Here is a 288,358-nt window from a genome sequence, read left to right as displayed (position 1 = left end):
ACGCATTTTTGTATTTTTTTAAACGAGTAAATAACGCCTCTTTGGTGATTTTGTTATTTAGGGGTTCGATTGTGGTTGTTTGGCAAAATATCTCCAGTTTTTTTTCGTTTTCAGATTAGGATTAGGATTAGATTGTTATAGTTAGCCGGCAAATCTAGCCTTGCATAATTTTAGGCAATTGCCCCAATCGCTTTCTTTTTTGCTAATTGTGTCTAATGTCATTTAGTTTGTTTATTTTTAACTCAGCACGAGCAGGTTTTTAAAAAAAATCGCGCGTAGCACGACGTAAGCACCACAAATATTTCGTTAAGCTATAACCAACCAATCAAAATGCTACTCAACTGCTCAATGTCATTCATAGGTGACAAGACAAATCAGTTGCCTAATAAAGTGGCTAGTGCTTTCATAAAAACCGACATATGTTTTGAGATAAGCCAACACTTTCTTCCAGTCATTCATTTTGTAGCTGAGCGTCTCTACACATTCGTTACACAGGCAATACACCAAACCCCGAACCAATTATTCCGGCGTGGTAAGCGGGCAGCGAAGCGACACACACACACGATGAAACTCATCACACAAATAAAAAAGCATGCGCGAGAAGTGCGCACACTTTCTTGTTTGTGCGAGGAGTCCCAATGTTTCCCTTCACTTGCGGCACAGGCACCACTTTCTTTGTGCCTGTACCGTGGCTCGGTGTTCTGAGTGTTCCATGACAATCCCCTTTCCTCGGGAGGCAGGCCAAGGCCCAGATTGTTTGGCGATGGACGCAGCCGTCCAGTTCTTGTCATTGCCACTGCTTGCAACGCCTCGTTAGCCCTGATGGTGTCCGTACAAGAACGAATCTCGGTTGTCCCACTCATTCGGTCACACTCCCCTGCCATGCTTTCCTAGTCAGAATGCACACAGCTATCATCAGTGAGGTGAGTTCTCTACCTTGAACCCTCTGTTACTCATTGTAGGTGCATCAAACAATTGTTCTTCCGCCTCAATTCACTGTAGTCCCACTTCGGCTTCACGGTCAATTCAGTGTCGTCCCACCATTGTCCATGCGGATTTTTCTTGGCACCACAAATCTTGCTATGAATGTTACTAGAAAGCGAACAACTTCTTTATTAACGGTGCCTTGAAGTTGCTCCAGCTCGAAGAATCTAGAATAGTTGCCAACAACCACGATGTACTATTTTTCTTCCAACGAGAATAGATCAATGCCGATTGTGTCCCATGGATATTGCGGCAGTCGTGTCTGGATCGGTGGTTCGGTACCAAGCTTCCTATGTTCTTGCCGTACCTGGCACCTATTCTTATACATTTTTTTTAATATCTGGCCTCTTATGGATTGTCTTGATCGTGCCTCATAGTGACTTGTGTCTGTATGACCATCATAATGTCTTTCGAGAGCTTCCAGTCTGAGACTGGGTGTACTGATGAGTCTATCACCCTTCAAGAGCAAGCCATCGAGTAGTGAAATTTCACTGGCCCCTTCTGTATAACGCTTGGGCTCTTGTGCAGGCTATCTACAGACAGTCATGTTTTAGGGCATAGGGTCACCACCGTACTCAATGTGGTATATGCTTGGCTGCTGAACTTTATTCTTTCTAGCATCGGATGCGATGCTGGTAGCTACTCCAGGATTGCGGCTTCAAATACGTGCACAGAGCATTCAATGTCTCGGTAGCCGCTTTTAGCCGCAGGGTTCTGTTGTGCCTTTCGAGACAGCAGGTCACCTGCGAACGATTTGTTCGCTTATCTTGTACAGGCCCCAAAGAAGAACAAGAAAAAAATTGTTCAAATGACTGCGTTGTCGCTAAAATAGTGCAGCGATGCGTGGTCGGACCCCTTTTCCAAGGTACCGCTGGCTCTCACCCTCCTTTCAGCCCTGCTGACTAGGCTCAGGTAGTCCCCAAGGACAGGGCGGACAGCATTTCCTCCGACCTATTTGCTTCTTCCTGTTTTTCGGTTGGCGCCATGCATTTCCACGTGATGTTGTAGAGCGTCGGTGTGCTTCCACACAAAGGGCATATGCCTTTGTATGCTGTGGGGTAACACGTATGCAATCTGTGGATGTTTATACATGTGCTGGTTGGGAGTTGGCGTAAGAGCCAGCGAGTACTTGTGATGTGCAGGATAAAGTGTCCGGAAATCCTTAATTTAGCAGGACTCACATATCGAGTCTACCTGTGCCAAAGCATCACGTTTACTGGGCTACCTACGCCGCAACTTGAGAAATTCCCCTACTAATATTCGAAAACTAGCTTTTCTTACCTTTATTCTACCAATATTAGAATTCGCCTCAGCAATTTGGTCTCCTCATCAAAACTACTTGATTATTAAGGTAGAAAGGATTCAAAATAGAGGTGCCCGCTTCATATCACGAAACTACGACATCACGTCAAACATAACGCAAATTAAATCAGACCTTCAGCTGCCGTCATTGGATAGCCGTCGCAATATTGCTCTTCTCTGTCTGTTCCAGAAATATATTACCTCTAATAAACGAACTCGGCTTCAGCTTCAAACACCTCACTCTTTTTCACGCAGATTGCATAATCAGTTCAGCTTCATGCGCATATTCGGGTCAACTAATGCATTCAATTCATCACCACTGCCTCGGGCCATTCGTCTTTGGAATGACCTCCCTGATTGCATAGCCTCCATATCTAATCCCCATACATTTCGCCGTCAGCTACTCACTCTGTTCACCATGTGACCCTGTTTCTGTATTCTGAGTGCATTGCGTAACGGTGATTTTTATTCCCCTTGTCTTTTATTTTTAAAATGTATCCCTCTGTCGCCATGTTCATATCAACAAGTGCTGTATTCCCTCTAATTTACCTCGCCCTGTATAGCCTAAAATGTGATTTCATTTATATATATATATATATATATATATATATATATATATATATATATATATATATATATATATAGTTTTTCGCTGTTCTTGCACTGATCCTGCCTGTAAACTGTTCGTTACCTGTCTGTACCATTCCGATTCCTCCCCCTCTTACCCAATGCCCTGTTCTGGGGCCTGTAAGTTTTTTTTGAATAAAGAATAAAGAATAAAGATTGCTTTTTAACTGGGAGCAATGGTTGTCGGGTCATCCACGGTGTTGCCTTCGGCAGCTTGGTATAAATAGCCTCATCTCAAGCTGCCTCATCTGCAATTAGCCTCGGGCAACCTCATCTTCATAGAGGTTCACAGTAACACCCTATTGTCCCGGGCCCAAGTTATTGTCTGAGTATAGCTGATGCCCAGCTCTCTGGTATATTCGCCACCAATAATATGGCTGTTTTTGCGCGACGAAAAAACTAGGGAAGGGGTCGATGGGAGTACTCCCCTCGACCATTTCACCAATTTTTTCATCACCCAAAGAGACCGATATCTTTGTGGTTTCTGCAGGAATATGAACCAACTAGCACTGCTAAGAGTACTTTTACTTCGCTGGTGTGAGATTTTATATTTATACTTGAGAAGGCGCATGCGAAAACGTTGCAGCCTTGGACTTAGTTCATCCATGCGCTTGATCGTCAGTGGAAGAACCGGGGGCTTGTGACCTGTTTTGTGGTGAAATGATGACCTGAGAACGTACTTGGACTATTGTTCAGATGCTCAAGTGAAGGATGCAGCTGTATTCTCAATTAGTGAATATCTATGTTCTATTTCGGAGAGTGAACGTGAGGCATATGCCACCGGTCGCATCATTTGATGCGACTGTTGCAGGAGAACTGCATCTAAGCCACAGTATGATGAATTCACTGAGAGTTTGTGGGGACTTATTGTGTGTAGTGCAAGAGCAGAACAATGAAAGCGTGCATGGCACTTTCAAAACATTCCTATTGTGCTGGGCCTCGGTACCACTTCGCATCTGCATGCATGAGGGGTTTCGCTGGCTTAGTCATATTTCGCAAGATCAGAAAGAAACTTTGGCAGATGGTCTGTTAATTCATAAAATGAGCTAATTTTGAACGTATCCCGTGTAATGGCCTCCACTTTGTCTGGGCCAGCCCTGGTGCTTTCTAGGAACATGATGTGTTCCAGAAACTATACTTTGGTTGGCCGAGATGTACATTTATTCATGTTGAGCTGATGCCTGCCTTTGCAAGCTGACTGAGCATTTCCTGGAGATTTTCATCGTGTTCTCTGATTGTTTTTGTATATGTTGATGTAGTCTTGCAGGCCTGTCAGTCCATTCAGTCCCTCTAAGACACTAAGCATTTCGAGCTGCTGAATTCTGGCAGAGTATGAATGCCCAAGGGTAGTCTGAAGAACTGGATCAGTCAAAATGAAGTATTGAATGACGTAAACTCACTAGACTGTTCCAAGAGAGGCACTTGCCAGTAGCCTCGATGTGTGTCTGAGCGATTGAAGACTATTACCCGCTAGTTTGGCAAGGCATTCATCAACTGTAGGCATCAGCAAGCATTCGCGAACGTTCTGCTGGTTTAGCTGGCCGTAGCCAATGCAACCTCAGGTCATTGTTCTTTTCCTAGATACTAAAATCGGGATGCGCCACTCGGTCACTTGTTTCATCATCTTTTTGATGCCTAAATTTTCTTTTCTATTTAGTTTCGTCTCGACAAGAAGAAGAAGAGAAATGGGCACACACCTTCGGTAGCTGACTGCATAGGTCTTTGTGTCAGTGGTCACTTTGATGTGGTGTGGTCTGCATTAATCCTAGTCCATATGTTAGCTTTGGTTATGTGCTGGAATGTCAGGGATGTCACACTTGTGTTTCTTCCAACTGCACTGGCTGCAGTTACTGAATTACTTGACGACTGAGAAGAGCTTCTATCAGCCAATTGGTGATCAAAACCTTCTCTTCTAGTCTTGCGTCTCGCCATTCCATGGTGACCCCAAGTAGCTTTTTGTGTCAATTGGCACTTGACTTGCGTCTGTCAGCGCCTGTTTTGTTGTTTCTAAATGCTAAAGATGTCCTTGTGGTGGCCTTAAACTGCCACTGCAGTGACATTGGCACCTCTGTCAACGGTGCATATTAGAAATGTGCTATTCATCAATGCGCTCACTTTCGGAAGCTCAATAGACGCTGTACTTCGCACCTCATCGATATTCCACTGTTATGTGCATTGTCTTCACTCAGATGAACGATTGAGCACGTCCCTATTGCGCACACTTGAGAAGCAGCCTGTTGCGTCGTGGCATTTCCCACACAGCTATTGACCGCTTTGGCCAGCGCTGGACACTGTGCTTTCGTGTGGTTGCTGGCTTCACCCTACCACCAACAGCGTCCGGCGTCGTTGTGTTTCGTGGTGAATAGATGGTCAAAACGTGCTTGAGACAGTGCTTTTGTTTCTTTATGGATGTCCGTTCTGTAGCCTGACTTTATGACTTCATCGCCAGCAACATCAGAGTTCTCCTTGTAGCAAATTTCGCTTGGCTGCTGCTTCACCACCTCATCGGAGTTTTTGGTCTATTTTGCCACTGACTGCAGCGTCACTTTGGAATTCAGCTCGTATCGCTCAGTCCGATGTCCAACAGTACGTCCAAGAGACTGTCGCAGATGAGCAAATCATTGAGTTAACCGTATTCGCAAGCCTTTCTCACTTTTTGTAAATCCCTGATGAACGCTTCGACTGGTTCACTGGGTTGTGGTGCACGGCAGTTGAACCTTCTCCTATCGCAGATTACGTTCGTACATAGCATGAAGTGCTCCCCTAACTTCAGTTTCACGGCAGTGTAGTTTACCATTTCATCGCCAACTATTCAACTCCGTATTTTTGTCCCGAAGGTCAAATGAACACACAAACCAGTAACGTTCTCGTCGAGCAATCCAGTGCTCTAAATCCATCCGGTCCTTGAAACCAACCCTGTCAGGTTGCTAAATGGCGGAATAAATGAAGGAAATCCCGCCATTTTGCTGCTGCTGTGCGGCGTTTTCTTCCCACTTGTCGGATATGCTCGGAGCCGATTGCTTCACAGATGCTCACTGCTTGGTAGCTTGTGCTGTGTAGTTCACTGGGAAGTTGGCGTCATCACTGCCACCATATTGCAACCGATCGCTGATACGCAGTCGTTATGATGGCTATTTACAGAACCCCGAACTATATCCTGGTGTGGTAGGCCCGTCAGGAAACAACACGCACGCGGTAACTTCGCGCTCGAAATTTCTTGTCTATGCGTTAAGTCCCAATGCTGCCTTTCCTTCATGCCACAGCCACAGCTCTCCGTGAGCCTGCTACGTGCCGTCGCTGTAGTCGTTGGTTCACGAGTATATCTGGCAATTCCAAAGCAATTAATAGTGCAACCGCTAGGTATAAAAGCACTATGTTAGAACTTGTCCATTGAGGAAGTAGGGGGAAGGTTTTCTTTATTGCTGTTATTTCTTTCTTTATTGGTCTGACACTACTTATGAACTTCTCTGCATATTACACTATTACGATTCCTTCGATTAGCAACACAAGACACCAAAAAATATGCAACACTCAAACGTCAAAGAAACACACAAATATGGCAAAATAATTCTGTTTCCATCAATGAAAAACCATACTTTATAGAACTGAAGGCGTTTTCAAGGATAACAAATGCCATTCGGTGCCTGAACAGCGCTTGTGATGGATCTGGTATTGAATACATGTTCACTTAAAACTGAGAACATAAGAATAACGTTTCAATGATAATCAAAGTAAACCATGAACTACTAGTAAATATTCAGTACCAGTTTTGATTCCCTGAAAATAGTATTACCTGTCAAGTTTCACTGAAGCTGCACAGTCGCGTGCTCTTTCGCGAGAAAGCATCTTGGTTATTGCAGCTTCAGCTTCTGGATCACCCACGTATCGCATGCCGTCAGCTGTAGCGTGCCGTATTGCCTCCTCCATAACGTGTTCGAACTGACCCGGAAGTTCTTGTAATGCTGCAAGCAGGTTACGAAGCGAGATTCACGTTTTGCGTACAGCGCTATATAGTAATTCATGACTACTTGCGTGTAATTACGAGTTCTTCGCAGTGCGGATTTGACAAAACTCTGATATCATATCTGTAAACGAGAAGGTTTATTGCGATAACTCCGCATTCTGCGGCCTTCTCGACTGATCCGACGCTGGAACAATGCAAACGTTAGGTATTCTGTAGCTCACTGTTTTTGAACAAATAATACTCACAGTGCCTACGGAATTTCACAAAGCCAAAAAACAGATTTTTAGGCAGAAGAATCCAGCTTTTTTAATGTAATATATCTTTTTTCGTTTCGCGATGCTGCATGCTGACAAATATCTTTATACGAAAAGCTTTTCTTCGTATTCCGTACATCGAGCTATCTGAGTTCCAGCATATGTCTCGGAACAATCGCCCTTATTTGGGAGCTTTCCTTTACCCATAACACGCTACGAACGGGCTGTGCACAATTTAAATTTATTTAAATAATTTATTTATTTTATTTATTTATTAAACCATTTATTTTGCTTTGCAAGTGCGCGAATTCTGCATCTTTCGTAACTTTTTACGGCTGTCGTAATAAAATATGGATACTTTGGATGCAATGCAGTCGAACCCCCTTGTAATTATAATGGTTGCAACAACATATATTAGCTATAACTGTCTGAAGCTGCTGTACAATCAACTTTTGCGTGTTTTTTGTGGTAAAACAACCCACCTGCATCAATGATTGAATCCGACATTATTGATTACAACAATGAATTCGGACTGTTGTGTGTCCGTGCTCAAATTAACGAAAGAAAGAAGGAAACGAAAAAGTCAAGCCGCTGAATTCCTGCATACAACCGCCTCGTCCTCCAGCACTCATTCGGATGCACGATATGCTTCACCGAAGAGAGGTCGGGCGTTGCCGCAAAGCAGACTTTTGGAGTCCGGCATTGGCGTGTGTGCGGCAGTCGATTCTCAGTAAAGCATTCATACTTCGAAAACTTTCAGCGTCCAAAGCTTCACACTTTCTCGTACAGTAGCTCGATGAGGCATTCGCTGGGGTGCGAAAGCGGCTGAACTATCAAGCATGTCCAAAAATTTGGCAGCCTCGAATTCTCCTCACCGATGTCTGTTTTCACATTCATTATGGTATGACGTCCGTTTACTTCGCTTTTTTTCGAGCAACTGGCTCATAGCAATACACGAAGTCCGATTTCCCGGACGCACGAAATTCCGGGCATGCCCGGTTTCGCGGACTCACCTGTGGCACCGTCAAGTTCCCCGTAAAGTCAATGTATTAAAAAGTCCAAAACTCCGGTCCCTCATAGCTTTCGGCGTTCGATTTCCTGGACTTCTTACTGTTAACCGCCGATTCAAAGTCACCACCGACGCCGCCATTTTAGTTGTTTTCATATCCTTGCGCCACCAACCACCGCACCACGCCGCGTCTACCGTAAGCTCGAAACCACATGTTTTAATCCCTTGCCAGCCGTAGCTTAGCGGCTTAGCCAAGCCAAACCTCACTGTGTTCGTTCACGTGTTGTTTTGTTAGCTCTGCAGTCGTGTCTGCGGTTGATCGTTTGCTGCTGCGCGCTATCTTCAGTGATCACGTTTCCCGACCTTTAGCATCCACCGAGTTTCTAGCTTTTTCGTGCTGCGCTTTTTGTCGAGTGGATTCGCCATTTACAGCGATGGCACCGACTGCTCTTTTGTCTTCGTCCATACCTTCGAAGCGCACAAAGCTTCCTCGTAGGCTCACGATGGAGAAGAAAGTCGGTCGCGGCCAGAGGTGAGGAGGGAGTTCAGAATTTCGAAGCTAACTATCAAAAAGCAAGGCGAGGATCTTGTAAGTGGCTGCCTAATAAATCGGGACTGGAAAAAAGAATGCGAGCCGGGGTGTTCACTCAAAACTCAATGAAGCACTCGTCGTGCGTCTCAGTGCCATGATCGCTAAGAAAATCGCGGTGTCAGGCGACATCCCGAAGCAGAAGGCGGAGGTTTTCGCGCTTCAGATTGGCGTAAAGGAATCAGCGACTGGTGGCTTCGCTATTTCAAGAGCCGCAATGACTTGAAGTTCAAGAAGATGTGCGGGGGAAGTGGTGTCGTCGACGATTTCATTGTCGCCGAATATCAGGATGGAAAGCTACAGTCCTTCGGCAGTTTCAACCTAATGAGATTTCTACTGCGACAAAACTGGACTGTTCTACATGCTGCCGCTAGAGATAATGCTTGCATTTGCTGGCGACCCCTGTCACGGCGGCAAACACAGCAAGGAGCGGCTCATTGTCCTCGTTGGCAGCCACAGGTTAGGCAGCGAGAAGCTTCCGTTACTAGTAACAGGCAAGTCAAGGCGTGATTCGGAACATGAAGGAATATTACAAATCACACGTTTTCAGCCGCATGGTGCTCTGCTCCGACAGCGGGAAAAGCTACGCTGTTAACCTGAGATCTCCCGTCAGCATGATAGCAGAATCGTGGAAGGCGGTTACTCAAGGGACTCTGCTGAACTTTTGTCGCCACGCGGACTTCACACTCGACTCCGAGACGGCCGTCTCACTCCAAGTGGACAGCGTGTGTGACGAACTTCCATCCACGGATGTTGCCTTCGACAATCTGCGCGCTACCGGCGTGTCGGTTCCAGCCGAGATAACTTTTTAGGGCTTCGTCGACGCTGACAAAGACCTTGAGCTACGTGCTGACTTGACCGATGACAAATTTATCGTCAAAGTACGGAGGATTCCGACGACTCCGACACCGAGAACGAATAGCCATCTTTTACACAGCCAACGAGCTCGGAGTTGACGCGAGCACTGAAACACTGCCATGGGTGTACAGCGGCAACATGACGTTGACTGAAATTGAGGCAGACATGATGGTGGACAAGCGGAACGCCGTTCAAAAGAAAATAGGCGACTTCTTTGAGCCCAAGCGCTAGTTTATAGAAGTAGTGCTGGCCATGTCGCATGTTTTTTTTTATATATAAACGGTTTTTTTTTCAGAGCCACCTAAAGGTCGCATTGCCTGAATTGCGATGGGAATCTTGTACTCCGTCCGTTACCCTCTCCGTCAGCAAAAATACCTACAAAGGAGGTGCGCTATCACGACATAAGTTTTTCCGGACTGCCTGATTTTCCGGACATTTTCGCGGTCCCTTGAAGCTCCGGAAAATCGGACGTCACCTGTATTTGGTTATAGCAACGAAGTTTTCGTAGCACCTAGTAATTTTGTAAGAGGGTTCAACTGCATTATAGAATTATCACACGTGAATTCGTCTTTTGGAAGTAAAGGTATAAGCATACTGCACCTGCTAGATCAAAACTTTCGAGGATATTAAGTGCCTCAAGCATTACAGCGCCATGAGTGGGAAGTGGTGTTGTGTGCACAGTGACATCTCCGCGATATGTCGTTTCCAAGGGCTTTACCAGCACGGGCTCCGATGAGGCCAGATGGTCGGAAAGGTCCTTGGTTGACAAGACACCACCCGCACAGTGCACGGCTTCTACCATGCATTCTGCCACGGAGCCTTCGTATATCGCACGTGGTCCCTCAGCGGCAATACTCTGAGGTTATATGATAGAGAATGATGCCATAAGATGATACCCTGAGGAAGCGTTTCCTAATGGCGCAACATGTAAGACTGAGACAGTCGGATATGTAAAAGAAACTGAGGGTTAGTCTGAGCACAACAACAAATCTAGAACACAGTAATTGCTTTTCGCTAAAGCAGCGACTTCATCCTCGAGGCGACAACGACATGACAGATGCCATGTGAGGTTACAGCTGCACAATAAGAAACTAGCAATGTTTAAAAGACATACCTCCTTCTCAAGAGCAAAACATTATTGTGAAACATTTGATCACTGTTCACAGAAAGTATTTGGATAATTCATTGCACTTGTTATGCTATTACACTCGCTGTCATTCTTACCAGGTCAAACTAGTAGCGGTCAAAGATACTAGCCATGATATTCACGTTAATACACATCAATGAGAACGCACTTCTGATGAGATGTGCTAGGTCAAAAAACATTTATTTTTGACCCAACTTGATTATGTCAGGGTTTTATAATAACCAGAGCATGAGTGTTCCCTGTTCTAGGCTTTCAACTCTGCCAAATAATTAAAAAATTAAAGACACACGAGCTTCGCCGTCAACAGCAGAACGTGAAAATTTAATCAGGCCCCGTTCAAACCGGCTTAAACCGTGCCTATAGGAAAGAAGCGTTTGCGCCAGTAGCATTCGTCCTTTAAAACTATCCTAGAACCCCTACTCCAAGTTCAGTTATGATGTGTCCGCTGCGCCATAATTCTTCTTAGTGCGTAGAGGGCACTACGGATGTGTAGAGCCCCCTACGCGTCTGTAAAGTGCTATTCGCACCTGCGCAGCTGCACACTTTGTAAGGGGTGTTCAGCTTTATGCCACTAACTGGTAGTGCTATTCGCGTGTTATTACACCTGCTTATATTCTAGAACTCTGCTATGATATGCGTTAAGTAAATTCTTCCCACTACAGGACATTTTTATGGTGTCTTTTGCGAAACCACTGCATCCACTGGCATGAATTTATTATACAACACCAGGTTGCATCACAGAATGCCCGTGTCCAAATTATACTTTCCTTATCTTTAACAAAAATTGTATAACAGATTCGTTAGTTTTACACTCTTAGAAGACTTGATTTTAAGCTCATAAACAAGGACATCATTGGCAACTTCAATATCACGATTTTTCTTAGCGAGCTCTTGAATGCTAATGCGTTAAATTAATAAACTTCGACAAGCTCAATGCGCCGGGCTCCGGTTTGCTACTACAGTTCTCTGGCAATACCGGAGAGAGAAAGCGAGAATTTATTAGACGGCAGAGAGGTCGGCCTGAGTACCCGGCTAGAGCTAGTTCGCTCTAGCCTGATACTCTACATAGGGGATGAAAGAAGGAGGAAGGGAAGAGAGATGAAGGATGATGACGAGGACAAGAAGAGGTCATGCGTACAGTAATCACTTAGCATAGCACCCTACAGTCGAGTATCTAGTCAAGTGCTTTTAACTTATTGAGTAGCAACTGGTGCCTCATATTCTCTGTTTCAGCTTACCTGACTAAACGTTGCAACGCTGTTACAAGGGTTTGAATATGTTTGCTCGAAGCATATTTCTCTCCGCAAGAAAGAACATTTGTCTAATACAAGTACATTGGAGGCCTTACTAAGATGATGTGATTATTCACAATTTACCTTGGAACGTGAAGATAAAACAGAGGTTGGCGCTTTTTTATTATAATAAATTCTGTGCAATGAATTTATCCTGATCCCTTTCAAAGAATATTGTCACGTTTCTTAAGACAAACTTGGTTTATTGGGTTCGTTGAGTAGACTAGCCAAGCAGCAGCTCAGACAGATCGTCTTTGTCTTCTTCCGCTCCCGGATCTCACCCAAGCATATCAGGTGGCATTAGTCCCCCCTTTGAAACCATCGACTCGATGCTCGTAACGAAAAAAAATGAAGGCATACACACGCAGATACAGAGAACCAAAAGAGGGAGAGTGCCAGTACTCGCAGCGCAAATGAGGAAATTTCGCCAATGCTTGCGCCAAGCGCAAAAACAAAAGGCATAAAAAACAGGAGAACACGAACAGCAACAGCAGCAGCAGCAGCACAATGTCACGGCATGTCGCAACACGTGAACAACAAGGGCTACTGTGTGAAGTAGGGCTTCAGCCTAACGACATGCACGGTTTCGGGCCGAAGCTGTCGACGATAAGACGCTGCGCCGTCCGGAAATACTACGTAGGTAAGATCGGTGACACGTCTAAGAACCTTGTACGGTCCAAAATAACGGCTTAGGAGTTTTTCGGATAAGCCTGGTCGCCGGACAGGGGTCCACACCCACACTTGGTCCCCAGGGTGGTAGGTGACGTTTCGATGGCGGAGGTTGTAACGTCGTGCGTCTTCATCTTGTTGGTGACTGGTGTTTATGCGAGCTAGCTGACGAGCTTCTTCGGCGTATTGAGTGTATTCTTCTGGCCAGACGCTTCTTCTGGCCAGGGCTTGCACGCTCAGTCAGAAGATACGTTGCAGCTTGTGAGAAATGTCAGCGCTGCAAAACGCCATCGACACTTCCCGCCGGACGCCCTCAACCACTTGAAATTGCGTCAGAACCATTCTTCCGCGTTGGCTTGGACCTACTTGGCCCTTTCCCCTTGTCTTCCTCGGAAAACAAATGCATAGCTGTGGCCACTGATTACGCCACGCGTTACGCCATCACACGAGCTCTTCCAACAAGCTGCGCCACAGACGTCGCCGACTTCCGCCTCAAGGACGTGATTTTGCAACACGGAGCCCCACGGCCGCTGCTTACAGACCGTGGTCGCACCTTTTTGTTGAAGGTCATAGCCGACATCTTGCAGTCCTGTCAAACGGGACACAAGCTGACCACGTCATAACATCCGCAAACCAACGGACTCACAGAGCGTCTAAATCGAACTCTTACAGACATGCTTTCTAAGTATGTTTCTACCAACCACACTGACTGAGATCTTGCGTTTCCGTACGTCACATTTGCCTATAATTCTTCACGCCATGACACTGCCCGTCACTCGACATATTTCTGCTGTTTGGCCGAGAAGCAACATAGCCTCTAGACACTGTCATACCGTCCCCTGCAGTGCCGACCAGTGAATATGCCATGTACGCTATCACTCAGGCTGCTCACGCACGCGAAATCACCTGTGCTCGCCTTCTGACCTCTCAAGAGATCAACGGCGTTTGTATGATCAACGACACCACGGCGTACACTTTCCGCCTGGTTGTTTGGTCCTGCTCTGGTCTCCGAACTGTCAAGTTGGCTTGTCATAAAAACTGCTTACTCGCTACTTGGTCTATACCAAGTCCTTCGTATGGTTTCTCCTGTGACATATGAAAAGGTCCTGTCGCCCCATCGCCTTCATGTGCCCAACAGGCTACCAATATTTTACATGTTGCGCGCTTGAAGCCCTACCACTCTCCTAGTGACGTTGACATTTAGATGCACCGAGACGGTGCTTCTGACGCCGGGGATTATGCTACAAGCATGCATACTGAGATTCTAGGAGGCGACGCGCGTGTGTACCTGATGAGGAAGACGAAGGGTGGTCTCCACTCGATCGCTGGTGAACGGGTCAAGCCATTACCGCTGGTTTCAAATGCATCCAATCAACAGCCTCGTCGATACGGCGTCTCGGCTTTTCCGTAACAATATCATAGTGGCTTATAACGAACCACAATTATCCCGTCGCGTCCGGTGCGCCGGTATTCCATTTCATATACTGCCAACCACGCACTATTTTAGCTGTGTCCGTTGCACCTTTCACTCAGTTGCAGACATTTTTCTGAAGGTGGTCAAGAAAACCACAGCCTTGTCGCTTGCTTCAGCTGTCCCTATTCGAAAAAAACTAACGCAGCTTTGCACAAGTACTGCCTAGCTTGTATGCATTGCGGAGTACTGCAACATTCTTGTTTCTCTTCGGTATTTTGTTTCTTTGCTCCTATCTTTTTTTCTTGTCCTCGTCCAGGTTTTCTTCGTTGCTTCGCTTGATTTCTATTTTTCATTGAAACTTTCTTTATTGTTTTTTTATTATCTCTTTTCCTATTTCTCCTTTGCGTCCTCTCCATTTTTTCGTACGTGATTTCGTTCCTAAAGTGTGTGCTCTCAATGTCATCGTCGAGGGGCTCGTCGAAGTAGATAAGACTTCTCCTTAGCGTGACTGTGCCCTACATACGCTACGACTGGCGGTGTTAAATATGCTTCTGCCCAATGTTACTAGAACCAAGTCAGTTTCGAAGCTCCTCCCGCGCGCTGGCACAAGCGGCTGATGCATGAGCTAATGGCGCTGCTGTACCGTTTTGCTTCACATACCGCGCCACACGTCGCGACGCCCGTGTTGCCGCTCACACACGACAGCGCGTTTTCGGCGCTCGGTTGCTTCTTCGAGCCATTATTTGATGGACTGTCATCTCTTACGAAAGAGTTCTAACATGTGGCGAGAGACGCCAATAAACAATGCCTTATTGTTGTTCGCCGAACTGCAAAAGTGGTTACATAAGTGACACCGAACACATTTTCTTTGCGTGAATGTTGCGTAATTCTGTATTGTTTGGGAACGTATTTTTATGTCGTCTTTTATATTCTTATTTATTGAGTTATGAAGAAGCGTGTCTTTCAAGGAATGGTGGGACGCTGATGTTGGGCTGTGCCTCAATACTGTTTGAAGTATACTGTGGCTTCCATCGCATCGACTCGAGTCAAGCAAAGTGTAGCCACAAATTTGTTTTCTAGGAGGGGGGCGGGGGCACCTGCTTCATTTCGGGGAGGCCACCCCCTCTAAATGGTCACTTGTTGCTCTCTATGTCATGGCAAAAAAATGGAGTGGGTGAGGGGGGGGGTCATGGACCTGGTGTTTACCCCCTGGCTAAGCCCTGCTTGGGCGCAATATGTACATTGTGTAACGAACCAGAAACGGTAGAACATGCTATGAGTGAGTGCTGGGATCCAATATTCTTTTTGGATGTGGTACAAAAAACCCTGAAGTAGATCTGCTGATAGGACTTCATGGAATACGTTATATTTCAATACAGAATGAGGGTGGTGTTCCATATATTATGATACTATTATTGGGTCTTTACGGTCTCTGGGTAAAGCGCATGGCTGTGAGGCATATGGATTGTAAAGCGAAATTGGCACGGGAAAATTTATTGAATGTGTATTATGTGCGTGACATATATCGAAGGTTGAATGAACCTCCACATTGTAGGGTGGTGTTTGATGAATTTTTGAAAATAAAGTGTTTTAGACCATTCAAATGGGTGAGTAGACCAATGTGGTCTTTTGGTGATTTCGTATGCACGAAATTGCCATCTCTGAGCTAAATCGCGATGCACGGATCACGATAGTCTTGATTCCGATCCCACCTGATCGCGAGTAAAAGGGACTGCGAAGGATCACTTAATCCGGATCGTGTTTAACCCGGATCGGCACTGATCGTGATTAAAAGTGCCCGCGTGACACCGGTATTAACAGGTGCACTAACATGCTTTTCTTAACTTTATAGCGGTGTGCCCATCATCGGCTCATTAATAATTTTAAATACACTGGCGCTGAAAGGATAACTTATAGCCTGACGTTACGTGACAACTCTTGTTGCAGAACAGATGTCAGTATTATCAAAATTAAGTCCACTTCACAATATACCATGACGTGAATGTTATAAGTAACTTTTGTTAGCCTATTCCTTCGTGGCCGAGAAATGCATAAACATAGCTTGCTGAATTATTGCACTGCAATTGGAATGTTTATTAGTTTGCTATACAAGTGAAGTTAGCAATGCAAGAACAATGGATTTCAACGTCATATGGCGCCTGAAAATGGGAGTGAATGTGCGATGGTTATCACTTTGTTACGAAATCAGACAGCCAGCACTCCAACTACATTTGCCGTTAAACAGATAATACTCTCCCGTAGGATATTCTTTTCAAATCAGTTTCAAGACCTGCATGGTTCTGCGGTTCGTTTCCTGCTCGGATCCTGATTTAGATTTTGTTATATTCTTCTCGTCAACGCATTGATGTCTGTTCTCGCCGTTCCTGGGTAGAGTGAAATTGTCAATCTACCCAGGAAATTGTCAACCTACCAATATGTCAGCGTACTTTGTCGGCTCATGATATGCGGGTATGTGCCACGCGTGTCGGGAGGAAATGGTTTGGAGACGTACACGGGGATATTCACGTGCTTCAAGTCATGACAGCCATAATCGGAAACCTTTTGAATGCGAAGCATTTCTTAGCGAACTTCGGCGACTTTGGGCGTATCGATCTATCTATATATCTATCTATCTAACCATTTACGTTTGGGTGCTCTCGTGGTCTCTGCCTAACTTGGCGTGAGCCAAAATTAGCATGGCAAGGTAAAACGGTTTGACAAATGTGACGTGCTGGTGAAGACATGAATATAGCTGCAATCCCATCGCGTACGTCATCAAACACTTCCCGCCAGACGTTGGCACATAACCACGGGCCGGTATGGGCCGCTGGTAAGCGGGTATGTGCCACATCTGATTGACACTTAGTGCCCAGGAACAACGAGAGCACACATGGGCATTTTTAACGCGTGACCGCTGAGAAATACCCGACATCGGTAGCGTCGACTTGACGGACGCAAAGAATAGATGTCGGGGTCCCACATGGAATCACACCCAAGCATTCTGCGTGGGAATGAAGCATTTTACCACAGAGCTACGCCAGGTCTCTGAACTGCTTTTCAAATAACGCTAATCTTTATGAAACGTCAATAGTGGTTGCCGTGCTGCCTACCCAATTTTATAGACACCACGTATGTGCTCCTTCGGTACAGACGTCACGTCGGGTTAACGTCAATTGTGGTTAGGTACCCTGCGCTGAAGTTGATTTATGTAGCAGTGTCCAGGGCCAGCATCCTCGCGAGCATCAGCGCTTCATATCAACTTCCGGTGTTGCTAATACGCAGCGAGATAGAAAGTTGGGCCAGTTGGCCCAACACGTGAGATAATAGAATCTTACCACGTCCTAAAGACAAAACATGACTGTGCTAGCCAAGCTGCAATTGTGCTGCATGATAAGGAATGCGCGCATCTCGACACCTAGTACATGCAAAACATAAGGAATGTCACATATTACGGACAATTTTGTAATTCCAATAAGAGTGGTTTCTGTTGCACCCTGTCCTGAGCACATACCTGAAAACCCCTGTAACCGCTTTATATTCTTTTTCTGACTAATAAAACTTCAGTTGTTAGAGCAAGTGCTGTTCTTATCAGTGTCTTTTGTCCGTCTGTTTTTTTATTTCGCTTCAACAAAATTTTGAATTATGCTAATACGCATATTCCAACTGGCAATTGCACAAGTACAAACAATTGATTATATAGACATCTGCGACTCTTCAACATATTGATACACAACAGCCGTCACAGCCTGGCTGCAAGAAAGAGAAAGACGACGTTGGTAGCTGGTTGTTAATGAACTGTTGCCATCTTGTTCGCCGAGCACGGTGCATCGTATTCAATTTAATTAATAACTTACCCGTAACATTATTGCTGGAAGTGGACGACTCCCGTACCTCGATGGAGACGCGCAGCGGTCGCCACACCGGGGACTCTTCCTCACCGGTCTCTCGATCCTCATCCTTACCGGTCTCTCGCCACCGGTCTGCCTCATCCCCACCGCTCTCGATCCTCGTGCCTCATCCCCACCGGTCTCTCGATCCGAGTCAACAACCTACGTCACCCTGCCACCCCTGCGGGATCCTGGAACTTTCTCCACTGACGGTACCATCGACGTTGACTCCTGGCTGCACCGGTACAAGCGCGTCAGTGATACCCACCGCTGGGATCCCACGCTCCTGCTCGCCAATGTTGTGTTCTGCCTCGACGGCACGCCGCGGACATGGTTCGAAACCAACGAAGCTGAAATCACAAGCTGGGATCTTTTCAAATCGAAGATCCGGGATCTTTTCGGTGATTCATCTGGTCGTCAGCTCGCTGCCAAGAAGACTCTCGCCACTCGCACCCAGCCGTCCACTGAATCGTACGTCTCATACATTCTTGACGTCTTGGCGCTTTGTAGCAAGGTCGACCAGCGCATGTCAGAAGAAGAAGAAGTTAATCCCGTCCTCGAAGGAATTGCTGACGATGCCTTCAACCTGCCGGTTTTTAATAATTTCACGAGCATCGACACAATCCTGACAGAATGCCGCCGTCTAAAACAGGCTAAAGCCCGCCGCGTCACCCACGGCATCATGCGCCTGCCGAACACAGCTGCTACTTCCTCTTGTGATGACGCCGTCCGCCCAGTTCCCCGATGTGACAACCTCACCCGCATCATTCGTCGCGAGGTCGAAGCAGCCCAACCAGTAGCAACTCCATTTCCAACGCCTGATCCTTCACCGACCACTATCTCACTGATAGAAGCTGTCGTTCGTCGAGAATTATCGGACGTCAGCCTACACCCCATTCAACCAGTCTACTCTGCCGAACCTTTTTATCGTCGTCCCTACGCTCCTCGATTTGGTTCCAACTACTCTCGACAGCGCAATTTGTCCGAATGGCGTACACTGGTCGACAAGCCCATATGCTTCAATTGCCGACGTGTCGGTCATATTGCTCGCCACTGCCGCAATCACTGGGCTCCGCCGGCACACTATGGGCCTCCTACCCAGGCGACTTCTGTCCACCAGTCGTCCTCGACATTTGATTTTGATTCCCCTATGCCGACCACATCCTCTGATTCTGCCGCACCTCTGACGAGACCTCGCTTCACCCGCTCACCATCCCCTGCTCGCCGTCAATCTCGTTCGCCCGCACAACGCCGTCCTGCCTCTCCGACCTATTCGCAGCGCCCCCGACCGGAAAACTATGCACTGCAGCTTCTGGAGGTGAAGCTGCATTGACGACAACCTCTGCAAGAAATCCTCGTGGGACATTACCGACCGCCCGGAAACTGTTGAGCGTTACTTTAGACAATGTACCTGTGCACGCGTTGATCGATACCGGCACGCATGTGTCCATAATGAGTGCTGCTCTTCGTCGCCGCCTAAAGAAAGTTATCACACCCGCCTTGAACCGAGCTGTTCGAGTCACCGACGGGGGAACTGCCGCGATTATTGGCATGTGCTCTGCCCGTGTGACTATCGCCGATAGAAGCACTGCTGTTCTTTTCACCGTTATCGAAAATTGCCCTCATGAAGTGATTCTAGGCATGGATTTTCTAACCGCTCACTCGGCCCCTATAGATTGTTCAGCCGGCTGTCTTGACCTTGAAATGCCTCTACTTTCTCATCTGACCAACCCACCCCAAAGTCGTCTTTGCTGCATTGATTTCGCACGCCTTCCGCCTAACTGTGTCCCACATATCGACCTCTTCTCTACACCACCTGTACCTGACGGCGATTACATGGTGGCCCCAATTCATGCCGTGGTGCTTACGCATGGCGTCGCTGTTCCGCACACCATTTTGACAATCGTTGAAAACCGCACATGCCTTCCTATTGTCAATTTTGCCCTCACTGCCCAAATTCTTCCACAAGGTATACAACTGGCCGAAATTACTGCTCTACAAGACCATACGGTTGAACCCTTCAGAGTGGATGATTGCTGCACCTCAGACCATGAACCAATTCTATCACGTTCATCGGGCGTCGGCGTTGACCACATGGTACCATCAGACCTCGCTCCTAATCAAGCGGAAGCCCTTCGTCACGTCCTGGAGTCCTATAGTGACATTTTCGACTTCGCCAGCACGGGTTTAAGCCGAACGAGTGTTGTTACTCATCGCATCAATACTGGTGACGCGAGTCCCATTCACCGACGTCCATACCATGTTTCCGCGTCCGAGCGCACAGTCATACAACAGGAAGTCGAAAAGATGCTTGCAAAAGACATAATCGAGCCCTCTTATAGCCCCTAGGCTTCTCCTGTCGTCCTGATCAGAAAGAAGGATATAGCATGGCGCTTTTGTGTAGATTATAAGCGTCTCAACAAAATTACGAAGAAAGATGTTTACCCGTTGCCTAGAATCGACGATGTCTTAGACTGCCTTTACGGTGCTACGTACTTTTCCTCTATCGACCTTCGATCTGGCTATTGGCAGATCGCTGTGGACGAGATGGAACGTGAGAAGACCGCATTCGTCACTCCTAACGGGCTTTATCACTTCAAAGTTATGCCCTTTGGTCTCTGTAATGCGCCGGCAACATTCGAAAGAATGATGGACTCATTGCTCCAAGGGTTTAAATGGTCAACCTGCTTATGTTATTTAGACGACGTTATCGTTTTTTCGCCCACATTCGACTCCCATCTCAAGCGTTTATCGGCGATTCTTGAAGTTTTTGTCGAGCCGGACTTCGACTGAACTTGTCGAAATGCCATTTTGCTCGTCGTCAAACAACCGTACTTGGCCACATCGTCGATGCCGCAGGAGTCCGCCCGGATCCCGAGAAAATTCGCGCCGTCACGGACTTTCCTGTTCCCAAGTCAACAAAGGACGTTCGCAGTTTTGTGGGCTTGTGCTCCTATTTTCGACGGTATGTTAAGGACTTCGCCATCATTGCACGCCCACTCACAAACCTCCTGAAGAAGGACAGCCCGTTTTTCTGGGGTGCTGATCAAGCCTCATCATTTTCACAGCTCACGACGCTCCTTACAACACCGCCGATTTCAGCTCATTTCGATCCATCATCTCCAACCTAGGTTCGAACTGACACTAGTGGGCATGGCATCGGGCAATGCTATTGCAACACCAACGCGGACATGACCGTGTTATAGCATTTGCAAGCCGACTGCTATCTACAGCCGAGCGCAACTATTCAATCACGGAGCGTGAGTGTCTCGCTCTTGTGTGGGCAATCGCCAAGTTTCGCCCATAGTTATACGGGCGTCCATTCCGGGTACTCACCGACCACCACGCGCTCTGCTGGCTAGCCCCACTCAAGGATCCCACAGGACGCCTCGCTCGTTGGTCCCTACGATTACAAGAATACACGTTCACCGTATCGTACAAAACAGGGCGGTCACATCAAGATGCGGATTGTTTATCACGCTACCCTGTGGAAGAGGCTGCCCATACTGACACCTTTCCAGACCTTCTGTCTGTGACGCAGCTACTCAACCTTGGCCACGAACAACGCCGGGATGCTTCCCTGCGAACCATCATTGACAAGCTTGAGTCAATGTCTCGCGACGCATCTCTACAAATGTTCCTCATAAAAGACGGCATCCTGTATCGCCGTAACCTCGATCCATATAGCCATGACTTGCTTCCAGTCATACCAACACATCTTCGTGCGACTGTTCTCAACCAATTTCATGACGCTTCTTTGGCGGGCCACTTGGGCGTCTCTCGCACGTACGACCGTGTACGTCGTCGTTTCTTTTGGCCTGGTCTTGCCCGCTCTGTTCGACGCTACGTCGCCGCTTGTAAGCCCTACCAGCGCCGCAAAAAGCCGTCTTCCCTACCAGCTGGATTCCTTCAGCCGATCGACATTCCCATTGAACCTTTTTTTAGTTGGCCTCGACCTGCTTGGCCCATTCCCAATCTCCAGCTCAGGCATCAAATGGATCGCTGTCGTCACTGACTATGCGACACGGTACGCTATCACACGAGCACTTCCGACGAGTTGCGCAACCGATGAGGCGGACTTTCTGGTATATGATATTATTTTAGTACACGGAGCTCCACGCCAACTTCTCACTGACCGAGGCCGGACCTTCCTATCAGCTGTCGTTGATGAAATCCTGTGCTCCTGATCTGCCAAGCACAAGTTTGCCACTTCGTACCATCCGTAAACGAACGGTCTTACGGAGCGCCTCAACCGCGCCATAACCGACATGCTTTCTAAATACGTAGCGGCCGACCCCCAGGACTGGGACGTTCATTTGCCATTTGTGACGTTCGCATATTATTCGTCACGTCACGACACTGCCGGCTATTCACCATTCTATTTACTATACGGCCGAGAACCCGCCCTACCATTTGACACCTTGCTGCCCTCGGTCACTGAGTACGCCGGCGAAGCCATCACGCGAGCTGACCACGCACGCCAACTCGCCCGCAGCCGCCTGCAGGCCTCACAGGAGCACCAAAGACAGCTCTACGATTCCCATCATCGAAACGTGCACTTTTCACCGGGTTCCCTTGTCCTCCTCTCGTCCCCCACTCGGCGTGTAGGGCTTTTTGAAAAACTGCTGTCACGCTACACTGGACCATACCGCGTCGTTCGCCAGGTGACTGACGTTACATACGAGATCGTTCCAGCCGATTCAACGTCATCATCATCACCTTCGAGTGACATCGTGCACATAGCTCGACTCAAGCCTTATCACCCTCCTTCTACCGCATTCCAGTTGCTCAAGCACCGAGACGGTGCTTCTACCGCCGGGGGGTTATGATACACAACAGCCGGCAGAGCCTGGCTGCAAGAAAGAGAAAGACGACGTTGGTGGCTGGTTGTCGATGAACTGTCGCCATCTTGTTCGCCGAGCACGGTGCATCGTATTTGATTTAATTAATAACTTACCCGTAACAATATGCCTGTGCGTGGAACATTTGTACATATATTTAGCGTCATTTTATGATATGTTGCTCAATAAGCGAAAATTGCAACACGCTCGCCTTCCCTCCAAATGTTTTGCATAACGTTGATTCCCACGTACGTCGGATCTGCCGAATTTTCGACCCTCTATACAAATTTCGTTCTTCACCAAATGAAGGAGGGGATCACAAAAGCACGTGGATTTTGGCGGATAGATAGATAGATAGATAGATAGATAGATAGATAGATAGATAGATAGATAGATAGATAGATAGATAGATAGATAGATAGATAGATAGATAGATAGATAGATAGATAGATAGATAGATGGATGGATGGATGGATGGATGGATGGATGGATGGATGGATGGATGGATGGATGGATGGATGGTTGGATGGATGGGTGGGTGGGTGGGTGTATGGATGGATGGATGGATGGATGGATGGATGGATGGATGGATGGATGGATGGATGCATGGATGGACGGATGGATGGATGGATGGATGGATAGACGGACGGACGGACGGATGGACGGACGGACGGATGGATGGATGGATGGATGGATGGATGGATGGATGGATGGATGGATGGATGGATGGATGGATGGATGGATGGATGGATGGATGGAAGAAACTCTTCGCATTAAAAATTATATAGCAGCAACTATTGTTTATCTAGGTCAAAATGACCGCCTCCTATGGGCCTTGATCGTAAGAATTAGTCGCCGTTTGACATCGGTGCTATTTTTGTGTGCAAACCCCCGTTAAAGCGTGATTCGGTTCATTAAGGTTGAAGGAAAAGGCAGAAAGATGATACACACTTGCCTTTAAAAGCTGTGCCAATGGCTGGTTCACTACCAATTGCCCCATAGCGGGCACTTCGTTCTCGTTGTTCAAAAAGAAGTGACCACCCGGCATCAGCTTGAGACTCTCCTTTCGGAATTGCCATTGATCGTACTTCATATGATCTATGGGAAAACCATGCTCAGCGTAGTGCACCGCCGGTGAAAACAGCTCGGAGAAACTCAACTGCGTGGCACAAAAAAAACTGAAATGGCACATGGACAAATTTCCTCGAAACATAGCAGGTTATGATATGCTACGTGTATCGACTGAATAAACACACGAGTAGCGCAATGTGTTGTTTTTCATTTATGATGACAATGCTATCAATATATACGAACGTTGTAGGTTGTGTAACCACTCCATGATTATGAGGCGTGCCATGTTGAAAGGCTCCACCACTTTTGGCATAAATCAGCCTACATTGGGCTCATACCTCTCAATGTTTTTATGAAATGCGACCTCCATGGCCGGTCTGGAGCCCACAACTTTCGGGGTAAGTCCCGAGCAACATAACCTCTGTTGCATTGCAGTGCAATTTGTTTTCATGTCGCACTAATGTGGTGCATTCAGCCAAGCCCTGAGAGGCAGGATTTGAAACACCAGTCTGGTAGAAGGGTACTGCCATAACTTTGCGTCCGTAAAAGTCGCATCTGACTACCATTAGCTGGTACGATTCGTCATTTTCCCCATATCGAAAAAAAAGGCAAGTCGCAAACTGCCATTAAATTAATACAAGACAGTCAGAGCATGAAGGTCCTGGTCATTATTTTTTTTCATGACAAACTAGTTTCATCTCGGAGAAACTAAAGAAATAAGGACGAAGACAATGGCATATGACATTATGCCCTTAGTTCATGTAACTTGTCGTGTTTGTATTTGTGCTGTCGCACTGCCTTCTTCAAGACTGGATAACAACATGCCAAAAAAAACATTGTTATGTAGAAGTGTGCTCTTTCTGCTGGTTGTTAGCGCACCGTTATGCTACTAGTATTGAAAAACCACTTAGTTCATATATTTATTGCCGCTCTAAACAGGTAGCGGTTTTTACCGTTCATTTGCAAATACATGCAAACTATTCTATTAGGCAAGCGAAGGCAGCAAATCAACCACATCTGTCATGTCAAAACTACTCCCATGGTTTCATTTATAACCGCTTTCTGCACATATTAAGATTGCTTTATTAGACGTTTGCTTCATTATTGGTATCATATTGGTTTTTCCGCGATCATGGCACGGCCACTTCAACCTCGATCTATGTCTTTTTCGGAGAATCGTCCATCAAAACTGCACAGTTACATTTCTGAGCCAATATACGTTACCCCGGCTTGGAGGCATTCTTACCTGTTCTAGAGACTCGTACTGTGCAAGGTCGTCTACCTTATCGCTCAGTTTAACCGAATGGGACCAGTTTTCAATTGAAAGGGCCACTTCATTCTCACCTGGATGGACTTCATACATTCTTTGCTTCACAATTTCGTGTTCGTAAATAAAATGACTCCATTTTCCCACGTTACACACGCTAAGTAGCTGCCATTGGTTCGTTGATGCGGTTAGTGTTTAGCTGATTTTGAAGAATGCACTTCGACAATGCACAGCCATGTGAACACACTTCCAAAAACACGTGCGCAAGGCGCGCCTTATGCCTGGAACACTGAAAATACCATTGCTACGTTTGGAAGTCAGCAACACATCGACACTGCCCACACATTGAAGACCACCGTAATGGCTAAGACAGCAGAATAGTACGTTGCCTCATACACTTCTCAGGCACCACCACTCTATCCAACATACTCCTTTTCATCATCTTTTACTTGCCACTATATACTTCCATTTAGGAATTGAAGTTAACTTTGTTATAGAAAAACGTCCCTTTCAAGGCTTTTCGAGGAGAATGTAATAACGTCCATGAAATAGCTAAATTTTGTGTTTTAAGGGAGTCATCTGGTCCGCCTTGGTGACGTAGCAGTTTCGGTGCTCGGCTACAGAGCTGGAAATCGCGTGTTCGACCACGGCCGTGATGGTCGCATTTCGATGACGGCGAAGTGTTTAGGCTCATGTACTGTGCGGTGTTGATGCACGCTTAAAAACATCGGATGGTCGAAATTTCCGAAGCCCTTCACTGTGGTGTCTATCATACTGTTTCGAGATGGAGACCGACTCGGACGGGCAACAGAGATGTATTTTACAGCCAGTTAAGCGAGCAGCGCCAGCCACACAGATTAGCTCGCGCCAGTTTATATACTTTGTCTTCTTAAAATCCATGCACTGACACGTAGCATGACCCCAGGCGGCGGAGGCACCATCGCGGTGCTTTAAAGGTCATTATCTGACGCATTCTTGTAGGGCTTGTTCCGCGAGACGTGTACAATGTCACTGGACCACAGAGCAGATGATGATCGATAGATGGGGCTGATGTCGTAGGTGACAGGTGTTACTTGACGCAATATACGGTAGGGTCCCGTGTAGTGAGACAGAATTTTTTTGGATAGGCCAAGCCGACGATGAGGGGACCAGAGTAAAACGAGGATACCGGAGCGAAATGTGCGTCTCTATGTTCCGCATCGTACCGACGGCATTGGTTGGTTTGCGACGCCATCAGCCGAGCGCGAGCGAGCTGACGGGCATGATCGGATCGCGGAATCGCGTCGCGGGCATACTCGATGGTGTACGAGGTGTGAGCTGAGTTGACTGTGTGTCCAGTGGTAAAGTCGGCTCTCTTCCGTACAATAAGTAGAACGGCGAAAAGCCCGCTGTGTCGTGACGGGATGAATTATACGCGAAAGTTGCGTAGGGTAAGGCAAGGTCCCAGTCTCGGTGGTCGGGTGACACGTGCATAGCGAGCATATTTGTTAAAGTGCAGTTAAATCGTTCCGTGAGGCCGTTTGTTTGAGGGTGGTAAGTGGTTGTTAGTGTGTGTTGCGTGGAACAAGAACGCAGAATGTCGGCGATGACTTGGGATAGAAATGTACGGCCACGGTCTGTGAGAAGCTGTCTCGGAGCACCATGAATCAATATAACGTCCCGTAACAAGAAGTCAGCGACGCCGGTTGCACAGCTGGTCGGTAGAGCTCGCGTAATAGCGTAGCGTGTAGCGTAGTCTGTAATAGTGGCTATCCATTTGTTTCCCAATGTTGATGCGGGAAAAGGACCAAGCAGGTCTAACCCAACATGGTAAAATAGTTCCGCGGGTATGTCAATTGGCTGAAGAAGGCCAGCAGGTAGCAGCGACGTTGTTTTACGACGTTGGCATAGGTCACACGTGGCGACGTATTGGTGTACCGAGCGAACAAGGCCTCGCCAGAAGGAACGGCGCCGGACGCGCTCGTACGTGCGGAATACGCCAAGGTGTCCAGCTATGGGAGCGTCATTAAGTTTGGTGAGAACACAGTGGCGCAAATGCTTAGGCACAACAATGAGAAGGTTGGGCCCGTCTGGTCGGAAATCGCGACGGTATAGTACACCCTTTTGAATGACAAAAGTAGCAGACGGAAGCATCATTTGGGGACGTTTCCATACGGCTGATGATATCAAGCAGCACTGGATCGCGCTTCTGTTCTTCCCCAATATTAAGTAATCGGACACTGACAAGATAGAGTTCTCCGTGGGCTTGTCGGTGTCCTCAGGATCGTCGACAAGGTACCGGGATAGGCAATCGGCATCATGGTGTAGGCAGCCAGATTTGTACACCACCGAATAGGAAAACTCTTGCAGGCGCAAATCCCAGTCACCAAGGCGGCCTGATGGGTCTTTTAGAGAGTTGCGCCAGCAGAGCACGTGATGGTCAGTAACTACCGAAAATGGGCGTCCGTATAGATAAGGTCAAAACTTCGCCACCACCCATACAAGAGCCAAGCACTCACGCTCTGTGATCGAATAGTTACGTTCAGGGGTGGATAGGAGGCGGCTGGCATATACAATAACGCAATCATAGCCATAATGTTTTTCAGCCAGCACTGCACCAATGTCATGTCCACTTGCATCTGTACGGATTTCCGTGGGGGCAGCAGGGTTGAAGTGTGCCAGAATCAGAGGAGTAGTGAGAAGAGCGATAAGATTCGAGTACGCAGAATCCTCTTCGGAGCCCCATGAAAACGGGACGTCTTTCTTGAGGAGCTGCGTAAGCGGCCTCGCTATGTGCGCAAAACTTTTTACGAGGCGTCGGAAGTAGGAACTTAGTCCGATAAACCTGTGTACATCCTTCGTAGATCGTGGTACAGAAAAGTTTTTGACGGCGCTGATTTTTTTCGGGTCTAGTTGTACACCGTTGGCGTCTACTAAATGACCAAGTACTGTGATTTGGTGGCGTCCAAAGTGACATTTAGACGAGTTGAGCTGCAGGCCAGCGCGACGGAATATTCCAAAGGTGGCTGCGAGGTGCTTTATATGAGTCTCAAATGTTGATGAAAAGACGATTACGTCGTCTACGTAGCACGAACAGGTGGACCATTGGAATCCTCTGAGCAGGGAGTCCATCATTCGTTCGAAGGTGGCTGGAGCGGTACAAAGGCCGAAGGGCATGACCTGAAACTTATACAGGCCAATATGGGTGATGAATGCCGTCATTTCACGGTCCATTTCATCTACCTCTATCTTCCAGTAGCCGGAACGAAAGTCTGTGGACGAAAAATAGTGGGACCCACAGAGGCAATCAAGCGCGTCATCTATTCGTGGCAGAGGGTACACGTTTTTTTCGGTAATTTTGTTGAGGTGTCGAAAATCATCGCAGAAACACCATGCACTATCTTTCTTGCTGCCTACCATTACAGGAGAAGCCTAAGGACTGCAGGATGGCTCAATAATCTCCTTGGCGAGCATTTTGTCGACCTCACTATGGATAATGTGACGCTCGCCTGCCGACACCCGATGTGGACGCCTATGAATAGGATGCTCATTACCAGTGTTTATGCGGTGGGTCATACCAGTAGCTTTCCCCAACGGACGGCCGCTGAGATCAAAAACGTCAATGTAGAACAGCAGAACCCGGTGGAGCTCGACAGTCTGCTGCGGCGTTAAGTTGGAAGCAATCATCAACCTAATAGTGCTGTTGGAGCAAGTGTCAGATTGGTGTTGAGCATGGGGGTCAGAACGAGTGGCCGTGGTAAAGATATCTACCGCGTTGTCTTCTAAGGTGCAGAGCAAACGCGGAGAGATCCCCTGCGACAGCACTTGAGGTGTCAAACTAAAGTTGACTACTGGGAGGCGCATGAAATGCCTTGCGATGGACAGAGGGTGTGTAGTAATGTAATGCCACGGTTTATGAGGACATCGGTGACAGAGGTCAGAACATAGTCACCGTCGGGAACTGGCGTTATTGAGACGAGGTCTATGCAGGTCAGTGTCTGTGGAGGGAGGCGCGCATGTCCCGTTGTGCAGAGGCGACTCGGCCGTTGTGCAAGAGGTTCTGTTAGGAACAAGTGTAGACGGAGTGTACTGGTCAAACAGTCTATGAGGGCAGATTGTGCGGACAGGAAGCTGAGGCCTAAGATTATGTCGTGGGGGCATTTATCAAGGACGGTATAAAGAACAACTGTGTGTCGATCCGCAATGCTTACACGAGTGGAGCGAATTCCAACGATAGATGCTATTCCGCCATCCGCAACATGGACGAACTGAGTGGTCGCAGGGGAGAGAACCTTGTTGAGCTTGCGGCGAAAATCACTCATTATCACAGAAAGTTGAGCGCCAGTGTCGACAAGAGCAGTGACATGTCCGTCTACTTGTACGTCTATAAGGTTCCGTTTTGTCGGTATCGTCAAGAGAGGATTTTCGGTCAGTTAGAGCGATGCAGCGCCACCTCCGGGGGCTGCAACACTTAGTTTTCCAGAGTGGAACCTCGTGGGAAGGCGGGGGAAGACAGTTGGTGGGGCTGTGGAGAACAAGACTAGCGACGTTGGGGGATGGAGAGCGGGAGTAGCGGTGTTCAGTAGCAGGTTCCTGGGCAAAATGGTCGCGGCTGGTCTCACGGCGATAGACAGGACGTGCATAAAAGGGACGAGAGGAGGCTTGTGCAGGAGGACCCCAGCGACTTCTGCAATGGTGAGAAATGCGCCCGATTCGGTGACACAAGAAGCAGATCGGCTTGTCATCATGTGTTCGCCATGCGGACGGATTGCGGAAGAAACGATTGCGTCATGCGGAAGGAACGTTGAGGGAGAGCCGGTCGGGAAGGGACGTGCAGGCGTGTATTGGGGCTGGTAGTCAGTGCGGGGAGGCGGTGAGATAGAGTGAATTCCCAAGCTGGTGATTTCCTGCCGGACGGCTGCTTGAATGAGGGGCAACGTAATTGGAAAAAAGGGTCAGGGGACGTTGGTCCCACCTTAGCTGGAGCAGCCGCTTCAAGCTCCCGCCTGACGAGTCGTGTCTAATTGTCACAGGTGTCTGGTGGATGATATGTGTCGAGACACAAGAACGTCGCAGCGGTGTTCGGAAGGTGCTAGAACTGATGGGAGATGCGCCTGCTTTTAACTTGTTGGAACTGGCTGCATTCTTGAATGATCGCATCAACAGATGACACATTGTTGAATACCAACAGGTTGAACGCATCATCGGCGATACCATTTAGGATATGTGCAACTTTTTCAGGCTGGGAATTGTTTTCGTCCGCTCGGCGGCATAGTGAGAGGACAGCCTGAATGTAACCGACGTAGGGCTCCGCGGAAGATTGTGCGCGAGTCGAGAACCCATTTTTCGCAGCTTCACGACAACCAGAGGTGTTGCCAAAAAGCTCATGGATCTTTTCCTTTAAGCTGTCCCAGCTTTTTATGTCATGCTCGTGGTTGTCAAACCAAATACGAGGGGTTCCATTGAGATAAAAGATGACGTTTGCGAGCATAAGAGTGGGATCCCACCTGTAAGTGGCGCTGACGCGTTCGTAGAGATGTAGCTACTGGTCGACGTCGGAACCCTCGTGGCCCGAGAACATGCCGGGGTCTTTGAGGGTGGGAAGCGCCACAAAAGTTGTTGCGGGTGCTGGGTTGACAGGCCGGGCAGAAGGGCGGGCGACCGGGGACGATGTAGCCGAGTCTTGAGTGGTCATGTTGAAAGCCGCGAGGGAGTGTCCGCTTCGGAGTTCCATGGCAAGGACGGGGATCGCACAACTCCGCCAAATATGTTACGAGAAGGACACCGACTCTCGGAGGGGTAGTCGGAGATGTAGTTACAGACGGTTAAGCGAGCAGTGCCAGCCACACAGATTCGCTCGCGCCAGTCTATATACTTTGTCTTCTGCAACTCTGTGCCCAGACAAGTTGCAATATTCATATCGTATTTTTGTCGTATAAAGTCACAGATATCATTATTGTTCAAAATATTCATGAGAACTGAAAGACAATTATGCCAATGAAAGTATAGGATATAATATTGTATGTAATTGTAATATAAGTGCGAAGAAAGAAAACTGAATGAGAAGATAGCTTGCTGTGGGCAAAAACCGAACTTGCGACCTTCAAATAACGCGTTCGATGCTCGAAGAACAGTGCTACCCAGGCGGCTATCCCCCCTTCACTTTATTGGGTATGTATGTGCATTAAACGAGGGTGCATCAGTCAGCGCCACCTTTTGCCAGCTCGGTCAGGGTAGGACGCTCTTTTTTTGCCCATGACATCACGTAGCACGTGATCCTAATACGAGCTGGCAGCTGACCAACTAAAAAATAGTTTCCTGAAGGCAGTTATATTTTATTCTTGACATATATATTACAATTACTTTTATTATTATCCACTATACTTTTCTTGGAATAGTTGTTCTTCAGTTCTCATTATTGTTGTGTCTAACAATAAAAACTAGTCCTTAAATTTACCCTTGTTTCCTATATTGTAAACACAGTTATACATAACACAAACTACTGAGACGCCGACATTTCTTTTCAAATCCGGTTGGAGACATTTCAACTCAGCTCTAAAAGTGGTGGATGCGAATCTTCACATACACTTTTTTTCATGCTTCTTCAAGTCCTACTCTTTACCAATTGTTTTAGCACTACGCACTCACGGCATCGTTTTTACCGTAAATTCCACTGATCGATGGCTTCGTACTCGTGATGCGTGGAAATCGCCACATTCATTCTGCATCTTTTCGACTGACTCCGTCATATAAGCAGGTACTGGCAAACCTGTAGCTGTAATTCACCCATATATCCTATATGACGCCTTCAACTGTAATTTCGTTTATATGTCAGTGGTCTGGCAGTATGCAGTATTTAAGCGCTGAGGAACAACTCGAAGGAAAAGCAGAAACGAACTATACGAAAATGTCCACCGATTACTCTCTCTGACTCACTGCTGTGCCTTATGAAAACTATATAACTTTTATCTAAACAGCCTTTCTGCAAGAGCAACTTACCTCCGCGTTTCACTGAGCATCATTATTCCTGACGCCTTCAGAATAATTTATTCGAAAAGATGAGAACCCCGCTACCAACCTGGCAGGAAAACTTTGGTAAATGCATTGATTGTAGAGCACAGCAGGCATATGATGCTATTGCTGAACTCTGGAAAAGCGGGCGTCAAACGTGCCTTTGTGGAGCCAAAGTGGGTGATAATATAATGCCAAGCCTTTGCTGCTCCCGGCACCGTCGCTTGTAGCCCGTACATCTGCTTCTGGTGAAGGTATCGTGACTCCGCGAGCTCCAGAGTAAGGGCAGCTGGACTACTGCCACTGTGTGAGAAACTTATAAGTGAACATCGCGTACTCAAGAAACCAGCTCAGCAGAAAGTCATCAAAGTCACCATAGTCTCTTGGATATTTATTTCCACATGTGGGTACGAACTGACGGAACAATTGCGCGAATGGCCACATTTACGGAAGGTCATAAAAACGTTATGAAAATGGCTTTTATATTGCTTATTTTGACAAGACAACTTAACAAATAATCATACCGCTTTTAGCTCTGACTTTGTGTACTGAAAAACACTAAATGTTGCTTTTTGTGGCCATTATAAAAACATGTATCAGTGTTTAGTTAAGGTACTGACGATTTTTTCCCAGATGTGCTACCTACTTAGTTGGCTACTGTGAAAGTAGGGAGTTGTGTTTATTGAAGGTATTGACTATTTGTTATAGAATGTACTACTTGCATAAAAATATAGATACAAAACATAGCGGTAGCTTTGCTGATTTCTCTGAAAAGCATTACCAGTGATGACTGGAATATCTCATAGGTAGTTACAACTACAAACACGCCCATTTCACTACAATCAAAATACTTCACCCATATCGCATAACGCTGCATTTCAGCAACAACTACAAAAATAAAACGATTTGGATAATCTTAGAGACGAACATGGAAGCATACATGTCACGTGGTCTTGACGTCGACGAAGAAAGCAGCCTGCAGGTCCAAGATGAAACAGCTTATTTGGCCGAACACGTGGCCGGTAAACGGAAAGTCAGAATACAGCGATACAATTTGGCACTGATAGCGGTGAACAGAACGCCAGCAATCGATTGATTGATTGATTGATTGATTGATTGATTATTTGATTGATATGTGAGGTTTAGCGTCCCAAAACCATCATATGATTATGAGAGACGCCGTAGTGGAGGGCTCCGGAAATTTCGCCCAGCAGGGGTTTTTTAATGTGCACCCAAATCTGAGCACATGGGCCTACAACATATCCGCCTCCATTAGAAATGCAGCCGCCGCAGGCGGAATTCGATCCCGTGACGTGCGGGTCAGCAGCCGAGTGCCTTAGCCACTAGACCACCGCGGCGTGGCATGTAAGCCGTCGATCAACTGACAAGCGGTGACGTGACTAGGCCTTTGTGCATGCGCCTTGGAATACCCCTGCCTTATCGCTAGCACCCACGTAAGTTTCAAAACAACCTCTAATGTTCAAGCTTTGCGCACTATCTTAACAAAATCGTCTGCTACAGCCCTGAAGCTCGTTGAACACTGCATACAAGGTTTGCGCTGGGCATTGCTCCCAGACAAAGCAAACGTTTCTTGTTTTCAGGCTTTTCAGCGCCAGCATAGCGTAAGTCTTGAAATCTGTGAAGATCACCGCGTTTTCTTTTGGTGCTGCGAACGGGTTTCGAGCAGCGCCTCGATCTTCTCCTTGCGGATGATGCTAGTGAATGTAATGAGCAGCCTGCTGCTGAATATGCCCCACTATTTCAAGTTCCTCTCTTGTTCTTTTAACCATATGCGAGAAGCGTCTTGCCGGGGGAAGTACGCATGGCCAAGATTGCCTTCGCTGGACCAGACACTGAAAACAACGGCTCTGTCAAATACTTCCAGCCAGCTTTCTTGGTTTTCGGTCTTAGTTTTCCTAGTAATTTCAGGTAGACACTCGTACTCTGGTCAGAGCTCTGCTGCTGGCGCCTGGCTTGCTCCTCAGTGTTGGCGTCGTGGTCCTCTTGACGGTGTGGGATTGGGCAACGCCACCTAAAAGCTTGACCTAAAGGCTCGTCAGCAGACGAAGTGAGTAAATTTATCTGCGATATCTGGTCCTAGAGTTCTTCATAGGACTTGTTCCTGATGAGACGATAACATCAAGATATTATGATAAAACTAAATGCTCCGCAACAGCACTCTCCAGTTTTGAGGACCACCTGAATGGCAGTGGAAAAAAGCCCCCTCCTTAATCTGTTTCAATTTCTTATGTGGAGCAATAGGACAGTGATAGGCTGGCTTTTTCTGAGTCCTGATTTTACTCCAGAAGACTTAATATATGACCTCCTTGTTATTAAGTCGAAATATCCACGATGCTTCCTTGGCTGACCAATTTTGACGAATGCTCTCATTATACCCTTTGCAGTCTTCACACAGGGCATTATCACTTTATTCACATTACGACGAAAACCGCTCATACCTTTGTCAGTGGATAACACACCAAGACAACTTCCGCAAATCGCGAATATTGCTACGCTAACGCACTGAATTTAACTGTTCGTCTCATATTGTTTCTGGCAGAACATTGATTGATTGTTAGGTAAATGTGCCAAGAGTTTTCGACGTGGTGCTATGAGGCTGTGTCAATTGTGGGTAAGTGTAGTTATCGACTGTTTCAGCTACCTCATTGCATTGCGAATTTATTTTTGGCGATACCAGCAATTGTATGCAGTTGTTCCTCCCTCCTTGCACCATTGTCTCTAATTATTGAGTATTACCGCACTCCCGGGGGGGGCCATTCAGGATACTAAATAAACGGTGTTTTTGATTGAATAAAGGATTGAATCTGGAGCTCAATCCCAATTCTTATCACCTCAAAAGGCCACACGTGGTCTGCTTTAGTTGTTGAAGCTAAAAAATTGAGTGATAAAGCTGTGATATGCTGCACTGACTGTGTCGTAAAATGTATGACTGAAGGTTTTCTCTTTCTTTCTTTCCCTTTTCGATTATTCCCATACCCCCTCACCACGTGCAGCTTAGCTCACTGGAAGTAGTCTGAGTAACCTCGTCGTCTTTTCTTGATTCCTTTTTTTTTCTTTCTGTCTCTCTGCAATCTTGCTTGAAAGTCATTGAAGAATCAGAAGATTTGTCTTCGAAAAAGCTGTTCTGTGGACTCTTTTCATACCACATGCGGCGGCTGCATTTCCGATGGAGGCGGAAATGTCGAGGCCCGTGTGCTCAGATTTGGGTGCACGTTAAAGAACCCCAGGTGGTCAAAATTTCCGGAGCCCTCCACTACGGCGTCTCTCATAATCATATGGTGGTTTTGGGACGTTAAACCCCACAAATCAATCAATCTTTTCATACCACCAGGAAACACATCGTCATCGTCAGTGGACTTGGTTGCACCGGAAAGGAACAGAAGCTAATTCCCCTGTTCATCGTTATCCAGGTCGCTCTGTGCCCTTTGGATCATATCGCTGCGGCCGGTAATCATGCCTGGCTTCAGTTGAACACTTCGCTGTCGGCGCCTGACCAATGCGCTATACACAGAACGGAGCCACCACCTCACGTCGAAAGCTCATGTGTATCGCGTGAACTCTGGTAGACCAGCACCGCGACGTCAACGAACGAACCACATCTCTAAGTTATAAATACTGGAAGTGCAGGCCGATTCTTCAGTGGACTTGGTTGCACCGGAAAGGAACAGATCCTAATTCTCCCGTTCTTCGTTATCCAGGTTGGTAAAAAGCCACTCACTCTATTCGAGACGACTCTTTAACCTTGACGGTGCTGCCAAGTCCATGTTTTCTTCTCGAAACTATGAAAGATTTTGCTGATGACGTCAAGTTGCTTTTACTCCCCCCTGGTGATATGGAAACTAACCTAGGGCCAACTCCCGACTCTGAATATGAATCCAGGTCAACAAACGATCTCTTGAAAAAGATCTTGAAAGAGCAAACAGAAACCCCGAAATCCTTGAAGGTGTTGACTTCTAACTTAACTTGAAAAGAGTTGAATCTGCGGTGATCAACGTTCAGGAACGTGTTTCTTTTATTTAAAAACACATAAGGCACCTGCAGGCTCCTGAACAAAAAGTAGCGGTTTTAAACAATCCTCTAGGACCCGAACGTCCAACTTTTTGGGCTGTCGACTAAAGTTTACGATTTGGAAAATCAAAGCCGACGAAACAATCTGGTAGTTTACGGCATCGAGGAAGATCCCCGTGAAGATTGGAAATCACTGGAAATACAAATTAAACAAAACGTGTTTGAACAATTGTTAGGCTTAGAAGTGAAGTCGATTGAAAGATTTCATCAGGTGAAATACCAAAAAGAACGCCATTGTTAACTGGCGTTGTTTCAGAGGATTTTTCAAAGAAAGTGCGTGACACAAGAGGACAACTTTGGCGATCTGCAAAACAAGGGAGGACGCACACCTTAAAGGTGTCGCTAACTTATGACAAGATGAAAGTAGGCGAGGAACTGTTTGTCTGAGACACGCTTCAAAACAGAGGGGTGAAAATACCAAAACCAGTTGCGCCTGCGCAAAAGCAGCCGCAAAGCCGAAGCAAGCAATGACAGCCTTTGCGAATTGTGTCACCTAATGCCCGTAGTATTTTAAACAAGCTATCTCTAGTCGAAAGCGTAATACTAAATAATAACCCACACATTTTAGTCATTACTGAAACATGGTTGCATGATGACATACTCGATTCTGAAGTTGTTCCCTCTTCAACAAATCATTCCGTGAAGATCGAACACGGGTTGGTGGGGTCGCTATAGCTATTAAAGAGAGCACAAGTCTTCTCGTTTATAACACATTAATGACCACGAAAGTGTGTGGGACAGAGTTAATTACCATGGGAGAATCATATTTCTTGGCGCAGTGTACCGGCCACCAAGCTTTTCCTCTGAATATCTAGAAATTATGCACGATTACATTGCGCACCTTACGAACTCACGTCCGAAGATAATTCCTTGTGGAGACTTTAATTTGCCCAGAATAAACTAGCCAGACTTATCCACGACCAACGAGAGAAAGCAAGTTCAGAACCGTTGCTACTGACAGCATTCAGTTTTTCATTGTGACAACTACTATCTTGTGCCACAGGTAATGTAGAGTTTTGTTCGTCAATACTTGACCTCGTGTTTGTGAGTAGTTCCATCGAGGACTGTGGTGTCAGTGAAGATGGAACTTTTGACCACAAGATTATTATTCTTTCTTGTCATATAACACTATCTCAAACAACAAGAACAAGTCGCACCATTTATTTCAGAGACTATGCGCATTCCGACCACGATGTAATTTTAGCCCATTTAGCATCATCTTTCACAGATTTTGAAACAATTGACAACGTAAGTGAAATATGCTCATGCTTTAAAGATATCGCGAGTTAGTTTGCGACATATTACGTTCCTCTGAAAGAAAACGCGTTGTATCCGTGGATGACGCGCGTGAATATACATCTAAAAAGAAAGATTAAACGACAACAGAAGCGCGTAATATCTAGCAAACTACAGAGCCTCATCGTAACGTTAAGCAACAAAATCTCCACTGCTAAGTTTCACTTCCTTCCGGAAACACTACCGTGTTTAATGCGATCAGATCCAAAAAAGTTTTGGCGCTGTTCGTCAAGTAAGCATTCTGATATCTCTCAGCTTTCATCGTACCATCAAATAATCACCGAAGCAGACCAACTAGCAGATAAATGGAACGTTTTTTTTTCATTCCGTCTTAACGCAAGGGTCATCTGGAGGAACTTCGCCATCATATTCTTGATTTGAACCTATTTCAAAAATAAATATAAATCTAGAAGGTGCCCCCTGTTTACTGGAAGATCTTGATGTCAAGAAGTCTCCAGGCCCAAATAATATTTCAAACACTTTTCTTAAAAAATATGCTGAGTGTGTCAGTCAATATTTGTATAAAATATACATTAGCTTCCTATCTACACACACGATCCCAGATGATTGGCGCACGGCTAAGGTCATTCCCATGCATAAATCAGGATCTAAAGATGTAGCTAGCAATTACCACCCGGTCTCTCTAAGAAGCACGAGCTGCAAAGTATTAGAGTATATAGTTTTTAAAGATATTAAAACTCACTTAGAGGCTAACAACTTGCTCTACTCTAGACAACACGGATTTATATCTGGCCTGTCAATTGTTACACAGCTAGCCGAGATGTCCAACGACATTGCAAATGCACTCAACACAACAGGACAAATAGATGCCGTTTTCCTGGTTTTTCCAAAAGCCTTTGATGTCGTCCCCACCATGACCTCATAATGAAAATGCAAGCAATTTATATTGAACATACAGTTATTCAATTTGTAATGTCATAATTAAAAATCGCAAACAATTCGTTTCCGTGAACAACAGTATCTCAAGCAGCCTTGTCTTGTCTTGTCAGGCGTACCACAAGGATCCGTATTAGCCCCAATTCCATTTCTTATCTATATTATTGACATTTCTTTTTGCGTCGACCCATCTATTCAACCAAAGTTTTTCGCAGATGACTGCGTCGTATACACGACGGTAAGTCTAATTGAGGAGCAGCTTTACCTTTATCGGCCACTACAAAAAATTCAGGCATGGTGCTCGGAATGTGGAATGACACTGAACCCAAGAAAAATGGTAGCCATAAGTTTTACAAACAAGCAAAAGCCTCTTGATTTCACATACAAATTAGTAAATTCGGAAATCACCAAAAGTAACCAAGCTAAATGCTCCGGAGTTACATTAACAACCAATCTCAGTTGGAAAACACATATAGCGACTATTTGTGCGAAAGCGCAAAAAAAGCTGTCATTTGTCAAGAGAAGACTAAGGAACACGTCCGCTGAGGTTAAACTGACCGCATATAACATACTAATTAGACCAGCACTTGAATATGCCGACAAAACTTGGAGTCTCCATCACAAATTTCTCATCCGAAAATTGAGCGAGTTTGAAATTTAGCGGTTCGATTTGTGTTTTCAAAGTATTCCCGACATACCAGTGTTACAGATCTGTGCAAAAAAGCCGAGCTGTGGTGTCTTGATGAACGCAGAATAATTTCAAAACTTAAACTTCAGTATAATCTGTTTAATGAGCATTGTAAAATATCCGGAACAGAACATCTCCTTCAACCCCTCAAACACTTCTCAAGAACTAACCACAGCAAGACAATACCGCTGCCTAAATGTCACAGTAACCTTCATTAAAACTCTCTTTCCCCCTCATCAATAGCATACTGGAATAGTTTATTATCATATGCGGTGAACTGTGAAATGGTGAAACCATTGGCTCAAGAAATTAGCAATATTTTTTGTTCTGGTTAGTGTATTACAATTTCGTAATATGCTCGCATATTATATAAACTTTATGTCTTTGAAACTGTTAACTACCATCCAGCATTGAACTGTCTTTTTTGTTTTTTTTATGAGATCGTCAGTTTTGACAGAATTGTAATAATTTTCTCTATTACCACTCCTGCTGGGACCGAAAAGGCCTGCAATATATTGAAATAAGTAAATAAAAGTCCTACGCAGAATCCGATCATTGCCTACTGTCGTAGCGCGCATGTCCCTTTGCTGCTCACCTTCCGTCCACACAGTGCACCTGCTTTTCCTGCGCGTTGTAGTAGAGGGCGAAACAGTCGCCGCCAAGACCAGAGCTGAAAGGCTGCAACACGTGCATGCAGGCTGCCATTGCGACTGCCGCATCAGCAGCGTTTCCTCCAATGCGAAGAATATCTGCAACAATGTCACTTTTCAGAATCAATGAACACGTGGCACTTTTACACAGACGAGCGTTCTCCGTAGCGTAGAAGATACATTTGAAAATATCGGCTTTTAGCACTCACGTTATTCAACCACTAAGGCACACCGGATGCAAGGGTTTGTGATGTGATTTATATACACTAGAAAGTAATACTTTTTTGCAGGCTAGTTTGTTCATACTTGACTTGAAGCGCAAGCTGAAGCAAAACTGAAAAGGAGACTCTGCTCTCTTTTTGTCTCCCTTCTTGTTTTTCACTAAGTCGAGTTTTCAAGTCTAGAGAGCTTTGCTATAATTTTTTAGTATTTCTCTGGAGACTAAACACTTTAGCTGTCTTTCCTTTCACGTTTTATTTCTTTCACGCAAGACGATCATCGCAATAAAAAAAGAAATGTATGCAACAACTTTTTTTGCATTACAACACTTGAATCCGTGTTCAGGCATCGCAACTCAGCTGCTTTCGAAGCAGCTGAGTTGCGATGCTTGAAGTTTCTGCATTTGAGCTTCGCAATATTTCTAACTGTTACTTAAACTGTACCTGAAGTAAGTGGAAGGTCAATCAATGCCAGATATGCATTTACGGAGTGGCGATGACGAGTGACAGCCGTTTTTCTGGCCTCCGCTGGCAGTAAACAGCGGGCGTGCCAGTGTACAGATATATGCAGTTATATCAATACCGGAAATTAAAAAAACACCCTTAGAAATACCAATGCAATTATCTGAAAACGTATGCCAGGAAGTCAGTTCACGAAGGCGTACTAAATTACCAACTGAAAATTGCGTGTTGTTACATATCAGTCGGAGAAGTACCGGCTAAGTGCGGCCGGCAGCTTTCGGTGACAGCCTGCGTAGCTGAAAGTGCGACGATCGATCGTCAGCGCTCCTTCTGCGAACATCGACACAAGACAAAACAGTTGATTTAGGTTCATGGATGTTTAAACTATACTTTACAGTTATTCTCACACTTTAAAGTTGTGTGTACACGAAGCAAGAAGCGCCGGTAACATATATACCAACGTGGCTGGCATGACAGGTTTAATGCTAGCTGGGCCGGGCACTGGGTAAGAGCACTTACGTATGCTCGGTATCTGTTAAAAAAAATTACTTATGGCATGACAGGTTTAATGCTAGCTGGGCCGGGCACTGGGTAAGAGCACTTACGTATGCTCGGTATCTGTTAAAAAAATTACTTATGGCATGACAGGTTTAATGCTCGCTGGGCCGGGCACTGGGTAAAACCGCTTACGTATGCTCGGTATCTGTTAAAAAAATTACGTATGCTCGGTATTTGTTAAGGTAGCATCTCTCCCTGACGTCGAATCAAGCGTTTTATATTCAACAACATGGAAACAAACCATGGCACACGCTACAATAACGTGCACGCTGCAGCTGCGCTGGTAGAAACAGTGCGTGCTCCAGTATTCACCAGCGCTTGCCAGTGAACATTCTAGCGCTTTTAGCGCTTCGCAGTGCGCACCAGCATCACAGCGGTTGAGCCAGCGCCCCTACCAGTGCGACAGAGTTTTTTCCCAGTGCGCCCAGCGAAGGGCCAGTGATTACAAGCATGTACCAGCGTCTCCAGCGTGTACCAGTGCCGAAAAACGTACTGGAATTGCGCTGTTCTTGCAATAGAGATGTGGCTTGATTACGCTTTTTGTAAAACACTCAATAGATGCCCTAACAAGGCTACCAAGGTTCGAAGCCAGCTGAAATGTATGAATAAGGTCTAATATATCACAACTAAAAGGAGCAAGAGGTGTAAGAAAAATAATCAGCTTAACAATGCTCAAAACGTTTTGGAACCATGCAGCTGACTCTTGGGTGGCGCAAGAGAGGGCGCCACCACATTGCGCAGTCAGTGGATGCCTCTCTACCTTCAATGCGCCGGCGTTGCGTTGTACATATGATGGGGAAATAACGCCATGGAATTCGCTGCAGAAGGCGCTATGCAAATAACGTCACGAAACTTGCTGCAAATGACGTCACGGAAATAACGTTAAGAAGCTCACTATAGATGACTCTTATCTCAGTTACCGTAACGCTGCTTGTAGGAGGTCAGCGGAGATTCCTTGGGACACCGCTGCGTCCGATGTCTCCGGGAATTTCCCTTTTTGGGGCGAAATGAAGTTTTTATCATCGTCGTGAGTTACTGTAAGAAGCAGGAAGTCCATAAAGCGAAGTAAAAAGTAGCGCATCTGTGAAACACGGAGTTTTCAAATCTCCGTAACAAGATTGTACTCGCACCGGAGAAAACTTGCTTGCTTAGCTGGCGTCATCAACTGTTCGGCAAACAGAGCATTGGGAATGGAGCAGTTGGTTTTAACGCTACGTTTTTTATGTAGAAGTTTCGAGGACTCAAGATTAAGGAGACAGGGACCCAGAAGTCAGTCATCTGTGTAACTCACAAGGGGAATCTGGTCGTCCAGGTTGTCGTGTAAAAACACCCCATTCATTCAGGCACCACACAGCGGACTCCTTTAAGAGCAATAGAGTATGGCAGCGTCTCCTGCGCCGCGTGGCGCAGCAGCAAGCCCCATACAGAAGTGACTCATGCGCCGCACGGACGTAACGTCACTTTAAAAATTATAACTAAACGTAGTTAAATGTATAAATTATTATTCCATAATGCGTTAAACCTACAAAACACTTTAATAAGCCGGTGTATGACGAGTCACTCAGCCTATATTTGCCAACTAAACAGATAATACAAGTATTTTAGAAACAGGGCGCGCCATGGGCGCTGCGGCTGCAAAAGGTAAACAGTGTGAGATGGTAGCTGCCTGCGATGTGTGTTGGTGGTTAAAACTCCGACAAACTCATGGCCATGGCCTAGGCCGCCCCCAAGGAGGACTGGAGACCCTGTGTCCTCGCTGCTTCATGTGATTACTCGATGCCCAGTTGAGCCTGTTGGTTGGAGCTAGCGCGGCCGTCCACCTTCATGTGAGTGTGTGTGCGATGAAATTTTTCAGGATGAAGTAGGCATCATTGTTCTTGGATGTATTGGATTTTTGAGATTGCAATACCAAGCGCGGTGTAGTCAAGGGTGAAAGTGTTCTTACTGCCAAGTTTTTCTTGTCGGGAAGGGCAAAATCAACGATGAAATAAATGCTTTTGCACAGTTCACGTGTGCCTGACCGGACGCACATGCATGAAACCCCAGTGTGTCTGCGAACTGTTCTTACGATGAATGGAAACAACTTTACTGTGGTGTCCTTACGAAGCCTGTGATCTCCGAAGGCCAAAGCTACTGCATTGCCGCCTGTTTTGTTAAGTGTGAACAAACGGCCGTTTTCATCTGTTGCTACGTAAATTCCCCCGTGCTATCACAGGCCGTGCGTGTAATTCAGCAAGGTAGACAAGCTGTTACGTAGTTAGATGGACTAACACCGTCAGCACTTCCTCTCGGGTAATCGTTTATCGAGTGCTGATCACCTAGACTATTGCGGGGGCACGTCAGTATTTTGAAGCGGCCTGCCGGTTACCTCATCAGGTGATTGTACACTGAGCGACATAAAAAAGTTTCCTGAGACTACGTTGCAGTGCGCCTTTCTGTCATCAAAACTTTGACAAACCGTGGAAATCAACATTCCTGACACGTGTGCCCGAGAAACCAATGCAGCCAGCTGCACTTGAGTTTTTGTGTGTTTTTTCGTCTCGCCGCTTAACAGCAGTAATTCGGGAAATCCTTTATCATAATAGATATAGTCAGTTCTGCGATAGTCACAAAACATGTAATAATAAAGCGCCTGTGGATAGGACCACCACCAGCAGCAGTCATGCTGACGGGAGGCTGATGAGGAGGCGCAAATGTTAAAACAATGCTTGTGTGAACAAAAACAAAAGAAAAAGTAACAAAGACTGCAATAAGACTTGCACCACCCACCTCACCAGTTCTTATTGTGCCGCTCTAACTTACTATGCCACAGTTTTTTTTGCATGGTATATAATAAAGTATTTTTGCAATAAAGACAAAATCAAGCGAACAAAAGTACAATCAAATCGCGAAAATAAGCGCTCAAGCGTTACTCATAAACACTCGATGGCTAACACAGCGTGAGTTCCTCACATGGAGAGTTCTTCACATCGTTTTATGCAAACAAAAAAGGGGTGAGGTCAAACAGTAATTTAGGATGGAGTACCAGTCCAGTCTAAAGTCAAGCTCGTCGTAAATGTTTTTGAGGTGGATAGCCATTCGAATGAAGTGTGCTTGAAGAGGTGGCGGGCTCTGCATTGCGGTCTTGCATTCGTGTCTTCCACAAGCTGTGCATACCCATGAGGAAAAACATATCATATGGCACTTCATGAAGCGCTGCTGGTAGAAGATAACGTATTGTGTCAGAATTATTAATGAAACGTTTATTTTAGTGCTTGCTGAAGGAGATCCCAAGATAGTATGGTACTTTTTCAGCTAACAAGGCAATGTTCGATCGTTTCCAGCACATCACATAGACGGCAGTTAACAGACGGAATGAAAATACCCTTTGTTTGTTTTAACCATGTGTTTACCACCAATGTATCAGAGTGGAATTTATAAAAGAATGTTTTTGAATTCGGTGGAATGTACATTTGGCGCACTCACTTCAACACATCGTGGCCTGGAAGATTGGAGTACAGTGAGCGGTTAAATAGAGGTGGGAAGAGTGTACGCAGTAGATCTTTATACAAAACCTTGCGCGATACTGTGTACATGTATTCCACAGAAAAGCGAGCTTTAAGGAACTGAACTGCGAGGTACACTTCCTGCATGAATCCCAACAAGCATGGGCGTTCGGAGAAATTTGACGAAACAATTAAATCTTGTAAGCAATCAACAAGTGTAACCTGCAAGAAGGAACGGATTACAGGATGGGAATCGCCTTGAAAAAAGAAGAATCGTGACACTATTTGTCATAGATAAATGTGTTTTAATCCTAACCCACCCTCACTAACTAGCTTGAATACATTATCACGACGCATGGGCTCAAAATTCGAAGACCATATGAAAGTAGCAAAAATCCGATGAAAGCGTTGTATATAGAATCTTGCGCAATGTATAAGTTGCAATACTTGGTAAAGCTTTGTTGCTAAAAAAGTATTGCAAGCTTCAGCTCTCGCAAATATTGAAAGTCGATAGAGAACAAATGTCTGGGCCTGTCGTTCAAGCTTATGGATGCATTCCTTTCAGTAATGCGCACTGAATTTATATGCATGCAATGGTACGCCGAGGTATGTTGCAGGAGTTCTTGTCAGATTAATCCCTGCAAAGTGATTCGCTGCGCTACCCCACCAGCAAAACCACAGTCCTAAACATTTAGAGGCATTTAAACGAGCTCCTGATACTACGCCAAAGTTTTCAATAGTATACACCACATTTTCGACACTTGGCTCATCTGTGCAATAGAATGCGCCATCATCTGCATAAGTTAGTACTTTAACCGCACTGCCTAATATACTGAAGCCACGAATGCAACTCGACTGTATTATGCTTAAGCACAGTGCTTCTAGATAAAGTGCAAATAGAAGAGGTGACATGATTTATTGATTAATATGTGGGGTTTAACATCCCAAAACCACCATATGATTATGAGACGCCGTAGTGGAGGGCTCCGGAAATTTTGACAACCTGGGGTTTTTTACGTGCACCCAAATCTGAGTACACGGGCCTACAACATTTTCGCCTCCATCGGAAATGCAGCCGCCGCAGCTGGGATACGAACCCACGACCTGCGGGTCAGCAGCCGAGTACCTTAGCCCCTAGACCACCGCGGCGGGGCGAAGAGGTGACATCGAGCATCCCTGTTTTACAGAAGAGCGAATAAAAAAAGGCTTGGAGAGTTGACCATTAACTATCAGACGAGTCAGTCAGTCAGTCTAAGAACTTTATTTGGTCCTGAGAAGACGAGAATGCCACCGTCAGGGGGTACCGTCTGGGGGCCCCGACCACAATGGCGCCGGGAGGTTCAGGCTCTCGGCGACTTCGTGGGCTCTCTGGACAGCCCTTAGCTGCTGGTCCTTTGCGGAGCTGGTGATTAGCTGGAACCAGTCTTCCTCAGTGGAGGGAGACCCTGAGCCCTCGTACAAGTCATGACACTGCCGCAGCATGTGCTGGAGGATGCACCTCAGTTGACCACAGTGCGGACAACTTGGGTTTATTCCGTCTATGAATTTTGACCAAATAAACGGACATTTAGGTGTGGGTCTGTTTAGGTGTGGGTGTGGAAGCGGAAACTTCCGACACCCCAGCTGATAGTACTTACAGACCTCGTTAAAAGTGAGAAGAGGGTCCCTTTTCACTGCCCTCCCTCGGCCTCCGAGTGCCCTCTTCCGGCGCGGTGAGTGAGACCGCGTGCCTGGGAGTGTGTAAGTTCGTTGGCGTTTGGGATGGTTTCGTGAGCATCACTGCCCACGTGACCAGGGAATTAAATTTTGTGCTTTTTGCCTGTCCAAGATGCAGCAGAAAGAATGCGAGCGGCTTCTTTGCACACCAAGCCTTTCATAAATGCTCTAGTGGCAGCTCGCGAGTCCGTGTACATAGTAGAGCAGTTCGTAGTGGCCATGGGGATGGGCACTGCCACCTGTTCGGCATTGTCGGCATGCGAATTTTTGAGCGTAAGTGATGTCAGCAGCTCTCCCCGTAACGGCGTAGCTGCTGAAATAAAGTGATTGGAAGCTGCGTATTACGCTGCATCAACGAAGGCGACGTTGTCCTGAATCGTAGCCGCTGTTCGAAGAAGGGCTCTGTCCCTTGCTTTGCGTCTGCCCCAGTTGTATTGGGCGTGCATGTTCATAGGTACCTGAGATAGAGTATACATTTCCCTGATTTTGATAGGGAGCGCGCACCCACTCTGTCTGGCGATGGGAGACCGTATACCCATTGGCGCTAGTAACTGTCTGTTAGCCTCCGTGGAAGCCTGTCTTGCAACTTGGGCGACCTGTTGTGCCTCTACTATTTCTCTAAAGGTGCAGTGGATACCCAACGCCAATAGATACTCTATACTGGTGCTCTGTGGGAGACCCAGTACCTTCTTAATGTTTTTGCGAAATATGGATTCTAATCGGGCTTCATCCTTCCTGCTCCACTTGTGGGCCAGAGCGATGTAGTTAATGTGGCTCAGTAGAAAGGCGTGAAAAAGTCTACGAAGGTTCTCCTCGGATAACCCCTTCGTTTGTTGGCCACCCTGGTGATTATTTTGTCATGAAATGGGCTTTGGCTGTGATGTGTCCTAACAAGTAGGCATTACTGCTATCCTCTTCCAGGAACATACCTAGGATACTAACTTTTTTACGATCGAAATGATAGATCCGTTCGTTGTGGTGGTCAAGATATCGGGGAAACTTCCTTTCTTTGCACCGATTGTTGGCCACTAAAGGAGCAGTTCAGATTTATTAGCCGACAAGCTGAGTCCTGCCTTGTGAAGAAAATCTCCAACAACCCTGATCGCTGTTTGTAATCGCTCTTTGATTTGCCCTACACTACCTCCCTCGCACCAGACGGTGATGTCGTCGGCGTAGAAGGCGCAACCGAGACTTTCAATCTCGGCCAGACTGTGGGAAAGTGCTCTCATTGGTAAGTTAAATAAAAATAAAAATGGGGATAGCACTGCCCCTTGTAGAGTGCCTCTGGGTCCAAGATCAAACGTCTTCTAGTCGAGAGATCCTAGGCGAATGGTAGCTGTTCTTTTCTTAAGAAATGAGCTGATGTAGTTGTAAAAATGTTCTCCTAGACCCACTTCTTTATTGGAATAAAGTATATGAGAGTGTTTCACCTTGTCGAAGGTCTTTTGCAGGTCAGGTGCCAGAACAGCTCTGGTGTCTCTGGAGACCCTGCCAATGATTTTGTGTTTTAAAAGCATTGCATCCTGCGTTAACATGGACGACGGCCTGAATCCAATTAGAATAAATGGAAAGAGATTCCTTTACTCGGCAAATTTAGTGGCCCGCTTGAGGATAACGTGCTCGGTGACCTTCCCCACACATGAAGTGAGAGATATCGGCCGGAGCGAGCCAAGCTCCAGGGGTTTCCCCCGTCTTCGGAATGAGGATGACGGTCGCTTCGCGCCACTCTATTGGAACCTCACCAGTCTCCCATACCTCGTTGATTTGATTTGATAGAAGCTTGATATACTTCACAGGTTAACTTTTTAAGAGTTTGTTACTGATCTCATCGGGACCCGGAGCTGATCTGCAGTTGAGCTCACATAAAACCTCTCGTACCTCTGCGCACGTGAAGGGGCACACCTTTACTTCGTACCTCTGCGCACGCCTATAAGTACAACTTTGCCAACGTTGGCTTGTTCGAGAAGATAAAAAGGAAGAAATGACGAACACGATCAAAAGCTTTTGCAAGGTCTACCTGTAGACCTTGCAAAGATGTTTTTGAAAACCATGAGAGTATTGAAGCAACATGTATATGTTCGAGCAACATGTATATTGGTTTGTATGGGTCGACCCCTGATCCCACTTGTCCGATGAGACTTAATGAGGATCGACATAGCAAATTGCAACCTATTTGCTAATACTTTTGTGAAGATTTTGTCGTCTACATTTGACAGCAATGTTGGTCTGTAGCCCTTGACGAAGCGAAGTTTTTCCTTGTCAGTTGATTTTGGTATTAACACAAAGTGACTTTTGCAAAAAAGATTGGGGGAGTGTATCTATGTCATAACTCCTTCGGAAAATATTCAGCAATATAGGAACAAGCGTTTTTTTGAAAGCTTTGTAAAATTCACCTGAGATGCCATCAGGGCCTGGTGTTTTCAATAAGGGGAGTTGTCGATCGCTTGCTCGATTTTCTGTATAGTAATGGATCCATCAATGTTTGCACAATCATTGTGCTTCAAGGGGCTCACAAGAGAAACAAAACTAACCTTGAGGTGAGCGTCAGTATCATCAGAGGGAGAGCTAAATAAACTGTTATAGTACTTTTGGAACGCCAAAGTAATGTCTCTATTATCTTTTATGAGCACATCATTAGAGTACAAGTCTGGAATAACTTTAGAAATCACATGGCGTTGCTCATCAAGTAAAGCTTGGCGCGTTGGTTGCTCTAAATTTAAGGTTCGCTGGTTCCGAGACCTAATACGTGCCTCTTGGTAGCGAGCAGCATCATATCTCTAATAATTGGCCCTTAATATTCTCGATGTCTTTGATGTACTTTCCTGGTATTTCGCATTCCATCTCATAAATATTGCAAAGACTTTTAAGAAGTACCTTTTCATTATTCTTTCTATAGAGACTTAACAGCTCCGATTTCTAAAGCTATTGCACGACCTTCTTGTTTAAAAAGCTCCCAAGCAGCGAAGATATGCAAACCAATCGAAAAGGATTGCCTCGTTGCCGTCTAGACATGATTCACGAATTCCTGGTCACAGAGGAGCTTCTCATTCATTTTCCAAAGGGCCCACTAGGGACGGAATAGTTTGTGACGATTTTCACCCCGTTGCGCTATGACAATACAGTGGTCTGTGAATTATACAGTTTCGGTGCTGCAGGACATTTTACAAGATAGGAGTGATGAGGACACGCAAATACTGTCAAAGAGAGCACGATAACTACCCTGTACTCTTGTATATGCCGTTACCCGATTGGAGACTCTGATGTCAATTAGTCCTGCATTATCTACAATACCGGATAAAAGCTCGCCACTCCTGTCTCTCTTTCCAGAAGGATTATTTCGATCAATAGCTTCACATACGCAGTTGAAATCTCCCATAAGTACCGTGCATATGTCGACGTCGAATAAACTACGCACTTTTTCAAATAATTCAAGTCGTTTCGGAAGCTCATTAAACGCATGTAAATTGATAATTCGTCATGGCGCTCATTGCAACAAAAATCACAGCATATATACCTGCCCTCTTCATCAACACTAGTGCCGAATGCTGAACAGTGTAGGCTCTATCTCAAAAACAACCTACAGCCCGCGGATAAACCATTTGCTTGTGAGACACACACATTATACTGAGACAGCCCAGATTCCAGCCCAGATTCTCTGTCTTGTACTGGTGGTTCTTCGGCATCCTTATGGGTCAGCGCAACAGCACTCTTCATAGGAACTTTAACTTGTGCTAGGAGTTGTGAGGAGCTATTTTGGGTATGCTGCTTGCATGATTCTCTTCGCTCTTTGTACGCAGAAGTTTCAACTGTGTCAACAGCGAGTGACTTTCTTTCTTCTTCTGGATTCATTGTGGTAGATCCTGCAGCATCTGAAATTGACGGAGTGTATGCCGTTGCGTCAAGAACTTCGGTGGCATCCATAATATGCTCTTGTAGGCTATCATTTGGCTGTTGTGTGCGCTGTCGCAGCTTGTTGACGTATGTTATAACACAATCCTCGGCCGAATGACCGAAGTGTCGACAGTTGTCACAGTGAAGGGTCCTGCAGTTTCGACGGATGTGTGCAACCCTACTGCACCGAAGCCAAATTGATGGGCAGCCAGATATCATGACGAGGCTTTGAACTCCGCAGACAAGAATATGAGAAATGTCAGCAACGGGAACTGCATCAGCAAGGGACAAAACAACATCCCTCTTTAGCATCCGCATTTGTTCCATGTCCGCTACTTTCCAGCTTTCTTGTGATATTGTCTTGACCTTCCCAAAAGCTTGCAGTGCCTTGTGAACATAGGCGTACTCCAAGCGTTCACCTTCACCTCCGTGGGCTTCGGATCAAAAACGAGGCATCGACGACTTTTTACGAAAAATTCGCCTCTTGTGACCAACTTTGTTTTGATCAGCGTTGACTTGCGTGTGACCATCCAAACATGAGACGTTTGAAATTGACCTATGAAGCTTATTTCCTTCAAGTCAATGATGTCCCGAAGAGCATCTCAGAAATCTTGAACCGCGTAAGGGCGACCAAGTAAGTCTGCATGTAGAAAAACAGAGTTCACAACGAGCTTACCGATGAGAAGGCGAGGAAGTACAACACGGTAGTCATTGCCACTGGCTGAAGCCTGAGCCTTGGCCCATGGCCGATAAATTCTTCGAAGCGGAAAACGTAATGGTGATGATAATGATGATGATGAAGATGATAATGATGATGCCTCCACCATGGCTCTTGCCCAGTCAGGGGGATTGGCCAAGAATTGAGAATAAGATATTTAAGGCCTTTCGAATGATACCTAATCCTAACAGAAGGAGGATAAGCACAAGTAAATACAGAGAGTGCAATATTTTTTTGCCATTCCGACCAGACAGAATAATCTATATCTCGAATTAAAATTACAGTAATTTTGAACACGTTTCAAATCGATGTTTAGAATTTGCATATTAATATTAGGATAACAAGTACGCAAATTAGGATTTAAAGGCGCATTCGTTTTCTTTCACGAAGATAACTGGAAAGGGCATTAAAGGCATTCCTGTGGCTGTAGCCCAGAACCGAAGCACCAAAGGAGAGTATATTCTCAATGGTGAAGGGCAGCCCAAGGTTAGCAAATGGGATGACAAGGAGACGTTTTCTTAATAGACTGTAACGGCGACATGACAAAAAATAATAGTCTATATATTCCAGATCTGTACAAAAGCTGCATAGAGGAGATATTCCCAGACCAGCCCTGTGTGAATATTGATTCAAAGGGGGCACACGACATCACAGTCTTGTTTCCATGACCCAGTTGTCTAGTTTGACACCAGCCGGATTTCAATCAATATTTCAAATGTCTAAATTCAGGGCGTGGTGTTAGTGATCCTATGGAACCAGTCTTGAGTGCAAATTTTCGATAACTTATCGCCGTTATACTGGACAGCACCGGAAGCACAGAAAGCATTGGGCCATTTAATGCTATTCGGACTAATGAGTCCGCCATTTCATTTAACTCTAACCCGCTATGTCCAGGTACCCATAATAATTTTAAGAGCTTAAGCTGTGGAGGAATTAGCGTAAGGAATGTCCTTAAGGCATCTGATTGAGATGAAACTGTCAGTGACGTACATACGGACAGAGAGTCTGTAATTATTTTAGCAGTGTGGGTGTCCAAAGTTAGTTTTCCTATTGCTAGAACAATTGCCAACAGTTCAGCTTTAAGAATAGGTGTAGAGTCTGGTAGTCTCACTGAAAACGACCAGTCAAGTGAAGAAGAGCAAATACCTACTCCCGCCTTCTCATTTATTACTGTAGCATCAGTGGCTATTACATTATTTGTTTCCACGTGTGCAAGGTCATCTTGCAAGCGGCCATTTAGGACCCTGTGTGATTGAAATTTAGCCTTAAATAGAAAAATCTCATCATATTTTATTATGGGATTTTGATTTGGCTCGTTTGCTGCTGGTATATCTCGAATTTTTGCATTTATTCTGCATAGTTGCTTCTGAAAAAAATTAATATTTGAGATATGAAAACGTGCCCAATGAGCAAGAAAAAAAAAGAGTCCGGGTCATTGATGAATACATATTCTGATCGTCTTACCGAATAGCTATAAAATTTTAGATAAGCCTGAACCGTCAGGATACGGAATCAGCAAAGCAAGGTTGGTAAGCGCGCCTCCTGGTACAAAACATTGTTCGCAACAAACTTAGGCAGCCCTAGGCATAGTCGCAGGGTCTCACGCTCCAAAACAATAGAAGGTTTAAGCTTATAAGCTGGGCCACCTGAGAATAACACACATCCAAATTCTAGTATGGAACGCATGTATATTTTGTAAATCATAAGCAGAGTGTCCGTGCTTAAAGCATCGCGTCTACTGGTCAATCTGCGAATCATGCCTAAGGCACGTTGTGCCTTACATGCCCTACTTTCTATTTAAGAAGTCCAGTTTATTTATCATTATAAATCATTCCCAAATATTTAAGCGACTCAACTTGTGGAATAGGCTCCTCTTTAAAACAGATATTAATTGAGATGGGATCTGTTAATGGAAATAGCAACATTGCACTTTTGTTTACACTTACGGGACAAGCATATTGTCGCTAGCCATCCTTCTAGCAAATTCATATACCTCTGCAGTTTTTGATATAAAGAATGAACGTCAATGTCTGCTGCAAAGAAGGCAATGTCATCAGCATACACATATACATGCACAACCTGACTGTAAGGGATTGAACTCATAAATGTGTTTAATAATATCGGAGACAAAACAGCCCCTCGGGGAGTTCCGCGAGTTTGTATAAATTTTGTCGAAGCGCTGCCATTCTTAAAGCAATAAAATTCTCTTGCTCTGATAAATTCTCTCAGCCACGTATTAATATAATTTGGGAAATTCTGGCTTAAAAGTATCTCTAATATCACTGAAAATTCCACACTGTCATATGCTTTGGCTATGTCGATACAGCAGCATGTTGCCTTCTTTTGCGAGCACGTTGGATGCGGCTTTTTAAATGAGCGTGGGCATACCATATCAAACAATGTTCTCTGAAGCCAATTTGATTAGAGTTTAATAATTTATTTTCTGTCGTCCAGCTTGTCAATCTCTTATGAAGCACCCTCTAAAGAAGCTTTACCATATTAGAACTAAGACAAATTGGTCATATGTTTTCAATTGTATAGCCTAAACCTTTTTTCTTCTGTAACGGATTTATTTTTGCTAATTCCCACTCACACGGAATTCAACCTGTCTTAACGAGTAACTTACAGTGTTCAGGAGGTCACCTGGTGATAATATAAATAATAATTTTATCATGGCAGTTGTAATTCTGTCTGACCAGGAGCTGAAGAGGGTAAATTCCGAACAACCTGAGCTAACTCTTGCAATGTAACTCTAGTAAAATCTGTTATACCTATGGGAGGTCTTAGATCATACAACTTGCTTGATGTGAATCGACACTCTAGTTCTTTTGCGATGGTTTCCAAAGATTTCTTCATATCATCGGGTGACATAATTTCACAGACTGCATTGGTTGGAGATTGCAGAAGTTTACGCGATCTGAGGAACCTAAACAGGGCACTTTTGTTCTTAGGGTTAGAAAGATAGTCAAATGATCTCTATCATATTCCATTATGGCTAAGGAAACTGTGCGCTTAAAATTTGCAGCATAAAACTTGTAAATGGACCAATTACGTGGACACTGATTGTACAAAAGTTTTTTCCACGTGGCCTGTCGTCGTCGGTAATCCCGTGCGCACTCAGGATTCCACCACGGACTGTTATTTGTGCTGTTTGCAGACTTCACTACGAATTCAGGTTTTTGTATAGGTTCTTTTAAGCAACGCACATAATCTCATAGCTTTTTTGTCTTCTGTCTCTTCAGAATGAATGGTCAAGGCGCATTCTAGATCTTCTTTAACTTTATTATAATTTCTATATACTTGGTGCTGACTGCATGATGGTGTTGTAGGACAAATAATATCAAATATTACTGGCAAGTTATCGCGGTAGGTGGCACAATCCAAGACAGTACATGACGAACTAGTGAGAGAAGAACTAACAAAACTCAAATCCATTGCTGAGCGAGACATGCCGCTAATAAAAGTGGGTGTTGGGGAATTGAGGCACGATAAATCATTATCTACTGTCCACTCCTACAATCGTTTACCACAACCATCGGCTCGAAAACACCAACAGGTGTGGTGGGAATCGAAATCACCCACCAAAATTTTATTTCTGCAACGAGATGTCAGTGCAACGTGCAAATATCGTGTGTCTAGAACCCCCGAGGAGAAATATGCATTGACAAATAATAAAGGCAGGCAACCTGTCAAAGTGATTTCTAAGGCTAAAATTTCGCTTTCCAGTGACATACTCTTATACGCTATTTCAGCCTTTAGACTTATTTTATTATTAATAAAAAATCTGAGGCCTCCACTTTTCGACGAATGGTCCAGACGGAAAGATTTATATCTATTTAATTGAAATGTCTGATATGTTAAAAGCCAGGTTTCTTGGAATGCAATTATATCTGGATTGAATTTCGATGCTAAGAATGAGAAATCGGTTACTGCTGAATGAATTTATCGGGAATTCCAGTGAAGAATATCAAGTGACCTTATGGTTAGGCTAAAATAGTTTCGGTGACTGCCTTATTTAAGATACTGTCTTTTAGAAAGTAGGCTTGAAATTCGGTGTCCTTTTGGTATTTCTTGAACTTAGAGTTGCTAGGCTGAGTACCTTTTTTTGCTCAAAGGGGATCTTGAGCGCTTTAGTGATCGGGGGTACATCTTCATTTCATCTGATTCCGGCATGTCTTCCCCGGTAGCTTTGCTTTGACCTAGAGTTAGTTCAGCAGAAGCACTCTAAACTTGAGCACCCTGTGACGAGGTATCAGAGATTACCTCTTTTGAAGGACCTTTACTTTGACTGTTGTGAGTAGGTGTGCTGAGATTTTCAGCTCTGCCCAGTAAGTGGGCCATCTGATTCATGAGTATATGGATCAATGTCTCATAAAGGCTTCCACCTAGGCGTTTCATCGCCTTTTCCATTGCTTTATCAATTGCTTCCGCAATAGAAGCAAAGAGTGACCCTTCCATTGCTGCTATATGACGGGCTGTAATGCTAACATAATCTGAGTTTCGTGCTTGAATTTTAGCCACTGCTTCCTTACGAGAGCATCGCCTGCGTTCAGCTATTTCAAGAATTTGCAATTCACGAGCCTTTGCAGGACAGTTTGAAAAGTCTGCAGCCTAATTTTCCTGACATAAGCAACACTTTTCATTGTTACCTTGACACTCTTTAGAATTGTGCTCTTCTCCACATACTCTGCACCTGACAGCAGACCTGCAACCTTGTATGGTGTGTCCATAACGTCAGCACTTAACTTATTGAAGAACGTGAGGGGAGAGATGTTCGACTCGGTAAATGATAGGCCATGCCTTATTTCTGATGGTCGGACTGCTACCGCGAATGTCACTATGATGGACTCAGTTGGTATTTTCTTCTTGTCAGCAACATGTGCGCACCGATAAATTGAAATAATACCTGCTGGCGAAAACAGTTCTAGAATTTCAGTTGGTGTTATCTTGACGTCAATGCCACGGACTAGACCTCTGGAACATGCTAAATGTGGTAGAATAAACGCGCTCACCGGATTAGATGCGAACATCTTGCGCCTTAGAAGATCTTGTACGCAGGACTGGTCGCAGGAAAAACAGAGTATACCCCCTCTGCCGAGCTGGCGGACCTCGGTGATGGTCTAGAAGTGGGCCGTCGCGGACCGTAGTTCCGTTTGTATCGCCTTCGGGTTTTTCATGCGAATGATGCCATCATTGGTAGGAACTAGCACCACAGAAACTGACGATATGCCGTTGTACAAGAAAACATCCACTGGCAGCTTCTGCGTAGGAAGGGATGCCAACCAGGGGGAAGTCCCTGGTCCCGGCGACGAATAGGGCATTAGGTCTGGTCTAAACTGCACAAAAAAAGCTTCTCGACTAACTATTGTACTATAAAAAAGTAGGAAAGCCCTATAAAATATAGCACTACTCAATCCTTGACCAAGACGCCAAGACGAGAACCAGTGCGTGTAATGGTGGCCAGATCTGTTGCGTTCTTTTTTTTTTTTTGAAAACGTGACCGTTCTGAACGTCGTTTTTGTCTTTTCCTTACGTACGCGAAGGCGGCGTGGCGTAATCACTTAAGCCACAGCTGCCAATCGGTTAGGAACGATTACCAGGGCGGTTTTGTATTGTTGTCACGCTGGAATTAACAAATACTTTTTCTTACTTTTACGCTTGGACGTAACTTTTACTGCTTCTATCGTTACGTCTAGACGTACCACTAAACACTCCGACTATTGAAACGAAGCGCCTAATCGGAAAAGTGCATCACGTCACTTTCGTGCGGCGCAGCAGTCGTTTCTGTGTAAGGGTGGTTCGTGCGCCATGCGGCGCAGCAGTCTCTGCCATTGAGTATTAATCTGTCCCTTCAGCAACTGTATAGTGAGAATATCACGCAGAATGACATGAGTTTCGCAGTTGTTATAGCTTTGGAATTTTGGAAAGGCGGTAGTTATTAGTAGCGCTCATATAACTGATAATGACCGTACAGGGTAACTTCTATTAGAAATATTTTTTACACTCGCAATGTGAAATGTTTTGCCGCGAGAGGATGATCGCTAAGAAACAGCGCAGAATTAGCAGGCACATGAAGAAGGCACGTTGTAGTTTTCGTGTAAAGTTACTAACATGTCATTGAATAGATTGCGCTCTATTAGAACCTCTATCAACTCATTTTTCAGCCTTACTCTCTCTTTACTTGCATTCCAGTTAATACTATAGTCTACTAACACATATTCTAAGGTAGTGTCGTTCATACACCATTTAACTATTTTTTCATCAGAAGCGAGAAATACGTAAAGGTTTGCATTGACCACTTCCCCGACAACTTTCCCAGAAAAGCGCTTGATAAATATATCCTTTGTCACCATCCCTTTCTAAAAGTATTACCTCACTGATTAGGGAGCGCCATAACTCTTATTGAAAGGTACTATATAAGAAGGGCCAAGGAGTGAGAGCACCTTTACGTCAGCTATTGGCGTTAAAGAGCACTCGCACCGTTGCCAAAAACATTCTTGGCTACATTCATGTAGTGAGTGAGCCGGAGTCTTAGTGAGTCTGAGTTGAAACAGTTCTACAATCGTTGAAGTTTGGGCGAGAACACAAAAGCAATATAATTTTCACTTTCCCGACAACCTTAGGCTCATAATAATTGACTATCGACTTCTAAAATTAATCAGTTATTGCTTTTTGTTTTGAGAATGATACAAGCTACCCCACAAGACCCGTGAATATTAATCACGAATCTATTTCTTTCGGATCAACTAACTGGTCCGACGTATTTTCATTGTCGATATTTGTTCTTACTGCTCTATACAGCTGGTCCCATGCACTGGCATACAAATATATTGCGGCAAAGGGAAACATGATGCAAGAAAAAGGTCTCAGGTGGGATCTAAGGTAGAATACAATGTATTTTTGTTGTTACGCCTTGTATCTCCCACGAGACCCGAGCTGATTGGGCCGGCACTTTCTCCAGCAGCAAGTTTTTCAAGGTTTTCGCAAAGAAAACGAGTGGGTCAGCAAAAACATTTCTTTTCTCCCCCAACACAAGGCCACCGAAATCACCCGTGAGCCAAAAATCTCTCAAAAATTGGCCAAGGAACAAAAAAAACACGAGATTCCAGTACTGTGCACAGCTCCTTGGTGGCCAATACTGAAACAACACCCAAACCTCAGCGAAAAATCAAATCCGTGATCGATTTCGGCTGAATTCTGTTGTCCTGTGAATTTTGGGAAGTGCCCTAAGATAGGACAACTATTTTCACAGTAGAACCTAAGGTGAAACGAAGCAAAATCGCTGTTTTTCTAACCGTGCCAGTTACAGTTTCTTGCCAAAATGTGAGCGAGGTTATAATGAATTGAGGACAGTCAAATAACTTCGAAACGAAAGGTCACAGGAAGATGAGCAAGTCCTCCTACAAGTCCCGCTTAGTCAAGAAATAACGCATCTTTGCGTGGTTGAATTACCTGGAAAACCCACCCATGTACAGATACCTAATTGTAAAGAAATTGTGCCTAGACCTCATATTTGCCTATTGCAGGTGAGATACCAACGAATAATCATCAGTTCTCCATTTCAACGGCAACAAAACAGTAATATTGAAGCCAAAATATAACGCAAAACTCAAGGCAACGTGCAAGTCAGGACCAACAAAATATTTAACGTAATCTACACACACGTTGTCGCTCATATACAAGCTCTAGTGAGTGGGTGATTCCGCCACCCAATGCGTCGTCCGCTGGTCAATACTTACTTCGTGGAGATGCGTGGATTTTCAAGTGTGTAGATCCCACTTAGCCAAAACCCCAGTAAACGGCCGAATAGGATTATTAGATATCAGGTTTTATTTCAAAAGTGTCGGCGTCTGCTGCTGCTATGAACCACGTGCGAACATACCACTTAAGTCCACCCACTCTAAGCATGTTAAAAAACTATTGCTACGTCATGCCTATAACACTCTGGGCAAACCTTGCCCACACTCTACTTCTCTATCGTTAGAGCGTCAAGCTAAAAGACTGACAAGCGCTGGCTATTCCACCCACTCCACGTTTAGCCTCAAAGAGCCTGCTAAAAAAATATGCGCCATCACCCACAAAAACGCGAAGCAAGCGCACCACGCAAAAGAAGGTAGCAGTGATTCCTTATGCGCACAATATGTCGCACAAGTTGAAAACGTTGGCTCAGTGATACGACCTGTGAGTCATATTTTTTGCAGCAAGCAGGCTGCTCAGGCTTCGCAGCTTCACCGACCCGGAGTCGCTGACGCAACAGGTCTGTGGCGCATAGGTTCTTCGTTGATTTTAGAGCAGGGGTGGCGTACGAAATTTTTTGAAAGGCGGAAAAGTATGCGTTGGGCAAATGAAGCGCTGCGTAAACAATTGACTAAGAGGCCATGAGAACAATTTGAAGAACTCAATGACCAGAAAATATTTTTTGTGTTTCCTTGTTAGTCATTGTATAACCTGCCACAACTGCTTTCTCGACTTAAACAACACATCCACCTTTGAAAAGGGCAAAAACGTGTCACGTGTAAAGTAATAAAATGAGAATGCATTTCTTATCTAGAGGAGGGTCGCGTAAACGTGCCATCTCTACAGCTCACCAATGAAGCGATGGCCTAAATAAGCATGTGCAGTGAATAACGCGTCTGTGAGACGGCACATAAATATAGATACAAGTTCTCAATAAAGGTTGTTCAAAATCGCACGCTCTTCCGCGTCCTTTATTTTCTGTCTGCTGTCCGTTTTTTATGCTGTATAGTGCACCCCAATAATGTACTAACAAGCCCAACTCATCACTTTATTCATATGGTTTCTTAAGCCTTTGCCTGAGAGGTTTGAAAGGAGAAAACTGTATTTTTTTTATTTTCAGTCGACTGTATTAACCGTATAGACCAGACGCGTCTCGCATGGACTCCTGCTTTTCGTGCGTTCTAACCCGAAACAAGGCCAGTGACGAACCCAAGAGTTTCACAGACTCAGCCGCAAAGACTACGAGGATTCGACGGACACCAGATTCTTTTGGGTGAGTGAATCCTGTCTCAGGATATAAGACTTAATTTCCGACAAGTGCGCGTCCAGTTTATTAAGCCTAACGCCAAGTTAGTTCCTGAGCAAAGCCGCGCGGCGCGTGCACAACGCGCTCAGGCGTTCCTGACGCACGGCATGAGCGCTCGTGCTCACCGGGGCGAAAAACTTAGAATGAGCCGAGACGCAGCCGCAGCAAGCGTAATGCAAAGAAACCAGCAAGACGAAGAAGATACAATACAAACTGACCAACTGGAGGCAAACAAAACAACAGAAAATTCGTGGAACTATGACGCTGGGAGTGGCAGAACAATTGCAATGGAATGCGCTTGGATCACGAGAAATAAGAAATACAAGAAGGCTGTCGCCAATCCAAGAACACCGGCCAACCAACCCACAGAGCAGTCACCTATCAATGAGCAGACACTAAAGTCATCACCAATGCAGCAACAACGCAGGCCCAAGATGCCACCTCTGCCGCTCAATGACTTTAGGATCGTCTACCACCCGCAAGCAGGTCTTGACCTCGCCAAATGAAACATCGTCGCTGTCACGCATGCCATCGGCAGAGTGAGTGGGACTATCACAGCAAGACTTTAACGACAAGGTACGCGTAAAAGTCCAGAGAATGTAAAACCTAATCATCGCAAGCACCGCCGCCAAAGAAGACGCCATGAAGCTGGTAAGCATCCAGAAAATACAGCATGGAGGAAATTTTCACACTGTGAACGGCAACATCAGAACACCGGACGATGTCTCCAGAGGCGTCATCAGTGGCTTGATACCTGGTACGAGCACCGCAGAACTCATGGATGGAATTCATGCTCCAGCAAGATACACAGTTCTTCACGCCCGAATGCTAGGTCTATCAACCGTGCCAGTCATCTTCTTTGAAGGACCGCACGTTCCCTAGTACATAATTTTCCAGAACGTAGACTTTCGCTGCAGACCATATCGTAAGTCAGTGCAGTATTGCCGAGCTTGTGGCAATACGGGTCACCGCCAGGACGTCTGTCCGATACCTATTCCGGATGTCTGCTATAAATGCGGAAAGGCCGGACAATCTCAGGGACAAGAATGTGCACCCATCTGCAAACTCTGCGGGGAAGGACACAAAACAGCAAGTAAAGAATGCAAAAGGAGACTAAAGCCAAGTTCACCACCCTTCAAAGTAAGACAACAGCGCCTCAAGAGGCTTCAAGAAATAGACAACAACTGGAACGCCAGCGGAGAAGAGTTCCCTGAGGTTAGCATATCGGCCACTACCTCTAACAGTAACAATGAGGACCGCGTCTCCACGCGCAGAAGTTCCAAGTCAATATTGCGTTCGAGTTCGCGCTCCCACTCTCGCACGCGTTCCGTCTCTACGCAGCAGATCCAAATCAATACTGCGTTCCAGTTCGCGCTCCCGCTCTCGCAAGCGCTCGCGTTCCGTTAAACGTGCGAGCTACGCTACCATGGCAAGTGGATCTAATGACAGCAGCAGCTTAACCTCCTCGAAGTCGGACACCTCATCAATACAGGTGTCACACCTGTCCCGTTAATTAGGGAGGCGATAGCCGGGCTAATTCCAAGGGCCGAAGTATCGGCCCCCCGAACCGCACCACGAAAGCGTGGACAATTTAGAAGTGGTCCTTATTGGCGCGCCAGCAGACGCCGGTTGTGGCCCAAAGAACAAGTCAGAGCCGAGAGTTCATAAACAAACAAATTATATTCTCAATAATGGCAGATCGAAAACAATACAAAAAAATGCACACTCCACAATAGTTGCATACAATATGTCACCAATCAAACCAATCAATCAACGTACTACACAATACAATCAGCCACACTTGAAACAACGGACACGGACAACAATACGCACTACAATGCAGTCGCATGCATTGAACAACCAAGACACTTAAAGACTAAAGAGATAGAAAACCTATTCAGTCCAAAGTTCTTGGAACCAAAGTCGAGATGATACTCTTCCGAGAATCACTCACTCAAAATCCAGCGTTGTTGTCGTTCCGCAGCCCTCGAAGTTTCTCTTCCAGGAAACCTCCCGTCTTCAATTGGCCACTCTTCAAACTTCAACTTCTTCGCCGGAACACGTCGGCTTCACACACGCAGCTGTTGCCCCGCGTCTCCGCTCGATAGCGGTAAACACACACTCTTGCCGGTAGCTCGAGTCGTCACCCCTCAGGTGGAAATCCTCTTCATCTCCGGCTTCGTCCCTACGGACCAAAACCTTCGCCGACTACACGGCGGAATCCCTACGCGCTCTGGCGTTAACTTCCGTCTCCTCCTGATCTCTCGTCTCGGCCGCTCGATTAAATACCTTCCGCGCCACATTCTAGAAAGTTCTTGTCATTTCGTCGGCGCGATACGCAGTGAAGGCTGGGGAGAGGCGCGAGACTGTACGGGGGCCGTCCCCGACAGATGAGTCAACCCGGCATACACGCCCATTTCCTTCTGGAACGTTCCAGTGCTTGCCCGGCCGCCGCTGTGGGGTGAGGAGGTTCATCGTAGAAGCCACGCTTCTGCGGGGAGAGCGCGCGCCCGGGGAGCCTTGGCCGTTTGTTTTCTTTTTCTTTCCTTTTTTTTCTTTTGACTTCGCGGCGTTTCTCCCGCCCGTTATCGCAAGAATTTGGCGTCACGCCCTTTTTTAGCGCTCGTTCTGTGACAACAGGTTCTCGAAGATAGACTGAAAAACCAGCAAAACAAACTCCAGAATCAGCACAGCCAACTGCAAAGCCAACAAAGCCTCATAAATAAGCTGCTTCAGAGTCAAAACGACAACAAGAGCTCATTGACAAACTACTTGAAAAGTGCACGCATCAGCAAGGACATTCGGACAATGCAGAACAACAATATCAAGAACAAGCGAACTCAAGCACAGAGCCGGCAACGACGCTGACCAAGGTAGGCATCCAAGCCCTAGTGAACGCGAGGTGCACAATATTCGAAGAATCTTTTATAAATAACATGCACGCCACGATGGAAACGATTGTCCAGTCTGCAATAGAAAAAACATCCTCAATGTTTGAACACAAGATCACTACGCTTATTGCCAAAATTGATGGGATTGCTGCGCAAGTCAACAATTTCAACGCGCACGTGAAGAAAACTTACGTAACCATGGCAAAGTCCGACAGCTTGAACAACCCACGCCAAATGACTCGGAAAAAGGCACGAGCGAACAGTCACAATGCCTCTCGCTCAGTCTCGCCGAGTCGCGATGGCAGGCGTGACATCGAATCGATCGAAGATGGCAGTCCCTAAGCATAAGTATAAGAACCAGCATTCAACTTTACGCATATGGCAATGGAACTGTCAGTCATACCGCCATCGACACGCAAGCCTACAAGAATTCATCAAGCTTAACCAACCAGACATCATTGCGCTTCAGGAAACCAACACGCAGAACGTACGACTGCAAGGGTACACGACCTGCGCACAAACCCAACGCACCACCATACCTGTCAAGAAAGCACTTTCAACGCAAAAACCCCAAATCGAGGACACTCAGATAGAACATACCCTAATAGAGATTCTGCCGGAACGAAAGACGCAGCAAAGTCTTTTCATAACCAATATATAAAGCCCCCTACGAGACCAACTACCAGATTTTGATCACTTCATACGAGAAACGAGGAAGCGCACTAATAGCCAGCAGATCATAATAATGGGAGACTTTAACGCCTCTCACTCGGCATGAGGCTATCATATCACCACGAGGAAGGGTTCGAGGGTGTACGATACTGCTCAACATCACAGACTAACCCTGTGGAACGACACTCTTCAGAAGACGAGAATCGGGAACAGCTTCTCCAGGGATACAAGTCCAGATCTTACATTTAGGGCGAACGTCGCTGGGACAGAGTGGAGTGCGCTACCGGAAACTTTAGGTAGTGATCATCACATCATCCAACTCTCTGTAGCGCACACTCGTAAACAGACCAAGACTGGAATAGCGTGGTTAACAGAATTGCAATCCTTTAGGAATGACCTCGACGTTGAAACCACCATAATCGACACTGAAGACTGGTTTAAGAATGTGCTCAAAATAGCCGAACGCTACACAAAGGACATACAGCTTGACGTCGATACACCCGCCGTCGACGCACATCTTCTCCACCTTTGGGAGGCTAGAAGAGGACTTCTAAAACGGTGGAAGCGGCAAAAATTAAACAGAAAGTTACGGAAACGCATTTCTCTCCTCACCGAGCAATCTCAAGATTATGCGAACCCATTCGCGAGGCACAACTGGCACGCATTCTGTGACAAGCTGCAGGGGACTCTGAGCACCAAGAAGACCTGGCATCTGATACGCACACTTCAAGCCACGCAACCCTCCAAAGCAGCACAGAAGCAGCACCTTCAGAGGCTTATTCGAAACTACGCCGGTACAGAAGAACACCTCCTAGAAGAATTACAAAAGAAGCTCTGTGGTGGTGCACCCACTGGGGCTTCAATTCACACCAAAGAGTACGCTGGCGCACCAAGTGACTGAAATCGACCGGCCCTTCAGCCTGGCTGAACTGTACACAGCCCTAACGAAGTTGACAAGAAATACCAGCCCCGGAATAGACAGGATTGTCAACAAGCCCTTACGCAACCTACCGCACCAGGCCACCAGCTCTTCTCCGATATTACAACGACTGCTAGGACAAAGGAGAGCTACCTGTGGTATGGAAGCACTCGGAAATCACCAAGATCCTTAAGCCTAACAAACCAGTCGGCATCGAGAACCTACGCCCGATTTCTCTCACCTCGTGCAAGGGAAAGCTGTTCCAACACATGGTGCACGACCGCTTAACCCAGTACCCGAAAGATAGTGGACACTTACTGGACACCATATTTGGCATCAGGCAGCATCTTTCAACGCACGACGTGCTCTTACTACTCAAAAAAGACGTCCTTGATCACCTCACCCATCGAAGATTGTACTCCATACTCGGAGTTGACGTCAAGGCGGCCTTCGATAACGTCAGCCATGACGCGATCCTCAACAACCTCAAAGGCGTTGGCTGCGGCATTAGAACCTACACGTATGTCAGAATCTTTCTGACGGACCGTACGGCAACTGTGGGCATATGCAACATCCGCAGCAAAAGCTTCCAACTACCGAAAAAAGGAACGCCGCCGGGTTCGGTCATCTCGCCGTTACTTTTCAATGTGGCTATGATCAATCTGCCAAAAATTCTCGACAAAATACCTGATTTACGGCACGCAATCTACGCTGATAACATCATGCTCTGGACCAAGGCTTTGAACACTGGGAGACAAGAGACATGCCTACAAACCGCCAGTAACAGAGAAACTGCGAACAGTAACTCAGAAACTGTGGTCTTTGCTGTGCCCCCGAGAAATCCGAGCACCTCGTCCTCAAAGCGAGGACAAGAGGCAGACCCCCTCTATACGACGAGCCGACCCTAGCATAACGCTGAAAGGGACCTTAATTGCAAAAGTCGAGACTCTGTGAGTGCTTGGAGTTCACATCTACAAGGATGGATCGGGATCTGCCACCATACCGAGACCCCAATGGACACTATCACAACTCACGCACCTCGTCAAGAGGATCGCGAATCAACGAAACGTACTCAAAGAGCACGACACGCTACGTATAATGCAAGCTCTGTTCACCAGCCGCATTACGTACGGCACGCCATACCTGAATTTGAAAACCGCTGAAATTCAAAACCTTAATATCATGATAAGAAAGGTCACTAAAGTAGCCCTGGTACTTCTGCCAATGGCCTCTACCACACGTCTCCTAAAGATGGGCGTCCACAACACGTGGCAAGAGCTCATCGAAGCGCATGGGAACAGTCAGCTGGAGAGGCTCAAGCTGACGCCCACGGGGAGGTCGGTGCTTCGGTACCTCAACTACAGCGACGCATTCATCGCCGATGCAGACCGGAAAAAGCGCATCCCGCTGTACATTACAGAGTCGCTGCCTATCACACCTATTCAACGCAACATGCATCCTACTTTCCACAAAAGTAGACGCAAGGCTAGAGCTAACGCTATTTGACGAAAGTTCAAGCATGACCCGGACGCCTGCTACACTGACGCGGCCAAGTATTCGCATAGAAACGCGTACGCTGTCAGCGTCGTCGATTCTCAAGGCCGAGAATTAGCGTCGGCAACGGTCAACGCACTCAATTCAGACGCCGCAGAAGAATCGGCAGTCGCTCTAGCAAGCATAACATGTACAGACGCCGCGGTGATTTTCACCGACTCACAAGCCGCCTGCAGGAATTTTGCTAAGGGCCGTATCTCAGCCAATGCCATCAATATTTCGAAACGGCGAAGCACTCCACTCCCATACACTTGTGTGTTATGGGTGCCAGGACACGAGGGTCTGCAGGGAGATGAAGCGGCCCACGCCGCTGCCCGCGAGCACGTCAGCCGGGCTGCGCCCTCCCCACAGGACATTCGACCGGTCGTTGGAGAGACGGAAGTCGTTCAAAACACCTACTCGTCGTTTCTCCAGCATTACAGGCTGGAGCGACGAGTATACCCTCCGCCACACCCAAAACTGACAAAAGAGGAAAGCGTAATACAGAGACGCCTGCAAAGCAGCACATACACACATGGGGCCCTAATGCACCGTCTCTACCAAATGAGATATAGCTCTATGTGCCGCTTTGCAACGTACCGGACACCCTGGCGCACTTGCTTCTTGCATGCCAGTCTATTGCCAGACGTAATCTGCAACAACACATGACTGATAACGAAGCAGGACGAACGAACGAAGACCTAACCGAAACGTGGGAGGCGAAGCTCGCGCTCGAGGACCTGGAAGATCAACAACAACTCAACGCTAGGGCCAAGAGGGCAGTAGAAGCCAGAGGGTTCATCGACTAAAGAGCCTTCCCACCTCAGGGTGACACCGGGCATTGCTCGGGGCACTGTTTCAAAATAAACGTTTACTTCTCTCTCTCTCAGTCGACCGTATTGACACGTCCCTTAAAGCTTTTGGCAACCAACCTTTTTTTTAATGTTGGACGCACTTGAATCCCCGAAGCACATATCACTTATGCAGCGATGTCATCTGATGACATCAAGTGCGTTCACGTGTCCTGATGTCATGGTGACAGCACAAAGTTTGATGACATGGAACGTTAAACAGCTTCGTAGGGAGGCGTCATCTTGTGATGATAATTTTTGTACAACTCGTGTTGACGCCAATTTCATCGCCGATGATCAATTTCCGAGTTTTGTTAGGAATGTAAGGCCCAAAAGACTTTGGGCATGGTAAACTAAGAAGCTCGATCGTGCTTCAGCCGGCCGAGTACGCTCTTGTAAGCTTAACGGTTAAAAATTGAATTTAAGTGCGTGGTAACAGAGCGCACTCCAACCACTAAGCGGTGTTTGAGAGTTCACGAGTGCAATGGATACAGGAATATTTAATAACGTGTGTCCGGCTCTCACCTTCGAGGAATTATGTTTTCGCCTACCGCGGAAAAAAAACGCCAGGCCTGCGTGGTAGGCGCAGCACAATCACAGCGAAAGCTAGAAGAGCGGCCTTTCAGATCTTTTCAAAACACTCATTGGGTGACTATTGCAAGCACAGTTGCTTGCTACTTACTAGGACATTAGTAATAAATTTGAGGGTAGTAGGCCGGCATTCGCTATGCTATTTTTGTCACTCTTCCGAGAAGCGTGGTATCCGCTAAACACTTGAAAGGAATTTTGGGCCAATTGTCCATGCTGTGGCTGACGACGATGAAGAATTATGGCTGTAGTGGGTATGCGCCACAGAAAATAGGGAGGCAAGAACAAACTTTTTCAATGGGTTGGAGCATTGGACGGCCCAAAACGTTTGGGTATAAAAATCGAGGTTGGAGTCGAAGACCAAAGCGCTACGTCCCATGTGAGGAACCCAAGATTATCTTGCGCTGTCAGGACGGATCCGTGATCAAGCAGTTCAAAAAATTAAAGTTCTCAAGCTTCTACAGAGAAGCTGCCAGTATCAACTTCACTGACATTCAGCATATTTCCAAAAAAACTTACCAAGTACTCAGGCTACTAAAAAGAATCACCAACCGACACAGCGGCCTTGGTGAGGACAGCGCTCTGAGGCTACTAAACGCCTTCGCTCTCTGTCACTTTACCTACGTGGCAGGTCTCCTCCAATGGTCGCAGGCCGAGCTGAACAAGCTCAACACCATCATCAGAAAGTTTGTCAAGGCTGCCCTAAGTATACCAACAGTGCGTCGAATGAGCTTAGGCGTGCACAATACTATGCAAGAAATGGCTGAAGTGCAACAGACGGTGCAGCAGGAAAGACTAACGAGGATACGTACTGGTAGGCTGAGACTCAGGGCAATCGGGTCAGTCTCCAATAGAGAACCCGAAGGAGGTCGAGGTCTAACTGAACGCGAAGCTTAGAGACGTAACCAGAACCACTCCCCTGCCGAGAAACATGCATCCGAAGCACAATGTAAGCACGCGAAAAGTGAGAGCGAAAGCTTTATTGAAGGAAATCGATTGCATAGGACAACAGATTTATTTATTTATTTATTTTTATTTATTAGTATACCCTCAAGACCCAGAGGGTGTTACAGAGGGGGTGGGTACACTATGAATACAACAGTGAAGGAAATACAACAAATAATAGTTAAGACAAGAAAAACGAAAAACGAAAAACAGTGTGCAGTTACGCCATAACGTGTTTCGACACTGCGGATTTGAACAGCCCTTGATCCTTAGTGGCAGCAATGGAGGGGGGAAGGCGGTTCCAGTCCCTGCTTGTCTTCGGAAGAAAAGACTGCAAAAAGTGGTTGGTGTGGTTGAAAGGAATGGCTACTTTATTCTGATGGTCAACATGGGATGAGATGTATGCAGGTCCTGAGATTAATTCCTCTCTAAGTACTTGATTATGAAAGAAAATTTTATGAAAGAGCGACAGACGGAAAATTGTTCTTCTTGTGACCAGATCTGGGAGTTCAAGAGTAGATTTCATTAAGGTCACACTGGCAGTACGAGCATAGTTGTTATGAATGAAGCGGGCTGATCGGTTTTGGACAGCTTCTAAGGCTTCAATTAAAGTTTATTGAGCTGCGTCCCATATGGCAGACGCGTACTCGAGTTTTGGTCGGACTATTGTTTGGTAAAGCTGAAATTTAAGGTGTGTTGGTGCTCGGCGAAAGTTTCTGCGGAGGTAACCAAGAGACCGGTTAGCGTTGTTGATAATGTAGGTAATGTGATAATGCCACGATAGATCATTTGTTATGTGAACTCCAAGGTATTTGTAACTACTAACCTGCTCTAATCTAGTTCCATTTAATGTGTAGTTGAAAAGCTTCGGAGTGATAGAAGAACATGTGATTGTCATGCTTTTACACTTAGTAACGTTAAGGTTCATTAGCCACGTATTGCACCAGTCAGAGACGCGATTAAGATCACCTTGAAGAAGAACGTTGTCGTCTTCGTTAGTTATTCTGCGGTACAAAACGCAGTCGTCAGCGAACAGTTTTATGGATGACTTAATGTTACTTGCTAGATCATTGATGTAGACTAAAAAGAGTAAAGGACCTAAAACGGAACCTTGCGGTACGCCAGATCTAACTGCACAGGGATTTGAGGAACAATTATTAGCGGTAACATACTGAGTGCGGTTAGTAAGAAAGCATTCAATTCATTTCAGAGTGTTAGGGTCGATATTTAGTATGCTAAGCTTAAGTAGTAGTAATTGGTGTGACACTTTATCAAAGGCTTTCGCGAAATCTAAAAAAATGCAATCTACTAGTATTTTGTTATCTAGTGCTGAGATGACGTCATGTGTAAAACATTGATTGATATGTGGGGTTTAACGTCCCAAAACCACTATATGATTATGAGAGACGCCGTAGTGGAGGGCTCCGGAAATTTAGACCACCTGGGGTTCTTTAACGTGCACCCAAATCTGAGTACACGGGCCTACAACCATGTGTAAAACATAGAAGCTGAGTTTCGCACGAATGATGCTTACGAAATCCGTGTTGGAACTTGCTGAAGAATACGTTAGTTTCAAGAAATGCCATGAGATTAGACTAGATTATGTGCTCAAGCATCTTACATGGAATACTTGTTAAAGAAATCGGTCGGTAGTTCAGGGGAGAGTGTTGGTTTCCGGATTTAAAGATGGGAATAACCTTCCCCACCTTCCAGTCAGTTGGCAAAGTGGCACACTGGAGAGACTGCTTAAAAATGTGCGACAATACAATGGAACAGTATACTTCAGTGTTCTTCAGAAATTTCGCGTTTATCTCATCAGTGCCACAGGCAGAAGACAGCTTAAGTCGCCGGATTAAGTTAATAATTCCTTCAAATTCAATAGTTATATAGTCCATTGGAAAAAACCCGCTGTGATATACCTGCGGCACTGAAACTGCACATGAATCTGAAAAACATTGCGAAAAGATGTTGTTAAGAACAGAACATCATTCTTCGTTGCGCATCGCGCGGCCATTGGAATCAATAAGTGATACGACGGTTCGTTTTATTGGGTTGACAGTTTTCCAAAATTTCGACGGGTTAGTAGACAACAACGAGGGAAGTGTAGTGTTGAAATAGTCACGCCTGGCATTCTTCATGGAAAAGCGATACGCGGAAAGAGCTTCGCGATAAGCCTTCCAACGAAAAACACTGCTGTCGAGCTTAGCAGAGCGGAAGAGGCGTCTTTTTCTATTAAGAAGCCTTTTCAGGTTTACTGTGAACCATGGCGATCGCTGCTTTTTTGATATAACTTGAAGCGGCACATGCCTGTCGATCGATAAAGAAATTTTGTCCCTAAAACGACACCAATTCTGCTCGACTGATCGGTCAAAAAACCAGGCATATAGCTATCAATAAACTGTTCCAGTTCCGTATTTATTGCGGCATAGTCCCCTTTTTTGTAGTTTCTTATGGTCTTCGTAACCTTAGTTCGGGGTGAAATGTCAATATAGTGAATTGCAGGCAGCAGTGGTCACTAACACCAGGAAAACAAGTCAGTGAGTTCAGTAAGTTTGGTGTCGTAGTCAGGATTAAATCCAGAACATTAGCAGACGTAACGGCTGTCCTTGTTGGTTCGGTGACCATTTGAGTCAGATTGAAATCTAAACATAAATTAAATGATTTATTCTCCGCTGTCACCTCTGTGATACTAGGACTCGTACTTGACCAATCAGTTTTAGGAAAGTTAAAGTCTCCCAAAAGGAACAGATGAGAATGCGGAAATTGTACAACTAGTGAATTCAACACGTCATGCTATTCGCTACAAAAGTCAGGCGCCGCGTTGGGCGGCCTATAGCACACACAAAATAGAGCACTCTGATGGCGTAAAGGGATATTTGCACAAACAATTTCTAAAGAAGAATTCACCGGCATCATGTGTGACTCTAGGTTATCGGCTACCGCTATAAGCCATCGTGGACGCAGCCTGGGTAAAAGGTCAAGAAGCCTACACCGATAAGGTGGTCGAACGCCAGGGAGAGGTACGGGACGCCCTGACTATACTCACTAAGGACTCCACGGTTACGGAACAAGCCGCGATTACTTTAGCTATCAGGAACAAAAAATGGTCATACGTGTATAGTAACTCCAAAGCAACAATTACGAGCTTCGACAAGGGCTATGTCGCTGGGACTGTGGTTGAACTTATGAACAAAGTCAATCCGATCGATACTGAAACCCGATGGTTTCCTGCACATATGGGACAAGTGGACGGAACTCGGGTCAACCTCAACGAGGTGACGAATGACCTGGCACGAGGACTCGCTGGCCGTGCTGGTCAGACCCGATCCGACGTCCACTACCATTCTGGGGCCTATAACGATAATTTATTCACATACAACGACCCACAAAATACTAATGCTTGGGGCGTAGGCAGTTACCACTGCCACATGCAAAATCGAATAGGGCTCAGGCAGTAACGCTAAGTTTACTGCAAACCGGAACTTACCCCACTCCATATTTTCTACATCAAATTCAACCTTACAGTTAAATTCAAGACAATTGTGACATGTGCGATGACATCATTGGGATCACACACTTGCTGGCGGGCTGCCCCGCGACTCTTGCCGACCCCGAACAACAATGGTTTTACTGGCTGACGATAGTGCGAAGCGCGTCTTATCAAAATCAGCTACAGGCTGTCCAGAAGGTCCACGATGACGCCACAAGGCTCGGCCTGACGGTACCGACGAGGACGCGGCCCGCCTCGATCTGAAATGAACGGGCTTCAGGACACTAATAAAGTTTGCGAATGAATGAATTGGACGGCCCACTCGTTATGCTAATCGCATTGCGCAACAACTGGTAGTTCTTTCGCTAATTTAAAGCGCTTTAAAAGTCGTATTACCATGATCGCTTTCCCGATACCAAGCCCGCCTAAGGCAAGTTTGACAAGTCACAAGCACCGGTGTAGCTCAGTGGTAGAATACTAAGCTGGAATCCAGCGCAGTCGATTTCGAGCCCCATTGCGCCATCGGTGGAGGTTTTTTTTTTTAATTTCGCACGATGTGGTTACAAACACAGGCGGCGGTGGCGGACAACATGCAAGTGCGCGTCACCCGAAAACAGACCTCATAACAGATTTCGCTGTAAAACATAACAGTCACATTGTCACCCTTTCGTAACCTTGGAAACAGTGAGTGGTAATCGCCGTTGAGTTAACGCTGGTGCACACCAGCGACTAGCAGAGGTCACCGGACCATATGCGACTGGCGACCAAGAAACGACTGATGTTCACACCGGCAGTGCCAGAGGCTGCAAGCGAGCGACCAGAAGTCGCAAACCCGGAGAGTAACATCCGGATCTCATTATCTGCGAGAACTCTGGAGACCGGCGCTGATCAGCTGATCGCCGCTAAAGGAGTGAGCAGAGCGAACCATGCGCGCCTCATTTATTGTTTTCGTTCGTTCTCGCACAGCGTTCCCAGCAGCGTCAAGAAGTTGGATGCAAGCGAAGAATAAGAAACTGTTATGGCGTTGATGCGTTGTGCCATGGTGTCAGCGCTGGCAGCACAGAAGCCTAAAAAAACTGATGGTGGGTGTGACCGTCCCTTCAATCGTGAGAGTTCACCGGCCATGCAAACCACCTACCTCCCGAGCTGCGCTGAGATGACGAGGAGTATTTCCGAAAATGGTACGTATTTAAAAACGGTCCTTGAATTTAACCTGAGCTGCCTAAGCCTACAATGCAGCACAAAGTAGTCTCGAACACGGTGTTTTTAAATCACAAACACGTTTTGAACACGCTGCATTGAAGGTGGTGACAATTCAGGTTCAAGACAAAATATGATTCTCAACATAAGGGAAAAATAGTGCACAATTCATTTTCTCTTTTGATGGTGTTTAGCTTCTTGCGAATGCCGCCACGTAAATTCGACTCTTTGCTTGAACTGCTGCGCCCCGCCATCTCTAAGCCGAACACTCCATGGTGGCCATGCTATCACAGATACAGAAGAACGCACTCGTTTGTATCTGGCGACCGGAGGCACGCAATAAAAAAACAAGAAAACTGGGCATCGCTGATTGGTTCCAGCAGCTTTGCGACTGCAGTCGCGTGACTGAGAAATCGGTCAGGACGCGACTAGCCAAACCAACCGTTCGCCTCTGTTTGCGACCAGTCGCAAATGGTCGCATGACCACTGCTAGTCACTGGTGTGCACCAACCTTTAAGCTTCAAAAGCGTCGCACTCATGCGCATTCAGTTGTGCTCCTTTGGAGTTCAGAGTGCGCTAACTTAATGCGTCCTTTGTGGAAAGCACGAGAACAATGTTGCTGATTGAGCCGATGCTCAATTCATAGCCATGCCAGCTTTATCATGGTCCACATGGTATCCCAGTGAATCTACAGCATGTCACCAATCATTTACTAACGTGATCGCGTTGAAGAGCACATTTTGCAGAAATTATGGCGTCGACGGGGGTGGGGGTGGGGGGCATTCGTTGTAAGCAAAAATCACTATGTTGTTTGTAGCTAAGAAGCCGAAAAAGATGCAATAGAAGTAAATCATAAAAATTTCTGGTTCTGCTTGAAAATAAAATCTAGGTAGCCTGTGTGTAAACGAGGTGTTCTACCTCCAAACTACGCAATTTCTTGAAGCTGCTGTAGAAGGAAAAGGAACCATAAGAAATTTATTAAACACGGCCGATTGTGCTTTCCCATTAATGAGTAACAAGCATATCTAAACAGCTGTTGTGAATAGTTGACTGCGTGACTTCGGACAGGGGGTCAAGTCCAAGTTCAGCATCTGGAAGATCGACAAGCCACTGCTTTTCTCGTCGAAGTACATTAACGTTGAAGTCACTAGTGACTATCACTGGCACATCCTGTGGGCCCACCACATAAAAGCTGTGTAGCAAAAGAGTTTTTGGCGTCAGTTCACAACGTTTTTGGCGAGATGTATACTGTTGCAATGACGAAGCCGTGTGATTTTTTAGTGACACAAGCAGCCCCACAACTCATCTGGGACAGGGAGTTGAGATTGTTCGTCTAATATGATAGTGGTGGGACAGATTTCGATGGGAATCGAATTCACAGGCATAGCAACACAAGCAACTTTCCGAATAGTCCTGAACTTGACGCGGACAATTTTTTCTGTTGCTTCAAAGTGAAAGGAAGGCCGAAGACAATTTGGAATGCCCTTTCCATTCTATACTGTATGTTCTGCAGTGAACCCACCCCTCTATTGATCACGCCTTCGGACACGTCAATGTTTAGGGAAAACGACCTATGTTAAGTGCACAGTCGTTAGTTTCCTCGCGGCACTGTTGAGGCATGCATCGAGAAGCGAAACAGCTTAGCAGTTCCGATGGCAATGCGAAAGAGGTCCCATTGCGCCAGCAGCACATACTCTAGCAGGCCGGGCTCAACGGTCCTGCATTTGTTTACACTGGTTCATCCTGTATCGGCGCATAATGCTGTATGCAGTGCTTACTACTGATGCAGGTAGGTATGCATTGCTTTTCACCTGAAAGTGGCTTAGCAACTTCCCACCAAGATTTCAGAGACCAACCTCTGTCACGAATATGACCTTTAAAAAAGTTAGTATCAGTGGACTAAAAGCCATTAAAAGATCAGCCACAAGGATCCGAACATACGACTCCATCCGCGATGATTAGCACCCGCTGCTCTACCGAATGTGCTACCGGGTCAGTGCTATGGCGCACTATACGACGCTCCTTATATCTCTCATACTCTCACGCACAGTAATTCCTTATTGGAGGAGCCCAAATGATACCGGCAATCCCAAATGATACCTAATAGCGCTGACGGGAAACTATGTGGCGATTAAGCACTTGAAACATGGCTCACACTTTCGGAGCCCATTGTGAAAGCCTCTCAATAAAAACGAAAAACGCTGGCCGTACTGGCATCGGGCCGTAGCACTCGACACAGTTCCGTTCATTGTCTTTCGCTTCGCGGTAGTGGGTGACTGCACGTCGTGGGTGTTGTGCGGCTACCGCATGCACGCACCAACTGCGTTTCTCTGCCACCGACTATTTCGAGTGTGGTAAGACCAACTAATAAATCTACTTCAATAAGTGATGTAATAAGGCTAAGATGTCAAGGACCTTGATGGTGCGAGACAAAGGCCCTTGGAACGTGGAATGCGGGCGCACGTTGCAGTGATGCAGCGACATATGTTGTATGAATAAGCAAAGAGCACAGGTGTTAGTTATTGTATAACTCGCGAGCTGCGCAAGATGTCGTTTTTGTCCTGAACTAACGATTCTTCAAAGAAGTGCATTACAAATAGGAATGTTTGTCATGTGTTTCTTCGTGGTATTATTGCGCGGGTTTCGTCATACGTGGTGGGCAGGTTTCAGTTGACAACTTAAGCTCTGTGACAGCTGTGACATACTCTGAGAGTTCATAGTTTTATGAGTTTCTGAGCATTAGAGGTGCACGCTCCTACACGTGCAAGCGCACTACTTTACATCTATTTCATTCTTTATTCTCCGATCCCTCTTTCTCAGACGGGGTAGCAAACCGTGTTCAGCCTGGTTAACCTCCTTTACTTTCCTGCCCTTTTTTCTTTCTGTCTCTCTACCACAGCTGTTGAACCATGATCAATGTCGTTACTCACCGCGATGAAGATGGGCTGCTTGGCGCAAACGTGGGTGTATCGCCATCAAACAAGCCTGTAGCTGCCAAACCTCAGTACGCATTGTGCAAACTTTCAAGCTTCCCCACATAATCAGTACAACTTCTGGGAAGGCACGTTTTATTTCCGTTTTATGAAAATTCTCATGACACAAGGATGAACCATTTTTTAAACTATACTTTGAATTATTTATTCTCTACACTTATAATTTCTGGACATTTACAACCATTTACAGCACACATCATCAAAAGTAATTTATTAGTTCAAAAGCAGACAACTGCATCACTATAAAAGTACTATTTTAATACCCTAGAGCCACTCCATTAATGCGAGGTTCCGTACCACACCAAATAAAATTGCCGTCGATTGGCTTGGGGCAGGATATCAATACTCCTCCCTTGGAAGACCAAAGCGAAGGCCGAGCCAAAATATTGGCATGGCCGGGCTGGTGAAAATTTTGCTTCGTTGTGAGCAGGTTTATAACGTGTCCTCGTCGTTTGAGCGTGTCTTGTGCCTCGAGCGGAAAACTTGGGTCCAAATATACAGGAGAGCTGCGATGTAAAAATATCCGCTTCAAAGCACAAGCAGCTACACGTTCCTGGCAAATATTATTTTGTTTCTTGTATTTACATTCATGTTACTTTTTGTATTCTTTATTCTTGCAATCTTTCGGTTGAACCAATATTAGTCTAGAAAGAACAATACGAGCTTGTAAAATAGTTTGAATGTATATTCTGTGTAATTATCGTTATTTTTGTGCTTCAGTTTTCTTGCAATTTCACTTTTCGCCAGCACTTCCTGTGCCAAACGCAAAAACCACGGTGAGCTCACTTCTCGGATGTGACGATGGCAGCCCAATGAATTTCCAACATTTCTCAGTACCAATAATAAAACTATGAGTTGCAATATTTTTTTCTTCACAAAATTCTTTAAGTTGTTCAGAGCACCTCTTTCACTAATGTCTTCATCAACTTTTTATTCTCCTCGAATTTTTATTTCTTGATATGGTTACCAACTGGCCATACTAATGAAGTACTGATGAGCGCCTTTCGCATGATAAACGCAGCTATCTCGAGCCACAAGGACTATAGGCTACTTTCTTAAATAAAGCATGAATAGTGTGCAAGCATTGGAAATTATTCTAGAGCACTGCTTGCGTCAGCTCATTCAATGCTCCGATAGTTTGGACTTAACAGTCATTTTAGAAGTGGAGAACTTTAAAGACTTGGTCTGTCGTATGCTGTCTTTTCTCGTCATCTGTCCTAAAGTGCTCATTGTCTTCACGCACGGAAAACCAGATATAGCTTGGGTATGTATGGCAAAGCCGTGCGTATTTGGCATAATATGTTATATATGGTATAACATAATATAGAAACTAATGCATAGCGAAGTATAGCATAGTACAGCACCAGGACAGAAAGGAGGTAAAGGTGAGGATAATTAACGTGAGTGTAATGAGGAGAAAAGGGAGGCGGGCTGAAGAGAAAGCAAATGGTTTCCAAATGAACAATATAGCCTTGTTATGAGCAGTATATTACAGCAAGCAATGGGGAAAGAATGCTAGTCCGAAGAGAAAAGGAAAAGGTAAAAAATAGCACAACCACGTATATACCAAGCCATGCACATCACACCCTTACATAGTAGAGTGTTTTCTGCTGAGACTGTTGCCCATTACTTCAGTGTTGAGCATATTAATTTTCAGGTTTACTCTTCTGCTTTCCGTGTCCAAATTAGTAATCATTAGCTCTAATTCATCCCCTGAGTTACTCATTGGGACAATGTGATGAGCGAGTCGCAGGTTATTAGGTACTCTGCATTAACTCTTATATCTAATTCTTCCCAATCTAGTGCCCTGAAAACCTTCTGTAAACAGGCGGCGAATCGCATTGGAGAGATCGTGTCTCTCTGCCTTACACGGTTCTCTATTAAAATTATTTTCGTTTCTTTATGAATAACTATGGTGGCTGTGGATCCCCTTTAGATTTCTTTCATTATGTTTAAATCGGGTTCATTGATGCCCAGATTCTGTATTGCCTACTGTACTGCTGATTTCTCGACTGAGTCAAACGTCTTCTCATAATCTATGAAAGCTATGTATTCTGCGGATTTGTCTATTACCTGATTGATGGTATAAATATTGTTATTCTGGAGTAGCCTGTACTAAGTCATCCTTAGTCCTTTGATTGATTGAACGCTAATGTTGCTCTGATTCCGTCAGATATTATTTTTCTAAATAGTTTGTAGAGAACGGACAGTAAGCTGATCGGCCTGTGATTCTTCATGTCCTTGGCGTCACTTTTTTTTCTAACACAATTTTTTCGCCGTCTTTCAGCTGGTCTGTTGTTACCTTATCCTCACCAGCGACTTTGACTGTTTTCATTCTTTCTACAGAGTTTCTTATTTGCCCTGTCGTTAATGGTAGGATGTCGAATCGCTCTTGGCTATGATTGCTTCTTACTATAACATCCTCGTTGTTTCGGCTACTGTACAACACCCTATAAAACTTCTTCGCCATTTCACCTATGCCATCCATATTGCTTATGGCAATGCCTTCCTTGTCGCCTAATGCATACGTCCAATTTTGCCTGTTCGTAAGTTTACCTTCACAGCTTTTGGGATTCTGTCGCTTTTTACTGCCTTCTCAATTCTCTCCATGTTACACCTTCTGGTGTCGGCTATTTTACGCCTATTAATTAGCTTAGAAATCTACACTAGCTCTATATTGACGCATTCCACTAATGATGAACAAGCCGCTGTGGCTCATAATTGTTTTGGGATGAGAAGAAGAAGAGAACAATTTCGTTGTTCTGATTCAGGTGAACTCGTGGCTGAAGGTCTTGTTTTGCTCCAGACATTATTGTCGATTGCATTGGAGGCTTTCGTGGTTTGTCATCTCCTAATGAGATTTTTTGTCTCCTGAGATAGTTTTCCAGTGTCCTGTTTCGTAACTGTACCTCCTACTCTAATTGCACGCTATTTGGTGATAGTAGCAAAATTAACGTTAATTAACTCAACGCTGACGTCTGTTACTTCGTTCAGAACCTCGAATCTATTCTGAAGCGAAGCTTTGAATTCCTTTACATTTCTTTTCACCGCTAACTCATAAGTTAGCTTCTTGCGTATTATTTTATGGCATTGCTTTTTAAATCTAAGTGAATATGACCTATTACCATTCCATGGTCACTGAATCAGATTTTGCCAACTACTTTTACAGCCTGTGCAATGCTTGGGTTTGCATAAGAACGGAAGTTTATTTCATTTTTAGTTCCGCCATTAGTAATTCGCCACGTCCACTTCCAGTTAGCCTGTTTTCTGATGAAGCTATTCACTATTCGTAAAATATTACGTTCTGTGAACTCTAACAATAACTAACCTCTTCAATTTCTAGAGCCAATGCTACATCCCCCCCCCTCCTGCATGGTTTCCATCCTGTTTGTTGCCTTATTTGGCAATAAAATGGCCTATCAGAATAGTATGGATAGGATAGTTGAAATAGCGGAGGAGTTTTACAGAGATCTGTACAGTAGCCGGGACAACAACGACCTTAATACTATAGGAACCAGCAGTAACCCAGATGACACCCCACCAGTAATGATAGAAGAAGTCAGAAAACCTTTGGAGAGCATGCAAAGAGGCAAAGCTGCTGGTGAGCATCAGGTAACATCAGATCTGCTGAAATATGGAGGACAGATTGTGCGACAAAAACTAGCCACCCTGTTCACAAGGTGTCTCCTGACGTGAAGAGTACCAGAGTCTTGGAAAAATGCTAACATCATCTTAATACATAAGAAAGGGGATGACAAGGACTTGAAGAATTACAGGCCGATCAGATTGTTCTCTGTCGTACACAAGCTATTTACAAAGGTAATTGCGAACAGAGTAAAGAGTACATTAGAATTCAATCAACCAAAGGAACAAGCAGGATTGTGAACAGGCTGGTGAACAATCGACCACATTCATGATATCAATCAGGTAATAGAGAAACGCTTAGAATATAACCAACCACTATACATAGCCTTCATCGATTACGACAAGGTGTTTGGTTCCGTAGAAATATCAGCCGTCATGCAGACACTGTGTAATCAGGGCGTCGATTAAATATATATAAACATCCTGGAAGAAATCTAAAGGGGATCAACTGCTACCATACTGCTTCATAAAGAAAGCAACAGAATACCAATCAAAAAGGGTGTAAGACAGGGGGACACAATCTCCCCAATGCTATTTACCGCGTGCTTATAAGAGGTTTTCAGAAGCCTAGAATGGGAACATTTAGAGATAAGGGTCAATGGAGAGTACCTTAGTAACCTGCGCTTCGCCGATGACATTACATTGCTAAATAACTCAGGGGACGAATTGCAACTCATGATTACGGAGTTAGACAAGGAGAGCAAAAAGGTGGGTCTTAAAATTAATCAGCAGAAAAAGAAAGTAATGTACAACAACCTCGGAAGAGAGCAGCGCTTCGAGATGGGTACTAGAGCACTTCAAATTGTAAAAGACTATGTCTACTTAAAGCAGGTAATAACCGCGGAGCCAAACCTTGAGATTGAAGTAACTAGAAGAATAAGAATAGGGTGGAGCACATTTGGCAGGCACTCTAAAATTATGAGAGGTAAGTTGCCACTATCCCTCAAGAGGAAGGTATATAACAACTGTATCTTGCCGGTACTTGGTACTTAGCTACGGAGCAGAAACCTGGAAATTTACAAAGAGGGTTGAGCTTAAATTGTGAACGACGCAGCGAGCAATGGAAAGAAAAATGGTAGGTGTAACCTTAAGAGACAAGAAGAGAGCAGAGTGGATTATGGAACAAACGGGGGTTAAGGATATCATAGTTGAAATCAAGAAGAGAAAATGGACATGGGCCGGGCATGTAGCTCATACACAGGATAACCGCTGGTCATTAAGGGTAACGAACTGGATTCGCAGAGGAATGAAGCGGGTTAGGGGGAGACAGAAGGTTAGGTGGCCATATCAGATTAAGAAGTTTGCGAGTTTAAATTGGCAGCAGCAAGCACAGGACCTGGTTAACAGGTGGAACATGGGAGAGGCCTTTGTCCTGCAGTAGACGTAGTCAGGCTGATGATGATGATGATGATAAAGATGATGATTAAGATTATGATGATGATTGAGTAGTATACTTCGCCTTACCTCATTAGTGGGTGGCTCTATGTATACATAGAAGCGTTCAACCAACATCATCAATTGGTAACAACAGTGAGCTGTTGCAACCAATTTGCGTAAACGCGTGCGGCTCAATTGTGTTGAGTTTGCGAATAGATTAAATTTATTCTTTCAAACATTCCTTGCCATCTTTACTGTTGATTTCATAGGGATCGTGTGACCAAATATGATAACTAACTAAGCAATCAGTTTAGTTGGCATTATGTAAGAAAAGAAAGCGTCAAACACCAAGGTAACCAGCAACGAAACCATTCGCGTTCAAGTACATCATCGAATAATGCCATATTTGTTGCTCAGTTCAAGGTATTGTAGGTGCGATGTGCATCGCGTAGCAAAACAACGAGTTTATTAGGACTGCTCATTGCCATTCACATATTCATGTTATCCCTAAATAAACTAAATATAAATTTGTCGAGAAGCCAAATGATTACTCACTCTGGGTGGGCATCAAATGGAGAACCAAGTAGAAATCTTGGTTTCGAAAGTGACTGCTGTGGATCCAGACCAAGCTCGACCATATTGAGCAGCAGCTTGAAAAAGATAAAGATAAAGTTCCTTCTAGGACAACAGTACTATTGAGATATAACCAACAATCATGCCGAAGTACAGGGCATGGTATTAGAAGTAATTGCATTGTAAATGTGAAGAAAAAAACGTGGACAAAAAGAGAACTAGCCTTTTGCAGAGGCCGAACCTGCGACCTTTCAATAACTCGCCCATTGTTTTAACAAACTGAGCTACCACGGCGGCTACCACGAGCCGCTTTATAGGGTATGCACTCAACTTTGGAGCGTCAGTCAGCGCCGCCAGCAGCCACGATGGCGAGTGTGGAACACTGTCTAACTGCCTGTTTCACATCACGTAGCACGTTATCAAATTACGAGCTCGCGTCAGACTAATGTCGCTTTTTATACTACTTGAAGGCTTGCACCAAGTCTGCCAGAACGAGACCCTAGCTCAAGGAAGAAAGTGCACACTTCTTTCCTTCACTCCAAGGCAGTAGGGAATTCGCATTGAAATGGTTTCTGGTGAAGCTTATTTTATCAACAGTCCTGTTAAAAAAGTTTATTTCACGTTCTTTCGACTGCATTCGCTGCGGCTACAGCAACATCTCGATTCATTTTATTATAGTCGACATGCTTATAGATGAAGAAACCATGAAGTGATTTTATTAGACGATAGGGTTTTAAGCTGCAGAGGCTTTTAATGTTGGCATTTGTTTTTTTGATGAACTTGAAGCACACAGCATTACGTAATTATTTCCAATAGCACAATTTGGGCTTTAAAGAAAACAAAATGGTGGATCTTTAGATAATCTCTTGCACTTGCGTAAAAGCGAGAAATCAAATTGGCATGCGACACGCTGCTTTAAATACAGAGTGGTAATGAGAACCAATAAAAAATAGTGCCAGGTAAAACGTTGGGGACGTTATTTGAAGTATTTGTAATGTCAATGTGAAGAAAGAAGAGGGGGTCAAAAGATCGGAGGTTTCGTTCCTGCCCTTTCCACAGGCAGAAGCCAGAACTGCGACCTCCGAATAACACTTCCGATGCTCAACCACTTAGCTACACTCTAAGCCACAAAGGGCGAAAAGGGGTCTGTGGTTCGTCCTTTTGGGCGGTAACTGCATCGCTCCAACCATTACTTCCTAAACGATAAATGATTCGTCCTTTGAGAAGTAACTGCCAGGGAATGAATTGTCAGGCGTCAGTATACTTTTGCGAGATGAAATATCGAGGAGTAAAAGCTAGCCTTTTGAGGGAGTAACTGATGTCTTCCTCCGTTTGTATGGTGGCTTCGTAGGGACGAACTGTTACTTCTGATGGGACTTGCAGCTGCTCCTTCTTGATAAAAAAAGAGTTTATTAAAACTTCTGGTAGAATTACCCAGAATTTGGAGCTCAACATGGGCACTTGACGACACATGCAATAAATAGAGAAGAAGGAAATTCAAAAGAAAGCTACAGAAAATTCAGGACAAGTACACAGGATTCGAAATCGTCACCATTTAATCAGCAGTAGCTACTGCTGATTCTACACTAACTACTATACCACAGTCTAGAACATGCCAGAGTGAAAATTACCAGGGCATATAGGCCCCATCTTGACGCTGCGCGATCTGCCATGTTGCAAGAAGTAGCAAGATGACTTATATTATACATAGGGCTCCAGTGTTTGGAAAGTAACCATTGGGTGATGGCGTTCGTGAAAATGTAAAATGCGTTGATTGGTCTATGTGTACGCGTGCTTCGAGCGCATTTGTGTACTTGATGAGCGCGTGTATATATAAATATTTCCGTATACGCTAACGTCTCGGTGTGATGCATGTTCGCTTCTCATAGTACTCAGTACGGTTGGTAATGTCATTCAGAGAAAATGTCTGTTTAATGACAAAAAAACGCGGACGTCTCAAGAAAGAACGTAGTTTATTCAGTGTCTCGTGTCAATTCTGCAGAATCGTGAGTACACAACAATGTCAACAACTTTGTTTGATGAGTACACAATATAGGATGGCTTCTCTGCATTATAGGAGAGACAATAAAAAGTGAGGTGTTTAATTTAAATAGATGCCGTCTAGACGACTTCAAGAAGGGCACCCGCACTATCGACCGCTGTTTACAGCGTGTTCGTAGCTGCAAGAAGTTGACTTTTCTCGGAAGGCACGATGCTCTTAGTCATCGAGATCCGGAGAATGTAGGTGCAGAACAATTCATTGTTTTTCTATAAAAGTCTTCGTGTACTTGTAGTTACGTCCAATCGTGTCTGTTGGAAATGCTGCATGCGTAAAAGTTGGATGAAAACTGCCTTTTTACACATGTCCTTATGCTATTGAACAATTCAGAACTTGTTGTAAACTTCAAGAAGTCCGTTATCGAGTAGGCTTTTCAAGCTTTCACAGCGATAGGTCCGATTATTCAATTTAGATTGATTGATTGATATGTGGGGTTTAACGTCCCAACACCACCATATGATTATGTGAGACCCCATAGTTGATGGTTCCGGAAATTTCGACCACCTTGTGTTCTTCAACGTGCACCCAGATCTGAGCACCCGGGCCTACAGCATTTTCGCCTCCACCAAAAATGCAGACGCTGCAGCCGGGATTCCATCCCGCAACCAGCGGGTAAGCAGCCGAGTACCTTAGCCAATAGACCAACCACCAGGACAGGGCGCATTACTTTAGAGATATAAAATTAAAAACTACCTAGCATCGCTACAAACGACGAAGTTGCCGGTACGGTCGTCGGCTGCTTCTGTTAGCCTTTAACATGTAATGTTAATAGCAAACCTTCCCAAGTTAGTTGTTTACCTTGAAAAAGACGACATTTTGGGAAGTTTAAGATATTTCTGTTTAAAGGATGCGAAAATTTCAGTTTAAAGGTGCTTATCTGTACTGCTCTGAAAAGAAAACAATTTTTGAACAGCTGTACTTGCTACAGCTAATGTTGAGCCCTCATCAAGGCTATCGCGTTCTATGACAGACGAGACAACGCTCGCAACGCTGTATAGTGCGAGGTCATCAAACATTCGGGTTCTGTTCTCAAAGAACGTGAATGTTAAACAAGCGGCGACCGTTATATATCGACAGCACACAGTCGAAATATCGCGGAGTGATAGAAGCCTTGTTTACACACACCTCTTCGGCGATACCTCAGTCAGCGCATAACATTTCGATAACGCAGCAATTATTTCCAGCAGCCGATCACGTTCACCATAGAGCAAATATCTTTCAGTACACCACAAGAGAGAGAATCACAACTACATGAGGATAGCTCTACTATGACAGACCGCTACACCATCGAGGGTTAGCTTGTCGAGAACACCACGCCACGCATGGATATAGCTCAAGCACGAGCACTTATTTTCAGGAGAGAGATAGAGAGGAGGGGGAGTGACGGGGTACACATTTCTCCATTTTTACGCTACATAACTGATAATACGTTGCTCCTGTCGTAGTTGGCGTAGTTATCATGACCGTTTAAACTCACTTGCATTCATTTCAACTCAACTTCGCTCTTTTGCAGCTTAGAGTGTACGGTTGCGGTAATACAACAATCCCCTCTATGGCATATACATGTGCATCTTAAAATACGAGTGTCAGTCAGCGCCACCCATTGTCAATGTGGAGAAGGGAGAACGCTCTTTTTTTGCCTGTTTAGCGTCATGTAGTACGGGATATTATAACGATACGGCTGCTGACCAGTGGTCCCTCGCATACCTCCTCAAGGCATCGAGCGTATCAGAATAAGATCCTACATATGATTGAGGTTAAGGGTAAGTTTAAGGGCTTATTTGCTTTGTGGACGCAACAATAATGAAAACTAACAAACAGTAATACCAAGCAAAGCATAGGAAACCTTAATAATACAGTCATTTAGGTCTGAAGAAAACAAAAAGTTAACTTGCCACCAGCCGTGACTGAACGTGCAACCTTCGAATAACGTGCCGATCTTCTGCCAGAGAGCCATGGTGGCAAGTTATAAGTTGTCCTCTTTTTATGTTCACATTTAAATTGCAGTTACTTCTAACAATGTCCCCTATATGGTCCTTCTCGTAACTGTCTGTTGGTTCTTATTAACACTGTTTCTAATAAAAAAATGGCAGCATATCCACGGAGTGAATGATGGAGAGTGGGGCGAAGCACTCGTCCTTTCATGCGTCCGTCTGTGTGACCGTCCATGCGTCTGTTTGTGCGCCCGTCCCTGCGTTCTTTCATGCATCCGCCCCTGCGTCCGTTCATGCGTCCATCCATGCATCCGTCTATGTATCCGTTCGTCCATCTATTCAACACTCCAAGTACCACCATCTCGCATCTTTTCATCATATATTCCCCATATAGAAGCACCGCCATCCAGCGGACATTCCAATGACTAAACGAGAGGTGGCACACGCACACTTTCTTACGGCTTGCGCTTCGGGTCCACTTCCCACCTTTAACCACCTCGAGTTCATGGTATATTCTAGTTCACTGTATTCATGGCACTGCGACCAAACGCTTGCTAAACGTTTCGAAAACCAAGGAGGTTATGCCCAGCGAGTATAACATAGCAACCTTTCCCTGTCAGATAGGGCTCAATTTACATGCCAATGGCTGCTAATGAGAAATGAGAGACAGGAGAATTCGGCTTTTACTTTCTTACGGCTTGCGCTTCGTATCTGCTTCTCATTTTTAACCACCTTGAGTTCATTCATGGTATATACAAGTTCATTGTATTCATGGCACTGCGGCTCAACGCTCGCTAAACCTTTCTAAAGCTAAGGAGGTTACACCCAGCGAGTATAATGTAGCATCCCTTTCTTGTCCGATAGTGCTCAATGTACATGCCAATGGCTGCTAATGGGGATCGCAGCGTGCGCGTTGACTAAAAGCCGAATGCTCATGTCTCTCATTCCCCATTAGCAGCCATTGGCATGTACATTGAGCACTATTTTTTATTGTTAAACAACGCACAGAAGAAATCTCTCACTGGCACCACCTTGGAGGTCAAGTGTTATACCTATTTCGGGTATGTGCCACTGGTGGTTACATACGAGGGACGCCCAAGCCACGCCATAAGGAGCTTCGCCCCTAAAAAACAAGCCTTCAAATATAAACTATACTTTATTGACCGAACGAACACTCCGTATCATGAGCCATTTGACGTTCAAGTGAATACAGAACTGAATATAATCAATATTTTGAGCATCTCATCTTGTTGTAACCATAGCTACCGGACTATTTAACTGGTACAAAAGAAGTGAAATATATCAGTGGAACTGCAATGGTTTCCAGAAGAGTGAATATTGTCGGAAATTTGTTGCTCAGCACGGGTTTCCGATTTTGTGTATTCCTGAAACAAGAGTATCCACTAACCTTCGCTTGTCTAGTTATGTGGTGTACGAAGCAGAACGTCCTGCGGCAGGAAGTAGAGTGATGTTGTGTGTGAGACGCGATATTCCATCGACACTGGCGGCTGCTTCAAATACAGATGCACTGGAATTTGTTAGATGCAAGGTGAATTCTGCTAACGTTACTGTAGCTGTAGTTAGTGTATACGTGCACCCTCAAACAAAAATGTTTCTTAGCAGAGTTGACTGAAGAGGGTAGATCTGATCGTGATCCCATAATTATTTGTGGTGATTTTAATGCACACCATGAATTGTGGAGTAGTGAGCGTTGTGATGTAAGGGGATCTGCTATAGTAAATATAAGCGACGACCACGGTTACGCCATACTAAATGGCGGTTCTCCGACTTTCCTACGGTGGCATAAATACTGAAGCGTTCTAGACATCACTGTGTGTTCCTGTGATGTAGCGGCTGGAGCGGACTAGACCACAGGCGCTAATACAAGAGGAAGTGACCACTTGCTCTTGTATATATCACCCAAAGTTGAAGAAAAACGAGAGATGATCGCACAACAATTACAAAATGGGCAGTCTTCCTAGAACTACAGAGACAAAATCTTGGGCCTTGTTATGACGCAGAAACGCACGCATCGAAGATAAAATATTTTCCAACAAAAGCTACTCGTGCAATACCCATTCCGGAAGGGTGTGCAGGTGTTGACGCTGAGTATGAGCAGTTTCGGGCAGCACGAAGCCGATCTGAAAGAAGATATCGCAGGTCGAAAAATTTAGAAGATTTCAAGATTGCACAGAAAGTACAGTCTGTAAAGGCAAACCAACTGCAAAAGCTTTCAACGAAAAGGTGGCAAGATTTATGTACCTGACTTTCTCCTTTTACCTCGGCGACTCAACTGTGGAACGTGGTACGCACCCTTCGACAGCCAGTAGTTCACTCGAGACCACTACAGGCTCTAGCGCTGTCACGAGGAGTTAGCGAACGTGTAATTGCCGAAGAATTTTGCGATCTGATACTGAAAAATGAAGAGGCCGTCCTAACTATCGAATATAAATCTCACGCAGATACAGCTTCGGTGGTTGTAACGAAGTCCTCCGCGGCCAGTTCATCAAATCTGGATGACAGCTTCACACAAAAGGAGCTCCAATGTGTGCTGTCTTCAGTAAAAGGAACAAGTTCACCAGGACCAGATGGAGTTACATACGCTGCGCTTGCTAATTTTTGCAAGAAAGGAAAATTACTCCTGCTGGACATTTACAATAAAAGTTGGCAAGAAGAAAATGTTCAGGAAAGTTGGAAGATATCAAAAGCAGTACCGTTGGTAAAGCCAGAAAAGAGCCCCGTGCAGTTGGATTCGTTTAGGCTGGTTAGTATCACAAGTTGCATTTTGAAAGTGATGGACAAAATGGCCAATGAACAAATTTATGGTGGTAAGACATAAAGAACTATACCAAAGCGGGTAGCAGGCTTCAGAAGAGGCAGATGCGCAATGGACTGCATTTTGGACTTGGTCACAGTTGTGAGAAACCAACACATACAAGTAAACATCACTATCAATGTATTCCTTGATGTCCAGCAAAGATACGACACAGTCAGTCAAGTTCACGTGCTGGAAGGCCTAGCATTGCAGGGATTTAAGGGCAAGATACTGCGTTTGATTACTGACTTCCTGAAGCAGCGGCAATTTTTTTTAGTAACGCTGGAGGGCCCAACGTCAGAACATGCCGTCAACCAAGGAGTGCCACAGGGCAGCGTGCTAGGCCTTACTCTCTTTAATGCGGTCATGGCGCAGCTCCCGTATAATCTTCCACCTAACATCAGATGTTCAGTATATGCTGATGATATAAGTATATGAACGTCTGGTCCATCATTTTTGTATGTCATACATACTTTTCATGAAGGATTGTATTATGTAGATTGCTTTCTAAGAAAAAGAAGTACGGTACTCAGTCTGGCTAAAACAGCCATACTACAATTTACATTAAACTGACCTGGAGATTTTTCGATTATTCTGCAGAACCAGCCTATTCAATGGTAAAAACTCACAGATTCTTGGGTGTGATTTTAGACCGGAGACAAACATGGTCACCTCAAGTTCAGTCCCTTGAACAAAAAGTGAGTCAAACCATTCGAATCCTCCGGCACTTCTGCGGGGCTAAATGGGGCGGTACTACTGAGTCGCTATTGGCCCTACATGTTGTGGGGATACGCCCCATCGTAAGTTACTCACTGCCTCAGCTGCACGGCCTTCCAGCCTCTACCGAAAGAAGACTTCACTTGTTATTGGCAAGAAGTTTTAGGGTATGTCTGGGGTTGCCATGGTCAACTAACAGTGCTTTAGTGTATGCAGAGGCTCGACAACCACCTTTTGCTGCACTCCGAACTAAAGGAACATCTAGAAACTTATTCAGAATTTTCGCGCAACATGAAAGTCATATTTATCTGGTGCGCTTACACAACGGATGGCAATGTGACTACAGGATAGCGTATGATCATTCCAAGCAGTAGTACCAGGACGTAAATGATGGAAATCTGATTGATACGTGGGGTTCAACGTCCCAAAACTACCTTATGATTATGAGAGATGTCGTATTGGGGGGCTTCCGAAATTTCGACCACCTGGGGTTCTTTAACGTGCACCCAAATCTGAGCACACGGGCCTACAAAATTCCCGCCTCCATCGAAAATGCAGCCGCCGCAGCCGGGATTTGATCCCGCGACCTGCGGGTCACCAGCCGAGTACCTTAGCCACTAGACCACCGCGGTCGGGCAAATGATGGAAACCTTCCGAACCACCTTGGACGCTACCACTTCTTAACGTTATCTGTCAAATAGATTACATACGAAAGAAAGCAGACATGGCGCCTCTAGTAGCAGCACAGATGGCACTTCATCAATTTCATATAATGCATAATGAAAAAACAAAGATATATAAAGATGGATCATGCACTAAAGAAGCGTCAGCCTGTGCAGTCTTTATACCCGAAATTCAGAAAAGAGAATGTACAAATTATCGCACAAATCTTTTTCGACGACAGCAGAATATGTGGCTATCTTCGAAGCAGTTAAGCTTATATGCGAAAATTTTGAGCCACGAAAGTGGGTGTATGCACGGATAGCAAAGCTGCACTTCCGCTTATCGGAAATACGAGATCACTTTGCAAAAATTGTGAAATAGTACAATGTATTGCAGAAACTGTGGAGTATGCCTCAGCGCAAGGTCACAACATCGTATTCCAATGGATAACCAGTCACATTGGAATAAAAGGAAATGAACAGGCTGACAACCTCCCGAAGAAAGCATTGAACAAAGGACGTGATTGCCTAATCCTTATGTCTGGGGCAGATATTCGACATTTTATAACGCAAGGAGCTAACCATTGTTCGATGGAGCAGTGGTTCGATAGCCCTATATCAAAGAAATCAGTACATTATGAGGTTTATTCACACAGAACATTTTTTTATAGCGACAGATCTCCTACGACGCTTAGAGGCATTATTTCGCAGACTTCGCTTGGAGGTAGCATACACAAACAGCTTCCTGGACCAAAATACATCGATCCCGTTTCCGGAACGCCATTGTGGTCATGCAGAAGAGAATGTTCACCGTACTCTTTTGGAGTGCGTTAAATACGAGAATGAAAGAGAAAAATTAAGGAGCAAAGTAGCACGTTTGGACAGACGGCCCCTCACATTAAAGAAATTACTCTGACCATGGCCTGAGTTGCATCTTCAGAGAAAGGCGAACATCTTCCTGCCAGATTTCTTAGTGGAGACCAGATTGGATAGGCGCCTGTGATAGACAACCAGAGATTGATATATATGAAATATGTTAGTGCGTATACTGACAGTAGGAAAGAGAGGTGTGCGTGTGAACTGATGCAAGCAAGCTGCGCATTGGCATATTATTTGAACTGGTTTCAGTCTGCTTATATATTTTTTCGGATTGTTCATTTTGGGGTACCATTCAGTAATATTCCTTTTTCTCGCGGCAGCACTTATTGATATGGAGTAGCCGAGGCAATATGGACCTGAACCTCTCCACAGTAAAACAGTTAGAACAGAACAGAACACAATATCAATGTACAATAAACACATCAGGGGGTATTCAACATTAGTGTACTTATCATGATAATAGTTACGGTGATATTCATTCAAACATAAGTACTGTCAATGCTGAGTTGATTCTTTGAGGTGCTGTACACAAAATTGGTTGCACCACTGGCCTTCATTTGGCATTTTGACTGCATTACCATCATATTAGTTAACAAAGTTTGCTTACCGCTTCAAACAAAACTTAGATGAGGTAACGATACTGCTCTGCGCAGACTATGAATGGGAGTCGGATTTAGATAGATATGTGGGGTTTAACGTCCCAAAACTACCATATGATTGTGAGAGACGCCGTAGTGGAGGGCTCCGGAAATTTCGACCACCTGTGGTTTTTAACGTGCACCCAAATCTGAGCACACGGGCCTACAACATTTCCGCCTCCATCGTAAGAGTCGGATTTACCCGTGCATACGCGTTCCGCATAGAGATGGCCGAAACCACCGCCTATGCACACTGCGGAGATGAAGAGACAATTCGACAGGTCTTGTGTGACTGACCCGAATATAACCTAGAAAGACGATACCTTCCTAATACACTAAACAAGTTAGATGACCAGCCACTCTCAGAGGACAGAGAGAATAAAATGAGAGAAGGGCAGAAAGATTAACCAGAAATTGAAGCATCCGGTTTGCTACCCTGCATCAAAGAAAGGGGGAATAGGGAAGAAAGATTGGAAAGGAAGCGAAGAGCGAAATATACACGCGAAAAAGATAAAAAATTGTGAGCTTGGGTGCTATAGCCTATGCAATTTATTTACTTATTATTTATTTATTTTCAAATACTGCAGCCCCGTTATGGGGCTATCGCAGGAGTGGGTACAAAGCAAGAAATAATAAAAAGGTACAAAACAAAACAGCTGAATACACAAGTACATTGGCAGATCATAGAAATACAAAAATTTTACAAACAGAGTTATACAAACAATGAAAGGTTTACAGCACACCGACTTTTAATGCCTTCAAAAATTCATCTTTCTGCAAAGACCGAATGTGACCTGGTATGAGGTTCCATATTTCAATACATCGAGGAAAAAAGGTGTATTTGAAGAAATCAGTACGAGGATGAAACACAGATACATTAAGTGCGTGGCTGTTTCTGGTGGATGATGGTTTGGCAGGTGTTATGTAGTTGTTGTGTGGTGAATATTGCGGTGAATTAAATAAAGAGGGAAAAAGTTTCAGAGACTCAATGTCTCGTCCTTTAGAAAGTGATGATAGACCAAGCTGCGCTAGATGGCATGACGGTGAAAAATTACGCTCATAGCGTCTGTAAATGAATCGAATAGCTTCTTTCTGGATGAATTCAACGCGTTTTATAACAGTGATTTTATAAGGGTACCATACAGTGGCTCCATACTCAAGGATCGGTCGTACGAGTGTTTTGTATGTAAGCAGTTTTGTTTCCCTTGGGGCTAAACGTAATAAGCGGTTAAAGTATCCAAGTTTCTTCAGAGCCTTGTTGCATGTTGTATCGATGTGACTAGACCAAGATAAGTTAGTAGTGAAAAGGAGACCAAGGTACTTATATTGTGAGACGCGCTGCACTACATAGTTATTAAAGAATAATCAAACACAGATGGGGTTTTCTGTCTACTGAAACACATAGCAGCTGTCTTTTGAAAGTTAATGCTCATCTGCGTATTTTGGCACCACCTGCAAAAGTTTAAGAACGATGTATGGAGTGTATGATGATCATCAGGTGAAGTTATTACGTGATATAAAACGCAGTCGTCAGCGTAAAGACGAATTTTAGTGGAAACTGTGTCGGGTAGGTCATTTATATATAACAGAAAAGGTAATGGCCCTAGCACGGATCCCTGGGGCACTCCGGAAGATACATGTGATTTAGATGAATGGAAGGTGTTAAATGATACGTATTGGCTACGATTTGAAAGGAAACTTCTAATCCACTGAACAAGCGATTGGTTTTTTAGTAAGAGATTTAGTTTATATAGAAGTTTTGAATGGATGACACTATCGAAGGCTTTAGAAAAGTCTATGAATAATGCGTCCACCTGAAGACCTAAGTCAAGAGCTATAAATATGTCACGAGTGAATTCTGTCAGCTGAGTTATGGTACTAAATCCACGCCGGAAACCATGTTGTGCATTGGACAGAATATTGTTAGTTTCGAGAAAATTGTTGATGTGTTTGAAGACAATATGTTCCAGTAGTTTGCATGAGTGATAGGTTAATGATATAGGCCTGTAATTTAATACAGATTGCCTACTACCTGATTTGTGGAGTGGAAGGACTTGTGCAATTTTCCACGATGATGAAACAGTTGATGTTGATAATGATTTGTTGAAAATTACTGACAGGTATTGGCTTGTCCAAAGAGAATAGCGATGAAGAAAAATATTATTAACATTGTCTGCGCTAGACGACTTTTTTGAATCAACATTTAAAATCAAATTTAAAACACCTTCTGTAGACACAGAGACATCATCAATAGAAACAAGCGAGGCATGAAGTGGAGTGCAAGAAGAAATTTTGTGATTATCCTAAGCAAAGACAGACGTAAAGTATTCGTTAAATGCATTGGCAATGACCTGCGGCTGGCTAGTAGGAGCTTCATTAAGGACGAATGTACTAGAAGAGCATTCCTTTGGCGAGACTGAGTTCCAAAATTTTCGGAGATTATTCTTAACCATATTTGGCAAGGTAAACGAAAAAAAGAAGTCTTTAGCAGCATTTATTTTCCTACGAGGTTCCTCCTTCACTGTATTGAATTCAGCTCTACGCAGGGTATTGCCATTACGACTTGCATGCCTTAGTCTTGATAGTCGACGCTTTAAATGCAGTATTTCTCTCGTTATCCATGGAAGTTCAGTATTGTTCTTTTTAGTTTTTAGTGGTACATGTGTTTCAATACATTCTATACCAAGGTTTTCAAAATAAGACACCAAACTGTTGACATCACCAGTATAGCTAAGATTTTTAAAAATTTGAAACTCGCTGCTTAAGGTGTCAATTATACACACATAGTTAGCCCGGCTATAATCGCTAAAAGTTGTATATTCATAGCAGCGTTTCGGAACTGTGCAATTAAGAGAGATTAGTACACCTTTATAATCAGAAATACCATTAATTACCTGAGCTGTAAACCCCCTTGTATACAGTAAAGCACTGAGAAAAACGCAGTCCAGTATAGCAATGTCCCTTGTGGCATCAGTGACAACTTGTTTAAGATCTAAGTTTAGTGAAAAATTAATCACCTTTCTGCAAATTGATGAATCGGTGCCCAAAGTAAAGAGCGATGGCCATGAAATGACAGGCACATTAAAGTCTCCCATGCAAATTAGGTTACCTGAAGAAAAGCCTTTTTGTTGTATAAAACTACTGAGTACTGTGAACTGATCTGGTGATGAACCTGGGGGACGATAAAATACACCGACAATTATAGGAGATTTCGCGATATGAACCTTGCACCAGACGGTTTCAATATCTGCAGGTGACTTTAATACAGAAAAACCTAAATCAGACCTCAAGAAGATGGCAACGCCGCCACCTCAGCCATGCAATCGATCAGTACGAACAACATTGAACCCTGGTGGAGTAATTTCAAAATCATATATGTCGCCATGAAGCCAGGATTCCGTGACGCCAATGATGTGAGGACAATAGGTAGCAAGCAAGTGTACAAAATCAGGAAATTTATTAGTGAGACTTCTGGCATTTATATTGAGAATACACACCTTATCATGATTCGGTCATTTCGTAAGAGTGGGGCGTTTAGAAGACTGTTTGGTGGATTTTACTAATGAGTTGTAAATACAATCCCAGTCATACCGCGCATTATCTCTATATACATGATCGTACCATAATTGCACAGTGAAACCGTCATTCCTAAAGGATGCAGTGGTGTCCCATAGTTTTTGGCGTATAATCCATATGTGTTCAGAGAAGTCCTCCGTTATACGCATGTTAAAACCCTTCAGCTTAAAGCCATCCTTCAGCACCTAATCGTTTCGCGGAAGTCAAGAAGTTTAAGAATGACCGGGCGAGGTTTACGACCAAAGTATCTACCGATCCTGTGGAATCATTCGATCTGCGGAAATTCAACTTTAAGTATGTCTGAAAAAAACTTCGACAGACTGGCCTTTAAAGAATCCCTATTTTCATCTTCCGATTCCTCCAGGCCGTATATGATAATGTTGTTTCTGCGCGAACGATTTTCTAAATCATCATTTCGAGAAGAAAGCTTGTTGACTGTAGAAGACAGCTTTTCAATTTGACAACGCAGTTCGTCGTAGAATGCAGCATTGTGAGAAGGTGGAGTCTTCTCTAGAGCAGTTAAGCGCGTTTCGATAGCCTCAAACCGGGAGTTGACAGAGTTACGCAATTTCGCGACATCTTGTTCTATTTTCTTCTGGCCAGATAGAATTTGAGAAAACATTTCTGAAACAGACCTTTCATTGTCGGCATCAGAACTTGATGGATTATTAGAATCCGTTCGAGTAGAAGAACCTGTGCGCGATGTAAGGTCTGAGTTAGCCAAATTAGCCCGAGTTAGCCTTTGCGGAGGTCCCGGGTTTAACTCCACATCACCGCTTAGTAAGAGACTACACAGGCCATGTACAAAATCAGCATATAATGAAGTAAGCATGAATGAGCAAATGTGGGGGCAAGGTACCAGCAGCGAAAATCAATCGTCAGAACGAAGGCAATAGGCATTGCTTAGGTAACGTACCTGCACAAGGAACAGACAGCGATTAAGCATAGTGCTGGTGCTGCTGTCACCTTCCCCACTGAAGTGATGTAGTTGCGGCGGCGCTTTTATATCCTTGACCACCGACGTCACATCGGTGGGCGTTTTCAGAAGTACGCTGTCATGGATGATGTCATCGAAGAAGGTTGCCGGCATGCTGATGAACGAACCATGGCTTTGCTCCGAGAGAAGGACAGGACAGTCGGCGCGCACGCAAGCCAAAACTTGCACGTGTCGATCAGCAACCGGTGAAACATCAAAAACCGTCGAAGATGTGGCTACCAAGGGAGCTGCCAGGCCAGCGCAAAACGGCACAAGGAACAGACAGCGATTAAGCATTGTGCTGGTGCTGCTGTCACCTTCCCCACTGAAGCGATGCAGTTGCGGCGGCGCTTTTATATCCTTGACCAACGACGTCACATCGGTGGGCGTTTTCAGAAGTACGCCGTCATGGATGATGTCATCGAAGAAGGTTGCCGGCATGCTGACGAACGAACCATGGCTTTGCTCCGAGAGAAGGACAGGACAGTCGGCGCGCACGCAAGCCAAAACTTGCACGTGTCGATCAGCAACCGGTGAAACATCAAAAACCGTCGAAGATGTGGCTACCAAGGGAGCTGCCAGGCCAGCGCAAAACGGCACAAGGAACAGACAGCGATTAAGCATTGTGCTGGTGCTGCTGTCACCTTCCCCACTGAAGCGATTCAGTTGCGGCGGCGCTTTTATATCCTTGACCAACGACGTCACATCGGTGGGCGTTTTCAGAAGTACGCCGTCATGGATGATGTCATCGAAGAAGGGTGCCGGCATGCTGACGAACGAACCATGGCTTTGCCCCGAGAGAAGGACAGGACAGTCAGCGCGCACGCAAGCCAAAACTTGCACGTGTCGATCAGCAACCGGTGAAACATCTAAAACCATCGAAGATGTGGCTACCAAGGGAGCTGCCCGGCCAGCGCAAAACTGCACAAGGAACAGACAGCGATTAAGCATTGTGCTGGTGCTGCTGTCACCTTCCCCACTCAGGCCACTACCACGCAAAAAGTGCAACAAGGCCTTCACTGATTTTCTTTGCGAAGACAGACCTTGTCACCTTTCAAGCACTGATTCTTCTGACAAAGGTCTGTCGTCAAGGCGAGCTAACGCAGCAGCTAACTGCCGTCTTTTCGGGCTGTAACGAGGGCAGTGTCAAAGAACGTGCTCTATCGTTTCATCGCTGCCGCAATGATCGCAAGCAGCACTGTCTTCCATGCTGATTCAGAAATCTAAAACTTCGGTGAAAACGACACCAAGCGACTGCCGGCAAAGCACCGTTTTCTCAAGTCGAGAGATTCCAGACGGGGGCCGAAGCTGACGGCACGTGTCCAGCCTATGCAGTCGCGTGTACCGTAAGCACTGAGCGTTCCGCAGGCATTTTACTTCTTTGTTAGCATTTTTTTCGTACTTTCATTGCAGCATCGGTCTTTGAAAATAGGATAGATTGTTCTTCATCATCTTCGTGTGCTGATCGAGCAGTTGCATCGGCATGTTCACTCCCCATATGCCGCAGTGACTTGAAAGTCATTAAAGCGTGATTTCATGTCCTTCGTCGAAGAGGTAGTGAAGCAGCTCTCTAATTTTCAGCACTAGTTGTTCATGAGGTTCCCGGCGTAGGGCGAATGCCAAGCACTGTAGTTCTGCGTTGCAGTCCGTGAACACGTCCCATTTCATGGCTTCTTGGTGTTTAATGACGTTAACTACGCTACGTAGAACGGCAAGTTCCGCAGCTGTCGATGACGTCTGGTGGGATAACCGAATATTCGTTGTTGTCGCTGTTGCAGGAAAGATCACCGACCCTGCAGACCCTTCCACTTTAGATCAAGCGTCATTATAAAGACGGTTATGCTCACTGCACTTCTCATACAGCAAGAGAACAGAAAGCTGCTTTAGGGCTGGGGACGAGAGCCGCGCTTTTGACCATATGCGTGGAACAGTGAGTGCAACATGTGGATGAGTCATACACCATAAGGGAGTTGCAATTCTGGACGGAGTTGTATATCTCGTGGGTATGCGAGTGCGATATGACAAGACTGTCTGGCAAAATGAGGCACAAGGTCGGTCTTCTGGCAGTGAGGGTAAATGATTGGTAGGGGCGCGAGTAAGATGCCTCACGTGTGCTCTGAGCACTATTATTACATTATGCGTCTTCAGCGGGTAGTCATTTGCAATCGCGATTGTCTCGGCTGTTGATGTACATTGCGGTAGCCCCTGACACACTCGCAGAGCCATAGCCTGGATGCTTTCGAGAGTGCGAATGCTGGTTCTGTAGGTATTGGTCGACACAGGCAAGCTGCATCGCAAATAGCCGAGAAAAATCGTCTTCTACAATTTCATCATGGCATGCACTGAAATCACCCAGGCTTTTCCTGCAAGATACTAAATAAGTTGGCCATGTCTGTCAATCTCTTCTTCAAGTGGGCCACATGTGGGCTCCAACCAAGGTCTCTATCTATGAATACGCCTAGAAATCTGTGCGTCCTGATATTTGATATGACCTGGCCGTCGATAGATATAGCGTATGGTCTCATTGGCTTTCAACTAGAACCAATCAATTCGCAATTCGCTGGTGAGATTTTCAGACCCCGTTCATTGAGGTGCACTGATACCAACATCGCAGCTTTCTGAAGCCTTGCGCGTACCTGAGGTCTTTTCACTCCAGATGCCCAGACGCGGATGTCGCCAGCGTACATAGATAGCTTGACCGCAATTCATAGTCATTGCACAAGACCAATGAGAACGAGGTTGAAAAAAGTAGGACACAAGACGCCACCTTGCGGAACTCCACGATGCGTCGGGTGTTTGGAGGTTGGACTATCTGCAGTGTTCAAAAATAAGGTCCGCCCTTGCAAATAACTGCGTGTCCTACAATACAGTTGTCCACCTAGGCCCACCGACTCAATGGCTTCGAGGATGGCGTCATGAAGAACGTTGTCGCATGCTCCTTTTACATCAGGGAACATGGCTACAGATAATCGTTTACATGCCTTTTGACACTGGACATACGTGACAAGATCTATAACATTGTCGATAGAACATCAGTAACGGCGAAAACCAGCCACGACGTTCGAATATATCTCGTAATATTCAAGGTACCATTCAAGCCTGGTCAAGATCATTCTCTCCATTATCTTTTTAACACAACTTGAAAGTGCGATGGGTCGTTAGGAGGTAATCTCCAGGGGGGATTCGCCAGGCTTGAGAAGCAGTACTAAACGGCTATTCTTCCAATCAAGTCATGACGATGGCACAGTATACTTTCTTCCGACAGCGATGAATCCTGGCAAGCTAGCGTTGCTGTCAGAAGAAGGTATACCGTGCCATCGTCATGACTCATCATCAGAGAAGAAGATCGTGCAAGCGTTACTGGTCTTCCTGCGAATTACTGGCCTGTCGGAACGCCTCTGAGTGGACTTAATTTGCGTGTACATGGGTGTCCGTGTTCTTCTCCTATTTATTTTTGAGGGGCGAAGCTCCTTAAAACCTCACGATGTCCGCGTCTCCCATCTATCCGTAACACGTCTTCATCTGTCTGACATTTCTGAACCATTTTCCATGTAACCTTCGACTTATAAGCAACAAGGCGTTGGTGGTAACACTTGTTTAACGTGGTAACCGTTTTGCATGTAACCTTCAAATTATAAGCAACAGAGGGCACTGTGGTTAATTGTAGATGTGATGGTGCTGCTGTGAACGCTATATATATATATATATATATATATATATATATATATATATATATATATATATATATATATATAACACGTTTCATACCACACATTCTCTTCTTGCCTATGGACGAAGATGAACGCAGGAAAGCGCGACGTGCTGAGTATCAGCGTCGACGTCGACTGGAAGCTACCGCGGAGACCAAAGAGAAGGAAGTGGATTTAAAGCGGCGACGGCGACAACAAAGTTCCACACCCCAGGCTAGGGCTAAAGAAGCAATGGCTAAGCGGGAAAAACACCAAGCTGACGCGCATTTGAGACAACTTGAAGCGGATGCAAGGCGGCCATACCAACAAGAAAATTCCACACCAGAGACGATAGCTAATGAAGCGGTGATTATGAAGTCAAAACGTAACCCGGAACTCGGAACTTCATATCAGCTATAAAGAAGAATCACCGCTATATCACAATCAGTCTCTGCACTTTTTCTTTAAATAAAAAAATTATATAAGTATCACAACCACAATCAGTCTCAGTACTATCTCAACTTCAATCACAATAACCACCTCCGAAAGCTTCGCCCCATAATTACCTTCAACCGGCTTGAAATGCAGTGATTATTCTCTCTCTGTTTCTTTCAACCCCTTATTCCTCAACCCCAGTGCATAGGGCAGCATACCTGATACTATCATCTGGTTAACCTCCCTGCCTTCCTTTTTTTTGTTTCTCTCTTTTAGAATGTGAAGTGCCACGCTGCCAAACTTGAAACGGTGCATTCGGTACATGATTGAATTTCGCTGTGTACGAGACGCAGGACCACCCATGGGCCTAAATTCATGCGTCTTTCGATGATTCCCAAGAGGCGGAATCAAAGTGGAGGCCCGGTCATTCTTGTCATCTCACTTTTTCTCCATACCGTCTTTCTTACCCCTATTTTCCCAATCCAGGCTGGCTAGCAAACAATAAACTGATATCTGCTTGGCTGCGTAGCTCTGAATAATCCTAATAAACAAGTATTAGCTTTAGCCAGGTGCTAAGATATTCACTCCTTTCGGTGTTTTTCGGTCTCTCTTTTTCTTTACAGCTGGGTTTCGTTGCAATTCCTAAAATGTTGCCTAACCATGCCATGGCCCTTATACTTTGGGGTACCGTACATGGTGAGAAGGGCACATGACAACGCATATCTCACAGTGTCACGAATGCACATTAGGGTTGGTCGAGCTTGTTTAACGTGGGCTCCTGTTTTTTTTTTGCAAACCACTTTATTGCACCTCGTTGAATTCCTGCGTTTTCATCAAAAACACCAAAGAATCGTCACTGAATGATCTCAAAATTGTTGCTGTGCGTGTGCCAAAACACAGATATCTTGAAATGTGAACCCCATTGTACACAGAACGCTAGTGTACGATGGGGACATGCAAGCCGTAAACCAACCGCAGGAGTGTGGCAGCTTGGGCTAGTTGGTATGGCATGACGATAGTTATAGCGCGAGAACAAAACGACGACACAGAGACAAGAAGGCGATCCGTCGTAAGAGGTAATCTCCAGGGGGATTTGCCAGGCTTGAGAAGTGGTAATAAACGGCTATTCTTCCAATCAAGTCATGACGATGGCACAGTATACTTTTTTCTAAAAGCGACAAATCCTGGCAAGCTGGCGTCGCTGTCAGAAGAAGGTGTACTGTGCCATTGTCGTGACTCATCATCACAGAAAAAGGCCGTGGAAGCGCTACTGGTCTTCTTGCAAACTACTGGCCTGTCGGAACACCTCTGAATGGACTTCATTTGCATGTACATGTGTGTCCGTGTTCTTCTCTTATTTATTTTTTGTTCATGTCCTTCTTATCTCTGTGTCGTCGTTTTGTTCTCGCGCTATAACTATCATCAAACGAAGGAGTCGCATAGGAGGGAATTTACTTATTAATGCGATAGCAGTTATATGGACACTCTCGTCTGAATTTTAGCGCCGGCGTCAACGTTTCGATCACTCACCGTATGTATGTATGTATGTATGTATGTATGTATGTATGTATGTATGTATGTATGTATGTATGTATGTATGTATGTATGTATGTATGTATTGTAGTGAAAAGAGGGGCCTCAGCGGCATTTCTCGGCGCCTCAGGGGCATCACCATCAGCATAAGCTGGTGCTTGTTGCGCTTGGCCGGACGCTGCTGACTGCTTCGCCTTCTGCGTTCTGCTCTGCAAATAAACCCTGTTACATGTGGTGGAGTCTGCTGGGTTTCGATCACCCTGGAGCTTCGAAATCACATTTTACCATCCATTATGCCTACCGACGCAAGCGCGGCTCCAACTCCTCCACAGGCACCGCCTACTGTTCTCTGCGCCGGTTCTCTGCGTCTGCGAGATCCCCCTGTTTCCTCAGGCACAGAAGACAAGGACGTTGACGACTGGATTTCAATGTGCGAACGAGTGAGTACTCACAACAAATGGGATGACGCCGCCAAGTTGGCCTACGTCTCCTTCTACCTGTCGGACGTGGCCAAGCTGTGGTTTATAAACCACGAAGCGGAACTCCCTACATGGTCGGTCTTCAAAACGAGCCTCACAAGTTTTCGAACGGCCGGAGGTACGCAAACGCCGTGCCGAACAACGCTTGCATACTCGGTCCCAGAAGCTTGGTGACAATTTCACAAGCTATATTGAGGACGTTCTGGACCTTTGCAAACGAGTCAACGAGTCGATGTCCGAAGAGCTTAAGATCAAGCACATCATGAAGGGCATTGAGGACGACGCTTTCCAAATGTTGCTTTCTAAGAGTCCTCGCACTGTCCTAGAACTGACCGAGTTATGCCAGAGTTTTGACGAGTTGCGCAGGCAACGTCTTTCCACCCGATGTCCCTCGGCGCTCAACGACTCTTTGTCCAGCCTGTCCACCCTTGGCATAGGAGAAGACCATGCCCCTCTTCTCTCCAAGATCAAAGAGTTCATCCGTGCTGAGGTCGCTCGTCAGCTCTCTTTGATGTCCTGCGTACCCGATCAACCACGCAGATTGACGTCTACACTCTGCGACTTCATTCAAGAACAGGTCACACAAGTTCTTCCTTCCGCCCGTGAACCGCCGCCAGTCGCCGCACCTCTCACGTACGCCGAGGCCAATGCTCAACATCGACAGCCTGCGTTCCAGCCAGTGTGTATGTATTCGCCGCCACCCTTTTCGCCGCCGCCCTTTTCACCGCCGACCTATTCACCGCCGCCTATGCCGATACCACCTCGGTCGCAGTTTTCTGCCCCCAAGCCGCCAGTCGGAGTCTACTCCGACCAATGGCGGACCCACGACAACCGCCCGATATGTTTTGCTTGGGGCGGTGTTGGCCACGTGGCACGTTATTGTCGTCGTCGCCAGGCTGCTCAGAACATTCGACGAATGCCCTCTTTCGACCCTCAGTTTTCTTCTACGCCTTCAAGCCCTCCTTCCTCTTCCTTTCCTTCTGATCGTCCACACGGTCCCACCCGCCACTCCCCATCTCCACGTCGACGTTCGCTTTCCCCTATGCGTCGCCGTTCCGGACCCACCGACCAAGAAAACTAACAGCCGCAGTTCCCGAGGCACGAACTGCGTCACCGTCGCCCTGCACAAGTCCTCGCCCCTGTCCAGCTAACGTCATTGAAGTGTCAGTCGATGGTATCGTCGTCATGGCGCTTGTCGACACCAGAGCCGCTCTATCCGTCCTTTCCATCAACCTGTGCCACAAACTCCGCAAAAATTTGACGCCATTATCCGGCATCTCTCTTAGAACGGCTAACGTACAAAGTGTAACACCTCTCGCAGCCTGTACCACACAAGTCGTCAACGAAGGGATTGTGTATATCGTCGAATTCGTAGTGCTGCCCTCGTGTTCCCATGACATGATACTTGGCTGGGACTTCCTTGCGAATAATATAGCCGTGATTGACTGCTGTCGCGCTGAACTTGAGCTCTCTGCACTTCCTTATGTGGACGCCGTCGAAGCCTCCCTGCCGTATTATAAACTTTCTGTTTCCGACGACACCACCGTACCACCGCTCTCCGCACGTACTCCGCCATGGCGTCACGAAGACGCTCGTGTACAATACGCTAGAAGGGCCTTTACCTTTATTTTGTGGTGAATGTCTCGGTCACGTGCATCCGATAGACGCCCGTCACAATTTTGACGCTCCATCTAGTTTACTTTCTACGGACCTCAACGCACTCATTTTTGACTCTGTTGTTGACCAGTCACTCCTTGAAGCTTTCCACCGCTCCATCGATGTCGCAACGTCTTCTTCAGAACGAAGCCAGTTGGTGAACCTGCTGCAAAAGTTTCGTACTTCTTTTGACAGCCACGCTTCTGGCCTCAGTCGCACATCGAACATATCTCACAAGATTGACACAGGAAGCCATACGCCTCTACGGCAGCACCCCTACCGAGTCTCAGCGTTGGAGCGCCGTGTTATTGACAACCAGGTTGCTGACATGCTCCAGCGGGGTATTGTAGAGCCTTCTAACAGTCCCTGGGCGTCACCGGTTGTCCTTGTTAAGAAGAAGGACGGCTCCATTCGGTTCTGTGTGGACTATCGACGTTTAAACAAGATCACCCGTAAGGACGTTTACCCGTTACCGTGAATAGGCGACGCCCTTGACTATTTGCAGGGAGCAGAATATTTCTCTTCGCTGGATTTACGGTCTGGATACTGGCAAGTACCTATGGAAGCATCTGACCGACCGAAAACAGCATTTGTCACACCTGATGGATTATACGAATTTACCGTTATGCTTTTCGGCCTTTGTGACGCTCCAGCCACTTTTAAAAGAATGATGGACACTATTTTACGAGGCCTCAAGTGGAGCACATGTTTATGCTACCTCGATGACTTAGTTGTCTTTTCCACCGATTTCGACACCCATTTAAATCGTCTCGAGCACGTCCTCACACGCCTCACTGACGCCGGCCTTCAACTCAACCTCAAGAAGTGTCGTTTTGGTGCCCGGCAGCTCACTATTCTTGGCCACGTCGTATCTCGGGATGGCATACTGCCCGACCCCGCCAAGCTTCGAGCACTCGCCGATTTTCCGAAGCCAAGGAACTTGAAGGAACTTAGAAGTTTTGTCGGCTTGTCGTCATACTTCCGACGCTTTATTAGAAACTTTGCTTCCGTATGTGCGCCCCTTACCGACCTTCTTAGCGGCGACAAGGATCTTTCCACCTGGTCACCAGCATGCGACGATGCGTTCACTAAATTACGCAGCCTGCTAACTTCACCACCCATACTCCGCCACTACGATCCTGCCGCTCCCACGGAGGTTCATACTGATGTCAGCGGTGTTGGACTTGGCGCTGTGCTCGCGCTACGAAAGGCAGGGTTTGATGAATATGTCGTCACCTACGCAAGCCGGACTTTGACGAAAGCCGAGGCTAACTACTCCGTGACCGAGAAAGAGTGTTTAGCTATTATTTGGGCCCTTGGAAAATTTCGCCCCTACCTGTATGGTCACGCATTCGACGTCGTCCCTGACCACCACGCCCTTTGTTGGCTATGCACACTTAAAGGCCCTTCCGGACGACTTGCTCGCTGGGCCCTCAAACTTCAGGAATATGACATCCGCGTTATTTACAGATCCGGTTGTAAGCATACGGACGCCGACGCCCTTTCTCGCTCACGCATATCGGATGTAGGTGTTTGCCTCTCTTCCCTCGAGCCTGCACTTGCGTCATAATCCTTGCGCAGCATGATCGTGGAACAACGAAAGTATCCCTGGATCAGTGGCCTCATAAGCATTCTTTCTGATCCTCTCACTCCTTCGCCGTCTCGTGCTCTCCGCCGCCAGGCTAGCAACTTTTGCCTAAGAGATGGTCTTCTTTATCGACGCAACTACCTTTCTTATGGTCGCAAGTGTCTCCTTGTGATACCCCGCCATCTTCGAGCTGCCATCTGCGAAGCTTTTCACGCAGACCCACAGTGCGCCCACGCAGGCCTCTTCAAGACATACGCTAGGCTTCGACTAAGATTTTATTGGCGTGGCATGTATAACAACGTGCGGAAATTCATTCGCTCGTGTGATCAGTGCGAACGACAAAAGTTACCTCCCGGGCAATTCCACCCATCACAACCTCTTTCTTGTCCTAGTCGACCTTTTGATCGCGTCAGCATTGACATTTACGGACTACTACCATCAACTCTAGCTGGTAATCGCTGGATTATTGTTGCGATAGACCATCTGACACGCTATGCCGAAACAGCCACGCTGCCGACTGCCACAGCCCGTGACGTCAGAACGTTTCTGTTGCAACGTTTCATTCTGCGTCATGGTGCCCCTCGCGAGCTCTTAAGTGACAGAGGCCGTGCCTTCCTTTCTGACGCCTTGAAGGCATTACTCAACGAATGCCGAATCGTGCACCGCACAAGTACAGCGTACCATCCTCAAACGAATGGCATGACGGAGTGCTTCAACCGTACTCTTGGCAATATGCTGTCGATGTACGTCGCCTCTGGTCATTCAAATTGGGACCAAGTTCTCCCGTTCATCACCTACGCGTACAATACTGCCGTACAAGCTACTACTGGGTTTTCGCCATACTTTCTTCTGTACGGACGAGAACCTTCAAATACAGTAGACACTATTCTCCCATATAAACCTTATGAGTCCGAAAGTACAACTCTATCCGAAGCTGCTCGACCTGCTGAAGAATGCCGCCAGCTTGCCCACTCTTTTTCTACCGAGGACCAGTGGCAGCAGCAATCCCGTCTGACTGGGGACCGTTCGGCTCCAAACTTTCCACCTGGTTCATTGGTATGGCTTCGGGTACCTGCTACTGTACCTGGCCGCTCCGCAACACTTCTTCCTAAATACATCAGGCCATACCGCGTTGTAGAGCAAACGTCACTCGTCAACTATATCGTGGAGCCCATCAACCCATCCACAGACCTTCGCTACCACGGCCGCGACACTGTCCACGTCTCTCGCCTCAAGCCATATTATGACCCATTAGTCGTTTCTTCTTCCTAATCCACCAGGAAGGCGCCTTTTTCTGCGGAGGGCGATTGTAGTGAAGAAGAGGGGCCTCAGCGGCATTTCTCGGCGCCTCAGGGGCATCGCCATCAGCATATGCTCGTGCTTGCTGCGCTTGGCCGGACGCTGCTGACTGCTTCGCCTTCTGCGTTCTGCTCTGCAAATAAACCTCGTTACAGTATGTATGTATGTGTGTCTGTCTGTCTGTATGTATGTATGTATGTATGTATGTATGTATGTATGTATGTATTCAGAAAAAGATTTTGGCGCGCGGAATTGAACGTGAGACCTCTGCGTCATGATTCCGACGCGTTAACCACTGAGCCACTGAAGAGCATGTCCTTCCTTCAACGTTCAAACGACAAGCTATTTATATCTACCACTTACCTCTTACCTCTACTGACGGGACTCAGGGAAAATATTGTGTTTTCAGCATTACAATAAGATGGCGCAAAGAGCGCGGGTCGTCTAAAGTCCATAAAAAATGAAAGTAAAGTAGCGTCATTCGTGTCAACGTGCAGGCTCCTCTCCCCTCACGTGCATAGCACATAGTAAACGATGCTAGTTGAGAAGCTGTATGGCTTCTGGCCGCAAAGACGGGCGTGTGCTCATCTTTTCGTTAGAGCTCATTTGTACGCTGCGCTTCTAGGTTATGTACCAAGGACGGATTTATAAAGCAAAAAATATGAAAAGTAACGTTGAATACGACGATGTGATATGTATATAAGCAAGTGGCATGTAGTGGCAAAAAACGTCACCGCAAGCACGCAATACTCTACGCAATAGCCCACCGTTTGAGTGCAGACGCACTCAACGGTGACGCTCTTGATGGCAGCGCCACTACTGTCCGTGTAAATTCGGTGGTGCTAAGAATCTGCAGCATGACGCACTAGCTTTTGAGGAGGTATTGCAAATGCCATATTGTTTGTCCACTTTCGCGAGCACGCGCTCCATGAACAGACGCCACCGGCGTACCCTTTCAGCCAACCCGAGGCATGACCGCTCGATGAACACATGGTGCAGCAGTGCCCCAGCTGCCTAAGCGTCTGGCTCATCCCGTGTGCCTGCGTGCTTTCGCGTTCGAAGTTTCCTGGTGGACACTCTAGAGAGCTGCTGTGGTTGCTGGGAGAGGAGGTAGAGGCGAAGGGGTGGTGGTGAAAAACATTTATTATTATATTTACAGTGGAAGGGGTGGATAAGGTGATTCTGAAGGGCCAGCCTTTCACAAAAAACAAAAGGAATCCCTAGACCGGTATCCCTGCAGCTGCCGCAGCTGCTCGGGCTCTAGCCACCAATGCCTGTTGGGCATGGAGGTCAGAGCAGCAGAGCAGGGCAGCTTCTCAGTCGTCTTGTGTGGGGTAGGGGTAGTGTGGGTAGGTGGGATTTGAAGGACATGCCTACACTATTTGATAGGTGTCACAAGATTGCTCCGCACAGTGCGGGCATGCGCTCGAGAAGGCCGAATTGAAATGCTGCCCGGCACAGTACAGTAGTGGTGAAAAGGCGGATAAGCCAGCGTTCCTACACCATAGTGAGGCCTTACCAGAGGGTGGGACAGAGACCAAGAGAACATTGATAAGAAGAGGTGATTTCTCTAAAGATGATAGGCGGATTGAAATCGGGTTCCGGAGCTGGCTGAGGATGAGGCGATGCCCAGTGAGTAAGTGCGTGGGTGGCAGTGTCGGCTGTCTCGTTTCCAACAAGACCCGCATGAGCCGGAGACCACACAATGGTACGACGGGCCGGATATCCCATGTACTCGCAAGCGTGGAGAATTTTGAAGGCATGTTGCGGAATATACCCTTCCTCAGTATTGCGGCAAGCACCCCTGGAGTCATTGATAATGACCAGAGACTCGGGATCTGCGGCTGCCAATGCGATGGCGATCTCCTCCAAATATGTAATGTTTGGGGCACAGAAAGTAAGGCCTTGAACTGTAGTGTTTCGGTGGATGACGGCCTCCGTGTACAAAACCTCATGGTGCGGGCAGCCAGCATCCACGTAGAGGACGCCTAACGTATGATCGTATAGTTGAGCGATAGCCTCCGCCCCCGCAAAGCGGCGATCATCATAGGCGTCTCTAGACGTGTTGTTCGGGAGGGGTCGCACCTGAAGTGCGAAGCGCAAAGCTTCGGGGACGCGTACCCGTTCTTCCGTCTGTGTGACAAAGGATATATGTAAGCAGGCCCGAAGGCGGCACCCCGCTGGTGTTTTGCTCAGGCACAAGTATTGATTAGTAAGATGAGCTTCTCGTAGCTCCCCAAACGTGTTGGTTATTCCCAGACGGAGGAGACGCTGGTTGGACGCTGTTATGGGGAAGTCGAGCGCTCTCTTGTAGACCATGCGGAGAACTGCATCGAATGCATTCTCATTGCATTTTCGTAGGTGCAGGTGGGGAGCCGAGTATAAAAATCGGCTGGGGACAAATACATTCGCCAGGCACGGGGCATGTGTGCATCCTAGTCCCCCCTTTTTATTGGATATGCGACAAACCATGCAGCCCACCTGATCGCGCACCTTACGTATGTTACGTAGAGTAGTGTTAATTGTTCGCCATTGATGAATAAAGCCCAAGCACGCAGATTTTAACCGATTCGGGTATTGGTCCGCTATGTAGAGACAAGAGTATTTTGGTTGTGTACTTTAGGCTGGGGCGGAGATGCACCAATTTCGATTTCCTCAGGGTGCATTCATGGCCACAGTGAAGAGCATATTCGTCCACAATAGCTGCCGCTCGTTGCAGGTTGGCTTCTATGTTTCCAAACGAGCCTTGTGTTGCCCATATGGTTATGTCGTCTGCATACAGAGCGTGCTGCACACCGGTGATCTTAGCCAACTGGGTAGGGAGCTTCATCATAGACAGATTAAATATGAGTAGGAACCGGATGGCTCCCTGTGGGATCTTTGTGCCTAATCGATATGGGCCAAGTTTCATGTCTTGCAGCCGGATATAAGATTGGTGATTTGTGAGGAATTGTTTGATGTAACGGAAAGTGTTACGCCCGAAGCCCGTTTTCGACATGTGGTATAGGATGATCTCATGGTTCACATTGCCGAAGGCACTTCGCAAGTCAAGTGTGAGAACCACTTTATCATTGCTGGGGTGCTCGACAGGGTCTAGGATCTCTTTGTGAAGTTGCCGCACAATATCTTGTGCGGATCAGTGTGGGCGGAAGCCGTACATGGTGTCTGCAAAAATGTCTCGCTGTTCCAAAACTCTGAAAATATGTCGTGAACCATTGTTTCTATCAGCTTTCCAACACAGAAAATGAGGGAAATGGGCCGGAGGTTGTCAGTGTTGAAGACCTTACCCGGTTGTTGAATGAAAGTTACTAATGCCGTTTTCCAATCAATGGGCAGGGGTGTGCCTCCGAGCCAAATGGGGTATAAATAATCGAGTAGCATGTCGTAGGCTGGGTCAGGGAGGATTCGAAGGACACGCCCACACCATGTGATAGGTGTCGCAAGTCTCTTCCACACAGTGTGGGCACGCGCTTGAGAAGGCCGAATTGAAGTGCTTTAGCCGGGTACAGTACAGTATTGGTAAAGAGGCACGACAGGATATAGTTACGCTGATATTCATTTAAACATGAGTACTGCCAATTGTGAGCTGATTCTGGCTTTACCGTCACCTTGTCCCGGCCCGGTGCTTCACTTTGCTTCATTTTAGCCAGGGCCGCTTTTAGGTCATGGAGCTGGAACTGCTAATCCAACTCGGCGTTTTCAGAACCTGCATACGAGTACGCCGGACCACGGGGATCCCGGAGCATGCTGAGATATTTATCGCGAAGAGCACCGCTCAGTTTGGATGTGCCTCGATTAAAAGGAGGAAGAAAGTTTAAGCGGAAAGACAGGGAGGTTAGCCAGTTCTTAGACCGGCTGGCTACCCTGTGCTGGGGAAAGGGTTGAGGAGAATGAAATGTGTTAAAAAGAAATGGTGCATTAAAGTTATATATAGCCTTTTGGAGCTGCTTTTGTGTATCGGTACGGGTTTTGCCGAATCAATAAGGGCGCGGAAGAGGCGCCATATACTGCGACTCGACATTTGCCGAGCCGCCTGGTTGCAACGCTCCATCCAATCAGAGTCGGTAAGCTGAGCCACGTACTCAGCCACCTGTCGGGTGATCCCCGCGATAAAATTTTGAGTTGCCGATTGTGTTTTTGACGACGTCAGCGGCGAACTAGGCTGTGTCATGCCTCCTAGAGGTAGAGAAGATATTAATCCACCGCCGGGTTCCCCTCTGAGAGTTTAATACTTTGCTCCACTGATTTCAAGTGTGATATGAAATGCTGGTACCACACTGAATATCACTGGTCGACTATCGACTGGAGGTTGGTGTAGCTAGTCCTGAACTTAGTCCAATCGGGTAGTTTTGCATTTGCCTGTGGTCTTTTGAGTGGCTTGGTAAGAATTGCGATCACAGTAATGAAGTGATCGCTACCGAGAGATTTCTGGGTGTTACTCCAATATTCATGTCGAATATTTCTCGTAAAAATTGGGTCTAGACACGTATCAAGTGTAACGGAGTTGCCTATACGAGTGGGGTGCTTGGGATCTGTGTGAAGTGTAAAGCCCAATGTGAGTACAAGCTCTGCCAACTTGCGTCCACGTTTCTCTTCACGTGTGTACCCCCACAATGTACTAGGAGCGTTAAAGTCTCTCAGAATAATGAGGGGATCCTGTTTCGCTATCTTCAAGGCACGGCTGAAGATATGTGTAAAGGTGACATTCGGTAGCTTTGGGGGACAGTAAATGTTAAGTATGTGCAAGGGGGGCCCTGTTTGCGTAGCGGAAGGATCATCATCATTACATAGGAGAAATTAGCGCTAAGACCTAGGTCAACCTGTGAGGCCGTGTAACCTATATGTATACAAAGGCAGCTGTGTGCATCAAGCTGGTCCACCGAATAGTTGGTGAAAGTGTCCCGTTGCCAGGCTTCTGAAGAGCCACCACAGCAGGTAATTCGGCAAAAGCTCTAAGAAAAAGGCGTAGATGGGCTCGCTTGGTACGTTCTTTGAATCCTTCGCTGCACCCTCCTTGGGGGGGGGGTGCTCTGTTTCCCTGTGGGAGGAGTCACAAGTTGTGTCGCTGTAGGGTCGACGACCTTGTCTTTGGGCTTGCTTGGACGACGCTTGCCACGCCTGCATTTCTTCCGCTTGGATTTAGGCCCACGTTTCGGATGGGCAGGCTGAACATCGTGATATTTAGCGCCATACACTCACGTGCCCCCGTGGCGTGGACTGTGCCGCACACTGAGCACAGTGGGTTGCACTCATCAGGGGCCCGCCCCCCCCCCCGACAATTGGAGCCTACTGACCACACAGACCACACCAGTCCGGCCTTTCGTCGGGGCGGGCATCCAGGCGGTGGCTGACCCCGCCACAATGTCCGCAGACTGGAATCGTTCGTTCGTAAGGCCTAACTTGCACAAGCTTCCAGACATAATGCACGAAACGTGGCTTCTCTGTTCCGGCGAAAGTGATTCTTGCCTTGTCAGAGCTCCCAAATAAACACACTTCTACTATGGTGCCATGGCGCCATTGAAGGCTAGTATGAAGAGAGTTCGTAGTGTCAGCATTACGGACTTAGATTCCCGGACATTCTATACACGGTCGTGGAAATTCTTCCACGAAAATGCTCGCATCAGTCAGTCTCTGTCCTCAACGTATACTGCACACCTGGGGCACGCGCCAACGACTTCAACCTGCTCTTCCAAAAAACCACATCGCCATCTCTAAGCGCACAACTTACTTATACTGGGACATTTCAACTCCAGGCACCCTGACTGGGGCTACCCGAAGGCAAACAAACGAGGCAAGAAGCTATGGCAACTCAGTCAGGACTTCCGTCTCACTCTAATAAATGACCTGCAGCAGTCACCGACCCACATAGGAAACAGCGTGTGTAGGGAAACGTCACCCGATTTCGCATACTGCAAGAATATTGCCCAGGCCAGATGGTAGAACACCTGTCAACTCACTGGTAGTGACCACTACATCATGCCGTCTAGGTACAGACATGCACTGCCAGGAGAGTACACAAAGCACTTGCTCCAATCACGGTGTGGCCCAAACTTAGGGACGTCCGCAAAAGTGAAGCCCCGGAATGCAAATAAACCTTCGGGAATTGACAGCCTTACTAAACGACCACCTGTGACGCACAACGCGCGAAAGTAAAGCAGCAGATGAAACGCCTGCCACAGACTCTGGTCTTCTGCACATGTGGGACGCACATGCAAGCCTGCTGCGCAGATGGCAGAAGCAACAGAAAACTGGGTCACCACATACAGACCGTCTCTGAAGAAATCGAGCGATACAATACCTACCTCGCCCGCCAACAATGGGGCCAGCTGTGCAGTGGACTCAATAAACAGCTAGCAACAAGAAGACGTCGCACTTGTTACGCCACTTACTGGATCCCGACGACTCTAAAACGGCCGCATTGCACAGACTCAAGCGACTTGTCCACCAACACCCCGGGTCAGACGAAGATATACTAACAGACGTGGCGGCCACTAAATCAACCAAGCCCAACAACCAGCGACCCCACTACCACTCTATGAGGGTAAACCATACCGAAATCTTGTTGCCGACATCACAGAAGCCGTAATGTATGCAGCCATTCTTATGCTTCGCACAACTTTGGGACCAGGTCCAGACGGCATCTCCAACGAAATGATCTGCAACCTAGACCCAAGGTCAGTAACTGCTCCCACTGATTACTTCTATGACTGCTGGCGTCCCGGCAGCATACCAGAAGAATGAAAGCACGCGATAATAGTGTTTATACCAAAGTTTAGAAAAAAGGCAGATTTGTCAAATCTTCACCTCATCTCATTAACTTCATGCCTTGGCAAACAATTCCTGGCTCGGCTAGAAACACTTGCAGAAGAGCAAGGCCTTTTCCCTCCAACCATGCTCGGTTTTTGCGCCCGCTTATCTACTCGAGACGCCCTGGTACAAATCTACCACGATTTATTGAAAGACCCTGTACGTTCGCGCACGCGAGCAATGCTAGGCATTGACTTACGCAAGGCATTCAATAACGTGACGCATCAAGCGATAGCCCAGCACTTGTCTACAACAAACCCTGGGGAACGTATTTACAACTACCTGTGCTCCTTCTTACAAGGACGCAATGGGGAACTTTGCCTGGATGAGGGCAACGCCACGAAGCGACTTGCCCTATCCAACACAGGCACGCCACAGGAAGGCGTTCTTTCACCTTTACTCTTCAACCTTGTCATGAGCCAAGTTCCACAGTTACTAGACCGCATACCCAACATCCTACACACCATATACGTGAACGACGTGACGGTATGGACCACTACCAGCTCTGACCGACAGATCGAGGAGACACTGCAACGCGCCGTGGACACAGTGGCCGAATAGATTGCGCGTGCGGGTCTCGAATGGTCAGTGGAGAAATCTGAACTCCTCCTTCTTCGTCCTCCTGACTAACGTGAGGTTAAACACCCGCCACTACCAACCTTTACTCTCAGGATCGCCGGATCCAAAATACCGATAAAGCAGCACATGCTCGTTCTCGGCCTTCACGTAAAAGCAGGCAGGAGCAATACCGTCGCCCTAGAGAGGCTTTCAGTCGCCGTCACTCAAACTATTCGTCTGTAAGAAAAAAATCTTTGTGCGAAACATGGCATGAAAGAAAAGGAACTTCTGCAGCTGCTCAACGCCATCGTAATAACAAGAATCACTTACGCCTTACCGTGCCTACGACTCCTCAAGGCTGAAATAGAAAAAGTAGACAGACTTATTCGCACAGTCTAAAAGATTGCCTTGGGCCTTACCCGCGCCACATTGACCATGCACCTCCTCAGCCTTGGATTTCACAATACAATAGATGAACTAATCAAAGCTTACCGAACTGCACAATATGAATGATTGCGTGGTAATAAGACCAGAAGATGGATACTCCAATGTTATCGGCATTCCCTCGTCACCAAGAGGACAATACTTGATCTTGCTACCGCCCCTAATCAGACAACGCTTGATTGTGAAGCCGTGCCCGAGGAACATTCTGGCCACCATTCATGACGGCACACGATCGGCCCGTGCGAGAAATCTTCACAGTACCTACGGTACGAACACTAAGGCGGCTCACGTTGACGTGGCAAGATACCCAGTCCCCAAACAGGCCAATGCAATCAATGTCTCGTCAAAACGTACTTCAGTTGATAAAGAGCCAACCACAATATGTGCCCACTCCATACGCACACATGGCCCAACCGAGGCCGAAGAAGCTGCCATAGCGCTCGCCGCAATGGCCGGATTTGAAACTATCATTAGTAACTCCAAATCTTCCATCTTCTGATTTGCCCGTGGCACTGTTTTCCCAAACACGGCACTCATCCTCCGTCATTTGCCCCAAGCGGCACGCAACGCCTCAAGTAGCACTGCTGCCAGCGGCACCGACGATGATGATCCCCGTTATATTCAACTCATCTGGGCCCCAGTACACGCAGGAAACCCGGGTAACGAAGCCGCTCACAGACAAGCTCGAGGACTCATATGCCGAGCGGTGGGCCAGACATCGGACCACGATACCGAAGCAACCGGACCACTCAGCAGAGAACCGCTCAACTATCAAGGCGAACCAGACTACGCCCACACCCGCATCTAAACAAAGCTCAACAAATCACTTGGCGGCAGCTTCAACCCAACTCATTCCCTTCCCCATGCGTATACAGACACATATACCCTGTCTTACTCACATCTACGGGCTCCCTTTGCAAGACACACACCGCAAACTTGGACCATATCATCTGGGGATGCAGTAAGGATCCTCCCTTACCAAACCTCTAAGGACAGTCACCTTCAAGTGAGGCCTGGGAGAGAATCCTCACGACTACAAGCCTGGACACCCAGGTCCGCGCCATCAAACGCGCTGACGAGGTGGAGACAAGGCATGACCTGACAGCCCTCACCACTTAGGAAACCGTTAGCTGCCTTAATAAAGTTGTTTAGTGCTACTACTGCATAAAAAGCGGGTGGCTTCTGGCTGCCCATGCGATCACCGTCGTCGGAAGAGACGCGGCCCTGCACCCGGCGCAGCACCTCACCGTTTAACGCTGCGCTTGCAAAACTTGCCAAAACTGGGTCTCCAGACGCCACTTGAGGAACTGTTGTCCATTGCATGCCTTCGGGGTCGTAGCACCCATGCTGGTGTCGGTAGCCAGGGGCCAAGGCCCTAATGCACCAGGTGCCGGGGCTACCAAGAGGCCTAGCGGCGCCATCGGTGAAGTCGGGCTGGGTGTTGCCCAAAAAGGGGTTTAACCGGATCCACCGTAAATGATCCTTCCAATGTTCCCTGCAGCTTTGGGTACACGTTGGTAATGAGATTGCTGTGGTCCGGCGAAGATATCCGACACCCCGGCCAAAAATCGTCGAAGCCGGTGGGCTGTGCGTTCGCAACCATGCAACGCGACCGAGCTTCCGCCAGGCGAACGGGGGCGCTTGGCGCCACTTTAGTTTTTGAAGACGATAGTCTTTCTTGGGGACCTTCGACGCAAGAATTTTGGTCTGTCTGCATATCAGTCTGTCTGTCTGTTTGTCCACTTTTAAGGGTACCCAAAACTGCACCGAACGATACCCCAAACGAACGACCTGATCCGCAGCGCCTAGCAATTTTGCTCCCGGTTCGACGCCCATACTACTGCGATTGTCAATTAAAAAGCAATCATTCCGCATATTTGAGGCACCAAAAGAACACGTCAATAACCTTTATGTGTGTCCTTTTACTAGAAAAGGCGTACATAAGTAATTCTAAGGACCGTAGCATTTATAACGCTGTGCAGACCATGCAACGCTTGCACCAAAAGGCAAATGTAGATGACACGGTGATGGCACCTACCCATTGCCTTGCGTTCTACACTTTATCACCTCCGAGAAGGGCGCGCACACCGCGTGCTTTGTTTTCCGAATGACTGTCAAATAGCGCAAATGTCCCACATGTAACGTGGCATGATGTGCTCGTTCACCTCCGCTGCATGCTCGAGGCACTCTAACGCAGCGCCTCCAGAATACCATTCACTTATTTTCTTGCGCAGAGCATCAAATAAACTTTCTGTTCACTCTCTCCAGACACAAGAATACGACGAAATTTGCAGTGTAACATGCAGATACGGGGCCAATTTTTTTTCGACGACTTTAGCATCGTCAGATCGCGCTGCGGCACTTTGGCGTACTTTGCCCGCTTAGAGAAGGGAGGCGACGCTTCCTCGTGTGCCCTTATCTCGCGGGGGGAGGGGGGTATCGTACGTCTTGGCTGGTCTCGGGCTTTACCAGGAACGATTCTGGTATAGTCCCCGGGCGCACAAAGGTCACTGCAATGATTGCAGTCTCTGTTTGCGAAAATCACACGCTTTTCAGACACAGAGAAGTGGCAACTTAGACGCTTGCTCGCGTTCATCTGCACCTGTGAGTACATTACGTGCGTTTTTTGCGTGTGAAAAATGCGGAGTACGTTTCGATCTCCTTTCCATTCTGCGCGTGACCTTCCAATTTGTTGCTATCGCATTCATTGCTTGCCTTTGCGGCAAAGCTGTGACGTTTTTCACACTGCCAGCTTGCTGGATCGGCCACAGGTAGCAGTGTATAACAGGGATTAAATGCAGAAGCGATTATAAACAATTTTGTGGAACGAATCGCAAATCTGGGCTGAACAGTATATACAGCTCGTGAAACACAGGAAACAATAAATTATAGCAAACATAGAATACTATTGGTGAAAATACTGGACATAAAATACATAGATCACAAACAAAAAAGTGTTGTTTTAGGACAAGTAATAATAACGAGAAGGCGAAAATATGTTGACAATGCGTAGTAGAGCGCATGTCCAGACAGCGCTCTTGTCAGCAACAAAATGGAGGTAAGATTTATCACTTTACTTTTATTATCACATGCTAACCAGGCACCAACGTAAAGTAGGGAATAGACATGGGTTCACACAATAGTGAGAGTGTCCACAATCTGCATAGCTTCAATTTACATCTCACCTGTGTGATTATCCCCGGTTGTGGGAGTCCACCCATAGTGCCCATGGTGCCCAGCCAATCTTTAGTATGTGCATTGGTGATCATAGCGGGCATGACGGAGTGGTAGGGCTTCTTACGTGGTCCGAAGCAATTTGGATGTCCAGGAACTCGGTTGAAGGCTGAACCCCTTGACTAAGTACAAAAAATAGGACCGATTGAGAGTACAAAAATTATGAATAGTCGATAAGCAGCATATTTGGTAACTTTTTCGAGAACAAATGAACTTTCATCATCATTAAACATGCTTTATTGGTACATAACTTATCTTGAAGAATTTCACTTCTATCGTAAAAAGCCCTCTTGTCGTCAAACTAAGAAACGTGCAGCTGTATGAACCAACAATATCTACCAACACTTTTTACGAGTGTGCTCTTGTGGACACACTAACTCAAAACTACACTGTGGATAAAAATTAAATCACTCACTATTATTAGGTATTGAAAAGAGAAGTTTGTATATGGTGACTATGAATTGCAACATATCAGTTCGGCTTTGATTCGCTACAAAAGTTCTCTGACAGTAAGCGAACAATAAAGGAATATTTGGAAAAAGCGGCCCTCGTATGTGTATGCTACACTGCAAATGATGACAAAAGACAATGTCTTCTGTTTGGAGGTGCTACCTCAGATATGAATACCGTCTGGCATAAATGTAGATAAACGAAAATTTTATTGGAACGCAGACTAATTGGTAGGTGGCTTTGTTTCTTTGCTTGTTTGTTTCCCAGGACTCATGACTCACACACACTCAGGGGGATTGGCCAAGAAAGCGTAGTGAATATTTTCGGTGAGCAATATAGCTATGTGTAAAATTGAACTTCTAATATAATATGAATGATGTAAGAAAAACCACATAAATAGAGAGTAAAGAAAAATGAAAAAAATGAATTTGAGAAATTTTGAGATTTCAGGTGTTTTAAACACAGCTACGTTTACTTCACTTCACCATTCAGTATTTTTCTTTAGGATACCAAATAATAAACATTTGATTGAAGATCACAATGGGATACATTTTGATGCCCTTCTTCTTCTTCTTCTTCTTCTTCTTCTTCTTCTTCTTCTTCTTCTTCTTCTTCTTCTTCTTCTTCTTCTTCTTCTTCTTCTTCTTCTTCTTCTTCTTCTTCTTCTTCTTCTTCTTCTTCTTCTTCTTCTTCTTCTTCTTCTTCTTATTCTTCTTCTTCGTCTTCTGATGGCTCATACTCGATGCGAGGATTGGCCGAGTGTTAGACGATTTTGTTTTTTGTTGACGTTCTTACGAAGCTATATACCATTCCAACTTTTTCGTTCATAGTATCATATTGTCAGCAGAGCGCAATACACACTGCGGCCTTAAGAATTACGTATCTATGTATTTCATAAGGAAAGACACACGCTACCTAATACTCCCGTATTGATGTTGCGCCCAAATATGCGCAATATTTTCTTTTTTATTGACAATGTTCACTTATATGAACGCAGCCAGGAGATCAAGATGGATGGGCATTTAGTGAGGGGTTAAATTTTAGCTAGGGTAACTGAACTCATTGACAGACAGACAAAGAAAAAAACAGGCAGACAAACCAGAATTGCTGCGTTGAACAATCCCAAGAAAGACTATCCTCTTCAAAGGTTAACCACAATTGTGCTTTCATCGGTTCTGCCGTTTGTTGCATGGGCAATATGGCAATGGCCCTGCTTCGAGGCCTGCTCATATATGCCACGTACGAGACTTAGGAGAGAGCAGTGTTTAATTTTATAAAATTCTAAAAATATTTACTACAGACTAATGAATGAACATCCTTGTAAAACTGTCTAAACTGCGCAGCTGAGAATTCGCCTACTTCTGTTGGCGCGTCACTCGCGTTTGTGTGAGCTGAGGCTGCGGATTCAGAAGCAGTATTTCTTGAAGCTCATCTTGCGTCTGAGTTTTCTGCCGGTGCCCCGCATTTGCAGACGTTCGACCTCCGCTTCTGTTTTTCGTAGATTTGCATTTAGCTCCTAGTTTTCAAGTTTGACTAGCTCGATGAGATAATTTAACCCTCTGGCGAAGCTGCCGTTTACTGGCAAGCATGAGCTGGTGTTTCGAACGGCTGAACCTCCGCGCCACGAGCCCTCATGAACACTAGTCTGAAATTTATTGGTTCTGTTGGGCCTTCTGATGACCAATATTGGTACATTGAGTGGTATGCCAGGCTACTATATGATACGACAACCTGTATCATTGTTCCAAGCTTAGTAACATTCCCTTTTCTAAGGAGAAGTTCTTAGAAATTATATAGAAGCCATCCATCGGCTGACATGTACAGCTATCAGAAACAACCGTGTGCACCGTAAAAATTTAATATTTGTGAACTTTTGCACAAGCATCTCTTTGGTCGTGCAATGCACATAACATAAGACAACGTTTAGGACCTGTCCAATGGGACGCGCACGAATGCTAAATAGATGATGAAGCGCTGAGTTGTGGTGAAAGAAGATGAAAACTATCACGCTGATGCTGCACGGAAACCGCGTCAGAGGGATTGCTTCTATTTACCGATAAACGTGACAGTTACACATAAGTTGCCACACAGTACGTGAGATTTTGTATAGTTTGTTTTCCTTGGTGGTTGTCAGTAGTTTCTGAGCACAGCGTACAAAGCAGCAACAAAGAGAGTAAGGCTAGAATGAATGATTCGCGTTCGATTTAGTTTTTCGATTTACAGATATTGCATCTCTTCACACAGCTATAGCAGTTGTGAGGGAAAAGAACATTTTTCACGTAGAAAGCATACGCCTACGCTGAAACGACAGATACCGCCCCGCCGCGGTGGTCTAGTGGCTAAGGCACTCGGCTGCTGACCCGCAGGTGGTGGGTTCGAATCTCTGCGGCGGCGGCTGCATTTCCGATGGAGGTGGAAATGTTGGCCCGTGTGCCAGATTTGGGTGCACGTTAAAGAACCCCAGGTGGTCGAAATTTCCGGTGCCCTCCACTACGGCGTCTCTCATAATCATATGGTGGTTTTGTGACGTTTAACCCCACATATCAATCAATCAATTGAAACGACGGATACTTGCTACAATTCCAACAAATGTCTGTACTATGTATATTACCTGAACGCAAAATCCATGTTCTGTAACCACAGCACATCCGAAAAACATCGAGTTGCTTCCCATCAATGCACACAAGTTTCCAGTGTCATCAGCTGCCGCCATGAATGTAGTACCAAAATATCCACGCGAGATTGAACCTTCCAAACACCTGGCGTCAACTCTTCTGCAAGTAAAGTAGAACGAAATCGACTCGCTATTTGTAAGACGTATGCTTGATTTGGTTATTTCGTAGTAGCAGTAAAGCAGCGCCTGTGAAAGAAAGCAACCATGCAAATGGAAACGACATAAATCCAGGGCCCAGTAACAAATAAAAGTGCACTCAGTAGTTGCACATAATAAATGCAGTGTGCACATGAATAAGCAAAAGAATGGAAGTGAAAAGGTATAATATAGGGACAATCCTACTTTACGTGTAAAGCGAGTTCTATAAGGCATCTGTTAAAATTCTCTGAGATCATAGCACATTGCATGCTGATAACGCATTTCCTTAGCATTTTATCTCTGGGGCTTCAACAACCTTTCTTGCTAATGCTTGAAGATTTCGGACATGGCGCCAGTGTTCTCAAGTTTACTTATGCATCCAAATTTCATAATCTGCAGCGAAGATCGGTAAGCTTGGATGTACTCAGCGCGTGATCGTGTGGGTGAACATATCAGTGCAGTAAACTTTTAGGGGCGAAGCTCCTTAGGGCGTGGGCTGTGCGTCCCCTGTATGTAGCCACCTCTCGTTTAGTTCTTGCAGTGTTCACTAGATGGCGGTAGCGTCCCTTGTATGTAGCCACCTCTCGTTTAGTTCTTGCAGTGTTCACTAGATGGCGGTACTTGTATTTGATGATGAAAAGATGCAAGATGTTATAAACTAGACGGCGGCACTTGTAGTTGATGATGAAAGATGCGAGATGTTATAAAATAGGAATGATGTCACATATGGCAGGTGTCATTGGTGGAAGGCAATCGTTCGATTTAGTGCAGCGACGTACGCTAGGCGGGAGCATTGTAATAAAATCGAGTGGGCAAAATGTACGGAAGATCCATGGTTTACCAGGTTTTCCTCCAGAGCTTCGCCCACTCATCATCATTCACTTCGTGGATATGGCGGCACTTTTTTCTGTGTACCTACAGTAGCAAGTACAAATTCTTGGGAAATATTTTCTTCAAAGTAAATACTTCTGATGAATATTTCATATTTATTTGCAGAAAATAAAACAAAGCAGGCAAATGCCTCTTTTGTTGACATAAAAAGTATTTTCTATAGGATAGAACAAGATTCTCTTCTTGAAAAGTTAGGGTAATGCAGTGACAGCTATGAGGCGGTGACACACCGAAAGCTTACCGGCACAGCCGCAGGGTCGTTTTCAAAGCTACTAAGCATAACACTTAATGCCACTTATTCAGAGTATAAATGGATAGTCTTGTTACCGAAAGGTGGTGTCTTCATAGCATCATGAACGGTTGTCACCTTAATTGAAATAATTTTAGGTAAATTAGACACTGTTGAAACAGCACCTCATGCCCATGCAAGAGTCATGTATTTTCAAGTCCATTGATGATTTTGTTATAGTCTATGGATGTTATAGAATGACTTGAGAGACAACTCTTCCACAAGGTCGTGGTTCACAAGCTCGCGGTTCACAAGCATCTGCTTGTGAACCGCAACCATTTAGTTTGTTCAGTTTGACACTCAGTTTAACCAGCATAGTGAATTGCATGTCATCCTTGACATACACGAGCCCTAATGCACCCCGCTGAGAATTACCGAAGTGCCAATAGTGATTTCTCGCAACAAAACTATCAGATGCAATCTGCTCAATATGTTCATCCAAAACTCACAGCTTCACTGACAGCGTCTGTTTCCATGACAGTAATTACACTTAGACAGAAGTGATCGCCTCCTCTTTTCATCTTTATGCCAGCTTTTGATGAAGTACTGATAGCTCTGCCACATATTTATTTTGGCGTGGTGAAATGTTGTGCATTAGTACGCAAATATCCACACCTGTCAAGTTTGATCGTATCCGCGCACTCTCCCGCACGCTTCTGTGACAGCATCTCTTCGAGCGAACCCCCTGCGCTGCTGTCTCCAATGTATCGCAGCCCGTCACTCATAGCACACCGAAGTGCTTCGATGACGACGTGCTCGAACTGCCCAGAAATGTGCTGTGAACCTGCATAAAACAAGGGCTTCATTGAACAAACTACCTTTTTTTGCCAAAATAAATACGGGTTATCCGCGATTGTACCAAACGAGGTGGTGCTGCTCAGCAGCGTTTCGATAGCAATTTCTGCAGTGTTTTTTATGTCCTAATAATTGGCTGCACCTTAAGTACAAAACACCATACAGCATCAATTTATGTGACCGTTGTCGATGCTCTGGTGCGCTCCATAGTCGATAAACAACGTCAATGGCGACAAAGCTCAGTATAACAGATTCTTCTAGTTATCTCTTCGGCTAACTTACCACTCTCCGCTTGCGCGGTCGCCATCTCGGAAATAATGTCACCTGCGTATAATAGGCCGAAGGCCAGAGCTGCTCTCGCCCTAGAAAGAGAGAGGGGGGCGCGCGTGTTCTACGCTCAAGATTTGATGAACAACTTTCATAAATAGAATTTTACTAAGCTGCCCAACTCTCGGCCGATCCCTCAGGGTGAAGGTGAGCGAGAAGTTGAAGACCTACGTCTATATATTAGTCCCGACGGACGCCCTTTTAAAAAACCAGCTTCTTGGCGATTTATTAAAACAAATAATACTTCATAGGACTCGTGACACTATAAACTGTTACTTCTTATGTATTTTTTTTACTTTTAGCTGTATAAGCTGTGCTTTGCAATGATATGTCAGCCTAGTTTAATGCTACGGTATGAGCCGGGCTGTAGTATGTGCCGGGGAGGTAGAAGAGGAAGACGACGTTGTCTGGTGCGGCCTGAGTACTCCATCTTTACCACGACTGCCGAACTTCATCCTCACCCTGTAAATAAATCTACCTATCCTTTAATTCAACCGTAACACTTTTGTGGTGAAGGCGCTGGGTAATCAACCAAGACACGACGCTTCAAGCGCCTGATCTACGACGAATCCACCGTCTTGCTTGACTGCCCCCGTTACCACTGGCAGCTGAGATGTCTCACGGCGAAGAAGGAAACCGGATCCCCGCAGCTGCAGACCTTCTACCAGTCCCAGCAGCACCGCTAGTACCAGGTTCGCGTGCGGCTGGTCCCTGGTTGCGTCAGGATCTGCTAGTGCCTCACACATTCGGTGGCGAATCTGGCGAGAACGTGGATGCCTGGCTCACACACTACAAACGGGTGAGCAAATACTACCAGTGGGATGCGGTGACCCATCTGACCAATGTAGTATTTTTCTTAACGGACAAAGCACTCGTGCGCTACGAGAACCACGAAGATGCCCTCACATCATGGGATAGCTTCGTTTCTGAAATAAGACCGTGCTTCGGAGACTCCGTAGCTAAAAGAAAGCAGGCAGAACAAACGTTACTGCAGAAAGCTCAGATCCCAGGAGAGACGTGCACGACCTATGTCGAGGCAATCTTGAAGCTCTGCAAGATTGTCAAACCTTCTATGTCAGAGGAAGACTAAGTTGGCCACCTGTTGAAGGGCATTGCCGAGGACGTGTATCAGTTCCTCATCAGCAAAGACAGCCTTGCTACGGTGACCGACGTCATAAGCCATTGTCACACATTCGAGACCCTGAAGATGCGACGTATCACCCCCAAGTTCGGTCGCCTACCGAATGTAACCACCGTGGCAAGTGTTGACAAATACACGCCGCTTGATCTCGCGCTGACAGTACGCCAGATTGTTCGAGAAGAGCTCACTCGACACGCTCGCCCGACGCCGTACGAAGCTACACCCGCACTGCCTTCCTCTTGCCTCCCCGTGTCAATTGCCACAGCAGGCATCGATGACTGCAACTACAGGCCACCCTCACCACCGAGGTCACAGCGCAATAACTACCCGCTACCGAGGTACGAAGACCGCTTCAGTTACCCCCATCAGCTAGCCAACACCTAACACGACCCGAACGAAGATGCACCCGTACCACCACCACGTCAGCGCAATGCCTTCCAGGAGTACAACGCATACCGTCAAGCCCCTGTGTGCTACCGTTGCGGTATCGCCGGGCATATAGCTCGGTTCTGTCGTCGACAGAGAGAGCAAACATCCCGATATCGTTCCCCATCAGAGTTTCCGCCAGTGGGCACTGGTCACAACAACGGTCATTGGCTCGCCTATTGCAGGAGTACCTCACGGCGGGGAAATCACCGTGGCAGTTCTCCCGCTTCTGACCGTAGTTTGACGCCTTCATCTGGCCGACTGCATTGTTCCCCTTCGCCGGGACGACGCCTGTCATCACCGCCGCCGCGGGAAACTAGCCAGCGCAACCGATGGAGGTGAGGTCGCAGAACAGGATTTGCCTCAGATGCCTCCGCCAGTTATAATGTCCAAGAACAAGATACGTGGGGAAATAGAAGGCTTTTGTACAAGTGCTTTGGTGGACACTGGTGCTACGATATCAGTTATGAGTCTTTCTTTCAAAAGTCGCATTGGCCGCAAAGTTATCTTTACTTGGGGCGAATCAACAAGGTTTCGTGGTGTTGGTGGGAAGTACTTCATCCTCTTTGAGTTTGTGCCGTCAATGTCTTATTGGCAGGAAAGGTGTTCCCAACAGAGTTTCTTGTGCTGCGACATTGTACCCACGATGTGATTCTCGGTCTTGACTTTCTCCAAGGATGTGGTTCTTTCGTCGACTGTAGAAGCGGTGAACTTTTCGTCAGCGGTGACATTGTTCCTGCCCTCGTCGATGAGGCGCCGGAGGCCACGAAGGATGCTCTGATTGTTTCCGATGAGCTGACAGCGCCGCCATGGTCAATGAGGTCAGTTGCGGTGTTCACCCCAGAATCTGCCACATCTTTTGACGCCATCGTTGAACCTGCCATCGTTCAATGTGCTAAGAAAGGTATACTCGTCCCTCGTAGTTTGGTATCTGTTGATGAATGAGCAACCTTTCTGTGGGCACTGAACTGTTCACCAATGCTGGTTTTGCTCCCTCGAGAAATGAAGCATGGCGTCTTCGATGGTTCCACAGAAGGTTCTGTAGCGGTGGTTAAGAACGATGAAAGCGAGAAAAGTACAGTCTCTGGCAAGCGCAGTTGCTCTTACGAGTCGCAGATCCTAGGCATGATTGGCGCCACTTTGCGGTCACACGAGCAGCAGACGTTACGCCAATCGTTGAGGCGACATGCTTCTGTGTTTGACTTTTGCCAAGAGGAGAAGCCACTACCTTTACCATGTTCTCGTGCTCACCATAGGATTGACACCAGCACTGCCCATCAGATCCGACAAAAGCCTTACCGAGTGTAGTCTTCAGAACGAAACGTTATTGCCGACCAGGTTCAGGTAATGCTGAAGAAGGGTGTTATTGAAGAGTCGTGTAGCCCGTGGGCAGCACCGGTCATCTTGGTTAAGAAGAAAGATGGTACCTGGCGATTCTGCGTTGATTACAGAAGACTCAACGCCGTGACCAAAAAAGATGTATATCTGCTGCCTAGAATTGACGATGTTATTGACTGCTTACACTCGGCTTCGTACTTTTCTTCAACAGACCTACAATCAGGATATTGGCAGATACCTATGCACCCTTCAGACAAGGAGAAGACCGCATTTGTGACGCCTGATGGACTGTACCAATTCAATGTGATGCCATTTGGTCTTTGCAACGTTCCGCCACTTTTGAAAGGTTTATGGACTCTGTCCTTCGTGGTCTTAAATGGGAGGTGTGCTTATGCTACCTGGATGACGTCGTCATTTTTGGGCGTACCTTCGAAGAGCACAACGTCCGTTTAAGCCTTGTCTTATACTGTGTCGGAAAGGCTGGCTTGATTTTGAACTCTAAGAAGTGCCGGTTTGGTGAACAACAAGCTTTAGTCCTCGGTCACGTAGTTCACAAAGACGGTGTCAGGCCGTATCCCCGCAAAATCGAAGCAGTCGGCCCATTCAAACCACCCCAGACACTGAAGGAACTTTGCAGCTTCTTGGGCCTATGCTCCCATTTTCGCCGCTTTGTGCCCCGATTCGTGGACGTAGTACACCCACGAGCTTATTGTGACGAGCTTATTGTGAAAAGACAGCCCATTCAAATGGACACCTGATTGTGATCGCGCCTTTTCTGAACTGAAATTTCTACTTACATCTGAGCCACTTCTTCGTCATTTCGATCCTTCTGCTCCTACAGAAGGGCACAGTGACATAAGTGGAATTGGCATCAGAGGTGTGCTTGTTCAGCGCCATGATAATGCAGAGCATGCTGTTGCTTATATGAGTCGATCTCTAAGCAAGGCTGAAATGAATTATACGGTGTTTAGCGGCTGTATTCGCCATTCAGAAGTTTCGATGTTACCTCTACGGTCGTCCATTTACGATTGTGATAGACCATCATTCATTATGTTGGCTTGTTACCCTCCGAGACCCTTCTAGCCGCCTTGCTCGATGGGCTTCACGCCTTCAAGAATTTGACTTCAGCATTTCGTACAGAAGTGGACGACGTCATTCGGACGCTGATTGCCTTTCTCGCCTACCTATGACCACGACGGAGGACAGTGCAGATACCTTTGACATCTGTTTTGCTGCGGTCTCTCACACGTTTCCTGACGCCAATATTTTCAAACGAGATGAATGATTTATCTTTAGACCCATTGTTCGTTGACGCTCGGAATCTCAAAGGCAGTGGTCGCTTTCGAATTCGTGATGGACTGTTGTGCAAAACGCATTACTCAGCAACCGGCGCACGTTATTTACTGGTTGTACCTCAAAGTGTTCGATGCGACGTTCTCCGTACTATGCACGATGATCCAACGTCAGGATACCTTGGGTTCATTCCCACCCTGCATCGAGTGCAGCAGCGTTTTTACTGGCCCCGAATGCGAGATTTTACAAAACAATGCGTTTCGAGCTGCGAGAATTGCCAGCGCTACAAACGACCTACCAGTGCACCGCACAGCCTTCTTCATCCCGTAGAACCGCCTACTACGCCTTTCGAGCCAGTGGGCATCGGCCTATTGGGCCCGTTTCCGCGATCTTCGAACAACAACCGCTGGATAATAGTGTGCGTAGACCACCTTACGAGATACGCCGAAACCGCTGCGATACCATCTTCTACAGCTAATGGCGTCGCTGCCTTTTTGTTACGCTCCGTTGTTCTACGCCATGGTCCACCTCAAGTAACCATCAGTGACCGTGGTCGCCAATTCATCGCGGACGCTGAGAAAGAATTGTTTCGCCTCTGCACTTGACAGTTCAGACATTCGACACCATACCATCCCCAGACGAATGGTCTTGTAGAACGTACCAATCGAACTCTTACTAACATGCTCGCAATGTACGTCGCGTCCGATCACAAAAACTGGGATAAGATCTTACCATTTATTACTTATGGCTACAGTACAGCGAAGCACGAGACCACGGACTTCACGCCCTTCTACCTGCTCTAGACTCGATCACCACGCAGCTCCTTTCATACAATCCTCCCATTTAAGCTACATGCTGATGAGTCCGTGGCCGAAACATTATTCCGGGCTGAAGAAGCCCACCAAATTGCTCGCTTGCGAACACTGGCATCACAAGATCGCTCCAAGCAACGATACGATCAACGCCATGATGCCATTTCATTCCGCAAAGGTGAGTTCGTGTGGTTGTGGACCCCCCAACGAAAACCTGGTTTATGTCAGAAGTTTTTACCGCAGTACACAGGCCCCTACGTCATTGTAGATCGCTTGACTGACTAGAGGTACGTTGTGGCACGCTTGACGACACCTTCTCGTCGGTCAAATCGAACGCAGTTGGTGCACGTGGCTCGCCTCAAGAAGTTTCATCCCTCTAGCGACATAAACTTGCCCAGCGGGCTTCATCTGTGAACGGGGGATTGCTACGGTATGAGCCGGGCTGTAGTATGTGCAGGGGAGGTAGAAGAGGAAGACGACGTTGTCTGGTGTGGCCTCAGGACTCCATCTTTACCACGACTGCCGAACTTCATCCTCACCCTGTAAATAAATCCACCTATTCTTTAACTCAACCGTAACAATATTATTCTTCTGTCATTGTTTCATAGAATATTTGCTTGTCAAAAATATTACATGCAGTATGACGTCATGGCATGGTTGAACGATTGCACACTATGTATCAGTCGCTAGAAGGATCACAGCACTATAGGTCACCACTCTTGCAATTTGGGTACGGTGCTGTACTGCTGTTGCGAAAGACACGCCTCAATCCGGCCATGGTTGTCCCACTTCGGGGGAGGCGAAATGGTTGAGTCAAACTCTCATTGTTGATTTTTAACAATTTAAGAACTTAGCTGCTATGCTTCTGCTGTTGTACACGGTCCGCGATGCCTCGACTGCAAGGTAATGGATATACATGAATACGGGTTCAGTGCAGCCAACGTTACAAAAAGTGGTCATGTTTTCTTCAGCGCAGCTGATGTCTTGAACAATGCGAGACTACTTGAGGGCACCTTGGCTTCAGTGGCGGCTGGTGTTAAAACATGTGTCATCATTTCAGGCTTTAGTTTTCTGTTAAACGACTACAAGGCTACCAGTTAAACTGGAACTTCCCTTCTGTAATGTCCGATCAAAGAGTGAAAGGACGGTGCTGCTCAAAAACAAACAAACCCATTAAAAATTACAGGCGCTTCCGCTCCCGCATGTGGGTCTTGTTCACAATCTTTAAATCATTCAGAAAATTGCGAACAGGGCCCTCTTAGCACAGCAGCAAGCTCTTATTTATGGTCTTTCTTTTTTGGTGTCATCTTCCTTTCACCTTTTGACCATGATTTTTCCCGATCAGGTTACTTATATTCGTTCATATTGAAACAGTACAAAAGCATATTAGAAAGAAAACTAAACAAGCACTCGTCTTGTTTAGTCAGGTTGTTTAGTAATATTCGTGTTGTTAATAACTCTCGTTTTGATTAGTCTTCCTTTGTTATGCGTCTCGGCACTATTTTATTATAGACACAAGCCAACTTGCCCAACTCTCTCTTTTGCTTGAGTTTTACTCGAACTCTTAATTTTCACGTATAACATCAACTAAAATTTTGCTCTGAAGCATATCGACTCAAAACAATTTACAGCCCTTGCCTTACTTGACAAGTCGTGCTTCATAATTTGTCCTGCTCGCTTCATAAAGCGACTGTCCTTGATACTGTATGTCCTACACAGACTTGACCAAACGAACAAGAGCTTGCCTTCGCTTTCAGTTTTGCGCACTTCGAACTTTTTTAAACGACCATGCGTCTCCACAAGCGAAATTTCAAGCATTCTTTTGCATTGTTGCTGGGGTGATTTAGACACAGCATACCTTTTAGTCCAACTCGGTCAAGGATATTCAGGACCTGGAGAAGAACAGCGCCTTGCGTAGGAAGTGGTGTCGTGTGGACTGCAACGTCTCGGTACGTGGTTGACACGGGCTCAATCTCGAGCGGCTCCGTAGAGTTCATGTGGTCGGAAAGATCCTGGGTGGACATAACCCCACCCGCCTGGTGCACAGCTTCTGCAATATCTTTAGCCACGGCACCCTCGTACACCACCTGTGGCCCATGTTTGCCGAGCTCCTGCGACAAAAAATGACTTCGCTCAGCCATATTTTACAATTCTTCATTGTTCTTGAACAACTGACGACACAATTTTCGCTGTCCCTTGAAATAGGCTCCCGGTAACTTCTGTATATCAACCAAGTACTATAAAATAGCAATCATTGGACTGTTGTCAATTCCCTTGCAATTTCACTTGTACTTACCCCTACGATCGTGTAACTCCTAAGTACCGCCATTTACGTTAATGATGCAACAATAAGCAATACCTTGTTCAGTGTCTTGGTAGGTTTTTGAAACGCTACTACCTGGCTTCAAAAAGTATCCACATTCTCAAAGACCTCCATATACCACCTACATATAACAGACCTGAATTTCAGCCGACGAGCTGACCTGGACCGCCAGATTCAGAAGTCCTTCCACCATACACTGTTCTGCTTCAAGAATCCAGGCAACTTCAATGCGTATTTTAGATACCGCGAATCAATGTCCCAGATGCAGCCTCTATTAATAAGCATTACGCCAATTTTAAGGTTTGGTTTTTTTCTGGGTACATTATTCTGACGCCTACGATTCTCCGACATTATCCAGTACTTTGTTTTTTAGCCGATTTCACAAAATGTGTTGGACTGATACAATACATGCCAGCTGTATCATAGACATTTTTCATTATTCAGTTCAGAGACATAGGGGGACCTAAAAAAAAGCTCGTGTCTTTAGTACATATGGATTGCAAATGCCATAGGTTTCCGTATTAAGCTTTTCTAAGGGAAGAAAAGTATTGGCAGGAGGGCTCTGGTGGCAAGGTAATGGAAAAAGAAAAGAACAATTGAGAGGTTCTTGCTGGTTCTGTAATGGTCCTGTGTCATTTGCCCAGCGCAGCTTAGTTCAGGCCGCTTTTATGAGGTTCTATATTTATTTAGAAGCATCGTGGTTCATACGGGTAGTTTTTCGTTTGCTTGTTTTTTTTTTCAAACGCAAGACAAACGCTCAGATGTTTCTAAAACTCCTACGCTTCGAATTTTAAAATGAAACGTGACGGTGCGTCCTAGATCCGATTGCTTGACATGCTTCATTTTTCGATGAGCACTTCTACTGCAGCGCCAACTTCTATGCTCTTCACAGATTATTGTGTAATCTCTTATGGGGCCTTATTCTGAGATAAACCTATTGAAGATATGTCAACTATGGGAAATATTGGATTCCACGATCAATAATTACTGCACATTAGGGTACCGGATAAGGTGCCTCATGGTGTATGGTGTTGGGTCCTCGTGTGTGATGGATGCTGGAGATTAAAGCAGCACAAAACGCCTACAAACAATCAGATCCAACGCGCTCAGCCGCCACGCAAAAATAAGAACATTGAAGGCTAACAAAACTGGTGCTGATCCCTTCGTCATGCGAATCGCTATAACACGAACGTGAAACGTTCACAAGGAAGAATTTATTGTTCCCTGCACATTGATGTAAAAGATGGTACACAATGTGCTCCGTACACCGACCAGATGAACTGCGTTTCTTCCACAGCTCTGTATAGAATTCGTTGACATTGGCTGTTAGGAGCCTACCGAAAAACGACGCGCGCACGCGTCTCCAGTGTAGCCCAGCTACAATGATGCATGGGGGAGACACGCGCATCGTGTTCAATTTTGACTGACCGCGTCTCGTTATTGTTATTTGTATCGGCTAGACTTTAAGTATAGGTGCTGCAGTGACTCATAGGACCGTTTAACGTGAACGCACCCGCGTCGACGCTTAGTGATACATCATTCCGACAACAAATATCAATCAATAAACAACCCTTTTTCGTGATAGATAATTGCGGTAGCTGTAGTAGTTAATGGTGAGAGCGCTATCGAAGATATTGGTGTGACAGTGAGGAGAGATATCACGAAATGGACGTTGAACTTGGGCAAAGTCGTCTACTGGCGGCATTTTAGAATATGGAATGCCACTGCCAGAATTGAGAAGAACGCAACCTTCGTCGTACCTACACTGTTGGCCAACCATGAGTTTTCGTGGGGTAAGCGTGAATCGAAAACACGGAATGAATTAAGATGGCACTAATGGATGTTTGCAAAACTTTACTGTAAGTCCTGGGGTGCAGGACTCAAAGTGCAGCGGACCACTTCCACGTTGGGAGAGTCATGCCAAGCTCGACCACTGCGTCGCTATTTTTACAGCGAAAGCTTTCATGACATCACAAGGTTCGCGTTCGCTGTAGTTACCCGTCGCCGCCGGTGTTCATAACCACTATCACGAGAAATAAGAAAAGCACTTCGTATTTAGCAACACCAAGAACATGATAGGATCCAAACCAGGGTCTTCTGCGTACCAGCCTAGTGTTCTACAACTGAGCCAAGCCTGCGCTAGAAAAGTTTGTTCCATACTGACCCTGGACAGATTTGATGTCAGCGAAAGTGTCGTGTTATTATAATAAAGCGTTTTAGAACAACCGAAAGCCAACGAGGACAGGAACCTGGAGCAAAAGGAAAGGTAAAGGTATTGAATTATTTTAGAGCGACTACTATGCTACCCTACACTGGGAGCAGGGACGAGGGAGTTTGAAAGATAGGGAGAGAAAAAGAGAGCAGAGCACGCGCACTCAGTCACGTGTCGCAGTAACCTTAACACTATTAGTATGTAAACACCGCTTCAAGTTCGTTGCCTTCAAGAAGCTGAGAACTGCTTGCGTCGCCTTCACACGCGATAAACTCTGGACGACATTTCAAGTGGTGTCTGCCGTCACCGGTCTGCGATTTATGCGGGCTAGCGCTACTGCAAGAAATTTTCTGTGCGCATTGTAGCGAGGGTAGTCGCGGAAGATGTGCTGTAATGTTTCCAGCTACAATGTTGTCACAGAAGGAATTATCAGCCATTCGTTACAACATTTATGCACGGGTGTAGCGAGTACCACTCTTTTCCAAAAAATTACGAAGAAATGCATAGAAAATTTTCGCGTAATAACTATACTAGCATTGCTAAATGTTTGTACCTTACCAATACAAAGATCAGGGTATGTATTAATATGTGAACCAGATTTCTTCTTTTTCGCGCATTGTGCGTGGTTTCACACTCCACAAATTATTTCTGTACAAAGGACACTGGAAACAATTAGTTTGAGCATTGGATTAGAGTGGTCATTGCAACTAATAGTTCATATCTGACTGTCACAGCAGTATATGATGACAATTTTCACTCAAAATCGAAATTTCATTCTCACAAGTTTTTATAAAAAAACACAATAGAATATTACTTCTGCTTGCAATACATAATAGCCACGGATGCTTCTGTTGACATGCCGCCATAGAAGACGACAACAATGAAGTCTGCGCGCGACTGGACTGGCGCTGTGGCCCGAGCGCAAGCCGTTGGGCAAATTCACCCAATAATCGGTCAATCCCCGTCTTTGTGTACGAGCCATTTGCAGAGGGAAACAACAACAACAACAACAAAAACAACAACATTAACAACAACGCTGGCCAGGAGTGACTCCAACGCCTGAGACCTGCTTTTGAACTTGTTTCCATTTCCTGTGTTTAATAAATTTTCTAGGTGGCTGTACAGACGTAACAGCTGGAGATGGGGAAGAGTGGATTCATCAGCACTCTACCGGCGTCAAGGAAATGAAATGGCGACGCCTGCCTTTAGTCGGCTACGCGAATTAAGTGGCAACTCCGACTCCAGGAGATCCCGGCATGGTAGGCTAGAGTTCTTCTTCAAGGCTAACGACATTGCAGACGCACCAAAGAAACGTGGTCATTTGCCTATACCGTGCTGGAAACAGACCCGTGACATCGCCTGCGCCCTTGTTCAGCCCAAGCAGCCCAATAAATTGAGCTACGAGGACATAATCGAGATGCTCAAGTCTCCCTTCGATGCACAACCGCCTGAAGAGTTCTGCAGGGCACGACTGCAGTGACGTGACAACGGCACGACGAAACGGTAAGTGATTACATCACGGTGCTCAAGAAGCTCGCGGCAGATTGCAATTTTCGGACAAGCGCTGACACTGCGGCGTTTTCGACAATACTGCTTATGGTCGTCATGCTGCGGGATCGTTTTGTTGGCGGTTTTCGGAACGCCCTGGTATAGCAATGGTTGTTCGCAGAGAGGGACTTCATGTTCAAAAAAGCTTTCGACCTCGCACTTCTACTTGCAAAGGCCGCCGAAGACCAGAAGAACGTGAAAATCGAATGAAAAAAATTCTCGAATCCTGCACAAGTACTGGAAGATAGACAACCAAGGTCACTCGAGTACCTCTGCTCAATAGAAGAAACAACGCTGTTGGCGTTGTAATGCGCAAAATAAGCCAGACGCTTGCAAGTTCCAGACAGTCTCTTTCAGCTACTGCAATAGACGTGGACATATTGAAAAGGTCTGCCTGAAAAGGCGGAAACAGGCAAGGACGAGCGATAGCATCGGATATTCCCGACAAGGAACTTCGACAGCTGCCTCGGCACCAGTGACGACTCGGGAGGACTCACCAGACGGGGCTCTTTAGGAGCTCAACACCTGAATTGCGTCCGGCATGGAGACGGTCGTGACTATGCTACGCGTACATGGCAAGAACCATCAAGACGCGGATGAGTTGAGCTGATTACCATTACAAGAACGTCTCGATTAACCTTGCCCTCCAGGCGACGTAGTATTGTTAGAAGCTTTATCGAGACCCCCATTGACTTCTACCGAGATAGCATGCCTGACAGAGGAGGGTATTCTGCAGAAGTTGTGCAATGTACGCTGCAGGATGGCGCAGTGCAGAAATGCACTGCAGATTAGTTTGCTCCTTACCGTCGACAAGCGACCGCACTAGCATTTCATCGCGAGTGCATCACACTAGAATCTCGAGGGATCATACTGAACTCAGCACAATCCCATGCTCTGGCACTTCTGCATGCTGCTCACAGAGGCGTGGTAGCCATGAAGAAGTGTGCAAGGAGCTACGTATGGTGGCCCAAAATCGACAAGGTGATCGAGCAAGCGCTGCGACAGTGCTGTGAATGCCAATCAACGCACACAGGAACAGGGTCCGGAGATGGTCCCACCGGGGACCATCCCCAGTGTCACACCAGTCCCGTGAATTAGGGAGGCGATCGCCGGGCTAATTCCAACGGCCGAAGTATTGGCCCTCCGAACCGCACCACGAAAGCGTGGACAATTTAGAAGTGGTCCTTTTTGGCGCGCTAGCGGACGCCGGCTGTGGCCCAAAGAACAAGTCAGAGCCGAGAGTTGATAAACAAAACAAATACTATATTCTCAAAAATGGCAGATCGAAAACAATACACAAGAATGCACACTCCACAATAGTTACATACAATACGTCACCAAACAAACAACGTACTACACGGTACAATCAACCACACTTGAAACAACGGACACAGACAACAATACGCACTACAATGCAGTCGCATGCATTGAACAACCAAGACACTTAAAGACTAAAGAGATATAAAACCTATTCATTCCAAAGTCCTTGGAACAAAAGTCTGAATGATACTCTTCCGAGAATCACTCACTCAAAGTCTAGCGTTGTTGTCGTTCCGCGCCCTCGAAGTTTCTCTTCCAGGAAACCTCGCGTCTTCAATTGGCCACTCTCCAAGCTCCAAACTTCTTCGCCCGAGCACGTCGGCTTCACACACGCAGCTGTCGCCACGCGTCTTCGCTCGATAGCGGTAAACACACTCTCTTGCCTGTAGCTCAGGCCTTCACCCCTCAGGTGGAAATCCTCTTCATCTCCTGCTTCGTCCCTACGGACAAAACCTTCGCGGACTACACGGCGGGATCCCTTCGCACTCTGGCGCAACTTCCGTCTTCTCCTGATCTCTCGTCTCCGCTGCTCGGTTAAATACCTTCCGCGCGACATTCCAGAAAGTTCTCCTCATTTCGTCGGCGCGATGCGCAGCGGAGGCTGGGGAGAGGCGCGAGACTGTACGGGGGCCGTCCCCGACAGATGACTCAACTCGGCATACACGCCCCTTTCCTTCTGGAAATTTCTAGCGCTTGCCCGGCCGCCGCTGTGGGGTGAGGAGGTTCATCGGCGAAGCCACGCTTCCGAGAGGAGAGGCGTCGCGCGCCCGGGGAGCCTTGGATGCTTGTTTTCTCTTTTCTTTTTTTTTTCGTTGACCTCGCCGCGTCTCTCTGGGCGCGTTATCGCAAGAATTTGGCGGCGCGTCCGTTTTTAGCGCTCGTTCTGTGACACTCAGACACCATGGAATACGGTGCACGTTGACTTCGCGGGGCCACTACTCGGGCGCACTTGGTTGTTGTGGACGCACACGCAAAGGGGTGTAAGTCCAGCACGTGACGCAAGCAACGTCCGCGGCTGTTATGGACGTGCTCGAAAGCCTCTTTGCAACGTTCGGCATTCTCCGAAAGATCATGTCCGACAACAGAAAAGCATTCGTCTCCAACGAGATGAAGCAGTCCTGTGCGTCGAACAGCACACAGGCTGCAACCTCACCAATGTTTAACCCTGCTACAAACGGCCAGGCAGAACGCTGTGGCGGAATCTGCAACACACGACGATACTCACTGCCGCAGGAACGCCACCTGCGAGAGTGATGTTTGGACGAAAATCGCTCTGCCATTTCGATCTTCTCAAGCGAGGGCGAATAACCAAATTCCTGAGAGCCAGGAAGCATTGCGAAAATCACGGCGCTTCGCTATGGGAGATACAGTGCTTATCCAGCAGTTTTTTTTAATGGCACATCTCACGTACAGTGGGAATCGATGATATGCGAAGCACGAAAGACAAAGGTTGATATGTCACTTTAAAATCAACACAACGTTACGAGGTGGAGGTAAATGATGCCGTACATGACTTCCGTGTCATGATTATCATGTTTGAATGTGTCGCCTACTTTGTCATCTATTCACGTCACGTGACATCAAATTCAGTATATGTAGAGCTAGCGAAACGCCCGCAAGCACGCTAAGAGCATGGTATGTTGTCATGTCCTTACATGACACGTGCGTCTAGATTATCATGTTTGGACGTGCAATATAATTCATCATCCATTGACGTCACGTAACACCAAATTTGATACATATGAAGCAAGCAAAACGGCCGCGAGCGCATCGTAAAGGGCCCAATTTACTCAAATGTAGCGCTGACACGTGCTCACGCTGGGCACAGCGACGCTACGTTAGCGAAACGCGAGCGCTCTATAGGGCCAAACCTCATAAGCGCGAAAATGCACGCGACAGCGACGAGCGACGCGACGTAGATCGTCTTCGCGTGATCAGTCGCTAGCGCAGGCAAACCTCATTCACGCGACGGCTTCGGCGAGCGAATTCCACTGTAGCTGGCATGAGGCCGTCTACTGGCACCAAGAAAACCGCGTATCGAGCGGTATGCAATTTAAAAATAAGATATATTGTTGTGTAATGAAACGGAAAGTGTTTATTATTGCCTTGAAGCACTTTTTTATATGCACATGCATAATAAACATTGCGTTATTTCTTGTTGCGCATACGTGACTCGGGCAGGGTCACGTGCACCTATGTAGTCTTTGTCTTTTCCGGTTTTTCGCTATTGGCTGCTTGAGCCCAGCACTTCCGGGCGATGAGCGACGGTTTGCAAATCTGGAGAACCGAGCGATCACGCGAAAACGAGCACGCGACACGTCGCGCGAACGCCCTGTTTCGTCGCTCATAGCGTCGCTCGTCGCTGTCGCGTGCATTTTCGCGCTTATGAGGTTTGGCCCATTCTCTTACGCCAGGCACGACCAGCGGCCGTCGGCGCAGCCCGACAGCAACCGGCGCTAAATGCGACAAGCTGCATTTCATACCAATGCGTTACCCAGACAACACTGCGTCTTTTTCTTTTCGTGACGGAGGTATGCCAGACGTGCTGAAACGCGCATGCGTCACAGCAACGAAGCGTGCGTGCGCCTGCGCATATATGGCAAGACCTGCACCTGGCGTGGCAACGCCGGCGTGACGCAACGAAATGAACGCCGGTGAGCACGCGCACCACGTCACGTCGAAATGTATTGGCGCCTTGACGGCGGCATGCAGCCATGTTCTCACATGACACGCATCTCATGATTACCGTGTTTGCACCAGTCACATACCTTCGTCCTCTGTCTATGTGACGTAATACCAAATTTGGCAAATGAAGCTAGCGAAACGGCCTCCAGCATATCATGAGCGTGGCATGTAGTTATTTTGTTATTTTGGCATCTCATGATTATCATGTTTGCACCAGTCATAAACCTTCGTCATTCATTCACGTACCGTAATACCCAATTTGGTATGTGTGACGCTAGCGAAACTGCCACGAGTGCATCATGAGCATGGCATATATTCACGTTGTTACATGACACGCATGTCATGACTGTCATGTTAGGGTCTGTTGCTTGTGTTCGCCACGCAATTATGTCATACCATACCAGTTTTTCAACATGACTTGTGAACGAAACAACCGCAAGAGCTGCAGGACCATGAAATGTAAATCATGACATTCATGACTTACATGTCATGATTTCCTTGTTATGACTGGTCAAATATGTTTTCATACAGTCATGTTATGCCATACTAAGTTTGGTATTGATACTATTATCGAAATGGCCTGGAGAGCTAAAAGTGATAGATAGATAGATAGATAGATAGATAGATAGATAGATAGATAGATAGATAGATAGATAGATAGATAGATAGATAGATAGATAGATAGATAGATAGATAGATAGATAGATAGATAGATAGATAGATAGATAGATAGATAGATAGATAGATAGATAGATAGATAGATAAGCTCACTGTTGCCGAACTTTGCTAAGAAAGGTTTCGCATTTAAAAGCCAGATTGTATTGAAGGGTAAATACTGCTCCACCTCGGACTGTGATCCTGGCTTGTAAAGGTTCGGCGTCACCTCAATCACATCGGAAAAACGAGTCAGAACAGACAAACAATCCAATCTCGAACAGATTAGAGCGCAGCTGACGATCTCTTGGACGCAACACCAAAAGAAACCACGTTGAGCTCAGCTGGTCAACCACCTTACTTGCCCGAAATAGAGGACGAGACTCTCCTGCAGCCGTCTACATCACAAGCAGTAACCACTCGCCAACTGCAACCACCAGAGGTTAGGCGACTTCCGTACCGCTATGTCTAAGGGAGGAAGAGTGACATGTAGTTTGAAAAGGCGACAACAACGAACTGCGCTACCGTCCGAAGTGGCTGTACAGACGTAATATCTGTGAACAATGAAAGGGCGAGAGTAGGAATTGTCTCCAAATCGCCTGGCTGGAGGTCCACTGTGAGGCTGCCATATTTTACTTGTCGATATTGAGCTGTATGCACGTTCCACTTTCAGTGAAATGCTGTTGAACAAAGAAACACACCGTTGCGCAGAAAAAATGTGTGATTATATTTGTTCAATAAAGCATACTTATTGGCAAGTCCATGCTCACTCATACGACTCGGAGAAGTGCCGGAGAGTGCACTTGGCGGGTCTCGGTGAGCGAAGCTGTTTGCTGAAAGCACACTTTGAATCGATGCATACCGCTTCTCGTCCTGAGATGGTGCACGAAAATGTTTTACTTAGGTTAAAGCGATCCCAAAGCTGTGCTGTCAACTCATGCGTACTCATTGGACTTTTGTATCCTTAAACCCAGAAACACCAATGACATGAAGACGGACACCATCCGTATACGGTAGGACTAACCTTCGATGTTAGTAGTACTGGGTGGAACCTAACTCGGAGCAACTGACTTCTGAAGGTCAAAGTTTGTGCCTTTTCGCTCCGGAAGCTTTTTCACTCTATTCTTAAACTGCAGGTTTAGTGCCCGAGTGTGCAAGCGTTGCCCAAGGTGCGTTCCTAGCGGATAGTCCAGTGGCAGCTGTTTTCTGTTCTACACGTCGGAAGCTGTGGCGCAGTCAGAGCTCAGTAAGTTCTCGTCAACTGCATGGCGAGGCGCAAAATATGTCCCTGTTCACTCTAACACCTCCGAAGATACAAACATAGCAATGCAGTAAAACATCGTACATGTCAAGTTTAGATAAGTTCATGCGAAGAACGTGAACCCGCATGGCTTTTCTCACGCCTCACAAAACATAGGGTGATAATGAATGACGCATGAAAAAACAAGAAAGCGTGGCAGAAAGCGTAATGTTCATCGCTGTCTTCTACTGACTTTTTTTCACGCAAGCATTTTTTTCACGTTTGTTAACGAAAACAACAATTGAAAAGACGCTGATTATGCACACTACCATCCGCAATCTATGCGGACGTCATGTAAAAGTCACCCAGCTTGCTGACTAATCAATCCACCGAAGCATATTTTGCGTCGCCACCATCAGACATTCTTTTCTACTTTCACCATAACTAGCCATATTGAACAAGACAAAGAGCGCTCCATCATCAATGCATCTGCCACCATTTTTTTTTCGCTCGACAATCATCAGCCATGCTGACAACCACGGCTTCCAGTTCTCTAGTACTTCAATCACATCAGCTGCTTTTTTTCTCTGTACTATACATAAATTCTGGCATAAATCAATCCAAGAACCTTACTATGGGTCAAATTTGGGTGCCAATTTCACCATACGTGATACAAGGTCTGACATGACTATTAATACAATCATATACTTAAGCGTGACATCGACGTTTCATTACATGTTGGTGATTCTGAATGTAACATATCAACACATTGAGCACCCTATACGAGCTCAAACTGATCCGACTTCCTCGCTTTCGACTGTACAGGCTTCTACGCAGAATCCATGCTGTGTCTTGGTTACAAGAAATAAATGAGTAAAAAGTGTTTTCAACAATTCTCGTCTGTCTGTTCAAGGGGTACTATAACGCTTGGCGAAGGTTTAAAACTGCTTTACCAGTGAGCAGCCTTCGGGCAAGTTAGTAGGAGATTACTTCAGTACGACTGTGCAACATAAAAAACATGGTCTACAGAAGACAGGACGCCCCCGGCGCAAATTTTTTACTAAAAATATTCGGTCGCTAAACCACTTCTTGTATTGACGCAATATAGACTTCATATGTGTGTACATTGAATAGATAGCCTTCACTGGCTATCACCATCGAAAAAAGTTGTACTCCTAGCAACGTCATTTTCAAACTCTTAACTGTCGTTTCATTCAATGTACAAGCATTTCCTGTCTACATGGTGTCAATATGCAACCCTCTACACGCAAGCGCAGTCGATGTTGTTTCAGTGTATAAAGAGGCTCAGTGGCAAATTTCACTGGCTTTGTTTAGTGGCTAGACCAGTCATGTTTTTATGTATATTTATTGAACATCTTTTATGAATTTACAATGATTGGGGTAGAATATTTTAAATTCCACAATGCCTTTTAGGTTTAGGTGTTTTATCGCGTTTGCACGCAACTTGTACCTAGTACTCATGTTTTACCTTCCACGTGTTAGCTCCGAAAACACTGAGGATGTGTCTGTGAGACTTACACTATCACATGTAATTATGCGCGTTCCAACATCACACCTGCCGGCTGCTTACAAATGCGTTCGCAAATAGCTTAAAGTTCGGACTTGATTTCCAGTACCAAGAAACAATTGTCTTTACTGATGCGCGTCGAAAGTAGGAGAAAACACAATACAAGATTTTTGGCTTATATCACCACAGCAGCATTGCCACAATACTCGTGATGCCACAAGTGTCGAATATGTTGAAGTGCATGCTTACCGCGCTTATAGGTGTTGTAGGAGCTCTTACTACCCTTCTAATGAAGTCATATACACGTCAGGAATCATGCACTGTAGTGTGGAGCTTATGGAACATCAATGATTGCACTCATATGTATTAGGACACATGCCTGAATAGCCATGAGGTCAATCTCTAGGCCAGTTTTTTATTGCCCACAAACTGGCTCAGTGCTGCTGTATTTTCTGTGTATTACTTTAGGAGGCTTTGCTTCTACAAAAACAGTACAACCTTCGCCAGTTAGATTCCCGCATTTTTTTTTCAATGCAACATCCTACACGTCGCTACAAAAACAGCGAAGTTTGTATGTACGAATGGCATGTAGCACTTGCCTTCAATAGTGCTGCCAATCGCCGATTAACCATCGAAGTACCAATCGCCGGCGCCTGGTTGTCTTCTCCTAAGAAAAAGCGTCCACCGGGCATTCGCTGAAGATTGTTGAGCATCAGCCGAAAGGTTGCCCATTTGACGTGATCCATAGGCACCCCGTCTTCGGCATAGCGGATAGCCGGCGCTAACAGCTCCGACATGCTCAACTGCGTGACAAACCAATGATGATAACGCAAGCGCACCAGCGCTCTAGTGCTGTTCAAACGGCATCTCGTGAGCATTATAAATTTTTTGGCGTAGATTGCCAACAGATGCTGTAATGGCTAATAAGCATCTTTCTACATCTCGTAACGTGGTATATTTGACCAAGGAAACGATAACCTTAACTAGAAACTACAAGGTACCGTACGTTTTGTTGATTCGATTTGACGCATATATTTTGCTGATTTACGTGTTGCATTTGCATCACTGGTGACCCTTCATGAATTCCTTTCATTTTATAAATACGAAAGTTCTAGAATTCAAACTATTGCTGTTCTACGCTGTTTGAAGGCAATTCAGCAATTTCTTTTTAAAATTATCAGAATTCTTCGGTATCTTGGTTATTAGAACACGAGACCAATTTTAGTACACCGTCAAAAAACATGGAAACCCAACTTTCATTCGCAACATAAAAAAAACTAAAAACAGACTTTCAAGGCTTATATATACCACGAGGTACAAAATATGCACAATTTTTCAAAGATAAGAAGTGACTATGACCTTCCGAACGATATAGTGTCATTTCACAATTTACCACCACCGCCAAACGTAGCTCGCTGAGATTCCCTTTAAAACCTCCACGAGCGAACACTCATGAGACCTATGAAATCAAACTCAAGAAAATGTACCCGTCCAGCCTGTTGCCAGCCTGATATCAGATTACTCCTGACACTCAATATCGTGAAGTGGGGTAAGTTCCGCGTTGCAGTGCCAACTATGTAATCAAAGATTATGTATGCGCTGCACTGTTTCATTACAATTTACATGACTCATACGAGGCGTACACCATTGTAATTCCATTTCATAACCCCGCTTTCTCACATACTGTTTACATAATTGTGGAAGCTTGGGTATTATAGGATATATATCGAATATATTTGTTACATGGTGCACAAAACTCGGCAATTACTGCATCATGCCTGAATTTTCACCTATACTGTCTTTTTCCTTTCTTTCTTTACGTAAAAATGCTGCACCTGTCTGACATGTTCCTTTGGGTGTTACGTTTTTGGGTTTGTTAATTATGTATTATGCAGAAAATACTACTGTCATCATAAGCTGTACCTAATCCTGCTAATATTGAATGGTCTGATCCTATTTTGTACAATTTCTAAGAAAAAGTTGAATTGAACCTAGAAGCTTTTTTTTTTTTTTACCCGAGAGCAAGTTATCGATGAAATTTCATGGTGAAAAATGCGTGATAAACCTTTCAGAATCGTAGCGCTGCATTCATGACTTGTAAAGACTCAAAGCAGTCGCAGTCAGTACTTATTCATAACGGAGAATGTTGCCATCTCAAAGCAGAAAGCAGACGTGGTATTGTAATTACATCGTGTTGAAGAACTTAAAACACTCCATAAGTGGCATATTGTGGCAAGGGATTTACACAATATTATTTTTTAAGTAAGTTGCACTCCACGCATGTTCACTGGTGGTACGCATGCGTAGCGACTGAGTCTTGTATTGCTATTTTCATCAGAGCTGGCAAGTCCGCGAGAGAAATCGCTGCACCCGCATCAGAACAGTGCCCGCCATGATGGCATCGGCCATCGAAAGGTATGTATGGGCTTTGCCGCCACTTAGCAGCGTAAGTTCTTGCACAGTCTACCTGAATTGCCTAGTAACACCCAGCAATTCTTCAATTTTCGCTGGTTGTTACTGCATTCCAACAATGCTGACGTGAACAAAATGCATAAAGGACAAACGAAAAAGCCGGAGCGTCCCCGTTTTTTCGTGAATCCATCATTTATTAAACTGGGAGCAATAACTTTAGTAAGAAATAACACCTATTTTAAAGACACTTTTTTTACAAACCAGCTGTCTAACCTGCTCTTGTAGCTCTAGTGGGTAGTGGTGTGCATAAAACCTACGGTAATATTGAACGGACATGTACCCCAAAAACTGGGCAAATTCCAAAACTGACCACTGCTTCTCTAAAAATAAAGAACGGTACAGACGGACGGCCAATACGAAATGGGATTTCCAGACGCCCGCACACAGTAATTGAAAAAAGCTTCATTAAACAGCCGGAATAAACGAAGCAATAAACATTTTGGCCTCATGTTTCAACGTCAGTGAAACACCTGTGTCGAGTGCCTCAGTGTCACGTACAATTATAAAATACCAGGGGCACGAAATGCGACGGCGACTGCGAGGAAACACCGAAGTGATGCAAGGCTTACAGGAACAAAGAGATGTCCATAGGTTTCTGGCAAGTGTGATTCATTTGTTCAGGCGTGAGTTTCTGTCTTTTAACATTTGGAAATACGAATCGTTTCTGTGGCTGTCTGTGGTGTAATTCAAACCTCTCCTTGCTCAGAAGCAACCAAGAAATAACTTAGCATCTAAAGCGTAGGAACAAACTAAAAGCAGCCAGAATACACTTCCTAATTTTAAAGTTACGTTGCTTCAAGCATTTATTGACTGTTCAAGCTTGGTCATTTTTCGCATACCTATGTACACTTTCTTAATCTCATTTGGTTCCACATGCTCTAGACGATATTGCGAGAGGAAGGCAGTTGGTCTTGTGGGCAAACATGAACTGGTACCAATTGGAAAATGTGTTCTCAAGGCGGCGACTAGAGACGTAATATCAACTGGTGTCTTAGTATGGCTAAGCCTGCAAGATCTGAGAAGTGCATCAGTCACTGGTGTTCAATGACTCTACATAGTGATTGATTGATTTAATGACTGAATGATTGATTGATTGATTGATTGATTGATTGATTTGTTGATACGTGGGGTTTAACATCTATGGGTCTACAGAAGCAGCATACCTTCCTACACATTGCCACGGGGAGTACGCACACTTGAAAATGTGTCATGACTTCTTTTTTAGGGGCGAAGCTCCTTCCGGCATGGGTCTGTCGCTCCTCCGTATGTATGTATGTATGTATGTATGTATGTATGTATGTATGTATGTATGTATGTATGTATGTATGTACGTATGTATGTATGTGTGTATGTATGTATGTATGTATGTATGTACCACCGGTGGCACAAACCCGTTCTAGAGCGGGTATGTGCCACCGTACATACATACATACATACATACATACATACGTACATACATACATACGTACATACATACATACATACGTACATACGTACATACATACATACGTACGTACATACATACATACATACATACATACATACATACATACATACATACATACATACATACATACATACATACATACATACATACATACATAGACGCACGGATGGTCGCGCGGACGGACGGAAGCACGGACGGGTTGACGGACGCTTCACCCCACTCATCATCATTCCCTCCGTGGATAGGCTGTGGTTTCTTTTTTATTCAGCTTTGTAGTGCTGTCTTGTGTAAGCGGCGTTGATCGCCGTGTGTTAGGTAGAGTGGAGTGCTTGATGGTTTTACCATAAAGACCCCCTTCCCCAGTCGTCCAGCCGTGATGGTCTTGTGGCTAAGGTACTGGGCTAGTGACACGCAGGTCGCGGGAGCGAATCTCGACTGCGGCGGCTGCATTTTCGATGGATGCGAAAATGCTGTAGGGTCCATGCGGTCAGATTTGGGCGCACGTTAAATAACACAAGGTGGTCAAAATTTCCGGATCCCTCCACTACGGCGTCTCACATATTCATATGGTGGTTGCGAGACGTTAGACTCCACATATAAATAAATCAATCTTAGTCAACATGTAGCCATTGCAACAAGTCTAACTGGTTTCGCTTCGCGGACACCGGTGAAAAAGCCGAGCTGGTGGCGTTTTTTTTTTTTAGGCTAACATATTTTTACGCTGTGCATGTCCTCCAGATTCGTTGTCTCATTGTTATTTATTTAGCAGTTTGGCAAGATTTAGGTTCCAGGACACTTTTTATGGCATCTTGACCGGACCACACTTATTCACAGGTTTACAAAGAAACCTTCGTTAAAGATGCGCGGATGTGTTGTATCACCAATTTTTGTTAAACACTCTTGAGCTTTGAGGTAGTAGTAAACTCACTACCTTTTATAATCACATGGTTTCACGTCAAGGTGGTGTGACTGTGTTAGGGTGTACGGGTTTTCTGGAGCTAATTCATCCCTTTTCTCTCAATTTAAATTGTTTGTTGGGGGTTTGAGCCGATTTCCATGTCACATATTCGTGATGACGATGTTAGTTTTTCAATGCGAAGCATTTCTTAGCCAACTTTGGCGACTTTGAGCGTATCTATCCATCTAGCTGCCTACGACTTTTAACTCTCCTGGCAGTTTCCATAATGGTATCGATGCCAAACTTGGCGTGGCATAACATGACTGTGTGAAGAACATAGTTGACTAGTCATAACATGAAAATCATGACATGAATGTCATAATTTACATTTCATGGTCCTGCAGCTCTTGCAGTGGTCTCGTTCACATGGCATGTTGCAAAACTGGTATGGTATGACATGATTGCATGGCGAACACAAGCGACAGATCTTAACAAGAAAATCGGGACATGCGTGTCATGTAACAACATTACTACATGCCACGCTCATAATGCACTCGCGGCCGTTCCGCAAGCATCACAAATACTAAATTTAGTATTACGGTACGTGAATGGTTGACGAAGGCATGTGACTGGCGCAAGCATGATTATCATTCGATGCGTGTCATGTAACAACCTGACTACGTGCCATGCTCATGATGCGCTGGCGGCTGTTCTGCTGGCTTCACATGTACCAAACTCGGTATTACCCGATGCGAACGGACGACATAGTTCAATGATACATCCAAACATGATAGTCATGACATTCGCCTCATATAACAACATGACAACATGCCACACTCATGATGTGCTCGGGGCCGTTTCGCTAGCTTGACACAGGCCAAATTTGCTATTACGTAGCCTCAATGGATGATGAGGTTACGCAAACATGGTAATTATGAGATGCGTGTCATGTGAGAACATGACTATTTGCCACGGTCAATGTGACAATACATTTCGACGGGACGCGGTGTGCGTGCTTGCCGGCGTTCATTTTGTCGTGTCACGCCAGCGTTGCCACGCCAGGCACCGGTCCTGCCACATACTCGCAGGCACGCGCCGCGCTACGTTGCTTTGACGCATGCGCGTTTCAGCGCGTCCAGCGTCCCTCCGTCACGAAAAGATGGGAGACGCAGTGTTGTCTGGGTAACGCATGGGCGCGAATTTCACACCGGTCGTCATCGGGCCATGCCGACGGACGCTGGTCGTGCCGGTCGCACCTGGCGTCACACTATAGAGTGCTCGCGTTTCGCTAACGTAGCTTCGCTGTGCCCAGCGTGCACGCGCGTCAACGCTGCATTGGAGTATATATTTGGGCTTTTCACGATGCACTCGCGGCCATTTTTCTAGCTCCGCATTTACCAAATTTGGTCTTTCGTGACGTCAATGGATGACGAAATATAGGCATGGTGAGAACATGATAATCTTGCCACGCGTTTCATGTAAGAACATGACTACACACCGCGCTCAAAGCCATAAAAATATACGGCACTGACCTCGCTCCTAGCATGCTCGCGGCCGTTTCGCTAGCTCCACATATACTAAATTTGGTATCACATGACGTGATTAGATGATGAAGGTAAACGACACATCCAAACATGATAATCATGACACGGAAGTCATGCACGGCATCATTTACCTCCACCTCATAACGTCGTGCTGATTTTAAAGCGACATATTAGCATTTCTCATTCGTGCTTCGCATATGGCAGATCCCACTGTACGTTGGATCTGCCAATTTTTATAGGCTCCAAGTGTTTGGGTGGCACGTCCTCGTTGGTTGCGCTAATTATTGCCTTTGTTTAATTTGACCGGTGGTGAGTTGTAGAACGTAAGCACGATTTGGGCCACATACGCGTCATTGATCCCCACCGGCATTAAAACGGATACCTGCCATAAATTGACCGACTAATAACAGTTTATCTGCAACATCAGCAAGCGTATCGGAAAGCGCTGCCTGCATGAACTTATCATGAAAGAAAGAAGGATATTACGGATATTGTCACGGCAACAGAACAAGCGGAATAAAACCTGAAGGCAGCTGCTGCTCGAAACAAAGAACCCGCCCTGACACTTGCAACGTGTGAGCCTGATCCCTGGAAACACCAGCTGCTGCAGCAAAAAGGAAGGGACGAGTTGAAGAGAAGCAGCTTTCATATCTGGAACAGGGAACGCAGTGACTGCACGGGGAGAATAATTCAACCTTTGGACAATGCCTTAAAACCTGAAGAAAGAAATCTTGCCTTGTATCTGTGTGTATCGCTGCAAACGCCGTCAAAAGACGACAGTCCTCAGTCAGAAGAGAGTGAATAAAACGTTTATTTGGTGTTCTCCGCAAAAAGATCGTTGAATATGGTTCTAGAAGCGCTGCGTTAAAGTCACTGAAACAGGGAAAGTACCGCGATTATTTTTTTCTTCACTTGGGCGTGCAGTCAGTGGGCTTCGCCACAGAAATGTTCCAACTCGCTCGGTTTGCCAGTCTGTCTCGACCCCCGGAGCTTGGCGCGTCGGCAGGCAATTCTTTTCATAATCTCAGAAAAGTATTCAGGAACTTTGGGGCGCCAAGTCTCGATTGCACACTTAATCACATCCTTGTTGAGGCATCGAAAAATTCCCGGGTGCTGCGCTTTTGCATGCAGCAACCGGCGGGAAACGGGCCAAGTCCTCTTTGCTATATCCAGAGGAGAAAGTGACGCCAAGTGACCAGCTGTGTGACTGCATAGAATACGGCGCGAAATATTCACTCCCAATGCTGATACCTGTCTTTGTAACGTAAGCAGCTCATTGAGAATTGACACATGTTTCAAGAAATGATTGCGTTTGCCCGGCGCTAGAGCAGCGTGTTTCGCGAGGTTGCCATGGAGGTTAATAGGCCTTGACAATGACGTATTTCACTAAGGTTGCCATAAAATTCACACCTTACGGCTCACATGTTGCGTTGAGTGGGTCATGAATGATGGCACTGATAGCGGCGAACAGTGTCGACCATCGATCAACTGACAAGCGGCGAAGCGCATCGGTATATACACATTTGACATCGAATATTCCAGCGTAACTCAGGTAACGAACTGTAACTTATGATCACGAAGTTAGACAAGGACAGCAGCAAGGTAGGTCTTAAAATTATTCTGCAGGAAACGAAAGTAATGTACAACAACCTCGGAAGAGTTGGACCACGAGATTGAAGTAACTAGAAGAATAAGAATGGCGTGGAGCACATTTGGCAAGCACTCTCAAATCATGACAGGTAGATTGCCACTATCCCTCAAACGGAAGGTATACAACAGCTGAATATTGCCGGTGCTTAACCATGGAGAAGAAACCTGGAGACTCGCAAAGAGGGTTGAGCTTAAATTGAGGACGACGCAGCGAGCATCGGAAAGAAAAACGGTAGGTGTAACCTTAAGAGACGAGAAGAGAGCAGAGTGGATAAGGGGACAATTGGGGGTTAAGGATATTATAGTTGAAATAAAGAAGAGGAACTGGACATGGGCCGGGCATGTAGCGCGTAGACAGGATAACCGCTGGTCATTAAGGGTAACCAACTGGATTCCCAGAGAAGACAAGCGGGCCAGGGGAGACAAAAGGGTAGATGGGCAGATGGGATTAAGAAGTTTGCGGTTATAAATTGGCAGCAGCAAGCACAGGACCGGGTTAACTGGCGGAACATGGGAGAGGCCTTTGTCCTGCAGCGGACGTATTCAGGCTGATGTTGACTCTAGGATTATCGCTAGCGGTGACGTAGGGTCGAGAAGAATATGTATTGTTCACGAAGTGCCCATAATCTTAACAAAATGATAGACTGGACCCTTGAAGCTTCTCCAACACTGAAGGCCCGGTTTGCGCTGAGAATTACTGACACTGAAATGGGGCGATAACGAAACTTGTGGAGATAATGTGGCATATTCACTGCGATAATGTTTTATTGGCTCGCTTTTGATTCTTGGTGTTGTTTTCGCATGCATGCTGTTTTTTTTATACGCATGCTTCCTTGCGGTCGTTTTGTTTGCTTCGAAAACAGCGAAAGTAGTACTGCTTTCCGCTTCTGCATGACGAACATAAATGGCAGGTGGTAACATGAAAATCTTGACATACCTTGCATATCCGGCATGACATAACTGTCACAGTCAGACGGAACTCATTGTTGCTACGCAAGCTTGTTATACGCCAAAGTACGCATTGCGTGACGTGATTGTATTGTTAGGCTCTTGCATCAAGTGCCGTTAAAATTTCTTGTGCGTCGTGAAAAGTAACGTGTACAAATGGGTACGCATTCTACACAGCTTACCTACGTTTACCCACACTCTATGCGCCATGAGCGAGTTCAATGTATTTTAGGGGCGCAGCTCCTTATAGCGGCACCCGTTCGTCCCACGTAGTATGTAACGAATATAATATTTTGACCTCCAAGGTGGTGCCGGTGAGAGACTTCTTCTGTGCGTTGTTAAACAATAAAAAATAGTGCTCAATGTACATGTCAATGGCTTCTAATGGGGAATGAGAGACAGGAGCATTCGGTTTTTAGCTCACGCGCAGGCTGCGATCACCATTAGCAGCCATTGGCATGTACATTGAGCACTATCTGACAAGAAAGGGTTGCTACGTTATACTCGCTGGGAGTAACCTCCTTAGCTTAAAAAAGGTTGAGCGAGCGTTGAGCCACAGTGCCATGAATACAATTAACTTGTATATACCATGAATGAACTCGAGGTGGATAAAAATGGGAAGTAGATACGAAGCGCAAGCCGTAAGAAAGTAAAAGCCGAATTCTCTGCCTCTCATTTCCCATTAGCAGCCATTGGCATGTACATTGAGCACTATCTGACTGAAAAAGTTTGCTACGTCATACTCGCTGGGCGTAACCTCCTTGGTTTTCGAAAGGTTTAGCGAGTGTGCGGCCGCGGTGCCATGAATACAGTGAACTAGTATATACCATGAACTCGAGGTGGTTAAAGGTGGGAAGTGGACCCGAAGCGCAAGCCGTAAGAAAGTGTGCGTGTACCACCTCTCGTTTAGTCCTTGGAATGTCCGCTAGATGGCGGTGCTTCTATATGGGGAATATATGATGAAAAGATGCGAGATGGTGGTACTTGGAGTGTTGAATAGATGAATGAACGGACACATAGACAGATGCATGGATGGACGCATGAACGGACGCAGGGACGGACGCACGAACAGACGCACGCACGGACGGGCTGATGGACACATGGACGGTCACACTGACGGACGCATGGACGGACGGAAGCAAGAACGAATGGACGGACGAATTCTTCGCCCCACTCTCCATCATTCACTCCGTGGATATGCTGCCATTTTTTATTAAGATATAGGCTAGAAGCGCTTGAAAGAAATCTGGCAGACACCGTGAATTGCGGGAATTATTGTAATACGAAGCAGCCAGCGAAGAGTTGCAAACATTCCTTTGTTTATCTTTAAACCAGATGAAGCCTCTCATATCATGACACGTCGTTCAACATATATCACATGTTTGTCATGCATGCATGTAGAATATGGCATAGGCCAGGGGAATAAAATGAACGTACATACGAATATTCGGTATAGACAGCTCACAACCTGTCACTTGCGTTCCTCACACACCCGCGTCCTACCGCACCAATTTTGGTATATATCCGGTGAGCGAAATGGCCGGACGTGCACCCAGAAAATTTTACTTAAATTATGTGGTACATGTTATGCATGTCATTATTTTTATGTTACAAACAGTCATTCACTTTCGTCATACAGTAATGTCATAGAATACTATTTCAAGGTAGCGTAAAAACCGCGAGCTTAAGATTTTTGTGTTAGTCTTTCCGCGCCTTAAATGCAAGTCAAAATTTTCATTTTAGCACCTGTCATACACGTCGGTCCTCCCCGCTTTATCAATTTTGGTGTATGCCAAATTAGCGAAAGGGCCACCAGCACACCATGAGCTGGGCATGCAAATCATGCTATTGATAGTAAACACGTCATTTCTTTGACATCACCACCCGCCATTTACATTCGTCACACGGCCCGGTTATTCCACCCCAGATTCGGTATATACAGCAGGCAGGCAGGCAGGCAGGCATGCAAGCATGCAGGCATGCAGGCATGCAGGCAGGCAGGCAGGCAGGCAGGCAGGCAGGCAGGCAGGCAGATAGATAGATAGATAGATAGATAGATAGATAGATAGATAGATAGATAGATAGATAGATAGATAGATAGATAGATAGATAGATAGATAGATAGATAGATAGATAGATAGATAGATAGATAGATAGATAGATAGATAGATAGATAGATAGATAGATAGAGAGATAGACAGATAGATAGATAGATAGATAGATAGATAGAAACAAGGTTGAAGAATTTCGCAAGGAAATGCTCTGCCTTTAGTGAACGCAGAAAGCCGAATGCTCAAATGCCACACTGTTCACATTTCTATATCGCATTAGTACTTGTTGCCACTCGTATAATCAAGTTACATCTGTCACAATTTTTTCCCAATCAGTTTTAAAAAATATATGCTTTATTCTAGGCGGCAAGAGCGCATGCAAGATGCTAATATGCGTTGAAAATCAAGAGCATGCCGCCGGAACTTCAGCCACGTTGGCCACCTACGACGTTGGGCTGGATCATCAGGGTAGTTACGCCGTTCCAGTGACTTTACGCTGCGTTAACGTTCCTAGATAAAACAAGTTTCCGAGATAGCGTCAGTAATTGTTCTCGAGCCATTCTTCTCACTCTCTCGTTTACGCCTCCTTTTTTCTGCCATCGGCGTCTGTAATTGGTGAATTTCTTGCACGTCATCTTGCAAGTGGCTGGTGCTGTTATTTTCATGCAAAAAGTATAAAACGAGTACGCATGCGCATATGGCTGCAGCTGCATTCTCGTGGTGACCAAAGATGAAATCGTACCTAGGACATTACCTGAAGAGGAGGAGCGCTTACATGGCGCTAAGTTCGCCAAGATTGTTTGCCGTGCTCGTTCAATGCAATATACGAGCTTTTTAACCATGCTGGGTTGCCGTAAAACAACGGAAAAAACGGTATCGCTCTCCTCAACTTATCCCGTGCTATCTTTGATGAAGCATGCCGTGAAGTATAGCTATGAAACTTTACACGTGAACGCTTTCGTGCAACTCCGTCACACACGTCGACGTGGTTCTGCGCAGCGAGTTTTTTTGTCGGTTTTTATTGAAACGCCTGGAGCGCGTCTAATCCGCGTCTAGTGCATGTCAGTTGTTACAAATACTTCTGCGTATGCACGTATACCAGAAGCTGGAGCGTGTAATCAACGCACCATGGGGAACATTTCACGTTTGACCAGTTGACAAGAACGCGGCATAAAGGAACCGAAACGTATTGGTTCGGGACACCTCAACAGTAGAACTGTCACTTTTCAGGAAGATTCGCGCACCACACCAGAATCACCTACAATCACGACTGTTGAAATAGGCAGATATATATAAACCGTCCGCGCAGAGCTGCTAGTTAAGCGTTCGTACCAGTCTGGCCATGGTTTTTCCTAGCATGTGCACAAGCCAGTTGTAACCACCCATCACAACGTCAAGCCCTGCGGTCATAGACAGGCTGCAGCAAGAAGCGCGTTCACGGTGTCACAGCGCGAACGAAATGGGTTAGGAGACCTGGACGTCGTGAGACGCCATGGCTAGCGACGTAAAATAACGAACTACACAACGTTGACAGTTCAGTAACACACATCTCGCTTGCTCTTGTGTTGTATCATTTATGTTCACAAAGGCAACCGTTTATTCTACAACTCCTTTCGTTCAATTTCGTTTCATTTACATCTATTCGCCATAGCGACTGAGCCCAAGCATTCGCTTTTTTATGAAAGTATTTAAACTTCTAGGGGGCGCTCCAGAAACAAAGGCGAGGAGTCAAGGTAAAGGTGTTGCTACCTTGAAAACTTGTTTCATTTAGGGACCTTAAGCTGCGTTTGAAATGAGCGCCGTCTGGCAGTAATCATGGAAAACGAAAGGATGGCCTCCGACATTACGAGCGGACCGCATTGGCGTGACATTTCTGAGGCCTTAAGTTGTATAATATAAGGCGATGGGTAGGTGGCAGCACTGCATTGCCTTAGAAACGCGTAGGAAATACCCTCCTTTTCGTGCATACCGTCCCATTGACAGCGCAGTGTATTAAACGCTGGGGTCCTTAAAGTCACTCTTGTATGTCTTCTCCAGTATAAAGAAACACTCCGAAGAATGTGACGTGTTGGCATAGTGTCTCATATAGGCGCAATATTTGATATTTAGTCGACATTGTGCACGAGTATGAACGCAAAAACTAGCTTAAAAATGGTGGACGTTGAGGAAGTAGTCGAGCGTTAGCCCAGTAGCTGATGGGCATTGTCTAAATGTAGTTCAGGTCAAACAGAATATTTTATGATGATTCAGCGGCGTTAGCTAACAGTGTTGCATCTAGTATTATGGCCCGGTAATTCGGTATTTTAGATGCGGAGCATCTAATACTCGAGGCTTGTAGTGCGGCGCTGTCCGCAAGCTTCCTCCTCCTTCTTCCACCATCTGTGCATCCCTTCTTCCTCTACACACCGCGCGCGCTTCACTCCTCCACCATCTGTGCACCCTTCCTCCTCTACACACCGCGTGCGCTTCTCCTCTTCACGAACATTCGCTAGCTGTATAATGTAGCGCGCATGCGCCGTCACGCTTCGAGAACATCGGCAGCTGACGCGCGCGCATGCGCCATTGCGCTTCTCCCCCTTCTCGAACATTCGACAGCTGACAGTGCATGCGCCGTCGCGCTGTATATATACTCAAGGTCGGTGCTCGCTCGCTCAGTTGCCGCTCGTCGGTTTGTTTGTACGGCGCGTCGACATCCAAAGTCGCAATGATCGACGTCCATTCGACCAGCGCCGGCCAAAGTGTTGGCGGAACCGCAACGAAGTCGTCGTCCGAAGACAAGGCAGCGCGGAGAAGAGCTCGCGACGCCGAACGTAAACGTCGGGTCGAGCGGAAGATGCTCAACTGAAGCGGAAGATGCTCAACTCAGTTGAGCATCTTCCAGTTCCTCTCAAGATGCTCAACTCAGTTGAGCATCGTTGAGAGGTGTCAGTTGAGCGGAAGATGCTCAACTGACACCTCTCAACGTGAAGCCGCTGAGAGGTGTCAGCGTCAAGCAGCAGCACCGGATTCGGCCCCTTTGGAACGTAAGCGTCGACAAGAGGACCCGGACTTTCGAAAACGGGAAGCCGATTTCAAGCGTCGGCGACGAGAGGCCGATCCCGATGCTGCCCGCGAGCGCAAGCGCGCCGAGGTAGCGGCGTGGCGCGCCAAGCTCCGCATCCTCCTCAGTGTTCCCCCGAGGGAAGCTACGGGCAATTTTTTTTCATCACCAGCGTCGTAGAACGGGACGGCTTCATGCTCTCCCATAGTAGAGTACCTGTAGTACTCTAAATCATTACGCACTTATTCTAAACACATATTTATCTGCGCATGTTCTTTTCTGCTGAAATGTTCTGTTCAAGTGTTACTGATGTCCGCTGGCTGTGGGAATATTTTTTTTTCTTAAGTGACAGACTTAGCTTACTGTACCGTTGAAATATCCCAAAAAAAACTATCGTATTTCTGGAAAACTGCCAGGTGGCTTTCATACTTGATCCCGCGCCACCGGACAGAAGAGTCTTTCGACGACATTTGGTGAAAAGCTGCAGCTACGCGACCAATTTTTTTTTTTTGGAAACCACTTCCCGCCGAGAAGTGGGTTGTTGCAGCGTGCTTCACTCCCCACAAAACAATATCATCATTCATAATGGAAAAAATATACTGATTTTCCAGTAAGCAATACAGCTGCCGTGGACACCAGCTGATGCGGTGGCCGCCAACAGTCCTTCCAAAATTGCATTTTTTATTAAGCCCACGGTAGCTTAGGTTGTAGAAAGTTTTTAAAGGCATTTTCATTTTCGTTACGAGTACGCTAGTGAACTGTTTGCTTCTGACACACCTTTCCTGAGCCAAAACGACTAGCGATGTAAAACCAGGCCTTGGCTGCTCCTGGTACCGTTGCCTGCAGGCCGTGCATGCACCTCTCAGGTGTCCAGTCATGAAGGCTCCTTGACTCCACCAAGTCCAGTGTCAGCGCGGCCGGGCTTCGCCCACTGTGTTTATTACACCAGTTTAGACATTTTTAGCGTATTTGTAAGCGATTTGAAAAGTTAATCAATAAATAATAACTGTTTCGCCACTAAGGAGAAACAAAGAACGCAATAGCAAGAAATTGGAATATCACACGAAGAAGGACAAGCAGCTCAATACATTCAGCATGCCGGTGTGGCACAAAGAAGGACGTTCGAAAAGAACGAATAGACATATTCAGGGCAAGTGTGTACTAACAGCCGTCATAGTTGTTACGTATTTGTATTTGAGGAGCGCGCTGATAATGTCCCATAATGCAAAAGCCGATGCTGTCTGGAGTTTCTTTTAGGGGCGAGGCTCCTTAAGCCGTGGGTGGTGCTTCCGCGATATATGTAATAGTAGTGCGTCCTAGTTGTAGGTAGCCACCTCCACGGCCGAACTAATGAAGTGACACGCGCACACTCATTTGAATCGAGCGAGAAACCCACCCCGGTCAATTATAAATAAAAAATATAGTTGTTCCTGATGAAATAACCTACAAAGACGAACAGCGGTGACTTAATTTCTAATATAATGTGCCTTGAATCTGATACTTACTAAACAAAGTTAGTATCAAAAGGACGCACTTTGAGCACTATCTCACCAGAAAAGGTTGCCAAAATTAACTCACTGGGCGTAAACTTCTTGGTTTGAGCAAGGTTTAGCATAGCTAAGTGTCACACACAGGTCCCGTTAATGAGGGAGGCGATCGCCGGGCTAATTCCAAGAGCCGAAGTATCGGCCCCCCGAACCGCACCACGAAAGCGTGGAAAATTCAGAAGTGGTCCTTATTGGTGCGCCAGCAGACGCCGGCTGTGGCCCAAAGAACAAGTCCGAGCCGAGAGTTGATAAACAAAACAAATATTATATTCTCAACAATGGCAGATCGAAAACAATACACAAGAATAGGCTCACTCCACAATAGCTGAGGACAATATGTCACCAATCAAACAACGTACTACACAGTACAATCAGCCACCCTCAAAACAACGGACACAGACGACGATATGCACTACAATGCAGTCGCATGCATTGAACAACCAAGACACTTAAAGACTAAAGAGATAGAAAACCTATCCAGTCCAAAGTTCTTGGAACAGAAGTCTGGATGATTCTCTTCCGAGAATCACTCACTCAAAGTCCAGCGTTGTTGTCGTTCCGCGCCCTCGAAGTTTCTCTTCCAGGAAACCTCCCGTCTTCAATTGGCCACTCTCCAAGCTTCAAACTTCTTCGCCGGAAACACGTCGGCTTCACACTCGCAGCGGTTGCCACGGGTCTTCGCTCGATAGCGGTAAACACACGCTCTTGCCTGTAGCCCGAGCCTTCACCCTCAGGTGGAAATCCTCTTCATCTCCGGCTTCGTCTCTACGGACCAAAACCTTCGCCGACTACACGGCGGAATCCCTACGCGCTCTGGCGTTAACTTCCGTCTCCTCCTGATCTCTCATCTCAGCTGCTCGGTTAAATACCTTGCGCGCGGCATTCCAGACGGTTCTCGTCATTTCGTCGGCGCGATACGCAGTGAAAGCTGGGAAGAGGGCGAGACGGTTGGAATGCCCTCCCCGGCTGAAGAGTCAACTCGGTATGACCACGCCCCTTTCGTTCTGGAAAAATCGAGTGCTTGCTCGGCCGCCGTTGTGGGGTGAGGAGGTTCGTCGATGAAGCCACGCTTCTGCGGGGAGAGCGCGCGCCCGGGGAGCCTTGGCCGTTTGTTTTCTTTTTCTTTCCTTTTTTTTCTTTTGACTTCGCGGCGTTTCTCCCGCCCGTTATCGCAAGAATTTGGCGTCGCGCCCTTTTTTAGCGCTCGTTCTGTGACACTGCCCCCACTTTAAGAATATTATCTCATAATATTCAAAACCACACAAACGAGCGCGAACAGTCACCACACACTCTTACAGACTGTAACACCATCCGTCGCTCATGACACTTCACCTTCACATTAGATCACTTAATACAATTGTACATTGTAATTCATTTACACAGCACGTGAAATATAACCACAGGCACATGAGTACAACACTCCACCACAAATTCCCAACTATACAAATGTACAAAGTTCATTCATTGCAACAATTGTACAATACATCACATCACGTCACCGTAACAAACATTTTGATCCGCTCGACACTGGATAACACAATAACAACACAGCTTATCGCATTCACTACTGTCAGACCCTTCCAAAACATTCAAACTCGGCTAAGGTAGTCGGCACCAACGTTCTCGCTTCCCTTGATGTGCTCGACTCGGAACTGATACTCTTGCAGAAGCAAGCTCCACCTCAACACTCTGCTGTTGAGCTGTTTAGCCTGTTTTATGTATTGGAGAGGCTGGTGGTCAGTTTGGACCAAGAAAGGAACTCCGTAGAAATAAATAATAAACTTCTGTATTCCCACACCAGGGCTAGACATTCTCTTTCGATGGTGCTGTAGGATGATTCCCGGGGAAGTAGTTTGCGACTGGCGTATGCTATTGGATGGAGGGTCCCTTCGTGTGACTGCAAGATCACAGCCCCGAGGCTGGTGTCTGAAGCGTCGGTGCGGAGGATGAATTCCTTGGTTAAGTCTGGGAGCCGGAGCACGGGAGGGTTCGAGATACATTCCTTGAGTTTCGCAAATGCTTTCTCGTGTGTCGTCGTCCATTTTACTAAGTTGCTTTCACCCTTCTTGATCAGTTCTGTGAGAGGGGCGCTGATCTCGGCATAATTTGGAATGAACTCCCGGTAATAGCTGGTCAACCCGAGAAAAGCGCGTACCTGTCGCTTCGTCTTTGGGGCGGGTGTAGCTTGGATTTTATCAAGAGTTTTTCCCAGTGGAGCAAGCATGTTTTCTCCAATGTGATGACCAAGGAAATCAATCTCATTCATTCCCAACTCACACTTGCTCGGTCTCACAGTCAACCCGGCAGCCTGAATTCGAGCGAAGAGTTGTCTGAGAGTGGATAGGTGTTCCTCCCAGGTCGTGCTTGTTATGAGTACGTCGTCGTAGTAGTGTTCAACGCCCGGGATTCCCTCAGTGACTAGTCGCATCAGCCGGGCGAACACGGCGGGTGCCGTTTTGATCCCGAAAGGCATGTAGCAAAACTGGTAGAGACCGGATTTTGTCGAAAACGCAGTTTTAGGTCTCGACTGCTGAGAGAGTGGGATTTGCCAGTAGCCCTTAACAAAATCTAACTTAGAGAAGTATCTTTTGTTTGTGGCACTGGCAAAAACGGCATCTGCTCTAGGCATGGGCTCTGCATCTGCTATCATGAGGTTGTTCAGGCGCCGGAAATCGACTACAAACCGCTTGGTTTTGTCCGGTTTGTCCACAAGCAACACTGGGGAATTATAGGGCGATTTCGAGACTTCAATTATGCCCAGTGTTTTCATTTGCTGTACCTCGGCCTCGATGTCTTTAGTCGTAGCAAAAGGTAACGGGTACTGTTTGACGTGGACTGGGGACTCCGTCACTGTCTCGAGGTGGCACTCCACCCAATCTGTCTTGCCCGGGACATTCGAAAATATTTTTGAGTGCGCTGTCATGGTTTTCTCCAACTCCTCCTTTTGTTGGTCCATCAAACTTGGGCAGATCCTGATGTCAGTAATCCCTTCTGTCTGCACGAACTCCGGCACCAGTAGTTCTTGTTCATCTCTATTGTCAATAACCCCTACGATGACTTGGCATTGATGTGGCGCATCTTGGTTCGTTTCCCGCTCCGCATACTTCTTCAGCAAATTGGCATGGAAAATTTTCGGCCCGCTCGGCGTTTTTATGGAGTAATCGAAGTCCCCAATTGTCGCCTGCACTTCGAAGGGCCCCTTCCGATGCAGCAAGAGTTTATTTTTGTCAGTTGGGAGCAGGATGAGAACCTTATCTCCTGGTTGGAATACTCTATCCCTTGATTTTTGATTGTAGTGCTTAGCGTAGCGTGCTCCCGCCCTTCGGAGTTCTTCGTGAGCTAGGCGGCACGTCTCTTCTAGACGATTTCGGAGATCCAATACGTACTGGTAGGTTGTCTTCAGCTCATCGTCCAGCTCTTGGTTCGTCCAGACTTCCTTTAAGATCGCCAGGGGTCCCGGGACATGTCGGCCGTACAGTAGCTCGAACGGTGAAAAGCCGAGACTTGCCTGGGGAACCTCTCTGTACGCGAACAGCAACGGACCGAGGAATCTGTCCCAGTTTTTTGGTTTCTCCGCACACATTCTTTTGAGCATAGTCTTCAGGGTGCCATTAAATTTTTCCACCATCCCGTTGGCCATCGGGTGGTAAGGGGTGGTATGGAGTTGGCGCACCGATAGAAGTCGTGCCACTTCCTTCATTAACTCCGACGTGAAATTCGAGCCCCGATCACTTAGGATTTCCCTCGGTACACCAAAACGGGAGAACATCTCAACGAGGGCCTCTGCGACTCGTTCGGTCTCTATGCCAGATAGTGCAACTGCCTCCGGATAGCGCGTGGCGCAATCAACGAGAGTCAGGATATAGCGGTTTCCTTGACCAGATGGAGGTCGATAGGGCCCACTATATCAATAGCTACCCTTTTAAAGGGGGTGTCTATGACGGGGGACTGGCCGAGAGACACGTGTGGCACCCTTACTTTTGGCACAGTTCGCTGGCAGATGTCGCAAGACGCCACGAACCGTTTCACGTCGGCTGTGACACCGGGCCAGAAAAATTCTTCCTGAATTCTGTCCTTGGTTTTCTCGGCCCCCAGGTGCCCAGCCATTATCCCATGGTGGGCTAGCTTCATAACAGCCTCTCGGCGGTTCTTCGGCACCAAGAGCTGTCGTATCCGCCGACCACTCCTCTCCGTATAGTACCTGTAGAGCAGTCCATCTTCCTGCTTGAACATTATCGCGCATTTACTATTACGGCATCTGAGGTCCTTGTCGATTTGCGCAAAGCAGGGTTTTAACGACTCGTCTTGGATTTGTTCCTCGGCATAGCTGAAGCTCGGGTCCTCTTCGGAATTGGGTGCAGGGAGGGGCTGGAATGGCTTCGACTGGGCTTTGGTCTGTGCTCGGGTTGCAACTGCGACTACGTCCTCGTCGGCCGTGGCTGATTGCTCGTGAGGGTTTGCAATCGATGGTGGATCAATTTCTGGGTCCTCTTCCAGTGGTTCGGGTTGGTCCGGCGAACGGGCGCCCTCGATGTTCCCCACGATTACGTCATACAATGGATCATCCATGCAGAAGGCAGAAACAATTTCACTGTAGAAGGGCGTCTCGATCTTGACCTTGGCCTCAGGCAGCCTCATGACCGAACGGTCGACGGTGTAAATCAGGCTGGTCTGGCCCGTGAGCTCATTGTCGCGGACTAGGTCTCTTCGTACTATTACAGTGGAGCACCCAGTGTCTCTTAAAACGTCTACACGCCTTCCCGCCACTTTTCCAGCCATCACAGGCATTCCCTTCTTAGCACCCGTTTGTTGTTTTGCCAATACAGCACCCACATAGGGATTTTCTCCCCATTTTTCAACTCTACGAAACCATCGGTGACGTCATCAACGGTTTTTGGTGCCACTTGTGCACAGGATACCTGGTGAGTTTGACTCGCTCCGTTACGACATGCGTCTGCATTGTGCCCAGTCTGACCACATTTGAAACATTTTACAACCGTAGGGCTCGTGAAGTTAGTTCGGCAGTGGTTAGCACGGTGACCCACTCGGTTACACAGAAAACATCGCGAAATGTTCTCCGGTGCACGCTTCTTTTCCTCGGGAGCCGATTTCTTCGAATCCTCGGGACACTCCTTCTTGACTTTGGCCAAATTAGTGCCACCTTGCGCTTCCAAGAATTCATCAGCTAATTCAAGCACGTCTTCAAGTGACTTAGCTCTCCTCTCTTTCAAGTACAGCGACAGGCTTGGTTGGCAACTAGTAAGAAATTGTTCTCTAATTAGGAGCTCTCTAAGCTCATCGTACTCCTGTGCTGTCCCTGAAAGTTCAATCCATTGATAGATTGATATGTGGGGTTTAACGTCCCAAAACCACTATATGATTATGAGAGACGCCGTAGTGGAGGGCTCCGGAAATTTAGACCACCTGGGGTTCTTTAACGTGCACCCAAATCTGAGCACACGGGCCTACAACATTTCCGCCTCCATCGGAAATGCAGCCGCCGCAGCCGGGATTCGAACCCGCGCCCGAAAGTTCAATCCATCTGTCGAAATAATGGCAAAGTCGGGCGGCATACTGCGTAGCCGTCTCCCCATCAGCTGGCTTTCCTGTCCTAAATCTGTCCCGGAATCCTTCCATGGTAAATCTAAATCGCTTCAGCAAAGCAGCTTTCACCTTTGCATAGTTGGCTGCATCGGTCGGCGTCAGCCTACCGTACACACTGAGCGCTTCACCACTCAAGCAAGTACTCAAAGCAGTTGCCCATTGATGTTCCGGCCAATTCTGGCTCTTCGCAATCGTCTCAAATTGGTGAAGGTACGCGTCAAGGTCGTCCTTCCTTTCATCAAACGCGACGAGCAGCTTGCTTGGGTTCAAGCGGAAGCCATGATCTTCCCGTTCGCTGCTTTCAACTCTAGCTGGGACGGGAGTTTCACTTCGCTGTTGCAAACGGAGCCGCTCGAGTTCCATCTCGTGCTGCCGCTGCCGTTCCCTTTCAGCCATCTCCGCTTCTCTTTCTTCCTTCAGCTGCCGCTCCCTCGCTTCTCTTTCTTCTCTCGCCCTTTCGGCTGCCAACTTCTCTCTCTCCAGCTCCAACTTCAATTGCTGCTCTCTTTCTTCCTTCAGCTGTCGCTCTTTTGCCTCTCTTTCTTCTTTCAGCTGTCGCTCCTTTGCTTCTCTTTCTTCTCTCGCCCTTTCAGCGGCCAGCCTTTCTCTCTCCAACTCAGCTTCTTTTTCCGCTTTGGCTCTTTCGACCGCCAACCTCTCTCGTTCCAACTCAGCTGTTTTTTCTTCCTTGGCTCTCTCAGCTGCCAACCTTTCTCTCTCCACCGCCTCTTTCTCCTTCTGGCTTACCCATTTCCGTAGTTCGGCGCCGGAAAGACCCATCTTCTCACCAAGCACAACTAACTTTTCGAGATCCATTGTGTCTCGCAACTCGCAAATAAAACCTTGCCGCGTGCAAAAAGTATCTGCCTAAATCAGTCTATCGGAACACTCCCCTGCACTCGTTAACAAGAACACTGAACAACACACAAAATCCTTCCGATAGCACTATCAACAACTCGAGGCTCTTTCTCACTACTTTGGACACACTGTGCACCAAAAGGTCCTGTCGCGGACGCCAGAATAATTGTCACACACAGGTCCCGTTAATGAGGGAGGCGATCGCCGGGCTAATTCCAAGAGCCGAAGTATCGGCCCCCCTAACCGCACCACGAAAGCGTGGACAATTCAGAAGTGGTCCTTATTGGTGCGCCAGCAGACGCCGGCTGTGGCCCAAAGAACAAGTCCGAGCCGAGAGTTGATAAACAAAACAAATATTATATTCTCAACAATGTCAGATCGAAAACAATACACAAGAATAGGCTCACTCCACAATAGCTGAGGACAATATGTCACCAATCAAACAACGTACTACACAGCACAATCAGCCACCCTCAAAACAACGGACACAGACAACGATATGCACTACAATGCAGTCGCATGCATTGAACAACCAAGACACTTAAAGACTAAAGAGATAGAAAACCTATCCAGTCCAAAGTTCTTGGAACAGAAGTCTGGATGATTCTCTTCCGAGAATCACTCACTCAAAGTCCAGCGTTGTTGTCGTTCCGCGCCCTCGAAGTTTTTCTTCCAGGAAACCTCCCGTCTTCAATTGGCCACTCTCCAAGCTTCAAACTTCTTCGCCGGAAACACGTCGGCTTCACACTCGCAGCGGTTGCCACGGGTCTTCGCTCGATAGCGGTAAACACACGCTCTTGCCTGTAGCCCGAGCCTTCACCCCTCAGGTGGAAATCCTCTTCATCTCCGGCTTCGTCTCTACGGACCAAAACCTTCGCCGACTACACGGCGGAATCCCTACGCGCTCTGGCGTTAACTTCCGTCTCCTCCTGATGTCTCATCTCGGCTGCTCGGTTAAATACCTTGCGCGCGGCATTCCAGACGGTTCTCGTCATTTCGTCGGCGCGATACGCAGCGAAAGCTGGGAAGAGGGCGAGACGGTTGGAATGCCCTCCCCGGCTGATGAGTCAACTCGGTATGACCACGCCCCTTTCGTTCTGGAAAAATCGAGTGCTTGCTCGGCCGCCGTTGTGGGGTGAGGAGGTTCGTCGATGAAGCCACGCTTCTGCGGGGAGAGCGCGCGCCCGGGGAGCCTTGGCCGTTTGTTTTCTTTTTCTTTCCTTTTTTTTCTTTTAACTTCGCGGTGTTTCTCCCGCCCGTTATCGCAAGAATTTGGTGTCGCGCCCTTTTTTAGCGCTCGTTCTGTGACACTAAGTACGAAGTATTTGAAATCGTTATCCATGGGAAAGCTCTCAGCTCTCCCATAGTACAGTACCAAGTACTGTAAATCGTTAACCACTTCTTCTAAACACACACAGGTTTAACGATGGTTAGGCTGCGGTACCATGAACTAGAGGCAGTGAAAGGTGGGAACAAACACAGAGTGCAGGCCGTAAGAAAGTGCGTGCGTGCCGCTCCTCTAGTTCGTCCGTGCCACCTCTCGTTTAGTCCTTAGAAAGTGTGCAGGGTGGTGGTACTTCTATATGATGAATTAATGATGAAAAGATGTTAGATGGCGCTATTTGTAGTGTTCACTAGATAGACGGACGGGTGGACACACGCACAGACGGAAATAGAGAAAGATGCACGGACGGTCAGACGGCCACATGGACGGATGGATGGACGGATGGACGCATGGATGAGCGGACGAACACGCGAAGGGACGCATGGACATATGCATGAACGGATGGACGCGCGGATAGACGGTCAGACAGATGCAGGCATGTTTGCACAGACGAACACACGTAACCAAGAACGAACGCGCGGACGGATGCACGGATGAACTGACGGACGCTTCGCCCCACTTATCATGATGCTCTCCGCAGATATGCCGTGATTTTTTTTCTTTTAAATTGCGGAACGCGGAATGACCCCTCTTCTGCCACGCGGTAGCGTCCCACGCCTAGTGTGTGTTTGTTTTCTCTACATCCTGAGGAGTACAAAAGGGGGCCAGTTTTTCTTGCGCATCTCAAGCCACAGGCACCGGCACTGCCGCAATTGCCAACCCCACCTCCTCCGTTGCTGCGGCAACTGAAGTTGGTGTAGAAGAGGCAATACAATAGAGGTGCGCCGACTGTTATGCAGAAGAATTTCCTGCTACGTACCACGGCGTGCTTGAGCATTATAGGAAAGACCGGAAAAAATTTCCGCCACTCCACGTGCGCCTGGACAGGTCGCAGGCGGTGGACCTAAGAAGGCTGCAGACGGGCGCGTTCACCAACCCCTACCATCTGCACCGCCTATGGCCCACGCTGCACCCGTCGCCTGGCTGTCCGTGGTGCGCGCAAGAACGGGCCGATATGGCACATATTTTGGCAATGCTAAAGATGTGAAGATGGGCCACGAGAAATGACGACGTCAACTGATGGACCCTCCGAAATGGGGCGCCTTGCTGAGCGATGGCAAGCCACTCTTCTCAGCGAGGCCCTCGAATACCAGGTGTGGGCCGTCCAGCGGGCCAGGGCCGTCGCCAAGCACCTCGAAAGATGTTCCTCGAACGATGTGTCCCTGGCAGCCTAGCCCCGGGCACAGCAACAACCGCTGGACAAATAAAGTTTATTCAACCTCAACCTCAAGGATGGTTAGGAATTTGAAAGAAAAAGCGTTGGAGACAGAAAATACGCTCCAGCTGTTCCCAGTCCGCGTACCACTAGCGGTAAGCGGTGCATACGAATAGCTCTCCGTTATATCAGCGCCACAAGCGTGCAAAAATCAAAGCATAGTGTGAGGCTGTGTTGGCTAGCGCAGCGGGCTGTGGAGTCATGGGTCGCTGGCTTGAATCTCGGGCACGTGGCTTTAAAGATTGTTGGCAAGTGTAAAAGGCGAATTTTTTCTTAAAATGTTGTTAATTGGTTTCTTAATTATGCTAAATGCGCTATATATTGCCCGTCGATATTCTGGATGAAGCTTCCGCATACGCAGTTCCCTTCCAAATATCGAAGCAAAAATGTTAGACCGCCCATCACAGGCGAAACTGAGAGTACAAGTTTTGTGTGAAACACAAGATTAGCTTGATGTGTAGCATTTTATTGGCTATTCAGCAATCATGTCAAGTGCTAAAATGTCACAAAGCTCTAAAAGCATTGTCAACACACCAGTTTTAATAAAAAAATTATTAACTCTCCAGGCGAACGCGTGAAGGGTACATGTGTTAATCATGCTCAAGGGCATTAATGTGAGCCAGTAAACTACGAAATTTGCTTCGTTTGATGATGCATGCAACTTTAAATAGCAGCAGCAGAAGCAAATTTGATATTAAATGCGAAGCATTTCATATTGTACTTCGGTGAATTTGCATTGCAGTGGATACCGGCTCCTTGTGGCACTTCCGCCAACGAAAAAGCAGATGAAGCAGCACGCAAAGGCCTTCGACACCACAATTACAGACGAACCTATTTCACTAAAGTAGATGCAGCTCAAACGGCCAAAAGACTTGCGATAGAAGAAAATAAGAGACGCTGGAACCTTCCGACACGTAATTATGCCTTCCTTCACTCAATCGACCGCTATCTGAGAACAAGACTCTCATTCAAAATTCCTCGCAATGTGGAAACGCCATACCATCGTCTACGTCTAAACCGTGCCTGTGTTAACAGCCTACGGCACCGCTTCGGTCAGTCGGCGAGTCCGTATTGCAACAACTGTGGCTCCATCGAAACTGTGGAAAATACATTGTTTGAGTGTAGACCTTATGCTGATGAGCCTGTGCTTTATGAACACTGCATGCATTATATAAGTGAGAAAACTTTCTCCCTTGACTGTGTATTGGGACCTTTAGCCTGCCCCACTTTATAGAGGTGTGCTACGAAACTTTTGTTTGCATACTTGGACAGCATCGGTCAGCTAGACAAGCTGTATATGTAGCTTGACACCACAAAACAACTAATAAAGCGCGTCCTTATTCAACGGTCAAAGAGGAGGCCTTTTCCTACAATTGCTTTTACTCTATGATCTAAATTTACATTTTGTCTCTCTCTCTCTCTCTCTCTCTCTCTCTCGTCCTGTTCGTACTATCAATCTTAAATCCCCTTCCCCATGCAGAATAGCCAGTCAGTGAATTTTATATGCCAGCTAAATTAACTGCTTTTCAATAAAGAGTTCTTTCTCTGTGAGCGAATTTGAGCGTATCTATCTACGTATCTAGCCGCCTATGACTTTTAGCTCTCCCAGCCGTTTCACTAATGGCATAAATACTAAAATTGGTATGACGAAACATGACTGAACTTCGAGCATAAGTGACTAGTCATAACATGAAAATTATGACTTGTATGTCATTAATGCCATGATTTACATTTCATGGTCTTGCTGCTCTTGCGGTGGTTTCTCTGACATGACATGTTGCAAAACAGGTATGGTATAACATGATTACATGGCTAACGCAAGTGACAGACCGTGACATAAAAACCATCATAGATTATATTTGTGGGGTTTAACATCCCAAAACAATCATATGATTATGAGAGACGCCATAGTGGAGGGCTCCGGAAATTTTGACCACCTAGGGTTCTTTAACGTTCACCCAAATCTGAGTACACGGGCCTACAACATTTCCGCCTCCATCGGAAATGCAGCCGCAGCAGCCGGGATTTGAACCCGCGACCTGCGGGTCAGCAGCCGAGTACCTTAGCCACTAGACCACCACGGCGGGGCTGAAAACCATGATAAGCGTGTCGTGTAACATTACTACATGCCACGCTCATGATGTGCTTGTGGTCGTTTTATTAGCTACACTTATACCGAATTTGATATTTTGGGTGCACGTTAAACAACCCCCGGTGGTCAAAATCTTTGGAGCCATCTACGACGGCGTCTCTCGTAATCTTAAGTGGTTATGGGATATTAAACCCGACATATCATCATCACCAGATTGGATATTACGGGACGTGAATGGATGACGAAGGTATGCGACTGTTACAACCATGATAATCTGATAATCATCAGATGCGTGTCATGTAAGAACATGAATACATGTCACACTCAATGCACCAATACACTTCGACGTTGCGTCAAGCCCGCGGTACATTCTTTTCGAGACGCAATACATTCTATTCTTTGCGTCACGCCCACGATGCCGCGCCAGGCACTGATCTGCCTGCCATATATTCGCAGGCGCACGACGCAATGCGTTCCTTTGACACATGCGCATTTGAGCATGCCCGGCGTCCCTCCGTCGCAGAGAGAGGCAGACGCAGTGCTGTCTGAGTAACGTCATCGGCGCGAAAGGCAGCATGTCGCATTTCACGCCAGTCACGCTGGGCGTGAGACCATAGACTGTTCGCGTTCTGCTAGCGTTGCGTCGATGCGGCCAGCGTGCCTACGCGTCCACGTTACGTCGGAGTATATTTGGCCCTTCAGGATGCGCTCGTGTCCGTTTCGCTAGTTCCACATATACCAAATTTGGTGTTACGTGACCTCAATGGATGACTGGTGCAAATATTAAAATTACGACACGCGTGTCATGTAGGAACATGACAACATAACACGCTCTTGATGCGCTCGCGTCTCTTCCGCTAGCTTCACCTATACAAAATTTCGTATTCTTTACATGAATGAACGACGAAAATAAATGACATGTCCAACCATGATAATCATGGCTTGCATGTGAATTAAAACATGACTGCATGATGCGCTCATAGCACGATCGTGGCTGTTTCGCTAGCTCCACATATACCATATTCGCTAGGACGTGCGGTGAATTAACGACGAATGTAAATGACAGTTTGAAACAGGATAATCACTATATGCGTTTCATGTAAAACATGACTACATTCTACGCTCATAGCATGCTCGCGGCCATTTCGCTAGCTCCACATATACTAAACTTGGTATCACGTAACGTGAATAGATGGCGAAGGTAAACGACACATCCAAACATGGTAATCATGACATGAAAGTCATGTACGACATCATTTCCCTCCACCTCGTACCGCTGTGCTGATTTGAAAGTGACATATCAACCTCCGTCATTTGTGCTTCGCATATCATCGATTCCCACTGTACGTGGGATGGTGGTGGTGGTGGTGAAACTTTATTACCCAAAAATGGGTCCTGAAGGACACTCGGCTAGACGCCAGGTGCAGAGGGCGTCTCCCAAGTCGGTACAAGAAAGCCCAAAGCTCTCCTCCACCTCGCAAAACTGCTGGACAGCCCGAAGTTCGTCTGCTAGTGAAGCACTTTTTATCACGGGGGATCTGCCATTTTTTTTAGGTGAATTGCGATCCAACCTGGCCCCCACATTGTAAAAGCGCACATCACAAAGTTCAGCACCATAGAGTGAGAGCAACACGTCTCATCACTGATGATGCAAAACAAGTTCGAAAAAAGTCTGGTGAGTTGCTGCTAGAAAAAAGGAACGCAGTAGTAAGGTCCACAATTGAACTGGCTACAACTATTCAGAGTTTGAGTCCTCCTGAGTACCTTGTATAAGCACTGCTCCTATCTCAAACAATTTTTGTCGATTTTCTCGAAGCTTACATTTCTGGTATTTTTCTCTGAGCGAACTGTCATAGCTCTTTCGCTAACAAATATTTTCTATTGAAACTTGTGTAGTGGAGCATACGCACTAACGCGTATGCGCCTTCCAAACAGATCGAAAATCCCCGTGCTCTGATTGCACGAGAACCTGTGCCGCCTTCGCCAGACATGCCGTACGCCCATTTTCCGTCGCGACCTCACTGCGACCCTCTGTTTGAATAAATATCATCGCATTTGGTAGAGGCTGCTGAGATCCCCAAGCAGACCTGGAGCTCCACTCTCGCAAGTTGGCCGAAAGACCACCGTACAACATGACTGAGGCAGTCGCCAACCAGCCCATCCCAGCACAGCCAGCACCTTCGGCTGCCCCGTCGACCTGCCCCGGCGCTACCCGTCAGCGGGACCCACCAATCTTCAGCGGCAGTGGTGAGCAAGGCGTCGAAGACTGGCTCTCCTTGTACGAACGCGTAAGTGCCAGCAACAAATGGGACGACTTTAAGCTTGCCTATGTTATCTTTTACTTGGCTGACGTCGCTAAGCTATGGTTTACCAACCGCTAAACCGCCATCACCGAGTGGTCCACCTTTAAGACCCTCGTGACAGAAGCGTTTGGCCAACCAGAGGTCCGCAAGCTCCGCGCTGACCAGCGTCTGCGCCACCACGCCCAGCAGCCTGGCGAGACGTTTACTAGTTATATTGAGGATGTGCTCGACCTCTGCAGGCGTGTCAACTCATCCATGCCTGAAGAAGAAAAAATTCGACAGATTCTCAAGGGCATCGAGGATGGCGCACTTCATATGCTGCTGGCCAAAAGCCCGACCACAGTGGCAGTCCTCGTAAGCCTGTGCCGGAACTTCGATGAATTGCATCGTCAGCGTTCTATCGCCCGTCAGAGTGTTCCATCACCAGATTCGATCTCGGCCGTCGCACTCGCAAATGGCAACGTTCGCCAAGGAACTCTGTCGAACCAGATTAAAGACTTCATCAAGGAGGAAGTCACCCGACAGCTCTCCCTGCTGCCGCATAGCGACGCGCCCACCACAAACCTCCCTTCGACACTGCAGCAGGCCATACGCACTGAAATTCGCGATGCCCTCCCTACAGTTCCGGCTTCTTTGCCATGCACTTCGGCGCCATCTGATCTCTCAACTGCCGGCTACGCACCAACTGCGCCGCCTTCACCTCTCAGCTAAGCAGCGGTGGTCGCGCGGCCCCCACCGCATCTCGTCGCCTTATCGGCTCCACCTCCTCCGGCCTCGCCTCCAGTTCACAGGCCCCCACCTCGCTTTTTCCTTCCATCTAATCAGTGGCGCACCCGAGACAACCGTCCTATCTGCTTCGGGTGTGGCAACGCTGGCCACATTGCACGCTTCTGCCGCCGCCATCCCACACCTGCTCACGCATACTTCGGAACTCTTACCTACGCACCGCAGCACACCACCACGTCTGCATATGAATAGAGGAACTCCGACTCGGATCGCCGCCCAACGTCTGCTCATTTCTCATCACCTCTTCGCCGATCGCCATGCGTCGTCAACCACCTCCTCAGGAGGTAAACTAATCAGTTCAAATCCAGAGGCAAGAACTGCAACTTGTGCGCAATTCCCAGGGCCTCCATTTTCGCCGCAAAATGTTGTTGATGTCGATGTTGAGAGAGTCGCCACATTAGCGTTAATTGATACCGGGGCCGCCGTTGCTGTGATGAACGCTAAACTTCGTTGGAAACTAAAGAAAGTGACCAAATCTCTCTGTGGCATGGTGCTGTCCACGGCTAGCGCGCAACGCATTCATCCCTCGGCTGTGTGTACGGCGCGCGTCGTCATCCAAGACGTTTTGTACATCGTACAGTTTTTGTTCTACCATTTTGCTCTCATGACCTTATCCTGGGTTGGTATTTCTCATCACGTCATGAAGCTATCATAGATTGTTCCCTCGCCGAAGTGTTTCTTGTGCCAACATGTGAATTTCCACCACCCGACCGCTCTCCTCTGTTCTGCAACCTCATCGCTGACGACGACATCACCTTGCCTCCGGAAGCTTCGGTCCCTATTAGCCTTTCATGTGTGGCGTAACCTGACGGCACGGTGGTGTTTACGCCATCTCCGGTTTTTACTGAACGCAAGGGCATCGTTCTCCCATTTGCCGTTCTTAAAATTGCGTCTGGTTAAACCGTAATGCTGGTTACCAACCACTGCAACTACCCTATTGGCTTGCTTCGTGGTGAAACGTTAGGATTTGTGCAACCTGTCGACCATATCAATGATATCATTCTTCCCGACGAAACGCCATGTCACATTGCCGCAATCACTCATGCGTCTGAGCCATCAAGTTCGTCAGCCTTCGACAATGCTATGGACGCAGACCTTCCTCACACGCATCGCCGCCAACTTCTTGCTCTCCTGACCAAGTTTCGTTCTTCTTTCGACTTTCAAGAACCTGCTTTTGGCCGCACCATGACTATCACTTATACTATTGACACCGGCTCACATTCGCCTCTGCGACAGCGTCCTTACCGCGTTTCCGCCGAAGAGCGCCGCGTCATTACGGAGCAAGTAGATGACATACTTAAACGTGGAGTCGTACAGCCTTTTCAAAGCGCTTGGTCATCACCTGTGGTTCTGGTAAAGAAAAAAGATGGCAGCGTACGATTTTGCGTGGACTATCGCCGCTTAAACAAGATCACGAAGAAAGATGTCTACCCGCTACCACGAATAGACGATGCTCTTGACTGTTTACAAGGCGCCGAGTGCTTTCCATCCATGGATCTGCGTTCTGGGTATTGGCAGGTGCCAATGGCTGAATTCGATCACCCTAAAGCAGCCTTTGTAACGCCGGATGGCCTATATGGGTTCAAAGTCATGCCATTTCGGCTCTGCAACGCACCTGCCACATTTGAGCGCATGATCGGCACCATCTTGCGTGCCCACAAGTGGAAAACTTGCTTGTGTTACCTGGACGACATCGTAGTCTTTTCATCTGATTTCCTGACACATCTTGTTCGCCTCCACGAGATTCTGACGTGTCTAACTTCTGCAGGCCTACAACTTAACTCCAAGAAGTGCCACTTCGCAGCACGAAAACTAACCGTCTTAGGACATGTCATCACAAGAGACGGTGTTCTTCCGGATCCCGATAAGCTTCGAGCTGTCGCTGACTTCCCGTTGCCCACATCACTCAAAGCCCTAAGAAGTTTCGTTGGTCTCTGCTCCTACTTTCGTCACTTCGTGCGCAACTTCGTGTCCATCATCGCACCTCTCACGAGTCTGCTTTCCAACAGCAAAGGTATATCTTCATGGTCACCTGCATGTGACGACGCATTTCGCCAGCTGCGCTGCCTGCTGACCTCACCACCTATTCTTCGTCACTACGACCCCGCTGCTGCCACAGAAATTCACGCCGATGCAAGTGGCATGGGTCTTGGTGCAGTTTTGGCACAACGGAAAGGCACCCAAGCCGATCGTCTACGCAAGTCGCACTTTCAAGAAGGCTGAATTGAATTACTCCGTGACAGAGAAGGAGTGTTTGGCCATAATCTGGGCGTTGACGGAAGTTTCACCCGTACCTTTAAGGCTGTCCTTTCAACGTGGTCACAGACCCCCACGCTCTATGTTGGCTGTCCACCTTGAAAGACCCGTCCGGACGCCTAGGGCGTTGGGCACTTCGATTGCAAGAATACGACATCCGTGTCGTATATTGTTCCGGTCGCAAGCATGCGGATGCCGATGCGCTTTCGCGATCGCCATTAACACCAGATGTGGCTTCTCTGTCACCCATTTTGCCACCTTGTCACCAGTCGACGCCACTCACATGCTTTCGGAGGAGCGTAAAGACCCATACCTTGCATTGTTACTCGACTACCATACCGATCTGTCTGCTGTCCCTTCCACGAGAGCACTACGCCGGCAAGCAGCCCACTTTTCCGTGCGAGACAACATTCTGTACCGCCGCAACTACATGCCCGGTGGTCGGAAGTGGCTCCTTGCTGTCCCAACACATATGCAATGAATATCCATGCAGATCCCCAAAGTGCTCACGCAGGTGTCCTGAAAAGCTACGAAAGGCTGCGCCAACGATATTACTGGCGAGGAATGTATCGCTTTGTGCAGAAATACGTTCAGTCTTGCACCACTTGACAACAGACACCTCCGTGGCACCTTACTTGACACCTCCGTGGCACCTTACTGGCTTGTTACAGCCGCTCCCGTGCCCGGCTCGCCCATTCGACCGCGTGGGTATCGACCTCTATGGCCCCTTCCCATATAGTCGCTCTGGAAAGCCGTGGATTATTGTCGGCGTCGATCATCTGACACGATACGCTGAGACTGCAGCTCTACCGGCAGCAACCGCCCACGAAGTTGCACTCTTCATTCTCCGCAGCTTCATTCTCCGCCATGGGGCTCCACGGGAATTGCTCAGGGATAGGGGTCGAGTGTTCCTGTCGGAGGTCATACAAGCTATTCTCGCTCAATGCAACATCATCCATTGGAAATCCACCGCATACCATCCACAGACTAATGGTCTCACTGAATGGTTCAACCGCGCACTTGGCGACATGCTGAGGATGTACACCTCCTCTGACCACACTAACTGCGACGCTGTATTACCTTTTGTTACCTTCGCTTACAACACCACGACGCAAGCGACTACCGGTTTTTCCCCGTTCTTTCTGTTGTACAGCTGCGAAGCATCCCACCCACTCGACACTATACTCCCGTACCGCCCTGCTGCATCGGAGTGCTCCCCGCTTTCGGAAGTCGCCATATACGCAGAAGACTGCCATCAGTTGGCTTGGTCTATGACAAGTGAGGCTCAAGGTCTACGAAAGACCCGACATGACGACGTTCATAACATAGCGCCTACGTTTCGTACTGGCTCTCTTGTGTAGCTTTGGGTGCCCCCGCACGTTCCTGGCCTTTCTTCTAAGCTTCCGGCCCGGTACCATGGTCCATACCATGTCATTGACGCAACCTCGCTGGTGAATTACATCATCAAGCCCCTAACACAATCGCCAGATTTGCGCCGTCGAGGACGTGAGACCGTACACGTCGACCGTCTCAAGCCCTACTACGACCCCCTCATTGTGCCTACTCCTTAAGTGACCAGCATGGCTACTCTTCAACCCGGGAGTATTGTAGTGGAGCATACGCACTAACGCGTATGCGCCTTCCAAAGAGAACTAAAAACCCCGTGCTCTGATCGCGCGAGAACCTGTGCTGCCTTTGCCAGACTTGCCGTACGCCCATTTTCCGTCGCGACCTCGTTGCGACTCCTCTGTTCGAAGAAACGTCATCGCACTTGGCACACTTTTTATCACATGAATAGGCATGCACTCAATCTGAATCAGCACGGTCAGGCAATCAGATTTATCACGGCTGCCTGTTATACGAAGAGAGAGAGAATAAACTTTATTGGGTTCCAGCATGCGGGATTCCCTCCGGCCGCGCAGGGCGTGGGGTTCACCCTATCTCACGTTACACTAGAAGTCCTAATGTCACGCGGGCCTAGACCTCAAGGCCTTCGTGCCCCGTCGCCGCTCGGGTTACTGGGGGTGTCCCCCTTTCGCCTTTGCAGCGCCAGTGCGACCTCGAGCTGCCGGACGGCCCTTCGCTGGTCTTCTGGGTCCGTAGACCCCACACGCTGTTCTACTTGCGGCGGTAACACCGGACCGTCCGCGCTGTCTGCGTCACATCCCCAGAGTATGTGAGCCAGGGTGGCTCTCGCGCTCGCGCACACACTGCACATTTCACTCACGTAGAGTTCGGGGCACACGTGTCGCGCTAGCGATGGGGTCAGCACAGTCTCGGTTTGGAGCTGGCGCAACCTCACCGCCTCCCACCGGGTAAGATCCCTGTGCGGAGGCGGGAAGCCACGCCGTTGCTCCCTGTACCACGCGAGGATGTCGCCGTAATCGAGCAGCTGCTCCTCGCCTTCTTCTTCGGTCGCCGTCGTGTCTTCGGAGGCGGGCGCGGCCGCGGTCCGGCACGTGGCGAGACCACGGGCCGCGGCATCCGCCTCCTCGTTGCGGTTCGGAGATCCTGGTATCAGGTCCCTACCCATGTGAGCCGGGAACCATTTTAGCGTCAGCCTCGACTTGGACTCGTCGCTTGCCAACGCCCTAGCAGCCGCCCCGCACACGGCTCCGCGCGAGAAGCTACGGATGGCCGTCTTGCTGTCACTGAGTATTGTCCGCACGCCCGGGGAGCGCGCCGCCAAGGCTATCGCCATCTCCTCGGCCTGGCTCGCGCTCCGCGTACGCACGCTGCATGACGTGACGATCTTGCCCGTCGTTGCGGCGACCGCCGCCGCCACGTAGGCGTCCTTGTTCTTGACTTTGGCCACGTCCACGTAGACGGCGCCCTCGTCGTTCTGATGTTGCAGCAGCAGCGCCCTGGCTCGCGCCGCTCGTCGTCCCTCGCTTTCGCCGGGACCCATGTTCTTTGGCAGCGGATACACCACCAGTCTTCGCATGGTTGACTCCGTGAGTGGAGACGTTTCGTGGTCTTGTTCCTCGGGGGAGGACAGGCCCACTCGTTCCAGCAGCCGCCTGCCGACCGCGGTGCGGCCCAGGCGCGTCAATTGAGCAGTACGTTGGGCCTCGCCGATCTCCGAGAGCGTGTTGTGCGCTCCCAGAGATAGCAAGGCCGTCGTCTTGGTGCCGTTGAGCAGGCCCATGGCACCCGCATACGCCTTGCGGATGGCCGCGTCGATTCGCTTCCTCTCCGCTTCCGTCCACTTGTGAAAGGCCCCCGCGTATGCTGCGTGGCTAACTGCAAAGGCCTGCAGCAGTCGCAGGAGGCTCGCTTCTCGGATTCCTCGGGACCTCGACGTGACCCTCTTGACGAGTCTCGTCGCTATCCCGATCTTCGTTACTATGTGGTTGGCTGCCGTCCCGTTCGTGCGGTGGGCGTCCACGTACATGCCTAGTACTCGGAGGCTCTGGACGTGCGGGACCGGCGTGCCGTCGCTGGCTCGGACGACTATGTTGCGTTCCGCTTCTTCCGCGGCCCGCTTTCTCCATCTTCCCGGTGGTGGGAAGATGGAGAAGATGTTATACGAAGGTGCCCCTCATGCCAGTGCATACTTTTATTGCGATAGCAATTCTATGAACACTCTCGGCTGGATTGCGCCCCCAGTGACGGCGTCGCTGTCATGCACCATATTAGCATACGTATGCATGAAAAAGCAAGAAATAAAAAATCTAGAAAAAATACTCCGGCGTGCGTAATCGAGCGTGGGACTTTCGCGTCGTGAATGCGGGGCGCTAACCACTTAGCTTTCGAGAGGGACCTTTTACAACGCTCAAACGGCAACCTATCTATATCTACTGCTTACCGCACTGTCGGGCATCTCAGGGCGAGGGGGGGGGGGGGAGATAGATTTATATGTGGAGTTTAACGTCCCGAAGCCACCATATGATTATGAGAGACGCCGTAGTGGAAGGCTCCGGAAATTTCGAACACTTGGGGTTATTTAACGAGCCCCAAAATCTGAGCACACGGGCCTACGTTTCCACCTCCATCGGAAATTCAGCTGCCACAGCTGGGATCTGATACCCCGACCTGCGTGTCAGCAGCCGAGTGCGTCAGGCCCTAGACCACCATGGTAGGGCAATCTCGTGGTAGGGGGAGCTATCGTGCTTTCAGCATTATCAGCCAGATGGCTCAATGCGCACAGAGCGGCTCTTACCTCTCTCCCGTACATTGGCCCACAGATAGGGCGATCTCTCACGTGCCCTTAACTCCTGGTGGGGAGGATTATACGTCTTTACTGGCGTTCGGCTTGCTCTGGAACGGTTCTGCTGAAGCTACGGGATGCACAAAAGTCACATCAATACACAGCCTTCTTTTGCGAAATTGGCGCGTTTTTGAGACACAGCGAAGTAATAACTGAGATGTTTCTGGTGCCTCAAGCGCGGTTGTTATTGCGATAGCAATTACATTGACACTCTCGTCTTGATTTTGCTGCGGGGGCTGGTGTCGACGTGGCCGTCATTCTATACCTATATATATGAAAACGCAAGAAAGAACGAAATCCAGAAGAACGTTCTACCTCCGAACTGTGAGTGCGAGGCCTTAGCCACTGAGCAAAGGAAGGGCAACTCCTTCAAAGTTCAAACGGAAAGCTATCTGTATCAATCACTTAGTGCTGCCGATGGCCATCTCGGGTGAACTGTCATGCTTTCAGCACGACCAACGAGATGGCGCAATCAGTGCACGTCGCCAGATGGGCATGACGCGGGTCTCATTTCCCTCATGTACTTTGCCCCACGTAGAGAAAGTGGGTGGACGCTCACGCGCGTGCCGTTCTGTCGCGGTGGTGCTTGGGCTTTCACCGGAACGATCCCATTGTAGTTACCGGGCACACGAAGGTCACTTCAATCGTTACACAATATCTGCGAACAAACGCGCTCTTTAGACACAGCGGAGTAACAACTGAGACGCTTATTCGCGTTTATCTGTACTTGTGGGTACGGTTTGTGCATCATTTGTGTGTGAGAAACGCGGTGCACGTTTTGATCTGCTTACCATTCTTCGCGCGACCTTCCAATTTGTTGCTATCGCGTTCATTGCTTCGCCTTTGCGGCAAAGCTGATTTTTTTGTTATTTCTTTACTACGTTAGCACTATTCATCGGATCACACTTGTTTTCATCCAGTGCATAGGTCAATGTTCTATATAGAGCTTGTGAAAAATAACATTTTTAACAAGTGGAACTTGAGGCAAGAGTTTTCGTGTAGAGATGCAAAATGATAAATTTTATGACTTAGTTAATAGTGCTCACATGTGCTTAAAAGGATGTGATTTATATTGCTGACTAATCATTTCTCGTTATTATGGATTTTTTTTAAAAAAACGTCACTTGGCCTCATACTTTGAATTTCTTTCTAAGAATTTATTTTCATGCATTTTTGCGCATGTCACAATAACAATGCATTACAAAACAAGTGCTCAATATCGCGTATTGTGATCTATAGCGCTGACTCGTTCATTTGACATTGCACAGCTGTCTGGGTGAACTGTAGTTTTTGGTACAAGCTAAGCATAGCAGATGCTTATTTCATGCATCTGGGCTCTATCATATAGGATCTTTTATGCACTGGTAAATGTATAGCGATAGTAAAAAAACGTTTTCTTCAGCCGCAATAGACCACCAACTAGTTTAGTCTGTAAGTAGATATGCGCCCGAAGGTTCATTGCTAACTGGTTGGCTGACTCATGAAAAGGAAGTTTAACGAAACATAACGATGGGCCCGAAGAAATTATGCCAGCATTCCCAAGTGATCTCATTTGCTTGCTAAAGCTAAAAGTTTAACAATCACCGCATGGTGGGAGTTCTAATGCATCGGGATGTAAGGGAGACGAAGTAAAGACCTGTTAGAGCAACAAAACCATTCGTAAGGTATGGCGACCGTAGCCGAGAAATGTTGGCTAGGGTGGCCGCCAGTTATATTTGGAACAGAATATCTTAAACTAGAAATTATAGTTAGATATTTTTTTCCAACGGTAATCAAAAACTTGGTGGATTTATTCTGCGAGTTATTCATTTATTCGTGTTTCAACAACAGCGTGCTTTCAAGGCCATAGTTTCGAGATCAAACATGGTGGTGTCTTTCAGCCCTTCGCCACCCTTTCTACTGGTTCCACCTATTCCTTCACAGGAACCATAAAAAATCCACAATTAGCATTGAGCCTATCAATATTTCGCACAAGAAATGTCATTGAGGTCATTCAACTCGGGTGTCTGATTCTCCGTTCCACCAGTTCACTACACTTCTATTGCGAAAAGCAGCTGCTATTTAGGGCTGCAGAATAAACCGTCTAGATGAATATGGCCTGATGACCATAAGCACATATTGAATTATCTAATGTATTAGATGGCTTTAGTGTTCCTAAATTCGAAAATTTCAGACAAGCCTACACACAAAAGGATGTCAAGTTATACAGTTATACTGGAACTGCTGATTTTCACAATGTGGCATCTTTTTATGGACGCCTAACTTGATATTCTAGAACGTCCCTTCACTCAACGCTTCGCCTTCACTTGAAAAAGCCGATGGCAGCGACGTCTCCAGACACCACAAGTCACTGCATATTAGCAATAATCTGCTGCGATTCTTGAGTAGTGCAGCATCATTTTTGAGCCAAGCTGTGGCGCAGTGCTCAACTCTGTCAAGGGAAGGGTGAAAGTCTAGTCGAGGAGCGTTTGTGATTATGGGATTAAATGTTGGATAAATAGTATATCATTTTAATTGTTTTCAGCACACCATGAGCGTAAATACGAAGTCAGCAATGTGTGCCTTATCCAACATTTTCGACGGTGATGTACCAATAAGGCAGGTGGCAGCCACCACGCGTCCATCATTGTGCTTCCTTTATTCTTCGTATGTTTGATCAGAGAGCTCATGCCATGGGCGGCGATGCGCTTGTCTTCACACAAGTCTAAAGAAAGTGGTGCAACGCGCTCCGCTAGAGAAGGATGGCTACACATATCAATTTTCATGAAACTAGGACATTTACTGCTCACGAACTTCAGTAGTCCTTGAACAAGGAAAACAGGGACGACATACCATCCATCGACACAGCGTACCACCTTCGTAGAAGCGTCGTAGTGCAGTGAGAAACAGTCACCTCCAATGCCGGTAGCGTATGGCTGCAACACTTGCATGCTTGCTGCCATAGCTAGAGCTGCGTCGGCAGCGTTACCTCCACGGCGAAGTACATCTGCGGGTTTGGGAAACATTTGTAAATGAATTGGAGAATTTCGAAAGCTTTATTCATACGCACAAATTATAGTTTCACGGATTATTATGGCCTCCTAAATGGCGGTTGCATGGTTTCCTAAGGTGGGCGTCATCCGCTCTTTTCTACGCACCGAGGTGCTTTCACGGAGGTTCTATAAGGTTGCCGCACTGTTGGCACAGCTTCCATGTGGCAAGAAAAATAGTTTTGCGTTTTTATATAATCTCGCACTCGTGTGGAACTGTCCGGTCTAGCTGTTCGAGAGGCCAAGTGCGGGTATTCTCAAATGGGCTTATTATTCTGTAGGTGAGCGCCGCCCATATTCGAGCACTTATATTTGCGATGCCTTTCTCGGCACTCAGCACCAGTAATCGTGATGCTCTCACCTCCCGATGTCACCCACGCCATCAAGTCTGGCACGAAAGCCGTGCTCGCTTAGTGCAGAACTCTTCGCACTCGTCCGCGAGGATTCCCCAGTTTCTTTTTCAAACTACCTCGTGTGTCTCATCACTCCGCAGCGCCTCGCTCGGAACACTGTTTCTAAATAAACGCTTACTTCTCTCTCTCTCTCTCTCTCTCTCTCTCTCTCTGCCACAGACAAATGAGTCTCTCCTTACAATAATTTGTATCGGAAACATTCAGAAGCCGACATGCTTTTTGGTAAATTGGACCAAAATATGCGCACTGATCGAAATTAAAAATCTTGGCATCAGTGCAGCCACAAGATTCTAGCAGTGATTCTTGTTCCTACGCGGGAAAAAAACTTGGGGACCCTTCAGCTTCCTCTTTAAGAGTTGAACGTGAAGGCGAAATCCGGCCCCTAGCACGCCCTGCAACCTTAGCGCTAAGTGCTGTTACGAAAGACGGCGACGTCAACGCGGTCCCAAAGGCGCCACTGCTCCGATCTCCGCCGACACGGTCATCAGCCGTTTGGTAGTGTAGGTTTGTCAGCTCGCGACTGCTTCTACGCAGAGCTGATAGACGAGCGGACGAGACGACGGTGAGTTAAACAAGGTTTATGTACAGCATATATACAGAGGCGTTACGAATTCGGCACTGGGGCCGACAGCTTAGAGACCCGAAGAGCCGAGCTCTCCTCTCTAACACATAGGTCTACAGCTCGCGACGCGCCGCAGGGCTTTTTTATATGCACCGGGTGGATTCTTTGAGTAACCAAATGTCCAACCAGAAACCGCTGGTCGTGAGGTCTGAATCCTCCAATGGGGTCGCCGCTGGGCCACGTCACTCTCATCAAATCTGGAGCCGCTGCGCTGCACGTGGCTGCACCCAAGGACGAGTGACGTCACCACGCATTGCGTCATACTCGCCAGACAGGAAGGCGCCGATTTCTTCCACGGGCCCGCTGGCTGAGGTGACTCACTGTGCGTGCGCGGCAGAAAGGCACCGTCGTGTGATGACGCCATTGAGTTGTTCGCGTCAGGCGGGCTCGCGTGCTGGCCTTGACACAGATTGCCTTTTTCAGAGGCATGGACGTTCACTGTGGACTCGCAGGCATAACAGCACCCCCGAAGCCATGCAATGGGCTGGAAAGACGAGCTCCTTTCAGGTGGCTCAGATGTCAGGCGCGCTCGTTCACCAGGTCCCTCCAGATTCGCCTCCAGGGCCATAGGGAGAATGCAGCTCCAGACTCCGCTCCGGGAACACATTCCATTCTTGAGGATGGATACCAGCTCCACTGGCTTGTCGTCACAACTTGTCGGCCAGCTTCGCTCGTCTCTTCTGGCAATCTTTGGTCTCAGCCCTTGTCGATGGTTCTGCAACTTGTCAAGAACGGTTCGACAACAGACAACACACGACACAAGCAAGTGCCCTCGGTCACCCGACAGAACACCAGACAAAGTATATTACAAGATATACCTAGCTACGTGTCTATCAGACTTTCGTTCCCTCTACATCAAGAGGCACATGTGGGACACAAGATTCTTAAAATGAGAACTCAAATTTTTACACGTACAACAACGTAACAAAATAAAATACAGCATAATTTTGGCTCCTTGAGCTCACTCTGGACGAGAGCGCTCAGCTAAGGTCATGATGAGGACAAAATTTTGCCCCCAATGGCCAGCGAGAAACAGAAAGATGGAGAAGGCACGAACTCAAACACATGGCTCCATGCATCTGCATTAGCGTTTAGCTTTCCTTTTTTGTAGCGAATGTCAAAGTTGTGCTGTTGGAGTATCATGCTCCATCTCAGTAACCGGCCACTTTTAGGCGACATGTTATTTAACTAGGTCAGAGGACAGTGGTCCGTTTTGACCACAAACCTCCAACCGGAGACATAACAGGCTAGCTTTTGAACGGCCCACACGAGGCAAGCGCATTCCTTTTCATAGGTACTGTATGCCTCTTCCCTGCAGCTGAGTTTTCAAGTTAAATACGAAACCGGCATTTCATTACCAGCACTGTCTTCCTGGCACAATACAGCTCCCGTGCTGTGATCACTCGCGTCGCACTGAATCACAAATCTCTTAGAGAAATTGGGTGCCATGAGAACGAGCTTTTCGCTTTGAGCCTGTTTTATCTTGCAAAACGCATTCTCCTTTTCCGAGTCCCATACTAATTTAACCGGCTCGGGTTTTCGAAGTGCGTCAGTTAGAGGGCTGGCCAGGCTAGAGTAATTTTGCACGTAATGCTGATAGTATCCAGCCAGGCCCGACAATGCCCTTATCTCAGATTTTGGGGTTGGTCGTGGATAGTTCACAACGGCGGATACTTTAATTTCTGAAGGTATACACCGGCCACGTCCCACAACGTGCCCCAGTTAAGACACCTCGCCACACCCTACGTGACATTTAGTAGGTTTCACGGTAAGGCCAGCCTCTTTTAACCTGTTCAGCACGACGCGAAAATGCTGGACATGTTCATCACAGTTGTTGGAGAAGATGGCGACATCGTCAAGATACGGCAGAGCGAACTCAGAGAGGCCTTTAAGAACGCGGTCCATTAAGCCTGAAAAACAAAAGGGCGCATTTTTCAATCCAAAGCTCAACTTAAGTGGACGATACGTTCCAAATGCGGTATAGTGGCTAGCACGCTCCATAATGGGGACTTGCCAATACCTTCGCACGAAGTCTAACGTGGAAATATAGCTGGACTGTGTGTGACAGTTTCCACCCTCTCCTCTAGGTTTGGTGTCGGGTAAGTTTGGTCTCAAGTTATGGCGTTAAAACGCCGATAATCAATGCATGGCCTCGGATCTTTCCTGGCACTTAAACCAATATTAGAGGGGATGTATAGTCACTCTCGCCCGGTACTACAACTCCCAACTCCAGCATTTTATCGATCTCCTCTTTCATGACCTTCTTTAGCACAGGGGAACAACAATACGGCTTGCTATGGATTGGCTCCTCACAAGTTAGCTCGATATCGTGTTCGATCACCGTCGTGTTTCCGGGACGGTCCGAAAACCCCTCCTCAAACTCGGAAACAATCCTTCTCAGGTCCTCCTTTTGCACTTCACTTAACCTAGGCTCTAGGTTCAACTGCTCCAAGATTACCTCCGGTTCCCTTTCGATTACATCACTAGAACTCGAAATGTCTGCTCCCTCTCCCTCTGAAGCATTTAAAAGCAGATTTACGGCTGCTTGACGTTGAACGTATGACTTCATCAAGTTACTGTGGTAAATTTTGTTCGGCCGCCTTCCTAACTTCACTTCATAGCTGGTATCAGAAAGCTTCAATATTACTTTCGCGGGCCCTTCCCAATGAACCTCAAGCTTGTTCTTTTTGGACGGCCGCAGCAGCATTACCTGACTACCAACTTCAAAGGTGCGCTTCTTCGCCGATTTGTCGTAGTACTCCTTCGACAACACTTGTGCAGCCTTCATGTGGCTTTTCACAAGATCTTTCATTTTTCCAAGCCTCTGAAGGACGTCTAGAACATACGCAACTACATTAGGGTCCTCATCGAATCCCTCTCAGGACTCGCGTAGCATTCGCAATGGTGCTCTCAAATTCCTGCCATACACAAGCTCTGCAGGGCTGAAACCAGTGCTCTCATGAGGAGCTGATCTCAAAGCGAACATAGCGGGAGGAATACAAGCTTCCCAGTTGCATTTGTGCTCGTACAAAGAGCTCTCAGTATCCCTTTCACAACGGAATGCATACGCTCTACCAGATTAGATTGCGGGTGATGTATCGAGCAGTGCACTACTTTTATTTCACATTTATCCATAATGGTAGAGGTAAGGCAGCTGGTGAAGACACTACCATTGTCGCATTGGATTTCAGAAGGAAATCTGACGCGTGCAAATATGGATAGCAGTGCATTCAGCGACATGAGGGGAATTGAGCTCCTTAAGTGGTATTACTTCCGGAAATTTTGTGGCTACACAGAGAGCCGTCAGGATGTACCGACAACCTTGCCTTGACTCTGGCAGTGGCCCGACGATATCAACTACTAGGCGCAGAAAAGCTTCTGTGATAATTGCCACAAGCTTCATGGGAGCCTTCCACTTGTCCGTGGATTTCCCCGCTCTCTGAGAAGTTTCGCATGAGCGTACAAGGTCTTCGACATCCTTCCAGCATTTCGGCCAATAAAACTCAAGGGAAACTCTAGCCTTAGTCTTTTTTATCCAGAGATGCCCTGTCCACGCGTTTTCATGCGCCAGTTCAAATAGTTGGCGACGATACGTTTGTGGCACCAAGAGCTGCTCATACTTGCGAGCTTGCGCATTTGTGTAGCTTCGATACAAAAGCCCTGCTTTATCAAAAAAAAAGAAACATTCTTTTTTTTCCCAAGTTTACGTTTTTCGTTAGCGCTTTTATCGAGAGGTCCTCACGCTGCTCTCGAATGAGCGTTTCTCGATCAACCCTCGACAGCTCACTTCAACTTTCCGCTACAGGTGATAGCATTGCACCCCTCTCGCTCTGACTCAATGGCGCCATGTCGTCGCCCCCTGCTACGGAAACCGCGCCAGTCGCTTCGGCGACGGGCCGCTCGAGTGACTGCTCACATGACTCACACGGAGAATTTCCTCTCTGAGGTTCCGTCAACTCGTCGCCAAGGCCACTTGATGGTTTACCACATTGAACAAGACCAAGCTCCTGCGAAAGCTTCCGCGCTTGCGATCGCGTGAGGGCCATGTACGCTAAGTGGGGGAAGAACGATTTACCTGCTCTTTGAGAAGCTGCTTTGAGTTGTTAGAGAAAAGATAAGGAAAACGATCGGGAAGCGCAGCAGACACAGCTGCTTCGGTGCGTAGCTTACCGAACGGGCCTTCAATGACAACCGTAGCGATTGGTAAGCAAGCACTCTGCTCTTCGGGGAGTTGCCTGATACACGCGTATTCTCCTGTTGTGTCATCCGGAGACACCAATGAAGGATGGACAACGTCTATGGCTACCACTGGGTCTCGAAGTGCCCGACACGTTTTCCCATTCATACCAATTTCTTGGAGATACGGCTCTAACAACAACATGTTCTTTTCTGATTTTCGGATTGTTGCAAAATCAAACTTTTGCTTACATTTTATCGCGATGTGCCCTTACTTTTTACAGTTGTAGCAGGTTAGCGGCTTCGGTGATTCAAACGCCCATGTGGTATCAGTGCGTTGTTTAGGAACCTCACTCCATTTCTCCGCTTCCGTTTGCCCTTCCTTTAGAGTGTCCTTCGTAAGAGACGGGTCCTTCTTGAAATTATGGTGCGGAGCGGGTTTCCGTTGATCATGTTTCTTTGAAAAGCCCTCGTTCCTTTCATCCTTTTCAACGCGCACTGCCCTGCTATGCAACTTTCGCCTAGTATAATACTCCTCAGCTAACTCTGCTGCCTTGTTTAGCTGTACTTCACCAAGTTTGACCTGCAGCCAAAGCTTGACATCCTCCTCGATGCAGCGGTAAAATTGCTCCAATCTAATGCATTTTACCACTTTATCGCGCTCGTCATAAACACCTTCGCCCTTGAGCCATTCAATTAAATCGGCTTTAAGACGAAATGCGAAGTCAACGTGTGACTCATTCCCCTTTTTAGCATACCGGAACCTTTGCCTGAAAGCCTCGGGTGACAACTTATAATGCCTCAAGAGCACTTCCTTAACCTCGTCATAGCTCTCAAACGCTTCCCTCGACAGGCAAGTTATCGCGTCGGACACTTCACCGCGCAGAAGAGCTAACAGGTTCTGCGCCCAAAGAGACCGCTCCAAAGCATTTCACTCACAGACGTGTTCAAACTTGACGAGATACTTCGCCATGTCCTCGCCTACTACGAACGGTGGCAGTTGGTCGCGAATTCTCTGACCGCTGACCTGAACTGTCGCAGAAGCTACGCTAGGCACCTGTGAACACTGTTGGATTGCCAATTCTATTCGTTTCAACTCAAGGCGCTCCTGTCTCTCGGCCTCCTCACGGCGTTCTCGCCTTTCAACTTCTTCACGTTCGCGAACTTCTCGTCTTTCAGCTTCTTCACGTTCACGAACTCCTCGCCTTTCAACTTCTTCACGTTCGCGAACTTTTCACCTTTCAGCTTCCTCGTGGCGTGCTTTGATATCCTCCCAGGCCTCATCGACTTCCTCAGCCGACACTCCTTCATTCATCATGATCTCAAGGATTGCTTGCTTTCGTTTCGCACGGCCTAAAGTAATGCTGAGTTTCTCACAAATTTCGATGAGTTCTTTCACTTTAAGGTTCTCCATCGTTCACACTAGCCTCTTGCTGTTTGCCCATGTTAAGAATTTACTTGCCGTACCCACTATAAGTCAACTAGCAAGACACGCAAGCAATTTGTAACACTCCCGTGTTTACACCCTCTGCATTAACTTTGGTTTCAAAGCGTTTCGACTTGGCTTAAAACGATCAAAACTCACACTAATGCTTCACACAGCCCTTCTCTAAACTACTACAACCTGAGTTACAGTAGTCTGGTGAACTGAGGGGAGAACATCAGGCACTCACCGCATCGATGTCGCTGACGCCGGCCAATCCCACAGCTGCCAACCACTGTTACGAAAGACGGCGACGCCAACACGGTCCCGAAGGCGCCACTGCTCCGATCTCCACCGACACGGTCACCAGCCGTTTGGTAGCGTAGGTTTCTCAGCTCGCGACTGCTTCTGCGCAGAGCTGATAGACGAGCGGACGAGACGACGCTGAGTTAAACAACGTTTATGTACAGCATTTATACAGAGGCGTTACAAACTCGGCACTGGGGCCGGCGGCTTAGAGACCCGAAGAGCTGAGCTCTCCTCTCTAACACATAGGTCTACTGCTCGCGACGCGCCGCAGGGCTTCTTTTATATGCACTGGGTGGATTCTTTGAGTAACCAAATGTCCAACCAGAAGCGCCACTGGTCGTGAGGTCAGAATCCTCCAATGGCTTCGCCGCTGAGCCGCGTCATTCTCATCAAATCTGGAGCCACTGCGCTCCACGTGGCTGCACCCAAGGACGAGTGACGTCGCCACGCACTGCGTGAGACTCGCCAGACAGGAAGGTGCCGATTTCTTTACCGGGCTCGCTGGCTGAAGTGACTCACTGTGCGTGCACGGCAGAAAGGCACCGTCGCGTGATGACGCCATTGAGTTGTTCGCGTCAGGCGGGCTCACGTGCTGGCCTTGACACAGATTGCCTTTATCAGAGGCATGGACGTTCGCTGTGCACTCGCAGGCATAACAGTGTATACTTATCAATATCGTTACGGGTGTGGTAAGGTGTCGAGTAACGCAGCTGGGATTCACACAAACGAAGTAGCTCCTCCACGACATCCGCTGTGAATTGTCGTCCACGATCGCTGATAATCAGGTGAGGTGGGCCGTGTCAGAGGATGATCTACTGTACAAAAATGGCAGTAGCTTAGCTCAGCTATGCCAGGATATACGTAGCGTTAGCAAAAGTTAAGCTGATTATTCTTAGCTTTCCAGATATCATGCTTACAGCTGTTCCGATGACACACACAGACGGTATAAGTATTATGTGGCACATGTATATTGATTTTGCTGGGCAACAACTTCAGGATCCGATGTGTTAAGCTTGTCCGCTCTACTGCACCATTAAGCAGCATTTGCACTCTCTTTCTCTATGGCTATACCACAGTGGCAAACGCCAGTCAGAGGCGCTATCAAGCGGCTTCTGCGCAGTGTCAGATGGCGACTGCACAGGGAAGGCGCGCGCGTCAGCGTCCATATGTCTACCAAGGCTATTACGGCACTCCTCTGGAAAGCGCAAACCGGCGGCGGCGAGTCGCGCGCGACAGCGGCCGAGTGCGAGGGAGGTGCCGGCTCCGGTGCGGGACACCAATGATCGTCTGCGCAGTGCATCGAATTGCGCGCACACCGTCGGCGAGCCGCGCGCGGCGGCGGCGGAGTATCATTGCGCATGCGCAGGCCAGTGCCACGTGAAATTGGCTCAGCGAGGCCAGCGTAGCTAACGCTACAAAAATGACGAGACATCACTGTCAGTTGCGGAGGAGACGGCAGCCCTCTCGCAGTAGCGTATGTGGTAGTCGACGCAAACAATTCTCCATACGTTGCCTTTAGCCGATTTCGGAAAGGGGCCCAGAAAGTCAATCCCCACTTGTTGGAAAGGTGCGCTTGGAGTTGGCATCGACTGTAGAAGACCAGCTGGACCAGTTGATGGACGTTTGTGGCACTGACATTGCATGCAGCTTGCCACATGAGTTATGTGGCAATCTGCGTGCAATGTCAGTGCCACAAACATCCATAAACTGGTCCAGCTGGTCTTCTACAGCCGATGAGTTTCGTGACACAACTCTCAACGGACTTCTGCATACCAGGTCAATAACAGCGCTCTTTAGTACGGTGAAGCATCCACGCTAAACCTCAATTTCCAGATGTAGGGTCGTAGTGCGTGACACTCATAATAACTCTGTTTGCAGGCTATTTGGGACCACTAGAAGGAAACGCGTGCCACTGCTGGAGAGGTTCATTTTAAACAACAGTCCATCGCGCATACAGAAACAGCGTGCAATAGTGGTAGCGGATGCAGCGGTGAAGAGGAGTGCTTGTTTTACGTCCTTCTGCTGTTCTGCTCTGAAACTGGGTAGTCCCGGAATGTAGGCGACACAGACGCTACAAGCTGGTCAAGGTCAGTGGATTCACAGTCCGTTGTGCTAAGTGGCATACGTGAAAGACAGTCCGCGTCAGCATGTCGATAACCACTTTTGTAAGCGACGGTAAAACTGTATTTTTGTAGCCGGAGTGCCAAGCGCGAAGGTGGTCGAAAGGGTCACGAAGGTTTACAAGCCAACAGAACGAGTGGTGATCAAATACGACTGTGAATGGGCGTCCGCACAGGTAAGACCTAAATCAATGAATTGAAAATATTGCTGCCAGGCATTCTTGTTCCATGACAGTGTAATTTCGCTCTAGCCTGCTTAGGGAGTGACTTCAGTATGCGATGACGTGTTCGCAATCACCGTAAAGTTGTACTAGGATGGCTTCAATACTTATGACGCTACCATCAGTACGAAGTTCTGTCGGAGCGGAAGAACTGAAGCGCTGAATGACGGGTTATCACGCCTGCAAAAACATCAATTGACGGAATGAAGAATCGCACTCTGGAGTCTACTCAAAGGAATTGTCCTTTCGTAAGAGGCATGTGAGAGGATACGCAACATCGGCAAACTCTGTAATAAAGCGGCGGAAATACGAACAAAGCCCCAGGAAACTACGCAGCTCCTTGACGGAACGCGGGGCATTGAACGCCTCAACTGCTGCTGTCTTTTGGGGGTCAGGGCGGATGCCATCTCTGTCAATGAGATGCCCGAGCACAAGGGTATGGCGGTCTCTGAAGTGGCATTTCTTGGAGTTTGAAATTAGGCCAGCGTTCCGGATGCAGTTCAAAACGACGTGAGTTGTATTCACTGAACGTGCGGCCAAAAATGACGACGTCATCGCGGTAGCAGATGCAGACGTTCCAGTTCAAGCCACGCAGAATGGTGTCCAAAAACCTCTCGAACGTTGCCGGTGCATTGCATAGTCCAAAGGACATCACGTTGAATTCAAAGAACCCATCAGGGTTTACAAAGACAGTCTTTTCCTTGTCCTCTGGGTGCATCGAAATTTGCTAATAACCGCATCGTAACTCTAGGGAGGAAAAATAGGAGGCCGAATGTAACCAGTCTATTGCGTCCTCAATACGGGGCACCGGGTATACGTCCTTTTTAGTCACGGCATTAAGTCGGCGATAGTCGACGCAAAATCTCCAAGATTCATCTCCCTTCTTAACAAGGATTACCCACGCTGCCCATGGACTGGCTGACTCTTGTACCACTCCCTTTTGCATCATTTCCTGCACTTGGTCGTTGATAATTTGTCTTTCTGACGGGAAAACACGATACGTTTTTGGCGAATCGGACTTCCCGCGCCTGTGTTGATGGAAAGGCACGTTCGAGACAGGGGGATAGGGATTACTTTGTTGTTCTGCGCAAAGTCAAATACAGAAACGTGCTTCAACAGCACATTCACTAAGGTTCGGCGCTTACTTGGGCTGAGCGACTTGTTTATCGTTGACTTGTTTATCGTTATCGTAACGTTCATGCCGAGAGTGACGTCACGTGTCGACCGAGGAATAATCGCATACTCCGTCATTATGATAAGGCCTCCCAAAATACTTCAGCACTACACACACCAATAGGGCGCAACGGCTCTCCACTCACTCCACAGAATGTCGAAGTTTCATTCCAGGTAAAAACGACTTTCCGCCCTAACACGCCATTAAAGGAAGCATGTATCGCGGAAATCATTGCACTTGTGTCCACCAAGGCCATCACAAGCACATATTCTACCAAAACACGCATTTAGTTTTTAAAGATACACACAGCCGCTATTTCTGTCAGTAGCACGTTTTCAGTGACCTCACCCCCACCAGTCACGCTGGCTAGTTTGCCGGTGGCGAAGAGGGCACTTTGCGACGCAGCGGTGAAGGAGAACGATGAGCACGAGGTCGCGGTGGGGGAGTTGAACTCCTGTCAGATGCCGGGGAGTGGTTCAGGGAGCTGTTGGGCCAGTAGTTGTCAACAGGTGGTATGTGGGCTGGACGCTGGACCCCTTGAGGCTGTTCGAAGACTCGTGAAAAGTCGGATAGTTGGTGATACCGAGGAGTCACCCGACGGTCGCAAAACCGCAATACGTGGCCTGGAACACCACAGGAATAGCACAACGGCTGAAGACAAAACGTTGGTCGCTTGTCGATGAATCGAGCGTCATCATTTGCTCTTGTGTAACGGATGTACTGTTTGGGTACGTCGTAACGAGACGTCGGGTGTCGAGAAGGCATGCGCTGAGGGCGTTGGTTATACCGCTAAGGGGAAAGTTGGTTTGTCATCTTTAAATCTGGTGCTGGGCTGCACTCCACAGTTACCGCGCTCATCGTGGGTTGTCATGTGGTCAAAGGAGGCACATCTATAGCCTCTTGTGGCAGACACAACTCGCGATCATCAGCTGTCGAAAACGACATTTCTCGGTGGGACCGTTCCTCGCGAACAATCTGTAGAATGGTAGAAAAGAGGTCCAGGCCAGGATTTGTGTCCACAGTGGCAACAGTTGTAACGTTAGCCAGCCGACCAAACTTGGGCGCATTTCGACGTATCTTGAGCCTTTCAAAGGTTCGGCAATGCTGAATGACGTCGGACACAGACAGAACTGAGGCTTTCTTTTCCAGTTAGAAAATTATACATGTTTTCAGCAATCCCTTTGAGCAGATGACCGACTTTGTCCTCTTCCGACATGGTGCACTGACTACTGTACCAGGCGGGCCACCGCTTAATAAATCGGGATTATCCCACCTCACCTGGCCACCTTGAGAGAGGGCGCGCGCGCGGCGCGGCAGCCATCAATAAACAGTCCCTTGCTAGCTAGCGTCTCGTGTGGTTGTGTCTTTGCTGAGCGCGTAAAGCAGAACATGGTGTCAGAAGTGTAACAGTCGAACCCTGCGCTGAAGATGGACTGCCTACCACCACCCGAGCCACTTGTACTGACAAATACTCCGGCCGACAACTGGAAAAAGTTCCGCCAACGAATCGAACTCTACTTCAAAGCTACTGAGACCAACAAGAAACGGACGCCAGCACAGAAGGCTGCCATCTTTCTACACGTCGCGGGCCCAGAGGCAATTGAAGTGTTTAACACCCTACCTCTATCAGCAGAACAACGAGAGGACTATGACTCGATCGTCAAAGCCTTCGAAGACTACTGCACGCCTCGGTGCAACGAGACATTCGAGAGGTACGTTCTGCGCAGTCGGCAACAACAGGATGGTGAACCTTTCGAACAGTTTTTGCGCGATATTCAGTTGAAAGCACAGACTTGTAATTTTGGCGAACTTAGGGACTCGATGGTGAGGGACCAGATAGTGTGCGGTATCGTCGACAAGAAGCTACGTGCACGCCTGCTTCAGGAGAAGGACTTAACCCTAGAATCAGCTGTAGAAATCTGCAAAGCCGCGGAACTGGCAGCAACGCAGAACCGGGCTCTTGAAAGCGAAGCGAAAGTGCAGAGAGTCGAAAAAATTGCAAACGCTGCCGGACAGTCTCGTACGAGCGGACAACGTCGACGCTGTGGCTACTGTGGCAAGATTCACGGACCAAGACGCTGCCCAGCGTTTGGAAAAACGTGCACGCTGTGCAACAAAAGAAACCATTTTGCAGCTTGCTGCAGGAGTAGACGCGGCGTTCATGAGTTAGGCGTCGCTGCAACAGAAGATGCACTGGAGGAGTCCTCGGACGCTACCGATGAAGACATTCAAGTTCTCACGGTACAAATCAGAAACGTGTCCAAAAATCAGGATTGGACGGTGGCAGGGGACCTTGCCGGGCACCCGACAGAACTGAAAGTGGATACAGGAGCGCAAGCGAACATATTGCCGTACTCGTACTTTCGCAGGATGCGTTTGCCGACCATGGTGCGGCCATCGACCACAGTACTTACTAACTACGAAGGAAGCAAAATACATCATTTGGGCGTTATCAGTCTGCCACTACGTCTAGGAGAGCAGCAAGAGAATATCAGTTTTTTTGTGGTCAAGAGAGGCAAGCAAGTCCTACTCGGATTGAATGCAGCAGAACGTTTCGGGCTGATTTCCCGCGTTCACGATGTATCTTCAAGAAGTGACGTTAGCACCGACTGGGTCACCGAGTTCCCGGAGTTATTCCACGGTCTGGGCTGCATCCGTAGACCATATTCGCTGGCAATGAAGGATGATGCGCGCCCCACGATCATGCCGCCGAGGAAAGTGCCACACGCACTGCGAGCGCCACTTAAGCAGGAGTTGGCCCGGATGGTCTCGCAGGGCATCATATGCAAAATGGAAGAGCCGTCAGACTGGGTGAGTCCACTTGTTCTTATTATGAAGAAGAATGGCCGCATGCGAATATGCCTAGACCCGCGGTACATTAATCGAAGCCTTAAACGCGAGCATTATCAGCTACCCTCACGTGAAGAAATAGAAGCAGAGCTGGCAGGAGCGGTGATGTTCACCAAGCTTGATGCCAATAGCGGGTTTCACCAGATCCCCTTAGACGAAGACACTTCAAAGATCTGCACCTTTAGCACGCCGTTCGGAAGATACCGATTTTTGCGCCTGCCATTTGGTATCGCGTCCGCCCCCGAAGTATTTCAGAAGGCAATGACGGAAGTGTTTGAAAACCTGCCGGGCACACGCGTATATGTCGATGATATTTTAATTTGGGGTGCATCAAAAGAGCAGCATGATCAACGCCTGCGTGCAGCACTGATGGCAGCGAGAAAGGCTGGCCTGACACTGAACAAAGAAAAGTGTCTGTTCGCGAAGGCCGAAGTTAAATTCCTGGGAGATTGTATCAGCAAAGAAGGAATAAAACCCGATGCTAGTCTCATTGAATGCGTTGCCAACATGCAAAAGCCGTCGAGTAAACAGGAAGTTCAAAGGTTTTTAGGTATTATGAATTACTTTGGCAAATTCATACCTAATCTCTCAAAAAGAACTGACGCCCTTAGGTCATTGATAAAGAATGATGTTGAATTCATATGGGAAGTTCACCATGACAAAGAATGGAAAGATCTTATTAAGGCTTTGACATCGGCTCCAGTGATCGCAGTTTTTGACCCATTGAAGCAAACCTTTTGATATCAAATTGCAATATGTTCCTGGGAAGCATCTGCTAGTGGCGGACACACTGTCCCGAATTCCAGGAACCCAACCGAGTGACGGAGAAAGCGAACAAGACGTATGCATCCATGCGACTCGCGTGCTAGCCAGCATCGTAAGTGAGAACACGAAGACTGAACTGACCTCTGCAATCCTGGCGGACCCATACCTCAAGCAAGTGGTGGAGGCACTCCAGGAAGGACGACCAGTCTCAGGCGAACTAGCTCCATGTTTGTCAGAACTGTCATATGTTGATGGAGTGCTTTTGCGGGGCAGCAGGGTGGTAATCCCAAAGAGTCTGAGGCGATCCATGCTGCAACGTCTTCATGAAGGCCATTTGGGAATGAGCAAGTGCAAAGCCAGAGCACGCCTTCTGATGTACTGGCCTGGGATGAATGCTGACATCAAGTCACTCATTAGCAAGTGTGCCACATGTCAGCACTTTGCCTACCGGCAACCTTCAGAGCCACTGTTATCGAGGGAAATCCCAACGCGGCCGTGGCAGCGAATTGGTGTCGACCTATTTGACCATGGGGGCAAGCGTTACCTGGTTGCGTACTGTGCCTACTCCAACTACCCAGAAGTGGAACAGTTGCCTCAGTCAACAAGTCAGGTCGTAGTGGACACACTAGGGACCATGTTTGCTCGCCACGGTATACCCATTGAAGTCTGTACCGATGGAGGACCTCAGTTCACATCGCGAGAGTTTAGACAGTTTGCAGTAAAATACGATTTTACTCATACCATATCCAGTCCACACTTCCCCAGGGCCAATGGTCTAGCTGAGAAAGGGGTACAGGTCGTAAAGCGCCTCTTGAAGAAAAGTGAGTACGCTGGCGAGGAGTTTTGGGTTGCACTGCTCAATTATCGAATCTCGCCCCTGATAGACGGACGCACACCAAGTCAGCTCCTTATGGGACGGATGCTTCGGGGACGACTTCCAGACTTCTCATCGGCTTCGACATCGTCAGTGCGGAAACATCCACAGGATCACGGCAAAGGCATACCTCTCACACCTCTCTCCGAAGGGGACGTCGTCAGAATAAGAAACGACAAGGGGTGGTTTCCGAAAGCCCGAGTAGAGAAACTTGCTGGCCCTAGATCTTACATAGTCTGTACAGATGAAGGCCGGCGTTATCGAAGGAATCGTCAGCATCTAAAAAGGACGCCCGAACACTTAGACCCACTGGATGACAAGGATGTCGCACCGATAATCCCGTCGCCTATACAGCATAGACAACATTCAACATCAGATACAGCACCCGATTTGACAACAGCATCCGCATCACGAAAGGAACGACATCCGTCACAACAGGCGCCTGCATCGGATGCTCTACTGAACCAGTCAGCTGCACGTGCACCACCCATTGCAAGTCAACCATCAAGGGACCCCGACGTGGTCCCGTCCCAGCATAAGGTCACTTGCCAGGCACAAGAAGCAGCCGACTCGAGTCTCAGAAGATCAACTAGGCCACGTAGAGCACCGACGCGCTTTGCCGACTACATCACCTAAAGAAAAAGGAGGATGTACCAGGCGGGCCACCGCTTAATAAATCGGGATTATCCCACCTCACCTGGCCACCTTGAGAGAGGGCGCGCGCGCGGCGCGGCAGCCATCAATAAACAGTCCCTTGCTAGCTAGCGTCTCGTGTGGTTGTGTCTTTGCTGAGCGCGTAAAGCAGAACAACTACCTTGCACAGCCCTAACACTTCTTCTATGTAAGTGGTGCATGTCTCACCTGGTAGCTGTACTCGTTGCGACAGTGTTTGCTCAGCCCGCTTCTTTTTAGCAACCGAGTCGCCGAAACACGCCCTGAACTCTTCAACAAAATGGTCCCCCGTCCTGAGTGCGCCTTCGTGGTTCTCTTACCATACATACCAGTGAGGTGTCGGTCAGGGAGAACACTACGTTGGCTAGCTTAGCGGCCGCATTCCAACCGTTGGACTTGCTCAAACGTTTGTACTTGGTGAGCCAGGCGTCGACATCATCTCCGGCTTTTTCTTCAAAGGGCGGTTTAACTCGGTAGTACGGAAGCGGACCAGATGGTGCTGTCCTGGGAACGCCTGCTTCTTCGGGCATGACGAAATCACTCCTGGCAGATGGTGGGAGACCAGCAAGTCGACGGCTTCGTCGAAGATGTGGCTGTGATCGTGCCGTAGTTTAAGCGCTCACCCAGCACCTCCGCCACTCTGGTACGTTTGAAAGAGACCAGTAGAGGTTGAATGGGGCCGTTTATTAAGTCGTGAGGGGCAGCTCAGACGCAGCCGACTGGTTAGAGATCCTCCTGATCCTCCTCTTCTTTTCTCACTCCGAGCGACAAGTGCGTTCACCGTATAGGCTTCGTTGTCTTTGTGCATGTGCACAATAATATGATTTGTTACACACACACACTCGCGCACACAAACGCATGCGCGCACAAGCATCACGTATCTATAGTAATGCAGTGACTGTGCAGTGTGGCTGCTTGCCTCTGGTAGAACGGCGTCTTGCTGCAGTCGAGACACATTTTTCACAATGTCTCACAGATTGCACACACACGCGCGCGCGTTCGTGTGAATGGTGCATACAGTTTTTATATCTAAAGCAACAGTCTTATGGCTTCCAAGATACAAGCCGCGCACTCGCCATCTTGGAGGCCATAAAGAGTCTCACAATGCCTCAAAGATGGCAGTACAATATCTAGCCTGTGCTGTTTGCTTGATGAACGCCTCAGGAAAGGCATGATATGTTTTCCGCTAGATGGACATAGTTGATAATTTTTAGAGCTGCTCGAAAGTCCTTGTGCATTTTAGCGGCGATGGCTGCACTATACCGGCCCTTTTCGACGTAGTTTGATGGCCTCCCAAATGCGCCTACAAATTCTTGAATGGCTCGCTTTCGTCGTGACATCTATCGAACGAAATGCTTTAAGGAGACTCCTTCCACTACATGGCACTTATGTAGGGTTATTTCCCGAAGCAGGTGCAAGTAGCACCATGGCTATGTTGTAGGACTTCTGCTTGCCACGCGAACGGCCCGGGTTCGATCCTCAATGGGACCAGAAATTTCATTTATTGTATTTGCTTATTTCTTGTTCTTTCGCTCACAGACGATTTTTCGCTCATGGTGCCGACGCCGACGGCTGAATTTCTGTGACACGAGCTATCTAACGCTGTCACGTTAATACCTTGCTCCCGCTGGTATTCCGTGCGCCCTGCTTTCTGCCGTGATCTCCACCACCACCAGAATCCTCAGTGAATATGCCATCTCGCGGCAGCCGTGTATGTGAGGCGGTACACGTTGGTTTTGCTGCGGAACGTGGCGATCAGGACGACTGGAGAGAAACACGCCACGCACCCGGAGGACGTGGATGCATCGAAGAAATTTGTTAAAGGACAATAGGTCGCACCGGTGCATCAAACCCAATCAGCCACTGTTACGTTGGGACAGGAAGGCATAGCCTTTGTTTTAAGAAATATGGTTTGTTAAAGCGCAGGGAACGTTTCAGCCTGAAGACACTTAAGACAGAGCGCTGCGTGGGTCTATTCGATTGCCCACCGCTGTAACTGTCCCTCTAAGGTTGGACTGTCTACAACTGTGTTCCACCATCCTTCAGCGTTCTTCTTGTCGATGTGTAACTTGGGACAATGCCAGAGCATATGAGTGAGTTTTCTGGCGTTATGGCATTAATCGCATTTTGCAGGAGTACAGCATTCCGGATAGGTCTTGTTAACTAACAGTGGGTTCGGGTGGCTTCTTTTTTGCGAGATCTTTAGCGTACATGACCTGAGCTCTGCTTTGTTTACTGCGTGAAGGGGGGGGGTGGCACCCTGCTTCCTAGGTACAAGTGCTCGGTTAGCTTGTTGTAAACAAGGTGCCCCCTGCATTTTGAAACCTGAGCATCTTCTTGCCTTGTGGCAAGGTTGCCTTGGCACGGTTGACAGTCGTTGCGCAGCATTGAGCAGATTTGTTGAAGTTCGTAAGAACGTCATCGATTTCTAGTTTGCGAATACCAAATCAGATGATTGTTTTAAAAAATTGAACAAATTCAAGCGTTCCTGGCAAACGCCCTACCTGTGTGAATGCAAATGTCGACGTTTCGTGCTTGAAAACAAACTAAGACAATATGCCAGGAACACACAAGTTCCCGGTCAAACTAAATATACTATTGATTAGCAAACTAGAGGTCTGAATGCTTCAGTTCATTCGGTGATCAAAATATGACTACTCAAGGAGCGAATGATCGGACACGCGAATTTATTTTCAACTAGTATTGAGTTGAGTTTGCCTTTTCCATTGTCCATAAAATGGTTTTACAACCTTTCAGAATAGTCTACACAGACTTGTTCAGTCCACACTTCAGAACTAGCAGTACTTCTCAGTATTAAAGATATATTCCTACCATTAAGAATGCTTTCTTGCATTTTATATAAGAAACCATCCTGCATGTCTGTACATTCCTTTCTGGGCTCTTCTGAGTCGTTGTTCTGCATTCTCTAATCCACGTCGACAAAATACAATGGTGGTTCCGATATACCATTTTGCTGGTGAGCCAGCTTCATCGTCTGAATCTCTTACAAGCTTTGTCGCTTGGCGCAAGCTATTCCAAACGTATAAAAATTAAGAGATTACTCACCACACCTCTTCCATACTCTGAGTAAATTACGCACATTACATCAGTAACTTGTTAATGAAGCACCAGTTATAACGTTTTAACTAGTTATCTGAGCACAACCAATTGGAGAATTAGTTGCCGGAGCACAACTTATTGGAACACCAGTAATAACGCTTGAACGTGCAGATGCTTCAAAAGTAAAGCCGTAGGTGAGAGTTCTGGTATTTCTGCTACCCTTACTTCTTTAACGCACACCTAAGAATATCAGTAGGAGCCTGAGCACTCTGACAAGGAAAATGAGACCGTGAGGTGAACAGCCTCAAAGCCCAGTCCTATGATTTCACGGTGGCGCTGTGAAGTATTACCACAGCAAGGTGCGAAGCTTTTTACCAACGTTCATTTCTCCCAAAACACCTCCATTTTCAAGTTATGCGAAATATAGTCCAGTTAACAGCTTGTTATGGTAAAGCTTATTGTAGCACTCACGCACCGCATAGTGCAAGAGCGTTTAATAAATTCAAAATTTCTAGTAAAATTACATTTTCATGTACCTTCATTCAACGCCCCCACACAACTGAATTCAAAAGCGTTCTTTTCTGTGGAGTCTATAGACAGGCTACTGCCATGATCTGCTAGGCAGGCTCACCTTGTACTCGTGAGGAGCCCGGGATTATAACAGCAAGGCGGACGCACCGACATATAGCGGAACCATTTTACGGCCTTTCGAAATTATTTTCGACGGTAGCCATTGCAAATAACCTCGCGTCAGATATGAAGTTATTGGTGCTGCGCTCGTGTTCTGTCACTCATATTGCACACAATAGCATATGGGCTTCTAGCATTTAAACCATGGAGTGTACTAGAATCTTGCCTACACCTTCATGTATGTCGCTTTTGTTGTTCTGAGTGACTGTTCAGTAGGTGTAGGTCAACGTGATGCGGTTACTGCTGCCAGTACTCAAAGCGGTGAGTTTCGGTTTCGCACTCCAACACCACAACCACTTGGTCATGGCGGGAGGTCGACGTGAACTGCACATATGCACAGCAACATAATATTCACAGCATTTCATGGCGCGTTCGTGGCGTGCACGCCGACTATTCCAAATACTCATGCGGCCTTATAGGAATAAAGTTTTTGTTGGTAACAATTGGCAGACAGAGTAAGAACGCCCATTTCACAACTGCTCTAGTTGATGGGGGCTCAATAAATAGATAAAAGTCATGCATGCTTATCTATTTCCCAAGTGCTTTCTGGTTGATGGAGACAGTATTAGGAGGGGAAAAAACAATGCTTACTTACCTAAACCAGCCACGCTTGCCATCATTTCGTCACTGACTACAGCCGCTCTAGGCACGATGACGGGATACTGAGAAGACATGCGCCTAACGCACATGTACCTTAGGAAGGCCATGCTACTGCAACACGTAATGAGAAGTGAACTTCGAGCAACGACTCTACAGTCACCCTAAAAATTCGTATTCATGAGTGCGCTGCTGTTCGCTTATTAGCTGTGCACAAGTCGCAGCTGGCCGGATATAGCGACGCATCGCCGCGCGTGCCGAACTAAGTGACAAGCAGCCTGTGGCCTTGAGTCGGGGTCACGATGGGTGACACTTCGGTTCACTGGAATATATGTAAGCTTGCGCCACTTTCTAAACTCATCACTTTTCAACAATCTTTGCTTGTTGTTTTTTTCTTTTGTTATCATATAACCCTACAACATATAGCCGCAGAAACATTTTTCTCTATTTCTTTTTGCATGCCAGGCTCTATACCTGTAAGTATTACCTTGTACACGCCGTGTCAGAGTGTCGAGGGACATTTTCGTTTATAGTATAGATTATTATTACGATAATCTTTTAAGCACAACGCGTATAGAACAGCTTATCTGCAATTGTAGAGGCAATTGCAAATATTGCGGCTCCTAACCTTAAGACTCGAACCTCCGATACCTCATGCAAAGTGCAGACGTGCTCACCACTGATAGATAAAACCTCGGTAAGGCATGACTTTGATAACTGCAATCGGTGTACAGCATGTATTGCTTAGTCTCACTTTCCACTTTCCGTGAACAACTTTGCCGAATAGTTTCATTATTAGGAGCTTGACTGGCTCATTTTTCACCGACACAGCCAGGTAACATTATTCTCCACTGAATGAAATTTCTCAGGGGGCCTATAATTATTAACGCCCCAAATAAACGGGTGCTCGTACACTTTCCGGGCGCACAGATAAGGTAGCAGCGCTTCCAGTTATCAGAGTTACGTGTCAACGTCCACAAAAGGTGCGCACAAGTGGTCCCTCCGGCACAGCTTTTTCGTTACGCTTTACAAGGGCGGCGAAATCCCGAATCACACTCGAAACGTTGCTGCTGAGCTTCGCCGTCACGTTAGTTACATGGTTCATTGCCCAGGTATGTTTAACAGTAATGTAGTTTAAACTTATCATGACTTTGACGCGTGAGGTCTTAGAAGTCGAAGGTTTAGATCTGCGAAAATAAGCACACCCACCGGGCGAGTACACTGGTGCATAAGAGTACGGTCAGTCGCCCTGACCAAAAGAAATCTAAATTAAGTTTTTGCGAAAAATCCACGTGCAATACAAAGCTTGAATGAATAACGTCTCACGTAATGACGACTTAACAATCAAATTAGATAAACTTTGTAGCTATCACTTCAAACGTCATGCATCCTATGCGCAAAACGTGAGCTCAAGTCAAGCGATGCTACTGTGTGCGTTTCTCTGTGTTCCTTTCCCTCTAACAACAAGTGTGACTTAGATGGCTGTGCGCCTCAGCAGAGCCGCTAAAACGCACTCCAGATAAAGTTCACAAATCAAATTTCTTAACAACATTTTGCGACCATTGACCACATTGTCGGTTTGCATGGAGCACGTACATAGTCGAGGGAGTATAGCCATAAATAAAATATTATAACCTAGGGCACTTTTCGCTACCTCTACAGATAATCACAAAATTAGAAGAACTATGCGTTAACTTAACATGGCCACGCAATGAAACCTTCCTTCAGGCTTCTGCGCTCGCAGCAAGCGAGTGGCGTTCTTAGCAACTACAAAATAGAGATAAAAAGCTATTCTTGCCCTACATAGTTAATTTTACTTGCTTCTCTAAATGTTTTCATTAGTTGTTTCTTCGTCTGTTGCACTCTCTATAACACTATTATCTGTTTTTGACCTATTTTACAACGATGCGGCTTTTTATCGTGGTTTAAAAGGTCCTTATAAAATCTTGAAATCATGCCACCTGTGCAGTTCTTGCTAAATGCGTATTTTCGTTAGCAGCACTTGCACCGGATCAGCGGTGCTCTTCCTTATTCTTGTCAGTAGAAGTGGCTTGCTTCACCATGGTGCGGAAAATATGTTTCGTTTCGAGTATAGGTTTGTAGTTTATGTACGCACACGTCTTGTGTTTTTAAGCAAACATATGGTCATTCTGTTGGTATTTTTGTCACCTGCGCAACAGCGCTTACAAAGCAGGCGGCCTATGCGGGTAACGTGTGACTGTCTGTATGCTGACTTGAACAAGAGACCGGCAGTGTTAAGGACTTGTTTCGTTTGTTTGACGCAGCATCACCTACAGCCAACCTACAGTCAAGCCAAATAAAGTGTAGAGAACGTCATTTGCACTGAGTAATACATGAATGCGAAGAAACTTAAATTAACGAAAAGACACCTTGCCGCCGACAGGGAGTGAACCACGCGTCTCAGGCGTTTCAGCGATCGGAGAACGGGATTAGAAAAGACAGGCAGAATGAGCATGCACGGCTGACTTTAGCAGCTTCCCATGTTGTGAAAAAGCTCATATTTGTATCAGCGGCCCCTGCACCAATCTGAACACTAGATCTTGTCTTCGCGTACCTAATAATCCGATATCATGATCGTACCACTATTGTGTAGAACTGCTGTTCTTCGCACACGTGCTGAAATGCTGGCTTGAGCGTATATATGCATTGACACCCCAAGGAATGGGGCAGTTCGTAGTCGGTGCTCGTGCATGTCTGTCTTATACGAGAGGCGCCTTGTGCGTTTGCTTTGCTACCGCTGATAATTTTACCTAGAGAATGCGTATAATCTAGGCTTAAATGAAGTTCTTTTTAGGGGCGAAGCTCCTTATAGCGGCACCCGTTTGTCCCCCGTAGTATGTAACAAGTATAACATTTTGACCTCCAAGGTGGTGCCGGTGAGAGACTTTCGTTGTTGAACAATAAAAAATAGTGCTCAATGTACATGTCAATGGCTTCTAATGGGGAATGAGAGACAGGAGCATTCGGCTTTTAGTTACGGCGCAGGCTGCGATCACCATTAGCAGCCATTGGCATGTACATTGAGCACTATCTGACAAGAAAGGGTTGCTACGTTATACTCACTGGGTGTAACCTCCTTGGTTTTCGAAAGGTTTAGCGAGCGTTCGGCCACAGTGCCATGAATACAGTGAACTAGTATATACCATGAACTCGAGGTGGTTAAAGGTGGGAAGTGGACCCGAAGCGCAAGCCGTAAGAAAGTGTGCGTGTGTCACCTCTCGTTTAGTCCTTGGAATGTCCGCTGAATGGCGGTGCTTCTATATGGGGAATATATGATGAAAAGATGCGAGATGGTGGTACGTGGAGTGTTGAATAGATGGACGAACGGACACATAGACAGATGCATGGATGGACGCATGAACGGACGCAGGGGCGGCTGCATGGACGAACGCAGGGACAGACACACGAACAGACGCACGCACGGACGGGCTGATGGACGCATGGACGGTCACACTGACGGACACATGGACGGACGGAAGCAAGAACGAATGGACGGACGAATCCTTCGCCCCACTCTCCATCATTCACTCCGTGGATATGCTGCCATTTTTTTTTCTTCGATGCTCTACCAATTGAGCTAAGGCGGCGGTCATCCTCCTGTACTCTTTATTGGGTATATGTGTGCATTAAACTATTACTAGTGTTAGTCAGTGCCGCTCATAGCCATGACGCCTATAGAGTACTCATTAGCCTGGTGGCGTAGCACGTGATGGTTGTTATCAATGCTGTGTCTAGCAAAAAAAAACAAGCCTCTAAAGAGAACCTTCTCTCGTTTTTTTATAGCGATGGTCACGTTTTTGTAGATTTGAAGCCTGAAGGGGCTTTGACGGTAATTTATTCATGAGCTGCAACGACGTAACAAGGTTCCGCATCGAAACGTTTAGCCGGTAAATGACCAGTGACCAGCGTCACAGTCGATCGCTAGTGTCGATGCAGTTGTTTGAAGCGGCGCCGCCGAGAAACACAAAAATTCACTCGAGCGTCAGCTTCACCGCAAGCGGTGATTGTTAGGGACGCTTCGAAAACAGATGAGTAACTCTGCAATTTTATATGCAGTAAATCTTTAATCAGTATACACGTGCCCGACTCATTGTTATAAAGACAACTGTCATTCATTAATGTTTTGAGACTTCACAGGGTACACTCCCACTGCTATAACAGTGATACATTTACAGAGCAGGTGCGCGGTAAACTGCGAAATGAAGAATATAGCAATGTTAATTCTTACCACTGGCGAGAATGAGCGGTTTTCTTGTCCACGGCGATGCGCACGGTGTGATGGGTTTTTATTATTGTAGCGATAGGATTATTCTCCAAGGAGAAAAACCGCATAAATAGAATATCAGAACACAACATATTTTCTTCCTTTCGGCAGCAAAGCTAGAACAACCTTGTAACTTAAGTTTCGAGTATGTTAGAAAACCTTCATTTTATTCGCACTCTTGCCCCTCCCCCTGCCCCCAATGGGGTAAAACTTTCTAGCCACGTCACTACTTAGAGGTCAAGAATCAAGGTTGTGTTCTAGTCGAATAGAAGATTTTTGATAAGAATGTTTGAAGCACCGAGCTTTCAACTAAGAAAATGCAAGTAAACTAGAAGTCTATTACTATTTTACCAAAAAGAAACGTCTTCTTAGGATATAAAATTGGTTTAAAGCTTAAATGACGCAAAAGGAAGGCGGTATTTTTATATGTTTAGAAGGGTGCTAAGTCTATCCTGCACATCGTTCGGTCACGTCCAATATGCCGCTGTTTTATGTGCACTGTTACGGCCATTCACCTTTTCGATGATAACACTGGACGACGGCAACGCAAGTTCCACTCTAAAAACTGTTTACTTGCGATCTTGACCCTTTCGGAAAGCAAGCACGAATGGCAGGCCATTGTGATAAGCGTGTCATCATTTTTTTTCAAACACGACAGTTTATCGTTGGGATTCTTCTTGTGTTTAGATTTAGAGTACTAGGTAACCATTTTACTGGACAACGAACGAGATCGACAATACATAACCAAGACTAATAACGGGTTTTGTGCTTTGAAAAAGTGGTTAACGATTTAAAGCACTTGGTATACTATGGGAGAGCGACGCAGAAATTTTAGTCTGGCTGTCTGTCGAACAAATCAGCCAACCGGCGAAAGATTACGCCCATGCTGAAAACCCACCCATCTTAATCTGGTTGCTCCGTTCATACTTCTGAACATTGTGAATCAAAAAACAAGCATTACGCATATTAGATGCGCGACAACAATACGTTGTGTTTTGCAGCGAGTCTTTTAATTTAGAAATCTGTAGATACCTAACTCCAAGGACGCCAGTGTTGATTACGCTGCACTGACGATGTGACACCATTGATAAAAAGCGAGAGCTTCGCAAAAAAATCGGGGGACCCTTAAGCTTCGCCTTTAAGAATTGAACGCGATCGCAAAATATGGCACCTAGTGCACCCTTCAACCGCTAAGTGCATACTTATTAATATATTTTGTTACATACACACGCATGCACACTAACACGCACACAGGAGATTGGACCAGCGCATGCTATTATCACAGAATGGGCTCGTTTTTGTCGTGACACCTGTCGAACAAAATCAATTGAAGAGGCTGTAAAACACATTTTCAAGTAACCTTGGAATGAATTAACTAGAAGGGTTTATTGCCTCCCGAGTTCAATGCCGCAAAACATTTTATGAATCCGTCCAGTGCGAGTGGAGTTACAAAGGTTTCTCGCATGCTGCAATTGCATTATCCCTTCTCTCATCCCGACGAAAGCGCTGGAAGCTAAGCAGAGAGGGTTGGCAGGGCAAAGAAAATACCACGCCTCGTGAGCTCCAGCACTCTGTTTTTTTCTTCGAATTTTTTCTTCAGTGTGATCGCGTGCGCACGCTTAAACAAGTAGCGGCGTCCCAGGGCTATCTCGGTAACTTGATGTTTTGGTCACAGACTCACAGACAATTTTTCCTCACTATCAACGGGGCCGACGACGGCGGCGGGTTTTCTGCGACACGAGCTCTCTGACGCTATTGCGTTAAAACTAGAAAAACCACTCCGTGTTGCCGCCTATACACCAGCGGCCCAACGTTCTAAAAAACACGGCCGCCTCGATTGGCGCGTGCGCCGCCTCGCGCTCCGATCCTGGCAGCCGTGTAAAATAATCGTTTCGACACATTACTTCCAGACGGCGCCATATGTCACGCAGCGCCTCCAGCCTGAAAGCTATTGGGTTCGGGCGTCCTCTAGCTGCAGCAAAGCACGCAAATTCGTTGCCAGTTCATTTGTTTAGAAAAATTTATTGTCAGAGTTTATTGTTTGGCCAAACAAGCTCAAGTGAGTGTACCATAGTCGCCTCCATGGCTACTGGTTGCGCTGACTGACACTCCCACGTTTAATTCACATATATACCCTATAATGTGGCTGAGGGGATAGCTGTCGTGGTAGCTCAGTGGTAGAGCATCGAACGCGTCATTCAAAGGTCGCAGGTTCGGATCCGGCCCACGGCAAGTTATCTTTTCACCCACTTTTCTTCATATTTACTATACAATTTGGTCTAATATCTTCCCCTATATATTCCTTGGCATTATTGTCTGTTAGATCTCTTTATTATTGGGTAAAAACACGGAAAAACGAGCCCTCAGGTATACACTTCTTTCCATATATATATATATATATATATATATATATATATATATATATATATAGTGTAACAGACTAGAAAAGGGTAGAGAGAAGAAGCAGAGGAAGACGAAGAGTCTTGGCACGATCGCAGTGTGCTGCCGCAAACGACCATCGTTCACCTCCTGGAAATAAAACCGTCTTATCACAGCTCGCTGTTACAGTTGTGGTGGAGGTGACTTAGTGTGATTGATGAAGTGATAGCACCATCTTGGTGCCTGACACCCGTTCAAGTCTCTTCCACAGTGGTTGATGATGCTTGTGTTGACCTCGTAGTGGGGCCTCTGCGCAAGAACTGTTTTAAGAAGGACATACTTGTGCCTTGTTCTGTTGTGTGCATGACGAAAGGAGTAGCAACATTGTGGGCGCTGAACTGTTCTGCCACGCCGGTTGTGCTTCCTCGCGGGATGAAGATAGCTCTCTTTGATGAAGCCTCATGCAACTCGATAGCAGCAATAGCTACGGACCTCCCCACCTTTTCCTCTGCTTGTGATATTCGCCATAATGAAGATCTAATGCTCGCTATGATCAGCAAGACTCTCAGTACGACGGAACGGCAAGCGCTGGTGCAGGTCCTTTCCCGGCATGTTGCTGCTTTCGACTTCAAACATAGAGATGCACCCCTTCAGTTACCCTCGTTCCGCACTCGTCACAGAATAGACACTGGCTCCGCACACCCCATCCGCCAAAAGCCTTACCGAGTGTCATCCTCTGAGCGCAAAGTTATCGCCGAACAAGTAAAGGACATGATGAACAAAGGGGTCGTGCAAGAGTCGTGCAGCCCGTGGGCAGCCCCGGTAATTCTTGTCAGGAAAAAGGATGGTTCCTGGAGATTCTGCGTAGATTACAGGCGTCTAAACACTGTGACGAAGAAAGATGTATATCCCTTACCACGGATTGATGACGTCATAGATTGCTTGCATGCCGCTTCCTATTTTTCAACGCTTGATTTACGGTCAGGTTATTGGCAAATACCTATGGAACCCAGCGACAAAGAAAAGACTGCTTTCATAACTCCGGATGGCTTATTTGAATTTAATGTCATGCCTTTTGGCCTTTGTAATGCTCCAGCCACCTTTGAAAGATTTATGGACACAGTATTACGTGGTCTAAAATGGGAGATATGCATGTGCTACCTTGACGATGTTGTGATCTTTGGCCGCACGTTTGAGGAACATAACAACCGTCTCAGTCTTGTTCTCGACTGCATCGAAAAAGCCGGGCTGGTTCTGAATTCTAAAAAATGTCGCTTTGGCGAACGTCAAACTCTCGTGCTGGGGCACTTGGTCGACAAGGATGGCGTCAGACCCGATCCTCGCAAGATAGAAGCAGTGAGCTCTTTTAAATCACCGCAGTCCGCACGAGAACTTCGCTCATTTGTCGGCCTATGCTCATATTTTCGTCGTTTTGTTCCACGATTTGCGGAGATCGTGTATCCGCTGACAAACGTCTTGCGACAAGATGCAACCTTCAACTGGACACCAGAGTGTGACGCCGCATTCTCACAACTTAAGTTTGTACTAACGTCAGCACCACTGTTGCGTCACTTCGATCCATCTTGCCCGACTGAGGTCCACACGGACGCTAGTGGTATCGGTGTAGGCGCGGTGCTTGTACAACGTCACAATGGCGCAGAGCATGTCGTGGCATATGCCAGCCGTTGCCTGAGCAAATCAGAACGCAATTACACAGTTACGGAACAGGAATGTCTGGCAGCTGTTTTCGCTGTACAGAAGTTTCGTTGTTATCTTTACGGGAGGCCATTTAAGATAATTACCGATCACCATTCGTTATGCTGACTGGTCGGTTTGCGTGACCCCTCTGGCCGCCTCGCACGCTGGGCGCTGCAACTTCAGGAATACGACTTTACGGTGTCGTACAAGAGTGGCCGTCGTCACGCTGACGCAGACTGCCTCTCCCGGATTCCTCTTGCGACTACTGACTGCGATGCTGAGAATTTTGACGACTGCCTTGCTGCTGTTACAAGCACGTTCCCCAACGCGGCTGATTTCCAGAGAGAACAACGCAACAATCTCAACTTGGATCCTCTTTTTGCCGCCGCACGTGCCTCCCAACACAGCGGTCGCTTTACGGTCCGAGACAAGTTGCTCTATAAAACTAACTACTCTAGACCTGGAGCACGTTTTCTTCTAGTTGTCCCCGAGAGCCTTCGCTCCGAAGTTCTACGTGCCATGCATGACGATGCGACGTCCGGTCACTTCGGCTTCATTAGAACGCTGAACCGCACGCAGGAACGCTTTTACTGGCCCAAGATGTACGAAACAACGAAGCGTTACGTCGCTAGCTGCGAGACGTGCCAACGTCACAAGCGCCCGGCCACCGCTACACCAGGTCCCCTTCAGCCATTAACACCACCCAGCACACCTTTTGAACAAGTAGGAATTGACATTATGGGTCCATTTCCGTTATCTAACAATAAGAAGCGTTGGATAATCGTTTGCGTCGATCATCTTACGCGGTATGCCGAAACCGCAGCTATTCCCTCTTCTACCGCGGCATCCGTGGCGGACTTCTTGCTTCACTCCGTGGTCCTTCGCCATGGCCCACCGCGTGTTATTATCAGCGACCGTGGCCGCCAGTTCACTGCCGATGCCGTTGAAGAATTACTACGCATGTGCACGACACAGTTCCGTCATTCCACACCGTATCACCCACAGACGAATGGCCTCGTTGAACGGACAAACAGAACGCTGACCAACATGCTTGCCATGTACGTTTCTTCCAATCATAAAAATTGGGATGAAGTGCTGCCTTTTATCACGTACGCGTACAACACGGCAAAACATGAAACAACGAACTTCAGCCCATTTTATCTGTTGTACGCAAGGTTGCCACTAAGCCCTCTAGACACTTTCTTACCCTTCATTCTACACAATGACGACTCCGTATCAAACACCCTGTGCCTCGCGGAAGAAGCCCGTCGAATCGCTCGTCTTCGTACTCTGGCCTCTCAACGTCGTTCGAAGGAACGATATGACGACCGTCACGAACCGGTTTTATTCGAAAAAGGTGACTTGGTGTTACTTTGGACACCGCAACGCGAGCGTAGATTGTGTCAAAAGCTTCTGTCACGATATTCGGGCCCATTTGTAGTTTTGGAGCGTCTAAGCCAGCTCACTTACGTAATAGCTCGTCTTTTGTCCAATGGTCGACGATCAAGCAGAACGCAGCTCACTCACGTGGCTCGCCTGAAACCTTTCCACCCTCCTTGTGCATCATAACTCGCCCTACGGGCTTCGTCTGCTTGCGGGGGAGTGTAACAGACTAGAAAAGGGTAGAGAGAAGAAGCAGAGGAAGACGAAGAGTCTTGGCACGATCGCAGTGTGCTGCCGCAAACGACCATCGTTCACCTCCTGGAAATAAAACCGTCTTATCACAGCTCGCTGTTACAATATATATATATATATATATATATATATATATATATATATATATATATATATATATATATATATATATATATATATATATATATATATATATATATAAAGCTCAACCGAGGGCTCGAGCTTTCGAACAGCGACTGACGTTTGCCTGCTGTGAGGGTTTGGCCAAGAATTCAATAATTGTGATTGATTTTGTCTATACTTTTTTTTTCGTAAGCGTTTCTATAGTGTCCTTATTGATTAGCGAGTGTATTTTCAGGTAGTACGACCAGGCAGATGCCGTTTTTCTCACCTGGACCAGGGGCTTTCCTTTGGTCTGCTTCTCTTCCTTCGCAGGAATTGCCAGGGGACGTGTTTTTACGCAATGGCATCTCATCCGTTCCTGTGGCATTGTTCCCAAGCAACGATGGTATCATACGGATGAAGAATCCAAAAATGATTCAGACGGAGTTGAGAGCTGCTACAACTCACTACCAAAGCATCACAGAGGTCAGGCAGTTCGGCAAAAGTGGCATTCTTTGCTTCTCGTCTGACCAGCTCTGTGTTCGAGACCTACTAAAATGCTGGGTATTCGCTACCAACCCGGTGAGCGCATTCATTCCACCTCACCTAGCTTGCGTCAAAGGCCTCGTTCGGGGTGTCGATGTCAACTTGACCCCAACTGAGATACTAAATATGTTTTCAGAAGCAGGTGTGATAGCTATCTATAGATGTAGTCGAGTTGTGAACAAGAACAAGGTCCCAATGGAGTCCGTGATTGCTACATTTGCCGGGTCGAATCGCCCAACCGAAATCAAAGCGTGGCCTTTAATATACAGAGTGGAGCCACTATCACCTCGTCCCCTACAATGTATTAAGTGTTGGCGTTATGGGCACACAGTGAAAGGGTGCAGGTCAGTACCTAGATGCAGAATTTGTGGTGAGACGCACAACTCAAACGACTGTAAAATTAATGAAGAAAAGTGCTGTCTTTGCCATGAAACACATTGCGCTAATAACCCAAACTGCTCAGCCAAGGCACGTGAAATCCAAATACTTGAAATTGTAAACAGAAGGCGATGCTCCCGAAAGGATGCCATTGCTGAAATCCAAGCCTGAACTCAAGGATATGCCGGAGCAGCTGCCCGCCATAACATAGCAATGGAAGCATCCTTTTCCCTATCAATTGCGGACATGATCGAGAAGGCTGTGGATAAGGCTATGCAACGTCTTGCTACCACCCTATGTGAGTCGCTGTCGCACATTGTGAATAACCAAATCGCACAAGTCTATGGAGCACAAACAGATATAAGTACGGCTGTAAAAAATGCTGAGTCTGCACACCCGACGCGTGAGGCAGAATCTGAGATAACTCCACCAGATGCACACTCTGCAGAGCTCTCTGGAGAAGGCGTTCAGAGACAAAGTGAGGGTGCACAGGAAGCTTCTCAGGACACACAAGATATGGACACAGATCTCAAATGCCTAAAGCGTTCTAGATCCTCTGCATCGAAAAAACCTAGCTCGTCGAAACATGTAAAAAGCAAGAAATACCAGAAAGACAACCTTTCAAAAACCGATTTTATAAAAGAAAGTATTTTAGATAAGGTGATTGCCGAAACCATTTTAACGAAATCATAGGGTCTCTTAAAATTATACATTGGAATTGCCGATCTCTTCACTCAGCCATAACAGATCTGTTATACCTGTCTTCCAAATTCGATCCGGCTATTATTGCATTACAAGAAACTTAGCTATCCACACATCAAGTATTTCACCTACCGAACTTCCAAACCTTTCGTCTAGACCGTCCATCCAAAGGTGGAGGTTTAGCTTTCTTTATAAACAATAAAATTAGTTTAAAAGTCAAAAACTCATACAAATGTATGTCTTCTGAATGCGAAATTTTCGCGTTAGATATTACCTTGCCAGGTTACTTGCCTTTCTCGCTAATAAACGTCTACTTTCCTGTAGGCGTTCAAGACACGAGACTGTTAGATATGGCTGCTAATTCAGGCTGTAAAGAAAAAATTATAGTTGGTGACTTTAACTCTCACCTTACCTGCTGGGGTTTTAGAACAGATCAGTGTGGACAACGGTTGTGGGACTGGTCGGTAGACAACAACTTATTGTGCCTTAACGCTAGAACTCCCAGATTTATTCGAGGTCATTCACGCTCCGCCTTAGATTCAAGCTTTGTAAGCTCGGCCATTGCTAGTACATTGTGGACAGCCCTTGATTGCGCCTCCAACAGTGACCACTTTCCAATAATGTTCGAGATCGCTTGCCCTGTCAAACCATCATGCTTCCTTGCCCGAACCTATATAAATTATGCAAAATTTCAACACGACCTAAAAACTGCTTTAGACGCTCCTTCTCAGGATGGAGATGACACTAAAGCTATGGAAATAAGCGCAGTAATTAAAAGGGCATACAAAAACGCTCAATTTTCTGTTAAATCGGCGAAGAGAATACCCTATAGCCCCTGGTGGAATTCCAACTGTTCACGAGATCACAGACGAAGACAGGCAGCTTGGAAGAAGCTAATACATAATCAGTCCCTTAAGAACTTGTCAGATTATAAATTTCTTGCCGCTGTATTTAAACACACGGTCGCCCAAGCTAAAGAAGATTATGATAAAAGACATTTCGATTTTCTCTCGAAATCCAAAAATAAGAAAGCTTTATTTCAATATATGCGATCTCGCAAAATCTTGCCGTCTACATTAAATACTGATTATACAAAACTATCAATGGAAGAAACGAAGAACTCTTTAGAGTCAATTGGCAGAGGTCTAGAACTTAGATTTTCTTCGATTATGGCTTTCAACTTACAAAAGTCTAGCATAAGCACTGACGTCGAAAACGTAACGCTGTCTGAAGCATCAGAAGTCATTCGAGATCTACCATCGTCAGCTCCTGGTCCAGATGGAATCACAGTTCCTATGATTGAAATTTTATTCAAGCTATCCCCCGGTGACGTCCTCAATCTTATAAACTACTCTTTAAAGAATGCCTGGATACCGTATGACTGGAAATATCTAAGGTAATCCCAATATTAAAAAAGCAAGGATTAGATTTTACCATAGAAAATATCAGACCCATCTCGCTAACTTCGAACATGGTGAAACTCATAGAGAGGGTTCTAAAGGGCCGAATAGACTCCTGGATGACAAATAAGGTCATATTAAAGCCAAATCAAATTGGTTTTCGTTGTGAATGCTCAATTTGGTGCACCCACGCGGATTTAGAAAGTCGTATACAGCTTACTCGTAAAAGGAAACAGTACGCCGCATTAGTAACTCTCGACATAGCTAAAGCGTACGACAGTGTCGAACACTCTATTCTACTGACCACCTTGCAGAGTCTAAAGTTTCCTCAGTATATTACTGAGTGGATAGCAGAATTCCTAAAATAAAGGAAATTGTATTGAGTGAAGGATGGCTGTTGTTCGCATAAATTCAAACAGAAACGTGGTGTTCCCCAAGGGTCCGTCCTATCTCCAGCATTATTCAATATCCTGATGAGCTCTATTGCAATTGTTCAGGATGTCAGTGTCTACATTTATGCAGATTATATCGCGTTCTTTGCTGCAGAGAGCGACATTTACTCACTACATCAAAAACTTCAAAGATATATTAATACACTAGAAATTTGGTTGCAATCCATTTCATTGTCATTGAACATCAGTAAAAGTGCGCTCTTGGTGTTTCCTATAGCAGATACACTTTCAATTTCTGTATTGTATAATCGGGAACCTATTCCACAAGTTGATTCAGTCAAGTACTTAGGAATGCTTTATAATGAAAAGCTAAATTGGAGCCCACACATTGAATATATAACAGCAAAGGCACAACGGGCGTTAGGTTTATTACGCAGGTTAAGCAACAGAAAATACGGGCTGCGCAGACACACAATGTTAATAATATATAAAAAGTATGTGCGACCAATATTGGAATTTGGGTGTGTATTAATCTCGGGGGCCGCAGGTTGTAAAATCAAACCGCTAATAATGTTAGAGCAAGAAGCCCTGCGAATATGCCTGGGACTTCCCAGGTTCGTGGCGAATAATGTATTGTATCAAGAAGCACGATTGCGAACACTCCTCTGTCGATTCCGCATTCTAACGGTTCAAACCTTCTTAACGTTCTACAGTTTACAGGCACGAAGATCAGAGTACGCATTTATCAGCGACCCTGACTCTTTCTTTCTTGCACATTGGCCTCGATTTCATACCCCTCAGATAATTTTCGTTAAAAAGAAACTGGATTGAATAAATGTAGACATTAGCACAGTAATTGAAACTGATTCCCCAACCATCAACATTAGAATAGAGTACGATGAAATTTTCCCCTCACAAGCCAAGTTGCAATCTCTTAGATTTTGCACCACTACACCAAACAATTACTTGGTACATGCAGAAACAAAAAATGTAATAGCTACAGATGCTTCTGTCAACAATGAAAAGGCAGGCGTAGGAATTGCGTCTGATTTCCTCTGCTGGTCTTTTTCAGTAAGGCTTCCAGATTTCACTCCTATATTTGAAGCTGAGCTAGTAGCTATTATTTTAGCTCTTCGAAAATTCCTACGACCGAGACCAGTGCAATCATCCTAACAGACTCACTTTCGGTGTGTGCAGCTCTGACAACCTCTGAACAATCTCGTGCCCTAGCAGCGTTCCACACATTAGCACCACCGCATTTAAAACTCCTCAAGTTAGTGTGGGTCCCAGGTCACTGCGGATTACAATTAAATGAATTGGCAGATGCTTTGGCACGAGCATCACTCGATGGACCAGTAATTTCAGCACTTCCCGAGTTAGAATACTTATCAGGGGTTAGATATAGGAAATTAGCTACTTTTACAGATTGTTTAGAAAACATCACACAATGGACAGATTATCAGCACCTCAAATTTCCATGGAAAGCCCAGTGGAGTCCGTCAAAAAAACTTGAAATTATAATCTCCAGATTCCAGTGCCGTGTCCCCCCATTAAATTTTTATTTACACAGAGCTGGTCTGACACTTTCCCCCCTTTGTCCGTTCTGCGAAGAATCAGAAACTATTGAACATTATTTTGGCTCATGTCGTAACTATGCATTAATTAGGAAACGACTTTTAGATATTCCATTTGCAAAGCTAGGTTTAAATTTAACCACAGAAAATGTTCTAAGTTTTGGTGCCTCTGTTTTGGTAAATTGCCACAGAGATGCATTTGATGCGGTGTGTAATTTTATTCAAGACTCTAAACGTTTTTCAACATAAAGCCCACGTTAACAGATACCCCCCCCCCCCCCAAAAAAAACAAAAACGGGTCGAAAAGTAATTTTCAATTCTGGATAAATCCGAGACAATACAAATTATTCGGGTTTGGCAAAACCAGGTGTCTGGTCGGCTCCTAAAATCATGTTGTAGCTAATAGTGTCTACTTTGTTGTTGATTCTTTTTTCTCACTATCTAAATCTTTGGTATCTTTCTTTTTTTACATACTGTCTTCAATATACAACACCCCCAACCCCCCCCCTTTTTTTTTGTTGTAAACAATAATGTAGTTATCGTCTATATGAGGCTATATGTTCTCTTGGCTGATCTCCCAGAGTGGGTACGAGCCATGGATTAGAGGATACAAACAAACAAACAAACAAACAGCTTTCCCGACGAACGGGTGTTGTGTCTGTCTCGCTTACTACAATGGCGCAGCCGTTCTATTAACCTGTGTGCGACGACCCGCGTGAGGAAACCGTCCTACGGAGTGGACGCACTCTCCAGCAGCCCGCAGCTCCTGCTACCGTGGCCATGGCAGCCAACCTGGCCACCACGGGTACCGAAGCCAGCGCGCTGCCTGCAGGCGTCCTTGCCAAACCACAAGGTGACTCCACTGACTTGGCTTCGCAAACCGCCTCCTTGCCCAGGGACGCCGTACACACTCCCTTGGACTTCGCCTCAGGTACCAACCCTGGAGCAACGTCGGTCCCCTTCGCCCGAATACAGGCGTAATTCCTCGCCTGTAGCCTGCACGGTTCTGCAGGCGATCGCTACTTCGAGCCAGCGTCTTGCAGACGCCACCGTCGCCTTCTCAGCAGCCTGTGCACGCACCACGTTGCCTCCTCCGTCTATGGCAGAAATTCCTGACTTTACTGGCGTTGATCAAGACCCAACCGTCTGGCTGGATGAAATCCATTCGTTGGCCCGTCGACATGCATGGACTGACGACGTGACGCAATCGCTAGCCGTAAGCCGACTGTGCGAGTTTGCCAAAGCGTGGCATCAATACGATGGCTGCAAGTACAAATCCTGTAGTGACTAGACTACAGCCTTCGTCACGGCCTTCCCACCACTTCCATCCGCATACGACGACCATTTCATGCGCATGCGATCGCGTCGGCAGGCCCCATCAGAAGACGCCCGTAAATACGTCTACGATAAGCTCGGGCTTCTCGACAAATGTGGCATTACATGGATCTCTCCGGCTGCCCGCCAGTATGTCGTTGATGGCTTGGCGGACCCTATCCATGCTGTCATCTTATCTTGCCAGTCACCTGAAACGTCACCCCAGGTTTTCGCTCAAAAGGCAGCCGAACTTCAGCAAAACTCTCGTCGTCGGCTTAGCATGGACTCATTACCGACTGTCCGTTCGACTTACGCCTCCACAACACGGATGCTTCAAGCACGGGTCGGTCGCATCGGCCGCAACGCCAAGGAGGGTCGTCAACCTTTCCAGACCCGAATCCACTACCAAGCTTGTCAAACTCCTCGGATGTCCATTCATTTTGGGGGAATAGGTGACCTATCTGCCCCGGTAGATACCGGTGCGGAACGAATGGCGCTACACCGACGTCGTTCTCCGGACACTATCCGACCGTCGACGCAACCTCCCCTCTGCGGACTTGGAGGAAGTGCCATGCCAGTCAGAATGCTCGACATTTCCGTCCGGACGGCAGCGGGCACTAAAGTTCTTCCAGCCATTCCCGTCTTTGAAGACCTCCCTGCCGACATGATCCTTGGTGCTGACTTCTTGCTATATGATGACATTGAGCTCACCATACATCGCGGCCACGTCGAGCTCCGGTCTTCGACAGCTGGGACTACCGCCACAACCCTGCCACCACCGACAGGTGAGCCGTCCACTCCGCCTACCTTATCTTCTATAATGGCTCGCCATCAGCCAGTATTCGCTAGCAATACAGCAGAACTGCCAGGCACTAATTTGCTGCTCCATCGCATACCAACGGGAAATCATCCGCCAGTATGCGTACCACTGCGACGATACGCTGAACGAGAACGGGCAGTGATCGCAGAACAAGTAGATGAAATGGTTGCCGCGGGCATTATTAGGCCATCATCGAGTCCGTGGGCAGCGCCAGTCATCCTTGTTCGCAAGAAAAACGAATCACTACGCTTCTGCGTGGACTACAGGCAGCTCAATAGGTGTACAATGCCTGACTCCTACCCTTTCCCCCGCATTGATGACGTTGTTGATACAGTACGTCACTGCAAGTTCTTTTCGTCGCTTGATTTACGCGCAGAGTACTGGCAGATTAACGTCGCGGAGGAAGATCGATGTAAAACGGCCTTTCGCACACCTTTCGGTTTGTATAAATTCAACCGCATGCCGTTTGGAATTAAGAACGGCTCCTAGCACTTTTCAGCGTGCGATGAATTCAGAGCTCGGACCATTGAAAAACCAAGCCTGTGTGGTGTACTTACACGACATCCTGGTCGTTGGCAGGATGGAGGATGAACACCTTCGCAATTTGGACGAAATACTACACAGACTCTATGCAGCAGGGTTTCGTTTGAACAAAGAGAAATGACAGTTTGGGGTGTCCAATATTTCGTACCTGGGACATAATATATCTCCTGTCGGCATTCAGCCACTCCCCGAGCGAATAGCTGTCGTGACGCAGTATCCCACACCAACCTGCTTGAAGCCGGTTCAGTCATTTCTGGGTATGGCGTCGTATTTGCGAAGGTTTATTCCCCGCTTCGCTTCGATCGCAGCTTCCTTGAGCGGTCTTCTTAAAAAATACGTGCAGTTTGAATGGGGCGTCTCACAAGAAAATGCTTTTCGAGCTATAAAACAAAAGCTCACTTGTTGCCCCATACTAAGTCACTTCAATGAAGACTGGTCCGCCGAAGTGCACACTGATGCCAGCCAAGTCGGCCTAGGAGCAGTGTTAGTGCAGCGTGATCCAGATGGCGTGGAACACATGGTCGCTTATGCCAGCCGAAAACTTTCAGACACCGAGCGCCACTATCACTCCAACGAGCTTGAATGTCTTGCAGTGGTATGGAGCGTCGATGATAAATTTCGACATTATCTTTTCGGGCGTAAATTCACTGTTGTGACTGATAATGCTGCTATAGCATGGATGTTCTCCAAGCAGCAACTTAAGCACAAATTTGCCCGGTGGATAATCACGCTGCAAGAATACGATTTGGACGTGCGCCACCGCACCGGGGGGGGGGGGGGAGGGGGGGGGCTAAATAACGTCGCCGATGCACTCTCACGGAACTCCCTTGACTGCGCGCAACAAACCAGGCAAACCCACATTTTTTTCACCCAGATGGATATATCCCGAGCCCAACAGGAGGATAAAGATTTGGCATCCATTATTGCATATATTACTGACAAGGAAAATCACAGTACTTTTGTGATGCGCAATGCCGCATTGTACCGGCGTCACTGGCGAGCGGACCGATCCGAAGAACGTTACCTCCTGGTGATCCCGAAATCCCACAGGTCAGAAATATTACGAGCCATTCACGACTCTCCAGAAGGCGGACACACCGGCCAACGAGCCACACTCCGGAAAATACAAGAACCTTTTTGGTGGCCGAAGATGCAAAGTAGCGTTCGTTCGTATGTCACCAGTTGCAAAATTTGCCAGCAGTTTAAGCGACTGCCTATGTGTCAACCTGGATTACTAACACCAATCCAGATACCCGAAACAATTTTCCACACGATTGGCATTGATTACATGGGACCTCTACCCACCACCACTGCGGGAAATCGTTACGTCATTGTAGCAGTAGACTACCTCTCAAAATACGTGGAAGTGGAGGCCGTGCCATCTCTTGCATCCACTTACCTAATCGACTTCCTCAAGCACCGATTTGAATGGAGACATGGCTTACCAAAAAAGTTAATATCTCATCGGGCTACAACGTTTCGTAGCGGTGAACTGAAAAAGTACCTTTGCACGGCAGGCGTGCAGCACCACTTTGCGTCCGCGTTTCATCCTCAAGCAAACGGCCTTACTGAGAGAACCAACCATAGCATCCTGGCACGACTCGCTCCATATACGAAGGCAGGGACAAGAGGAGAGGCCGACTGGGACGTCCACCTTCCGTCAGCCGCTTTTGCGAATAACATGGCACTGCAGACGTCTACCGGGGAAACGCCCTACGAAATTGTTTATGGGAAACTACCACAGCTGAAAGCGGTCCTCAGTCTGGACGCTCCCATTATAATTCCACGTGCCAACGATCGCAAAGCGCCCTGTCAGAACATCCGAACTGAGGCGATCAAGAAAGCCACCCACGCACAAGAAAATCAAAAGCGCCCCTATGACAGACGCCGTAGACCCGCTCCTGCTTACAACATCGGTGACGAGGTCTGGGTGCAAAGGGGCACCAGCAAGCCTGGCAAGAAGCTACTCCCTAAGTTCGACGGGCCATTCATAATTACTCAGCGTGTAGGAGAAAATACCTGGCGTGTGAACACCTCAGATGCGAACTTCACTCTGGATAAACGCAAATGAAACAACTTTGCCGTGCATGTGTCGCGCTTGAAAAAAGCAGTCGGACCGCTGCAAGTGCAATGAACTGTAATTTGTTTTTTTTTCGTTGTCAGGTCCACAGTGCCAGGTCCACAGTATCAGTGGGCCATGGGCTAGAAAGCGACGAAGAAGAGGCAGATTAGAACAGCTTGCCCGACGAAAGGGTGTTGTGCCTGTCTCGCTTACTACAATATATATATATATATATATATATATATATATATATATATATATATATATATATATATATATATATATATATATATATATATATATATATATATATATATATATATATATATATATATATAAGAGGGAGACGCATTGTTGTCTGGCTAACGCATTGGTGCCGCTGGTCGCACCGGTCGTGCCTGGCGTCAGACTATAGAGTGCTCACGTTTTGCTAACGTAGCATCACTGTGCCCAGTGCGCGCGCGCGTCAACACTACATTGGAATATACACCTTTTCACAATAAGGAAAAAAACACCACCATGATGGACTGTGCGCGGGAGTACAAAGGCTAAGGGCGCAGCGTTGTCAGTGCATTTTCGAGGGGACGCGCCAATTTTCACAGCCCAAGGAGGGCTATGGTGGCACCCAGGGAGGCGTTTATGAAAAGGTGAATATAGGGTCCTTCATGATGCACTCGCGGCCGTTTTGCTAGCTCCACATATACCGAATTTGGTGTTACGTGACGTCAATGGATAGGACGTCAATAAATATGACTGCTGAAAACATGATAATCCTGACACGCAAATTACGTAGGAGCATGACAACATACCACGCTCATAGCAAGCTCGTGGTCGTTTCGCTAGATCCACGTATACTAAATTTGGTATCACGTGACGTGACCTGATGACGAAGGTAAACAGCCCATCCAAATGTGATAATCATGACGTGGAAGTCCTGTACGGCATCATTTACCTCCACCTCATAACGTTGTGCTGATTTTAAAGTGACATATCAACCTTTCTCATTCGTGCTTCGCATATCATCGATTCCCACTGTACGGGGGATCTGCCTTTTTTGTGTTTTATTTCTATAATATAACATTACCGTAGTCATCCAACGCTAGATGAAACATGACAGACGCCGTATAACGACGCCTTCCGAATACGGCGGCGCACTGTAATTTAGAACTAGCGCATACAACAAACACTATACGATTAGGCATCACTTGCAACACCGACTAACGCTACATGAAAAATTATAGACGCCGTAGCACACGCCGTCGAACATGGCGCACTGCTGTTGCGTACAACGTTACAATAGGTGGATAGCAAAATCGGGGCTCACGCAAAGGATTGTGGGCTGCGGCGATCGTCTGCATCGACTTCCGGTTCGAGATACCATGCCGCCCGACGGCCCTTCTTACCAGCGCCGTGACTTTTTTCCACGTAGCACTCACGAAAGCCTTCTCTATCAAATTGGTACATATTATGAAGGACTTTAATATTGCATTCAGGGCTATACAGCTTAGATGAATAACAAACGCATTCACTACGAGATTATTATAATGACAGGAGAGGTATTTTTTTTCGCTCAAGCAGTACGCATAATGCTTTGCGCGAAAGGGCGTTTTCCGCATACTTTCCGGCATACGCAGAATTTTTTGCGAATCATGGCATCATAAAACAGCCTGTAACAAAATGAGTCGTCGCCCAGACGTGAAAGAGAGACGTCCGTTTATTGCCAGTTCTAGCGGCGAACTGCCCCGATCACGCGCGCGTGCCCGGATTCATCCTCTGCTTCCTCTTCTTCGATAGAGTGCGGCACGCTCCAAGTTCCTCCCTTATTATTTTGCAACCTACTCCCAGGAGCCCAAGATGAATCACACGCATCGAAAATGAAACTTCCCCGGTAGCATTATGGCCTGACAAAGATACGTGGGCGGCTTGCTGGCATGTTTTCCGCTAGCCAACTGCAAGGTGTTGGCGATGACGAACCTTGCGTTACGATACATGTTCTTTCGAAAGTCCCGAAGTGGAGATATGGTGTCGTAGCGAGATGTCTCGATCCAACGATAAGCAATGGGACGGCGCGAAGTGCTTGAGCTTGTTGGGATCGCTGTTCCGACATCTTCGTGGTGTAATGCCTAACTGAGTGAAGTTAGCGGCACGATTTATACGGTTTGCCGGTGATTCCAGTGTTGAGCCAGGCTTATAAGCCTCATGGGGTTCCTTCAGCCGAACCATATATGTGTCTTTTCTACCGGATGGCGTATGGTGTAAGTGAGGCAAGTAGTCTGGAGAATCGCCCTGTGCCAAGTTGCCCTTATCGTCGACATCGTCCTCGAAGGAGCTGTGGCACTCCTTGCGTTCTTTCTGTGGTCTGCAGTCGAAACGTTCTTGGGTGGGCTTTCGCAGTTGATGAACAGCACGTAATTTCTTGCACGCCGCTCTTCTTGCTTCCAGCAGCACCTGAGCATCGCGGACATAGATTTGCGGCTGTCGTACACCTTCACGTACTTGAGACCGACAATTATAAGGCACATAGTAATGCTCGCATACTTGAGAGTGGTGTACCCGAAGTGACAAGTGTCGAAGACGTGACCATGGCCGGTTCGGAACAAGTCACGCAAGCTCGACGTTACCACCATGGTGCTGTTGACGACGAAAACTTGTGAATTCATGAAGACTGTCGAATCGCTAGCCTGGTATCTCAGATTGTTCCATGGTTCTGCCACTGGCCACGGCATCATCTAGTTGATGCCACTTATTTCCCTGCTCGAATGCAGATTGCAAGTCGTGCTTCTCAAAGGTTCGAGAACGCATTCCATCGATTGCGATAGCATCGAAAGGTGACAGTGACGATACGTCGATGTTCGTAGCGGAATCGTGACTCACGACAAACAGTGCACTAGACGGGGAGCATGAGTCGGACTCATAGGGCCTTGCACCATCCATCCAAAAGTAGTTTCTATCGCAGTTATGCATCTGCCGATGCGATCGATCTTCCCAGTGCCAACTTGCCAATAAGCGTCAGGTCCGATGAGGACACTAATCTCATCGGGTTGCCATTCATTTAGTTCACGGCTGTCAGCTGTGTTGTACCCCCATTCGTCGAGCCAGTGCAAAATGTTGGGGTCGAGCGGTGGGCTTGTGACGGTGCATATTTCCGGAATGGTTAATGCTTCCACGGTTATTGCGGAGTCGTCGAACAGGCTGCGCGGTCGCACGTTCACACGCTCTGTGTAGATTTGTCTTGATGACCTTGAGTCACCAAACGTGACGCGAGATAGCTCTTTTCGCGCGACGGAGCACTTAAGAGTCTTTGACAGGTCTTCACGAATGTGTGACCGCTGACTGCGGCAGCCAACAGTAATCGCACAAGTAGTCATTGGTCTCCGAACTCTGCCCAAATTTCGCCTCTCTGCAATAATACATAAGTAGATTCGATGTGACTGTCTTGAGCGGTCACGATGGTTCGCACGACACCTGACGGTATTTTATGACACGCGGGTGACTTATTCTTTGGCCGTGGATGTCCCACTGGCTTGCTCGCTGAGAATCGTCAGGCGGCTCCGCTGGCAGCTACCACACTTGAGGCCGATAGATTTTCGGCACAATCTGGCGATGTGATTGCGTGTTCCACAGCGAAAGCAACAATTGGCGTACTGCAGCCTTGCTTGCTTCTCCTCAGCTGATAAGCTGACGTTGCAGACAGCGATGGCATGGTCGTTGGTTCGACATAGTAGGCATGATGGTCTAATGGGCAATGTAGATCCGGTTAGTGCTGACACTGATGGTATACGTTCCATGGCATTCACTTCTTCAGATATCTGGGTCCTGGGTTCATCTTGCGACGCACGACGAGACTGTAGCCAGCCCTCTTCCCGGATTTCCACTTGAATGCGGAGAAACGTTAGTAACCCCATGGCTAGCCGCGTTTGGTCTTCAGGAGTTTCGGCAATGCTGGAGGCGCAGCTTGATTCCTTGGATTTCTGTCGGTACATAATGGCAAGATCCTCTGGCAGACATCGCATCAGGACAAGGTTTAAGACCACGGCGTACTGGTCGGGCGCAACTCCGAGGCCTTCCAAGGCACTGACGTGGAACTGCACACTATCATGCATCAGACAAAGCTTTGAGACTTCTGACAACCTTTCCACGGGGCTTAGCGCAAGAAGATGATCTACATGCTCGTTCACAAGCAAATCCTGGCGTCCAAAACGATCCGTGTGGGTCTTGATTGCAAGGTCGTAATTTTGCTCTGCTAGACGAATGCCTTCCACAGCTCACTTCGCGCTGCCGGTCAAGTAGGTCAGGAGGTACTTAAACTTTTCGATGCGTGGAAGCTCGGTATTCTTGTGAATGGTAGCGTCGAAATGGTAGCGACTCCCATCCACGGACACTACCATCGAAAGTCGGTATCTGTAGCTTCGGTAGTTGAACTGAACGCTGACGGTGCTCTCTCACGTTGCCTGCTGCGTCGGCGAAGTTCAGAAATGCGAGGTAGCTAAGCCCGGGATCAGTTGCGTCAGCCTTCGTTCTGGCCGTTCTCTCACGTTCTTGAAGCCAGAACTTGGCGCGCGAGACCGCGTAGAGAATTTTCTCGTTGTATTCTTGCGCCGTTCCTACTTTTTTGTCCAGGACTTCATCTGTAGTCACAAGAACTACGTCATCGAGCTTCGACAGTACTGTCTCTTTGTCTTTGAGGTAATCCATGTGACCGTTAATCTAAGAGGCGTCAGGATCCGGTTGCTGCAGGAGGTCCACAAGTAGTTCCAGGGCTCGGGTGACGCCATATCTGGTTGAGCCGCGCTTCTTCCGAGTGTGGTCATAGTTCGCCATGACCGTAACGTGAAAGGAAGTCTCTCGAGGAGTAGTCCCGGGTTTCGCGGCACCAAAATGTAACGAAATGAGTCGTCGCCCAGACGTGAAAGAGAGACGTCCGTTTATTGCCAATTCTAGCGGTGAACTGCCCCAATCGCGTGCGCGTGCCCCGATTCGCCCTCTGCTTCCTCTTCTTCAATAAAGTGCGGCACGCTCCAAGTTGTTCCATTATTATTTTGCAACACAGCCGTTCGTTTCTTTTTAAGTTGTTCACTCGTAGAAGTATTTCTTTATTTCTGTGTGGCGAGCGTACGGTCTCGGTTTCAATATAAGGAATGGCAACGATCATCTGTTTCTTCTTCTAAAAATCAAGTGTGCTCTCAGTTTCGAGGTTTTTTTTTTTGTTTAGCCTCTCAATCTCCCTTTACGTTTAGTTCCCTCTCACACTCGGGCATTGTGTTTTAATGTATGCTCAACATACATTTGTAAAACATAGCCTTTCAGGATATCAGTCAGAGTTCAACATGGCTTATCAGTACTGCACGCTTGCAAGCCTGACCTAAAAGAGACTCCATGCCACGCTACTCGTTGCTTCGAAAGAGACTTCAATTGTTTTATGTCGTCCGATGCCCTCAACTGAGCGGTTGTTTTCTGCCACAGGCCTTTTGCACGCTCAGCTGTTTTCATAAATTTCACAGAAAGTAGTAGATACAGAATATTTTGGGCAGATATAGTGCATCGGCGTACCTATATTCTCAATGAGGGTATATTGACATTGGTAGCATGAGCCTAAATGTGTGAGTTATTTTAAGTGGCAACTATTAGCTCTCACAAATGCTAAATTTAGGTGATTTTGCGAAATATTACGGCATGTTTCGAAGCAAAAACGCGCTCAAAATCCACCTATCACCGTTCCTTGCGTTCACTTTTTTCACTTCTTGCTTCGTTCTCTGAAATGCGCGAAGTATCGTGGATAAATTGCAAAAAAAATTCAAGAAAACCACTGGACAAGTGGCAACAGACGTGTCACACTACCACACTTCTTTCCTTCCCCACTACACCGCGCAGTAAGGCACCTTGAAGTGGTGAAGAGAGGCTACTCGAACCGGAAGTACCATAGCAGACGACACGCTTGAAAAAATTTTCACATTTTATTTACCAAATTAAGAATGACGGAAATGGTAGCCATCAGCACCAATGTTTGTTTTTTGTTATTGATCAGGGAAAGAAAACAACGTTGGGATAGCATCGTTTCGAAGATGAGTTTTTGGAACCAAGTGGTCAAAGCATGACTTTGCAAAATGGTCACCGCAAAGGCTTCCTGCAGATGGTATCCAGTTGTCCCGGCCAGGCACCGGTCCTGCCTAATACTCGCAGGCACGCGCCGCGCTGCGTTGCTTTTACGCATGCGCGTTTCAGCGCGCCCGGCGTCCCTCCGTCACGAAAAGAGGAAGACGCTGTGTTTTCTGGGTAACGCATCGGCGCGAATTTCGCGCCGGTTGCCGTCGGGCCATGCCGTCGGATGCTGGTCGCGTCGGTCACGCCTGGCGTCCCACTATAAAGTGCTAGCTCTTTTGCTAACGTAGCATCGCTGTGCCCAGCGTACGCGCGCGTCAGCGCTACATTGGAGTTTATTGGGCCCTTTATGATGCGCTCGCGGCTGTTTCGCTAGCTCCACATATACCAAATTTGGTGTTTCATGACGTCAATGGACGATTAAATATATGACTGGTGCAAACATGATAATACTGAGACGCGTGTCATTTAAAAACATGACAACGTACCACGCTAATAGCGTGATTGCGGCCGTTTCGCTAACCCCACATACACTAAATTTGGTATCACGTGACGTGAATAGATGGCGAAGGTAAATGACACATCAAAACACAATAATCATGACACAGAAGTCATTTACGGCATCATTTACCTCCACCTCGTAACGTTGTACTGGTTTTAAAGTGACATATCAAGATTTCTTATTCGTGCTTCGCATATCATCGAGTCCCACTGTACGTGGAATCTCTCAATTTTTTTTTTGTTTTACAACGTGAATTGTCTACATGACTGCTGCATAGAGCATCGAACGTAGAAAAAACAAAGTTGCTCCATTTGCCCAAGCTTGCTACCCTTTAATTGCTGCTTTGGCTGCTGTATGTACTATCACAACTTAGTTGCGGTGAAATAAAATACCTTAAACGAGGTTTCGTGTTTGAGCTGCGTTCTTACAAGTGGAATTGTATCCCTAAAAACTAGAACCAGATCAGTTTTAGTCTTGAGCAAGACAAGTCTGCTTGTCGAAACGTGCTCTCGAACCCGTGACTCCAGTTCGGGGATTCCTTTATCGCAACCTTCCACCTTCACCTTCCAGCCATTTATCGGCAATGGGCAGTCAGCAGTCCTCGTTACGACAGCCTCTTCAGCCCCTGGTTACCCTATCGGGTACCGTTATTTTAAAGGCTACAGATCATCGCAGTTCGATATCTGCCTGTCCAAGTTTGTTTTGGCGCAATAAGGATACGTTGTATTCACGGAGCCCTGACAAGTTGCGCAGTGAGTCTAGCCATGTTCACAAAATGAGCAAATGAAAATGACTGAGTACTTCTAGAGCGTTCAAATGCGTCCTCGTGAGAAGTGAAATTTTTTTTGCTCTTGTTGTAGTCTGAGTGACATCGTCTATGGTGCATTCCTTTATCTGTGGATACATTGCAGATCATAGTGAAAGCCATCTCGGTCTGATACTTTTGTTGCACTCAATCTTACAGGCTTTAAAAGATCCGGAGTATGCAATTGGCCACCATGATATTTTTAGACAACCGTTCGATTTTTCGAATTCATCGTTCTTCTGCATTTGGTTTTAATGGCAGAGAGTCAAATCATTCAGTTTTGCAAAATCTTATTTCATTGGTGCATTCCTGGGACTGGGGAGGATAGAATGTTTAGACGCAAGCATTTTTGTTGAATTTATATTCCCATTATTCGGTGAAGCACATCCCTTCGTACACAGGATACAAAAGCTGCTCAGCACAAGCGCTTACTTTGTAATGTCCACGAAGCAATACTTTCAAAATATACTCGCCTTCTACTGATGATGCTTCTCAGACCAACTTTTAAATAATATTTTTGATGTGAAAAAGTTTTTGGATTAACTCTACTTTCTTCCGTGATGGACCCTACAGAAATGAAGTCAACGAAGTAACATAAATGTCAACCTCTCCCCAGCAAGCCATAAGAAGCCTTTTATCGCATCGCCTTTTTAAAGTAGACGAAAGACATAAAAGAAGTTCGCAACGTGTCCCCTGTACTATATGGTTAATTCCTTGCTAAATTCGCTGTGTAAATATTCATGGTATTGCACAAGATATATTTGCAGTACTCATAATTGACCGAAGTATTGAGAGTTGTTCTCTATTATTAAACGTGTGCATGATATTTTGATACATATCTGTTCCACAAGCTTTACGTTTCGGTCACTTACGTTCACTTCATTCAATCTGTCTGTATATGGTTTTATTAAAACTTAAAATGTTTACTTCGTACTTGGAGTTATAATGCAGCACAATAAAACCACGCACAAATTAAAACAATTACAATAAAACACCTTATTGATCCCAGTTCTGTAAATTTCTGTCTATTTTAGCTCGACAAGGCTGCATTATATATGCCAGTATGCTGTACCGGCCTGACTCTGAATTACCAGTGATTCAGTTCAGCCTTTCTCACTCTGAAGCATTATTGATTAGAATCAACGTGTGTTACCCATGTCCCTCTTTTGATTTCTATAATATATATATATATATATATATATATATATATATATATATATATTGTGTGTGTGTGTGTTTTAAGCAACTGATTTCCCCTTAAACCACTCTGCTCTTTTCTTGTACTTTGAAATTACGCATATTTTTTTTTTATTTCCAAGGCTCAACCCAATAGGCTATTCGATCTAAATAAATCATAGCGTATCCACAGAGTGACTGATTATGAGAGAGGCGAAGTGCCGTGCATCCATGCGTCCATCTGTTCGTCCGCGCGTCCGTCTTTCTGTCTACAACGAAACAGTTGGGATACATTAAATAATGTTTCAATATAGTCATTAGTTTTACGGGAGGCTTTGTATTTACCCGAGGTATAACAGATAGAAGTGCTCGCGTTAAGGCGATGGCTCTAGAGACGTCGGCAATGAAATCACTCCTGATCATTTAGCTTGCGTGTTTTCTTATAATATATTATGAAATTGTTTTATGCCGAGGCCCATCAGAGTGCTCCGCTGACGTATTTCCGTCACAGATATGACTTTGTAAAGTATACTATATTAAATGGCAAAAAATAGAAATAGAAGGAAACGTTCAGCTGCTAGGCGTAAATTCAGTGACCTCCTAATTTGTTCGGAGCGGCGCTGGCCATAGCCCGCAAAGCGTAAGTGGTTATGAGTGCTAACGGCAAGCAATTTGTTCATATGCACCATATACCGTTTGGCGGTCCTCAATCCTTAAAGTTTCAGTGTTTTTATGTCATCAGTAGTGAGATGGCATAGCGAGCTCGCGTTGGGCGCGCTTGGAAGGTAATCGTCTCTCACGTTTCGATAAGCGCCGCCTCCACTAACATGACCTCTTCTGCGCGCGTGCTTATCGGGCTTGTGAGCCTCGAAATTCAGGAGTGCACAAAGAGCGCTCTATTTGCTTTCGCGTTTACGAAAGTAGCATTCTGCTCTCACCCGAAGAACTAAGGATTGGGACTGCTGTTCGCGCTTGTCCAAGCCGACTTGAGCTTTCTTTTCGTACGTCTTTCTTTCTGTTTTACCAGCGTCCTTTAATAGTCGAGCTTTGACAAGTATTAGTCCGCACTCGGCCTGTGCGTGCTGATTTCGTGCTTGGTTTTTATTTCAGGTGCGCGCCGCAAGTTTCAAGCTACTTGCTGTTCTTCGGGTGAACTTGCAATTTGTTGCCAATTTATTCACTCGTTCGGCCTTGAGGCGAACCAATGCTCAAGTAACGCTCAACTATCTCTATGAAGATGCGTTTCACTTCCATTGTCTTACCGACTACCAGAAAGAGGGATTAGCCACGTTTTTTTTTCTTTTTGAACTGCGTTTTTTCAAGAGCAGTTTGTCGAGCTTAGCATTAACACTTACGGAGCAATACGACAATGGTTTGCATAGTCATTTTTTAAGTCCATCCAGACATGAGCAGTCATATACGCATAGTTTATTATTGTAGTAAAAAGACTTGAAGCTTGAATCTACCTTCATCTTCGCTATGCCAAGGGATGGCATCTGGCCCAAGTTCGAAAAAATTGTCTGGTCATATCAAGGCTCTAACCGAACAGCATTATTCGATGACTTGTTCTGCTACAGTGGTGTTTCTCGCAACGTAGCACTCCATTTGTGCACAATAAAACTAAGCCTGACTACGTCAACCGCTCAATGAAAGTCATTTTACATGAGTTGCAATGACGTTCACACATTTGCAGTATAATAAAATTGGACAATTGGGCAAGTTGGTGATTCACAGTCATTGATTGTTCTTAGCGATTCATTGTTCTGCAGTCCAGATAAAAACAAGGAAGACCACAAACAAGCCCAGACTATGATATGAAGATAACTTTTTTTTTTGCGTGAGCTTACCAAAAGAATCGAGCGTAACAAAAAATGCGAACAAGACATGTCGGTTCAAACTTATCACCTGTTTAATACGAAGAATATCATGATGTATATACAGTGACCAAATGCATGTGCACTGATGCCCTAGCTACTATCGTTCACAATGTTCATTATAGATACACCCGTGAGAGATAGTACTCAGATCATGGAAGCGCTTGCTGCAATCGCTGTCCGCGTCATTTAGTGGCAAGTCATCTGCAGTCGACAGCATTGTTCCTAGGGAATTCGTCATAGAAATGGCCACGACAGCAGACGGATGTTTGCGCCCTACGGACCGTGGATTTTCCCCCTCAAGGAAGTAAATGCGTTGAATGATGGATTTGAAGGAAGGGCATTTTGAAGGAACAGAATTTCTTTTGTCGGACACAGCCATATTAAAAATCATTATCTAATGATGCCGTGGAAAGGTTTAGCAGCTTTATGACCCGTGACTTCTCATGAAAACTCGCTATGAACAGGCATTTTTACATAACAGTATCAAAATCCTCTTCCCATATGTCTGACCACAAAATTAAATCTTTAAAATTTTCCCGAAAAATAGCCTTATTCAGCATGTCTTTCCTTCCTGGAACAATGCGTGACTGGAATAAATTATACCAGTCTATCACACTTATATCATCTAGTGACAAAATGTTTGCACAGATAAAATAATTCTTCATGTATTATAGTGACTGTTCACTCATATTACTGCTAGAGATCCTACTATATGCTTGTGGATTCGTGATTTTCTTTTACAGCGACAGCTGTATATGGCTAGCAGAGACGAAATACCATCCGGCAGTGGTGTCATAAGCGCTCTCGATTGGCTGTGTTGTCAGTTACGTCGTCCCCATGCATGCTCGCCATTGGTTGCGTCGAGAGTGGCGTCGTCGCAGCAGTTGTGATTTGCATAAGTATGCAGCATTATTATACTATTATGATGGACATTAGAGCACCCTATAGTCGTCTGTGGGGCTGTATAGTTTGCTACCACACTTAATTCTTTATTTTTTTACTCACTCCACCCCCCCCCCCTTTAATGCCGAAAGACGCTTGGGCTCTGGCGTAAATAAGTGAATAAATACATACATAATAATTGAGGCTGAAATTGGGGGTGATTATTGCGATGCATGAAATTTATTGAGGGAGTGATCTTAGCGCCAGGAATAGCTGAGTTGGTTCGACATGCGCGTCTGCGGTAAATTACCTCAGTGCCTACATGCAGTCCCGAACGCCATTACCACCATTATTATTATTCTCGGCCAGCATCATTCTACTGCCGGACAATGATCAATTCAAATATGTCCACTTTGTCTTATCCTGCGCACTGATTTCATTTTGTGGTTGAGAAGCTCTTAAAAGTATGCTAAACTGGCTCAATTAATTCTTTTATACTCCTAAATTGTACTCTGAGAACTTTAGTTTGCTATATTTTACCACCATGAGTTAATTATTCGAGAATGAATTTGCCATGCGAGTTTCAGATTGAAATTTTGCGCCGAAATCACCACGTGTAACGTATTTCCGTATTTTTGCAATATCGGCTCACAGAAATTTTCCGAAACTTAGTATGGCAAGTTTATGGCCCCATGATAGGACCACGTATTTGCTTTTTCGCGATTACGAACTACACATGAGCATGTAGATGCCATCGACATATGTGACGTAACGGAGTTCGGTGCGGATAATTTCGAATTGGCGTCGTCACGTCTGTTTCACACGTCCTCTCGATTTTCAAGCGTGTTTATCTGTAAAAGAGTGGTGTTTTCATTATACGAAGGTTTAATTTACTAATACGTAAAAAATGTTTTTATTCTTTTATTTCTTAACCCATGTCCACGGCTCACGAGTTTAAACGCAACATAGGTTTTTTTTTTTTTTTGAAGTAAAACGACTAGTATGCCAATTTTTATCTAGATAGCTGCATCCCGTCACGACGAATCGGTTCTCAAAATACAGTGTTGACTGTTGTACGCAACTATGAGAGTCTCAGAGACAGACTGCAAGCATGAGAGAATTATAAAACTACAAAAAAAATTGTAATCACAAAACTTGTCGTTTCGAAGCCAGACCGGCTTCTTCCGCAGAGCTGAGAAAGCCCGAGATGTGCGCTGCTTAGTACGCTTGCTCGCCTTGAATGACATGTTCGCCGTGACTCGTCGTAAACCCGGGCAATAGAGGGAAGGCAATGTCTCAGTGGAGCCGTTATTGTTCCCCGCTATCTGCTGAATGTGCCACGATTCGAGGAGAAGTCGCTAGTACGTCGATTTTTTTTAATCACCGCGTTGGGTCCGTATGGTTGTGGTGGTCAAACCACTCGCAGTGTTCTGCTAATGCGCTCCGTGGGCTGTTCAGTTGATGGAGGTCGTTTTTGTGCTGTCACACTCTCTGAAGGAAGTTCTTCGTTTCCCTAGTGATTCTGGGAAGCAAATGCTCTAAACTGCAGTCCTGCCTAAAAATGCAATTTTTCGGAAATTATGCGTAATTAAAAAAACACCCGTTTTTCTCACGTTTTTTTCTTCCAAAATTTTCGAAAAAACAAAAAAGAGCAAATTTTCTTTAGCATATGACATTAGCTTATTGCCATGTAAAAATAGTTTACTGCCAAGGGTCAAAAAGCGATGACTTTCGTTATGTAAATAGAAGAAATGAAATTATTTCTCTGTTTTCACAAACGAATTCGGCATTTAACAGATCGAAGGCAGTCATAAGCATCACCGCGAACTCATTGAGCTCTCTTTTAATGAATGCGGCTTTCTAAAACATTTACGGCATTTAGAACAAAGAAATGTTTATTTCGTCTTGGCTTTAAACTGTGGAAACATTGATCAAGACGGTAAAAAGATAAAGTTCAAACTCATACTCAGAATCAGTATCACTGGCAACTGCAGCAGTCTTCATCATGTTAAGATGTCGCATTAAGAAAAGACTTGCTTCTGTTGCCGTGCTTACTGACAGCCACTCCCAGTTTCCCGCCACCAGTCTCCTCGACCGTGAAGTGCATCCACATGTCATCAATTAGCCCAACCATGGCAGAATCTGTTTGCGCACGGCTTTATAAGCGGACTTCGACCGCAGGTCGCAGAAGTGTACATTAATGGGTACCAAAAACTAAACAATAATGAACAATAATGGGTAGCAAAACATCAAGAACCACCCCCCTCATGACTACACCAAACCAAACGCGAAGCCAAGCTATAGACTCAAGCTAAGCCGACGCTGGAGGAGCTGACTTCATGTGATGTCGATGGCGAGTTGTGAGCCGTTGTTTGTTGTTTTCGTACTATGTGCGATGTTTTGACTTCAAATTCAATGCTGGGTGGTGCCTAAGCTTTATTTCTGTATGTTTTACCTCACGGAAATTTGGACCAAAATTTCCAACTGCGCCGGGGAAAAAAAACCAAAAAGAAAGTGTTATTTTGTGGATATTTTTTTCCTTTTTTTCCACACTTCGCATCTCCAGTACTGCCTCAATCCACAAGCAACTGCTGCGGTTCTTGACTGCGTTCTTTTATCCGTGCGCTGTACTTGGGCGCTGATATACATTAAAGTAAGTTGATCCACCCCGCACTTTTACATTATACCACGTAGCGGGCGCGCATATGTATGTTGAAACAAGTACCTATCTCACATCATGAATAACAGCGACATCATGAAGTGCGTACTCGTACGATTTCCGGCTCCGCAGATAAGCGAACAACCTTCCTGGCGTAGTTATCAGAGGTGCGTGCAAGAGGCCACAAAGGTCTACACAGGGCGTCCTTCGGGCACAACTCTTGTTGTTACACTCGGCTCCACAAGGGCGCCGCACTCGTGCGAATCATGCTCGAAGTGTTTCTCTTGAGCTTGATCGTCGTCTTCGCAACATGGTTCTTCATGTAAGTACCACTTTGAAAACACGTTTCAAAGGGATATAACTCAGATATGTGAACACTAAATGATTCGAAAAATAGGAAGTTTTAGGCTTTTAAACCTATGCACATAAACTTCCCAGGGAGGCAGACAGATGCGCAAGTGTATATCGCCCTCATAAACGAGAAACTAACATCTTGCGCGCTTAATACACTGCTTGGAGCGTGTAGTTTTCGGTATAAAACTGACGCTGCAATCAGTTTTAGTGTTTTTTCCAGTTGTAATCCCTTCTTACATCGCGTATTGAAATAAAAATTTAAGCTGAGGCATATTCCTTATGTTCGTCCTTCTTTGACCCTGTTTTGTACTTCATGGTAAAATCTACTTAGGTGTAACTTGGATGACTGAACGCCTCACCGAAGCCATGTGTACTGCACCCGGCAGTTAATGATTTTAGAATATAAAATTTTGCAGATAGCTTAAGTTTTTCCTTGGTCTGTGAACATAGCCTCTAATTTAATGCTCCATCGCAAAGCAGTTCTTGTGATCTATAGAGTTAATTGCTAAATTACTATCGGCAGTCATTGCCAGAGCCGAAATGCGTGCATAATTTTTTTCAGGCTAGTTGCTTCCTAAATAACGGATGTTGTACTCCGCGGCTGCGAAAAAGGGAGCATTAAGAGGCAAAAATAATGATGATGCCATGTTTTTAAGCATAGCTCAGCTTAGCAGAGTCATTAGGTGTTTTCCGTGTTCCTTTATTCATCAGTTTGTCTTTAAAAATCGCAGTATGTTGTTTTCCAACTTTGTTACTCAATTAGCCATCTTCTCGTGTTTGAGATTCTTCAGGTCGTTTTACAATATCCATATCTCGCCATTGGTAGTTGCTTTCAGAAGTGCTGTTTTGGAAGCAGCACGTTGACCGAATCAGAGGTATTGTTTGTTATCCTTGTTCAATAAAATAGTTTTCGATTTGGGAGTAACTAATCGTGCTGTGCGCTTGTACTTTGTAATGGAGAAGCATTTCTTGGCGAACTTCGTTGACTTTGACCGTATCTATCTATCTATCTATCTATCTATCTATCTATCTATCTATCTATCTATCTATCTGTCGAGCCCCTTACGATTGGGTGCTCTCATGGTCACCCCCTTAACTTGGCGTGAAACCAAATTAGCATGGGGAGAAGGGGGTAAGACGGTTTGACGAATATGATGCTATCTATCTACCTATGTGTCTATCTATCTAGCAGCCTATGACTTTTTGCTGTCCTGGCCGTTTCGATAATGGTATCGATACCAATCTTGGTATGGCATAAGAGGACTCTATGAAGAACGTATTTGATTCATCATAACATTAAAATCTTGACATGTATGTCATGAATGTCATGATTGACATTTCACGTTTCTGCAGCTCTTGTGGTGAGTTCGTTCACACGGTATGTTGCAAAACTGGTATGGTACAGCATGATTGCATGCCTAACACAAATGACAGACCCTAACATGAAAATTATGACATGCGTGTCATGTAACAACATGACTACATGCCACGCTCATGATGCGCTCGTGGCTGTTTCGCTAGCGTCACATATACCAAATTCGGTGTTACAGTACGTTAATGGACGATGAAGGTATGTGATTCGTGCATACATAGTAGTCATGAGATGTGTGTCATGTAACAAAATGACTACATGCCACGCTCATGATTCGCTGGTGGCCGTTTCGCTAGCTTCACTTACACCAAGTTCGGTATTACGGGACAAGAATAGATTGCAAAGGTATGATTCTGGCACAAACATTATATACATGAGATGCGTGTCATGTAACAACATGACTACATGCTACCCTCAGCATGCGCGCGCAGCCGTTTCACTATCTTCACATTACCAAACTCGGTATTACGTGACGCGAACGCACGACATAGGTGACTGACACATCCAAAAATGATAATCACGACATGCGTGTCATGTAACATGACTACATGCCACACTGATCATGCGCTCACGGCCGTTTCGCTAGCTTCACATATGCCAAAGGTGGTATTACGTGACGCCAATGAATGACGAAGGTATGTGACTGGTGCAAACTTGATAATAATGAGGTGCGTGTCATGTGAGAGCATGACTGCACGCCACAGTCAAGGCGCCATTACATTCTGACGTGACGCGGTGCGCGTGGTGCGCGTGCCCGCCGGCGTTTATTTCGTCGCGTAACGCCGGCTTTGCCACGCCAGGCGCCGGTCCTGTCATATACTCGAGGGCACACGCCGTGCTGCGTTGCTTTGACGCATGCGCATTTCAGCGCGTCCGGCGCTCTCCGCCACGAAAAAGTGGAGACGCAGCGTTGTCTGGGTAACGCATCGGCGCGAAATGCAGCATTTCGCATTTCGCGCTGGTTGCTTTCGGGCCGCGTCGACGGACGCTGGTAGCGCCTGGCGTCAGAATATAGAGTTCTCACATTTCGCTAACGTAGCGTCGCTGTGCCCACACGTGTCAACGCTACAGTGGAGTATATTGGGCCCTTCATGATGCACTAGCGGCCGTTTTGCTAGTGCCAAATATACCGAATTCGGTGTTACGTGGCATCAATGGATGACGAAATATATGACTGGTGCAAACATGATAATCCTGACACGCCTGTTATGCAAGAACATGACAACATACCACGCTCAAAGCGTGCTCACGGCCGTTTCGCTAGCTCCACATATACTCAATTTGGTATCACGTGACGTGAATACATGACAAAGGTAAGCGACACATCCAAACATGATAGTCAAGGCAGAAAAGTCTTGTACGGCATCATTTACCTCCACCTCGCAACGTTGTACTGATTTTAAAGTGAGATATCAACATTTCTCATTGGTGCTGCGCATACCATCGATTCCTTCTGTACACGGGATCTGCAAATTTTTGAATAAATTTATTGGACCCTCGAAAATGGCTTCGCCGGCTCCTATTTGAAAACCACCGTTATAAATGCACACAAGCGGTACATGAGTCATTTATACTTAAATATTGGCTTCATCTGAGGACACTCGGAAACAATTTTGTGAATGAAATCATAGAAGGCAGTATTTGTGACTTCTTAACTGTATATTACTTATTGTCACTTGAGTTGAAAGGATATAGAGTAGTAAAAAAAGGGACCCTTTCAGTCGGAGGGATCCAAACCATAAACCTCCGAGTCACGTGTTCAACGCTCTTTCATTTGAGCTATGGCAAAGGGCACTCCCTCGTCCGCCTTTTTTTTTTTTTGTAGAGTAATCATGTGGGTTTAATAGCTACGAGGGATCGCCAGCTCCACTCGTCGCCCAGGCGGCGAGTGTGGGACACTCTTTTTCGCCAGAGGGTGTGACGGGGCAGAAGATCTCCGCACGATGTAGCCGCTTACCAATGAGCTCCCGCATGCTACTTAAGAACGAAGCCCTCTGCCGGAACGAAGCCCTCGCTATGGAAGTACCAATGAAGGTGAAAGTCCGAGATACTTTTTTTCGTGGTATACATAAATAATGAAGCCGACAGGAAGTCAAGCCATAAAGGTCATACGAGAAAGCATAGGTAGTTCAGAAGACATGAGTAGCTGCAGAACTTGCCCTTTTATACTTTCTCTTTTTCCCCTCTCCTCCTTCGTGCGTGCCCAGTATGCCACCCGTTCAGAAATGTGCATTAGCAGTGCAGCTCACGTCCGAAGAACCTTTACTACCATGTGTGAGTGGTTTACTTTCAGTTTATACACGTCTATATATCTCCTGTCAGGAAGTGAAATAAAAAAAACAGTAGTGGCTGCTTTTGCGGGAAACAATAAAAATAAAGACCCTTAATCTTGAACATGAGCATGGAAAACGCAACCTTGGCACAACACAAAGAAAGTGCCGGTGTTCATAATTATTCGAAAGACGCACCAAGAAACCCATAGTAAGGGAACTTTTTGATGAACAAGCTACTCTTCAAATGTAGTTTTGATCTGTGCGGGATGCCTTTTTGAACCACAGCTGCTTTCATCGAAGTTACACCCATTTTTTTGCTTTAATGCCACACATCCTTCACCATCGCCAGGCAGTGCCCTAGCCAGCGATATAATTTTGAGGGGGATGTAATGTGTAGGGGGGGGGGGCTGTTGTCTCTCCCACCTGATTTTTTCCCTTTACACACAAAAAAGGAGGTAAAGTTCCCAAGAAAAAGTGGACAGTTGGCGTTGCATTTCGTGAAAACATTGTTGTCAGGCAAACACAGGGGTCATTCTCAGAAGTTTAAGGATTCCGTGCGGATAGAATCAATATCTGGCGGGCAGCCAAATCAGGCAAGAAACGTTTACAGCATAGGTTGGAACTATGACTTTAGCACCAGCAATGGATGGACACAAGCCGTTTAGTGAAGGGAAAAGAAAGAAACGGGGTTTTGACGTGACATTTTGCGTGACAATGCGTGATATTCGAGCCTGGCTCATCGTTAAAGGGGCACCGAATCGGAATGACAATATACGTCAGAGTGAAAGCACAGTCTACGACAACGTCTAAAACAACAATATTATCAACAGCAGTTCCCTACTTATTGAGAAATCAAAGCGAAGGCACGAGAACACATGCGCCACGCGTAGGACTTTCTCAAAATGATCCCGATCACGTGATAGTTATTGCCTATCATTATTCAGTACTAATCAAACTAGCTGCTCTAAATAAAGAGCCTTCTGTGCATCAAAAGACCTAATAAAATGCTGCTTGTTCACTTCTGTTTGATTCATGAAAAGAAGAACCACAGGACGTTACTATGGGGTGCGGTGCGAGTGGTTCACAAGTTCAATTTTCACCTGCTTAAACTGGATAAGTTGCGCCTTTAGCGTCTTCCTGCTGAACCAAGCACGCCTGCCGTATGGACGTGACTATGACGAATGGTGCCAGTGGTTCAATAGTTGAATTTTTGCCTGGTTAAACTGGAGCGGTCGTGCCATCTAGCGGGGCCTGGTTGAACAAAGCCCATCTGCCATCTCGGAGGCCATAGCAGGAAATTCTTGAATGGCCGTTGTTCGCTAAAGTTTCGGCGTCGGTATGCTGGGCGTCACTGTTATTTGTTGTGAGCGAGAAATCAGGAACGGTGCAAGTAAAATAGATACTGGAAGGCATCAGTTTGAGTAAAAGTCGATCCCAAGCTTCCTGCGTGAGAAGCGTCTGTTTTATCATAAAAATTGCCATTGATCAAAGTGGTTGCGGAATAAAAGAAAGCGCTAAATGAACGGTGACATAGAAAGGTAGACAGCGGCCCTAGGCGGTAATCGTAGACACTTCATGGACCGTAGTCGTGTGCGAGATGCAGAAGGGACATCAGAGTACAAAGGCAACTCTAGCTGTAAAGTGCCGGTTGAACAATCGATGAGGGCTGAATGCGCGGTCAAGAAGTCAATGCCAAGAATCACTTCGTGAGGGCAAGCGTCTAGAACAGCAAAGAGAACTGAAGTGTGAAGGCCGGCAACCGTGACGCGGGCAGTGCACATACCAAGAACTAATGTTCGGCAGCTGTCGGCTACTCGCACAGTCGAAGGCATGGCAGGGGTAAGAACTTTTTTCAGGCGGAATCGAAGACGTGAACTCATAACGGATATGTGGGCACCAGTGTCTATTAGAGCTGTAACGGTTAGGCCATCGATAAGAACACCAAGTAAATTTCGTCTGGAATTAGTGGTCGGTAGAGGTTTTTCATTCTGAGTTGTCAATGCAGCGCCACCTTCAGGAGCTGCATTGTTAGTGTCCCGAGAACTGCCCAGAATACACCAGTGACGGGGAGCGACGGCGTTGATAGGAGCGCAGCTGGCGACCCTGAGGTGACGGCGAGTGGCTGGACCAGGTTCCCTGGGTGACGACATCGGCATAGGATGGTTCGGAGCGTAGCGTAGAACGGCTAGGTGTAAGGTCCTGAAGTTCGTCACTGGCAAAACGAGGTGGCGAATACTGCCCACGATCCTGTCGGTGGTCGTCTACAAAACGTTGCCGAAATGACCATCTGTTGCAGCAGTGGCGGGAAGTGTGGCCAACGCGATGGCAAGAGTAGCATATCGGTTGATCATATTGTGCGCGTCACTCAGATGAACGCGGCAGCAGCAAAAAGTGGGGCGGCTTGGTAGTGAGTGTTAGGATTTGTGGGCTGCGGTGTGTGGCGGGACTTTTGGCAAACTAAGCCGCCCATGTTGGTAAACACTTGTCGCACAACAGCCTGAATAAAAGATATTGAGGCCAAGTTGTCAGGCACAGGGGGTTGATAAGCGGAATAAGGAGGCCTGGCTTGCAGCTCCTGGTGGACAATCCTTGTGATGTTTGGATGATTCTCGAATGGACGTGGCGCCACAGGATCCTCGCAGGGGGAAGTCGCAGCAGTGTTCGGGAGTCAGGAAAAGTGTTAAGTGATTCGCCTGCTTTTGGCTTGTTCGAACCGCCGACATTAGCTGACAATTGAGTCAATGGTGGTACAGTTCTTGCATATCAGAATGTTCAAGGCATCGTCGGCTATGCCCTTCCACACATTGCTGACCTTGTCTAGTTCTGTAATGTCTTTGTCGGCCTTCCGACACAAGGCGAGCACGTCTTGGATATAGGTGACGTACGACTCGGTGGAAGATTGAACTCGTGACGCAGCCAGTCATGCCTGGCTGCCATTTGTCGAGCGACTGACCGGCCGAACAAGTCACGGAGCTTCTGCTTGCGCACGTCCCAACTCATCAGGACTTCCTCGTGCGTCTCATATCAGGCGCGTGCAGTACCTCGCAGGTAAAAGACGATGATGGCCAGCATAAGCGTCTCATCCCACCTGTATTGCTTGCTGACGCGCTCGTATAAGGCGAGCCACCCGTCAACGTCAGTTGTGTTGGTACCGCAAAATGTACCTTGATCGAGAAGATGGTAAGGGATCACAGGTGACGGAGCAGGCGTAGACTGAAGGGACGGTGCACTGCCTTCATGCAACGTGGCTAGACGAAGCTGACGACCGCTACAGAGACCCAGAGTCGGAATGTTACCCAGCACTTCCACCAAAGATATGCAACGGGGAGTATTTATTAGATTAACGCCGGTTGGGTTAACACTGAATACAGTGTGCAAGGATGCAGGACAACAGCGCAGTCCAGACACAGCTCCACAACAACATCGTCGTCTTCAATCTTGCTGCTTCGTTTCTCCGCCTGTGCCTGAGGTACCTTTCTGTACCCATGACAATATTATTAAGTATGCACTTACCGGTTGAAGGGCTCACTAGGGGCTGGATTTCACTATCGCGTTCATCTCTTGATGTCGAAGTTTAAAGGTCCCCCATTTTTTGCGCGTGTTTAGAGATATTACAGGTAGGCAGAAGCACCTGATTTCAACAAATACTGCTTTGTACAGGTGTAGCATACACTCGACGGACGCTCCCCAAGTTTTTTCGGCAAGAAACTTGAACAAGTTGCCAATGGCAGTCAGCCCATTTTTCACGTAGTTTACCTGTGGGATGTCGCCCTGATGAGCTTCCGCTTAGTACAGCCTTACAATAAAATTATCTTTAGAACCACCTACTCTTCTGCGCTTAATTTGGATGAAACTACCAATTTCATAGTCCTGCAAATGAATGAAGTCACAGCAAATGCACACGAAGACTTGTGTCTTCGTGGCTTTTCCAGTCCTCCCTTATTCGCGCTACCACATAGTTAAGAGGTGCCATACAACCAAGACATAACTTGACAAACCACAAAGAAAACGATATTAGCCATATCGCTGAAAACGCGGAGACAAAAGTACCACAGGACGAGCGCTACTCATAATCGACTTCTTTTTTTTTTTCTTTCTGAAATGACTGTATGAGAAGTTCAAGCCAGCATCATCCAAATACGCGAGTTTTTTTTTCGCTCAGAGTATTCGAGGGGGTGCCCCAGTGTTTTCCCTGCTACATTGAACATCGTATACCAGAGAAGCTCCAATTACCACTCTACTTGTCTAATACTATACTTAAGTCCTATCCTACAACTTCTTTGTCCGAACTGCGGCGTCCCTCACAATGATTAGCGTGCACGCGGGCAGTGAGAGAGGTGCAGGCAGAGGCGGCCTTCGCAGTAATGTATACGAGGAGCTCCAAGTCATCCCCGTATAATCGGTGACATCCTTGTTACGCAGGCAGCCTGCGGTTAACGCAACTGCGGTTTCGAGCGAACCATGTCTCGCCTATGTTACACGGTACGCGAAACCGCGAATATGCCGCTCACCACGATTGTAGACAGCTGAGCTTGGCAACCTTGGTTTAGTGGTTACATACCTATAAAGCGTTCTTGTCCTTAACCGAGAAAGTTTTAAAGGTGTGTTAAATCAGTGAACCATACATAGTTGGCGCTCACTACTGTTCCGCGTGGTTTACCTTCCTTGGTCGTAACAGCATTTAGCTTGCCCATGTGAGTACGCCATTGCAGTCATGCACGTTTCCGATAATAATGGCGGCCCCTGCCATTGGCTCATGACTTCTATATTTATTTCTTTACTAACGGCAGACAATTGTAAAAACCACGGGACTTCATTTTCGTGTATGCTTTTGTTACGCAGCTGTTTTTTTTTTCTTTTCGCTCAACCACGGTAAGGGAGCAGGGAAGCGGTAGATCAGTGCTTTTATGGAGGATCCTGGCCAACATCATAAATAAAGCAGTAGCAAAAAGATAAATAAGCTACAAACAAATTATCACAGCCTTATGTGTTTTGTGTTTTTCAGACAACGAAGGAGGCGGTTTTCCTTCTTTAAAGACCTCGGAATTCCAGGTCCCCCACCAAGTTTTCTTTCCGGAAACTTGTCCGAACTTATACAAAAGGTATAGGCAAATTGTCATCTAATAATGTATTTACAAGATACTCTGGTTGGTCAACTTTTTGTAACGAGTACAGCATGCACCGAGAGTGAGAAGTCATCTGAGAATGTTTCTTAATGTTAACGTCACATGAAAGCTGAATTAGGTTTCTGAAGTTATCTGAGAATTCTCCTGAAAATAAACTTCACATAAAATCTAAACAGGTTTTGGAAGTTACTCGAGAGTTCCCGAAAGTTAACGCCACAAGATGTTCGAAGCTTTGCAAGTCTTCTGTTGCTTTCCAAGCCTAATAAAGCTGTCCAAAAACTGTTCAAGGTGGCGAAAAAAAACGAAGTGTTCGAAGCAACTCTGTGATGATGGGACTTCATTATACACGCATGAAAAACTTGTGACCATTATTACCATAGTGTGACAAAAAGAGAAATTGTGAACATTAACTGATACACTAAAGCTGGCTAGCTTACGATGGAAAATAAATCTAAGGTGCCGTAAATGTCAAAACAGTATATTAAAACATCGACAAAGCTAATTGAAAAGAGCTGAGCTATTTGAGTTTTCTTTTGTGTGTATTCTAGCAGTTGAATCCTTTGTTCCTTTTTAGGGAACACTGGAGAAATACAAGGAATGGCTGGACAAATATGGTGACATTGTTGGGTACGTGCACTAGTTTTCTTATTTTTCGTAAGCATTTTGTTTTCTGCAGAAATGTGCTTCGTGAAAAGTAAATTAAAGCAATGTGAGCTACTTGGCAACGATAACGGAAACCTTTATACCTGGAGAGAGGCTCATATGCGGCTTAAGTATGGTACAGCAGTTGTTTTTTTTTTTTTGGGGGGGGGGGGGTGCTTTACACAGTAGTTAGTGGTTCGCTGTGTAAAGCATAAAGATTTCGTAAACACGTGAAGCGCAGTACATTTCTTACCTTAACGATTAGCCATATCGTATTCAGGGTATCTTAGTGCAACACTCTGCGTTGAAATACGGGCACGTTATCGCTATGACGACTACCCGAACTATCTCATTCAGGTTCAAAAGTCAGCTCCATGTAAAAAAGTTTGCCATACCCTAAAAGCCACAACGAACGTGGCGAGTTTCCCGAACTATGATTTTATCGTTACAAGATATACTTTCGACCTGGCACATCATAGTTAGGCTAAGTCTTCTTCATGTAACTTCTTTTTGTCGTCACTTTTCAGTTTTTACAACGGCGCTCACCCATTTCTTATCGTTAAAGACCCGGAGCTAATCAAGAAGATCCAAATAAAGGATTTCCACAATTTTCATGGCCGAGGGGTGAGCATAAACGTCCATACTTTGTTTTGCTTGGGCGTGACCATAGACCCCTGATATATGTTACTGGTATACTTTCAAACTGAATTTTTAAAGTGAGTAATGCCGGGATCTTCTCGTCGCAATATTTTTCCCAGAATTCCCGTCCATCATACCCAACACTGATTCGGAGTTAGATAAGCCTAACCTGGTGCTACGCGTGTACTAATTTATCGATACACCATATCACGAGCTTACAGGGCTGTCTTATTTGCGTCTATATTAGAGAATGTCGGCTATCACGAACGAAAAGTGACACTTTTAATCGTTATGACCAGTGTCTATTACATGCGTCCTCAAAGAGGCCCTGAAACACTTTTTCAAGTAACCACCTAGGATTGAATTCACTGGAAGAGCATATTGCCTCACGAATTCAACGCCACAAAAATTTTAAGAATCCGTCCAGTCGAGTGGAGTTACAAATGTTTGTGGCATGCTGCAATTGCATTCTCTCTTCGCTCGTCCCGACTAAAGCGCGACACAGACGTGCGATTTTCCGTGCGATGCGGCGTGCGGTGCCGCATGGAGCGGCGTGCCGCAAGCGACATTTTGGGACACACGGGGGTGAAGGAGCTATCACCGGCAGGCTCCATCCCCGTGCGGTGCCTCGGCATGCGCGGTCGGACGACTTTGTATCCTCGTAATGAAGCTCAAAGCAAACAACATTGCATATTGTACAGCCACGCTTCGTTCCATAAAAAAATAATGAATAAAATGTCCTCGTGAATGACAAGCACGTTGCAACAAGAGGAGATCGTGGTTGCAACAGCGGTAACAGCTGACTATTCATGACTACGACAGGTAGGCCTAGCATGGTGGGTGCCGGTAGTCGCCTACGCCATTCACACGCGAGCTCGACATCGAGAGCTTGTTTTTGACAACACTATTAAGCTTTACACTCGTTTGTAATGCGTTTGCATACGCTAATACTTTCTCGATGCCATTGATGTGAAGCGCAAAAGTGGAAGCGAAGCGAGCCAGCGCAGAAACGCTGGTAGCGGTGTTTACCTGCGAAATGACCTTGCATCGCTGCTCACAATGTCCGGTCCTACTAACGGTTTCAAAATTGGCGTTGTCGTGCAGAAATGGCACACTTCAAACATCACTTTATTCAACCCGGATTAATCTCACGTCCCATGGAAATGTACTTCTTGTTTGTCACGCCACCGCAGTCAGCGATGTCAGCAAATTCACGCTCACACCGCCCCATAGAGTCGCTCGAACTGGCCTGGATCATGGGTGATGGGACCGGCTGCATGGAGGTGGCGCCACTACCGGCGTGAGGTCAATCGTCTGCTTACGTTGTGATTGGCTGCTGCAATGCGGCGGTGCGATGCGGCGACGAAAATATCTGGCTGGTTCGATGCTCGCCGCACCGCCTATGTGGCGGTGCGATCCGATGACACGTCACGAAACGTCCCCACTCCGGCTGTCACATCGTCGCACCGCACGCCGCATCGCACGGAAAATCGCACATCTGTCTCGCGCTTAAATCGCTGGAAGCTGAGCGGGAAGGGATGGCAGGGCCGCAGAAAAACTTCACGCGCGCATCCTGACCTTGAGCACTTTTTTTTTTCTTCGAAAGCGCGGCTTTCGGTGCGACCGCGCGCGCACGCGTGGACAAGTAGCGGCCTCCCGCAGCTATCTTTGTAACGAGTGAGCGCGCCGTGTTCAAATCATTCAATGGCTGATAGATGGGCTTGCTACGTGTGATTTTTTTGGCATATTGCGTGATTTGTCGAGAGAAGGGAAAACAATTTTTAGCTGACTTTGATAATTTAAATTGTGAATTCCAGGCCGTGTGCTGCGCTATATTATAAAGCTCACGTGTTGTCGCAAGCCTCTACTACCGATCGGCAGCGTTTTTTTTTACCATGCTCAAAAAGTGTTGCATTGCCTCTTTAAACTGTGCAATCGAGGCCACATACTTTACGACGGTGCGTTTCACTGTTGCAAGTGCGATGGTAGTTCTTGCTGGGAGCAACAGCAGTGTTGCGTGGAGCACAAGCACCAAGGTGCTGTACCCGACAGCGAAGCAGGAGAAAGTTATGAGAGAGCATTGCGAAATTAGAAATTAATGAAAAACGCCAAGCCAGTGCGGAAGGCGCCGCACAGTCACAGCGAAAGCTAGGACAGCGGCCTTTCAGAGCCTTTTCTAAACACTCGTTGGGTAACTACTGCAAGTTCACTTGCTCGGTACCCACTACGACATTAATAAACTTTTGCGTAGTTGACGCATTTGCTTTGCTGTTTTTCGTCGTTCTTCTGAGAAGCATGGTATCCGCTAAACAATTGCAAGTAATTTTGTGTCCATTGTTCATGCAGTGGCTGACCACGATGAGGAATTATGGCTGAAGTGGGTATGCGCCACAATTAATACGTGAACAAAAACAAGCTTTTTGTACGCTTTATAGAACGTATTACCGTGATTGCTTTCCTGACATAAAGCCTGCCGAAGGCAAGTTTGCCAACAAGTCCCAAGCATTAGCATGGATTAGTGGTAGAATACTGGAGTGGCACCCAGCGGACCTAGGTTCATGCCCCACTGTGTCATCGGAACTAGGTTTTTTTTTTTCACAACTACGGCGCTGTGCGAGACCCTAGTTGTGATCTCATAACAGCTTTCGCTGAATTAATAAGGGTAATAAATATGCGCACAAGCCAAGCATCATGTAGTCTCGTTTTCCGCACAAGTAAAAGGAATCCTTAATGTTAATATTTATTGCATTGGTTCTGTATTCGCAACGTGAATGGTGTCTCAACCATGCACAACAAGTGCTAGGTGATTGCACCAATTCACAGCGAAATAATGAAGGTTAAGGCGTACGAACACTTCCAGGTGTCATCTGGCTTCGCGAGAACTCATCCGATCAACAAAGAAAGTATGATAAACGCTCAAGGAGAGCGCTGGAAGAAGATGCGCAGTCTTCTGACGCCCGCTTTCACGACGAGCAACATGAAGAAGGTAAGTGACAGCGTTATTCAGCTCGGTAACCCATCACGCTACAGTATTGGTACTCGAAGAAGCGGGCACGTGAAAAGTTTGAATGGCACCAACAGAGTTCAAAGAAAACTCCTAAACTCACCGAAAAGGTGACATAGATGTTGCGACAAAGTGCGAAACAATATTTATTTAGATTCTTTTTAATTAGGAACTACTGCCAATCTCGAATAAAATCAGCGGCGCTCTGCAGGATCGCTCAAGCTTGTCGAAACTGGAGATCAGCTCGGGATCTTTGCGAGCTCTGGCGACACCCACTTTTCAATGAGCAAACAGTACGACAAAGTCCAATTCACCCCTCAGCGCGCTGAATTTCATTCGTTACGACGGAACCCGGCATCGCGTCAAGGACGGTCGACAAAGTTGAGTGGTGGTTTCGAACCACGTGCATCTTCTTACCTTTGTTTTTCTTTCCACCAAGTGCAGAAGTGCACCCGTGCAATGAAGGCGTCAGAAACTTAATGCGATGATATGTTTTCAGACGCACGTGGTGTTTAAATTTATTTTGATGCTTTCAGTACCTCTACTAAGATTGCTTTAGAATACTCAACAGGGTTGCCTCTGAGATTAGTTACTGCCGAGCATCTAACAATAACATCATGCCCGGCCTTCACACTCTAGCGCGCTGCTCAGCTGGTGCGCGCCTTCTTCGTAGACTTCATCATCACCCGATCACTCGCGCCTGGGTAATTAGCTACTTCACTGGGCAGTGTACTCAGCTAGCTAGGCCAGGACATGCTATGGCCAAGCTAATTACGGCAAGTTATGAAAGTTATGGTAAGGCCGGCGTAATCGCGCCACATCTTAAGAACATCAAGCTAATGACGCTATGTAAGCTAAGACCAGGCTAACTAAAGCATGCTAGCTGAAGATCTATCTGAACCTTGTTAATTAACGTGACGTTATTCATGAACACGCTCAGTAAGACTATGGTAATTAGTCCTAACTAATATGATAATTAGGATTGTGCAAGTGAGCATTACGTTTAGTACCTTCACACTGATCACGGCCTTGTTAATTGGGCCCGAGATGAATGCCTTTTCTTTGAAAGCTTATTAATAAAAACAAAACGGGTCAATAGGAAACACTACTCATGTGAAACCCAACTACTTCTCTTCACCAACGACTTATTTTCAGCTTCTGACACTGGCTCCATTATCGATTGCATTTTCCTTGATTTTCAAAAAGCTTTTGACACCGTTTCTCACCGTTTACTCCTACTAAAACTAAGCATGCTAAATATTGACTCAAACACATTACGATGGATCGAATGCTTCTTATCTAACAGAACCCAACATGTAACAGCTAACGATCATGACTCACGCAATTGTTCAGTAATCTCTGGTGTGCCGCAAGGTTCTGTCCTTGGACCCTTACTCTTTCTAATTTATATTAATGACCTTCCATCCAGCATTACATCAACAATCAGGCTATTTGCCGACGATTGTGTCATCTACCGCATAATAACTAACTCTCATGATTCATCACTACTTCAATCTGATCTTGACAACATTACATCTTGGTGCTCACTCTGGTCAATGAAACTAAATATTGGCAAGTGCAAAATAATGAGGATCTCTCGAGGAAGTACTGACTGCACTAGCCCTGTTTATTCAATTTCTAATTTTCTGTTGTCGTCTGTCAATACTTACAAATATCTTGGTGTTCACATAGATAACAATTTAACATGGAATAATCATGTCAGTTATGTGATTAACAATGCTAACCGCACTCTCGGCTTCTTGCGCCGTAACTTTTCATTAGCACCTGTTTCATTAAAACTTCTTCTTTATAAAACACTAGTCAGATCTAAACTCGAATACGCCTCATCAATCTGGGATCCTCATTCTTGTTCACTTGTTAATGCACTGGAAGCCATCCAAAATCGCTCAGCTCGCTTCATTGTCGCTAATTACTCCCGTACCGCTAGCATCTCATCAATTAAAAATTCTCTAGACCTTCCCACCCTTTCTAACAGGAGGAAACAGGCCCGACTCTGTCTCTTTCACAAAATTTTTTTTATGAATCCTGAAATAAAGGGCACATTGTTCTCGTCACCTTCTTACGTTTCATCTCGCATCGACCATAACTTCAAAGTCCATGTGCCACTCTGCCATACCAACATATACTTCCACTCCTACGTGCCGAAGACTTCATCCGAATGGAACCACCTTCCTGCCTCCATCGCCAGCAACCCTGATCATGCATCATTCAAGACTGCCATCTCTAACTTGTAACCACTCCTCTCTGTAACGCCGCAAATGGCATTGAGAGTATTTAAATAAATAAATAAATAAATAAATAAATAAATGTATTGGTCATTAGGCCTTAATCAATTAGTATAGTCAAAATTGGAGCAAAATTGATGCGGCGTTTACCAAGCAGATGAGTGGACGACTAACTTCAAAAGATGAAGGAAGCTAGCTTATCACAAGCTCCTCCATAGCTCCAGACTTGCACAGGTACAGTGCGACCTCTATAGGTTACAGTAGAATACATAAAACAGCAAACAAATTGCTCTAGGTTGTACGACAACGCGCTGAAAATACATAAATGCAAACATAAGGTAACTACAGGTTACACAGGTGCGAACATAAGGTAACTACTACCAAAGCCACGATATGGTTATGAGGGACACCGTATCGCAGGGCTCTAGAGATGTTGACCATCTCCATTTTTGTGTTCTACTTCTTTGTAAACGCCCCCCCCCCCACTATAAAGCCAATTGGTGCTGAAGGTAATGAAATAAATAAAAGAAATCCGGTGTTCTTTAGCCTGCCCAGGCATCGCACTGTACATGGGCCAGTAGCATTTCGATTTCATCAAAACGCCGCTAACTCGACGTGAATTTGTTACGAATACCTTTGGGTCTGCAGTCTAGAAGCATAACAACTAGATCACCGTAGTGTTATTGTTATAATTATGAGAGATGCCTTTTTTGTAGGGCTCAGTGAATTTGAACCGCCTGGGCTTTTTTAACGTGCTCTTAAATCCTACTGCCTCAACCTGTACAATCTAAATTGCAGCAGGAATTCCATCTCGCAACCTTCGTGTCAGATGCCGAGCACCATAATCACTAAACCAGGTGCCTTTAATTATGTGTCAGTTATAAAAGATGCTGTTTTGCGGGGCTAAGCACCACTTTGTGTAGATACTGCATAAAAGTTTTACGCATACCTGTGGTGTAGTTAGCATGTTTAGCATTACAGCAAATTTTTACTTTGATAGACACAAAACGCCAAAGCTTTGCCGCAAAGGTGAAGCAATGAATGCTATAGCAACAAATTGGAAGGACACGCACAGAATGGCAAGCAGATCGAAACGTGCGCCGCGTTTCTCACGCACGAATGACGCACGAAACGTACTCACAGGTACAGGTTAACGAGAATAAGTGTCTAAGTTGTTACTTCGCTGTGTCTGAAAAGCGCGCCCTTATCGCAAATGTAGGTTGTGAAACAAATGCAGTGACCTCGTTGCGCCCCGTAACTAAAATAGAACCGTTCCAGGGCGAGGCCAACATCAGCCATAACGTATCATCCTCCTCACCGGTGATAAGAGTGCGCGAGAGATTGTCCACTCCCCTCCTCTCCGATGGGCAGAGTACGCGTAAGAGATGAGAGGCACCGCGCGCTGATTGAGTCATCGTGCTGATAATGCTGAAAACACGATAGCCCCTACCCCAAAATGCCCGCCAACAGCGGTAAGCGGTAGATATAAATAGCTTGCGGCTTAAACGTTTGGGAAGGAGCGTCTCAGTGGCTATTTTTTTTCCATGGTATTTATTAAAGTACTTGGGCAATAAAGACAAAATCAAGGGAACAAAAGTACAATCAAATCGCGAAAGTAAGCGTTCAGCCGTTACTCATAAACACTAAATGGCTAACACAGCGCAAGTTTCTCACATGGAGAGTTCTTCACATCGTGGTATACAAACAAAAAAGGGGTGAGGTCAAACAGTTCTCTAAGACGGAGTACCAGTCCGGTCTAAAGTCTAGCTCGTCGTAAATGTTTTTTAGGTGGATAGCCATTTGAATGAAGTGTGCGCTTGAAGAGGTGGTGGGCTCTGCATTGCGGTCTTGCATTCGTGTCTTGCACAAGCTGTGCATACCCATGAGGAAAAACATATTATACGGTACTTCATCAAGTGCTGGTGGTAGAAGATAACGTATTGTGTGAGAATTAATGACGAAACGTTTTTTCAGTGCTCGCTGAAGGACATCCCAAAATAGTATGGCATCTTTGCAGCTAACAAAGCAATGTTCAATCGTTTGCGGCACATCACATAGACGGCAGTTAACAGACGGAATGAAAATACCTTTTCTTTCTTACCATGTGTTTACCGCCAATGTTTCAGAGTGGAGTTTATAGAAGAATGTTTTTGAATTCGGTGGAATGTACATTTTGCGCACTCGCTTCAACACATCGTGACCTGGAAGATTGGAGTACAGTGAACGGTACAATGGAGGTGGGAAGAGTGTACTCAGTAGGTCCTTATACAGCCCCTTGCGCGATACTGTGTACAGGTATTCTACAAAAAAGCGAGCTTTAAGGAACTGAACTGCGAGGTAAACTTCCTGCATGAATCCCCACAAGCATGGGCGTTTCGAGAAGTTGGATGAAACAATTAAATCTGGTAAGGAATCAACAAGTGTAACCTGCAAGAAGGAACGGATTATAGGATGGGAATTGTCTCGAAAAAAGAAGAATCGGGACACTATTTGCCACAGATAAAGGTGTTTTAGTCCTAACCCGCCCTCACTAACTGGCTTGAATATATTATCACGACGCATGGGCTCAAAAGTCGAAGACCATATGAAAGTAGCGAAACTCCGATGAAAGCGTTGTATATAGAATCTTGCGCAATGAATAAGTTGCAATACATAGTAAAGCTTTGTCGCTAAGAAAGTATTGCAAGCTTCAGCTCTCCCAAATATGGAAAGTCGATAGGGAACCAAAAAAAAAAGCGTCTCAGTGGCTAAGTGGTTGACACATCACATTCACGACGCGGAGGTCCCACGTTCAATTCCGTGCGCCAAATTTTTTTATGTTGAATTTTTCATCTTTCTTGAGTTTATATATATATATATAAAAACGCAAGAAAGAAAAAAATTATATATATATAAATATATATATATATATATATATATATATATTGTGGGCATTTGTTACCTACATCTTCCTCATCCCTGCATGATCACAATCACTATCATCCGCTTGTCTCTTTGTCCTCATTGCCACTCTGGGTCATCATCATCGTCATCATCTGTGTACTGGCTCTGCCTTTTCGTTTTACGAGGTCTTTCCTCAATTAAACGCTGTCGCAATCAAGACTACCAAGACTTCTTACGTGATGGAGGTGGATTTTCGGTCCTCTTACCTACCGCAGCCCGCTTCTACCCGCTGGAGCTTCGTTCAGGCCGCCTATTGCGCCCACTGTCAGGCAGCATGTCCCAGACCAAGCCTACCGGCGCTGATGTCATCAACCACGCACCGACGCAAGCTGCTCCTCCTATTTACATACACGGACATCAGCGGGAACCCCCGCTCTTCGCTGGTCTTCGTGGAGAATACGTAGAAGACTGGCTCAACGACTACGACCACGTAAGTGTCACTAATTGGTGGGACGAGGCCGCCGAACATCGTTACGTCCCTTTTTATCGGACTGGAGTCGCAAAGACACTATATTTTAACCACGTCATTGACTTACCCGACTGGGCCACCTTCCAGCAGCAGCTGCGACACGTTTTTGGAACCCCAGAAGTTCGATCCGTCGTCGCGAAGAGGACACTTGATACTCGCCGACAACATCCCGGTGAATCGTACACTTCATACATCGAGGATGTCCTCGCACTGTGCCGGCGTGTCAATCAATCCATGCTGAAATCGGACAAAGTGCGCCACATATTGAAAGGCATTGAGCCTGTTGCCTTTAGTGCACTTGCTGTGCAAAACCGAGCTACCATCGCTGATGTCGTGACGACATGCCAGCGCCTTGATACGCTGGACTCTGTTCGCCTCCAACCGGACAATGACGACCACCACTCTACGTCTCATGGCCACCTGCGTGACCTCCTCCGGGACAATATACGTGAAGAATTGTGGTCTATGGGCTTCACACCTCCTACACCGCGTGCTACACAGTCTTCGAGAGTGCCCTTGCGTGACATCGTCAGGGAAGAACTTACATCGCTGACCGGCTATGCGCCCGTACAGCCACCTGCTTCACGCCCCATACCCACGTACCCTGAAGCTGCTGCCGTGCCTCCCAGCGACGCCCACGCGACATTGCTGCGTCCATCCTACGCATCAGTTGCTGCCGCTCCCCCGGTAAACTACCATTCCGTGCTCCCTGACCCTCCGGCCCACCTGACCGCGCTATCTCCAGGGTCCCCGAATGCCTTCTATTCCCCACCGTAGCGCTCGTCTCACCCTGTATGCTACTACTGTGGCTATCGCGGCCACATATCTCGTTTCTGCCGAAAGGGCCAGCAAGATGAGCGTCGGAACGACGTGCGCGGACAGGATTCGTACACTGGGGCGTCTTATCAAGGTCGGCGTTATTCGTCTCCCCCGCACCGGTCTCCATCTCCTCCGGCATCGACTGCACCACGAAACAGCCGAAACACGAGACGGCGCTCGCCTTCGCCCTTCCGCCGTTTCACTTCTCCACTTCGGCCAGCCTCATTCTCATCTGATATTCATTCGGAAAACTAAGTGATACACTTGGTGGAGGAAAAACTGCATTCGGAATTAGAACTGAAATTCCTCCATCAGGCCCGTGTAACACGCTTTCTGTGGAAGTGGAAGGAGTGCGAGTCGATGGTTTGGTGGACACAGGTGCGTCATTGTCTGTGATACGCGCTGATTTAAGGAAAGTAATGACGCCTTACGATGGCTCCACGTTAGTTGCTGCCCAGGGGAACGTCATTCGCCCTTCCGCGTTTTGTACTGTGCGTGTTTTCATCGACGGCATCCGCCATCATGTCCAGTTTGCTGTCCTATCCCGCTGATCTCACCAACTAATTTTAGAGTGGGATTTTCTATCATTTGTTTCCGGGGCGATTTGTTGTGGACAACGCGTCGTTCACCTCGCTGACACCGACTACATGCTTGACGACGACAATCAGAAGCCACTTCGTCTGGTCGTCACTGCGAAAGATATCGAACTGCCCCCACTACAAGAGCAAATTGTCAGCATTACGTTCAATGACATCTATCACGGTGATGTAATGGTCTCACCGTCACCACTTTGCGTTCGTAAAGGTATAGTTCTTCCGTCCGGTGTCGTTCGTTTTTGCAATGCCTTTGCACTTGTCACCGCTGTCAACTCTACACCAGAGAAGATCTTACTACCACAGGGCACTACTGTGGCCCGTGTTGCCGACTTCGAGCCTGTATTTGTTACGCCACTTCAGGTCATCGCATCCAAAGAACCTTCCCTCGGTGAGCATGTTTCTTCCTCCGCCTTTACCACCGCTATCAGCAGCGAATTGACATATTTACAGAGGAAGAAGCTGCTCGCATTGTTACAGAAACATGCAAATTCTTTCAATTTTTGCTCGTCTAAGCTGGGCCGCAATAATACCACAGCAAATCGAATTCAAACTGTTAGGACATCTATCGTACACCGCCGACCCTACCGCGTGTCTCTAGCTGAAAGAAAAATTATAGAAGAAAACGATGCAGACATGCTTAAACGGGAAGTCATACGTCCCTCATCTAGCCCTTGGTCGTCTCCGATTGTTTTGGTTCGCAAAAAGGATGGCTCTGTGCATTGTCGCGTGGATTACCGGGCGCTCAATAAGATCACACGCAAAGACGTGTACCCAATGCCACGCATTGACGACGCCCTTGATTCCCTACAAGGCGCGGAATTTTTTTCAAGCATCGACTTGCGTTCTGGGTACTGGCAGATCCCCATGCATGAAGACGATAAGGAGAAAACGGCGTTTGCAACCCCCGACGGGATATATGAATTCAACGTGATGCCTTTCGGGCTCTGCAACGCACCCGTGACTTTTGAGCGCATGATAGATACCGTGCTGTGCGGCCTGAAATAGAAAAGTTGCATTTGCTACCTGGACGACATTATTATCTTTTCGTCAACGTTTTCTGAGCACCTAGAATGACTGGATCAAGTTCTGACATGCCTTGGCGGCGCCGAGCTTCAAATAAACACTAAGAAATGCTCTTTCGCTAGCAAATCTATCAAGGTCTTAGGACATGTCGTTAGCAAAGATGGCATCCGGCCCGACTCTGACAAGATTTCTGCAGTCCTTCGCTTTCCGCGTCCCGAAAAACCAAAAGAGCTTCGCAGTTTCCTCGGCCTCGCCTCCTATTTTCGCCGGTTTGTCCAGAACTTCGCTTCTATTGCTGCTCCATTACACCAACTACTCGCTTCGAATGTCCCCTTTCTGTGGTCGCAAGATTTTCAAACGGCATTCGAGCTTTTGAAGCAGGCACTCACGTCTGAACCTCTGCTCTGCCACTCTTTGACGAAACCGCACCGACTATTCTTCATACCGACGCTAGCGGCCTTGGTATGGGAGCCGTTCTTCTACAACGCGACAAGTCTTCCCTAGAGAAAGTTGTTGCATATGCCAGTCGTGTACTCACCCCTTGTGAAAAGAGCTACACTATAACTGAGCAAGAGTGTTTGGCTGTGGTTTGGTCGGTCCAGAAGTTCCGTCCCTGTCTCCAAGTCCGTCACTTCACAATCGTTACGGACCACCATGCCTTATGCTGGCTTTCTACTCTGAAGAACTTGTCCGGACGCTTGGGTCGGTGGATACTACGCGTGCAGGAGTACGACTTTGACATAACTTACAAGTGAGACAGAAAACATCAAGACGCCGATGCTTTATCTCTTTGCCCGCTTCCAACTACCCATATCAGCGTTGGTGAGAACTCAACCACCACATCTACCAAAGTTCATACGCTCGCGTCAATAACGCAACCCTTTTCGGACGACGAGCCAACATTTATCTCCCGCCAGCGGTCCGATTCATACTGCAGAGGCATGATGGACCACTTTTCGGGAGTTTCTCATCCACCAAACTCACGACTCTGTCGTCAACTCCTGCACTTTAAGCTGGACAATGGGGTTCTCTACCGCAACGTCTACCACCCTGACGGTCAGCGCTGGGTTTCTGTACTGCCACGCTCTTTTCGACTTCAGGTGCTCGAAGCCTTCCACGATGACTTGACTGCTGGTCATCTTGGTTTAAAAAAACTCTTGACCGCATTCGATGTCATTATTACTGGCCTGGCGTTTCTTCTAGTGTAGCGCGGTACGTCGGTTCCTGCTACCCACGCCAGCGTCGTAAACTTCCCACGTCTGCACCTACTGGACCTCTACCGCCACTTCCGTGCCCTTCAATGCCTTTCAAGGTTGTAGGTGTTGACCTTTACGGGCCTCTCCCCATCACATCTGCTGGCAAACGATGGATAGTGACCGCCGTGGACCACCTGACACAATACGCTGATACTTCCTCTGTTAATACAGGCTCAGCTGTGGAAGTTGCAGACTTTATTCTTCACGCCATAATCCTGCGTCATTGGGCTCCTCGTGTACTGCTTAGTGATCGCGGCAAAGTGTTCCTGGCACAAATGGTAAATGAAGTACTGCGCGTTTCTGCAACTACTCACAAGACAGCTTCAAGCTACCACTCTCAGACAAATGGTCTCACAGAAAGATTTCACCGAACCCTTGCAGACATGATAGCCGTTTACGTCCAACCCAACCGCAAAAACTGGGATACTATTTTACCATTCCTGACATTCGCTTACAACACTGCCGTTCAGTGAACAACTTGCTACTCACCATTTTACCTTGTGTATGGACGCACCCCGACTACCTTTCTCGACGTCTCCTTCTTTAGAAGCCATGGGAATTTGTCAGTCTTCTAGCGAAGAATACAATTCCCGCCTGGCCCAGTCTCGCCATCAGGCTCGCATCAATACTGAAGTGAGACGGCACGAGCGGAAGATCATCTATGATGAATCCCACCACGTTGTGTCTTTACAACCTGGTGACGAGGTGCTGCTTTTGACACCTATTCGCACTCCTGGTCTCTGTGACAAATTCCAATCACGCTTCATCGGGCCATACATTGTTTTAGAACACACTTCACCGGTTAATTATCCTGTGACACCAATCGTCACCCCAACAGACTGCCGCTACCGCAGCACAGAGATTGTCCACGTTTGTCGCATGAAAACTTTCACGCGACGTTCCCCGTCACTTTGACTTACGGCGGCCAGGGTATCCGCTTCCAAGTGGGGGGAATTAGTGTGGGCATTTGCTACTTACATCGTCCTCATCCCCGCATGATCACAATCACTATCATCCACTTGCTTCTTTGTCCTCATTGCCACTCTGGGTCATCATCATCGTCATCATCTGTGTACTGGCTCTGCCCGTTCGTTTTGCGAGGTGTTTCCGCAATTAAACGCTGTCGCAACTAAGACTACCAAGACTTCATGGTATTAATACTAATATATGTGACGCTATGATGAATGGGTGACGTGGCCTGGCTCATACCCCTTGTATATTCTACTCTCACTTCTTCCTCCTCGGCTTCTACCAACCATCGCTACCTTCATACGTCTCATGATTCCCCCTCCCCCCGAAAGAAGGCATGAGTTGCAACTTACAAACAAGAAAAAGTAAACAAGGAGTGGCTTGGAAGTCACCAATGTCCAAATAAAGAGGTAGTCTCACAAATTTTAAAATGCATGGGTTGTCTTCTTCGTCGCTAAGACTTGAAGGGAGAGTGTGGCAGTCCGGTGATATCAATAAGAGATCTGGCGGGCGAGTCTGATGGCTGCGTCCTGGATAACACAAGAATGCTTTGGACGTGGAGACTGATGACATAGCTGGCATTATTGCGAAGAGTGGACGCTGTTTGAAAGCGTTGCAGTAGATCGGTCTTCGGCGTCACTGTCTCTGCTGCGTGCGTGCTCGTTGTCGTAAACTAATGAGATGGTGTCTGAATCCTTGCGTGGTGGAACTGGTGACTTCTTGTCTTGTTCGGTGTTTCCTGAGGTTTCGGAGCTGTAATCTTAGGCGCAGTCTTGATATTTTGTGCCAAATGCGTTTCTGGCGCCGATCCCTTATGCGAAGATGCCTCGCTCCTTGAATATGCTTTAAGACGCTTGCTTTGCGTCGTCGTCCTTGTTGGTGTGTCCGTTGTAGTTCCTGGAGTTTGTGGAGTTGCCTTTGCTGAAATTGCTCGTCTTTTTGCGAAAGTTGGTCAGATGGGCATCTTTCAGGAACATTTGTCGGCTTTTCTTTGCATGGTGTTTTGATCAGTAAATAGTCGATACTTGTTAGGGTGTCACGATTCGTGTCAGGCAATGGAGATAGTGTGCCAGAATTGACAGAAAAATCTGCTGAGGCTCTTGCAACGACATTCTTAATGGACGTTCCTGGCACAGGGAAGTGCTTGAAAGTTGATCTTTCCGAGCCTCCTGTGTCGATTGGGCTCTCAGGTGGCTGGGAACTCGACGGCGACACTGCGAGAGGATTGGTTTGGTCAGATTTTACTTGGGGCTGTTTCTCTGTGTCCGCACCTTGGGAGATAAGCTGTTCTGATGCATGAATGAGGCCGGTTGGCCCTAGGCTTGGCTGAGTATATTCGGAGTTCCGCAGCTCTATCCCAACCGCAGTGGGCGAGTGAGGCGTGAGGTGAGCGTTGTGAGCAATGAAACAGCGAAGTGACGTAAAGCCAGGATGCGGGCCAAGTCTGCGAGATGGGGAGTAAGCTGCTCCAATGCGTGGAGACTGATTTTCACTCTTTGAGTCATCTTGGTGTTGTTTGGTATTTTCCCCATGTGTCAGCTGCTCTACCATGAACAAGGCGTCCTTATCGCACGAATAGTGACCGTTAGGAGCCTTTGAAGAGCTGCGTCGTAGAAAACCAGGTGGTGGACCATGTATGCGAGACGGAGCATGCAAGGCATTAGTAGGGTGAGCCACGTCTCATATCGTATGTTGGTGCCACGACTTTGGAAATGCCGACGTTCGTGCACAAGGGAGCTGCGCTTGACAGTTGGGTTTTTCCCAATATACGTATGGCCTTCTGTAAGTAAACGCATGTGCCACTTCGTCTTGAGGCACTTGTCGATTCGCACTGGACTTTCGAATGCCTGAGGACTGCTTAGGAAATTGACGATAGTGTGCAGTTGTCTCTAGATGGTTGGCAATGAGTAAGTCTTGGTCATAGTCATTAAAACGGGTAATCATCTCCTCTTCGATTTTTTGCCATGACTCGTCGTTCTGGAATATGTGAATTAGGTAAAATTTGAATGCCTCACCGGTGACGTAGTCGCTGAAGTTCGTAACTATCTCCCGTTCCGACCAAGATGCAGCGGTAGCGCGGAGTTCGAACAGGTTGAACCAGTCCTGTACGGGTCCGTCGTCCGCTGATCCGGTGTACTTGGGGATGTCGAGGTCAGCCGATGGTTTTGTCATGGTGCTGGCCGTTGTCCTCCTAGGCGATGATTCGGTAGTCAATGTACGGTCAGGGCGTCTTCTGGGCAACTGCGTCGATGATGAGTGACTGATGAAGGGGCCGGCAGGTCTCCATCCTGTCGACTTGTGTGACGCTAAGATGAATGGGCGACGTGGCCTGGCTCATACCCCTTGTTTATTCTACTCTCACTTCTTCCTCCTCGGCTTCTACCAACCAGCGCTACCTTCATACGTCATATATATATATATATATATATATATATATATATATATATATATATATATATATATATATATATATATATATATATATATATATATATATATATTTATATATATATATTTATTTATATTTATATATATATATATACATAAAATAAATTTTAATATATAAAATAAAAAAATAAAATAAATAAATAGTATAATATTAAAATAAATAAATAAAAAAATAAATAAGGAATAAAAAAAAAAGAATAAATTGTATCATGATTTCATCCGTTCGCGGAACACAGACGCCTTAGCTGAGTAAAAGAAATACAGAAACGTTTTAAATTCAGAAATACGAAAGGCTAAACAGAACTACTATGAAAAATTATTTGAAAGCGTTTACAATGACCAGAGGAAGCTATGGAAGGTCAGAAATGGGCTTACGAACACAAATAAGGGTTGTAATAGGACACAGGACCTAACAATTAATGGTCAGATTTTCAGTGGTGAAAGGTTGGCCAATGTTATGAATGAACATTTCATAAATGCGGGTTCCTTTATTTTAACGGATGAAAAACTGCTGATAAGTCTCCTTTGCCGTATTCTATTTTTCTCGCACCCACAGATCCGGTTGAAGTAGAAAGATTAATCAGAAAACTTAAAAACAATGTTGCATCAGGGATTGATGAGATAGGTTCTGTTGAGTTAAAAATAGTGTCACCATTGATATCTTAGCTCTTGGCCTATATTATCAACCTCACCCTCACTAACGGTGTATTTCCAGAGCAGTTAAAAATGGCAAAAGTCACTCCAGTACATAAAGGTGGTGATTTCAATACTTTAGCGAACTATCGACCTATATCCGTGCTTCCAACAATATCAAAAATATTTGAAGGGGTTATTTATGATAGACTTGCATCCTTTTTTGATAAGCAATTAATAATAACAGAAAGTCAGTATGGTTTTCAAAAAATAAATCAACAGAACAAGCTCTACTGTATATTATAGATAAGATAATCGAAAGTATGGAAAACAAAAAATATACTATTGGGCTCTTCCTCGATCTTCAAAAGGCATTTGACTCCATACAATTCAAATCATTGATTCATAGATTATCAAGTTATGGGGTGCGTGGAGTTGCATTACAACTGTTTAAAAGTTACCTTGAAGATCGTTATCAATATGTACAACTGAATGACACTATTTTTGCAAAGATAAAATTAAACCAAAGAGTCCCCCAAGGGCCTATACTGGGGCCATTATATTCCTTGCCTATATAAATGATATTGTCGATATACCTCATTCTCCTGAACTTATAATGTACGCGGACGGTACGAATGTTTTTTTTTCATAAGACAATCTAATATCACTTGAGGTCAGTGTAAATAATTATCTAAGCAATCTTTCAAATTGGTTAAGGCAAAATGGACTGCGCTTGAATGCAAAAAAAACAACCTATATGATATTCCGACCTATAAACAAACCTATTATTAACATAGCTGTAAAATTCGAAGGAAATCGCATCGCACATGTTAGGGAACAAAAGTTTCTTGGTGTGTGGTTTCAGGAGGAATTAAACTGGAACACACATGTAAATCATCTCATCACCGCATTAGCGCGAATAGTTGGTTGTTTTTTTTTAGAACAATGCACTAAATCCCATTGAGGTTAAAAATAAGTATGTACTATGCACTCTTCCATTCTAAAGTAACTTATGGGATATTAGTCTGGGGAACGACATCACAAGGGAATTACCATAAGTTAATAACTATACACAAGAGAATACTGCGCTGCTTTGAAAAATACAGGGAGAATCTACAAGACTTGCGCACTGCGCCACTAATCATTAAACATTCCATACTCAGAATTGATCAATTATATCATTTTAAATTGCTTCAGTTAATACAAAAGACTAAGCTATATGAAGAAAGTTGCACCGAAAGACCACACTACAGTCTGCTAGTACAAAAGAAACGAGCTCCTAGAACAAGAACCAAGTATGGAAAACAAAGTGTTGCTTACCAGGTACCTCAGGTTTTAAATACCCTTGCAGATCAATTGAACTTTAGGGCTAGTAGTGCGACTTTCAAGAAAAAAAAAGAACTTATTCATAACGATCGGTCTACACTATCGAAACTATGTAATGGAGTGTCATGCCTCTGCAAATGCTTAAATTGTTCATAAATTTCTATGTCAATTATACGAGTGTATACAGCGCAATTCATTGTATCCGCACGTATTTTGTGTCTGTTTTTGAGTTGTTTCATTGATATCGTTTAGTTGTGAATTTTTACGAGAGTGACCTCTAATTCTTAAAATGTGTTATGTAAACTTCTTATGCTATTTATGTTTGAATTTTGTGTGAACAATTGCAGGTTGCTTGAAACCAATGTATTGAATATATATATTGTTTGTCAGTGCTGATGTCTAAGCTTTGCACTGTCACAGACTGCGGAGGGACAAGGGCCTTTGTCAGGCTGTTCGCCTTTAGCCCTTTGCCCCTGCAGTGAGCTCTGTATCCGGCTTACTGTAAAGAAAAAAGTACTACTACAACAACTACTGTATATATATATATATATATATATATATATATATATATATATATATATATATATATATATATATATATATATATATACAATTACAGTAAGTGACGTTGACGCCGGCGGCAAAATCCAGCCAAGGATGTCCACATAATTGATATTACAAAAATTAATTATTTTAACACACAATTCGATCATGTAACTAGTCACATCAATCGGAGGTTTGGGGGTTCTTGGGTCGCATTCACCTTTTTCATAACTACTTGGTAAAGCCGTTTTCCTATTGCTCAGCCGGCTTCGTTATTGTTATGTCTCGCATGGCAATTGGCGGAAATACTCTCTTGTGAGACGTTTTTCGCATAAGAGGTTTTTGCAAATACAGACCCTATTTCAACTGTGTATATATAGCCAGTGATTAAATAGACCACTTTCACTTCTCAGATGGCAAGCCTAATGGACGACAGCTCCAACGAGTTTCTTCAAGTCATCGAATCCCTGAGGAAGAAGGACGAAGCTCTCGAGTTCCGCGATCTTTTCCAGAGACTCACCGCAGACGTCATCATTCGATCGGCGTTTGGTCTCAAATCCGACCTGCAGCAAAAGGACCGATTGAAGAGCACAACAGAGTCGCTGTTTCGGGAGACGTTGGATAGCTTGCAACAATTTCGCCGGGCGTGGATAAATTTCCTTACTGGTAAGTTTAGCGATCCTGTACCAACCCTGAACATATAACACCGAAAATAGAGTTTTCGGTAAAATTTGTGCTTCGCAAGCTTTTCTGTTCAGTAAATGCTTTTTTCTTCTATTGAAAAACTCAGCCTGAGTACGTGAGCGTTGTAACATGACCACTCGACTAAAGAAAAATAGACAACAAACGTTGCGGCCTGGTACATCGCGCAGAAAACCACGGACACAAGCATTACAGTGTTGACCGTTCCGTCTGTGTTGGGGCCAGTTGATATACAGCCACTCATATCTCGAGTGAAAAGAAAAAAACTACTTGTTCCATGCGTGAGATGTTGTGTCCCGCCAGATATAGGTATGCTGGCAAGTCGCTGTGTTTGATGGTGCCGTTGACTGGCAACAATCATGTCAACATCGGGTACCGTGAATGGCACGACACTGCATGACGATCAAATCCCTTATGATTGAAATTAAATACCAATCTCTCTGAAAAAAACCGCATCCGGAGGAATGATGGCGTGATCCCTAATAATACTGGTGGAGGGTTTGAGGTTCCTCAAGAGAATCAACACAAAGGCACTTGTGTGTTCTTGAAACCACCTTGGCGTGACCCGGCTTGTGACGCCACAGTGGCAATAAGTTAAACCATGGCTGCGTCAGATCCAGCAGTGGTTCAAGTATATGCCGTTCTCGCCATTTTTCTGACGCGCAATGACTACATTACTTTTATTGAGAGGTCAAGGTTGTATACTGTGAATTTTATAGTTCTGTACTTCCACACTGTACTTTGCGACGCCAACTATTGTACAAGAGAAGAGGAGTGGCTGGTGCCACACCTATACAAGCACCTGCCACCCCGTTACATACATGTAATAAAAACGTGTTTATACTAGCATATTATACTCAGTACCACTCCGCTTTTAGAGAACTGGGGCTCTTTACTGCAGCACCAAGCACTGAAATTTTGTTCCCTTAGTGAGCCTCCACACTGGGGAGTTGTACGGTTCGTCTTTCATAGGAAAGTTTGCCCACGTGTACGCTATAAATTAAAACTGGTTTTTAATGATGGACATACTTTTTATGGCCACCAGAACTTGCAAGAGGAACGGAAGAAACCACATAAGTAAAGCCCAGCCTCTTTTGATCACATAATTGCCCCTCGGGTTTACACCACCAAATCTTTCTCGTCAGTTTCGTTATCATTGATCTGGGAGTCTAGTTAGAAATGCACTAATGCTGACTTTGCGGCTGAGAATTTGTGCGATTTCTATTTGTTATAGTATTAGGCGAGAGCAATGCATTTAGTCTGAAGGCCCAGAATAAACTCTACAAGTTTCAGTGTCAAAGGTATACAAGCACTACAGCCCATGCTAAGAAATAACAATCCCATTATGTTGAAATTGTGCGTGAGTAATATTTATCTGTTATTCATTAAGATTACCAATATTTCGCTGTGTAGCCGAAACCTGGAGGCTCGCTAAGAGGGTTCAGCTTCAATTGAGGATGACGCAGCAATTAGTGCAAAAAAAAACAAAAATCGTGTAACATTGAGAAGCAAGGAGAGATCGGAGCGCATCAAGAAACAAGTAAGAGCTAGACATCTTAGTCGAAAATAAGAACAAGAAATTGGCATATGGGCAGAGCACGTAACGCGAAAGCAAGATAGCCGTTGGACGTGAAAAGTAACTGAGTAGATTCCTGGAGGAGCCAAGCGTGGGAGGGAGAGACAGAAAGCTAAGTGGGACGACGAAATCAAGAAGCGTGCGGGTATATAACACAGCAGCAGCAAGCGCAGCATCGGGTATAATAACATAATAATGGAAGGGCCGTTGTCCTGCAGTGGGCGTAGTCATGATGATGATGATAATGACAGGGTAAAAAGTAATGAGACCTACCTTGCCTCGCCACCTAAAGAATGCGACGTCACATGACGTCACCGCATTCTTATCTATTCCATTGATTTCTTTTCTTAATTTCAATGCTTTTGCCAGATTTCATTTAGTTTTCCTTTCCAGCTTGCTTTCCGGAGTTTAATCCTTTGTGGAGGCTGATCATATCATTCGGTTCACGACATAACAAGACGGCGGCAGACAAGTGTTTTGACGAGATCACTTCCATCATACAGTTTCGTCGTGAAAACCGTGAGGTAGGTCATTTAAGTAGCCGTCAACGCCGCTATATTGACGGCCCATCTCTCCATCTACCAGGGTCAGGTTCCGGGAGTTTTTGAAGGGCACAAAGGGGAAGATAAATGCGAAATTGCAGTTTAGGATACGTTTGCAAAACGTGTACACGCTTCTCCTGCTTGTTACACTACTGCCTTGATCATTCAATGAAGATGTACCTTGATATGTGTGTAATGAAGCGTGTGCGCTACCGTGATTAAAGTCACAGTCCCTTCTGTCAACAATAAAAACAGCACCGGGCAAACGGTCTATTTTTGAGAGGTATGAAATATATTATCAATGCAAAGTTAGCCCCCAAAAATGTGGCAATAAAGAGCCAAAAAGATACAGGACAGGCGCTTGTTCTGTGGTGACCTCACTAGAAAACGTCAGCCACAAGATTATGTGAAGGGCGCCGTCACGTGGTACAATATGATGAGATGAATTCAATGATGACCTCATTTCTAGCGTAATGACGACGCCATGATCTTATCTGTTCAGAGGCATCGTGCTGATGTCACTGAAGAACGTCATTGCGGGACATGAGTGATGCTCTCACGTAACATGATATTGGATTTATATCGAATGAGAAAACGTTGTTCGTATGGCAGCTAATCTACAACAGTGCTTGTAATTAGATAACACAACACGTCTGCCATCACTGACAAGCATCAGTTCGTGGTAGTCAACAGTAGGCGGTGGCATCTTGCTCGTAAACATGGCAGTTTCATTCAGCAAATCAGTTTTGTTTCAATCGCACTCTGCCTTCACAGATGAAAAAGATCATCTTCATTGTCGCTAGTACGTACAACACTATTTATATCACTTGGCATTTCTTTACCTTCTATGTGTGGTGGCCACATTTTCGGTGAAGGTGAAAATGCTTGAGGCTCAACTGCTTAGATTTAGGCAGTCGTTAAACAAACCCAGGTGCGTGAAATATCCGGAGCCTCATAAGGTGGTTTTGAGGCGTTAAAACTACAGCAACAATTTTATAATATTATTATTATAATATTAATATTATTATATTACTTGTAGGATTTATAACAAGCTCGTCAAAAAATTGTCTAATTTTCATGGTTTCAGAGAGATAGGTGCGATCTTCTGCAGCTGATGCTCAATGCTGAAGTGGAGGACGCCACCCTTGTGAACGTGCACTCGCTCACGGCATCCGGGGATGCTGACAGCGCATCTGAAGGTACTAACCTTTGCCGACGTTTCATAGCATGTATCAGTCAAGGTTAAAAATGTACTGATACGTTTTTAAGACTTCATAGAACAAATATATTTCAGACAACACGCATGAAGTATTTACCTGCAATTCTAAAGTTCTGAGCATCAGCACACCATCCCGCGAAACACGAAGTTGCTATCAGTTTCTCCAGACAGCTCTTCACTCAATAATGTTCTGATCTGGAGCTAGCAAGTTGCGGGTCGCTTTCTCCCAATGACATCACACTGCAACGATACGTCACTGAAAAGCCACTGCCTGGATGTCAAAAACAAAAATTCTTTTTTAACGTAGCTGTATGAAAATTGTGTGGTATACATTCTCAGCCAGCATAATGTTCCTAAAAGTTTTCTCGACACCATTCAGGTAGTCCGGAAATGTTTGAAATCCCTTTCGACACTTTTTCAAGTATTTTATTTCCATTAAATACAGGGTGTTCGTAAGTTCGTGGTGCACTTTCAACTTGTCACAGGACATCAACGAAACAGGATAGAAATGTGAAATCTGCACCAAATGAAATTTAAAAAACACCAACTTTTGTATCTATTCAGTGCAATTTTAATTTCCTCCGTTATACCCTACACATCGACCTAAGCACTTGGGGGCTAAGTTGTGTGTCTTGGCTGGCGTTGCGTTTTCACTAGAACTGTTTCAATTTTGTAGTTAACGGGCGCACAAAGGTCACCGCAATCATTGTACAGTCTTCATTTGCGAAAAGGGCTTGCTTTTTGGACACAGCAAAGTAACTACTGAGACGCTTATTCGCGTTCATCTGTACCTGCGAGTACGCATCGTGCGTCATTTGTGCGTTAGAAACGCGGGGCACGTTTTAATCTGCTTGCCATTCGGCAAGAAACCTTCCAGTTCATTGTTCACCTTTGCGGCAAAGCTGTGACTTTTTTGGTCATTAATATACATTTTTGTTCTTTCGTTGCTTTTCTGTAACCGCCCTGCCGTGGTGGTCTAGTGATTAAGGTACTTTCCTTCCAACCCGCTGGTCATGGGATCGAGTCACGGCTGCGGCAGCGGCAATTTTGATGGAGGCAAAAATGATGTAGGCCCATGTGCTCAGATTTGGGCACACGTTAAAGAACTCAAGGTGGTCAAAATTTCCGGAGCCCTCCACTACGGCGTCTCTAATCCTCATATGATGTTTTACAGACGTTATACCCCAGATATCAATCAATCACCTTTCCTGTAATCGATCGAATGGAAACCATGATTTTAACGACATACTGTAACCACGTGCGTAGTTCCCCTCTCCATTATCTTTCAGGGAACCAGCCTGAAAAGGTAAAAGCAGGCGGAAAAACGTGTGTTCTCACGAATACAGAAATCTTGGCCAATGGCTTCAGTTTCTTCGTTGCAGGGTAAGAATCATCACACATTCTAATACTTATCTCCTCGACGTTAAGTGGAGGGAATATTGTGGCCAGAGACTGGGACGTCATTTGGACAACTGCATGCTTAATTTCAACATAAGATTTTACAACAAAGTAATCACACACAAAGCGTGGTAGAACATATCGTTGTCCAAAATGTTCACAGTGGCAAACGACAAGACATCTCGTACTGTTAGGCTCATCAAAAGAAAAAACAATACCTGAAGACGTAACCTCTGAAAGGAAACTCGCGGAATCGCCGTGCATGCTCGCGTCTAGGAACATCTAACAACATTGAAAAAGCTATGTACTGCATAACTTACAGGTTCGAGACGACAGGCTCATCGATGGCATTTCTGTCATATCTCCTCGCGAAACACCAGGACATTCAGGACCGACTCAGAGAAGACGTCCTTGCCGTCCTCAATAGAGACGTAGGTCATTTTATGCACTATCTCTCCACATTTTTTTTCTATTTGCTCGTCATTCACAGTAAAAATGTGTTTTTTTTTTCAGGGTGCCTTCACGTACGACAACGTCTTTGGCATAAAATACCTGGACCAGGCTATATCAGAATCTCTGCGCTTTTATTCGCCAGTCGTAGGGTGAGACGTGCTTTATGATTCCAATACTTCTCTTCATTCAGAGCTGGTAATCATTCGGGGTAATTGTATGTATTATTCATCGAACGGGCGAACATTTATATCAAAAGTAGGGAAAGGATAACACCGTTCCTATTACATATAATATGTTTACAGGAGCACTTTCATGTGTGTGTGTGTGTGTGTGTGTGTGTGTGTGTGTGTGTGTGTGTGTGTGTGTGTGTGTGTGTGTGTGTGTGTGTGTGTGTGTGTGTGTGTGTGTGTGTGTGTGTGTGTGTGTGTGTGTGTGTGTGTGTGTGTGTGTGTGTGTGTGTGTGTGTGTGTGTGTGTGTGTGTGTGTGTGTGTGTGTGTGTGTGTGTGTGTGTACAGGGTCTGAATGGTAAACACTGCAGCACGTTTTAAACACTCGCATAAAGACATACATTCAGGGTATCACCGCCTTCTTGCTTTTCTTTTTTTCAAATAATATTGCTACGTGCCAGTGCATGGAGCTGAAGAAGACAAAGCAGATAGACTGGCGCAAGCTAATCTGTGTGGGTGGGGCTCCTCGCCTTACCGGCTGTAAATACATCGGTGACTACCACTCTGAGTCATTCTCCTTCTCGTAACATATTTGATGGAGTTGTGCGATCCCCGACCTCACCATGGAACTCCGAAGCGGATGCTCCCTCGCGGCTTACAACATGACCACTCAAGACTCGGCTACATCCTTTCCGGTTGCTGGCCCTTCTGCCTGACCTGTCAACCCAGTGCCCGCAACAACTTTCGTGACGCTTCCCGCGGATCAAAGACCCCGGCGTGTTCTCGGGCAGCGAGGGTGCCGACGTCGACCAGTGGCTACGCCTCTACGAATGCGTCAGTGCCACTTACAGGTGGGATCCCACTCTTATGCTCGCAAACGTCATCTTTTATCTCGACGGAAACCCTCGTGTTTTGTTTGACAACCACGAGCATGACATAACAAGCTGGGACAGCTTCAAGGCAAAGATCCGTGAGCTTTTTGGCAACATCTCTGGTCATTGTTAAGCTGCGAAAAATGAGTTGTCGACTCGCGCACAATCTTGCACGGAACCCTACATCGGTTATATTCAGGCTGTTCTTTCACTATGCCACCAAGCTGACGAATAGATGTCCGAACCTGAAAACGTTGCGCATATCCTAAAGGGTACCACCGACGATGCGTTCAACTTGTTGGTATTCAACCATGTGTCATCTGTTGATGCGATCATTCAAGAATGCCGCCGGTTTCAACAAGCTAAACGCAGACGCATCTCCCATCAGTTCCAGCGCCTTCCGAACACCACTGCGACGTCCTCGTGTCTCGACACATATCATCCACCAGACACCTGTGACAACTTGACGCGAATCGTCAGGCGGGAGCTTGAAGCGGCTGCTCCAGCTAAGGTGGGACCAACGTCCCCTGACCCCTCTCCGCCAATTACGTTGCCTCTCATTCAAGCAGTCGTCCAGCAGGAAATCGCTAGCTTGGGAATTCACTCTATCTCACCACCTCCCCTCACCGACTACCAGCCCCGATACACGCCTGCACGTCCCTTCCCGACCAGCTCTCCCTCAACATTCCGTAATCCATCCGCATGGCGAACACACGATGACAGGCTGATCTGCTTCTCGTGTCACAGAATCGGGCACATTTTTCGCCATTGCAGAAGTCGCTGGGGTCCTCCTGCACAACCGTCCTCTCGTCCCTTCTATGCTCGTCCTGTCTATCGTCATGAGACCAGCCGCGACCATTCTGCCCCGGAACCTGCTTCTGAACACAGCTACTCCCGCTCTCCATCCCCCCAACGTCGCCAGTCTCGTTCTCCACAGCCTCGCCGACCATCTTCCTCCCCGCTTTCCCACGAGGTTCCCCGACGAAAAACTAAGCGTTGCAGCCCCCGGAGGTGGCGCTGCATCGCTCGGACTGAGCAAAAATCCTCTTTTGACGATAACGACAAAACGGAACCTCATAGACGTACAAGTAGACGGTGTACATGTCACTGCTCTTGTCGACACCGGCGCCCAACTTTCCGTGATGACGAGTGATTTTCGCCGCAAGCTCAAGAAGGTTATCACACCTGCGACCACTCTGTTCGTCCGTGTTGCGGATGGTGGAATAGCATCTATCGTTGGAATGTGCTCCACTCGTGTGAGCATTGCGGATCGACACACAGCTGTTCTCTTCACCGTCCTTGATAAATGCCCCCACGACGTAATCTTAGGCCTTGACTTCCTGTCCACGCATTCTGCCCTCATAGACTGTTCTACCAGTACGCTCCGTCTACACTTGCCCGCAACAGAACCTCTTACACAACGGCCGAGTCACCTCTGCACAACGGGACACGCGCGCCTCCCTCCACAGACACTGACCTACATAGAGCTCGTCTCAATACCACCAGTTCCCGACGGTGACTATGTTCTGACCCCTATCACCGATGTTCTCATAAGCCGTGGCATTACATTACCGCAGACCATTCTGTCCATCGTAGGAAATTCTACGTGCCTCCCAGTTGTCAAATTTAGCTTGACACCTCAAGTTTTAGCCACAAGGGACCTCTTTGGCATTGCTCTGCACCTTAGAAGACAATGCGGTAGATGTTTTCGCGATGGCCGTCCCTTCTGACCCCCCCGCTCAACATCAATCTGCCACTTGCTCCGACAGCGCTATTACTTCGATGATCGCTTTCAACTTAACGCCGCAGCAGACTGATGAGCTCCACCGGGTTCTGCTGTCCTTCATCGACGTTTTTGACATCAGCAGCTGTCCGTTGGGGAAAGCTACTGGTATGAGCCACCGCATAAACAGTGGTATTGAGCATCCTATTCGTAGGAGTCCATATCGGGTGTCGGCGGCCGATTGTCACATCATCCAAAGTGAGGTCGACAAAATGCTCACCAAGGATATTATTGAGCCATCCTGCAGTCCTTGGCCTTCTCCTGTAGTGCTAGTCCGCAAGAAAGACGGTGCATGGCGTTTCTGCGTGGATTATCGACACCTAAAAAATTACCAAAAAAGACGTCTACCCTCTGCCACGAATAGATGATGCGCTTGATTGCCTGTATGGGTCCCACTATTTTTCCTCCATAGACCTTCGTTCCGGCTACTGGCTGATAGAGGTAGATGAAATGGACCGTGAAAAGATGGCATTCATTACCCCCGATTGCCTATATCAGTACAAGGTCATGCCCTTCGGCCTCTGTAACGCTCCAGCCACCTTCGAACAAATGATGGACTCCCTGCTCAGAGGATTCAAATGGTCCACCTGTTTGTGCTACTTGGACGACATCATCGTCTTTTCACCAACATTTGAAACTCATATAGAGCGCCTCTCAGCTGTCCTGGAAATCTTCCATCGCGCTGGCCTGTAGCTCAACTCGTCCAAATGTCACTTTTGATGCCATCAAATCACAGTGCTTGGCCATTTAGTAGACGCCAACGGTGTACAACCAGACCCGGCAAAAATCAGCGCCGTCAAATACTTTCCTGTACCACGATCTGCAAAGGATGTACGCAGCTTTATCGGACTATGCTCCTACTTCCGACGCTTCGTGAAAACTTTTGCGCACATAGCGAGGCCGCTTACGCAGCTCCTCAAGAAAGAAGTCCCGTTTTCATGGGGCTCCGGAGAGGCTTCTGCGTTCTCGACTCTCGTCGCTCTTCTCACTAGCCCTCCGATTCTGGCACACTTCAACCCTACTGCCCCTACGGAAATCCGTACAGATGCAAGTGGGCATGACATTGATGCAGTGCTGGCTTAGAAACAACATGGCCATGATTGCGTTATTGCATATGCCAGCCACCTCCTATCCGCCCCTGAAGGTAACCATTCGATAACAGAGCGTGAGTGCTTGGCTCTTGTATGGGTGGTGGTGAAATTTCGACCTTATCTATATGGACGCCCATTTTCGGTAGTTACCGACCACCACGCACTCTGCTGGCTCAACTCTCTGAGAGATTTATCAGGCCGCCTTGGTCGCTCGGCTTTGCGCCTGCAAGAGTTTTCCTATTCGGTGGTCTACAAATCCGGCCACCTACACCATGATGCCAATTGCCTCTCCCGGTACCCTCTCGACGATCCTGAGGACACTGGCGAGCCTACGGAGAACTCTATCTTGTCAGTGTTCGACTTCCTTAATATTGGGGAAGAACAGAAGCGTGATCCAGAGCTGCTTGACATCATCAGCCGTATAAAATCCTTCACAAATGATGCTTCCGTCCGCTACTTTGTCATTCAAAAGGGTGTGCTATACAGTCGCAACTTCCGACCAGACGGGCCCGACCTTCTCATTGTTGTGCCTAAGCATTTGCGACGCTGTGTTCTCACCGAACTTCACGACGCTCTCACGGCTGGACACCTTGGCGTATCCCGCACGTACGAGCGCGTCCGGCGCCGTTTTTTCTGGCCAGGCCTTGCTCGTGCGGTGCGCCGATACGTTTCCACGTGTGATTTATGCCAACGTCGTAAAACACTGTCGCTGTTACCCGCTGGCCATCTTCAACCGATTGACATACCCGCGGAACCGTTTTACCGTGTTGGGTTAGACCTGCTTGGTCTTTTTCCCACATCAAGATTGGGAAACAAATGGATAACCGTTATTACAGACTGCGCTACACGCTACGCTATTACGCGAGCTCTACCGACCAGCTGTGCAACCGACACCGCTGACTTCTTGTTACGGGACGTTATATTGATTCACGGTGCACCGAGACAGCTTCTCACAGACCGTGGCCGTACATTTCTATTCCAAGTCATCGCCGACATTCTGCGTTCTTGTTCTACGCAACACTCACTGACAACCGCTTACCACCCTCAAACAAACGGCCTTACGGAACGACGTATCCGCACTTTAACAAATATGCTCGCTATGTACGTGTCGCCCGACCACCGAGACTGGGACCTTGCCTTACCCTACGCAACTTTCACGTATAGTTCATCCCGTCACGACACAGCGGGCTTTTCGCCGTTCTACTTATTGTACGGAAGGGAGCCGACTTTACCACTGGACACACAGTCATCTCAGCTCACACCTCGTACACCATCGAGTATGCCCGCGACGCGATTGCGCGAGCCGATCATGCCCGTCAGCTCGCTCGCGCTCGGCTGATGGCGTCGCAAACCAACCAATTCCATCGGTACGATGCGGAACATACTGACGTACATTTCGCTCCCGGTACCATCGTTTTACTCTCGTCCCCTCATCGTCGGCTGGGCCTATCCGAAAAACTTCTGTCCCATTACACGGGACCCTACCGTATATTGCGTCAAGTAACACCTGTCACCTACGAGATCAGACCCATCTCTCCATCATCATCTACTATGCGGCCCAGTGATATTGTACACGTCTTGCGGATCAAGCCCTACAATAATGCATCAGATAACGACCTTTAAAGCACCGCGACGGTGCCTCCGCCACCGGGGGTCATGCTACGTGCCAGTGCATGGAGCTGAAGAAGACAAAGCAGATACACTGGCGCGAGTTAATCTGTGTGGCTGGCGCTGCTCGCCCAACCGGCTGTAAATACATCGGTGACTACCCCTCTGTGTCAGTCTCCTTCTCGTAACAATATTACGAGATTGCATGCATGGTGGTGTTTTGCATAGGAGCAACTTCTGCTAACTTCGGCGTATTTCAGTTGTAATTTAAGTCTGTTGATCAGTTTTCACTGCTCCCTTGGAGGGGATGGATGTAGACCACCCCGGGCGCCTGCCGGCACCAGCGGCGTCAGCGGCGGCCGCCTCCAGAAAGCGGATGGGACAAGCGAGTGACAGTGGCAGTGAAGATACTCATGCTTACTATCTCAGCAGTGAGGACTTTTCAGATGACGGTTTCCAACCTGTGCTGAGCCGCAAAGCGAAGAGGAGGAACATGAGGACATCCTCATCCTCAACTATTCGAACTGTAAGTGGAGCGCCAAAATCGAACACTTATACCATCCTGTTTCTGCCTGCGCTTCCTTCCGTCAGCATGAAACGCCTTAACAGACAGTCTGTGTCGAGGTCTCTGTAAACGCTCGTGCCAAATGAGATCACGGACATAAGAGTGAACGCCAGAAAGAATATACTGGCTGTGGACGTTTTGCACGCAAGTGCGTTGGGCGTTCTGCGCAGTGTAACTGACTTGGACGGCAACCAGGTGCGCTCTCATGTTCCCTTGGGATGTGATGTAGTAACCGGCGTGATCTACGACATAGATGTGGCTATTTCCAAAAATGACTTACAATTTCTTGTCAAGTCAACAACTGATACTCCTATTGTTGATGTCACCAGGCTAGGCAAGTCTTGCTGTGTGAAGGTTGCGTTTAAGAGCACATCACTCCCCTTTCATGTGAAGGTGGGGTACTTCAGACATGCTGTGCGGCCTTTCATTCCAAAGCCTCTCCAGTGCCGTAAATGCATGAAACTTGGACATGTGAGCAGCGTCTGTGAGAATTAGATGGTATGCCACCGCTGCGCCGAGCCCCATGAAGCGGATTAGTGCGTCGCAACTGTCAAGAAATGCTCTAATTGCAATGGATCCCATGAAGCCACATCGAAGGACTTCCCGCGGATTCAAAAGGAAATTGCCATTTTGAAGGAGATGGTGCGCGATCACTCATCTCATCGAGAAGCCGCAGCTAAAGTCAGAAGGCGTCGTTCACGTCGACGTCGGTCTTCAAGGACGCCCGCTACCTCCTCGACATGTTTGCCAGATCCCTCATCAGTACCACCTCTTTTGCCTCCCAGACCACATGCCGTGGGAAAGGCTGTAAAGGACAAAGCCAGTCAGCATACCCTAACTGCGACAGAGTGGCCTGCACTTCAAAGGGAAGCAGCATCAAGCGAACCGAAGGAGTTTCATGACGGCCAGTCCGCGATCCCAGTTCGAGATCTTTCCAACCAAGACAGGCAAGTGACTGCAATCGTGCAATCATTAATTGCCACGATTCGCACGCTACTGAGCAGCATAGAATCTCCGTCTGCTAAGAGTGCACTGCAATTACTGGATGCACTGAATCCAGTTTTTGCTAACTTCGTATAAGCACAATGGCTCAACAAAATCTCATCTTCCGCACTGAAGTTAAAAGTGCGTCGATTTTTCAGTGGAATGCCAGAGGCATGAAGTCCCGTATCTCGGACTTTCGCCAATTTGTCCGGGCCAATCAATTCCCTATACTTGTCATATGTGAACCAAACGTATCAACGCCTTATAGATTGTCCGGTTATGAAGCTTTTTGTTCAGCCGCTTGCGAAGAACGAAGCAAAGTAGTTGTTTACATTCGCACAGACTTGACTTATCTTTCACACCTAATAAGTTCAAATGACGACAATCAGTACGTGTGTCTTCGTGTAAAGAAGAATGCAGTTTCGTTCACGTTTATTGGTGAATATCTATCTCCGTCATCGCGATTTGACTGCGACAGATTAAAAGACATCCTAATGAGGACCGATGGGCCTTGGATAATCACCGGTGACTTCAACGCCCATCACATGCTTCGGGGGAGCACTAGGATGAATGCCAGGGGCCGGAACATTGTTACATTCGCTTCTGATTACGACCTTTCCATCATGAACGATGGTACCCCCACGTATCTGCGGGGTCTCACGTATGGCAGTTGCCTTGACCTCACATTGGTGTCACGGTGCTTCTCTCACAAAGTTAAATGGTTTTGCGATATTGAGACTCATAGGAGTGATCACATACCCACCTACGTGATGATCGATGGTATCATAAAAAATTTCTTTTCCGGTGTTGTAATTGGCACTGACTGGTCGATGTTTACATCGCGTGTTGAGGACGCTTTCCAAAAAGACCTCGCCTGCAGCCTGGAAAATACCATAGCGGAAGCTATGCAAGCGTCCAAATGTAAATTACCATTTTCGTCTAAAATAACACAGTTTGACATCTAACTGGAAAGATTACGAGCTATACGAAGGCGTGCTAAACGATGATACAGACGCACAAAATCAATTTACGATCTGAGGGAAGCAAGGCGGCTCCAGAAAAAGATTCAACGACGCATTTACAAGCTGGAGAGCGAACGCTGGAAAACATTCTGCGAATCTCTAGACCCTCATAAACCGCTGTCATATATCTGGAGAACAGTTCGTGGTCTTCGCTCCTCTCCGCAACAACGGCACCCTTTTAAAGCTTTGGCACTTCATCATGGAAAAACAGAACTCGAGGTGGCTGAAGAATTTTGCACGAGAGTTGCCAGGAATATTATGAACGAGAGCATTGACGCCGTGATCGTTCCTGAGACGCGACTACCAGAAATGGGCATTCGATTCATCATGGAAGAACTGGAAGGTGCTTTAGTCGCTTCTAAGCGCATGTCATTGCCAGGTCCTGATGATATTACTTATAGTGCGTTGGGACACCTTGGACACAAAGCCAGAAAAGAACTTTTAATATGCTTCAACTCCTGGCTCAGCGGCAGTGTTCCCCGAGAATGGAAAATAAGCCGATTAATACCACTTTTGAAATCGGGAAAATCACCATTGGACTTCACAGCGTATCGCCCTATTGCCCTCGCAAGCTGCCTCGGAAAATTGATGGAAAGAATGGTTCTATTTCGTCTCGAGTGGTACTTGGAACGATACACCAAATACTCTTCTTGCATGGCAAGCTTTCTTCGGGGCCGCTCCTCCATCGACTGTGTGCTTGACTTATCGACATTTGTACAACAAGAAAAAAGTCGCAAGTGCATATCAGTGGCACTCTTTCTTGACGTGAAGGGTGCATACGATAATGTCGCTCACGATGCCATCCTCACTTCTCTCGCAGCAATGGGCATAGGCGGACGAATGTTTCATTGGATAAAAGATTATATAACTGGCAGGTGTTTCTTTGTGCAAACATATGAGGGTACAACTGCTGAACATTACACCTACTGCGGAGCACCTCAGGGAGGTGTTTTAAGCCCCACATTGTTCAATGTTGCCCTCATTGGTCTGGTGAAGGTTCTGCCAAAGTCGGTGTGCCTATCCATATACGCCGATGATATTTGCCTCTGGAGTGCTGCAGTTACTCGCCCTCAGGTGCGTGCACGAATACAGCGGGCAGTAACCCTCACAACAGCCTACCTTCAGAAACAAGGCCTAACTATATCAACTGTGAAGTGCGCGTTGATGGCGTTCACACGCAAACCAATGACGCCATACCCTGTTTACATCAATGGACAGAGTGTCAAATATGCACGGACGCATTGTTTCCTGGGCATAATAATAGACAGAAGTCTTTCGTGGAGCCCGCATCGTGCGTACTTGAAGAAGAGACTGCTATCCATTGTGCATATAATGAAATTCATGTGCAGGAAAGCATGAAAAACTTCTGTGGCCTCCATGCTACAGCTGTACAAGGCCCTATTTCTGGGTCTATTGCGCTACAGCTTGCCGGTACTGACTAACACTTGCAAATCCAATACTCAGTCATTGGAGAGTTTGCAGGGTCAGGCACTGCGTATCTGCCTAGGACTGCCCCGATGCGCTTCTACTTATGCCACAATCATGCTTGCCAAAGACCATCCGGTCAGGACATATAGCGTTGTGGATTGCCTCAGAGCGCACATTCGACATGCTAGCCGTGTCCCCGACCACCACTTGGCCCTTCTACCTTCCAGAAGACCACGTGCTACGTTTTCAGACGTCATAGCCAAGCACCTAAACAGCATTCCATCTGGATATACGCCAGCTTCGAGAATGGCATGTCCTTTGTGGTGCCTCGACCAGCCACAAGTGCGTCTAGAATTTCGGGAATCGAAAAGAAAAGCAATCACTCCAGAGTAGCATTGAAGCAAGCAACACTGCTATTATTACATGAGTTGTACTTAGACCGAACGCAGATATACACTGATGGGTCCGTCTCGTCCAGCAGCTCATCAGGTGTTGCTGTAATTCCGGCTGCAGCAATGACAATCAAGTTTAAGTTGTCGCATATGACTACGTCTACGGCATCAGAGCTTGCTGCTATGAGGGCTGCTTTACAATATCTCGTTCAAGAACGTCCAGGAAAATGGGTCATATTCTGTGATTCGAAGGCAGCGCTTCAGAGTTTGCAGTCTGCCATACGTAGGAGGAGTCATGACCAATTGGTACAAGAAATAAGGCATTGCCATCATGAAGCTCTAGCACTAGGGCATGATATTATATATCAATGGCTGCCTGGACATATCGGTATTATCGAAAATCAATTAGCCGATGATGCAGCCCGCTCAGCCCATGAAGGAACCCGTGTAGTCCCGATTCTTCTATCAAGGAATGATGCAGCAAGACAACTTTACCTGCTGGCTCGAGATCTCACACGCACGTTCTGGTCATCTACCAGCTTCCAAAGGTGTCAATTTTATGAACTGGATCCTTCGCTCAAGCTAAAACTACCATCACAACTTTCCCGCTCCGATGCGACACTGTTATGCCGCGTTTGGTTGGGTGTTGCATTTACAAAGGTGTACTCCTTCCGCATTGGTATGGCAGACACTCCTACATGCGACTACTGCGGAGCTGAAGAGACCATCTAACACGTCCTGTGCAGCTGCGCTTGCTACGACACACACCGATGCCAGCTCCGGATGGTTTCGAATCAACTTGACCCCGGACCATTTTGTGTGCAGAAGATACTAGGACCTTGGGCATCTGCCTCAGTTGCGCAGAAAGCAACTAAAGCACTGCTAATTTACCTAAAGTCAACAAACCTGAGCAACCGCCTGTAGACTGTGTGTGCTCCCCGAGTGTGCTCGTGATTGTGTGTACCTTCTCATCTCTCTGCAACCTCTTTTGTCCCCTTTATCTCTTCCCCAGTGCAGGGTAGCAAACCGGATGTGCGTCTGGTTAACCTCCCTGCCTTTCCTTGCATCTTTATCTCTCTCTCTCTCTCTGTGCATGCGTGGTGCCCCCAGGGGTGTAAATGTAGAATGGAAACATGTCCGCTAAGATAACATATTAATCTACGAATAGCCAACGAAATTGATCTGTCCATCACGTTCACACACTCGACCTACAGTAGTTGCTATGACGATAGTACTGTAATAATAATTTCCGTGGTTTTGCGTGCCAAAAGCATTATATAATATTCTTAGGCTCAGCATAAACAGGGTTCTTGATATTTTGACCTCCTAATGTTTTTTTTTTGACGTGCATGGCACCACAGAGTAAATTAGCCTCTAGCGTTTCGTGTCTATCTAAAATTTCATCGCCACGTCTTGATTGGAACTTTCGACTTTCTGGTCAGCCGCCAAACAGCACAAGTGTTAGACCACCATGGCAGGTCGCAAACTTGCCTAATTAGGGCTTCAAACTTTACTAGTTTCATTTCTAATTGCTTCACCTTCAAAAACTCGCAACATTGTACTGTCCAGTTTCATGTCACAATGAACTTCTATGCAATGACACCACCGACGCAACTACCGTGGCCGTCACTTTTCAATTTGTGACGTTGATTCAATGACTTACGCTGATTCTATGCTCGGCAGGTTCACTACAAGAAGATGCGCTCGTGAATACGTGCACAAGGGTATGAAAATACCCGCTGGAACCAGCATCGTCATCCCCAACCACCACCTGAGTCATGACCCGAATTTCTGGGAGCAACCCGAAGTCTTCGATCCAGAAAGGTTTTTCCCTTTCCTCTTACCATGTAAATTACCACAACGCCAGCCTCTAATGTGGCACACGTACTCAAATTTACAAAGGTTGTCTGTTTGCCATGATTCGTAGCCATTCGATTGCTTCCTTCGATTGTATGTCCAATGCCACAATTCATCTGCAATGAACGGCTCACATGCCGGACTTCCCTTCGCAATACATCGTTCACATGAACATATTTATGTCCGCGTTGAACCCACAGTATACGGATTAACACGTCATTTTGTAGGTATCTACTCATTGCTGTTGAACATGAACGCTCATTAAATCAATTGTCCAGCAAGAAGACTTGTAAAAAATCTTTCGGCTCTTGCAGCAGATGCTCATCTAAAGTCACGGTCCCAGTAAGTATCGTAATGTGAGAGGTTTTCTGGAAAATATTAGATTTTTGCGTGCCAGAACCTATGTAGATGGAGCAGGCGTGGTCACTTCAATCTCGACTCTTTCAAAGAAAGCCAGTTAAAAAATTGGCCCCGTATCTGCAAGTAATCTGCAAATATCGCCAAATAATGAAGGTCTTGCGTGTGGAGAGAGCGAGCGAAACATTTATTTGATGTTCTGCGCAAGACAATCGGTGAATGGTATTCTGGAGGCGCTACGTTAGAGTGCCTCGAGCGTGCACCGGAGGCGAACGAGCGCATCAAGTCACGTCACACGTGAGAGATGAGCGCCATCTGGCTGTTTATTTTGGAAAACAAAGCGCGTGGCCGTGCGCGCCCGTCTTAGAGGTGATAACGTGTACAACGCGAGGCGACGGGTAGGTGCCACCACCATGTCGTCTTAGCAAAGCGTGGGAAACTCTCCCCGTTCCGTGCAAGCGTTGCATTGTAAGCGAAGCGTGATAAGTGCTACGTTCCTTAAAGTTACTTACGTATGCGTTTTCTAGTAAGAGATGCATATGCAGAATATATGCGCGTTGTTATGGTGCCCCAGACATGCGCAATAATTGCTTTTTAATTGACAATTGCGCAAGCAACAACGCTCAACCTTGAGCAACATTGGTGAGCGCTGCGGATGGGGTCCGCCGTTTCAAATACCCGATGCCGGTAAGAGTGGGGAAACAGACAAATGTACAGACAAGCAGACCAAAATTTTTGCGTCGAAGGTCCCCAAGAAAGACTATCATATTTAAAAAGCAGAACAAATTATCGTCCCATGTTTTCACATATAGTTTTATGTCGTAATGAGAAACAGCAACGTGTTTCATGTATCGCTTACCGATATTATGCTACTGTTATACCTACAGCGCAGGTATTCATGGAGTTGTACAAATTATACTTTCGGTACTCATTGGTTGTCTACAAGTTGAGAGTTATTTTCCACTGCAAAATGCATATGTGGCAAATTCTAAAATATAGCTGTGGCACGAACATTGTGCCCCTATCTCTTAATTTTCAGTCATCTTTTCTTTTTGTAAGATAAAAATAATAAAACATACTGCACTGCTGCTGTCGCATTTCAAACATACATAATTTCAAAAAGGCAGCAATAATGGGGAGCCTTAATAATTCTGAATGCTTCAGTTTCTATTTCAGCATGAGAGCGCTGCATTATGTGTACAAATATGTAATTTCAGTCAGTTACCCTTAACACCGACTGGTTATCTTGCTACATGCGCTGCCAATGTCCATTTCTTCTTGAGTTCAAGCAACATGTCTTAAGCGCAAACTTGTTTTCTGCCCCACTCAACTCTCTCCCGTGTAGCCTGGAGACCTGCAATGTTGCTGAGGTCCGATTACCGAAGAGATATCTTTTCTGAATCCTACATTTCTGGAGGTATAGAGGAGCAAATATTTATTCACAGCACTTCTTCGTTGTTCTGTGAATGTATTGAAATGAGAGCGCACTACTTAGACACGGACAGAAAGACAGGGACAAGCGCTCATTGCCAACTGAAAGATTATTCGGAAAACTATGAAATATATACTGACAGAGAAACATTGTCATGGCACATACGATAAAACCAAAACACGGTCCAAAATAGCAAAACCGATCAATTATATATGCACGTCAGCCCCACCTTACCAACATCTACTGTGCCTTAGAGTAATTACTTGACTCCTATGGCATCTGGTACTGTCCAAAAACGCTAGCTTTTTATCCGACAGGACAGAGAAAGGACGTTAAGCCTATAGACCCAAAATTCTCCTTCGTGAAGAAGTGACACCCAACTGACTTGTAAGCCATTGTTAGAAGTGTATTTATTCGTGTTCCCCAAGAAGACTCTGGCCGGTGCATCTCGGAAGGACTTGACATACTTCAACGCGGCAAGCCTGTCAGTAGTCACATTTCTTTAGGTCGGACCATACACTTTCTAATCGACAATGATCTGTGTGCGGTGCCTTCAGATGAAGAGGGAGGTTTTGCAGTGCTTTTAAAGAGCCAGTTTTCCAAAACAGGGCAGTCCACCGTTAGTTCTGTGTTTCATAATTTCACCGCCATCAATTTGTGAAAAGTGAAAGCAAGAGCAAAGGAGCTATGCCGAGAACTCAACTTGCTAGGTTTACTGAAAAACGTAGATAAGTGTGATAAACTCTCACTGGATGTATTTTTTAAGCTAAGACACATAAGCGTGATGTACCTTTTAGAGTTATAATATCTGAATCTGCTTCCTGGCAAAAGAATGTAGGGGTGTTTTTGCAAGATCAGCTAAAAAGTTTCAACAATAATGACCCATTTTTAATTAGGAAGTCGGATGAACTTATCAAATTTTTTCAACAAAATTGTTGAACAAATCTCAGGGCATTATCAATAGCTGTAAAAGATCTTTACTATTCTTTACGTCACGATGCGTTGCTCACTTGTATTGAAGAATGCATTGACCAGTTTGGTGAATTGTCATTTCAGAACAGCACAGGAATGAGTGCGCGTAGTTTTCTAGACTTATTGGGCACGTATCTCAGCTCCACATATCTAGAGTGGAATGGCAATGTGTATCTTCAGAAAACTGGCGTGTCGATTGGATTTTGTCTGGCCCCACTTTTGAGCGATTTGGTGTTGGCGACTTTGAACAGAGCGCTTAATCAAGAATCAGTGATCACTGCAGTGAAAAAAGTTTTCAGATTTGTTGATGATTTTTTCGTCATAGTAAAGTGTGATCCGTAAGGTACTGTGTCTCAGGCCAACGATTTCTTGTCGCTCTTTATGAAGTGCCTTGATCCATTCGTGTTGACCCATGAAATGCCGGAAAACTGGTTCATCAGGTTTCTTGAGGTTAGGCTTACGTTTAGGGCAGAACACACCTGCTGGGCATATGAGCCACGTGCGGGAAACCGCTGCTGCCGTACACGTCAACTCAGAGCAAACTTCTCAAAACAGGCATAGTATGTACGTGTTTCACTAATGCAATTGACCGTTCTTGTGTTCATTCAATGGAATCCAGCTTCCACAATCAGGTTGCGAGGCTCAAGTCAGCTGGGTATCCTGAGGCGGTCTTGGTTTCCGTGGCCGAGAGTATCCGCAAAAAACGGAAAGCTGAACATGCAATAATAGCGAAAGTTGAGCTACTTGGTGGTTCACGCTTGGGATGTAAAAACAGCGCAAAAAATGTCATCTCTTCCTATGTCCGTTTTGTCTATATTTTTGCGCTTTTTTTTACATTCCTAGCTAAACATGGCCAAAGAAATGGTGCAGCAGGACGTGCCAACTGCAACCACTAAAAAGAAAGAAAAAATAGCTGTTGTCCCATTCATGCATCAGGTTATCTACTGCATGAAAAAGGTGGGGCAACGCGTGAGAGTTCCTGTAGTTTCCTCTGCGCCACACAAGCTTTCCCAGCTGGCTAGGCTGACATGTGCCGCTAGACACAAGAAACAGCTGTGCAAAACAAAGCACAGAAGCCGTTATGTCATTTGCATTAGCAACGTTGTTTACATAATCATACTTTCGTGCGGTCCCTGTTATATTGGGAAAACTGGAAGATGCCTCAACGACAAATTGCGTGCGTGCAATGTTTGCAGCGGCAATGATGGTTTTCTGGCCCAGCATGTTACTATATGTGGCTGTGAAGTACAGTTTGATAACACAGTCGTACTTAACACACACAAATAGGAGCGCACAATGCTTATATTTGAAGCAGCATACGTAGCACGTGAACACTTGACTTGCGTCAGCAAATTATCTATAGCTTTATCTGATAAGGAGCTAGCGTTTTCGGACAGTAGCAGATGCCATAGGAGTTAAGTAGTCACCCTAAGACACAGTAGGCGTTGGTAACGTGGGGCTAACGTACATAGATAATTTATCGGTTTTGTTATTTTGGTCGTGATTTGGTCTTATCGTATGTACCATGACACTGTTTCATCTGTCACTATATAATTCATAGTATTCTGAATAAATTTTCAGTTGGTAGTAGGCGCTTGTCCCTGTCTGTCTGTCCGCGTCTAAGTAGTGCGCTCTCATTTCAAAACAATCATGTGTCACCTACTCGTCCAATCAATGATATTGACAAATAATGTTTTGTGAACACTGAATGTTGCTTTTGAACTTATTTTCTCAAAGGTTAATAATTTTGGCGGGTATTTACCTACACTACGACTCGAATGGTATTCAGCTCTTTTCTATATATTGCTCTTAAGACACTCTTGTTCACTGACCAATTATTTCAATCTCTCTTGGTCTCTTAACGTTACGTGCGTAGTTTTTCTTTCTGTGACTCGTTGCCTGGTCTCCTATCTGCGTTGAGCCAAAGAGGAGACAGGGCTCCTCGAGAACGCAAGTGTGCGAGGCGTAGGCAGAGCCTTGGGTTAGCCAATGAGTTCGCGGTGGTAATATTGCCATAGCAAGCACACGGCTGGCTCAGTTGCAGAATTATATACGATGTTTTATTTTCTCAGCAGAAGCCGTAATCAGGCTAAAGACGATTCTGTTTCAATCATCATCAACGTCAGCCGTCATGGTCTTACTTCTTTGTTCCAACTTGTCTTGCAGATTCAGCCCACAAAATAAAGGCCTTGTTGATCCCGTGGTGTACCAGCCTTTCGGTCAGGGCCCCCGCAATTGCGTCGGCATGAGATTCGCCCAGCTGGAGATGAAACTAACCATGGCGAAATTATTGGCAAAATACAAGCTTTTTCTGGATGAACGTCATATTAAGGTTCGTGCGCACTTCCCTGAATAATGTTTTGAGCATTTCAAAGAAGCGTAAGTTTACTTTTCGTCTCCACCAAATATAATTCATGTATGTTCATAGAGAAGCGTGGCTTTTCAGCTTAGGAGGTTCAATCCGTAGTAAGCAATCATTTTGCCTACCACGCTTAATATATATTATTAGCAACGCAAGTTAACTTGAGGCGGTAAATAACCAAAACAGTCATTTCGTCTATCCCGCTTAACAATTATTAGCAACGCAAGTTAATTTCAGGCAGCAAAAGTGAGCTCTCTTATGTCTTCTATAGTGCACTTGCGGTGTTTCTAAATCAGTAGCATGTTTACCCACACACCCACTTTTACATTCACCTATATGGAGAACTTTAAAATAGCATAAACACGTTTGCACGAAGGCCCAACAAGAAAGCATTGGCAGTTGTTCGATTTCACTGTTGAAAATTTCTTTTGCGGCGAGACGTTTCTATCCATCACATTGCCAATTGAAACTAATCTTTACCAAAGACTCAAACATTTCCAATTCCGAAATTGATCGTTTTATTTGTTTGTTCTTTTTGTGGCTCTTTATTTTTGCACTGCAGTTTTGCAGGACTAACAAAAGCCCTGACTTGAACATTGTGACTGAACAGCAAAAAACAAGGCCCAGTGTCAGCAAGCATGCAGGACACAGCACTGTTTTGTCACAGTGTTCATAAACCTGCTAGCATGCTGATGAATCCTTGTTTCTTTATTTGGCAGTAGAAGCCCGATATCCATAGGTATAATTTGAAAGCATTCAGGTACAGAGTTAACTTGCGCAGTCTTCTACGCGAACTTTAGACAAAAAATACCGTAACACCAAAGGACCAAGCCAGTGCGGGTCCTCTGCTCTCTTCTCGGGTGCCAAGGATATTATCAACGTTAGAGGCAGGCTGAAGACGGAGACACTTAAGGCGGAAGACATCAATGCACCTGAAGACATCAGCGTGAGATGTTCACAGATTTCCCCGTTTTAGTCTATTTACGTTATCGCCGAGAAAAACAAGGCATGTTCAATGCCTACATTCATATTTACTTCACTTCACTACTTAAAATGTGTTAGAATCGAATATTCTTTTTATAATTTCATAATTCAATTTGCTCAGCACGTTTCCAAGAGGCAGACTGGATCGGGTGCATACGTGTTTTTTTCTTAGTTCTTGCACATGCGTAATTCTATTTGTGAGAGATTTTATGCTTATCAAACTGAAATAAATGTTGGGCGTCTTTCCTATCTGCACCCGCTTTCAACGACGTAGTTTCATCATCAAGTTTTCGCTTTTCGAAACCACGCAAGCACTACACGACAACACAGGACTGGTGATTTAGTGTCAGTACATGGTGTTCTCATGTCATTCTTGTCCTTTTTTGTGCTAATTTGTTTTCCTAATGTCATGAACCAACTCGTACAAGAGAATGTTTTGCTAAATCTGTCCATCGTTTATTATTTCAGGAGAAAAACTTGGAGCTGGAATCCACTTTCATATTCGCGATGCCTAAGGATGGCATCTGGCTCAAGATCGAAAAAGTTATCTAATAACGCCTTTTTTTCTCTGGAACTTACAGCAATAATTGACATCGTTCTGCTACAGCAGCGTTTTTCAACATATTACTCAGTCTATGTATAATAAAACTATGGGTGTAATAACATTTTGTAAGCTCTCAATCATGTCGTCGGCTCGCGGAAGCATCAGGTTGCTCTGAATACAATAGCTTTCACGCATTTGTGGAATGCTCCCTTTTTTAGATTGCACGTACGCTGTGAAGAAACGAGGGAAGGCATCATGCATAGTGTCATGCTGTCTTTATTGTTATCCCCCGTGACCTTAAGTCAACATATTGCACCGCGCAAGAAAACGGGCAGTTTTTGCGTAACTACGGAAAGAAGACACAAGCACAAGGAAAATCATTGACTCCTTCTCCATGTGTCTTCCTTTTGTAGTTACGCTATAACCACTCGTTTTCTTGCGCTTTGGAAATACGTTGATTCGAAATCACCACCAGGCCTCAGCATCCGTCTTATCGAGTGACCTGCTACTGCCATTTGATCCTTTAGGCAGCGTCACAAATCTGTGCAAGCGTTTCACAT

At 46.4% G+C, this 288,358-nt stretch overlaps 3 protein-coding genes across 3 annotated transcripts; 1 reads left to right on the top strand and 2 right to left on the bottom strand.

Moving 5' to 3' along the window:
* Positions 1–76,154: 76,154 nt before the first annotated feature.
* Positions 76,155–120,749, bottom strand: LOC142767074 (glutathione hydrolase-like YwrD proenzyme). Its single transcript, XM_075868294.1, has 4 exons — positions 120,593–120,749; positions 117,483–117,653; positions 81,536–81,630; positions 76,155–76,464 (listed from the first exon to the last, which is right to left on the bottom strand). Exons 1-4 carry the CDS (start codon positions 120,692–120,694, stop codon positions 76,215–76,217), a joined length of 618 nt encoding a protein of 205 aa, XP_075724409.1. The 5' UTR covers positions 120,695–120,749; the 3' UTR covers positions 76,155–76,214.
* Positions 120,750–120,813: 64 nt separating this feature from the next.
* On the bottom strand, positions 120,814–201,146 carry LOC142767864 (glutathione hydrolase-like YwrD proenzyme). Its single transcript, XM_075870112.1, has 7 exons — positions 200,975–201,146; positions 180,814–180,967; positions 156,443–156,596; positions 142,215–142,418; positions 129,964–130,216; positions 122,589–122,757; positions 120,814–120,841 (listed from the first exon to the last, which is right to left on the bottom strand). Exons 1-7 carry the CDS (start codon positions 201,084–201,086, stop codon positions 120,814–120,816), a joined length of 1,074 nt encoding a protein of 357 aa, XP_075726227.1. The 5' UTR covers positions 201,087–201,146.
* Positions 201,147–234,970: 33,824 nt separating this feature from the next.
* On the top strand, positions 234,971–287,917 carry LOC119187402 (cytochrome P450 3A4-like). Its single transcript, XM_075869691.1, has 14 exons — positions 234,971–235,128; positions 243,811–243,907; positions 244,506–244,558; positions 245,101–245,197; positions 248,073–248,198; positions 263,901–264,153; positions 266,159–266,289; positions 267,395–267,506; positions 268,816–268,909; positions 269,247–269,355; positions 269,438–269,526; positions 280,974–281,114; positions 286,075–286,240; positions 287,723–287,917. The coding sequence occupies exons 1-14, from the start codon at positions 235,073–235,075 to the stop codon at positions 287,804–287,806; spliced, it is 1,608 nt and encodes a 535-aa protein (XP_075725806.1). The 5' UTR covers positions 234,971–235,072; the 3' UTR covers positions 287,807–287,917.
* Positions 287,918–288,358: the final 441 nt, after the last annotated feature.

Source organism: Rhipicephalus microplus, chromosome 7 (genome assembly GCF_043290135.1).
Source record: "Rhipicephalus microplus isolate Deutch F79 chromosome 7, USDA_Rmic, whole genome shotgun sequence".
In the NCBI taxonomy this organism is placed as follows: Eukaryota; Metazoa; Arthropoda; class Arachnida; order Ixodida; family Ixodidae; genus Rhipicephalus; species Rhipicephalus microplus.
The sequence above is the reverse complement of the archived record's forward strand: the minus strand, read 5'-3'. Positions and strand labels throughout refer to the sequence as shown.

Coding starts and splice junctions, on each gene's coding strand:
- LOC142767864 (XM_075870112.1), bottom strand. CDS start 201,086: ATGGCCTTCCTAAGGTACATGTGCGTTAGGCGCATGTCTTCTCAGTAT. Junction 180,968..200,974: donor GGCAAGCGTGGCTGGTTTAG/GTAAGTAAGCAT, acceptor CCAAACCCGCAG/ATGTACTTCGCCGTGGAGGT. Junction 122,758..129,963: donor TGACCGAGTTGGACTAAAAG/GTATGCTGTGTC, acceptor TGTTTTATGCAG/GTTCACAGCACATTTCTGGG.
- LOC119187402 (XM_075869691.1), top strand. CDS start 235,073: ATGCTCGAAGTGTTTCTCTTGAGCTTGATCGTCGTCTTCGCAACATGG. Junction 243,908..244,505: donor TGTCCGAACTTATACAAAAG/GTATAGGCAAAT, acceptor GTTCCTTTTTAG/GGAACACTGGAGAAATACAA. Junction 244,559..245,100: donor AAATATGGTGACATTGTTGG/GTACGTGCACTA, acceptor GTCACTTTTCAG/TTTTTACAACGGCGCTCACC.
- LOC142767074 (XM_075868294.1), bottom strand. CDS start 120,694: ATGGCGGCAGCTGATGACACTGGAAACTTGTGTGCATTGATGGGAAGC. Junction 81,631..117,482: donor AACCGGGGATAATCACACAG/GTGAGATGTAAA, acceptor ATCTTTTTCAAG/CTGCTGCTCAATATGGTCGA. Junction 76,465..81,535: donor CCATTTGATGCCCACCCAGA/GTGAGTAATCAT, acceptor TTTACATCGCAG/CTCTCCTGTATATTTGGACC.